General features: G+C 43.5%; 8 protein-coding genes across 11 annotated transcripts; 4 read left to right on the top strand and 4 right to left on the bottom strand.

Annotated features, from left to right (window-relative positions):
- Positions 1-79,476: 79,476 nt before the first annotated feature.
- On the bottom strand, positions 79,477-83,577 carry LOC138773969 (cystatin-like). Its single transcript, XM_069954487.1, has 3 exons — positions 83,218-83,577; positions 81,122-81,229; positions 79,477-79,688 (listed from the first exon to the last, which is right to left on the bottom strand). Exons 1-3 carry the CDS (start codon positions 83,437-83,439, stop codon positions 79,611-79,613), a joined length of 408 nt encoding a protein of 135 aa, XP_069810588.1. The 5' UTR covers positions 83,440-83,577; the 3' UTR covers positions 79,477-79,610.
- Positions 83,578-90,544: 6,967 nt separating this feature from the next.
- Positions 90,545-94,274, bottom strand: LOC138774338 (cystatin-like). Its single transcript, XM_069955099.1, has 3 exons — positions 93,917-94,274; positions 91,689-91,796; positions 90,545-90,756 (listed from the first exon to the last, which is right to left on the bottom strand). The coding sequence occupies exons 1-3, from the start codon at positions 94,136-94,138 to the stop codon at positions 90,679-90,681; spliced, it is 408 nt and encodes a 135-aa protein (XP_069811200.1). The 5' UTR covers positions 94,139-94,274; the 3' UTR covers positions 90,545-90,678.
- Positions 94,275-102,370: 8,096 nt separating this feature from the next.
- On the top strand, positions 102,371-104,738 carry LOC138774269 (cystatin-like). Its single transcript, XM_069954989.1, has 3 exons — positions 102,371-102,620; positions 103,676-103,792; positions 104,546-104,738. The coding sequence occupies exons 1-3, from the start codon at positions 102,408-102,410 to the stop codon at positions 104,630-104,632; spliced, it is 417 nt and encodes a 138-aa protein (XP_069811090.1). The 5' UTR covers positions 102,371-102,407; the 3' UTR covers positions 104,633-104,738.
- Positions 104,739-106,812: 2,074 nt separating this feature from the next.
- LOC138774362 (cystatin-like) lies at positions 106,813-116,451 on the top strand. 2 transcript variants are annotated; one of them, XM_069955142.1, is made up of 4 exons: positions 106,813-106,933; positions 113,049-113,269; positions 115,323-115,439; positions 116,280-116,451. In XM_069955142.1, exons 2-4 carry the CDS (start codon positions 113,054-113,056, stop codon positions 116,364-116,366), a joined length of 420 nt encoding a protein of 139 aa, XP_069811243.1. In that variant the 5' UTR covers positions 106,813-106,933; positions 113,049-113,053; the 3' UTR covers positions 116,367-116,451. The 2 variants fall into 2 exon arrangements, with proteins under 2 accessions (XP_069811243.1, XP_069811244.1); XM_069955143.1 differs by lacking the exon at positions 106,813-106,933 and adding an exon at positions 107,530-107,694.
- A 9,517-nt stretch (positions 116,452-125,968) lies between these two features.
- Positions 125,969-145,887, top strand: LOC138773902 (cystatin-C-like). Its single transcript, XM_069954378.1, has 4 exons — positions 125,969-126,067; positions 135,230-135,447; positions 140,451-140,552; positions 144,831-145,887. The coding sequence occupies exons 2-4, from the start codon at positions 135,238-135,240 to the stop codon at positions 144,912-144,914; spliced, it is 396 nt and encodes a 131-aa protein (XP_069810479.1). The 5' UTR covers positions 125,969-126,067; positions 135,230-135,237; the 3' UTR covers positions 144,915-145,887.
- Positions 145,888-173,491: 27,604 nt separating this feature from the next.
- Positions 173,492-185,457, top strand: LOC138774472 (cystatin-like). 2 transcript variants are annotated; one of them, XR_011360323.1, is made up of 5 exons: positions 173,492-173,584; positions 175,445-175,670; positions 176,483-176,601; positions 178,191-178,289; positions 185,261-185,457. XR_011360323.1 is itself a non-coding variant. In XM_069955378.1 (4 exons), the coding sequence occupies exons 2-4, from the start codon at positions 175,452-175,454 to the stop codon at positions 185,336-185,338; spliced, it is 396 nt and encodes a 131-aa protein (XP_069811479.1). In that variant the 5' UTR covers positions 173,492-173,584; positions 175,445-175,451; the 3' UTR covers positions 185,339-185,457. The 2 variants fall into 2 exon arrangements, 1 of the variants encoding a protein (XP_069811479.1); XM_069955378.1 differs by lacking the exon at positions 176,483-176,601.
- A 394-nt stretch (positions 185,458-185,851) lies between these two features.
- On the bottom strand, positions 185,852-209,719 carry DSTN (destrin, actin depolymerizing factor). Its single transcript, XM_069954930.1, has 4 exons — positions 209,621-209,719; positions 197,194-197,474; positions 190,401-190,477; positions 185,852-187,924 (listed from the first exon to the last, which is right to left on the bottom strand). Exons 1-4 carry the CDS (start codon positions 209,621-209,623, stop codon positions 187,815-187,817), a joined length of 471 nt encoding a protein of 156 aa, XP_069811031.1. The 5' UTR covers positions 209,624-209,719; the 3' UTR covers positions 185,852-187,814.
- A 14,309-nt stretch (positions 209,720-224,028) lies between these two features.
- RRBP1 (ribosome binding protein 1) lies at positions 224,029-277,924 on the bottom strand. Of its 2 annotated transcripts, XM_069954201.1 has the most exons (24): positions 277,815-277,924; positions 253,336-254,563; positions 250,163-250,311; positions 246,190-246,312; positions 245,679-245,831; positions 243,520-243,638; positions 242,819-242,972; positions 241,826-241,964; positions 240,608-240,795; positions 239,825-239,862; positions 239,078-239,168; positions 237,328-237,420; positions 236,297-236,389; positions 235,647-235,736; positions 233,731-233,820; positions 233,078-233,170; positions 231,982-232,053; positions 231,262-231,357; positions 230,118-230,201; positions 229,861-229,926; positions 229,488-229,553; positions 228,404-228,493; positions 227,075-227,218; positions 224,029-224,492 (listed from the first exon to the last, which is right to left on the bottom strand). In XM_069954201.1, the coding sequence occupies exons 2-24, from the start codon at positions 254,540-254,542 to the stop codon at positions 224,454-224,456; spliced, it is 3,477 nt and encodes a 1,158-aa protein (XP_069810302.1). In that variant the 5' UTR covers positions 254,543-254,563; positions 277,815-277,924; the 3' UTR covers positions 224,029-224,453. The 2 variants fall into 2 exon arrangements, with proteins under 2 accessions (XP_069810302.1, XP_069810303.1); XM_069954202.1 differs by lacking the exon at positions 227,075-227,218.
- Positions 277,925-288,358: the final 10,434 nt, after the last annotated feature.

Genomic DNA, 288,358 nt, shown 5'->3' with positions numbered 1-288,358 from the left:
TCGCATGCCCGTCATCACCCGCAGATTCCACAGACCGGCCCTACAGCTGTGCTGCTCTCAGGCCTATACCGTGACAAGTATAACCCCTGCAGCTGCCCCGGTCATTGCCCGCTCAAAACACCAGCACTGCGGAAGTGGCCCCCAGGGGCCAGGGCATCGCAATAAGACCTCATAAGAAATTATATTTCTTAGGAACTTATGGCTGAATCTGTGCCAAGACTTCAAATTGGCTTTGGTGCTACTGTACACTGATTTGTTTTATGAATTGAGTGTAAAGTGGTACAGAGCTGATCTCTCTACATATGGTTTTTTAAAGGTCAGTGCCCTGAATACTGAGGTGTTTTCATTCATCTTGTGATGAGTGTTTATAGGTTAAAAGTTTCCCAATTAGTGATGTTGCTGGGGAACGCAGAATGCAGGAAGCCATCTTGTTGAGGTCTCAGACATACCTCCACTTAAATTAATTTCATAGATTGGAATTGTGTAAATCTTGGGTTGTGATCCAAGTTACAGACCAGTACAGTAATAAAAACAAACGAGCTCACTATATACAGGTTTGCCCGTTTCTATCTATTAAGCCAACATATCCTAGATAAATGGTCTGAAATTACTAGCTTTTCACAACAACATGATTTGGTGACACACTGCATCTATGTGTCTTACTCAGTGGTTGTTATGTAATTTAAACTTTTTAACTGTTCTAATAGTATAGTGCGGTGTTAAGTTTCATAAGGAATTGAAGTCCTTTACCGAATTGAGCTAAGTGTGCAGCAGTAAAGGGACAGCAATGTGAAAGTTAGCTCTCAATGGTTAGGGAATACCCTTATACACACATTTTTGTGTTTTATTATAAGGGTTTACACTATGATGAAAAAAGGCATAATTTCTAGCAGATTCTGCGTCAAATTGAATGTGGAATCCACTTGAAATTTCGCCCATAAAATATGAACATTGGTCTTTTCCATAAGTTTATATGGGCTTTCCACTCATTCATGTAAATGGCGGAATTTTCTTACAGAAAATTTCATTGTAGATCTGCGTTCCACCAGAACAATTGACATGTCAATTCTTTGGGTGGATTCTGCTAGAGGAATGCTATAGAAGTCAACGGGGTGTGAATTCTGCTTAAAGTGACACTGTCAACCCCTTTTTGCATTATGACTTCTCTACACAGGTGTAAAGGATACATTTTGCAGTTTTCATACCTTATTTTATATCATACATCATGGTGCTTGTTCCAGTGATCTTTTATCACCTGCGAATTATGCCACCTGCACCACTTAGCCTCGAATGGGGCAGCAGACCCCACCCCTCTCTGATGTCATTGACACCCCCTTGACGGCTATTGAAATAGGCCAGCCTAAAGGTCTAGGCCCCATCTTCTCCATCTCCTCTCCTCCATACCAATGGCCACCGAGGGGGCAAGACTCACGGAGGGCGGGACCTATGGTGGTGATGTGGGCGGGAATAAGTGGCATTGTTGCAGGGAAGCCCGCCCAGGTAGCACAATCTGCAGATTATAAAAGATCACTTTTTACTGGAACAAGCACCATGGTGTATGTTATAAAATAAGGTATGAAAACAGCTAAATTTACCCTTTACACCTGTGTAGAGAAGTCAAAATGCAAAAAGGGGGAGACAGTGTCACTTTAAATTCTGCTTAAATTCCTTTTTAATTCCGCTTGCATTCTGCTCAAATTCCACTCCTATTCTGCCAGAGCTGAATAGGTGAGGAATTTCAAGCAAAAAACTTTCTGCTTCGATGCCTCGCCGAATCTGAGCCTATTCCTCAGTGTGCACATACCCTAACTTTTAGGATGTGAGATAATAATATATCTCTCTGTCAGCATTTGTCGTCATGATATCTCTTTATTCCAATCTACTCTCTAATTTGTGTAACGCCTGGAGTAGTGGATCCACTGGACCGTCACTAGCGATAGCACTAACCTCACCAGGGAGCGGAGTCTAAGGGGCCGCTGGTTCACCAGAGCCCGCCGCAAGGCGGGATGGACTTGCTGCGGCAGGCGACCCCCAGGTCGCTACCCCTGGCTTGGTTGCTAGTGACGGCAGGCGAGGCGTGGCAGGAGCAGTAGGCAGGAGATAGTGCAGGCAGAGGACTGTAGACGTGATCGCAGGTGGCGGACAGGACTCAGGAACAATGGGAAGGCAGCGGGCAAGGACTAGGGACAAGGACTGAAGACAGGAACAAGGGACAAGGACTAAGGTCAGGAACTACAGGGAGCTGGGCCAAACGCTATGGGAAGCATGTAGAGGCTCCAACACCTGGAAGGGGGCAGGGCTGGAACTTATAAAGGAGTGATAAACATACAGGCCAATTAGGAGCGCACTGCCCCTTTAAATCTGAGACAGCCGGCGCGCGCGCGCCCTAGGAGGCGCACAGTGAGAGACAGGAGCGGAGGAAGGGGAGGCACCCCCAGGGGCCGAACTAGCAGCAGCGCCAGGTCCCTGCACAAGGACCCCGGCGGCTGCATGGGGCAGGAGGAGGTTGCGGCGGCGGCCCGGAACACGGGATGCCGCCGCGGCCGTGACAATTTGCCATATCACTCCATACATAGTTTCAGGGGTTTGTCTAGATAATTTGCCTAAAAAAATCCACCTTCAACTAATGTTGTCACTCTGTCCTTCCTGATTATGATTTTCCACAGCAAGTAAGAATTCATTGCTTGTCTCAACAACATCTTCCATCCTGTAACATCTTATAATTTGTCTTGAAATATACACCCTCAGGATAATACATTATATCAGTGTCTTTTGCTAACAAGCCAGCAAATTGGTCTCTCACTTCTATTTTATAAAACAAGGACGAGATGGTTAAAGAGCCAAGAAAGTAATGGTGCCAACACTAGACAACCATATTAGCAGGGATATTCAGCTATGTGTCAGTTGTGATAACACTTTCTTAAATTACTTTCATAGACAGAATATATTTGCAACAATGAAAGATTTTGCATGGCACGAATGTATGTGCAGATCTGATTATACGGTGTGTGTATAAATAGTCTTTACTATTTAGGTTACGGAAAATTGTAATTTTATCCAGGATGTGCTCCTTTGGCTGGCTGCGGGAATGACAGTCTTCTTAGCATTGGATTAAACCCAGGAGGAGCTCTCTGATGCCAGGAAGATGTGTAGTAGTGCCAAAGTATTATGCTAACATACTGTGACAAGTAGGTGGTAGGAAAAGCACTGAGCAGGAAGAAATAGGGTGAGGGTTCATACTGCGGTCTGGGAAATAGTGAGGTCTGGATTAGCTGCTTTGCAAAGAAGGCCCCAGATGTCATGAGAGTAGACAGAGAGCTATCTAGTTTTTACAGCAAAATATACCGACTTCAATATAAAAAAAAAAAACTGACATTGATTCCTTGTTTATAATATTTTAAAGTGACTCTGTACCCATAATCTGACCCCCTAAAACCACTTGTACCTTCGGATAGCTGCTTTTAATCCAAGATGTGTCCTGGGATCTGTTTGGCAGGTGATGCAGTTATTGTCCTAAAAAAATACTTTTAAACTTGAAGCCCATGCCAAATGGGAGTATCTGTGCCCTAACCTTGCCCAACCTATCTGTCCCTCCTCCTCGCCCCCCTCATCATTAGGAATGTTCCAGGCAGATTGCCTGCTATTCACCACCTGTGTCAGCCCGGCACATGGGCTGGATCGTTAAGGACCTATACAATGTTCAGCATGGAGAAAATGTTTCAGTGGCATTCCTAATGATGAAGAGGGTGGGGAGGAGGGACGGAGGGGTGGTGCAAAGTTAGGGCACAGATACTCCCGTTTGGCACGGGCTGCAAGTTTAAAAGTATTTTTTTCGGACAATAACTGCATCACCACAGGACAGATCTTGGATTAAAAGCAGCTATCTAAAGGTACAAGTGGTTTGGGGGGGGGGGGGGGAAGGGCAACCACTTAATGATGGAGCAAATTTTGATTTTTGCAATTTAGTTTTTTCCTCCTCGTGCTTAAAAGGCCATAGCACTTGTATTTTTTCCCCTACAGACGCACTTGAGCCCCTATTATTGTGCTCCACTAATTTTACTTTGCAACGGCAGACTTATTTTTTGCATAAAATACGCTGCGAAACCAGAAAAAAAATATATGCATGGTAAAATAAAAAAAATAAAAAAATTCCATTTGGGTGGGGTCGTTTTTACGCCATTCGTCCTATTGTAAAACTGACATGTTATCTATGTTCCTCAAATTGGTACAATTAAAACAATATGAAACTTGCATAACTTTTATATTATTTATGGCTTTTAAAAATATAAAATCTTTTATAGAAAATAAATGTTCCTTAACCCCTTTGCGTCAGCAATCTGTATATATACGTTCCTATTGCACATGCCCTGTGCAGTAGGAATGTATATATACGTTCCTGCTTTGACGTGGCTTTGTGATGAGAGCGGGATCGCTGCAGGGATAGCGATCCCTCTCTCATCTGTGTACAGCACCGGAAATAATGAGAATCAGCTGCGATTCCACAGCTGACCCCCATTAACCCCTTAGTGACCGGGCCGGTGCCGCCACTGTATTTTGCCAGTGCCGCCGCTTTTAATAAGTAAAATCAGATCCTAGATCAGCCCCCCTAGTGCCCCGATCACTAACCCCCCTCCCCGCGGCGCCATCACTGTGAACAGACTAATGTCTGTTCAGTGATCAGATAGTAAAAATGAATGAAAGACCCATGCTCTCCACCACCGGAGGTAGCGGAGAGCATGGGGCAGTGATCGGGGACCCCCCTGTGGGGTCCCGCTACAAGCGATCAGCGGTATATACTATATACCGCTGATCGCTTGTGCGGCACTTTTTATCCCCTGTCACCATGAATGATTGGTGACAGGGGATAAAAAAAGAATGTGCCCCCACCCCCCAAGTCGCCCCCCACCCCCCCTGTCACCCCCGTCCCTCAGTTACCCTCCCCTACCCCATATACTCACCAGATCCTGAAGCTCCTTCCTCCTCGACGTCCTGGCTGGTTATGAAGTGTGCATGCGCTCCACAACCAGCCAGCTCTGAAAATTTGGTCTCTGTCACTAAACTGTGAATAATAGAAAATATCACAGTAATCATTGTAATATAGTGAAAATGAATGTATAAATTACAAAAACATACAAAAAAATAAAACACACACTTTTAAAGTACTAAAGTAATAATTGCAGTTTACTCCCAAATTACCCCTAACCCCCCCAGATTACCCGTAACCACCGCAGGTTGCCCGTAACCACCGCACGTTGCCCATAACCACCCCAGGTTGTCCGTAATCACATCAGATTGCACGTAACCCCCCAGATTACCCGTAACCACTGCACGTTGCCCATAACCACCAGTCACCCCCTCCAGATTGTCCATAATCACCCCAGATTGCCTGTAACCACCCCAAATTACATGTACCCACCCCAGATTACCTATAAGCACTTCAGTCTATCCGTAACAATTCTAGATTGTCTGTAACCCCTCCAGGTTGCCCGTAACCACCGCAGGTTGCGCATAACCACCCCAGATTGCCCGTAACCATGCCAGATTACATGTAACCCGCCAGATTGCATGCAACCACCGCAGGTTGCATCTGACCACCGCACCTTGCCTCTGACCACCGCACCTTGCCTCTGACCACCGCACGTCGCCTCTGACCACCGCACCTTGCCTCTGACCACCTCACGTTGCCTCTGACAACCACACGTTGCCTCTGACCACCGCACGTTGCCTATGACCACCGTACGTCGCCTATGACCATCGCACCTTGCCTCTGACCACCGCACCTTGCCTCTGACCGCTGCACCTTGCCTCTAACCACCCCAAATTGACAGTGACCCCCTCCAGATTGCCCGCAACCATGCCAGATTACAGGTCCCCCCCTCAGATTACCTATTAGCACTACAGTTTATCCGTAACCACAGCAGGTTGCCTGTAACCACCCCAGATTGTCTGTAACCACCCCAGATTGTCTGAAACCACCCCAGATTGTCCGTAACCACCCCACGTTGCCCGTAATCACAGCAGGTTGCCTGTAACCACCCTAGATTGTCTCGTGAATTGTTCCTTGTGAAATTGAGAAATTTCAAACTAAAGGAACATATTATTGGAAAAATTAGAGTTTTTCATTTTTACTGTCTAATTTTGAATACTTTCCTCTAACACCTGTGGGGTCAAAATGCTCATCCTACCCCAAGATGAATTCTTTGAGGGGTGTACTTTCCAAAATTGGGTGACTTATGTTTTTTTTTTTCGCTCTGCTGACACTACAGGGGCTTTGCAAATGCACCTGGCGCTCGGAAACTTCTTCAGCAAAATCTGCAATGGAAAAACTAATTGGCGCTCCCTTCCTTTTGAGCCCTGCTGTGTGCCCATAAAGAGGTTTATGCCCACATATGGGGTACCGTGGTACTCAAGAGAACCTGCGTTACAAATTTTGGTGTGCTTTTTCTCTCATGTTCCTTTTGAAAATGAGAAACTTTAATCTAAACGTATATATTATTGGAAAATTTTGTTTTTCATTTTTTTACGGCCTAATGGTGAATACTTTCCTCCAGCCCCTGTAGGGTTAAAATGCTCAATATACCCCTAGATTAATTCTTTAAGGTGTGTAGTTTCCAAAATGGGGTCACTTATGGGGGTTTCCAGTATACAAACCTCCTAAATAAACTTAAAAAAAGAACTGGTCCCTAAAAAAATCAGTTTTGGAAACTTTCACGAAAATGTGGTAATTTGCTGATAAAATTTTAAGCCCCGTAACACCCTAAAAAAGTAAAATATGTTTATGAAATGAAGCCAGAATTAAGAGGATATATCGGTAATGTGACTTAGTAACTAATTTATGTGATACGACTTTCTTTTTTTAGAAGCAGAGAATTTCAAAGTTCATAAAATAAAATCATAAAATTTTTCATGATATTTTGATGTTTTTCACAAAAAACACACAAAGTAGTGACCAAATTTTGCCACTAATATAAAGTGCCATATGTGACGAAAAAACTGTCTCAGAATCGCTAGCATTTGTTAAAGCATCACTGAGCTATAAGAGCATAAAGTGAGACAGGTCAGATTTAGAAAAATGAGCCTGGTCTTTTAGGTGCAAATAGGCTTGGTCTTGAAGGGGTTAAAATTGTTCTATTTCCATGCTTATAACGCTTGTTATTGGCTGTGTTCGGTGTCATATTTTTGTGCCATGATCTGTACTTTCTATCGATACCTTGAATGTGACTTTTTGACTGCTTTTTATTAAAATTTTTCTGGATTTGATGCGACCAAAAATGCGCAATTACGTTGTTTACCTTGCGAGATCAGGAATGTGATAACTTAATAGTTCGGGCAATTATGCAAGCGGCGATACTAAACATGTTTATTTATTTTTATTTATGAAAGGGGAAAAGGGGGGTGATTCAGACTTTTATTAGGGGAGTTTTTTTTTATTATTAATAAAAACACCCCTGGGGGACTTCTAATATAACTACACTGATCTCTCATAGATATCAGTGTAGTATACTTAATATAGCACTAATCCATTAGATTGGTGCTCTATCGGTCTGGTCTGCTGCAGACCAGATCAATAGAATATCAAGCCAAAGCTGAGGCCCAGGGCGGTAAGCAGAAGGTTTGCAATATACATTCATTATTTATTTTATTTTTGTTGTTGTTGTTATCATGGAAAACACGTCACTTCCTGTTTTCTGACTTTTTTTCTCAAAAAACAGGAAACAGTCAGAAAACAGGAAGTCATGTGTTTCCCAGGCCATCTGAGCGCTCACAGAGAGAGGGCAGTCACATGATTAAAAGACATATTGAGCCGTGACTCTCTGTACTGGCCAGAATTCCTGTGTTTTTTTTTTGTTAACCAGCAGAAGTCAAAAAATCTGCCTTCTGGAGACTGGACCTGGATTTCTGGTACATACAGCTTTGTTTTACAGCAGGATTACCAAAAAAAAATATAATGAATGTATATTGCAAACTTGCTTTTTATTTCACATGTACTGTTGATTTAGATTTTGAAAGTTATAACAACAGTGACACTTGAAGGCAAAATAAATCTAGTTACAGATTCCCTTTAAATATCACTGAAAGGTGTCACATTCCTAACATATGAATCATATATTGTCTAGTGCAAAACTACCCACACCTAACACAATCATGGGAGATAAATAGTAAAGTACCTAGAGGTACAGGATAGTACCACAGATTAGCCCACACAACTTGATGGGAATTTCACTTTGCTTCATCCTGGTGTTAGGATTCATAACATGGTATGCTCAAGTCTGATTGTACGGCATTTGATTACTGGTGGCTGAAGAAGTTGGATGCAGCCCTGATAAACATGAATACAGCCTATGTAATTAAAATGCAGAATGATTGGACTGACGTTATCAGGACTGTTACTGTACCTATGATATGTATATACTGTGTATAATATGTGTGCAGTGCCTCATACTGTCATGTGCATGTTGTGTCTGTGGCACAACGGGCAGACAAGCTGCAGTACATGGCAGCAGTGTTTTTTCTTTAAGAGCCCGTTCACTGTAAAACAGGCGGAATTCCACGGCGGAGCCCCCTGCCGCGGAATCCTGCCTGCCTCAGTGTCACACAGTGTCTCTATGGGATGGCTCACGCCCCTCCACTTCCATCGCTCTCCGCTCAAAGAATTGACATAATTGACCATAGAGACACTGAGGCAGGCGGGATTCTGTGGAAGGGGGTTCTGCCGCAGAATTCCGCCTGTTTTGCTCAGTGTGAACATATCCATAACATATAACATAAGGGGTAGTCCGATGGAAAGAAATTTTATTCAAATTAACTGGGGTCATACAGATTTGTGATTTACTTTTATTTAAAAATCTCAAGCCTTTCAGTACTTGTCACCTGCTGTATGTTCTGCAGGAAGTGGTGTTTTCTTTCAAGTCTGAGAATGTGCTCTCTGCTGCCACCTCTGTCCATGAATGGAACTGTGCAGAGCAGCAGGGTTTTTCAAGGGATTTCCTACTACTCTGAACAGTTCCTTACATGGCAGCAAGGAACACATGGATAGAATACTAAACTTCCTGTAGGACATACAGCAGCTGGTAAGTACTGAAAGACTTGGTAAAGAAGTAAATTATACATCTGCATTCTGACATCAATTTTCTGACATAAGTTGATTTAAAACTTTTTTTCCTTCCTGAGTACCATTTCAATAAATTTTTTTATACTACCATTAAAATTTAATTTAGAAAGTCATTTTCAAAAATAAGGCAAAAAAATACAAAGCAAAGCAAAAATGGAAGACAGTAACAATACATCCTTACTGGAAAATATCTCCAGGCCAGTCAAATCACCATGGCAGAATTAATCACATACATTACATTACATTTGTTTACCATTTTTCAAAATATGTTTTGTTACTTTTAAAACTTTATGCCATCAAATGTACTATTTAAAACTACTTTAACACTTTGAGAAGGGATTTATTTAGCAGTTTTGCTTCGCTGAAAAAAAAATTATCCCAGCATTTCTAATTTTAGTGATTAGATCCAGTTGAGTTTAACAGACCATAAAAAGCGTTTGTTTTCTGTTATTTTTATGCAAACATCCGTGGGAAATGATCTACATAATTACCCACAGCAAGAGCAAAATAGACACTGAAGGAAGATTTATGTTTTACAGTATAAGATGTATGGGATCGTTATATTCTATATATCTCACCCATATACATCCTAACTTCTATTTAAATGGAGTGACCTAATATTGCATTTACTGGTTGCAATACATGATTTTAACATGTTCTTAAAGTGTACTGTACCTCTCATTATACAAAACATTTTTGACATGTCACAGAGACGTAATAAAACAGTTGGGATCCAACAGCACCCAGGAATCAGATCCGTCTAGTGGAGAGTAGAGATGTGGATGCACGCTGTATGTTGATATTCCCAATTTACCAATAAGCTGACATCAAAATAGGGAAAATTCAACAGCATCCTCATTATTTTCAAATGAGTTTTATTGCATATTCAGGCAAAACAGCAACGTTTCGACCAACAGTTGGTCTTTATACTTGATAAAGGGGGGTGATTTATACTTTGCGTTAGGATGAGTTTTTTTATATATTAAAAACAAAAATTTCTACAGTAACTTGAACTTCTATGATCACTGCACTCATCTCTCATAGACATCAATGTCATACATATGTACAGCATTGATCTCTAAGATCAGTGCTTGGTTACTATGGGCTGCTGGAGTCTGGAAGGTTTTACAGATAGCCCCTTGCAATCACATTGCGCATGGGGGAAGAGTAGTAGTTTCGGCCACTACACTGGCCATGCTGGCTATTGGCCATGGTCCCCAGCTTCTGAAAGCAGCCGAGGCGATGCTGTAAAAAGAGAGCTTGCGTTGTGAGCGCTCTCCGTACATCCCTTAACCCATGTATACGTCCCTGGACGTTAAAATGGTTAAGAGGATACCACCAAAATCTAACAGATAAACAGTAGCTACAATGCGATTAAGTGCAGGTAGATGCTGAGTACTAAATATTCAAAGGTTAAAACGCGTTGGTTTAGCTAAGCGTAGTGTCCTAGCACAGTTGTGCCACTAAGTCTTTATGCACCTGGGCAAAGTAACTCGCTCAGGTTCTCACCGAAGGGGATGAAGAAGATTGTATTGTATTTTTCCCCACTCGATGTTGCTGTATTTACTGTATGAACTGTACTATGCACAGCTGAAGGTTTTACAGGTCACTGTTTTGTGTCACCTGCTATATTCTATATACTATATCTTGTTTTCCCCTCTCTCTCTCTCTCTCTCTTTCCAACATCTGCCCCCTGGGTTGCAGCCCCCCTGGCCAACCCACAGTACAGGGTTATTATGGAGCCAAGTTGGCTTTAATAGCAGCAGCATATGAGGCATAATAAAACTGTAGTGTGCACTGTAGGCTGTGTATAAAGCCCTGGGGTGAGATCTCTAACTTACTGAGTTGTTTCTTAGCTGTCTCTCTGCAGGTGTCCCCAGGAACTTCTCCTGCCATCTCCCTCCTCCCCCTTAAATAGACTTGTGTTGCTTTATTCCTAAGCTAGCTACAGAACTGTACAAGGCAGACTTTGAGTAGATGACAGTTTAGTTGGGAAGGAACATATAATATAACAGGAAAAGGAAGCATTTTTGTCCGATAAGATATATTAAATTTTCTTATTTATTTGGCAACAAAATCAATTTTTAGACTTGATTTTGAGACTAAATAAACTAGCATTGAAATCATTTACAGAAACTCATAAAATGTGAAGGTCTGGCTGTGGTACATTTTGAGATATACTACCTGTCCACACTGTTGAGGTCTTTGGTAACATTAGAAAATAACAGAGTCTTCAAATAACCTATAAAAAAAAAGATTTATCCTATAATGTCAAAATCAAGTATATATAAAATCTTTAGAAACAAGCTGTTTAGGAAAACAGAGTGGTAATAAACTTTCTACATTGAAAATGTTACATGGGTATGGTGAAGAATAAAGCGCAGTAAGAACAAAATGTTAGATATTACTTCAGTCTGGGGGTATGAAATATTTAAGAATGTGTTCTTTTTAAGCTATTATCTCTTATTTGGAGTATAAAGGAATATATAAATTTAGTCATCTATATAATGTGGGTACTAAATCAACGTAATTTCTTCATTCTCATCAGCTGAGACTGGCCGTAAAGATGAAAACCTGGTAAAAAGAAGTTATTATAGAGGGGGAAAAACCCTTAGGAGCAATAATGAATAAAGATTTAAGGAACAAAAGTGTAATTTCAACACTATTTAAGTCAATACTTAAAGAATCCTTTAGGGACCTTTATGATGTAGCAGTTAAGAAACGGCATGATATGATAGGTCCTAGGAACAACGGAGTAGCATTTGTAGTAATATACTGAAAATGTCAAATAATTCAACCTATAGCATATAGGATAGCTTGAAATTTTTATAGTACACTAGCTTTACAATACACCAGAGAAGAAAGCTAAAGTTTCCAAAAGGTAGATGTTCCATATCTCAAATGTAAATTTGAAAAAGGTAACTTTTCTCTATGCTTTAACCTGTGAGGTAATTTTTTTTTACCTTAGTTTTCTTTAGTAGTTGCTTTTTCAATAGCTTTACTGAAATACAGTCTCTAGCTGCTTTGGAATACTTAAAGGGGTGGTATCACAAAGCAAATAAGGTAACATCAGAAGTGTACCACATGACTTGTTATTGTTGGGTCCCTCCAATATACTGTACCTAGTCAATAAATACACAAGACTCAAAAAAATAGGGACCCCCTGGGCCAATTTATATATACCCCCTCCTCTTCCATGCTGACTTATTCTAATTAGCCCTCACTTTTCTCTCCATTGCTGTACCACCTCCCTCCCACCAGTGTTCCCTTTAAGCTGCGCGGCCACGCAGCATAAAGGGAAGGCCCACTCACTGCTACCAGCCGCCCGCTCAGGAGAGGAGAGACCGCCCTAGATACCCGACTGAGAGCTTCTTCTTAATGTGTGTGCATCTCTTTAAGACGCACGCACCATCGGATACACGTTGGAGCAGAACAGAAAGCTAGCTGCTTCCTGTTCTGCAATCTGAGAGCCGCGGGCTTTCGGCGTGGGATGCATCGCTTCTTCATACACTGTAGGCATGTTGGAGGAGAAAGGGCACAGAGGGGACCTAGCTACTCTATAGGGGGCACAAGGAGGAGAACCAGGGGGGCATGGGGCACAAGGGGGGAAATAGCTTACTGCTATATGGCTAAACAAAGGGGGCCTAGCTGCTATATTAGGGCCCAGAGTGTGCCTAACTTCTATTATATGGGCAAAGAGAGAGGGCTTAGCTACTATAGAAGCACAGATGGAAACTGGTTTACAATATGTGACCACAGAGGGGCCTGTCTATTTTAGAAAAACACAGAGAGACCTAAATACTATTTGATGACCCAACTGCTACATGGGAGCACAAAGTGGGCACTGTTACAGTGTGCAGAAGTAGAGATGGGCTCTCTGTATAGAGGGGGGGATGGTGTTGGAGACTAAAATATCTATCTGGCAGACCCTGCAAAGATGAGCTGTGACCGGGAGAAGTCTTCATGATAGCCGGGCCAAATGGAGGAAAAAGGAGAAGTGAGCGACTCAGAGAAGACGTCACCTGTGAGTCACTGGATAATGCTGTGTAACCAAAAGAACTAAATTTCTAAATATTGCATCAAATCTGCAAAAGATGTCCATGGGAATGTGTTCCACAACATTTCATTTGCCACGTTAGCTTTTAGACTTAAAGGGAAACTCCGGATAAGAAAAACTTGTTTTCTATTAAAAGTACATTAAAAGTTAAATATATGTGTCTATACAAGGTATTACTGTATCTGTACGGTTCTGCCTCACTGGTAGCTGATAGAAATCCAGGAAGTGAAAAAAATGCCTCTGTGCCAATTCACATTGTCTCCTGCTCCTTCTGCTATCCCCCCTTAGGAGACAAATCTTCCATGACTCTGTCTCACATTGTGTGTGTCTGCTGAGATGATGCAGACAGGGGGCAGGGTGTGATCTCACAGGAGGCTTGGCTGGATCCCCCAATCCTCTGAGTGATTCACCCTCTTTGACCGGCCAGAAGCAGGTTTTGCATTGATTTCTCTAATTGTGCAGAAGTGTGCAGTGAAATTAGGGCTGTGTTCACACATGTTGGAGTGTCATTGCAGTACTGCAGCGTATTCAGAAAGATGATGCAGTAACACATGTAAATGATGCTAAATGGCAGAGAGGATCAACTCAACTTCAAACATAACAGATGCTTGATCATAATATGTGCATGGAAATAAAAAGAAATATATTTATTCCAATATCAGCGTTACAGGTAGAGAATACAGCGTGCTGTGTGGTGTTACAGGTAGAGAATACTGCGTGCTGTGTGGTGTTACAGGTAGAGAATACAGCGTGCTGTGTGGTGTTACAGGTAGAGAATACAGCGTGCTGTGTGGTGTTACAGGTAGAGAATACAGTGTGCTGTGTGATGTTACAGGTAGAGAATACAGCGTGCTGTGTGGTGTTACAGGTAGAGAATACAGCGTGCTGTGTGGTGTTACAGGTAGAGAATACAGCATGCTGTGTGGTGTCACAGGTATAGAATACAGCGTGCTGTGTGGCGTTACAGGTAGAGAATACAGCGTGCTGTGTGGCGTTACAGGTAGAGAATACTGCGTGCTGTGTGGTGTTACAGGTAGAGAATACAGCGTGCTGTGTGGTGTTACAGGTAGAGAATACAGCGTGCTGTGTGGTGTTACAGGTAGAGAATACAGGGTGCTGTGTGGTGTTACAGGTAGAGAATACTGCGTGCTGTGTGGTGTTACAGGTAGAGAATACAGCGTGCTGTGTGGTGTTACAGGTAGAGAATACAGGGTGCTGTGTGGTGTTACAGGTAGAGAATACAGGGTGCTGTGTGGTGTTACAGGTAGAGAATACAGCGTGCTGTGTGGTGTTACAGGTAGAGAATACAGCATGCTGTGTGGTGTCACAGGTATAGAATACAGTGTGGTGTTACAGGTAGAGAATACAGCGTGCTGTGTGGTGTTACAGGTAGAGAATACAGCGTGCTGTGTTGTGTTACAGGTAGAGAATACAGGGTGCTGTGTGGTTACAGGTAGAGAATACAGGATGCTGTGTGGTGTTACAGTTAGAGAATACAGTGCTGTGTGGTGTTACAGGTAGAGAATACAGCGTGCTGTGTGGTATTACAGGTAGAGAATACAGCGTGCTGTGTGGTGTTACAGGTAGAAAATACAGTGTGCTGTGTGGTGTTACAGGTAGAGAATACAGCGTGCTGTGTAGTGTTACAGGTAGAGAATACAGCGTGCTGTGTGGGTGGGACCACAGTGAAATCATAAATTACTGCAAATAATTCAGTAACACAATGAAACTGCAATGTGTGAACACAGCCTAGATGTTCTGCGACAGATTTGGGAATGGGCAGGCTGGAGGACTGTGATGAACAGCTGAGGGAAAGCATTGCATTGTGGAACCTGTAGAACTGTGTACAACTGATAAACCAGGAAGTGCAGAAAAACAAAACAGAACAAAACCCCCCAGAACAAATGGATTTTTGGTAGTTTCAAAAATGGAATAGATAAGTAAGTCATGCTTTATGCTTCTACCAAAGTTTTATTTTTTTTAACCTCTACCTGGAGTTCCCCTTTAAGTACCGGTGTTCCTATGTTAAGGATTTGTTTGCCTAAGGCTGGGTTTACACAAAGTTTTTGCAATCCGCTTTTTTTTTTTTTTTTTTTGCAAAAACAGATGAAAAACGGATAGCAAAAACGGACGCACGTGTGTGCATCCGTTTTGATCCGTTTTTCCATTGACTACCATTATAAAAAAAAAAAAAACGGATCAAAATGGATCTGTTTTTCTTTTTAGTGGACACAAAAATGGGGTCGACCTCGTTTTTGTGTCCACTAAAAAAAACGGATTTGTTTTGATCCGTTTTTTTTTCTGTAATGGAAGTCAATGGAAAAACGGATCATAACGGATGCACAAACATGCATCCGTTTTTTTCTATCCATTTTTCATCCATTTTTTGCAAAAAACGGATTGTAAAAACATAGTGTTAACCAAGCCTAACTTTGTTTTAACATTGCCCAGCTCACTTGCCATTCCGCTCAACAGTGTCTGAAGCTTAGAGGGAATATTGCCACCCACCCTCCTGTCACCAAACCTCCTCACAATCTGCCTTTCTAGAACTTTCCTATCAGTCCCTCTGAATCTCAGTCATGCAGGTCTCTCCCAAGTCTCTGCCTTAGTCCAGCCTTTACTTACATACATGTAAAGAGAACAAAAGTGCTGTTTTTAATAAAGTATCCCTGTACCCTTTTTCTGCCCTATGGTTCTATTTACTCCCTCGTTTTCTCTCTGAACTGTGACACTGCTGTTTCCATGCGGCAACGCAGACACTTTCCCACAATCCCCCTCGCTTGCAAGTACAAACTAACTGCCAGTAATAGGACAGATCAGTAGATTGCAATTTAATTGAGCATGTGCGACCCAATCCAACCCAACTGAGGTCAACAGGTTATCATAACAAAGCAGGCACATAGGGGACTACTTAATTTATATCTCTATTAATACATATTAATATCAATACATCTATAGCAATACATTCTTAGAAGTGCTTGTATATTGGAAATGCATCAGTATAAAACTAGTTGTCTTCTTGACACAATGCATTTAAAATGAATGTGCAAGCAGGTACATTGCTTTAATATTTCAACATCAATAGGATGTGTGGTTTCAATGAACAACAGTCTTTGGCTCCCCAGGACAGAGGCTTAAAAAACTCCAACAGTGGGAGGGTGAAGTTAGAAAGTGGTATGTAGGCTGGAGACACTGAATGTATAGTTGGAAAGAGGAGATCTAGGAGAGAGTAAAAAAAAGTGTATGAGAAAGAAGGATGAGAGAGTTTACAGGAGGAGGGAAAGGTCAACTACAGTATTTCAAAAGCAAAAGATTGGTCAAGCATAAGGAGCACAGAGTACTGGAAAATACTCAAGTTAGGCGATTATTAGGTTTTTTGTTCCTAAAACCTAAAGTCATTTACTCTGAGAAGAATCAAATGACTGAAGTAACAGGTTTCATATTGCCCATTAAAGACTATAGAAAGGCATAGAGGGAACTTCAGGAGGTGAGACAAAAGGAGAGACACACAGGGAAATACAAATGAAAGCTCTTGTAAGTGCTATTCTTTCACCCCCACTGCTCATTTCACAGATTACACAGCCTTCCATGCTGCTTTTAAGGGTATGTTATAAAGCAGGGATAGGGAACCTTCGGGCCTCCAGCTGTTGCAAAACTATAATTCCCATCAATCGAAGCTTTTGCTGTCCAGGCATGATGGGAATTGTACTTTTGCAAAAACTGGAGGGCCCAAGGTTCCCCATCCCTTTTATAAAGACACAGAAAAGAGGGTGGTACACCTTACCCATATTCATAGTACACTCTTACTCTCTCTCTCTCTCTCTCTATCTATCTATATATATATATATATATATATATATATATATATATATATATATTATCTGTGGACACAGCAGACAGCTTGATTAATGATTCAAAAAGAGAAGACAATGAACAAAAACCTAGACAGATGATTACTGTTTTCTCCTTCAGTTTAGCAGCCACTGTCTTAATTGAAGCATCACTGCAATGTTATTTATCTCCAGGTGTCAAGCAAATTGTACAAGTTGAAAGTACTTTATTGATATTCCGACTCACCTGTTTTTAATGCTGAAGGGTACTTAAATCTTTTCTTTTTTTTTTTTTTTTGCAAGGAGATTTTGTTTTATCACTACCTTTCAGCATATTGCAGAATTTACTGCGTAAGTTGGAGGAGAGATACAAGGGAAACAAAACAACAACACTTCATCTAAAAAATTATAGCACAATGGATAGTAAAACTATCATTTTCTAAGCATACTTGTTGACAAGCAGTCCATAAAATAATATAAAGTATGGTTAAATGAGTTGTATAACGTAATACAGATAAAGCTTGAGAAGGGATAGGGAAGGGACAAGTGTTTCATCTCAACAATAACGCTTCTATTAAGGGCTCTTGTACAAAGCTATTAGATATATTAGGTGATGAATAAACATTACAGACTGAGTGATATCTTAATATGACATTAGATCATTCCAAGGATGGGGAACCTGCAGCCCTCCAGCTGTTGCAGAGCAAGGTATACTGTCCATGATGGAAATTGCTGTTTTGCAACAGCTGAAGGCCATGTCGGACTGGGGTATCTTGGGCCCACCAGAGGAAATGATCTTGAGGGTCCACCAATAAAGAACCAGTAAGAAATGACATGTCAGTCAGTGCAGGTTCTAAAGTTGGGGTCCCACCACAGGATCCTCCATTACTTAGGTGGACCAGTCCAATACTGGCTAGATGGCTGAAGGTCCCCCATGCCTGAGTTATACCCTAAAGACAATGCTACATTAGTTATTCAGGATTCAATGGACACTATATTCAGGATTCATGTGACAAGAACCCCCAGAACTTCTGTGCACATGGGCACTTACTGACAAGAAGCAGTTGCAATACGTAGTATAAGTAGCAATAATTAAAATATTGAAAATAATAGCACTATTTATCAGAGAATCCATATTGTAGTACTACATACCAGAAAGGTAACAACTTGTTACTCCCAGTGTACTTACACTTGAGTGCACCAACTTACCTCTGCCACAGCTATAGTTACACCCATAGAAGTCTTTAAAGGGGTACTCCGGTAAATACTTTTTCCAAAACACAGGCCATTACTCAGCCTCAAAACGACAGCTATCAAAAAATACGTCAGCTATCAAATGACGATAAAAAGACCTGAAAATCCTGGTGCCTTACTGATCCACCAGCGAGTGACCGTTCCTGCACAGGGGCAGAATAGAGGTAACCAATGAGATCACTGCAGGCCACAGGAACTCCCCGGATACCAAATCTTTACCCATGCATGCTATTGGGCACCATTTAACCAATTAAAATGCACCTTTATAAACATAAGGGGGGGGGGCATACAGAAATCCAGATATACCAAGTATAAATAATACCAAGTGTAAATAACTATAACTTATATGTAACTAGCTTTAATAAGGATAAGGGGATGGGAGGACACCATGAGGGGGCACTCAATGGCTCTCAATGGCCTCAATTCATACTTTTTCACTCATTTTTTTTTTTACTTCAAAAAGTACTCAGTACTGAGATGTCACTCAGTATAGGTACAGTATAGGTGCACCTTCTGTTGTCTTCTAGACTGCATGCTGGAAGCTGTGCACACAAGTATTATACTGTATGCTTACATTAGATTGCAATAAAAGAGTAAGGGGCCTGTACATTGCTATTGCACAGGGGCCTTCTGTTGGCTGTCACCTCTTTAAGTCACACAGCTTGCCACTAGGTTATTGCCATGTGAAGAAATGTCAAAAAAATAATGTATCACCATGGTCATAATTAATATTGAGGCTATGTAGAACTGCCTTATAGGCAGATTACAGTAATAAGGTTAGCGAGGTCAGAACTGTCATAATGCCAGCGACATATCCTGTAAGAAAGTTACAGTCAATGAAAATAATAATTATGGCCACAGAATCATATCTCCTTCTGTATGGCCATGGTACCTTTTCTTGGCTGCCGGAGGGGACTGTCAGTGTTAGACAAGTATTGAGCATTAGATTTCCAGCTCTTATAATAAAATAAGCATCTGTAGACGAATTTTTATTTTCTGTATTGTGCAAATTTTTAAGTTTAATTTATTTTTATTTTTTAGTTCAAGTTGCATTAAAGAGATTATTTATCCTGGTTTTAAAAAAAAATACATAGATGCTTTCTTTCAGAAATAGCACAATTCTTGTCCCCAGTTTGTATGTGGTATTACAGCTCAGTTTCTCTGAAGTCAATGGAGCAGAGTTGTAATATCACTAATCCTGGATAACGCTTTTAAACTAACAAAATTAACAATCCAAACAGCCTATTTTTCCCCCTCTACTTTTCTACCATCTTTTGTCAAATCAATGACCTAATTTTCAGTAGGGGGCAGCAGCAAATGGGGACATCTATTATAGGGGGCGGCAGTAAAGGGGTCTCATGATAGTCTCCTAGGTATTAGGAGTCTACCCCACCCACTGGGTAAGCATACATCTCCTGTCCCACAAACAGGCTAATAATAACAATGGATAATACCTTACTCCCGCCAAACGACAGTTATGTAAGCTAACATGTGCGGCCCCTATGTTTTGTGAATTTGCAACGCAAATTTGGCAAATTCTTGAATCAATACAAAGCAATTTTAATGCCGAATTCTCTGCAAATCAGAATTAGTCACATTTGCTTCGCTCATCTCTTGTTGATGCCATTATTTGAAAAAAAGAAGACTTTCGTTCCAGCGGAGTGAAAGAGGTGAGGTCTAAGTCTGCAATGCGTCTCTATGCCCCTTGGCTGGATTATGTCCCCTTTTTCCATACTATTCTACACATTGCTAGTGACATGGTGCAGGCGCACTAATGCAAGCAAGGTCTATGCACTGGGGGTTTGGGGTGGATAGCTGAGGCCCAGTGTATATTTAATCTGACCCTGCTCATGGACACAGGGAGTCTGACAGAATTGACTTCAAACTAATAGGATAGGAGCCAAGTAAGAGATCACGGGGGGGGGGGGGGGGGGGGGGGGGGGGGGGTTCTGACCTCTATGTCACCCAAGCTCCTTGGTTCTACACCCTAAAAATAATGATTTTTTATTTTGAATAACATGTAAAACAAATGAAACTAAGATTTAGAAACAGCTGAATATGTGATATTATACGTTACTGTACAGTAATGGAGAGAATGGGAAACACAAGGGCTGACAGAGACTGCAGGGAGCAGGAAGGAATGAGCAGGACTATGTGGGCACATAAATGCAGCACTCTCTGTCTGGGGAGAGAGGGGTTACAGCTATGGAGAGATTACCTCCACAGTCCTGTCCCCTGATGCAAACCCCAGCCTGAAGTAGATCTGCTATGATTTGGAAGGTGAGGGAGACTTCCTGGATCAGAGTACAGTGCTGTAGACCCCGCTATGCAGACCATGCCCTTTCCTGCTCCGCCTCCGACCCAGTACAGGGAGCTCGTAAACCAAAGCAATGCTCCTAAACCAAGTCACAATTTTGAAAAACTGTGAACTCTTAACCAAAACGCTTTTAAAGGACAACTCCCACAAAAAATTTTTTTTGCTCATTTAACACACATTACAAAGTTATATAACTTTGTAATGTGGTTAAATACCCGGCCTGGCCCCCTTCCCCCACTTTCGGACCCCCGACCCCCCACCCCGGAAGTTAAGGAATGTATACATTACCTATTACGATCGTCACGGTCCTCTTCTCCTGGGCGGCATCTGGTGACGACGACGTCAGAGCCGAGGGGCGGTCCGGGTCTTCTTCCTCCTCGGCGTCTTCATGCAAAGTGAATGGGGATGAAAAGGCTGCTGGTGCACATGCGCACCAGCAGCCTTTTCATTGGCTGGAGCGCATCACATGGCTTCCAGCTTGCTCAGCCCTGATTGGCTGAGCTTGCTGGAAGCCATGTGATGCGCTCCAGCCAATGAAAAGGCTGCCGGTGCGCAAGCGCACTGGCAGCCTTTTCCATCCCCTGGACCCGGAAGTTGGAGACATCGCTGGATGGCGGACGGCGGCGACGGAGAGGCGGACGGCGGGCGAATTGAGTGGCGATCGTCACCGGAGAGATGGTGAGTATGGTGTCTGTGTGTGTCTGTGTTTTTTTTTTTTTTTGGGGTCCCGCGGGAGTTGTCCTTTAATCCAAGTTACTCTTAAACCAAGGTACCACTGTATATATATAACATGTATTACTATGCAACACCTGCACTACCCACACCTGTCCTACAAAACCAAGAAGCTGTGTGTCAGTGTACCCAGGTTTGTGCCACCTACCACTATTGGCCACCAGGGCAAGTGCTTTGTTTGGTACTACAACACCTAGCCCAGCCACATGACATCTGGCCCCTTTGGGTCGCTGCACTCAGCTCTTTCTGGCGTCTCTATAGACAATGAATGGAGCCATGGGTCACGTGCCGTACCTGCAGCTGTTTTCAAAACAAAGGAGGCAGGGGCCAATCTCTGGATAGGGGACAAGTTAGCTTTAAGTTGGAAAACCTCAGTATCTATGTACACTAAATGGCAGATTCAAAAGTAATAAAGCGCAACATATTAAATGAACATATAACTTATAGACTATATATTAACAAGAACACAATTGTCACATATAAATATTACAAAAACACTTTAAAATTTCATACATCATTTATCCCTCAAGTCTCTAGTGTTCCAAACTTTTTTATCCAATATACAATGAAATAAACATTGTCTATTTAACTCCTTATTCACACCCACCAGACTGGATGCATGTTGTGTTAATTTCACTGTTTGGTCAATGTACCCCTCGCTGCAAGGGTAACTACTGTAAATTACATTTTTTGAGGCACGGGTGCAATATCCTTGAACTTGTATCTTATACCCTTTAGACAAATGACATATTACTTCCACATTTGATGTTATTGCAATGCTGGCATTTTAAGCATGAAAATGTGTTGAGTAGATAAAAATAGTTGCTTGTCCATTTTATTCTTTTTTATGTCACTGCAAATAATTCAATTGCCTATTGATTTATCCTATGTCCATACATACAGACATACAGTAGGTGTATCACTGAAAAGTGACCTAAGTTTAGATCATATTGATGGCCCCACTGGAAACTAGACTTCATGCAATGTTCCTCTTATTTCTGGATTTAATCCTGAATAAAATAGATTGATATTCAAAAATTCAGGTCTGACAACCATTCCATGGATAATATATGGGAAAAATATTCTCCTGGATTATTGGAACCTCAACACTGTGACGCCCACTGATCAAATAAAAGAGAGTCTAACAGCACCTTATTGTCCAAACAGCAGTGAGTAAAGTGGTGTACGCCGGAGTGCCAACAATCCCATGATAGAAGGCCAGCTAACATAAATCCATAAATTCCAACAGCTTCCAAGATAGTTTAAATAAGCTTTAAAAATTATTTAATAAACTTTTTGAAGATTATTTGAGCTATCTTGGATGCTGCTGGAATTTATTTTTATTTATGTCTCTGTGACAAGTCAAAAAACTTTTTTAAGAGACAGTAAAACCCCCTTCACATATAGTAAAAGTGACTCTGTACCCACAATTTGCCCACCGCAAACTGCTTGTACCTTCGGATAGCTGCTTTTAATCCAAGATCTGGCCTGGGGTCCGTTCCGAGGTGATGCAGTTATCGTCCTAAAAAAGAACTTTTAAACTTGCAGCCCCATGCCAAACAGCTGTGGCCTAGATTGTGTGTGCATTAACTGGCACAACCACTCTGTCCCTCCTCCCCGCCCTCTTCCTCATTAGGAATGCTCCAGGCAGATTGCCTCCTATTCATCAGCTGTGTGAACACTGCACATGGGCTGGATTGTTAAGACACCTGTGTAGTGTTCACTGCAGAGGAAAAATTCTGCCAGTGGCATTCCTAATGATGAAGAGGGTGGGGAGGAGGGACGGTGGTGCAAAGTTAGGGCACAGATACTCTAAGCCACGGCCGTTTGACACAGGGCAAGTGGTTTGGGGGAGACAGATTGTGGGTACAGAGTCGCTTGAAGTTTCCCTCCAGCACAGTAGCAAAGCACTCAATGGAAACTGATGTTTGAACTGATCCCATTTATTTGAATGGGACATTTGCTTGATTCTGGACGCCAGATAACCGGATAATCAAGAAAAAGCCATCTACATCACCGAGAAGTGAACTTAGGTTTGCACTGCCAATGCAATGGAGGGGGGAGGCCAAGGGAGATGAGTGAGTAGGAAGAGCACACAAACAGCCCCTGTGCATACTTTGAGGCCACAGAAAATGCTGGATTCACATGTTAGACTGTTCAGTGCTGGTCTGGGAACTTCTCAAGGTTTGTTACAGTGAAGTATAATTGCAGGATGTTGTATTTAGTGTTTATATAGTGTAAAGGAGCCAGCACAGAGACTAGTTTGCATTGAAAACATTAATTACTTTAAAAACATGCAAAAAAAAAAAAAAAAGTAAGGAAAATCTAAGATTTTTATGAACCGCTTTCATCCAGGTTGTTCTGAGTTAGCTTGTATGTAATTCATGGAAATAGGCAAATAAAAGGATAAGCCTTATTTGAAGAACTGCTCACATGAATTATGGTAAAATAAAACAGGTTATACATCTTCTGACAAACAAGCCCGCATTTCATGGCCATTAACCTTTCGCTATGTTGACCTTCCACTTCTCAAACCAAACGAATATCATCTTCATGTCACAGGGCATTGTTTTCATGTGCAGCCAAAGCCCAAAGACTATAAAAGCCATGACAAGTATTGAAAATCATGATGATGTATATTTATTATACGTCTTAAGAATATCTAAGCTTCTGACATAAACATAGTTGGCACAGGGGAACCTGTCATTTCTGCCACTGCGGAAGAAATCTGTACAAAGTGTAGGTAAAATTCATGTATTTGGAAGATTTTAAACTTAAAGGGGTACTCCGGTAATGATTTTTAAAATTGTTTTTAATTTAGTGCTTTAAGAAAGTTATAATATACGTATATTATATATCTATACGGGGAGGCCTGTATACTCTGTGTTACTGCATATCGATTGTTGATTACTTTTTAGTAGTAGTAGTAGTAGTAGTCAGACTCCCACAGACTCCCTCTTGTTATCTCCTATGCTATAGATATTCTGTAAAATTCTATAGATAAGAATACCCATTAAATCAAAAAGGTATGAAACTTTGTGTTGTAGAGAAAGTCTGCATTAGAAATTGGACCATGGACCACATTAGAATTATATTCACATGTGGCAGATCTGTCCAGTACACCTGAATAGCATTCTTTCTGCAGCATATGAAGTATCCAAGATCCCATGTGCTACTGCTAGGTCTTAATTATACGATTGACTCTGTATGTTATGCAGGGTTCTGCTATGATCTTCTATGTATGGTGTAGTAGTAATTTTATTCCACAAGATGGCTCTGTTTTATCTCCACATCCAGCACACTGAAGGGCTAAGCAGGGGTTAATTGTACTGTATCATTTGTAAGTGCCTCAGAGAATTAATGCCAGTTGACTCCTTCCTCTTCTTCCTATCACAGGCCTTTCTAAAAGGTTTCCCTCCAGATTTGTTTTGTCAAGTACCCTAGGTTGCTTTCCACCAATGAGAGATAGGTCCCGGTCCTCGCTTATAAATAGGTGTGGGGACAGCCATGTACTCAGTCTAGAGTAGCTCAGTAGTAGAGTGGAGAAAGATTGTATGTTTGGATAATCTTGGGTAATCTTAAGGAATTAGCTCCACCAGGTTGTGCAACCCCTGGGCCTGTCCTTCTGGATCTGGCATTTCATGATCTCTCCAGCATTAGACAGAACTTCATAGTTGTGAGTACAGGTAAGGCTGGGTTCACACTAGGTTTTTGCAATCCGCTTTTTCAATCCATTTTTTGGAAAAAATGGATGAAAAACAGATGGAAAAAACAGATGCAACTGTGTGCATCCGTTTTTACATTGACTTCCATTATAAAAAAAAAAACTGATCCATTTTTTTTTGACGGACACAAAAACATGGTCGACCATGGCTGCTTCGACAAGTGAGAAGTGTGTCAGTTAGCTCACCCTCTGAGTGCTTGTTCTCCACACACCATTGGAATCCCAGGATGGAGTATGTGTAAGACACTGCTATTACCTGGTGCAGCATATCAGATAAACGAATGTGGAATCCACAGCTCCAGTAAAACATAGAAATTTATTAGAACATATAGTAAATAACAAAAGTTAAAAGCACACCGACACGTTTCAGGATGGAACTCTTAGTCATGGCCAAGACCTTGACTAAGGGTTCCATCCCGAAACGCGTCAGCATGCTATTAAATTTTGTTACTTTATTTGTTCTAATAAATTTCTACGATTTACTGGAGCTGTGGATTCCACATTCGTTTATCTGATGGCACTATGACGGCACTATGATGACACTACTGGCAAGTTCTTCCCTAACATGCAAAGCAGGTGCTCGGGCTCTGTTGGGTGCAACAATATTGTAATCCACTATAATTTTATATTCAGCTCTCATTTAATGAAAATTAATCTTGTATTCTAAGGGCAAAAACATCCTATCTTTTGTGATTTCGTGTAAGAAATACCCGGCTGCATAACAAATTAAACTTAGAACAGCTATTCTCATACTTATCAACTATTTTATAAGTAGAAGAAGCGATAAATTGGAGAAAAAAAAAGCTTGACTGTTGACTGTTCACTGCCTCTGCCATCGACAAAAGCAAGTTCCATAAAATAAAATATCTTGACACAAGTCATTTCCCACAACAAAATTAAATTATATTTGTTCTGAGTGATATGCATCTTCCCAGGAGAAATGTGTTTGACTCTTTTCTTCAAAGTTGGTTCACTTTTTCCATCGAAACAATAATTTCTTGTCAGTGGAATCCTATTAGGAAACAAAATTAATCATGAGATGCCTTTGAATCTAAACAACTTCTAGGCTTTGTGTTATGGTCTATGATATTTATATCCCTAACCTTGGATGATCTTGGCATAATTTTACTTTTTTTTATTTATTCTTCAGTTATGAACAAATATTACAATGGTTCCTTTAAGATCTTAAGTTTGTACCATCCTAGGAAAGAAGACAAGAAAGGATATTCCAAATAAAATGTTAATCACTCATTAACCCCTTAATGATCATCAATGCACAGATGTCCAGGTAGCACCAAAGAAGCAACCCCCCCCCCCCACCTTCTAAAGGCCCTATTACACCAAGCAATTATCGGCCTTATTCGGGCAATTATCGGCTGTCGCTTGGTGTAATAGCTACTTTTAAAAGGAAAATGATCAGCTGACATGCGCGATGTCGGTTGATCCTCGTCATTCAACATGTTGAAAAATTTGTGAACAATAACGACGATCAGCTGGCCATCGCTCCGTGCAATGAAAGCAGACCGCCGCTATCTCCTATGGGCTCCCCCTCCCGCAGCTCCCAGCAGCCCCCCCCCCCCCCCCGCTCCTACCCACTTGTTGTTGGTGCGAGCAGGGAACAAGGGGCAAGCAATTGCTGATCTGACAGGTGCTCACTTGCTCCTCACCATTGGCCCATGCAATAGAGCCTTAAGAGCCATAACACTTTTATTTCTTCACCTATGGGGCTTTTTGGGGCTCATGTTTTGCACCATGATATATACGGTAGTTTTAATTACCACCACAATTTTTCTGATATATAAAATTTAAAAAAAAACAGCCATCATTGTGTTTTCCTTTTCCTTTTTCATTTATGCTTTTCACACTGTGGGAACAATATTGTTATATTTTGTTAAATCTGACATTTCGGCATTGCTACAATACCAAATATTTTTTTTTCACATATTTTAGTTGTAAAATGGGAAAGGGTATGTTTCATAGGTTTTGTAATATATTTGGAAACTTTTTTTTTTTTTTAACATACTTTGTTAGTACCCCAAGAGGGCCACTGCTTATGCAGACTCTAGATGCAGATAGCCAATGTGACAGGATGGAAGTAAGTATTATTCCTCTGTTTTTCAGGGAAACTTATTGGGACCACCAAAGTCACTGACCCCATTGAACGCAGCAATCAATATAGATCTCAGCATTTAGGCAGTTAATGACTTCAGAGACAAGCTCAAGACAAGCCTCCTGTGATATCAGAAGATGATGTGTTGTCTCAGGAAATAGGGAGGAGCCAGGAAGCTGGAGACAATACACATTTTGTAGTTCTTCTATTTTCCATTTCCTGTGAGTGGTAAAACAAGGAAAGCACATTGAAGCCAGTACTATTAGTTATAACACTATAGTAGTAGGTTATACATATTGAAGTGATAGTTTTAATTAAATACAATAAGCCCTTTAAGCATTACCTTTGTACAACCCCTGTTAATGTCTCTGTGCTTCCTTCTGTTTAGATATCAATATCCATCAACTATTATTGACAGATTTCCCTAATTTTAGCACTTTTTTCATGCTTGAATGCTCTATAAACACGTAGAAATGTGGGAATTCTTCATAATATCATTATTTCTTCTAATATTTACCTCCAGTCTCAATCCAGTAACAAAATATGGATAAAGAAGTGTAAAAAATAATTTCATGACAATTATAAATTGTAAACAGAGATGAGAACTGCTGCTTTATGACTAGGTTCTACTCAGGAGCAGCTCAGTATGAGATTAAAGAGGTTGCCATAGGAACCACAATGAAAAACTTACCTATGGGTATATTTTAAGAAATGCTAAAATAAAATATGATAATTACATATAAATAAAATTGGATTTTTCTCATCTCTTATGGTGCTCAACATGATAATTTGCCAAGAGCAATTTGATGAAAACAACAATTTATTGGAGCTAAAACATAAGGTATGCTGTTGTTTGTTTTGATTTTTCAGCATTTAATTTTGAATACGAAAAAACAAATGCCATGGATGAATAAGACAACCTGTGCTTGGAAATTTAAGAACATTTAGATAAAAATAATCATAATAAGATTACACATAAAAAAGTCCCGATTTTGCAAATTCCGGTAGTAAAAATAGTGTCCCATAATCGATGTCAATGTCAAGACGTAATAAAAAACAGATCAATGGGGTCCAGCAGCTAAAGTTGCCTATAATGTCCTTTTATAGCGAAGGACTGATGGAAGAGGGATTAAAGGGAATCTGTCACTAGGTTTATTCCACCTTAAATGAGGGCAGCACAAACTAGTGACAGAAATGCTAAATAGATTGGTGTATTAGTTACATCATTCTGTTCAACCATTCTCCTAATATGCAGAGAGTAAGATTCTTGCCACACCCCTACCCCCGCCCTCCAGCTGCTGATTGACAATTGACTGCCTATACACAGCATGGATAGATAACTGCCAACCAGCATTTGAATATTGAGGACTACTGAGCTCACACACATAATGGAGAGGTCTACTTATTGTCCATGTTATTCAGGAGAATATCTCTGGATTAGCTGCACAGAACAATGTAAGTGATACATCACAATGTTCAGCTTCTCTGTCACTAGTTCATGCTACCATTAGAAAGGACACCATAAACCTACTGACAGAGTCTCTTTAACCTCCCAACCATCCAGTGGAACAGCCCCAGAATTTCCCGGTAAGCCCCGTCCACGTACTGGCCCGTGATGGGGGCGGGGCTTACTGTCATGGAGGCGGAGCCTGCCAAGGAAGCAGGAACAGGTAACCCCCAGCCCCTATCATCAACCCCCCCATTGGAAATCGCACTGCATCTGCCCCAGGAAGGAAGGGGGCACTTAACCCCCTTCCTTGCTGGTGCAGGTGCAGTGCCAGAACATTCTGGTCCCCAGGGGGTTAAGTCCCTGGGAACCAGACTGTAACTCCCATGCCCATGCTGAAGGTCACCCAGCTTTCCCAGGATCCTGTAAGGGTTAACCTTACAGGATGCTGGGAAAGCTGGGTGATCTCCAGCATGGGCATGGGAGTTACAGTCTGGCTCCCAGAGGGTTAACACCTTACTTGCTGTTTGTTTTTGCTTGTGTTTTTTCTTTTTATTCTCCAGATACCGGCATGCAGAGGATTACCGCGTATTCGTTTGGACTACGCCGATGACCGGTGGAGTTTAATGTTCAATAAAATGGCCAAAGAGGGGTGTGGGGGTGTTTTTATTTGAATAAAAAAAAAAATCTAGGTGTGTTGTATTTTCTTTCATTAGTTTACAGACTTAGTAGTGGAAGCTGTCTGATAGACGGAATCCATTACTAAGTCAGAGCTCAGTGTTAGCCGGTATAAAATGGCTAACACTAACCCCCCCCCCCATTATTACCCCAGTACCCAATTCCACCAGGGGTACTGGGAAGAGCCGGGGGCCAGTGGTTCCGGAGCATCAAAATTGGCGCTCCTTGACTGGGCGGCAGCAGGCTGGTAATATTAAGGCTGGGGAGGGCCTAAACCAATGGCTCTTCCCACCCTGGTGTTACCAGGCTGCTGTTGCTTTGTTTATAACGCAGCTGGTTATAAACATAGGGGGAACCCTATGCGGTTTTTTAAATTATTATTTATTTATTTAAAGAAAAAAAAAAAACGCATAGGACCCCTCCCCCCTTTTCCATAACCAACCAAGCAACAGCAGCCTGGTAACACCAGAGTGGGAAGAGCCATTGGTTTAGGCCCTCCCCAGCCTAAATATTACCAGCCTTCTGCCACCCAGTCCAGGAGCGCCATTTTTGACGTGCCGGGACCACTGGCACCCGGCTCTTCCCAGTACCCCTGGTGGCATTGGGTACTGGGGTAATAATGGGGGGTTAGTGTTAGCCATTTTATACCGGCTAACACTAGGCCCCGACTTAGTAATGGATTCCGTCTATCAGACAGCTTCCACTACTAAGTCTGTAAAGTAATGAGAGAAAACACAACACACCTAGAATTTTTTTTTTATTCAAATAAAAACACCCCCACACCCCTCGTTGACCATTTTATTGAACAGTAAAGTCCGCTGGTCATCGACGTAGTCCAAACGAATCCGACGTAATCCTCTGCATGCCGGTATCTGAAAAAAAAAGGGAGAAGAAAATGCTCATTACCCACGAACCAGGGCCAATGAGACTATTTAGAGACAATTCTGAGACTATTTAGAGACAATTCTGAGTCAAACAAATCATCACCACAGAAAATAGACCAGGCGTATCCCTGACAGTAAATTGCACTTTAAATAGACCATTTTTTTCTTGGCAAAGCAGAAATGGACCACATCTAGAAAAATCCCCTGTTGATAAATCTCCCCCTTAATTTTTCCATAAAATATGCTGTGAAACCGGAAAAAAAAATGATTTGCGCAGTGAATTTGATGCAGCCAAATATCAGCAAATGAGCTTACGCCATTTACTGTGCATGATCAAGAATGTGATCATTTAATAGATTGAGCGAAGATCCTTCCCCCCCACCACTAGACACCAGGGATGGACGATAAGAGGCATTTACATGCAGCTGTCAGTTATGACAACTGCATTTAATTGTCTAAATTAGCTGGCATGGCGATCGTCCCACGTCTGCTAAAAGCCTCAGTCCCCGGCTGAAAATAGAAATCGGGATCAGTGGGATTCAGAGCAGGGTCGCGGCGCAACCCCTCTCTGAATCCTCATAGCGGAAACATGACATAAAGGTACGTTATGTATCCTTAAGGGGTTAATTAAGACATATTTTTGAGTATAATAAAGCACTCTGTTTTATGAAGAATAATGGTCAGTGCTGCTCAATGTTCCATAACCATTCGCCCCTAGTCAACCAAGCTTAGCGTTGGCCAAGAGTAACCCTAAAAGGTTTGGTGAAATGGGCTACACAGAAGAATCAAAAGAGACCACGGAGGAACATTGATTGAAGTGTGAACTGGACTTCATAATGACTTGGATTAAGCCTGACGTTGTTTGAGGTGGACAATCATAGATGTGCATGATTTATTGTTTGTCTGAACACTTTCTCTTCAATAAGTGTTCCTTATTGATACCGGGGACACTGGTGCTGCAAAGAAAACTATTTTTGTATTCTAATTAGTTAGTTTGGGCATACCACCAAGATACATAATGCTGGTGTGTACGTGAGAGGTGTGCCTGACCAGAAAAAAAAAGTATTTACAGAATGAGTTCCATTCTATAGTTTTGAGCTTTGGTGGTTCTTTGGCAAATAAAAGGGATACTAGGTCTGCCCTGAAGCCTATAGAGGTCCAAGTGGAGCAATAGGCCACTGGTAGACCTTCTCAACATCTCTTTAACTTGCCTGCATAGCTACTCTCATTCACTGTTCAAGATAGACAATTATTCCCAGAGTTGGACTAGGATACCCTTTGAGCAAGGACTGAAAACAGTTCTTGGGTAAAAACTCCTGAAGAACCACACAGCGCCATCAACACTGCGGCCATAGCTGTCACGGGTTAGACTTTTGAAGAGCAAAGATTAAACTAACTTTTTCATGGCAGACTTTGATAACAAAATATGTATAAAGAACTAGGTCTACACTTTCTTCTCCTCACTTGGCCTACCAGAAGACAGATAGGTTAATCCACTCTCCTCTAGCCTGAGCTAGGCTACAAACTAAACTGAGGTGTGTGTGTGTGTGGGGAGATGGTTACACATGGGAGACTCCTGCCTTAGAACAATCTTGTAGCTTTTAATAGAAGCTGGTCGGATGGAAGGTCATGTGATCAAACTCCAATCATTATATTATACTACTTCATTGAACGCAGCTGCAGCTGTGGCAAACTAACATACAATATGATGGATTATACGAGTTTAACCCATGACAACCAGACTAGACTGGGTTATTTGAGTTATATGGGACAATTTTAGACAAAAGCAGCAGAGACACTGCACATCTATGCATGCACATGCATGTGAATGTGTTTATGTGTATTTATGACTTGTGTATATGTTAACCCATTTTTAATGCTAATAATACATGACAGTGGGTAGTTGTATCCTGAAGCATTGCCGTGATGGGTTGCTATGGCTGGTGGCAGAAGTGAGGGCTTTTGGGCTGATTTCTGTGGGGGATGGGGCAGAATTAATAACAATAAAAATTATGTATGTGATGGAATTATGTAAAGGACAACAATGGATAGATAGATAGATAGATAGATAGATAGATAGATAGATAGATAGAAGAGAGATACTGGATAGATAGATAGATAGATAGATAGATAGATAGATAGATAGATAGATAGAAAGGAGATAGATAGATAGATAGATAGATAGATAGATAGATAGATAGATAGAAGAGAGATACTGGATAGATAGATAGATAGATAGATAGATAGATAGGAGATAGATAGATAGATAGATAGATAGATAGATAGATAGATAGATAGATAATCCTTATCCTCACACTCAGCAGACACAATCCATGTTTTACATTATGCTCTAAAGAATATAAAATAGAATTAAGAAAGAGTTAAGAATTACATCTTATACTTGTTGAGTTTGGGAACTAATTTCTCTTCTTAGCACTGTGGTTCTCTCCTGCAGGCTGCAAAACAGCTAAGTTAATTGAGACAAATTGAATGAATTTTAAATACGTGTTACGATTCATTTAATTGGACTAGAATTGGGTAGAGTAAAACATTTTATCATTATGTTCCCTGCTAATTTTTTTTTCTTTTTCTTTGCAAAATGTCAAATATAATGAAAGACCATTTATAATTTAAAGCTTCATTTTAATAGGGTTCAAACTAGTTTGAAATTTTTTTTTATAATAATAATTTTAATACTATTAACTTAAGTAAACATTTATGGCCCCAAACTACTATGATTGCAGAGGAAGCCTTTGAACATCTGTAGTGAATCAAAGAAAGCAAGTGTTCTTATCTTTGTTGGATTGCATCCATGAGTCCCAGAGAGGCAGTCTTGCTGTATTTTTGTTGCTTTGAAGCTTTAAAGAATTGGAGTTACTCCTTAAAGGGGTACTCCAGGGAAAATCTTATTTCAGATCAACTGGTTTCAGAATTTCAGAAAGGTTAATAGAATTGTTAAATTTACTTCTACTTAAAATTCTCAAGCCTTCCAGAACTAATCAGCTGCTGTATGTCCTGCAGGAAGTGGTGTTTTTAATTTCAGTCCGACACAGTGTTCTCTGCTGCCACCTCTGTTCAAGAGAGGAACTGTCTCAAGCAGTAGCAAATCCCCATAGAAAACCTCTACTGCTCTGGATAGTTCCTGACGTGGACAGAGATGGCAGCAGAGAGCACTGTGTCAGACTGGAAATAATACACCACTTCCTGCAGGACACACAGCAGCTGATAACTACTAAAAGACTAGAGGTTGTTTTTTTTGTTTTTTTTAAATAGAAGGAAATTACAAATCTATGTAACTTTCTGAACAGAGTTGATTTGGCGGACTGTGCTGGAGCCAGGGAGGCTGCTCACCGGGCGCCTCTGGTCACTGCACCCCCCTGATTGCGGCGCCACAGGTCAGAGCATCCCGCCGATGCTCTCTGCTCCTCCCGGGAGGTGGATAATGGAGCCGGGCGATAACGGAAAGGGGTGATCGCTGCTGGGCTGTCCAGGACGGTGCACTGCGGGGTGTAGATAATGGAGCCGGGCAGAGGGGTGGTAGCTGCTGGGCTCTCTGGGGACAGTACACTGCGGTGTCAACTCCTGGGACCCCCTGATGGTACTGTATAATGTATAGAGAACATGTGGGTGTATATGGGGTAATTCCGCGCTATCTACAGCAATATCACTACTATTAGAACTGCAAGTCCCAGCGCACCCGACGGCCATACATGTCAGTTCAGTGTATGGACATCGGGTGCGCTGGGACCTGCAGTTCTAATAGTAGTGGAATTACTTTTATAGATGCTAACCAATAGCAGAGCGCAAAGGAGGCATGCCAAGGCAGGGAGGGAGTGCCCGGGAGCCTCAGGAACGCCCCGGATCGTGACGTATGGGCCCTACGTATCGACCTCATATAGCGGCCCTGGGCTGTAAGATGATCCTGCCTCAACCCAGAAGTCAGCCACTTCCGGTACCAGCGGGACCAGGGAAAGTGGGGTAAGGGACTTGATTTCGCTATCAATGTATATTATGGATCTATATAACTTTTCATGTGAGGAGGGAATGGGGGAAAACTTTTTTTGCCACACTACCCTTTAAGTCTCTAATTCCAACTGGAATCTATGGAGTCAATGAATACCTATGAGGTCAATGTACTCCTTCTTCCTATAGTCTCTCTTTCTTTGTCTCAGTAACTCCACACTCTATTCCTGTCTTGCTTCTCAGGAACCTGACTAGAGAAACTTTACTAGAATGTAATTCTGACCCCCCGATTTATAGCGTGATTGGGTTGTGCTCTGTCTTACTCACTCGAAGCTAGACTCCTTGACACTAAATTGAAAATCCTTTTTCTGGGAGAGAAACAGAGCTAGACCAGGCCCTCTCCAACAGAGTAAAATGTTCCCAAATCTTTAGGCCTATATGAAGTACATGGGCTGCCTCTCACAGCTTATAGTGGTATAAACATCAGAATCATATAAGAGTAATGCAAAACATTATGGAAAGGTAAAATAATCCATATAGGCGTAAGTACAAAGCACTTATGTCCAATAACCAACCCAAAGACCACCCAGGGTACACAGTGAGACACTGCAGTGTAACTCCCAGACCTTTCTCACACTATGTACAGTTCAAACATTTTACAATTTCATTGCAAAGGGTCCTCATTTGTATATAGCACTGGTTACTTACGTCTGATTTAGATTTAGTAGGGCACAAGCAGACACAATCATGGAGTGGAATACTTTGTCATAAATTTAGCTTTTCCTCTGTGACAGGTACTCTCCAAGTGCTAAAAATAATTCCGCACTATAACAGCTTAATAAACTGAAAACTGCTGGGTACACTTCCGAGTGCTTACCGAAAACTGTTAGGAATTACGTTTTTACGATTCTCTAGAGAGCAGATAAGGTAAAAGACATTGTGATAACCAACGTTACTATATTTTATCTGGGTTATCTTAAATACTACTTATGGAGCTTACCTGGAGGGAGTATAGACCAAACAGTTAGATTTCTTTGTCAGACATCTTACAAAGCTGAATGTGATAGTAATAAGTGTCTGGTTAAGGTCATCATAGTATGTCTTAATACCTGGGACATATATTTAGAACCAAGAATGGAGGTGATCCCATCATGTGAGATCAGGGGAGGCTGCTCTAGAAAAAGCTTTCCTCATCTCACAACCGGGATCTGATCCCATTAGTTATAAAAATACAACATAACCTGGTGTATTCATTGGTCCTTAACTATTTGCCCTGAACTCAATTAAAGTATGTTCAAATATTTGAAGTGCTATGATCATTCACTATGCTGCCTATGAAAGTACTCCCTAAAACCAAAGTATATACCCCCTAGGGTACATGTGCCTCAAAATGGGAACCTATACACTAAGGGCCCTATTCCACGGGACGATTATCTTTCGCATAATCGTTAACAATAAACAATCCAAACGACCGCTTTTGTGAAAGACCTAAAATCGTTCACCCATCTACATGGAACGATAATCGTTACTTATGATCGTTCTTGCCATTGTCTTGTTGTCACTATTGCGTTCGTCACTACTGCGAACGACATCTTATTCAATGCGAACGATTTGCGAACGAGCAACGATAAAAATAGGTCCAGGTCTTCTAAAACGATCAACGATTTCTCGTTCGGTCATTAATCGTTAACTGCTATTTAAACTAACTATTATCGTTTAGATTTGAACGATTTTACGATAATCTGAACAATAATCGTCCCGTGTAATAGGGCCCTAAACATTTCATGTATATCTAATGTCACAATTGCTCTAATGTCACAATTGTATTACCCTTGAGTGCTGTACAGTCTTGCAATATTTTTATACAATAATTTCAAATGGACAAATCAATTGATTCTAGAAGAAGTTGAATCCAACAGCATCCAAAGTTGAGAAAAATCTTCAAATCTTTATTGGCTCACAAGTAAAAATACGACGTTTTGACTCTAAATGAGTCTTTGTCAAGTAACTACATACTTGAAAAAGACTTATTGAGAGTCAAAACATCATATTTTTACTTGTGAGCCAATAAAGACTTGAAGATTTTTCTTAACTTTGGATGCTGTTGGATTCAACTTCTTCTAGTTTATGTACCCAAAACCAGGGTAGTGGGTTCCAGCGTGTATCTCCATTCATGTGTATCAAGGGATTGACCAGTGCTGCAGGATTTTTCATATATATATATATATATATATATATATATATATATATATATATATACTGAAAATCAATTGATACCATCATTGCAATGCATGAAGTACTTAGTCCATAACCTCAGGTTTATCTGGGCCCTTGGGCAACAGAGCCCTATGGTTCCCTTTTTAGTGTAAGTTGCACAGCAGCAGAAAAGGCCGAAACTACAACACACATCACCGCAGTTGGAAAAAATATTTAGGGTGGTTATAAGCATATTTATTATAACCCCTTAATGACCGAGATCATTGATGCCGGATGTCTGGGTCAAATTCATGCAATGTTCCTCCCCGCCTACGAGCCATAACGCTTTTATTTTTCCACCTACAGTACAGGGCTGGTTGGGGTGTCATTTTTTGCGCCATGATCTCTAGTTTTTATTAGTATCATATTGGTGTAAAAGAAAATTTTTGATCGCTTTTTATAATTTTTTCCTAATATATAATTTTAAAAAATCAGCAATGCTGTTTCCCCCCCCCCCCCTTTTCCGTTTACACCGTTCATCGCGTGGGAACAATAATGTTACATTCTTCTAGAGCGGACAATTCTGCACGCTATAATATATAATATGTTTATTTATTCATTTTTATAATGGGCAAGGGGGTATTTTAAACTTTTATGGGGGGTTTATAAAGGTTTTTTTAAATACTTTAAAAAAAAAATGAATTTTTTTAATTACACTTTTTTTTACACTTATATTTTACAGTTTAACATGCAATCATTAGATTGCATATACTGATCTATGCTATGCCATAGCATAGATCAGTGTTATCGGCGATCTGTGCATAGAGCCTGCCTGAGAGCAGACTCTATGCATGGATGGCCGATCCGACAGGACGGAGGTAAGTGGCTTACCCCCGCCCGTCGGTACAAGCGATCGGGAGCCACACAGATCGCTATAGATTGGGGCATTTAAGGGGTTCTCCAGCTACAGCCACACTGATGTGTACGGGACACTGCAGCAGTCCCACACACATCAAAAGCCCCTCACTGTCAGGAACGTATATATATTCGTATTGTGGACATGAAGGGGTTAAAAGTTTTACGTTTTTTAAAAAGAGAAATAAACAAAAACTTTATAAATTGGGTATCATTGTAATCCTCCTCTAAACTGTAGGGTCTTTTTTAGGCAAATGTCCTTTTTTAACGTCCTATATCAGTGATTGCTGCTCCAAAACATGGCAGGTATGAAATACAAATATTTCTAAAGAAACCAGTTTATAGAGCCCGCAGCTTCTTAGCAGGAAACTCATACTTGGCATCTAGTTTTTTATTTCATTTTATTGGAATAAAGACCAGGACTTTGACTATACCGGGAAAACATGAATATATGAACAAATATTGTTATCTGATTTGACTACAATGTTCCAATAGTCTTGTATCCTCTATGTTTTCATTGCTGGTTCCTATTGTTGAAACTTATTTAAAAATTGGATGAAAATCTACAGCTTGGATTCTGGTGACATTTCTATTTCATTATCTTTGCCAACTCAAGAGTTCAATTTGCTGTGAAGATAATTTTTTACATGTATTAATCATCTCAGAGGAATCATTTTCCCTGGGGAGAAGAAGATTAAAATCCATTATTGTGGCTAAGGGTTGGATATACAGAATTGCTTTATTTTATTCTCCTTGGATAAAAGTAATATACGGGCATTCGGTTCATTCTAAAGCAGTGAGGCTGTTCTATGTAGCTAAGCATCACAAAAAAAAACTGGAATAGTTCATTAACACATAAAGCTGTTAATCAATAAAATGAAGCCATGAAATGGCTTCTCATTTAACTGACTTATTTTGGCATATTTAAGTGTTTCTGAGGCGTAACATATTCTCGCATATTGGAGAAAAGCTTCATATAGAGAAGATTTATTAAAATGAAATTAGCAGTATCTTCATGCAGAACCTCATAAATAATCCAGCATTTATTAGACAGGATAATAATGAATTTATCCAGGATTACTGTCTGGATGTTGACATTTTTTTTTATCTTACTAGTTAAATATGGTTAGTTTGTCTTATACTATAACATAAGTGATGTACAGTGTTAACTCTATGGGTTTCAATACACCAATTTCCCTTCTTTGGGAATTAGCACAATGCATTTAGAACATCTTTGGACCCTGTTTATTTTTTATTTTTTTTATTGTGTTATGGTGCTGCGATATAATAAATATTTAACAAATTTCTAAAAGAAAAACTACAATTTTACAGATGTATTAAGACCCTTTGCTATGACACTATGAAATTTAATTCGGGGGCCTCCCATTCCTCTTGATCATCTTAGATTGGTAAATTTAGTTGACTGGAGATGATTTTTGTCAAAGGGGTAGTGACCCTCCTTAAGGAGAGCCCATCATAAAGTCGTGTGGAGACTTACAGACCATTGCTGCTCCACTGGAAAGTAAAGATATGCAAAATAGCTCTCACACTTCTTAAGCAAAGAGATGTCCCTTTAAGTCAAGTTTCACTCAGTCAAGGAGATGATTTGGAAAGACACCGCCCTGTCTATATAGGCTGTTACAACTGACAATATATATCAGAGCAGAAAAACAAGCCATGAGGAGGAAAGAACTGCCTGTAGAGGTAAGATTATGTGGAGGTACAGATGTAGAGAAGAACACAACAAAATTCTGCTGCTCTAAATTCCTAATTCTAGGTACATCGCTTTGTGATCTTTACATGAAAAGACCAGCACCAGCGCAGGGATGCCAGTGCTGTGGTCCTTTTTTTGAACCACTGGCCAGTTCCCGCACACAGGGCTGGTCTATTCCCAGGCACCAGCTGGGCATGAAGCTCCATTGAGGGATGGGCAGATCATTGCACCGGGGGCCAGTGGGCCAGCCCCCAGTGCTTCATGCCGGGATGGTGCTTGGGAATAGACCAGTGTGCGCAGAAACGGGGCGACAGTTCAAAAAAAGGACTGCAGTAAGAGCATCCCGATGTCGCTGCCGATACATTCATGTGAAAAACACAAAGCAATGTACCTAGTGGTACTTTTGCTTTAAACAGAAGAAGATTAAAACAACCAGGACTCCTCCTCGACCTGGCTGCCCATTACATTTGGTCATTTCAGTATTTTGTGGAGAGGAACCTTGGTAAAAGAGGTGACCAAGAACCCAATGGTCACTCTGGCTATTCCAAAGATTCTGTTTTCAGCTGGGACAAACTTTCAGATAGTCACCCATCACTGCAGCACCCACCAATCTGGGCTGTATGGTAGAGTGACTAGTAAAGAACACATAAAAGTTTTGCAAAAAAGTACATGAGGAACACTCAGACTGTGAGAAACCAGATTTTTTTGTTTAATGAAGCCAAGATTGAACATTTGGCTTCAATTATAAGCATCATGTCTGAAGGATATCAGGCAGTGCTCATCATCTGCCCAAAACCATCCCTACCGTGTGGCATGGTGATGGTGGCAGTATCATGCTTTGCCAGTCGTCTGTATTTAATGCAGAATAAACAGAGAAAACTTCTATTTGATTTTTGTTTTGTTCACACAGACATGTCAAAAGTTTTGATTGGTCAGGGTCTCAGTGCTGAGACCCCTGGTAATCTCTAGATATATCTGGCAGTGCTATTAACTCAATGCTTAGTCTAGCTCATTGCAGGAAATGGGCTTCAAGTCTGTAGAGCTTATCTCCCGCAATAAAAGGTTTTGTGGGACATCTCACTGTAATTCCTCTATCTGCAATGATCCCTGTATTTAAAAAAAAAATAAAGACAGAAGGCATTAAGTGATGAAACATTGCAGCACATCACTTTCTCGCAGAACACAGGATTATTATCTTCAGATAACATCCAAGTAAAAAGCTATATAAAACTTTAAAACCTGAAATATAGACTACACGCAATGTGACTGGAGAAAACAGAACAAAACATGGCGGATACACATTTCACATTACCCACCATATCTTTTTTCTCTTCCGTCTGGTTGCTATCCACATACTTAATGTTTGAGGTTGCAATGTGCTAGACAAACTTACAGTTTAGGGTTGGGTTCACACTACGTATATTTCAGTCAGTATTGTGGTCCTCATATTGCAACCAAAACCAGGAGTGGATTAAAAACATAGAAAGGCTCTGTTCACACAATGTTGAAATTGAGTGGATGGCCGCCATTTAATGGCAAATATTTGCTGTTATTTTAAAACAACGGCTGTTGTATTGAAATAATGACAGTTATTTACTGTTATATGGCGGCCATCCACTCAATTTCAACATTGTGTGAACAGATCCTTTCTGTGCTTTTAATCCACTCCTGGTTTTGTTTGCAATATGAGGACCACAATACTGACTGAAATATACGTAGTGTGAACCCAGCGCTAGGCAATGTTCACACTATGTATGAGACCAGCCGTTCCGTGACCCTGGCCGGATCACGGAAAGGGCGGTCTCTGGCCGGATGATCTTTCCGCCCCCGGAGCTCTGATGCGGGCGCATCGGAGCTTCCCATAGCACACAGTGAAGCGAGCGGCCGGAGTCACTCGCTTCACTGTGTGAACTAACAGGTCTTTCTGCGGCCGGAATTTACTGAATTCCAGCCGCAGAAAACTGACTTGTCAGTCTTATTCCAGCGCCGCATGGGCTCCCGGCCGGAGTGTGTACAATGTGCGTACGCTCCGGCAGGGATCCCATTCAACATAAGGCTATGTCACACAATGTAAAACTGCGGCGAGAACTACGGCCATAGTTTTACGTTGTGTGAACATAGCCTTATATGGGTTACGGAACAGCCGGTGTCAGAAAAAGATCATCCCGGCTGGAGCCGCACACTCAGTTGTGTGAACTGATTAGGTTTTCTGCAGCCGCTATTCATTAACCCCTTAACGACATCGGGCGTAAATTTACGCCCTGATGCCGGTAAGGACGTTCAGAGCGGGGCCGCGTGGCGACCCCGCTCTGAACCGCGGCGGTCCCGGGTGCCGCTTGTAGCCCGGGACCGTAGGTATTAGCGGGCACGGTCCGATCGCCGTGCCCGCTAATACAGTAATCAGATGCAGCTGTCAAACATGACAGCTGCATCCGATTACCGGATTCAGCCGTTCCCTGGTGTCTAGTGGCGGAGATCGCTCCCCCGGGATGTTATCCCGGAGGAGCGATCTCCGTTTCTGAAGCCGGCCGGGGACCGCTCCGAGATGGCGCCGTCCCCGGCTTGGCACTCGTTTACTTACTTGCAGCAGCCGAAAGCAAACGAGTGCCTATCTCATGGATCTCTGCAGCATATCTATGCTGCAGAGATCTCTATGAGACATCAAAGCACTTATACTAGAAGTCCCCCAGGAGGGCTTCTAGTATAAGTGTTAAAGTAAAAAAAAAAGTGTTGTTAATAGTAAAAAGCCCCCTCCCCTAATAAAAGTCTGAATCACCCCCCTTTTCCCAGGTTATAAATAAAAGTAAATAAATAAATAAATAAACAAACATGTTTGCTATCGCTGCGTGCGTAATCGCCCGAACTATTAATTAATCACATTCCTGATCTCGCACAGTAAACGGCGTCAGCGCAAACAAATCCCAAAGTGCAAAATTTGTGCATTTTTGGTCGCATCAAATCCAGAAAAATTGTAATAAAAAGCGATCAAAAAGTCGTATATGCGCAATCAAGGTACCGATAGAAAGAACACATCATGGCGCAAAAAATGACACCTCACAGCCCCATAGACCAAAGGATAAAAGCGCTATAAGCCTGGGAATGGAGCGATTTTAAGTGACGTATATTTGTTGACAATGGTTTAAATTTTTTACAGGCCATCAGATACAATATAAGTTATACATGTTACATATCGTTTTAATCGTAACGACTTGAGGAACATATATAACAAGTCAGTTTTACCCCAGGGCGAATGGCGTAAAGTTTTACGTTGTGTGAACATAGCCTTATATGGGTTACGGAACAGCCGGTGTCAGAAAAAGATCATCCCGGCTGGAGCCGCACACTCAGTTGTGTGAACTGATTAGGTTTTCTGCAGCCGCTATTCATTAACCCCTTAACGACATCGGGCGTAAATTTACGCCCTGATGCCGGTAAGGACTTTCAGAGCGGGGCCGCGCGGCGACCCCGCTCTGAACCGCGGCGGTCCCGGGTGCCGCTTGTAGCCCGGGACCGTAGGTATTAGCGGGCACGGTCCGATCACCGTGCCCGCTAATACAGTAATCAGATGCAGCTGTCAAACATGACAGCTGCATCCGATTACCGGATTCAGCCGTTCCCTGGTGTCTAGTGGCGGAGATCGTTATCCCCGAGGAGCGATCTCCGTTTCTGAAGCCGGCCGGGGACCGCTCCAAGATGGCGCCGTCCCCGGCTTGGCACTCGTTTACTTCCGGCTGCAGCAGCCGAAAGCAAACGAGTGCCGATCTCATGGATCTCTGCAGCATATCTATGCTGCAGAGATCTCTATGAGACATCAAAGCACTTATACTAGAAGTCCCCCAGGAGGGCTTCTAGTATAAGTGTTAAAGTAAAAAAAAAAGTGTTGTTAATAGTAAAAAGCCCCCTCCCCTAATAAAAGTCTGAATCACCCCCCTTTTCCCAGGTTATAAATAAAAGTAAATAAATAAATAAATAAACAAACATGTTTGCTATCGCTGCGTGCGTAATCGCCCAAACTATTAATTAATCACATTCCTGATCTCGCACAGTAAACGGCGTCAGCGCAAAAAAATCTTGCAGGGCTTGCAGGGGCGTGATAAGGTGGGGAAGAGGCTGACCTCCTCCTGCGCCTAATTAATCATGATTTACGCCTGTTGACCCCCCCCCCTATGTGTATACATTCCGTCCGAGATTCCCTTGGCCTGCAGCACAATGTGGCTCAGTTGCCCCTAGCAGATTCCACATTTCATTCCTCACAGACTCTTTGGAAAATAAAAGGTGGAATCTGATTGGTTGCTAGGGGCAACTGAGCCAGTTTCACTTTATACCATGTTTGATAAATCTCCCTACAGTTTTTGCTTTACTGTTTAATTTTGACTTTTTACTTGGATATTTTGTGAATATAAAAAACCTGTGCAATATTTTACCCCCAAGTTCTTCTGCCTTCACTTTCCTCTAATATAGGGATCTTTGAGGATGGAGATTGTTTGAATTGGTGACTTTGAGCACACCATGTCCTCTGTGTTTCTGTGTATTTAAAGCTATGGAAAAATCTGATGTCCTTTTTTGCAAGTACATGATTTTTAATGGTGTCCTTAGGCTGCACTTATTGCTTTGATTATATGCACAAAAATAGTACAGACACATACTGGAGAATTCGAAGACGCTACCAGGTAGACGTTCCCTAAACATCATTATTCTTAGCTGGAGCCTACTAGGATGCTACAATAAACACATTTCCAATTATAAACAGCTCTGGCTTTTTGCAATATCAATCAAGATAAAAAATACATAAGATCACCTGATGTTTTTTTAATTAGATTAAGAGCGTTTTTTTTCCGAGTACTCAGAGGACACAAACAACAGCTGGTACAACTCCAATTTGAAATGCTAAGTTGATCACAGAAATCACTCTCAGTGTATAAGTATCATGGTTTTTATTCTTCCTTAGGAAGTTATTAAATGCAACAATTTATAAAAAAAAACAAAAAAAAAACATTTATTCTCAGATTTCATACTGTGCTTAAAAAAGGTCATGTAATGTAATTTGAAATATTTCCTTCCATTATTTATGTGCTATAACATTAAGTATACAGTGGTACGTCAGTTTTCGAACTTAATTGGTTCCGGAAGGCAGTCTGAGAACCGAGCAGTGTTTTCCCATAGGAAATAATGTAAATGTCTTTAATTGGTTCCAGTACCAACCAATAATTACCTACAATACTCATTTATTACACTGATAAGTGCCCAGTTTAATCACAACAGTACAGAACAGAGCAGCACTATATACTGTACAGTACATTACAGAACAGCACTACACTGTACAGTACATTATACACAAGAAACAATCAACAAAACCAGCAATTATAGTACAGTAGTCACTAACTGTGTAGAGTCCCCCCTATCCCAGCAATGTAAAGGATGGGAGATGGTGGTGCACTGACTCTACTACTACTGTATTGTAGATTCACTCCAGCAGTCTTATACAGCACAGGATGGGAAATTGTGGTGCACCGACTGTACTACTACTGTACTGTATTTGCACTCCAGCGGTCTTATACAGTACAGGATGGGAGATGGTGCATTGACTGTACTACTACTGTATTGTATATGAACTCCAGCAGTCTTATACAGTACAGGATGGGAAATTGTGGTGCACCGACTGTACTACTACTGTACTGTATTTGCACTCCAGCGGTCTTATACAGTACAGGATGGGAGATGGTGCATTGACTGTACTACTACTGTATTGTATATGAACTCCAGCAGTCTTATACAGTGCTATACAGGATGGGAGATGATGGTGCACCGCCTGTACTACTACTGTACTGTATATGCACTTTAGCAGTCTTATACAGGACTGTACAGGATGGTAGATGGTGGTTCACTGACTGTACAACTACTGTACTGTAAAGGCATTCCAGCAGTCTTGTACAGTACAGGATGGGAGATGGTGGTGCATTGACTGTACTACTACTGTATTGTATATGCACTCCAGTTTCTCTAATCAGTTCAAGGGAGGCTAAATGCAACAAGACTACTAAACCGCAGGCAGAGTTCGGGCCAGGAGAAGCTCATGGAGGACACAGACTGCGAGTCCTAGAATGGTCCCAACCAGCTGACCCTGCCTACTTGCCTCAAACAGTCCTAAGTGACTGCGGACAACCACATTGACGATCCTTTACCTAAGGCTAAGAGACAAGACATATACAGCAAAGATAGTCATACAGGCCGGGGTTAAACCAAATGGGCAATGCAGCACAAAATCAGGATCCAAAAGAGTAGTCAGGGAAACAAGAGCCAAGGTCAGAAGAGCCAGATATAACAATACAGAATATAGAGGAACAGTGGTACGCTGAGCATGCATACAAGTAAGACTAATGGCTAGAAAAGGGTAACAGACCAAGGAAGTATATATAGGAGGTAAGGGGTCCAGTCCAGCATGTGATTGGACCAGAGACTAAGAAGCCAGGCTGACAAAGTGAAGGTTACGTGGAAAAAGCAACATGTCAATCCAAAGCAAAACAAAGGTTAAGGGCCTGTTCACGCTACGGAATCGGCACAGAAATTCTGCTTGCTATCTCTTTCAATGGGAGACCTCGCGCACCTCCGCTCCTCTCCATTTAAAGAATTGACATGTGAATGGGCCCTAACTGTTTATTGACCAGAGAAATCTATGCAAGGAAGAGATGGCTGTGGTAGATAATATATTACTGAGGTAGAAGGAATTGTGAGTAGTCAGACTGGTACAGATGAAATATAGATTACAAGCACTAATTCATGGCCAAAAGTGCTGTCTTGGCCATACCTTACAAGCAGAAGACCGTGTCTGACTAAACATTAAAAAAAAAAAAAAAATCTGACACGAATAGAGTGGACTCTGAGCTGCTAAATAACAACAGCAGAGTGGTGGTCGGCAGCCTTGACAACAAGCTGTCAACAATGGGAGGGAAATAGGGGCTTAGCAAGAGATGGAGGCAAATTTGTTAAATTAATGTATTTGCAAAAATATTTAATCTAATGAGCCCTATAAATCTAAGTATATCAGCTGGGATAGGAATATACTTTTAACCTATCATTGAGCTCTGCCAAGTTGAAGAAACATTTCTGGTGTTACTTTACTACTTCATGTCTTGATACCGTGCTGGGTATTGGTTACCGTACCTATGGAAGCCAGGGCAAAAGAGGCTGGTGGGGCACAACAAAATGCTCCTTGTAAAGGTAAGTGCAGGTCTGCTATGTTGCTAAGCAGCAGGCCTTTCAGTGTTTCTTATAGCTGTATGAAAATATAAAAAATTGCAGTAATGCAATATAAAATACTTCAAATATTCAAGTGTTCGTGTATACCATATCAGTGATGAACTAAATGTACCAGTTGTGCAAAATGTCAATTGATTTCCATTTATTATCCACTTTAAAGGTAAGAGCTGGAGCTTAAAAATAGGAAACATCCAGTTGTCTCCCATCAGCAGGACCAATGGCTACATGCCAGGGTGTGGCGCCGGAATGGGGTGAGGTGAGTAACACAATCATTATATCATTATTATATAAAGGCTAGAAAAAAAATTCCAGAAACTACACTGAGCATTATGATCATTTAACATAACTTAAATGTTTATTTCAAGTTTTTGCCAAAAATGTGTTATACTTTTGAATAATGCTTTGGTATTTGTTATTAATTTTCTATTTTACGGCTCTGTCTCGTGTGATTTATTGGACTCATGCGCTTCGGCGAACATGAGAAGTTTACAGTAAATATCTCCTTGCATCAGCAGCTGCAATATGAAAATGATTGGATAAATATAATTATCCCTCAAGCTTGCGGTTATTTGCCAATGTTTCTGTAATTACTGTTAAAGATTCCTTGTTGCTATTATTGTGCACATAGAAGGCTTTTTGTTAACATAGTAACCCTGATAACACTGCAGTGATAAATAGTTATTATGTTTAATAGTAGGCACGTGTCCATCAAAACTGAGGGAGCATGGATGACATGGAATTTATCCGCGAGAATTCCGTAGTCTGAACCCACCCTAATGGAGTAGGATTTCCTATAGTCTATATCCTTTAGCATGTATAGTATTTTTAGGCCGGGTTCGCACGCTGTAAGGCCATGTTCACACATTATATAACACCGGCCTTTCTGTGACAGGGGTCACAGAACAGCTGGTGTTACTGAAGATCATCCCAGCTGGTACTGCAGTATCAGCCAGATGATCTTAATTTCTTCTGAATTAAGATGCGGGCGCACCTATGTGCACCCGCATCCTAATTCACTGATGCACACAATGGAGCGTGTGGCCAGAGCCGCACCCTCCATTGTGTGAACTGACATGTTCTGTGCGGCTGCTAATCAATGAATAGCGGATGCAGAAAACTGACATGTATACTATGTGTATACTCTCCTCCTTGGATTGCATTAATTCCAATACAACGTATGTTTAGCATAATGCTATGCATATGCTATGCAACCTATGCTAAACATGGGTTGTGTGAACATGGCCTAAGACAGCGGCCATTCTATCACTCGGCCGTGTCACAGAACGGCTGCTGTCTGTGAAGTTCATCCCGGCTGGTACTTCAGTACCAGCCAGATGAACTTCATTTCTTTTTAATTGGGATGCGGGAGCATTTCGGTGAGCCTGTATTCCAATTACCAATAGCAGACAATGTAAAGTGTGGCTGGAGCCACACTTTACATTGTCTGCACTTTCAGTAAAAAGCATTGTGAATAGAGTATATACACTCGGGCCAGGATTCCATAAACTGCAATGCGATTGGCAAGCTCATTAACCCCTTAAAGACAGCCAATTTCGATTTTTCCATTTTCCTCCTTGTGCTTAAAAGGCCATAGCACTTCCATTTTTCCACCTAGAAACTCACATGAGCCCTTATTTTTTGCGTCACTAATTGTACTTTGCAATAACAGGCTGAATTTTTTCATAAAGTACACTGGAAAACCAGAAAAAAAATAAATGTGTGATGAAATTGAAAAAAAAAACAAATCGCATTTTGTTTATTTGGGGGGTATTTGTTTTTACGCCATTCGCCCTGGGGTAAAACTGACTTGTTATATATGTTCCTCGTTACGATTAAAACGATATGTAACATGTATAACTTTTATATTACGAGATAGCCTGTAAAATATTTAAACCATTTATCTAACTTTTATCTGATGGCTTGTAAAACTTTCAAACCATTGTTAACAAATATATGTTCCTTAAAATCGCTCCATTCCCATACTTATAGCGCTTTTATCCTTTGGTCTATGGGGCTGTGTGAGGTGTCATTTTTTGCGCCATGATGTGTTCTTTCTATCGGTACCTTGATTGCGCATATGCGACTTCTAGTATATACACTCCGATCTTTCATTGAGATCTTTGCTGTATACTTATACAGCAAAGATCAATGAGATCGGCACTCGTTTGTTTTCGGCTGCTGCAGCCTAAAACAAACGAGTGCCGGGTCGGGATCAGCGCCATTTTGGCTGAGACCCCGGCCGGCTGAAGATACAGAGTTCGCTCTTCCGGAACAACGTCCCGGGGGGGCGATCTCCGCCACTAGACACCAGGGAAGTGCTGCATCTTGTAATCGGATGCAGCTGTCAACTTTGACAGCTGCATCTGATTACCTGATTACATGCGGCATCCGAGATCGCGGCGGTTCAGAGCGGGGTCGCCGCACGGCCCCGTTCTGAACGCCCCTTACCGGCAATAGGGCGTAAAAACACGCCCTTTGTCATTAAGGTGTTAAATAGCGGCCGTGGTTGCAAACCTGCAACTACAGACATTGTTTGATGAATTTTTACGTTGTGTGAACATAGCCTTAAGGTGCATATATTGATCCAATGAACTATGACATAAAAGATGTTCCTAAATATATGTTCCAAGAAAAGAAACTTTTAAAATTCTCTATGTGCCACCGATATCATACCAGGAAAATGAAGGCGTACTATTACATGTACTCATATTCATTGCCGACAGCAAGACACCTGCTAAATAATTAACAACTAGATCTCAATGTTCAATGATTCTGCTTTAATGATATTAATATTCTTTAATATTACAAACATGGGAAGAAGTTCCGTTCTCAATCTTTTCATTTGCCAGAGGATACAATTAAGTTTCAGAAAGGGTTGCTTTTTTTTTGTTCAATTAAATCATTTCTTTGGCGAGGCGGAGTTGTGGGCATTATGGGAGCTGAATGCTAATTAGTTGATTAAAGTGTTAAAAGGTTATTTAGGAGTCTATTATACAAGGCCATGCGTTTATTATCTGATACCACCCCAAGCTCACTAGTTATCACACATTTGTCCTTTTCCCATTGTAGGCCAGTATATTATTATTATGCAAATGTCGCTTGCAGTGTCCAAGTTCATCTCTGATTTTTATTAGCTTTTTTATCACACCATAATAACACAGTATCAGTAGATATTAATTCAAAACAATACAAGTGAATTTTATGTCAGCGTAATAGAAATATCTGATTTGCTGGGAGAAAAGATATGTTGACCTTGAAAAGGACACTCTAATTACAGAGCACAGTCTGACATTCCCGCTCCTAACAATAGCTATAATTCACCATACATTTCTATTGGATACACAGAGAAGGTAACATTTTTTGCATACTACATACTGAATTTTTTTTTTCTTGCCTAGTTACTAGTCCTCAAAGAAAGATGAATGTACGGGGTAAATTTCTGTTATTTTAGCTGGATGTGGTTGTTTCTAATTCTGTCCGTATGTAGCGCTCCTGGGGTGCAGATCAAATGTGCAAAATGCTATGATTAGACGGATGAGGTCAGCTCTGAGGTACATGGCAAAACAAATACTGTTTCCAGTAAAAGGTTTTAAATCTGGCAGTAGTAATAATAAAAATAATAATAATAATCTTTACTTATATATAACCAACACATTCTGTTGTCACATTCATGAAGAAAGGCGCAGTGGGTGTTATGCTGGGCTAGCTGGTGTCCTGGTGCACACAGCAATCTTTGTCAATAGGCATCTGCACTTTTGGGATAGTCTATGACCGCAAGACATTCTGTGAGTATAGTGTCAGGGCCCATTCACACTATGGCTCCTGCGCTGAGATTCCGCTGGAAACCTCCAGAATCTGTGCTGAATCCCTCCTGCTTTGTCTTTGAATCGGAGGGCTCGCGCGCCTCCACTCTCCCCTCAAAGAATTGACATGTCAATTCTTTTAACAGAGAGACGCGGAGAGCGGAGGCGCTAGAGCCCTCGGACGGAGGTTCTCAGCGGAATCTCTGCGTCGAATCCATAGTGTGAACGGGCCCTCAGGGTGTAAGGTCTGACTGCCCACGGTGGTAGTGCAAATAACAGCAACCAGATACATGTGAACTTGAACAATAAGGGGTCGTTAATACTGGGTAAAACAGGTGGACTCCGCTTGGAATCCCGCCTGCCTCAGTGTGTCGACAGGTCGATTCTTTAAGCGGAGATTGTCGGAAAGCAGAGGTGTGCGAGACATCCCGTCGACACACTGAGGCAGACGGGATTCCGAGTGGAGTCCACCTGTTTTACATTGGCTTTGCTAAGGTAGTTTCTCTATACAAGCAAATACAGCATATAGTCTCTTGTAAAGCACATAGAATGCAATTCACAAGACAGATTTCTCTTTGTTGCATGAGAGGAGGTAATATTCCTCTTTGTAGGGAAAAAGCTAATTTTAAGAGTCTCTAGGATGACTAAGGCTGTATTCATACGCTGTAAGAGACCAGCTGTTCGGTGACCCGGCCGAGTCACGGAACAGCCGATCTCTGAAAAGATCATCCCAGCCAGTACTGCAGTACTGGTCGGATGATCTTTAGCGCTGCTGAGTTCTGATGCGGGCGCATCAGTGTGCACCCGCATCAGAACTCCCCACTGCACACAATGGAGTGAGCAGCCACTTCTCATTTAGTTGGCCGAAAGGCGTTGCACACAATAAAACTGTATCTTGCATTTTAAATCCATGGAGCTAGTTACTATTTGCATGTCCCACAGTGGATACCCTGCACAGGAATCATTCCTTCAGCCTACCTGCGCCCGCTGCATCCCTGGGTTACGAGGTCCTTGGATCTTTGTGATCTGTTACTGCATCATCTACACATCTCACTTGGTACTTGGTGTTAATCGGGAGGAACTGTGGTGTAGCTACATTAGATGTGTGCAATAGAGTTATGCCTATACGTTTGCACAACTCGACCAGGTGAATGGTTTCACTATTACTCTCACCCTATTTGAGCACCCATCTGTATATACTACACCAGGAGGAGCCCCGCTCTCTTCTTTTGTACCTATAGGTCCTATTAGACGGCCCAATGATGGCTGTAATGTAAACAAGTGTTGATCTGCTAGATGGGCACTCCTTTACTGAGCCTACTACACAGCTCGAAAGTCATTTAGCAGGGCTGCACAGACATCATTAGAGATGTCCGTGCAGCCCTTGTCCTAAACTGTATACACTCCCGGTGTTCTTCTGCCCTCTACCTGCCCTCAGCTCGGCTTTAGCTTCAGAGTGGTCTCTAAACTGACAGGCCGCTTAGCCAACAGTTATTAGTTAAGTGACCTGTCAGTTCAGAGACTGCTGTGAAGCTACAACGGCGGCTCCGGGAAGGAGGCAGAGGGCAATGGTCGGTGCCTGGCGATTTTAGGTAAAGACCAAAAGACACGATCAGCTAATGGTCATGTATCTATTACATGGAGCGATAATCAGCCGAATCGGTCTGATTCGGTCAATTATCGCTCCGTGTAATAGGGCCCTAACACTTCAATGCAAGCAGAATCTGCACTGGGATACTGTAAATGTGTACCTAAAATGTTCTCACCTAAATGCTTCTAACTAATAATAGATTAAAGAAGAACTCTTCAAATAACAGGTACACTTTAAGGAGCTACAGTACATTTTCAGTTAAAAAGTTCTCGAAGTCTAATCTGAACAAACCTCTGAACTCAAGTATCTGAAAGTCCTCAAGATTCTTGTAACTAATTCATTTGCTTTCTTTTAGGAGCACAGAGAGATTTTAAGATTCAAAGTTCATTTCAGGAGAATAAATTTAAAAGAATATCATGCTGCTCTCCGTGTGCGTTAATGGAAGCAAAAACAAACTTGCTGGAGTTGTGACCAAATTAAAGCGAATGTATTCAGGACACAGAACGCGCCCTACCAAGTCTGTAGTATATGCCATAAAAACTGTCAAAATGGTGCGAAAGGAATTGTTTAGATAAAGAACACTGAAGATTTTCGTACTCTGCGTCTAAATGTCTAACATAAAGTTAGCGCTGTGTAAGCGTGAATCTATGTACAGAATTACAAACTTCTAAATTTACTGTAAGACTTCTGTGTGAGGATTGTGAAAAAAATATCTCTTGGTACTAATTGCCTAGAATAAAAACGTCTGCCACTTTGCTGCTATGCTACTTTGTTGTAAATATCTTTGTTGAAAAGAAAAAAAAAAAAAAAACTTTCAATATAAAAAAATATAGAATGCTGTTATCAGGGTTTTCTTACATGTTAGAAACGCTAATGATACATTATATGTGTTTAACCCTTAGAGGACCGGGCCAATTAAAATTTTTGCTTTTCGTTTTTTTCCTCCTTGTGCTTAAAAGGCCATAGCACTTGCATTTTTTCACCTAGAGACCCACATGAGCCCTTATTTTTTGCGCCACTAATTGTACTTTGCAATGACAGGCTGAACTTTTGCATAAAGGACACTGCGAAACCAGAAAAAAATTCAATATGTGGTGAAATTTAAAACAAATGCATTTCTCTTATTTGGAGGGTATTTTTTTTTTTACGCCGTTCGCCCTGGGGTAAAACTGACTTGTTATATATGTTCCCCAAGTTGTTATGATTACAACGATATGTAACATGTATAACTTTTATCTGATGGCTTGTAAAACATTCAAACCATTATTAACAAATATATGTTCCTTAAAATCGCTCTATTCTCAGGCTTATAGCGCTTTTATCCTTTGGTCTATGGGGCTGTGTGAGGTGTCATTTTTTGCGCCATGATGTGTTCTTTCTATTGGTACCTTGGTTGCGCATATGCAACTTTTTGATTGCTTTTTATTACAAATTTTCTGGATTTGATGCGACCAAAAATACGCAACTTTGCACTTTGGGATTTTTTTTGCGCTTGCGCCGTTTACCGTGCAGGATAAGGAATATGATAATTTATTAGTTTGGGTGATTACGCACGCGGCGATACCAAACATGTTTATTTATTTTATTTTTTTATAACATGGGAAAAGGGGGGTGATTCACACTTTTATTAGGGGAGGGGGCTTTTTATTATTAATGACCCTTTTTTTTTTTTTACATTTATACTAGAAGCCCCCACGGGGGACTTCTAGTATAAGCACTCTGATTTCTCATTGAGATCTATGCTATATAGGAGGTTCAGAGCGCGGCCACCTCGCGGCCCCGCTCTGAACACCCATAGGCGGCCCTGGACGTACAGATACCTCCAGGGTCGCCTAGGGGTTACAACAGATTCCCATTGTTTTCTTTTGTACTTACCTAAAATTATTTTCCAAAACTCTTTCTCCCCGGCTAGCGCCACTTCTGTCCGGAGTCATTCACTTTGACCAGACAGGTTCTCTGCCAGGCCGAGAGGCTCGGGATAATACCATGAAGGCCATTAACCTGATCCATAAGGCAACCATTGACAAATGTCCTCTTCTGCTACTATCAACTAATGCAGAGAAAGCCTTTGATCGGGTTAATTGGACCTTTATGGAAGGGCAGGGCTGCCCCCTCTCCCCTGATTTCTATCATAACTTTGGAACCCTTTCTGTGTTACATGAGGTCGAGGCCGAATGTCTCTGAGATGCGGATTTGAAATCATCAATACAAGGTGGCAGCATACTGTATACTAATGACCTGTTTTGTTTTTTTTTAATCGCAAATCCTCATATATCCCTACCCAATCTCATGTCAGGATTTTAAAAGCTATGCAAGATTACCTAACTTTAAGATTCATTTTTCCAAGCCAGAGGCCCTTAATGTTACCTTAGACAGAACAGTAGTAGTGCAACTCCGACCGGCATTCAGCTTTAAGTGGGCGGTTGACGCCATTAAATACCTAGGGGGTATTTCTTACTCCTAATGTCTGTGATCTGTATCAACATAATTACCCCCCACCTCTTTCTAAGATTGTACGTAGGTTAGGCATTGCGCAATATACAAAATGAATATGCTGCCAGACTTAAGAGAACACTTTTATTTAGACCTAAAGACCAAGGAGGGTTTGGGTTGCTGGATCTTAGACGGTATTATTTAGCCTCCCATCTTGCTCATGTAGTAGACTGGTGTTGCAATACCGAATGGAAACACTGGATTTCTGTCGAACAGGCTTCCTCTGCAGTCCCTCTCCAGGGACTTCCTCAGGGAAGGTGATGCGTCAATACTTCTTTGCTGTGAATTCCCCGCTTGCACCTATTCTTGGTCACCCAGACTTTTCTCAAGGTCTTTCTCACCCTGTTTTAAAAAAAAATGGACACAAGCTGGAATAAATAGACTTAGAGATTTCCTGTCCGGAAATCCCTGGATGTGTGCCCCTGCCCTATTGACCTGAGAAGACCCCTGTCCCCTCAGACCCTTGTAGGTTGCACAATTACACCATTATCTTCAATCTCCCCCTCCACCCACACAGATCTCAAACGTTTTGAAACCTTGTGTTTTGATAAGGAGCCTCTCAGACATACACTTTTTATCACACACCAACTCCTCTTGGCATCACCAGAGGAACCTCCTCCAAATTTTATGGCCAAATGGGGAGCGGATCTAAAGATCTTATTTAATGCGTACTCGCATTTTCTGTCTCGCCCATAAGTCCAAGAGTCTGGATATAACCAGTTTTCTAGGTGGTATAGAGTCTCAGCAAAACTCCAAGCCCTTATACCAGCAGTAGACCATCATGTTGGAGATGTGGAGCATCTGAGGGAACATTAATGCACATACCTTGATCTTACCTCCAGTATTCTTTATTATGAAGAGCGTTTCAAACATACCTTATTTGTGTGGATGTGTAACGCCCGGAGTAGTGGATCCACTGGACCGGCACCAGCGATGGCACAAACCTCACCAGGGAGCGGAGTCTAAGGGGCCGCTGGTTTTCACCAGAGCCCGCCGCAAGGCGGGATGGACTTGCTGCGGCAGGCGACCCCCAGGTCGCTACCCCTGGCTTGGTTGCTGGTGTCGGCAGGCGAGGCGTGGCAGGAGATGGCACAGGCAATAGTCTGCAGATGAGAGAGCACGTGACAGGCTGGACACGGGAACAGGTGGAGTGACAGGGGAACAGGAACCAGGAACAGGGACTTGGGACCAGGTAACGGACAGGACTCAGGAACAGGGACTTGGGACCAGGTAACGGACAGGACACAGGAACAACAGGGAGCTGGGCCAAACGCTATGGGAAGCATGTAGAGGCTCCAACCCAGGGAACAGGGCAAGCTGGGATTTATAGGGGAGTGATTAGGTGCAACTACCAATTAGGAGCGCACTGCCCCTTTAAATCTGAGACAGCCGGCGCGCGCGCGCCCTAGGAGGCGGGGACGCGCGTGCCGGCCGGCACAGCGGGAGACAGGAGCGTGGAGAGGTGAGGCGCCCCCCGGGGCCGAGGTGATAGCAGCGCCGGGTCCCCGACTATGGACACCGGCTGCTGCATGGGGCAGGAAGCGGTCGCGGCGGCGGCCCGGAACGCGGGACGCCGCCGCGGCTGTGACAGTACCCCCCCCCTTTGGCCTCCCCCTCTTTCTTGCCTGCAGATGGCACAGGAAGCCACAAAGTCTTTGACATCTTGAAACAAACTGGACCACCAGTAGTGGCGAGAGATCCGTTGGCCGGTCTTACGGACTCCAGGGTGCCCGGCCTCCAACGAGGAATGACCCCACTTCAAAATACCTCTTCGAAGCGCAGGGTGAACATGAGTCTTTCCGGGGGGTACTCTCCGAAGCGAGGAGGTGACGACTGGTGCTAGGCGATCAGGCGGTAAAACATGGCAAGGGACTGTGGGTCTGTGGACGAGGACCTTCTGTAAGTTCTCCCGGTGGTGAGAGGACCCGACCTTAGTCGGAGAGAGGGTACACCTCGGCAGAGAAGGCATCCGCCGAGTCTTGGTCTTCTGCCGGTAGGTCGGATAGAGGCTTGGCTGGGACAGGAAACGACATAGTACACTTGGTCTGAGGTGACCTGAGACACTGGTTGGAACAGTCCTGACCCCAACTGAGAATCTTCCCGGTTCTCCAGTCCAGTTGAGGGGCATGTTCTTGCAGCCACGGGAGTCCCAGGAGGACCGCGGGGGAAGAATGGGGCAGGACGTAGAAGGATATCTCTTCTTGATGTAAAGGACCCACCTGGAGGACTAAAGGTGCGGTCTGGTAGTACACACGGTCGGTAAGAATTTCGCCTGTGACCGAGGAGATAGTCAGGGGCCTGGCTAGTCGGGTCACGGGTAGCCGCCATCTTTGGACCAATGTTGCCGCAATAAAACTGCCTGCTGACCCAGAATCGAGGAAGGCAGTAGTCTGATGATTTCGTCCTGAGAGAGTCCGGATGGAAACTGGCATAGACAGACTTGGAATGGTGGCATTCACACCTAGGGACACCTGTCCCACCGGACCTAGGTGCGAGCATTTTCCGGATGTTTGGGGACGTAGGGGACATCCCAGCCGGAAGTGATCGGAACCACCGCAATAGAGACAGAGATTCTGCTCCAGGCGCCGGATTCTTTCATCAGGCGTCAGGTGAGCCCGTTCCACCTGCATAGGAATCTCAGGAGAGGGTTGGGACATCGAAGGGTCAGGATTCTGGAAAACCGGCGCCAGCTGGGGATGGCGACGGGAACGGGTTAGTAAATGTTCATGCCGAACCTCCTCCTCCCTCTCCGAAAAACGAGTATCAACTCGGGTGGCCAGTAGAATGAGTTCGTTCAGGGAGGTAGGCAGGTCTCGGGCAGCGAGCACGTCTCTCACACGACTAGACAGGTCCTTCTTGAAGGTGGCCAATAGGGCGGCCTCGTTCCAGTCCAATTCGGCTGCCAGGGTGCGGAACTGGATGGCGTAGTCACCTACAGAGGAGCTGCCCTGAGAGAGGTTGAGGAGAGCAGTCTCGGCTGAAGAAGCATGGGCAGGTTCCTCAAAGACGGAGCGAAACTCGAATAGGAAGGCCCGGAGATTGGCAGCAACAGGATCATCACGGTCCCACAGTGGCGTGGCCCAGGCCAGGGCTCTACCTTCTAATAGGCTGATGATGAAAGCCACTTTAGAGCGCTCGGTGGAAAACTGACTACTCAAAAGTTCAATGTGCATGGTGCACTGAGTCAAGAATCCTCTGCACAACTTAGAGTCCCCAGAGTACTTGCTTGGGAGGGCCAGTCGGAGTGAAGAAGAAGCGTCAGGGGGTGGTGTGCGGTGGGCAGTAGTCTGCTGCTGTAAGGCGGCAGTGAGTTGCTGGATCTGCTGTGACTGTTTCTGGATTTGTTGCGCCTGCTGAGTGACCACTCTGGCGACGTCACGGAGATCAGGCACCTCGCCGGGATCCATGGTTGGAGCCTACTGTAACGCCCGGAGTAGTGGATCCACTGGACCGGCACCAGCGATGGCACAAACCTCACCAGGGAGCGGAGTCTAAGGGGCCGCTGGTTTTCACCAGAGCCCGCCGCAAGGCGGGATGGACTTGCTGCGGCAGGCGACCCCCAGGTCGCTACCCCTGGCTTGGTTGCTGGTGTCGGCAGGCGAGGCATGGCAGGAGATGGCACAGGCAATAGTCTGCAGATGAGAGAGCACGTGGGCTGGACACGGGAACAGGTGGAGTGACAGGGGAACAGGAACCAGGAACAGGGACTTGGGACCAGGTAACGGACAGGACTCAGGAACAGGGACTTGGGACCAGGTAACGGACAGGACACAGGAACAACAGGGAGCTGGGCCAAACGCTATGGGAAGCATGTAGAGGCTCCAACCCAGGGAACAGGGCAAGCTGGGATTTATAGGGGAGTGATTAGGTGCAACTACCAATTAGGAGCGCACTGCCCCTTTAAATCTGAGACAGCCGGCGCGCGCGCGCCCTAGGAGGCGGGGACGCGCGCGCCGGCCGGCACAGCGGGAGACAGGAGCATGGAGAGGTGAGGCGCCCCCCGGGGCCGAGGTGATAGCAGCGCCGGGTCCCCGACTATGGACACCGGCTGCTGCATGGGGCAGGAAGCGGTCGCGGCGGCGGCCCGGAACGCGGGACGCCGCCGCGGCTGTGACAGGATGCAATATCAGGATTCCGACTTCTATAAAAATCTTATGACAGCCACCCCTCCACCTTGAGGTTATGATCACTGCTTGTACTGCCTGCGTGCACCCTGCACTTCTGAGACCGCAGCTCACCCCGCTCTGATCTTATTTTCCCCTTTTTATTTGTTCCCCCTGCCCTCCCTTTTTTCAGTTGTTATCTATTAGGGTATGTTCACACTGAGCAAATGGGGCGGAATTTCTGCACAATGAGCGGCGTAAACTAAAGAAAAAACCTGGATTGCTGATTTTTTAAAATTATATATCACAAAAGAAATATTAAAAAGCGATCAAAATTTTTCTTTTACACCAATAGGATATTAATAAAAACTACAGATCATGGCGCAAAAAATGACACCCCAACCGGCCCTGTAAGTGAAAAGGTAAAAGCTCTATGGCTCTTAAAAGGCGAGGAGGAACATTGCATTAATTTGACCAGAACATCCGTGCATCAATGGGCTTGGTCATGAAGGCGTTAATAAATCTGCTAAATTAATTGGCATATGATATACCAGTCTTAACTAACTACCCCCCATGCCTCTTTATATAGACGTAGTTCACCCTCCATAGCTGCATCTATCATTCAAATCAGATAGGTGACTCTTACTTCTGGAGAAGGCGCTAGTTTGGCTAATAAAAATGGATTGGTCCCTTTGGTGGAGAGCTAATTTGCATATACCGCTAATAAGAATCAATAAACCCCCCCACCCCTGAGGATTGCACTCTGCAATAATGCGCTGTCCTTGGAATTCACATGAGTAATTTGTGTTTAAATAAATAGATTAACTAAAGTGATAAGCTAAATATATAATACATTTAATGACTCCCAAAAGGCACAAGTAATACACCAAAAAAATCTAATCTAATAATAAAAGACAGGTATATCCGGCATGCCATTAAAATCTATTATTTCTTTATTTCATTCACAATGTTAAAACACACAGTGTTGGTTAGATGTCCGTAGCTATCAGATTTCCAAGCATCTAAAAACGCATTTGATTCTTAGCTAGATCAGCGCTCGTTTACTGGGCCTATTACACGGCCTGATTACCATTTAACAAGGGCTGCATGGACATCTTACTCAGCTGACAGGCCGCTCAGCCAATCACTAACCGTGGCGATCCCGGCCAGTGATTGGCTGAGTGGCCTGTCAGCTGAGACAGGCTGCTCTGAAGCTGGAGCAAGCGGGACCCGGGGAGAAGAAGACCGCAAGAAGAGCCCTGCAGTATGGATAGGTATTGTAAATTGTCAGCCACTATTACACGTAGCGATGCGCGGTCGGAGCCCGACAAATATAGGTTCAAACCTATATCAACGATCAGCTGATGATCGTTGTCATCGGCTGATCGTTGTATTTATTACACGGAGCGATAATTGTCCGAATCGCGCCAATTCAGCCGATTATCGCTCCGTGGAATAGGCCCCTTTGACTAGGTAATTCCAATAACATTACAGTGTTGGTTTAGCAGTATGCTTTCGGTCATTGTCCTGTTGGCAGGTGAACCTCCGGCCCAGTCTTAAATCACTCACAGACCCAAGCAGGTTTTGCTCACTAATATCCCTGTATTTAACACCATCCATCTTCCCTTCAACTTGGACCAGTTTCCCAGTTCCTGCTGCTTAAAAACATCGCCCAGCACGATGCTGCCACCACCACATTTCTTGGCATGATAGAGTTACCAAAAACAACAGAATGACTACTCTGATCCCCTTGTTCCAGGACTAACAGTAGACCAGCTTGAAACTTCAAGATGCTTGTCTTAAGATTTTTTCACCCACATGCAATGAGCGACACATTTTTGCGCCGTACTACCACCTTCCTCAGGCTCCAGTGCATAAGTGAAGTTTAAAGGCAGCCAGCTGACTAGTCAAGAGCCAAGCATAACAAAGAGCTTTGCTAATACTGTAGATTCACTCATCTCTACTCAGTACTTCAGTCGAGTATTTTCCAATGCTCATGTGCTTGACTCGATTTACAAGCCCCATTGAAATGTATAAAAGCCCCCCTTAAGTATTTAACCAGGTTCCTCCCTGTTCAGCAGAGTGGAGGGTACCTGTTAACCTGAAAGTGACAGTCCAGCAGTAACTTAACATCCTGGGGGCCAGACTATGCTCTCTTGGTGGGACGGGGAGTAGGGACATTATACTTACCACTCTGGTCTACTATCTGTCTTCACTATCACCGCTCAGCTAATCAGCGGCTGAGGCACGTCTCCATGCATACAGAGACACCGTCAGATGATTGCGTCTCTGAATCCGACCTTTTGGATTAGCAGAGGATCTCGCCACTGATCCGAAAGGGCCGTTTGTCACAGGTACACTTTAAGGCTGGGTTCACACACAGTATTTTTGCTCAGTATTTTGGTTCTCATATTGCAACCAAAACCAGTAGTGGATTAAAAACCCAGACAGGCTATGTTCAGACACTGTTGAAATTCAGTGGATGGCCATTATTTTATGACAAATAATGGACGTTATTCCATAACAACAGTCGATGTTTTTAAATAATGCCAATTATTTGCCATTAAATGTTGCCAATCCACTAAATTTCAACGGTGTGTGAACATAGCCTTCCTGGGTTTTCAATCCACTGGTTTTGGTTGCAATATGATGACCAAAATACTGTGTGTGAACCCAACCTAAGGCTTTGGAAATGCGTTATGCTCGGCAGCCTTTCAACAAGCTTGCTGTTAATGTGCACCCAAGCAGCACGCAGTACCCGATCGATTACTGAGTACTTTTGAGTACCTCAATACTCGAGCGAATACTATACCAGACAGAGCATGCCCGCTCATCTCTAATTATAGCACAATAGACTAAAGAGAGGCAGCCTCAGTGTTATCTCTGCAGCTTTTCTCTTCTGATTTTTATTTCCAAGAATATGAATTTGTAGCCTTATCTGATGAATCAATAAAGCTGTTTCCATTTTTATTACATCTGGTGGGAAAGTCCTTGCATACATATTTCAATAGTTTATCTAATCTTTTTTTCAGTAGGAAAATCTTTTTATGAGTTAATACTTATTCTAGGCAACATGATGACTTGAAGAGCAATTTTCAGTAACATCAATGTCATGCATCAATGTACAGTGGCACGTTTCCTTCTACTCAGGCTGGAAGTCTTCATAAGTCCAGTTGATTAGACAATCATACGATTCCAGAAGCCTTTCCTGAGATTAAACCTCATCGTTTGTTATCAACAGAGGAAGCTACTACTGGTCATACATTTTCCTGCAAAATTACATGCCAGCCATTCAAATGCACATCTGGCCATATATTACACTCCACTCTCCGCTTTATTGGTGTCAGTGAGGCATATGGACTGGATGTGATAATCCCTTTAAAGCGACTCTGTACCCACAATCTGACCCCCCCCCCCCCAAACCACTTGTACCTTCAGATAGCTGCTTTTAATCCGAGATCTGTCCTGGGGTCCGTTCGGCAGGTGATGCAGTTATTGTCCAAAAAACTACTTTTAAACTTACAACCCCGTGCTCTACGGGGGTATCTGTGCATTAACTTTGCACCACCCCTCCGTCCCTCCGCCCCACCCTCTTCATCATTAGGAATGCCACTGGAACAGTCTCTCCATGCTGAACATTGCACAGGTCCTTAACAATCCAGCCCATGTGCCGGGCTAAACACATGGGGAAGTAGGCAATCTGCCTGGAGCATTCCTAATGATGAGGAGGGCGGGGAGGAGGGACAGAGAGGTTGTGCCAGCCTAATGCATACACAATCCAGGCCACTCCCATAGGACACGGGGCTGCCAGTTTAAAAGTAAATTTTTAGCACAATAACTGCAATACCTGCCAAACGGACCGCAGGACAGATCTTGGATTAAAAGCAGCTATCTGAAGGTACAAGCGGTTTTGGCGGGTCAGATTGTGGGTACAGAGTCACTTTAAAAGCTTCAGTTATGCACCAGGTACCAGTTAATTACCTTTAATGCCATGCAACAAAAGACGTATGTAGGCCTGGCAAACACGATAAAGATTAACCTGACTTTTGTTTGCTTGTTGAAGCCCTATAGCGAAAGAGAGAGAGAATGGCCATTTTATTATAGACACCTAACTAGTAGACCTACTTTAGCCTTCCAAATCATAACAGGACATGGGGGCATGAAAGTGTCCACTAGGTATTGAATTAATTCTGCTTGAACATTTTCCCATGTAGACTGGACAGCTTCTAGAGGTTGCTGCACATTCGATGGAGGTACAGATATACAGTGTACAGCCCATGTTCTGTAGGGTTAAGATCTGGAGGCCGAACTGCTAAACTATAACTTTGAATAACCTTCAACGTGATCACTATCTGAATATCGATCCTTTTTGGTCACCTCTTGTCCTTTTAAAGCGACTCTGTACCCACCATCTGGCCACCCCAAACCGCTTGTACCTTTGGATAGCTGCCTTTAATCCAAGATCTGTCCTTGTGTCCGTTAGGCAGGTGATGCAGTTATTGTCCTGCCAAAAACGTACTTACTTGCAGCCCTGTGTCAAACTGGCGTGGCCTAGATCGTCTGTGTATTAGGTTGACACAACCTCTCTGTTCCTCTTCCCCACCCTCTTCATCATTAGGAATGCTCCAGGCAGGTTTGATACTATTCATCACCTGTGTGAGCACAGCACATGGGCTGGATCATTAAGGCACCTGTGCAGTTTTCAGACAAGTGAGGAATAGGAGAATACCTGCCAGTGGCATTCCTAATGATGAAGAGGGTAGGGAGGAGGGACAGAGGGGTGGTGCAAAGTTAGGGCACAGACACTCTAGGCCACGGCTGTTTGACACAGGGCTGCAAGTTAAAAAAAATTCAGGACAATAACTGCATCACCTGCCGAACGGACCCCAGGACAGATCATGGCTTAAAAGCAGCTATCCGAAGGTACAAGCGGTTTGGAGGGGTACAGATTGTGGGTACAGAGTCGCTTTAAAAAGTGGAATAAAAATCAAAAAGTCATACGTAACCCTAAATGGTATCAGATTGCCTCCCAAAAAAACAAGCCACTAGGACAGATCCTAGAAAGATAAAAAAGTTATGGAATATGGCGATGCAAACCTGTCTTTAAAGGCTTTAATGTTTTAAAAATAGTAAAACATAACAAAAGCTAAATGCATCACTATAACTGCATTGGACCATGGAAGAAGGTTGACATGTTGTATTTCCATTTCAATGAACTAAGCAAAATGTAAGTTTTAGGCCGGGTTCACACAGCGTAAGACACTGGCCATTCTGTGACCCGGCCTTATCATAGAACGGCCGGTGTCAGTGAAGATCATCCCGGCTGGTACTGCAGTACTGGCCAGATGAACTTCATTTATGTTGAATTGGAATGCAGGTGCACCCGTGTGCCCGCATCCCGATTCACCATAGCACACTATGGAAAGTGCGTCCGGAGCCGCACTCTCCATTGAATGCACTGTCATTTTTCATTGAGGCCGCTTGCAATCCCGGCTGGAGCATATACTATGTGTATACACTTCAGCCAGGATTCCATTGTCTGCAGCACAATGTAAATTATCAATTAATCATTGCCGTTGTTGCAAACTGCTACAACGGCTGTGATTAATTGATTATTTACGTTGTCTGAGGTTAGCCTTATAATGCATTTTATGGTGAATTAAAGCAATAATTTTTTTTCCTGGAAAACACCTTTTTGCTTGGAAAGACTCAAGCCAACAAACAGCCAGATACAACTAAAAGGTGGCATGGATCTATTCCCCCAGCAAAAACCCCAAGGTTGCTACAAATGTACCCAGTCCTATGAAAAATCTGAAACATTGAACAGTGCCAAACACATTCAGTGTGGCAGAATATTCCTCAGACAACCATTTCTTTTAGAATTTGCATATTAACATGTCTATCAAGCTTGTGATTTTCAACTTTTTCTTTTTTGTGTTGTAATTTCAAAGTGGTGCCTTGGATTACGAGCATAATTCGTTCCGGGACTGTGCTTGTAATCCAAAACCACTCTTTAACCAAAGCAAATTTTCTCATAAGAAATCATGGAAATGCAGACAATTGGTTCCACACCTCAAAAATAATGATTTTATATTTCGAATAACATGTAGAACAGATGAAACAAACATTTATAAACAGCTGAATATGTGATATTATAAGTTACTGTACAATATAACAAAGAGCATGTGGTGTATAATGTATAGTAAGTGCATAAACCTGAAAATACAGCAGCAGTTTGTAGATACAGGATGGAGAAGCGTAGTACAACAGGCTAGAATAGACACGCAGGTCTGTGTGGTCACATATGTGGACAGCAATGGGAAAGGGTGTGTGTTCAGGATGGACCAATCAGGACTGACAGAGACTGCAGGGAGCATGAAGGAATGAGCAGGGCAGGTGTGGCCACAGTATAGTAGCACTCTCTGTCTGAGGAGAGAGGTCTTACAGCTATGGAGAGACCTCCACAGTCCTGTCCCCTGATGCAAGCCCCAGCCTGTAGTGGATCTGTTATGATTTGGAAGGTGAGGGAGACTTCCTGGGTCAGAGTACAGTGCTGTAGACCCCTGTATGCAGACCATGCCCCTTCCCAACTTGTCCTCCGACCCAGTACAGGGAGCTCTTAAACCAAAGCAATGCTCTTAAAGCAAGTCACAGAGAATTATATGGTACATCACAATGTACAAAAAGTACAAAAGAGATTTTTCTGTTCCCTTTAAAATCTGCAATAAGAAAGGATAGGCTCATACGTGAACGTAACAGACACAGAAAAATTTGATGTTTGCAAGAGGAATGCTGACATTTTATCCTCCATTATGTTGTGGATGTTAATTAGCAGAATTTTGAAGATGTGTCTCGTCCATTTTTCTATTTTCTAGAAATATGCCACGTCTAAAAATATGAACGGGTCTTTTTCTTTAGTACCATAGATATAAAATAACATTTAAAAGAATGTTGATAGCTATCTAACAATAAGCTAACAAAAGAAATTTTTATCTATTAAATAGAGCAATGATGGCTAACCTTGACACTCCAGCTGTTGCAAAACTACAATTCCTATCATGCCTGAACAACCAAAGATATGGCTTTGGCTGCCCAGGTATGATGGGAATTTTAGTTTTGCAACAGCTGGAGTGTCAAGGTTAGCCATCACTGAAATAAAGCAATGTTCCTCACCCCAAGTCTAAGTATTCAGACCTCTTACTCAGTACTTACTTGAAGCTCCTTTGGCAGTGATTTCAACCTCTAGCTTTCTTCTGGAGTTTTGATCACAGCGATTTGTTAACAAAATTCGCTGAACGTGGCAGCAACACGTCTTAACCTACAGTACAGTCACTTGGCGGGAGCAAGGGATAATCCCATGCACCCGTCTAATCGCCTGCTAGTTCCTCTGTCATGTCAGCAACCCCCCCTCCCCCTATATAAGGTGATTGGCTTCCTGGAGGCGGCCAGTCGGCTGTGTATAGTAGAGAGCAGGTTGCAGCAGCCAGTTAGAGCAGGGAGAGAAATACAGAGAGATATGGACAGAGAGGAGAGGATAGGAGGGTGGATTGTGGTCAGATTTTCTGTGGGAGCTGTTGAGCCAGTATCCAGTTTACCAAGTAACTGGGTGCCGGTTGTGCATTATACGAAGTCACTGGGACCAGTGAAGACAAAGTTCATATTACTGAGCAAATACGGTAGGAGATTCTTTATCTTGGGATAGGTATTGGTCCTAGAGGTAGAAATTTATGGCATATGCTATGGATCAGTACATACAATGCCTTGATTGTGAAAATAGATCCATGTCACCTTTTAGTTGTATCTGGCTGTTTGTTGGCTTGAGTCTTTCCAACCTTGAAGGGGTTTTTCAGGAAAAGAACATCATTGCTAGCCTATCCACAGGATAGGGTATCAATAGCTGATTGGCAGGGTGCCGACACCCAACTTCCCTGCTAATCGGCCGTTCAGAGCCAGCACTACAGTGAGAATGCAGTTGGCGCCGCCCCCTGTGTGGAGCCACCACTGCTAGTGCCCTGCAGTTCATGTATTAGCTTTTCTGATGCTGCGTTTACACGTAACGATTATCGTGCAAATCGATAATCGTACGTGTAAAAGCAGCGAACGATCAAACGATGAATGAGAAATCATTCATTTTGAACTTACAACATGTTCTCAAATCGTTGTTCGCAAAAAATTTGCAGATCGTTCCGTGTAAACAGTTGTTCGCCGATTTAACCAATGTGTGAGATAGGCTTAAGCGATCGCAAAACGATTGCAAAACGAATTTTCCGTACGATATATCGTTCCGTTTCAACGCTGATCGTTATGAAAAAATCGTTACTCCGACATCGTTAATCGTATGATCGGGCCAATTATCGTTTCGTGTTAACGGAGCATTAAGTTTGTCCTCTATCCCAGTTACTCAACTCCAGTCCTCAAATATTCCAAGCAGGCCATGTTTTGAGGATATCCTATATAAAGAACACCTGTGATGATACCTGACGATAATTATATCACCTGTATACTAAGGAAATTCACAAAACATGGCCTGTTGGTGGTCCTTCAGTGTCAATGTAATATTTTATTATTTCCTTTTCAATAAATTAGCAAAGATTTCTAACATTCTGTTCTCACTTTGTCATTATTATGGATTGAATGCAAAATGGAGGGGGGAGTTACTTTTAAAATTATTATTGTTTACAATTTTGCATTATACAAAATAAATCAATAAAATGTAACAAAATAAGTAATTTTATACATGTGCATATAAAGTAAATGTATCCATAAGACAACAAGGCACAGCTGAATAGCTAACATTATCCACGTATCCATTATGTGTTTATTCCTACATTTTACCCATGATAGAAAGATGTACCAATAGAAGGAACAGTATAGTGGATTCTAGCAATATTTATTTTCACATAAGAATGATGTACACAGGTACAGTAAGCGCTTAAGACCATAATTCTGTGCCATAAATATACTGTTACAGACAATTAAACTTGTCAAGTATTGTTATTTGCAGTACATAGTGTAATGCTGCCATCTACAGCTGAACGTTACCTTTGGTCGTCCATTCTGTTCTGTTGTGAACATATAGCCCTTGCCAGGTGTCATAGAGTGAACACGGGGGGGGGGGGGGGGGGGCTCTACTGTGTGACTAGAACAGGGATGGGATTTTGACCTTCAAAGTGACCTTCAGGCCTTTGACCAGGGTCTCATGTGCCTTGCCCATCTTGGTCTGGGTCAGCACTATTGTCTTGAGGTTGACCACCAGGCTGTTGCCCAGAATTTGGTGTAATGGTGCGATTAGGAAGCCTCAGAGGCACCCATGCATGCTGCCCCTGCTGTTTCCTGTCCATTTCCGTGGTGTTCCGTGGTGTCAGGCTAAATTTTGGGGTGGTTCATATGCTACCTCTGTTTTAATGGTTCCCTGTGTTCTCACTGCCATGCTTTGACAAGCTACATTTTGGGGTGGTTAATATGCTACCTCTGTTTTAATGGTTCCCTGTGTTCTCACTGCCATGCTGTGACAAGCTACATTTTGGGGTGGTTAATATGCTACCTCTGTTTTAATGGTTCCCTGTGTCCTCACTGCCATGCTGTGTCAGGCTAAATTTTGGGGTGGTTCGTATGGTACCTCTGTTTTAATGGTTCCCTTTGATCTCTCTGCCATGCTGTCTCAGGCTAAATTTTGGGGTGGTTCATATGCTACCTCTGTTTTAAAGGTTCCCTGTGTTTTCACTGCCATGCTGTGACGAGCTACATTTGGAGGTGGTTCATATGCTACCTCTGTTTTAATGGTTCCCTGTGTCCTCACTGCTATGCTGTGTCAGGCTTAATTTTGGGGTGGTTCATATGCTACCTCTGTTTTAATGATTCACTGTGTGATCACTGCCATGCTGTTGCTCAGAATTTGGCATAATGGTGTAATTAGGCAGCCTCAGAGGCATCCTGCCCCTTCTGTTTCCTGTCCATTTATGTGGTGTTTCCATCATTTTCTGAGGTTGACAGGTTTTCACACAACCTTCCCTGTGCCGAGCTTGGGTCCCCTGCAAAAATGCTTGAGTTTCCCATTGGCTTCAATGGGGTTCGTTACTCAAAACGAGCACCCGAGTATTGGATAATATTCATCTCGAGTAACGAGCACCCGAGCGTTTTAGTACTCGCTCATCACTAATAATTACATGTATTTCTCTGTAATGTCTGATTTGGTTTGTGTATGTATTTGCCCCCTGAATTGTAAAGCTGTGGAATATGATTGTGCTATATAAATAAAAAATATTATTCATTATTATTATCATCATTGTGCAGACCCAGCTAAAAAAAAGGTGACATCTCTAAAATAGCAGGTTATCTTTTATTGAACACTAGATGGCACTGTATCATTATAAATGTCATTTTGTACTTGACTTAAAAGGATTTTCTATTACATTTATTTAATGCATAAATGTTACATTTTACAAGTAAATAGTAAGTGCATACTCATTACTTATATGTTTGCAGTGTAATATATTAGCTTGTCAGTTGTTGGCTGTCTACCAGCTGAGTATTTTTTTCTGAATGTCCGATAGTATAAACCTTGAGTGAAGCTTCTGAGCTGAAGAATTATGTGTGTTTATTACATCTAGTTTAGCCATATGTCTTCTGCAGTACAACCATTCACTCCATTAATTTTTCCTGAAAGTAATAGCACCCTGTCTTTAATCTCCCCTAGAGGTTGGACAATTTTAATCTTGATGGTGTTGTATCTCTTATTGACAATACACTTGTCCCACATCAATGTCTATTGTGCTCGGTGTTAGCAATTATCACAGCAGGTACACTTTAACATAGAGGCCTTGTTTGGCTCTAAATCACCATCCAGTTCAATATCATGCATAAATAGTAACCATAAAGTGTCTGCCGCTGATGCAATTAAAGAAATGGACATTGATGCAGATTAAAGGGGTTGGCCACTTTATGGTAAAATTGTTTTGTTTGTAGCATAAGTAAGTGTATTCACATTACTTACTGACAGCAGCTCACTGTGTACCTCATAGAACTAAAATCAGATTCCCCTCCTCCAGGCTGTGCTGCCCTGCTCTGTGATGAGTCTGTCCATAAGATGGCCGACATGGAGGAGCATGTGATCATGCCCCACCCCACAGTGTTCAGTGGTTGACACTGGGGGGCGGGGCATGGTCACATGTTCCTCCATGTCAGCCATCTTATGGACAAACTCAACACAGGGCAGGACAGCACAGCCTGGAGGAGGGGAATCTGATTTAAGTTCTATGAGGTACACAGTGAGCTGCTGTCAGTAAGCGATGTGAGTACACTTACTAATACGGTACGCTGAACTATTTTACTATAATTTATACTGGTCATGCCTTGTAAAACAGTCTGGTTTAAGGAGAAGTCCCAAGAAAGTACAAAAACTGCAGGCAGGCTGATGTCAAGAAAATCTTAAACAACTGAACTCACCTGTCCTCATACCTCCTGGGTCCCATTCACATCAGCCGACTGTCATCTTCAGCTGGAAACCAAGTACGTCACCCAGCTTCTCCAGCTGAAACATCAGGGCCCGGCTGAGCGATCGCCCGCTCGGCCAGTCAGTGACTGGGGCAGTGTCCCACCCCAGTCACTGATTTGCTGGGTGGGCAATCACTCAGCCGGGGATGTGACGTTGCAACTAACAGAGCTACAAGTCACTGGCTGATGGGAATGGGAATTTTCCTCCCCCAGCAGTTCTGCAGTTTTCTGCAGTTTTTGTACTTCTGTGGGATTCTCCTTTATCAAGTAATGGAAACATGCGGGAGCACTGGAAGGATACTCAAATATCTGATAGATGTTGGTCCACTTCTAAGATCTAAATCTATTTTATGAAGGGGAGTTCTCCTACTCCAATCTTACATCCATTTAAAAGTCAGGACATTTACAGTCAGTACTGGCCCATGCAACGCCAATGAAATAGAAAAATAAAAAAGAATTGACCGAGAGATGATCACATATCTGGGAAACCTTTTTCTCCAATTCTATGGAAATTCCCAAAACAGCTGAGCAAACTTAAATGCAGCAGTCGGTAGTCTCCTCACCCTGTTCTTATCATATATGCAGGTCTTAGAGGTGGGACCTGCAATGATGCCAAATCCTGGAAAATACGATAAAGTACTTGTGTGGAAGTAATTCTTAAATTAGTAAACATGAGTGACCCTCTGGAGATTGAATTTAGGGGATTTGCCATGTGGTAAAAGACAAAGCAAATCACAAAAAAATTAATATTTAAACGAATCTGCATTTTTATGGGTAAAATTATAAGCAAATGTCCCCAGAGATATCATCATCTATTTAGAAATTATATCTAAACATGGCATGCACTATATAAAATGTCCACAGAAAAGTTATGGGGGTGATACTACTCTTCTGAAGAGTCAGGAGCCGACATAAGCAGCTTCTGTGGCATCCAGTACATGCACAGTGAGAATATGGTTACACAGTCAGTAAATCTCATTTCATAGCACATGAACCATATGCCACTGGATTTGTCTTATGATAAGGCATCTGTCTATCCGAGTTACTGTATATAGGGACTAGAGATCCCTATTCTAGAGTTTACAAAAAAAAAAAGTCACTGAGCAATGAGGCATACGTTTTGCTTGAAGGTGTGTGCTGATGCTGTAAGCTTTTCTACTTACACTTTGACATTTAGAAGACACAAAAGCTGAATGCAGTAAAGGCAGTCAAGTCAGGAAGCTATATTGCAGGTAATTGCAGGTAGCCATTGAACACTATTCATATAGTATGGGCTTGTCGCTTTACCATTCATACAGTTTAGGATACTGTAGTTCTCTATTGACTGGACCCCCCCGGCCTCACTGTAACACCACCACTACACACACCTGCCCACACTCTAACACCACCACCAAGCACCACCTAACCAACCAACACCTACTTGTAGAGAACAGTAAGTTACGCAAAAAGTACTGAAACCTTAAAAAGTTGGACACATGCATTGTGCAGATGAAAAAACGGTTCAATGTTTCAGTACTTTTTGCACAACTTGCTGTTTTCTAACAAGGGGCTTGTTAGGTGGTGCCTGGTGTTAGTGTTTTAGTGTGGGCAGGTGTGTCCAGTCAATGCAGAACTGCCCTATACTTTGTGAATGGTCAGGGCCGGCGTTAGGGGGGGCAAACAGGGCTATTGCCTAGGGCCCCTATCATCAAAGGGGCCCCCGATAGGTTATGTTTCGTCCTTTGATGGGACAACAGCAGCCTGGAACACATAAAAATAAACCTGGTTGAAGCTAAGTGCTGCTGAGGTTTACTACACACAGCACTGAGCAGCAACAGTGTGTGCTGCTAGTGCCACCTTAAATAGCCACATTAAGAAAATGCAGCCCCACCTCCTTTCCCGAGTGCGTGTGACACTGCAGCAGGAAGTTATCAGAGCAGTAGTCGGGACTACAGGGAGGGGGAAGGGACAATACTATGCAAATGCTCTGCACACAGTGAGACAGCCAGCCCTGTGCTACCCACGTTAGCCTGCTGAGTTGACCCTTTGAAGACCGCACCTAGCTGGATATCACAAGTAGTAAGTACTGTATGTGTATTATGTGCAGTGGTATGTGTAATGTATGTGTGATGTTATCTGTATTGTTCTATGTATATGTGATGTGTAATGTATGTGTGGTGTTATCTATCTGTATTGTTCTATGTATGTGTTAGGACGGGTACTGGGAAGACAAATAGACGGTGCAGTCCCTGTCGCTGACACCCACCCCACCTGTCCCTATCTGCTTGCCACACTCTGCCCTAGGCGGCAGCAGACAACTTGGCGGCGTTCCCTCGCCTGCGGTAAAGTGAAACAAACAAAACAAGACAAGACGAATACACACAATAAAGGGTAGCAATCGAAGTCAGCAATGTTCGGTATACTCAGGTACAAAATTAGAGTCCAAAAAGAATAGTCTAGGTCCAAAAGCCAAAGGTCAGGAAAACAGAATAAACAGGTCAGAGGAATGCTAGCTCAAAATACACTAGGGTTACTAGGCTCTTTCACAGACACTGGACCTGATAAAAGTGCAGATACTTGAGGAATTAGGAGTCCCAGCCCGGCCCAGTTACCCACAACTGACTGGTAGTGTCAGCTGTGAATCAAAATCCCTGAGATCACCAACACCTAATGCTAATGGGCTGGGCAAGTAAGGGTCCATTTACACAGAAAGATTATCTGACAGATTATCTGCCAAAGATTTGAAGCCAAAGCCAGGAACAGACTATAAACAGGAATCAGGTCATAAAGGAAGGCCTAAGATTCCGCCTCTTTCCAAATCCATTCCTGGCTTTGGCTTCAAATCTTTGGCAGATAATCTGTCAGATAATCTTTCTGTGTAAATGGACCCTTACACCCTGGTCACTGCTACATCAAGCAGAGCAGAAAACAAGAAGCAGTCTGGCTGCTATGGACACCGGCGGCACGCCCCTAGCAATTGGCCCAAGTGGTTGTTACGTACAGAAGTCCTAACAGTAGGTGTGATGTGCTTACTGTGTACTGCATATTATATTGTGTTTATATATATGTAAGAGCAGATTTATCTATCTGACTGAAAATTTATTTCTCTCTCTCTCTCTCTCTCTCTCAATATATCTATTATTTCAATATATCTAATATTTCTATTTTCTATCTGATTATCTATTTATCTATCTCTATTGCAAATAGTCCGCAGCATTCCAAATTTATTGAAGTAAATCCGTGATTTTTTTCCATCAAAATGTTGCATTGTATGTTGCATTTAACTATTGTTTGTTGTTTGCAAGTGCGATGGAATAAATTTACACTTTTACTTCCCTAAATTTGGAAAGCTGTAGACTATTTGCAATATAAATATCCCAAAACCGAGGCTGGGTGAACTGCTGGCACCAACCTACGAACTGGAAGTCATGCTGCTTTACTATCTATTGTAATTAACCTCATGTGGCTATGTTCACACTGCGTATGAATCCGTTTGCAGTTCTTACGCCGCCGTACATCTGCGGCTGAAACTACGGGCGTGGGAAAAATCGCCATGCGCCGGATGCGTACGCACCGCGAACATACGCCCGTAGTACAGTTATGCTTCCCTAGCTTGTTTCGTAGCGATCTGAGGCAGGTCATTTACTTGGAAATCTTCGCCCAGCCCCGTAAACCACACAGAACCTTTTGGATTGAAAAATCAAGTTCAATTTGGCTGAAATAAGTACTTGGTACGGGACCGCATGGAAATCCACGGCCGTAAGTTTCAACATTTCCGTCCTCAAACAATGCATCAACCTCAAAACTACGTGCGTATATTCGTGGTTCGCTCTACGGACGGATTCATACGCAGTGTGAACATAGCCTTAAGCTGCACTTACACACCCAGACTCTATACAACTACCTCTACCTCCAAAAGTAGTCTGAGTAATATATTTTCTTGGCTTGCTGTGATCTTTAGTGCAGCTATCTCAGTCTTGACTGTGCAGTGACCATAAAATGGTGAACCACAGAGGTAAGGGTTGAGGACGAGAGTGTGGAGTTCCAAGCGATGCAGTGGGCAGAGGCCGTGGTTCAGGGCAGGGTGACACAGCAGCACCCGTTGAGGAGGGAGCAGTGGCACACCGCAGACATTCACTCCCTAGCTTCTTCTCGCAACTTACGGGGCCTCAGAGTACACCACTTTTAAAACCGCAGCAGTGTGAACAGGTGATCACGTGGATAGCGGATAATGTGTCCAGTAACTTATCCACCACCCAGTCTTCCATGCAGTCCACCCACACTGCCCAAAGGAGTGGAACCCTTGCTCAAGCAGCTCAGCCTCCTTCCCCACAGCCTGGGCCCTCCAGGGAAAGAAGAGATTCAGATCCACCACCATGATCCCAGGAACTATTTTCCGGAGCAGTCGATCTGTCCCGATGCCCAAACTGTGCAGCTCACGCAGTCAGTGGGTGATGAGAGTGGGGACTTGCACGCGGGGTTTGAAGAGGTGTCTGATGATGAAGATGATACCCGGTTGTCAGACAGTGAGGTTGTTGTCATGGATGTAACTGAAAGTGGGAAGCAGAGTGAGGAATTGGAGGAAAAGCTGGTGGATGAGGTGACTGACCCGAGCTGGGTGGATAAGCCTAGTGAAGACTTCTGAGGGGGAGGCAAGTTCAGTCACAGGACAGGTTGGAAGAGGGGTGGGCAGAGGTGCTGTGCTGCCCTGCCGCTAGCTTGTTGTCAGAACGGGTCTTCAGTGCAGCTGGTGGCATTATCACTGATAAGCGTACCCGCGTCTCAACTGACAGCGCTGACAGGCTGACATTTATAAAAATGAACAAAGCCTGGATTTCACCTGAATTCAGATGTCCACCAGGGGAAAGCAGCTCAACATAAGGATTCTTGGTATATCCTCTCCTCCTCCTCCTCTTCCTCCTCCTCCTTCAATTCTCAGCCAACAGACAATTCTTGTTCCGCCATGCTGTGTCTGGCATAATTTTTGGGAGGCTCACCTGCTATCGCTTCTACCTTGGTCACTTTGTCATCACCGCCATGCTGTGTCTGGCATAATTTTTGGGAGGCTCACCTACTACTGCTTCTACCTTGGTCACTTTGTCATCACCGCCATGCTGTGTCTGGCATAATTTTTGGCAGGCTCACCTGCTACCGCTTTTACCTTGGTCACTCTGTCATCACCGCTATGCTGTGTCTGGCATAATTTTTGGGAGGCTCACTTGCTACCGCTTCTACCTTGGTCACTATGTCATCACTACCATGCTGTGTCTGGCATAATTTTTGGGAGGCTCACTTGCTACCTCACTCACTTTTAATGATTCTCTGTGTCCTCACTGCCATGCTGTGTCTAGCATAATTTTTTTGAGGTTAAACACCTGCCATATCTGCCTTGTTCACTGAGTTCTCACCGCCATGCTGTCAGGCGGTGCTACCTCTAAGCATGTGAGATTACATGCTTTGGCAGCGTGCACACACTGTATTTTTACAATAACCCCACCCCCTCACCCCCCTGTACCGACGATCGCTGCTATATTCAGCTTTCCGGGTCATCGGTGACCCAGTGACCCGGAAAGCAGTGGCGATTGGTGCTGTCCGAGACCTGGGGAAAGATAGCGCCGGTGCCACCCCCATGGTCGCCATGATGGGCCGGCCCGTACTGGCGATCAAAGTGTAAAAAAAAGTGTTGCCGGGTCTGCACCCATCAGCTAGGTAGCTGAGGGGTGCAGAACAGGTGTGTGTGTAGTGTAGTGCACTATACTCACCCGGTCCCGATGTCCGGAGCGACGATCGGCGGTCCGCTGCGTCCTCGTGTCTTCCATCCGCTGACTTCCAGGTTCCGTCGGGTCTTCGGAAATGTTCGCTCTTTGGGCTTCGGCGGGCTTCGGCAATCTTCATCAGCTTTGCTCTATTGCCCCCTAGCGGCTGATCAGTGAATATTATTCACTGATCAGTTGCTATGGGTTAAAAAGATTTTTTTTTTTTACTTTTTTTTTCTTTTTCTTTTATGCTCCCTAACGCCGCTGAGTGCTGATCAGCATCGCACGTAGGGGGATCCTTCTTTCCTCCTTTTATCCTCATCATCCAATGATGTGTCTGGGGGTGGCTTAGCGTATACTGCCCCCCCCCAGACACGTCTTTTCCGCCAGTACCCGCCCAATAAGAGATCACGGTATGGCGTGAAATTCTACAAACTCTGTGAGAGTACCTCAGGGTACACTTACAGATTTAGGGTACGTGCACACTGCGGAATGGAGAAGGATAATCCTTTGTGCATTCCGCAGCTGGCACCCACAGGTGGACTGATGCAGGCATGCGCATCTCTGCCTGTTTCATAGACTTCATTCTATGCAGGGGTGGATTCCGTCATCTGTCCAAAGAATGAACACGTTCATTCTTTGGACAGAGGGAGGAATCCGCCCGTGCATAGAATGGCGTGTGACACGAGCGGAGACGTGCGTGCCTGCATCAGTCCGCCGGTGGGTGCCAGCTGCGGAATGCAAAAAGGGTTATCCTTCGCCATTCCGCAGTGTGCACATACCCTTACAGTGTATGAAGGAAGGGACACCCGAATCCAGCCCCCAGATGCCCCCCCCCCCCCCCCCCGCATCCTTTCAGTTAGTGGGTAGATCGTTTGGTAACTGATCTTCTCACTGCTGGATAAAGGTTACCACCTGTACAGGGATAACTTTTATACCAGCACCCCCTCTTCCGGTCCCTCGCTGCTTGAGCTACTTTAGCTTGCGGCACGATGCGAAAATATCAGAATCAGTAATAAAGCCCTAATATTTAGCAGCCATGGAGCGGACTCAGCATTTCTGGATATGAAGGACCCCGTATCGCACCAGGACAACATTTTCCAGGTGAAGTCCCTCACACTGGAAAACAGGAGACCCCAAAAGAAGTGCAGAGTATGGGGTAACAGGGGGATCAGGAAGGACACCATTTTCCAGTGTGACACCTGTCCTGATCACCCCGGCCTCTGCATACTGGATCGCTTCAAGGCGTACCACACGTCATTAGAATTCTACATTTTCTAAATTCTGTCCCTTATTCCTATTTCAGGGGTCACGTTGATCCAGGGATTATTCTGATTGCCATTATGGAATCAGGAAGGAATTTTTTCCCAGTGATGAGGCTACTGTCGTCTGGCTTTTTGCCTTCCGCTGGATCAACACAGGTTGAATTTGATGGACATCTGTCCTTTTCAACCTTATAAACTAATAATTGGCATAATACCCCCAAAATAAATTAAAATTGTCCCTTTTCCCCAGCTAAGTAGGTATGGCCGCCATTTCCATTAGAGTATGCCATGATGCAATTACAAAGCCTCTGTGTGGTCAGAACAGTAGAAACCCCCACAAGTGACCCCATTCTGGAAACTACACCCCATAAGGAATCTAACAAGGGGTGCAGCGGGGATATGGCCCCCTGGTGACGCGCACATTTGTGCCGTGAAAATGAAAAAAAATATATATTTTTTCTTTTCATGGCACATGTTCTATATATGTGCCCGTCGCCAGTGGGGTCCATATGCTCACTGCACCCCTTGTTAGATTCCTTGAGCTGTGTAGTTTCCAGAATGGGGCGACATGGCCTCCTTCCTCCATTCCAGCCTCTAAATGGCGCTCTGTCCCTTTGGTGGCTTGCCCTTTATGTCCACATGTGGGGTATTATGTCCACATGTGGGGTATTTTCGTACTCAGGGGAAATTACCCTACACGTTTTGTGTTCATTTTCCTTTTTAACCCCTTGTGGAAAAAAATCAAGGCTAGACCAACATTTAGTGTAAAAATATTTTAATTTTTACACTAAATCATTGATCTTGTCTTGATTTTTGTAGAGCAATTTCCCCTAAGTACGAAAATACCTTACATGTGGACATAAAGCACCATGCGGGTGCAGGGTAAGCCTGGATTTGGCTGGAATGGATTTCGAGGGCCTTGTTGCATTTAAAAGGCCTCTATGCTGCCAAGACAGTTGAACCCCCCCCCCACACACACACACAAGTGACCCCATTATGGAAACTACACCCCTCAGGGAATGTAACAAGGGGTGTAGTGAGCATATGGACCCCACTGGTGACGGGCACAAATGTGGAACAATGTGGCGTGAAAATGAAATATTAAATTTTTTAAACTATAATGTTGGTTTAGCCTTAAATGTTTCATTTTCACAAGGGGCCTAAAGAGAAAAAAAAAAAATGTGTAGAGCAATTTCCCTCGAGTCCGTAAATACCCCACATGTGGACATAAAGAGCCATGTGGGCACAGGGTAAGCCTCCAAAGGGAAGGAGCGCCATTTGGATTTTGGAGGCCGGATTTGGCCAGAATGGATGATGAATGCCATGTCGCATTTACAGACCCGTCGTGCTGCCAAGAAAGGGAAAAAAAACCACAAGTGACCCCATTCTGGAAACTACACCCCTCAAAGAATCTAACAAGGGGTGCAATAAGGATATGGAACCCTTGATGACAGGCACATTTGTACTGTGAAAGTGAAAAAATGAAAATTTTCTCTTTCATGTCACATTGTTCCACATTTGTGCCCATCACCAGTGGGGTCCATATGCTCACTGCACCCCTTGTTAGATTCCTTGAGGGGAGCAGTTTCCAGAATGGGGTCACTTGTGGGGGGTTTCCAGTGTTTTGGCAATATGAGGGCTCTGTAAATGCGACATGGCCCTTGAAATCCATTCCAGTGAAATCCAGCTTCCAAAAGTCAATTGGCGCTCCTTCCCTTTGGAGGCTCGTCCTGCGCCCGCTTGGCACTTAATGTCCACATGTGGGGTGTTTCCGTACTCAGGAGAAACTGCACTATACGTTTGGTGTTTTTTTTTTTCTTTTATCCCCTTGTAAAATTTAAAAATGAAGGCTAGAACAACGTTTTAGTGTTAAAAATTGAATTTTTCCTTTTTTACACCACATTGTTCTGAAAATCTGTGAAGCACCCCCCAGATGCTCACCGCACCCCTTGTTACATTCCTTGAGGGGTGTTGTTTTCTAAATGGTGTCCCTTTAGGGGTGTTTTTTAGGTTTTGGCACCCCAGAGCCTCTGCCAACCTGAAGTGGTACAGTCAAAAATGACCAAATATAACAGGCGTTGAAATTCACTAGGCGCTCCTTTATATCTGAGGCTTGTGGTTGTGTCAAATAGCGCAATAGGGCCCCATATGGGGTATTTCTATAAACTGCAGAAATGGGGCAATCAATATTGGGGTGCATTTCTCTGGTAATAGGTTTATAATTATGAAAAATATTGGATTAGAATAAAATCTCTGCACAGAAAATTTAAATTTTCAAATTTCTTACACACTTAGCTTTTATTTCTGTGACTCCCCTAAAGGGTTAAAAAAAACTTTCTGGATGTGCTTTTTCAGAGTTTGGTGGGTGCAGTTTCTGAAATGATAGTTTAATAAATGCCGCCAACATTAAGAAGACATATTGCTAATGCTATTTGATATATAATTTATGTGGCATAACCATTTTCTGTATAAGCAGAAAAGTTCCAAACTTGGAAAAATGCATTTTTTCACATTTTTTCACGTTATTTTGATTTTTTTCATAAAGATTCGTTATAAGTATCGACTCCAATTTACCAGAAATGTAAAGTACCATATGTCACGAGAAAACAGTTTCAGAATCAGCTAGGTAGGTGACATTTAAATGACGCTTACACTTTAAAGCGAATGTACCACTAGGTACATCACTTTATGTTCTTTACTTGAACAGACTGATGGAAATATCCCTTTAAGAAGAGCATGGCTCACACAAAAACACACTGACATTCAGGCAGCAATAATGAAATTGCCCAACACACAAAAAAAGTGAGATTACATGTTTAATAAGAAGAATACATGCTGCTCCAAGGGCAGCTTCTACATGCGGTATTATAGAAATCATATTTTATTTTTCTGAGAAGATGATAGCAATGTTCAGAAGAAGTGATCTCAGTATTAGTTCTATATTGGTCTGCAAAAACTACTTATCAGCTCCTTGTGGTTTCGCCATGGTACATCGATAACTACAAATGAGCACCTCTGAGAGAAAAGAGAGGGAGAAAAGTCAAAAAAATTACACAGCTAATTTTTTATATCTTCAGCAGCTTAACGCCTTAAAGTGAATGATGTACAATCTAAGAATTCCATTTTTTTCTTTTATTACCATGTTGGTAATCCCAGTGGTGTGGTCAATTTTTCGAAACACTGCCCGGTTTCTGTGCTCGATGTGCTGTTTTCTTTGAGTGCAGCCCACTCTATACACTGGAGGCAGTCCAGCTCCCACAGCCTAAAGATATCCCCTCCCCTCGGTAACGTGGCCAAGATGGATTCTAATGGAGGCGCATCACTGAAGAGGCCGCCTCCAGTGCATAGAGCAGCACCAAATGCGGAAACCCAGTGGCTTCTTGAAAAATGGACCTTGCCACCAGGATCGCCATGTGGGAGCCAACAGGGTATTGAAAAAAAAATTTAATATTTTGAGATGGTACATTCGCTTTAATGACCCACACCATAATCATCCCCACTGTCAATCTACAGCTGGGATCCGTCCATAACTGCCATTATAGGAAGTAACTCCAATCCCAGCAGTTTAACCCCCATCAACTTCAGATTTTCTATAAATCTGTGCTCCTCTCACCACTCTCTGAGTAGAACCAAATGGTGCAGACACAGTGCTCAGCGAAACACTTCTAGCCATTCGTTTTAGACCTCAAAGGGGTAGTGCTGCGTTTAACATTTATTCACTAAATAACACACAGTACAAAGTTATACAACGGCCCCCTTCCCCGTGTTCCCCCCACCCTGGAATCGCGGCTGAGCAGCTAATGACGTGGCAGAGGGGGGGCCGCTATGAAGGAGGGCTGGAGAGGTGCGGCCGGCCTCCCGAAGATGACGTCGACCCATGATGACGGCCAGGTCGACATTGATTGAGTAAGTATAATGCACCACACTTCTAGGGTGGGGGGAACACGGGGAAGGGGCCATTCACTTAAATAACACACATTACAAAATTGTATAATGTTTTGTTTAGTGAATAAATGTTAAATGCCGCACTACCCCTTTAAGAACTACTTCTCCAAGTAAAGCCATAGTAGTGTTGTTGATTTGCACAATGTTTTGTTACACACCACACGTGACTGGTCGCCACTCAGTTCATTCTCTGTTTGGCCACAGAACATTGCTCAGTTGCTACATAGAGAATAAATGGTGTGGCTGCCATGCATGCAATGTCCACACTATTTATTATGGGGACTATTTTGTTCCAGTTCTCTGGATTGGTGGTGGTGGTGCCAGCAATTGGATCCTCTCCAATCAGCTTGTTATCCGCTATCCTGTGGATAGGGGATAGCATCATAGGGTGGGAATACCCATTTAAGATAATGCAAACTTTTAACTATAGTCCTTTGTAAAACCATAGTGATATCACAACACAGGGTTAAAAAATAACATTATGTCTTTGACATATACTTTACCTGTTTTTTGGTTTTCTGATTTTGGCATTCTTCTGTATTGAAGTCATTTTCAGAGCAGGGACTGATAACTGTTTCAACTTCCATTGAATATTTCATACCAGCAACCACCTAGTGCAAAGTATGTGAGAGGGAAATGGTTATGGGTTGTGTGGCTATGTTCCCACACAGTATTTTTGCTCAGTATTTTGGTCAGTATTTTGCCAACAAAGTCAGGATTGGATTAAAAACACAGAATGTCTATGTTTAGACACTGTTAATATTGAGTGGATGGCTGCCATTTAATGGCATAATTGCCTAAATTTTAAAGCATTGTTTTGAAATAATGGCCATTATTTGACATTAACTGCATATGTGTGAACATAGCCTTTCTGTGTTTTCAAACCACTCATGATTTTGATTGCAAAATACAAAGCAAAAATACTGTGGAGGAACATAGCCTTAGGGCCCTATTCCACTGGACGATTATCGTTCAGATTATCGTTAAATCGTTCGAATCTAAACGATAATCGTTCGGTTGAAATGCAGTTAACGATTAACGACCGAACGAGAAATCGTTGATCGCTTTAAAAGACCTGGACCTATTTTTATCGTTGCTCGTTCGCAAATCGTTCGCGTTGAATAAGACATCGTTCGGTCGTTCGCAATAGATACGAATGCAATAGCGAATAAATAGCGAAGAAAAAACGATCGCAATTACGATCATAAGTAACGATTATCGTTCAATGGAAATGAGTGAACGTTTTCAGGTCTTTCGCAATAGTGGTCGTTTGAGATCGTTAATCGTTAAGGATATGCAAACGATAATCGTTTGGTGGAATAGGGCCCTTAGGCTGGATTCACATAAAGGGGAGACTTTGACTCCATGTTAGTGCAATAATTAGCAATTTTCCTCTTCTCTTGCCACTTTTGATAAGTGATGTGGAAAGTGTGGGGGGTACTGGGAGGAGGCATGGTCAGGATTGTCATAAGAACGTTTCCATTTCTAAAGCTCATGCTCATAGGAATATATGTCATGTATTGCTTTCAGGAGAGACGGACCAAATGGGCCAAATTTACTTCAGCTTACTTTGTATCCCACAGTGTTTTGCTATATTTTAGATGACATATGTTTCTCTACAGGGTGGCATGTGTAGGTAGTTTTAATAAAATAGCCCTAAAAATATGTTTGTTTGTTTGTTTGTTTTTGGGGGGGAGATAGATTTGTGATTCACTTCTATTAAAAAGTTCAAGTCTTCTAGTACTTATTAGCTGCTACATGTCTTGCAGGGAGTGGTGTATTCTTTTCAGTCTGACACAGTACTCTCTGCTGCCACCTTTGTCTGTGACAGGAACTGCCAAAGTGGCAAATTCCCATAGAAAACCTTTCCTGCTCTAGACAATTCCCATCACAGACAGAGATGGCAGCAGAGATCACCATGTCAGACTGGAAAGAATACACCACTTCCTTCAGGACATACAGCAGCTGACAAGTGAATTACAAGTCTATATAACTTTTTGACTTCAGTTGGTGCGAAAGAAAAACATCTTTACCCGAGTATCCCTTTAAATGCTTTCCCTAAAAACGTGGTTTAAGTAATATGTCACCGAGCTTGTATAGTGATTGGAGAAGGACTAAAAAAAGCTCTTGAGTAATATAAAGTATTTTCACCAGGGTTCACTTAATTTATAAAGAAACGTTAATATTAAAGGAAAAGTCGGCTGGGCAACAAACATTCACTTCGAGCGGGGGGAATGTAATAAAGAAATTATATTTAATGTTCCCCGTGCCCGCGATGCCCGCTCCAGGGGCACCCGCCACACTCTCCACTCTTCCACCTTACAACCTGGTTGATGGATGCCCCACTCAGCCAATCAGTAACTGGGGAAGAACACCACTACAGTCACTGATTGGCATCCATCAGTCATGTCAGGCATTATCAGAACTCAGGGGAAAATCCCTTTTGGCGAGGGTCCAGGACCTTCTGGCACGTCGATTCGCAGGGACTGGGAGAGGTAAGTAGTTAATCCTTTTGATGTTCACCCCTGCCCCTGCAAGATTTTAAAATAAAAAACAAAAACAATATTGTGTAATCACTATACACACTATCTGTACTGACCTGCTTCCTTAGACGGATAATCTTGGTGATATCGGTGATATAGCCATTTGTGCTGATTTTGTTGTATTCTTCTTTAGCATACTGCAGAGCTTTCTGTGTATATTCATCGTTTTCATCGACATCTCTCCATCCTCCAGCCAGGGGCCTCTCTCTTTTTTGTGCAAAGACTTGTAAGCATAGAGCCAATGTGACCACTGCACTTATCTTCCAGAAAAGAGCCATCTCTGTTGCTTCTCTCTCAGAGTTCTGTGTTCTTGCTGCTTAGAGTTTCTGTTTCTTGTGGAAAGCGGACAAGAGCAGGACCTTCAGTATTTAAGCTGATGAGCCCCAGCGTCTGCCAAGTCTCTGAATCATATGACTGGTTTCCAGCAGCTGATTACAAAGAAATTTCAAGGAAAACATTTACGACATACATGGGGGCTTGGCTTATACTTTCAACTCTCTTGTCCTGTTGAGAGGTTAGATCTTTGGCACAGCAGGACTTATATCTGTGAAACATACAAATAAGGAAAGTTTAAGACTAACAGGAAGTTGTAGAAAGTACGTAAGAGCTCAATTTTAATTTACATTGAAATTCACAAGAAAAAGTCGCCAAACGTGTAACTGATTATCTAAACCCTCTAGTCAACTAGTACAATCCCATGTAGGTAAGTATACTGGACATTTTGGTTAGTAAATGTGTGAATGTAATCATCAATCGGACCAACAGAATATGAACCTGTCCACTTGTTCATGATATTTTTCAATGAATTTGCGCAGCATATCGCGAATAAGGTTGCGTTCACATTAATAAAACCTTGAATCTTAAACTCTCCCTACTGCATCTCTGTGGCATAAAACAAGCCATGTCTACCCCTAAACTGCTCCCGCTCTGCAATCATATGGTGCAGCTGCTGTGTTCTGTCTGCGTCTGCTTGCTGTTAAGGGAATCGCAGAGTCCAGCGGGAAGCAGGATGTCATCAGAAGTCTGCAGAAAACAAACACAAATGGCAAACATAGAGAGCGATTGGGACTACAGGTCCCAGGATAGCCACACCAATGACTGGGATGGTGCAATAGCAAACAATCACTGGATAATGTCAAGTCTGGTGGTGCTCACTAAATACTAGTAACCATGACGGCAAATGCAATTCAACCAAAGAAATAGCTTGGACATGAACATCGGGCGGACGCCAGACAGGTGCAGGTTTCAAGCTCGTTTTGAGCTGTCGCGCTTCAAGAGACCCCTTCCAGAATATTGCAGAGCAGGAGAACTGGACCGCTCTAGAGAGCATTCTGGCTTGTGACCTTCCTCTACCCAGTCTAGCGACAAAAGACCCTACACTTCCTCTACCCATGTGACTTCCTTCCCATGTGACATGAGTGGAGACGTGCGTGCCTGCATCAGTCCGCCGGTGGGTGCCAGCTGCGGAATGCACAAAGGGTTATCCTTCGCCATTCCGCAGTGTGCAGATACCCTTACAGTGTATGAAGGAAGGGACACCCGAATAAAGCCCCCAGATGCCCCCCCCCCCACATCCTTTGGGTTAGTGGGTAGATCGTTTGGTAACTGATCTTCTCACTGCTGGATTAAGGTTTTTATACCAGCACCCCCTCTTCCGGTCCCTCGCTGCTTAAGCTACTGTAGCTTGCGGCACGATGTGAAAATATCAGAATCAGTAATAAAGCCCTAATATTTAGCAGCCATGGAGCGGACTTTTGGATATGAAGGACCCCGTATCGCACCAGGACAACATTTTCCAGGTGACGTCCCCCACACTGGAAAACAGGAGACCCCAGAAGAAGTGCAGAGTGTGGCGTAACAGGGGGATCAGGAAGGACACCATTTTCCAGTGTGACACCTGTACTGATCACCCCGACCTCTGCATACTGGATCGCTTCAAGGCGCACCACACGTCACTGGGGTTCTACATTATCTAAATTCTGTCCCTTATTCCTATTTCAGGGGTCATGTTGATCCAGGGATTATTCTGATCGCCATTATGGAGTCGGGAAGGAATTTTTTCCCAGTGATGAGGCTACTGTCGTCTGCCTCACGAGGGTTTTTTGTCTTCCTCTGGATAAACACAGGTTGAATTTGATGGACTCCTGTCCTTTTCAACCTTATAAACTAATAATTGGCATAATACCCCCAAATAAATTAAAATTGTCCCTTTTCCCCAGCTAAATAGGTATGGCCGCCATTTCCATTAGAGGATGCCATGATGCAATTACACAGCCTCTGTGCAGCCAGGACAGTAGAAACCCCCAACACGTGACCCCATTCTGGAAACTACACCCGATAAGGAATCTAACAAGGGGTGCAGCGGGGATATGGCCCCCTGGTAACGCGCACATTTGTGCCGTGGAAATGAAAAAAAAATATATTTTTTCTTTTTATGGCACATGTTCTACATATGTGCCCGTCGCCAGTGGTGTCCATTTTTTCACATTATTTTGTTTTTTTCATAAAGATTCGTTATAAGTGGTTGGAAATAAGTGGAGTTTAAAAAAGGAGTTGTTGGTGATTCTGTGGGTTTGGAGTGACTGATATATTGTTGTTTTTGTGCAATTGTGTGGTGTGCATTGCTGCAGTGCATAGATAGCTAGTGCCATAGTTGCTTAGTTAAACAGGTCCAAACAGTTTTTTTTTCTCTGGTCTGCTCTGCACCTGGGGGTAGGGTTAATTGATCTCAGGTGCTTAAATCAAGGCTCAGCACTAACTGTGTGTGCTTGCTCACTGTGCTTGCTGACAAGTGGTTGGAAATAAGTGGAGTTTAAAGAAGGAGTTACAAGTTCTGGTAAGTGCTAAATCTCTTTTTTTTTCACTGTTTTTGTTGCACTGAGGATGATGGCTAGCGAGATGGAAGGATTCATTCAGTGCGCAGTCTGCCGCATGTACACACAACTGGAGCAGGTGTTCCAGGGTGAGTACCGCTGTGACAGATGTGAGCATGTTGCCCACCTAGAAGCTCGAGTTAGAGATCTGGAGAAGCATATTGCAACACTGAGGGAACTTGGCCACCTTGAGAGGGAACTTCGGCTCACTGAGCAGGAAGTTAGTGGGTTAGAGATGGAGGGTGGTGATATAGATCAGGAGGCCCAAGTAAGTAGCTGGGTTAATGTAGTTAGAGGGACCAGTAAGGGATCCAAGAAAAGGAAGGCCACTTCTACTATATGCCCAAGCAAAATTGCCAAGTTAGGTGATGATGCAAGGGCATCCGTGTCAGAAATGGCAGCTCTAGTGGAACCTGTTCTCCCTAACAGCCGGGGGAACAGTCCAACTAGTAGTGGGCGGGATGGTATTGTAGGTAGGCCTAGACAGCTAGTGGTTGTAGGGGATTCTATAATCAGGAAGACGGATAGAATAATTTGTCGCCAAGACCACCTCAACCGAATGGTTTGCTGTCTCCCTGGTGCCAGGGTTCGGCATGTGGTGGAAAGGGTGGATAAATTACTTGGGGGGGCTGGGGATGACCCAGCTGTCGTGGTCCATGTGGGAACCAATGACAGGATACAAGGTAGGTGGAGGTCTATTAAAAATAATTTTAGAGAACTAGGTGCTAAGTTGAAGGGGAGGACCTCCAAGGTGGTATTCTCTGGAATACTGCCTGTGCCATGCGCATCGCAGAAAAGACAGCGGGAGCTTAGGGAGTTAAATGCATGGCTCAAGTCGTGGTGTAGAGGAGAAGGGTTTGGGTTTTTAGAGCACTGGGCTGACTTTTCATTGGGGTACAATCTGTTTTCCGCAGATAATTTGCACCTTAATGGAAGGGGGTCCGCTGTGCTGGGGGAGAGAATCCTAGAAGGGGTGGAGGGGTTTTTAAACTAGGGATGTGGAGGGAGGACAATGTAGTATGTAATGTAGTGGCAGATAGGTTAGAGAGGGGACAGAACATTGAGGAGGGAGGAGAAGGGTCCTGTGGGGGGAGGATAAGAGCAGTGCATAGGGAGATCCATATGTTGCGGATGAACAGTGAGGATGATTGTAGCCACAGCACAGTAATAAATCCCATTTCTTATAATGAAGCGGTTAAACTCGATAGTAATATAAAGTGTATGGTTACTAATGCCAGAAGTCTAGCCAGCAAGATGGGGGAGCTAGAGGCCTTGGTTCTGGAGGAGTCCATTGATGTGGTTGGTGTGACTGAGACATGGCTGGACTCCTCACATGACTGGGCTGTCAATATTCAGGGATTTACGTTGTTCAGAAGGGACCGGATGGGCAGAAGGGGAGGAGGAGTATGTCTGTATGTCAGAAATGATATTAAAGTGAGTGTAAAAGATGCAATAGTGGGAGATGACTGTGATGATGTGGAAGCATTATGGGTAGAACTACAGAAGGAGGTAAAGAGTGAAAAAATTATTCTTGGTGTAATCTATAGACCCCCCAACATTACTGAGGAGGTAGATGGCCAGTTGAATAGACAAATAGAGCGGGCTGCCCGGGAGGGAACAGTAGTGATAATGGGGGACCTCAACTACCCAGATATAGATTGGGGTCACGGTTCAGCTAAAACCACAAAGGGGAGGGAATTTCTTACCCTCCTGCAGGATAATTTTCTGGGCCAGTTTGTGGAGGAGCCAACTAGAAGTGATGCCTTGTTGGATCTGGTTATTTCTAACAACGCTGAGCTGGTTGGGGATGTCACTGTCCATGAACACCTGGGTAATAGTGACCACAATATAGTGACTTTTAGCTTAAAGTGTAGAAAAGAAAAACATGTTGGGAGGGCAAAAAATCTTAATTTTAAAAGGGCCAATTTTCCTGGGTTAAGGGCAGAACTTCAGGGCATAGACTGGGAGCGGCTGCTGTCACATACGGATACAGCTAATAAATGGGAAATCTTCAAATCCACATTAAATAACTGTACTGCCAAATATATTCCTATGGGTAACAAATATAAACAGTTAAAATCCAATCCCACATGGCTTACAACCGAGGTTAGAAGGGCTATAAATGAGAAAAAAGGGGCATTCAAAAAATATAAATCAGAGGGGTCAGCTGCAGCATTTAAACATTATAAAGAAGTCAACAAAACCTGTAAAAATGTAATAAAAGCAGCAAAAATTCACAATGAAAGGCAGGTAGCTATAGAAAGCAAAAGAAACCCCAAAAAATTCTTCAAATATATTAATGCAAAAAAACCAAGGTCAGAGCATGTAGGACCCCTAAATAATGGCGACGGGGAATTAATAACTGGGGATCAGGAGAAAGCTGAGTTACTTAATGGGTTCTTCAGTTCTGTATATACAAAAGAGGATGGAGCTGTGGTGGGTGGGGCCAGTACTGAGGTGGGTGGGGCCAGTGCTGCTAACACATGTAATGTACTGAACTGGTTTACTATAGATATGGTCCAAGATAAATTAAACAAACTCAATGTAACCAAAGCTCCAGGGCCTGATGGATTACACCCCAGAGTTCTTAGGGAACTCAGTTCTGTAATTTCACTACCCTTGTATGAAATATTCCGTGATTCTTTGCTTACTGGTATTGTGCCGAGGGACTGGCGTAAGGCAAATGTAATGCCGATCTTCAAAAAGGGCTCTCGAACTTCCCCAGGTAACTATAGACCTGTAAGCTTAACGTCCATTGTGGGGAAACTATTTGAGGGGCTTATAAGGGACTACATCCAGGAATATGTAGTGGCTAATAGTATTATAAGTGATAACCAGCATGGTTTTACTAAGGACAGAAGCTGTCAAACCAACCTAATATGTTTCTATGAAGAGGTAAGTAGAAGCCTGGATGGCGGCGCGGCTGTGGATATCGTGTACCTGGATTTTGCAAAAGCGTTTGACACAGTTCCTCATGGACGTCTGATGGGTAAGTTAAAGTCTATCGGTTTGGAAAATTTAATGTGTAACTGGATTGAAAACTGGCTTAATAATTGTACCTAGAGAGTGGTGGTCAATGATTCCTACTCCGAATGGTCCTCGGTAATAAGTGGTGTTCCCCAAGGGTCAGTACTGGACCCTCTTCTGTTTAACTTGTTTATTAATGATATTGAGAATGGAATTAACAGCAATGTTTCTATCTTTGCAGATGACACCAAGCTTTGTAGTACAGTACAGTCTATGGAGGATGTGCAGATGTTACAGGATGACTTAGACACACTGAGTGTTTGGGCGTCCACTTGGCAAATGAGGTTCAATGTGGATAAATGTAAAGTTATGCACCTGGGTACTAATAACCCGCATGCATCATATGTCCTGGGGAGAGTTACTCTGGGAGAGTCACTGATAGAGAAGGATCTGGGTGTACTTGTAGATAATAGACTACAGAACAGCACACAATGTCAGTCAGCTGCTTCTAAGGCCAGCAGGATATTGTCATGCATTAAAACAGGCATGGACTCTCGGGACAGGGATATAATATTACCGCTTTATAAAGCTTTGGTGCGGCCTCATCTGAAGTATGCTGTCCAGTTATGGAACCCGATTCATAAAAAGGACGTTCTAGAGCTGGAGAGGGTACAAAGACGGGCAACTAAACTAATAAGGGGAATGGAGCATCTTAGTTATGAGGAGAGATTAAAAGAATTACATTTGTTTAGTCTGGAGAAGAGACGTTTAAAGGGAGATATGATTAACTTATTTAAATATATAAATGGCCCCTACAAGAGATATGGGGAAAAGATGTTCCAGGTAAAACCCCCTCAAAGGACAAGAGGGCATTGCCTCCGCCTGGAGAAAAAAAGGTTCAATCTCCGGAGCCGACAAGCCTTCTTTACCATGAGAACTGTGAATCTGTGGAACAGTCTACCACAGGATCTGGTCACAGCAAAAACAGTAGAGGGCTTCAAAACAGGGCTAGACAAGTTCTTAGAGCAAAATAATATAAATGCATATGTATAGAACATATCACCCCTCCCCCTTCCCTGTATCCATCCCCTCCTTGGTTGAACTTGATGGACATGTGTCTTTTTTCAACCGTATTAACTATGTAACTATGTAAGTATTGACTCCAATTTACCAGAAATGTAAAGTACCTTATGTCACGAGAAAACAGTCTCAGATTCAGCTGGATAGGTAAAAGCATCCTGAAGGTATTAATGAATAAAGTGACACAGGTCATATTCATAAAATTTGTCTCTGTCCTTAAGGCCATTTCAGGCTCTGTCCTTAAGGGGCTAAAATCGCTTGTACTATTGATATTTATTGATTTCTGAAAAGTGACATTTAAATGACGGTTACACTTTAAAGCGAATGTACCACTAGGTACATCACTTTGTGTTCTTTACTTGAACAGACTGATGGAAATATCCCTTTAAGAAGAGCATGGCTCACACAAAAACACACTGACATTCAGGCAGCAATAATAAAATTGCCCAACACACAAAAAAAGTGAGATTACATGTTTAATAAGAAGAATACATGCTGCTCCAAGGGCAGCTTCTACATGCGGTATTATAGAAATCATATTTTATTTTTCTGAGAAGATGATAGCAATGTTTAGAAGAAGTGATCTCAGTATTAGTTCTATATTGGTCTGCAAAAACTACTTATCAGCTCCTTGTGGTTTCGCCATGGTACATCGATAACTACAAATGAGCACCTCTGAGAGAAAAGAGAGGGAGAAAAGTCAAAAAAATTACACAGCTAATTTTTTATATCTTCAGCAGCTTAACGCCTTAAAGTGAATGATGTACAATCTAAGAATTCCATTTTCTTTTTTTTTATTACCATGTTGGTAATCCCAGTGGTGTGGTCAATTTTTCGAAACACTGCCTGGTTTCTGTGCTCGATGTGCTGTTTTCTTTGAGTGCAGCCCACTCTATACACTGGAGGCAGTCCAGCTCCCACAGCCTAAAGATATCCCCTCCCCTCGGTAACGTGGCCAAGCTGGATTCTAATGGAGGCGCATCACTGAAGAGGCCGCCTCCAGTGCATAGAGCAGCACCAAATGCGGAAACCCAGTGGCTTTTTGAAAAATGGACCTTGCCACCAGGATCGCCATGTGGGAGCCAACAGGGTATTGAAAAAAAAATTAAATATTTTGAGATGGTACATTCGCTTTAATGACCCACACCATAATCATCCCCACTGTCAATATACAGCTGGGATCCGTCCATAACTGACACTATAGGAAGTAACTCCAATCCCAACAGTATAACCCCCATCAACTTCAGATTTTCTATAAATCTGTGCTCCTCTCACCACTCTCTGAGTAGAACCAAATGGTGTGGCCACAGAACATTGCTCAGTTGCTACATAGAGAATAAATGGAGTGTTTGCCATGCATGCAATGTCCACACTATTTATTATGGGGACTATTTTGTTCCAGTTCTCTGGATTGGTGGTGGTGGTGCCAGCAATTGGATCCTCTCCAATCAGCTTGTTATCCGCTATCCTGTGGATAGGGGATAGCATCATAGGGTGGGAATACCCATTTAAAATAATACAAACTTTTAACTACAGTCCTTTGTAAAACCATAGTGATCACAACACAGGGTTAAAAAATAACATTATGTCTTTGACATATACTTTACCTGTTTTTTGGTTTTCTGATTTTGGCATTCTTCTGTATTGAAGTCATTTTCAGAGCAGGGACTGATAACTGTTTCAACTTCCATTGAATATTTCATACCAGCAACCACCTAGTGCAAAGTATGTGAGAGGGAAATGGTTATGGGTTGTAAAGCTGTAAGGAGAGGCAGGATGCTGGCTGTCAGCATATGCACTGCACATCTAGCAAAATTGATTTAAGGCTGAGGTCTCACATGCAGATTTTGATGCTGTTTTAGGCTATGTTTCCACACAGTATTTTTGCTCAGTATTTTGGTTAGTATTTTGCCAACAAAGCCAGGATTGGATTAAAAACACAGAGGGCCACATGTATCATCCGGCGAACGGATGATTTTTTGCGGAAAGTGCCGATTTGCGTATTTTTTTCTTCGCAAATGGCCGATTTGGGAAAAAAATATTCGCAAATCGGCACTTTCCACCGAGTACGCCAGGGGGGCGGAAAGGGGGCGTTTAGTGGGCGGAACGGAGGGCGCGGACTCAGAGTCCGCGCGATTTACCATCCGTTCCGCCCAAATGTACGCCGAAAACCTACTCCAGTCCTCAGCTGGCGTAGGTTTTCAGCGGTGCGCACCGGCGTGCACGGGATTTATGTAGAGGCAGTCCGCCTCTACATAAATCTCCGTAGTGCCGGAGCTGCGGGGGCATTTATAAGTGCGGCGTAAAAAACGCCGGACTTAATAAATGCCCCCCAGAATGTCAGTGTTTACACACTGTTGATATTGAGTGGATGGCTGCCATTTAATGGCATAATTGCCTAAATTTTAAAGCATTGTTTTGAAATAATGACCATTATTTGACATTAACTGCATATGTGTGAACATAGCCTTTCTGTGTTTTCAAACCACTCATGATTTTGATTGCAAAATACTAAGCAAAAATACTGTGGAGGAACATAGGCTTAGGCTGGATTCACATAAAGGGGAGACTTTGACTCCATGTTAGTGCAATAATTAGCAATTTTCCTCTTCTCTTGCCACTTTTGATAAGTGATGTGGAAAGTGTGGGGGGTACTGGGAGGAGGCATGGTCAGATTTGTCATAAGAACGTTTCCATTTCTAAAGCTCATGCTCATAGGAATATACAGTATGTCATGTATTGCTTTCAGGACAGACAGACCAAATGGGCCAAATTTACTTCAACTTACTTTGTATCCCACAGTGTTTTGCTATATTTTAGATGACATATGTTTCTCTACAGGGTGGCATGTGTAGGTAGTTTTAATAAAATAGCCCTAAAAATATGTTTGTTTGTTTGTTTGTTTGTTTGTTTTTGGGGGGGGGGGGGAGATAGATTTGTGATTCACTTCTATTAAAAAGTTCAAGTCTTCCAGTACTTATTAGCTGCTACATGTCTTGCAGGGAGTGGTGTATTCTTTTCAGTCTGACACAGTACTCTCTGCTGCCACCTTTGTCTGTGACAGGAACTGCCAAAGCAGTGGCAAATTCCCATAGAAAACTTTTCCTGCTCTAGACAATTCCCATCACAGACAGAGATGGCAGCAGAGAGCACCATGTCAGACTGGAAAGAATACACCACTTCCTTCAGGACATACAGCAGCTGACAAGTGAATTACAAGTCTATATAACCTTTTGACTTCAGTTGGTGCGAAAGAAAAACATCTTCACCCGAGTATCCCTTTAAATGCTTTCCCTAAAAACATGGTTTAAGTAATATGTCACAGAGCTTGTATAGTGATTGGAGAAGGACTAAAAAAAGCTCTTGAGCAATATAAAATATTTTCACCAGGGTTCACTTAATTTATAAAGAAACTTTAATATTAAAGGAAAAGTCGGCTGGACAACAAATATTCACTTCGAGCAGGTGGGAATGTAATAAAGAAATTATATTTAATGTTCCCCGTGCCCGCGATGCCCGCTCCAGGGGCACCCGCCACACTCTCCACTCTTCCACCTTACAACCTGGTTGATGGGTGCCCCACTCAGCCAATCAGTAACTGGGGAAGAACACCACTACAGTCACTGATTGGCATCCATCAGTCATGTCAGGCATTATCAGAACTCAGGGGAAAATCCCTTTTGGCGAGGGTCCAGGACATTCTGGCACATCGATTCGCAGGCACTGGGAGAGGTAAGTAGTTAATCCTTTTGATGTTCCCCCTGCCCCTGCAAGATTTTAAAATGAAAAACAAAATCAATATTGTGTAATCACTGTACACACTATCTGTACTGACCTGCTTCCTTAGACGGATAATCTTGGTGATATCGGTGATATAGCCATTTGTGCTGATTTTGTTGTATTCTTCTTTAGCATACTGCAGAGCTTTCTGTGTATATTCATCGTTTTCATCGACATCTCTCCATCCTCCAGCCAGGGGCCTCTCTCTTTTTTGTGCAAAGACTTGTAAGCATAGAGCCAATGTGACCACTGCACTCATCTTCCAGAAAAGAGCCATCTCTGTTGCTTCTCTCTCAGAGTTCTGTGTTCTTGCTGCTTAGAGTTTCTGGTTCTTGTGGAAAGCGGACAAGAGCAGGACCTTCAGTGTTTAAGCTGATGAGCCCCAGCGTCTGCCAAGTCTCTGAATCATATGACTGGTTTCCAGCAGCTGATTACAAAGAGATTTCAAGGAAAACATTTACGCCATACATGGGGGCTTGGCTTATACTTTCAACTCTCTTGTCCTGTTGAGAGGTTAGATTTTTGGCACAGCAGGACTTATATCTGTGAAACATACAAATAAGGAAAGTTTAAGCCTAACAGGAAGTTAGGATGAAAAGTGCGTAAGAGTTCAATTTTAATTTACATTGAAATTCACCAGAATAAGTCGCCAAATGTGTAACTGATTATCTAAACCCTCTAGTCATTTGGACATTTTGGTTAGTAAATCTGTGAATGTGATTATCAATCGGACTAACAAAATATGAGCCTGTCCACTTGTTCATGATATTTTTCACTGAATTTGCACAACATATCACGAATAAGGTTGTGTTCATATTAATAAAACGTTGAATCCTAAACTCTCCCTACTGCATCTCTGTGGCATAAAACAAGCCATATCTACCCCTAAACTGCTCCCGCTCTGCAATCACATGGTGCAGCTGCTGTGTTCTGTTGGCGTCTGCTCTCTGTTAAGCGAATCGCAGAGTCCAGTGGGAAGCAGGATGTCATCAGAAATCTGCAGAAAACAAACACAGCAGACCAGAATATTGCAGAGCAGGAAAACTGGACCGCTGTAGAGAGTGTTCTGGCTTGTGTCCTTCCTCTACCCAGTCTAGCGACAAAAGACCCTACACTTCCTCTACCCATGTGACTTCCTTCCTACAGCCCCTGTAAGGTGTGCTGTGAGTGGGTGAGGAGTGCGTGTGTGAGAAGTAAAGAGAGAGATGATAGGTGAGAAGAAGAAAGAACTCTCATTGGCGTACAGATCTATGTGACACACAAACAAACAATAACCCCTTAAGTACTACAGTTGTGCAATAACTGAGCATACATACTTGCAATAACGACATCTTGTGGCGAAACTCTGGTACTACTACATCACCACTTACACTTACACTTTTACGAAGGGTGTAACCAATAGCAACACCGTCACGGCCGCCCGTGCCGCTCGTGCCGCCCGACCTGCTCCCTTACTTGTAGCAGGAGGTCTCCTGCATCACTCCAGGCTGCTGCTCCTCCTTCCTCCCCGGCTCCCGGCATCTGCTCTGCACGCCACGGGGTCTCTGTGTCTCTGAGCCGGCTCTGCTATCTCTTAAAGTGACAGTGTCCCCACAATTGGTTAGGCCATTTCCCTGCCCCTAATAAAGTCTGCCCCTTCCTGTTCCCTATTGCCGGATCTATAGTGCTCATTGCCTATCAGAGAAAGCATTTCCTCAGCTACTGTGTTTCCTAAAGTGTACCAGTCCTTTGCTCACGTCCTTTGACTCTGTTCCTGTTTGCCGCCAGCCCTGACCTATCTGCCTGTCCTTGACCACGTCCCTGCCTACGTCCCTGTACTTCGCCTCTCCTCGCCACCAACACAAGCAAGTCGCGCCAGGGGTAGCAACCTGGGGGTCGCCTGCCTCAGCAAGCCCATCCTGCCTTGTGGCGGGCTCTGGTGAAGACCAGTGGCCCCTTAGACTCCACTCCCTGGTGTGGCTTTGTACCATCGTTTGTGTGGGTTACGCAGGTCCACTGTCTCCAGCCGTTACACACCCGTGGTGGGATACCACATTGCCATGGCCATGCAACTGTATGCATGTTTTACATCAACAAGCACAATATCAAGCGTCATATGGATTGGTGTAAAGAACATGGCTTCTGAACTCAGTGGAAACAGTGGAAACGTGTTCTATGTATTATCCACACCTCTCTATTTGATGTGCAAGTCGTCTCAGTTTGATGAATGCCAAAAATTCATTATTTGCCTGACTGCATTGTACTAGCTGCAAAGTTTCATGAAGAAGGCATAATGCTATTAGGTGGTTTATCAGGGACATAGGCCCATTATTTCCAGTAAGGGAATTTTTTTTTAGCATGAATGTACCTCAGTGCTTTAAGCAAGGTCCATAAAGACATGGTTGGGGAAATTAGGTGTTGAAAAATTACCTGAAGCCCTGATTTCAGCCTCAGTGTATTACCTCCAAAATGCTCTTCTGGATGAATGGAGAAAATGTGCACAGACACCTTCACAACTTTGTAGAACAACTTCCCACAGGAGTGGAAGGTGTTATAACTCAAGAAGGGGTCCACCTATGGATTTAGAATGGGGTGTCCTAAAAGGTTCTGTAGATGTAATGTGTAAGTGTCTCAATACATTTGTCCACACAGTATATATGTAAGATCTTTCATGCACTTAGTTGCTTGTAGAAATCTTCCAAATTCAGTAGAATAAAGTCTTTGGCTTTTATAACAAGATATTTAAGATTTTTGTGAATGTTTGCAGGTGGAGAATTGTTGCTGAAATTTGTAAAAATGAAAATCTATATCATAAAACTGAATGTTATTTCAGCAGTGTGCTCAAGCAAACCCAGTGGTATGAAATGATAGGGATGGGGAACCTTCAGCCAGGTGCAGCGTACAGGGACAGATGTACCACTAATCGGCACTTTTTGCCTCGTACGCCAGGGGGGCGGGGAGGAGGTGCGGAGGGGGCGGAACGGGGGGCGCGGACTCAGAGTCAGCGCGATTTATCATTGCTTTGTGTTAAAGATACGCAGGAAACCTACTCCAGCTCTCAGGTGGCGTAGGTTTCCTGCCGTGCGCACCGGCGCGCATGGGATTTATGTAGAGGCAGTCCGCCTCTACATAAATCTCCGTAGCACCAGAGATGCGGGGACATTTTTAAGTCCGGCGTAAAAAACTTCGGATTTAATAAATGTCCCCCGTAGTGTTTACTTTTTGCCAGAGTATTTCAATGCTGAAAACCAGTACACTGAAGGTCCATTGGGGGATATTGCATTGTATGCTTATGCTGCTCTATGGTGCCTTAGTCTGATTGCCAGCCACATCCCACTGCTTTGGCCTACCAAAGGACTATTCTAGAAAGTTACAACCAATGGGATGTTGAGTTGCCTCACAGTTTCTCCACCAATGAGAGACAAGTCCCAGTTTCTCTTATAAAAAGCCCAGTTAGTTCCTGGTGGATTAGTTGAGTGTGTGAAGTGGTAAGGAGTGTATGCCATAAGTCTTTTTCTTCATAAGATCTTGCCTGCACGTTTATGCCCTGCTAAAACTCTTAAAAGGGGCAACTACCCCTAAGGGGATCTCCAACTGTCTATGTCTGGGGTGACTGAATGTTCTACAAGTGTTTTCTCTCAGGAAGTCTTTTAACTGCCAGACTGTCCACAGCATGTTGGTTAAGTTGCACTTAAAGCCAACATACCCCTCTGATGCTGCTCGATCGCCTTGGGTAATCTCAAGGGATTCTACACCCAGTTGTACAAGCCCAGGGCCCATGTTCCTGGATCTGGAACTCTGTGATCCCTACTGGCAATAGGTGGTATGCTCCAAACTGTGAGTACAGTTATTCTTCTATGAAGTCTTAAGGTCACCCAGGCAGAGTTGTGAACTGCCTAGACAGGTCCCCCCCGGTAGCTCTTTAGCTACTCTGTAAGTCTTCTGTCTAAAACCTACTATAGAGACTCTTCCAAATAAAGCCTAACCCATCGAAAACTATTCTCAAGTATTCCAAGTGGCAATTATATTCAAGCACAGGCTGCTGTATTCAAACTTGCTCTTAAAAATTATTTTGTACGGTCACTTTAAAAACTGTTCAGTAAAGTATTCAAGTTATCCTGGACTCTCTGGTTCATCCGAACTACACTTAAAACCCTTTTATAAAGAGCTTGTGTTTGGAACCCAGGGAGGGCATACTCAGGACCATTCAGAACCATGACAAGTGCTTAGCAGCATACCAACACCTACCCTTGCAAGATCCAGTTAGCAACCCCCTGGTCACTGTAATTTTGCTGCAGCTGGAGAGCTGATGGTTCCCAATCCCTGCCTCAAGGACCATGATCAGAGCCCCAAAAATGTTGGAGTATGGATATTAAACATGGAAACACTGACTATAGACTTACATTGCAACACTTTTTCTGAAGAATGCACATATGGACATCTGCTAGTGTTTCTTCATAGATTGTAACATTTAGACATAGTTTATATTTAGGCATAGTTAGGTGGATTATGTAACTTTGTGTGTCAGGCTCTGGCAGAACTCTTATCATCCGGTCTTGATGGCTTCAAAAAGTAAACTTTTCCTTCAAGGTCAATACAATATATGAACAAAATGTGCAACGCAAACATAATATAAAAGATTATGTAACTTTGGTTCTCGTTTTTTGGTTGCGAAATGCTGAAATCTTGAGTCCATTAGTCACATAAACAAACGCAAGCTCTGACGGGAAGGAGCATGGTAATTGTTTTTCCTACAGTATGTTTTTCTCAATCTGCTTAGTTAACATTTCCTTCCACTGGCCCCAAGCATGGAAGATAAACACAGAAAAGCACATTTTCTCTGTTCACATTGCTTTAGTAGATTTAGTTTTGTTTTAGTTTTTTTCTATAACCTTAAGTACAATATAGAGAATTTTGTTTTGTTTTTTTTTGCACATTTTCTTTGTATTGCACATTATTTTTTTTATTATTGATATGTTGTAGGTTTTTTTTCTATATAGTATGCTTTACTATGATTTGACACTATAGGCTATTAAAAGGGGCTGTCCCATGAATCAAAGCTAGTGAAATCAGATTTGCATAACATACATATATTTAAGAATACAATACAGGTTTCTAAGCAAAGTAACTTATATCACTGTACTTGCTTTCTTCCTAATGGATCTAATCACTTCTGTGTCTCATGTAGTCGAGACATCAAGGAGAGAGCTATGCATCAGCCACTGTTGCATTTGGTGGATGGTACAGTGACAAGCCCATACTACTTGAATAACATCATTAACCTCTTAAGAACATATGTAGTACCCATACGTCCCATGTCTGCTTCCGGGTTTCAGAGAGGGGTCACGCTGTGGCTATTAGCGGGCGCGGGTAATCGCTCAGGCCCGCTAATTAAGACAAATAAACGCAGCTGTAACAACTGACGGCTACATTTAACTGCCTTGTAGCGTCCCTCCTTGGTAGCGATCACAGAGGGAAGATCCCTTGGACAAATGCTGATCCCGGCTCAGCAATCGATAGATCTGGTCTGCAGCTGACCACAGCAATACAGTACTGATCTAATGAATGAGTGCTCTATTATGTATACTACACTGATCTATATTATAAATCAGTGTAGATGTAGATGTCCCCCAGGCTGCACGGCCTATGCCTGTATTGCTTGTGCGGCCATTTAAGTAAAACTTACAGTATGTATACGCATATATATGTGCTGCCAGTTTCCAGATGCCATCACATCAGCAGTGTATACTTACCATCAGCGCTGCTGGGATTTGGCATCTTCACCTTCTTCCTAACAGTGTAACATCCTACCCCTGAACCACTCTTCAGGCACTGAATCTCCCACCCTCACTTCTCAAGTTGTCAATCTCTCTGAAGGAGCAGGGATGGGAGATATAGCGGCAGAGAGCAGGTCGGGGGCAGGATGCATGTGGCACTGTCAGGAAGAAGGCGTATATGCCGGATCACAGAGCAGCACTGATGGTAAGTATACAAATATTCATATTCTTGCTGCCAGTTTCCCTATTGTTATAGGCCACACATCTTCTGTTTACACAGTAAATCTTGAAGTGAGCTCTAAAGATGCGATCAATGAGCAGGCGTTTTCCTGCTCCTCAACTGATCACTGCCACTTTTACATGGGCCTAATATCGGCCCAAATCAGTGTTTCTAGAAACTCTTGTGGCCGATAATTGCACTTATGTAAAAGACTCTTAAGATGTTTGTTTGACAGATTCTGCAGAGATAAGCGATGGCCAGAAGAGGTCTTCATGTCACTCTGGGCCACATGGAGAAGGAAAGAGAATGACTCAGTGAAGACATGATCTATGAGTCACGGAATGTAGTTGTATATAAGGGATGGGGAACGTTTAGCCTTCCAGCTATTGCAAAACTACAATTCCCATCATACTTGGACAGTCTGTGGGTGTCTAGGCATAATGAGAATTGTAGTTGCATTGAAGTCAATTAAATTGTGGCAAAATCTCTTTTAAAATAGAAATCGAGGAAGTCTTTTCTGTGTTTTGTACTTAGTGTGAACATAGCCTTACACATGCTCTTAGACCTGGGAGATTTATTGAATTAATTTGATTAATGTGCCATTTCTCTGACACACAATTAAGATTTTGATCAGAATCGTGAAATCCATATTAGCCCAACCCTATGTTTCTGGCTTCTCAATATGGCAGACCATAGGAGAGGGCACTGCGGGAAGAAGATTCTAAAGGAGACTGTATCATATGCAGAGAAGGGATCAAGATTCAGTGGAGAAGGAGTGTCTCATACACAGTAGTTCTTTTTTTTTCTATTTTTAAATTACTCAAACAGAGAAACAGTCTGTCTTATATAGAGAGACACCGTTTCTTGTCTGGTTAGTAAAGGAAAATGGGCCGCAGCCAATGTTCCCTCTAAGCTTCAGCCACAGCTGAGTGGAATGGCAAGAGAGCTGAGCAATGGTCAGACAAAGTTTGGCAAATCAAAAACTTGACACAGGAGCAAATTAACACCTCATGTCAAACAACAAAAATACAATGTATGTATTATAACTTGTTTATTACTTGTTTACCTACTCCGCGTGCAGCAGCTCAGCCGGCATTGTAGCGTTCTGTCACTCACTCACTTACTCACCCCCCTGCTGTTAAGGCAATCTGCATCACAAAATGGCCGCTGCTGTAATGGCCCCTCTGTTTACCTACTCCACGTGCAGCAGCTCATTCGACATTGTACCGTTATGTCACTCACTCACCCCCCGCTGTTAAGGCAATTTGCATCACAAAATGGCCACCACTGTAATGGCCCCTCTGTTTACCTACTCCACGTGCAGCAGCTCAGCCGGCATTGTAGCCTTCTGTCTCATGGTCCATAAGAAAGAACGCTACAATACCGGCTGAACTGCTGCACGTGGAGTAGGTAAACAGAGGGGCCATTACAGCAGCGGCCATTTTGTGATGCAAACTGCTGCCTTTACAGTAGGGTGAGTGAGTCAGTGACAGAAGCAGTGTGGAGCTGAGCACTGCAGTAGGTAAACAGAGGGGCTAGAGGGTGAAGGCAGCAAAGATGCTGCCACAGCAATGGCTCTGTGTTTATCTGCTACACGTGGAGCTGTGCCTATGGAGCATTATGTAACTGACTCTCCCCCTCTGGTGGAAAATGGAAAGTACTCCAGGTGGGTGACGTGGGTCCGAGTCACGCTCCTCCTGGTCTGACTAACAGATGCAGTGTGGGGCCCGCGGCCGGCTTCCCTCCCTTCTCTCCTTGCAGTCTGCTCCTCTCTCTCTCTAGTGCGCAGCACAGCCAACAGTTGTGCCGCGCTCTGCTCTTCCATCGGTCACGCGCCCCTCACATTCAGTCTTCTGATAAACTGCAGGACAAAGGTTCCTGCAGTCTATGAGAAGGAATGGCGGGGCCAGTACAAGCAGTGCCAGCACCGCCATTCTATCTGTGTCCAGAAGAGGACGCAGATACAGTGTTCTTTGCGTGCCGCCGCCCAGAGATCTCGGGCTGAGCGGGCGGCTGGAGGCAATGAGCAGGGCCTCCCTATCAGCTGAGCGGCGCAGCGCAGCTTAAAGAGAATGTTGGCTGTAAATGTCCAAATTGTCCTTTTTAGGTCGTCCTTATGCACAGCTATCACTTGCATTTTATATTTAGTCTAATAAAATGAGCAGCCCTACCTCAGAACACTTGCACATTCATTTGTTACAAAGGTGAATGGAAGTATTTTATCAGGTGGTAAGGTTTACTGTATTGTGAAATAACCCAATGTCTTGGGAACAATGTCATATTTGCCATTTAAATTATATTTATACTTGATTTCAGATTAGATAACAATGATTTAGTTTCTTTGATAAATCATGGTCCTCATAATCTGCTGCCAACTGTACAGATTTATAAGATGAATAAACGTCCTGCATTATATGAGTTATCACTAGATAACACATAATGAAAATGCATTAGTCTTATCAACATCTAAACTTTACCTATGCCCATGCCCACCTGCTTGAGACTATAAATGTGGCCTTCAGCTGGTCCTTGGTCTACTTCTCTTTCCTTCATTCCCTTCTTCAGGAACCATGATGTCAGCTGGGTTGTGCTCCACAGCTTTAGTGGCTCTGTCACTCTTGTCTGTATACGTGCATGGTGCCATGCTTGGAGGCCTTCAGAAAGATGATCCCAGTGACCCAGAGGTTGTAAAGGCCGCCACCTTCGCAGTCAGTGGGTTCAATCAACGATCCAATGAGGAATACGATTACAAACTAATGAAGATCGTATCTGCGGAATCTCAGGTAAACAACACATGTGGTTTCTTTGCTTTTCTTCTTTTTTCTTCCTTTTCCTGTCTGTAAATTTTGATCGCAGAATTTGGATAGTGAGCTGACATCTCTTATTGTGTTATTTTATCATATCAGAACACATAGCCCTATGTAGGAATGATCAACATTAACAGTAAAAATAAAAGGTCAGTTATCACAACCATGCCTATATTTACTATATTCAGCAAAGCAATACATATAAAATATAAGCAGCAGGTAATAAGAACAAGAACATGTTTATATGTAACCCGGGTAAGAGTCACACAGCATTACTGATGTGCATGGACCCTTTGGTGTACTTTATGGTATACTTCGGCATCCCTTTTCCCTGAGTCTTTGTTCTAAATGTAGAATTGTCTATCAAGTTGCCGGAGATAGCCGAGAACTGTCCTCACCTGTCTCTAGCAGCTCCATAGACAATTAATTGACAATTAATTTATGAGATCTGGAAGACATCCCAGCAGCATAGATAGCAGGGCTTTTCAATAGTGAAATCCCCTTAGTTCTTTTACATCCTTTTCTCATTACTATGATTAAAATGTTGCTATCATTTATATACACTTTTGACATGTTGCCTAAACATCCGTGATGAATAGGTGAATTTTTTCCATAGCAGGGTACAAGGCAACAACGTTTCAACCTGTAGGTCTTTGTCAAGCATGTTTTACAAAGACTTATGGGTCGAAACATTGCCAGTCCATCAGCCGAGTCATGACATGGATACCCCAGAGATCTTGGAGCCAGGTAGGGGTACCGCAGCCACTCCCGCAGCTCACCGCGGGCTCGAGGAGAGGTAAGTGCCTACTTGTTATCAATTTCCCCTTCCCCTGCCGCCTGCCGGAGTTAAGCAATTCCCAGACTTCTCTTTTAAAGTGCTTCAGTGATACTCTGTTCCTTAAAGTGGTTCTTCAAAACATTTCAATGTTTTCTCACCACTTATACATACATACTTATTTAATTCTTGTCCCTATTTCACTGCAGAGATAACTTGCCCGTACAAACTTTTTTTTTTTTACTTAATTTTGCAGGTAGTTGCTGGTATGCGCTATGTTCTAAATGTAGAAATTGGAAGGACAGAGTGCAAGAGAGCATCAACAAATGAGAAGGCTTCCTGTGACATCATTCAAGACTCAGAACTAGCCAAGGTCATTATTGTTGTACGGTTATTCTTACCACTATGAGCCCTTTTCCCACAACATCTTTTTTAGGTGAAAAAACTGCCTTTTTTTATAATAACGGCCATTAGAAATGATCATTATTTATGGCTTTTATTAAAAAATAATGCTCATTATTATAGCGGTTATTATAGCCTCAGCCATTATTCCACCTAAAAAGACATTGTTGGAACATAACCTTGTGTATTCATTGTTTTACGATTGTTTTCATTATTGGGGGGGGAGCAGTAATTATTCTAGAGAATTTTAACAACAATGGTAAAAATTTTATTATTGTTAAAATCTGAAAACATTTGGTGCTATTTTATATGTAGTGGTGTATTAACTTATATACTTATATGTTAATGTGGATCGGCTGATGGACCCTACCCACCTCCATGCCAAAAACATCACTTAGATCAGTGTCTCCAGCAATGACGTTGCTAGCACTTAGCCCCAGAGACACATAACCTGGGTCTTTTGTTTCTCGTCCTTGATCCCTAGCACCAGCAATATCCTTACTATCTGCAATATTGTACAGTCTACTATGAGGGGTATTAGCCCACTCAATACAAGTTATTGTAATGCCCTTACATTCCCATCACTATTTGAATAGTATTTAAAAATTAATAATGTTTTAGGTTAAACATTGTGAAGGATGCTTAGTACTACAGAAAGTGCAACTTATACAGTGTTTAGATATAATGTTAGTCATATAGCTAATGTATTTCTGCTTCTTTGCAGACCTTATTGTGCACATTTACAGTACTGGAAGTGCCATGGGAGAATAAGGAAACCCTTCTGTCATCATCCTGTAACACACAGCAGTGAACACTATTGCAACTCTATACACGATTTATTCATCTAATGTATAGAAAGCAACAACCAAAATATACAGTATGAAATAAACTTTGACCAACCTGTGTGTTTAACCTGATGCCTCTGTGATGTGTTTCTAATATTCGCCAGAGTGTAACAGTTCAACAAATAGCATAACTTCAAATACTTTCACTTCTCCTAGATTTCATAGTGACACAACATGCATAATGGTTACAGTTCACTGTATGCTCTATATACATGGAACCTACAATTCACTATAAATAACACCGTTGCTTGTAAGTTACTGGTCAGTCTTAGGCTTGAACTTTCTGGAACCCAAAACACATTCAATATCCAAACCCTATGTATACCATTCACACAGACTCACATCAAACTCTTTAGCCCCATCATGTTACAGATGTCAATCGCCTTCAATCTGACCCTGTGTTCCAAATGTTGTTTGTTCCTACATCCAGGGGCTGGTTGGCAAATTTTAGCCTGGGGGGGCGAGCACACAGCACTGTGTGGTATGCCTACCATACAAATCATGCAAATCATACATCTTTGCCCTGAAATGATGCTTTACACTCAATAAGGCACTTAATAAATTAGGATCCAGATCTGTAGGGGTAGTAAAGTCGTGTGGACTGAGTTGCATGCTAAGAGTATAGAGTCAGAGGAGTAGAGAGGAGGATGTTGTGAGAGTCCCAACCCAATTAATACTGTGCTCTGCCAGGATGTTGGAGGATGAGGTAAAAGAATACTTGACAAGAAAGAGAGAATACTTGTGCCTGTGTTTTGACCTTTGGATCTTCGCACCACCTATTGCCCTACCTGTGTCAGGGGACCCATCCTAGTGGGCGACACAAGCCCCAGACCTCGTTACCTGGGATGAGCGGAATGCTGAAGGTTCTCTGCTGACACCTGCGATGCGAGATAGAATTCAAAGGCTTCTAGCAACTTTGCTCTATTCGGATCAGTTCCTAGCTTTCTACTTTTTGGATACTGTTCTGCACTGTGACTCTCCTTGTCCACGGCGTGGGTTGAGATGATCTCTGATTTGTCCTCTCTAAGGAAGGGTTTAACACTGCATAGTGTCGAGTGGAGTTACTGAAGAAGAAAAAGTTAACTCTATCTGTCTGTGTCTGCTTCTGGACCATACAGTGAGACTGGGGAACTGTCGGAGGGCCAGAGCCCAACAAGGCTGTCCCTGAGACTGACCTGTGTTGCTTCCTTACTGTAAAGGAACCTGACTAGAAGTGTTGCTCGAACTGTTCAAGAAAAGTTAGGTTCGAGTGAAACATCTCGATTTTCGCAAACTCAAACCAAACCGAACATTTTACTGTTCGTTTGAGTTAGCGTTTAAAAGTTAGCGTTCGACCGCCCTTTTGCCAGCAAATCATAGCAAAGCACATAGGAGTGTCAGAAACGTCATTGCTGAGGTGTAGGGGTCTGATTGGCTGCTAAAATCACATAACCATCTCATATAAATGTCACTGTGCTGCGTTCTGGACGCCATTTTCTCCTCACTCACTATGCTATACAGACTGCTATCACAGTGTATCATTGTCTCCCTGAATGCTGGCATTTTGATTAGACACTGTGCTGCGTTCTGGACGCCATTTTCTCTTCGCTCACTGGGCTGTACAGACTGCTATCTCAGTGTATCATTGTCTCCCTGCATGCTAGCATTTCGATAAGACATGCGAATACTCGTTAATGATAATCACATCCCTTTTAGGCTGGGTCCTCACTACAGTTTTGCAAAAAAACTGATACATTTGTGTGCATCCGTTTTGATCTGTTTTTTTCCATTGACTTTCATTTTAACATACACAAATATTTGGTCTACCACGTTTTTCTGTACATTAAAAAAAAAGCAGATGCGTATTTGTAGCATACCAGAGCATAATTCCTGCGGCTGGGCTGAGGATGGCACCTGTCAACAAGTATTTTATTATATATTCTAGGAGTAAATATGTCTTATATTGAACTGTTATGTGTATTTCTCTGTACCTGTGTAACTGGCAGGCAGAGAAGGGGTTACATGCTTTACACTGCACACCACACCAAACAGCGACACCTACTGTCCTTAGAGGGAACTGCTCTAGGTAGTGCTGTAAGCCTGGAAAGTGCTAGCAAGTGGGTGGGGTATGCAAATAGGCCCCCCATAAAAGGTTGGCAGTTGCAGTGTTTAGCTGAGACAAGTGACTAGCTGCTAAGGGAACAACATCACCTCATGAGAGACCATCACCACAGAGTAAAAGCTGCTAAGGGGAACAAGAACAGAGCAGCCAAAGAAAACAGCCGGAGGTGAGAGAAAGAGAGAGACTCTGAGAGACAGTTTGTCAGGTGCCCCCTCAGGAAAGGGCTAGAACACACACAGTCAGTGGGAATCCTAAAGCCAGACATCCAAGTGGAAAGATTTGACTGTAAAAGGGAGCAGAGTTAACGTAGGCCTCTGAACCCATCTTCCTGAATTTGGGGGTCAAGATTTACTAGGACCCCTGGATACCTCTGGGACCCGAAAGTTGTGGCCTAAAGCCCGGCCCAGTAACCTAAGCAGGAAGCTCCCTAGCAGACTGGGAGGGGAAGATAGACGCAAGCACCATTGGGGAAGAGGTCCACAGGATCACAGTGCCCACCAGCGTCCCACACGTACTGACAGACCAGGATCTGAGGCAGATCATCTCTCCACACACCACCAGACTCTCCATAAGCACAGTAACCCAGTCAAGGCCGCCAGTATTCACAGCTGTATGCCACATGACTGTGAAACACCTGCAAGTCTATCAGTAAAGGAGTTATTGTTATACTGCCTCCCTCCTTGTCTCCCTGTTGTCCTGGTCTACCTGCACCACACCACCATCAAGGGCCTCACTACCGGACAGCAGCATTTGGGGTTGGCCCCGGGGGAACTACAGGTCCACACCATTGACCACCTTACACACAGGTGTAGCCCCCTATAGGAACCTCTGCAGTAGCCCACAGAAGAGAGGCGCCAGAGAGTCCCTTGCACCTGCGGAAGCCCTCAAGCCCACCTGTGACTGTGACAAGACCCAGCCATCCTGCAGGTAAAGCACACCCTCACTCTACATACCTCAGTGTATCCCCTCACTTAGGAGCTCAGCGCGACACTCAGGAGAGGCATAGCCATCTAACAGTGAAAGACTACTACCACCATCATCCTCTCCTCATTCCCCTCACTCTCTTCCATACGCCCAGCTTGCTGCATTTTGATCTTTTTTTTTTATAATGGAAGTCAATGGAAAATGGATAAAAATGGATGTACACAAATGCATCTGTTTTTCCATGCATTTTTCATTTGTTTTTTAGAAAAACAGTTTGTAAAAACGTAGTGTGAACCCTGCTTTAGTAAATTCAGTGGGACCATGATTTACACCTGTTTGCACGCGTAAATAAAGATAAACCAATGCACCTAGGCCCCGCCAACTACAACAGCTGGAAACACTACAACTCCCAGCATGTACTGACAGTCCGCAGACCTCAGAATATGCTGAAAGTTGAAGTACAAATGAAAAGACACCTTAAGGTCTTGTGCTTTTACAAACTATAACTCCCAGCATATCCTGAGAGCTTCATACTGTAAGGGTAAAATCACACGAACGGACTCGCAGCGACATTCTCGCTGCGAGTCCGGCAGGTCCTGGCAGTTCCCACACACTATATACTCACTGCGGTCTGAACGACCGCAGCGAGTATGTAATTCTACCGCCCTTAACCCCTTCTGCTCCCGCCCGGCTCCCCCACTGTAAGCATACATTACCTCTCCTTGCTGCACAGGTCCGGCATCCTGCTCTTCCATCCGGCCAATCAGTGTGTTCAGGGCCGGCCTTAAGGTAATTGGCGCCCTGTGCGAAACTTTTTTCGGCGCCCCCCCCCCCCCCCCCCGGGGTCTGCTGAGACCCCCTTAAGGTGTTATAAAGCTCCTACTCCTCCAGACAATATCCAGCACCCATCACCCGACCCTTCCAAATATTACCGCCACACCACAACCACTACCATCACTATCATATTGTTACTGACCAAATCAGTATACTAAATCCAATAAAACACAGTACCAGATTACAAGTAACAAATATTACTACCGCATACTGACTAATACCACTGCATATTGACTAATACCACTGCAAACTGAATAACACCACCACATACTGACTAATACCACTGCTGCTACTGAACAACACCACCACATACTGACTAACACCACCACTGATACTGAACAACACCACCACATACTGACTAAAACTACCGCCACTACTGAATAAAATCCTCTGTACACAGATCACTATAGAGGTAGAGCCAGCCCTACACAGGTTCTATACATCATTTACATTACAGTGCAGTTATATCCAGTGACTCACAGAAGACGTCTTCTCTGATCGGAGTTCTTCCCTTTTCATCTTCTTCTCCATCTGCCCTGGGCCGTTAAGAGAACTTCTCCGAGCCACGAATCCACAGAATCTGCCAGACAGACATATTAGTCTCCTCACTCTGGCACCATCCTCATCTCTATACACACTGCACATCTGTATTGGCCCCTTTACACCCTTATTTAGTGGGTAGGCTGACTCTATGTGACCCCCTTATAGTATATGCCCCCCTGTGTAGCCTCCTTATAGATGGCCCCTTGTTTAGACTTTCCTATATATGGCCCTATGTGGATCTCCTTAAGAACCACCCTCTGTGTAGTCCCCCTATGGTATATGGCCCCCCTCTCTGTAGCCCTCCCTTATAAATGGCCCCCTCTTTGTAGTCTCCCTTACAGATGCCCCCCCATGTTGTCCCCTCTGCCCCTCTTACAGATAGCCCCCCTGTGTTGTCCTCTCTGCCCCTCTTACAGATGGCCCCCTGTGTTGTCCTCTCTGCCCCTCTTGCAGATTCCCCCATATTGTCCCCTCGGCCCCTCTTACAGATGGCCCCTCTGTGTTGTACCCCTTATAAATGGCCCCCGTGTTGTCCATCCCCTTATAGATGGCCCCCGTATTGTCACCCTTATAGATGGCCCCCCTGTGTTGTCCATCCCCCTTACAGATGGCCCCCTTATGTTGTATCTTCTTATAGATTGCCCCCTTATAGATCGCCCCCCTTGTTGTCCCCCTTATAGATAGCCCCCTTATGTTGTCCCCCCTTAAAGCTTGCCCCCTTATGTTGTCCCCTCTTATAGATTGCCCCCTTATGTTGTCTCCCCTTATAGATTGCCCCCTTACAGATTGCCCCCTAATGTTGTCTCCCCCCTTATAGATACCTCCCCTATTGATTGCACCCTTGTTGTCTCCCCCTTTAGATTGCCCCGTTGTTGTCTCCCCCTTATAGATGCCCCCCTATAGATTGCCCCCTTGTTGTCTCCCCCTTTAGATTGCCCCGTTGTTGTCTCCCCCCTTATAGATGCCCCCCTATAGATTGCCCCCTTGTTGTCTCACACCTTATAGATGCCTCCCCTATTGATTGCCCCCTTATTTTGTCTACCCCCTTACAGATGCCTCTCCAATAGATTTCCCCCTTGTTGTCTCCCCTTATAGATCCCCCCCCTATAGATTGCCCCCTTGTTGTCTACCCCCTATAGATTGCCCCCTATATATTGCCCCCTTGTTGTCTCCCCCCCTTATAGATGCCTCCCCTATAGATTGCCCCCTTGTTGTCTCTTCCCTTATAGATGCCTCCCTATAGAAATTTTCCCCCTTGTTGTCTCCCCCTATAGATTGCACACACACACACACACACACACAACTCACCTATTCCTCGCTCTCATCTCATCCCGGCCGATGCGCGCTCTCTGGGCAAGTCACCGGCACCGCACACACCAGTGACTTCAGCGCATGCTGGGGCCGGTACTTCCTCCCTGTGCCGGAAGTACAAGGCGGACGGCTGATGCAGAGGTCACTGATGCGTGCTCTGCTGGGGAATTCCCAGGGAGCGCGCATCAGCCTGGGGCGTACTGTCCTATCAATCTTGTGACCGCAAGCAGTCACAAGATTGATAGGACACAGTACGCGGCGCCCGTGGGGAGGGGAGGCTGGGGGAAGCCACCACAGGAGGGGGGCGCCGGGCAGCCAGCTAGGGGAGCGCTCGGGCAGAAAGACAGCTGCACAGCTGTCTCTCTGCCTCAGCGCCCCCCCCCCCCCCCAGCTAGACGAGAGTGATGCGCCCTGTGCAAGCGCACAGGTCGCACACCCCAAAGGCCGGCCCTGAGTGTATTGCCCAGCCGCAGCCACTGATTGGCCAGCCGGGAGAGCAGGACGCCGGTCCCGTGCAGCGAGGAGAGGTAATGTATTCTTACAGCGGGGGAGCCGGGCGGGAGCAGAAGGGGTTAAGGGTGGTAGAATTACCCCTCCCCTGCCTTGTCAGGTGACTCAGCTTGCTCAGCTCCCATTGGCTGAACAACTGTAAGCCATCACTTGGACTGGGGAGGGGGGGCTGCTGTAACAGGACCTAGAGCAGCCCTCCTGCTCATGACTCATCCTCACAAGAAGGAGCTGCCTGGTGACGGTGACGATAGTAATCAGGTCTGTGTGAGTTAGGACACTTCCTGGTGGGGGGTGGAGGGGGGAAAAGACAGGGAAGGGAGGCAGATAGGTGATTGAAGCACATTACAGAGTTATATAACTTTGTAATGTGCTTCAATTACTGGGGAAAAGTTTTTCATTGCACTTGTCCTTTAAGCCCTGTTCACACAATGTTTTCTTTCAGTAAATAACGGATGTTGTTGCAGTTTGCAAGTTTCAAATTACATTGTGTTCTATAGAATCCCGTCCGGAGTGCATATACTCTGTATACACTCTTATTCCGGCTGGGATTCCATGCAGCAGCACTAAAAACTGCGGTATCAATTTTGTGCGGTCGCTATTCATTAAATAATGGCCGCACAAAATTGACTGTGCAGACAATGTAAAGTGCAGCTCTGGCCATACTTTACATTGCCTCATATAGTAAATTGGAGTGTGGGCACACCAGAATGTGCCCTCATTCCATTTGGGAAAAGAGTTTATGCAAAATAGCTCTCACACCTCTTGAGCAAAGAGATGTCCCTTTAAGTCAAGTCTGGCTTAATCAAGGAGCCTTAGAACATTGACTGGGGATTTTACGCTAAGCCAAACAATCTCTCCAAAAGGAAAGATTTCCCATCTGCAGACACCTGTTTCAAAGTTTTTGCCCCTCAACAGTGCAGAGCAGGGTGTTCGTGGCACATTCAATTTGGAAAGAAGAGATGTTCATCCGGCCGGTACTGCAGTACTGTCCAGGGTTAACTTCACAGACAGTTGCCGTTCTGTGACATGGCCATGTCACAGAACGACCGCTGTCTTACAATGTGTGGACGAGGCCCTAAGGTGTGTTCACACAGTCTGGTTTTGAATTGCAATTATTGAAGCTAAAGCCAGGAATGGGTTATAATTATGGGCATGGGTTATAAACAACTATTCCTGGCTTTGCATTACCTATTGCAATTAAAAACTTGAATGTGTGAACACACCATTATAAAAAGCACAATCCGCCATCTGACGAAAAAAATGACATGTCGGCAGATGGCAGACTGTGCTTGAAAAATCCCATTTAAACAATGGGACAGGCAGAATTTCAAGTCCACAACGCAAGCTCCACTTTAAATTCCTCGCCAATTCCGTAGTATGAACATAAAGTAGAAGAGAGTAAAGTAGGCTAGTCAGCAAGTCAGAACCTAACTGCACCTCAGAGACAAAATCATAACCAAAAGTGAATTCAGTAGCCAAAGCCAAGGTCAAAGCAGAGGTAAAATAAGACACAAAAACTCTACCAGTGTTAGATGCCAGAATCAGGAGAAATCAGAACCATAAGTAGAGAATAAAAGCAGGGGGTCAGAATACTAGGGTCTAAGCCAAGTTGACTTTCTATGCATATATAATTTTTTCTTATTATTGAAAAGCGTAGCCTACCACACCTTCCTGGGAAAAAAAGTACAGTATACTACACTTTCCTAAAATAGGTTAAATGTACTCAATAGCAACCTACATTCAGTCCATTAAAGTCACACAGTCTCTATGCACATTATTTGTTACAGAGGTGAACAGAACAATTTTATCAGGTAGTAAGGTTTACTGTAATGGTAAAACGGCCCAATGTCTTGTGAAATGTTTTCTTATTTGCCATTTAAATTATATTTATACTTGATTTCAGATTAGATAGTAATGACTTTGTTTCTTTCACACAATATGGTATGGCATAAGACTTTCCTCTTTATCTTCTGCCGACTGTACAGATTTATAAGGTGAATAAACGTCTTGCATTATATAAGTTATCACTAGATAACACATAATGAAAATGCATTACTCTTATCAACATTCAAACTTTACCTATGCCCATACCCACCTGCTTGAGACTATAAATGTGGCCCTCGGCTGGTCCTTGGTCTACTTCTCTTTACCTTCTAAAGGAACCATGATGTCCGCTGGGTTGTGCTCCACAGCTTTAGTGGCTCTGTCACTTTTGTCTGTATACGTGCATGGTGCCATACTTGCTGGAGGCCTTCAGAAACAAGATCCAAATGACCCAGAGGTTGTAAAGGCCGCCACCTTTGCAGTCACTGGGTTCAATCAACGATCCAATGAGGAATACGATTACAAACTAATGAAGATCGTTTCTGCGGAATCTCAGGTAAACAACACATGTGGTTCCTTTTTTTTTCTTCCTGTTAACTGGTTTGGCATCACAGCTATACATCAGCATCCTAATGGGCAACATGTACTGTAGTGCACCGTGTTGGGTCTATCCACTTTGATGGTCCAACACAGTCAGCTAGGGGGATATGTTTGAGCTTTTTCACATTTCTTCATATTTATTTTGCTCACCTGATATACTAAAAAAGTTAAACAAAATAAATTTGTACCCCTAAACATGGCCTTAATGTTGCAACTAGCTAACTATGGTCATGCCGACACAAAGTAAACAGACACACTGGTGTGCACTGTGGTATACATTGTCATCCCATTTAAATAGGATGCTGACGCATAACTGGAAAGATTGACTCCCTGGTGCCAAAAAAAGAACTAAAAAAATTCCTATTAAAGGCTATTCCAAGTTGGAACACATTCCCAATCCACAGGGTAGAGAATAAGTGTGATATCACAGGCTTCTAATTGCTGGAGTCCTCTGTGAGTCTTAGTTTTGCATAGAGCAATGTCTATGGAACTGCCAGAGAAAGCCGAGATACCTCCAGACAATTAATTGAGCGTTGGCAGGGCCCCATTCTTGAGATCCAGGGGGCATCCCAGCAGTGGAGATAGCAGAGGTTCTAAGACATCAGACCACCTGGGTTTTAACACATCCTCTACCCTGTTACCAGGGGCGGATTAAGTTTACCATAGTACGCGGGGTGTTCACCAAGCCTGGGCCGCCCAACCCCAGTGTAACTATAGCAACACTAGCGTGTTGCTAAGAGTATAGGATAGATAATGTCATGATGCCCTGATTTGTGCAAAACTGTGGTAAAAAAGCTGCGATTCTTTGTAAATCATGGCAGAACTGTAGTCAGGAGACAATACACCACTGAAAGTATAAGTCTGTTTGGATGGCCATTGGCCCCCCAAGAGTTTAGGGCCCCGGGCTACTGCCCAAAACGGACCTATTATAATCCGCTACTGCCTGTTACTATCATTAAAACATTGTTATTATATATAAATACTTTTGACAGGTTGCAGAGACATGTAAAAAGTTTGGATCGCATCGGGTCACAGTCCTGAGAACCACTAATAGACAATAAAGCAAATTAGCAGCACTCTATCTAGAATGAACGTCACAAGTCTCTACAAAGATGCAACTTTGTCCTGGTCGTGGATTCCACAGGACCAAAAATACAGGCAAAAAAGAACAGAGGATGACAGCATCAGTCAGGGGTAAAACTTTACTTTGTTCAGTTTTGACCCGGACTGATGCTGTCATATTCCATTGCTTTTAAGTCCTGAGACCCACTGTTATCATGAGCTATTTCAAGGGGAAGAATGCTGCCCAGGTGCAAGTCTGTAATGGCAGGAGTCGTGGATCTGATGAGCCGCCGTTAATGATGGCAAATGCCGCACCAGGCACCACCACAAATGCCACTTCCATGATCACAGTGGGTCTAAGCGTGATCAAAACTCTTGACACATCTCCGCAACATAAAAAAAAAGGAAAAATTGGCAGCACCTTTATGCCTCTGTTCACACTGCAGGTAAGGTTGCACGCTGCATGTGGCTTTAGTACAGACCAAAAAAAAAAAGAAAGTGCAACAGCAACCTACAGGTGCAAGTCCTTTCCATATATACTCCCCCTAGTGTACAGGCGATAAAAGCCAGCTCTATACATATTAAAATAGAGCAGGTTTTTATTGTGTGTATGCCGGGGTAGTATACACGGTAAGAACTTGCTCCTGTAGGTTTCTGTTGCAATTTCTGTTTTTTACATCTCCGCAACATGTCAAAAGCTTATACAAATGACAGTAATGATTTAAGCTCCTGCCACTCGCTGTGATTGGACTTCAAGGTCTCAAAGAGGGTTCTGCTACGAAGTATACCTGTTCCTTAAAGTGATTCTTCAAAACATTTTTTAAATTTCCCACCACTTGTTTTTACTGATTTAATTCCTGTCCTTATTTCTCTGCAGAGATAACTTGCCCAATACATCCTTTTATTTTTATTTAAACTGATTGGATCTGTATCTCTTTATTTTGCAGGTGGTCGCTGGTGTCCGCTATGTTCTGAACGTAGAAATTGGAAGAACAGATTGCAAAAGAACATCAACAAGTGAGAAGGCTTCCTGTGGCATCATTCAAGACTCAGAACTAGCCAAGGTCATTATTGTCATTGTTATTGTTATCTTACCATTCTAATGTGTATTCATTATTTTACTTTTGTTTTTATTTCATTTAATTTTTTTTATTTTTTTTTTTTAGGGGGTTCAGTAATAATTTTAGAGAATTTTTGAAACAATGATAACAATAGTATTTGTGTAAAAATCTGAACACCTTATAGTGTAGACACTGTCGGATCCTCAGTGAATTTTATTTAGCACCCGGAAGTTCACATCTCCATTGCTGCAAACATGTCGAGACCATAATGTGCTCAACCCCCATGCTGATCGAATGGTCAGGTGCATCACGATCTCAGAGTTTTCATTCCTATAAACTTCCGGGCACTGAATAAAATTCACCACTGATCCGGCAGCAGCCATCATAACAGGTACGTTTTATGTGTGCCTGTTATATGAAGTAGTGTAATAACTTATGTATAAATCTCAAGGATGATAGAGTGATGGATGCCACCCCCCCCCCCTCCACCAAAACACATTACTTAGATCAGTGTCTCTAGCAGCAACGTTGCTAGCCCCAGAAACACATAACCTGGGTCTTTTGTTTCTTTTCCTTGATCCTTAGCACCAGCAATACCCTTACTATCTGCAGTATTATACAGTATACGTATGCTATGAGAGGTATTAGCGCACTCAATACAACTTATTATGCATGCTAAGTAATACCCTTATAATCCCATCACCATTTGCACTGTAATTCAAAAATCAATGATATTTTGGGTTAAAAATTGTGAAGGACGTTAAGTACTACATAAAGTGCAACTTATACAGTATTTAGATATAGGGTTAGTCATATAGCTAATGTATTTCTGTTACTTTGCAGACCTTATTGTGCACGTTTTCAGTACTTGAAGTGCCATGGGAGAATGAGGAAACCCTTCAGTCATCATCCTGTAACACACAGCAGTAGACACTTTAATAACTCTATGCACGGTTTATTCATCTAATGTCTATAAAATAACAACCAAAAAATATGAAATAAACTGTGGTCGAAATGTGTGTCTAATATTTGCCAGGAAACTAATGTGAACCATAGTGTTTGAGAGTTTTGAGATTCACAGACGTAAAGGTTCAACAAATAGGTAAACTTCTAATATTTTAATTTCTTTTTTTTATGGTGGCACAACATGCATAAGGGTTACAGTTCACTTTAAAGACCCTATATGCATGAAACTTAACAGTTCACTACAAATAACACAGTTGTTTGTAAGCTACTGGTCAGTCATATGCTTAAACTTTCTTGAACCCAATACACATTCAACTTCGATAACTGACTTATACCATTCACAAAGGCTCACATAAACACTGTGGGGACACTGTGGGCATTTTTTTCAGGGGTCACTATTATGTGGCATGTCAGAAACTCTCTTGGCCCCATGCCTCCATTGTCCATTTCACCTGTCTCAGTATTGCTCATGGTGAACCCACCATGAGCCCAGGGATGCCTTGCTAGGTTTTAAGGAGAACAAGCATGTGGCTAGGCTCAGACTGGCCCACAGAGGAATTCCTAATTGGGCCCGGCAGCAGCATGTAGTGTGCAAAATCAGTGCAACCCCTCTCCTCTCCCCTGGGACCCTCCCCCACCTCCTTCTCTCAGGCTGCCTCCATCTGCTTTGTGTGCTACTGCTGGCAGTCGGCACACAAGAGGAGGGGAGAGAAAGCCTATTCTGGAGCTTGGAGAAGCCTCTTTTACTTTTTGAACCAGAGAATAAAAGCATTGTCTATGCTATGGAAGCACAGACAAATGTATTTAAGGTGCCATTTTTGACCTGTGTGTATTTTTGACCTTACAGCATGTAACATTGTCAGCAGGAGGGTGCAGGAAGATAATAAAGTATACTTACCAGTCCCCGTGGCACTGCCCTCGGATCTCTCCCACAGCCACTGGAAGTCATTGTCAGCCAGGTCCTGTGTACATCATGGCCCGACTCCTCCAGCTGCAATTTCATGTACTTGGCTGATGGATTGCCTGCTTAGCCAGTCAGTGACTTCACTGGTGTCTCGCACAGTTATTGATTGGCTGAGCGGGTGAATCATCAGCCTAGTACAAGTCGTTGCAGCTGGAGGAGCTGCAGGAGGCAGGCTGCTGTCGGATATAGTTAAAGGGAACCAATCAGCCCATTTGCCGGGGCCGCTCCAGGTGCTTTATACAATGCTCAAGGGAACCATATCAGCTCAAACGGGCTGATTGGTTCCCTTTAAGGAAGAGCTACGAGGACACAGATGGGTAAGTATACTTTCTTCATTGTGTTCTTGAAACCCTGCCTTACTGTGATTTGTTAGTTTCATGGAACTTCTCCTTTCAAGAAACTTAAGTAGCATGCTATGCTGTTTGCATAAAGTGACTGACAAGTTACTAGCATTGAGCTATCATCTCTGGTCACATACACAACGCTGTGCGAAGTCGCTTCTGCCTGTGGCAACGTCAGGCTGTATGTCAGAACATTGTGTAGAGCATGTGGCCAATCAGGAGGCAGAAGCGTCGGGCCACTTCAGTCTAGCATTGTCATCCCAGGCCTCCTTAGGGCCGTATTACAAGGCCCCGACACCAATGTAAATGAACGCTGATCTGCTAGATCGTTGCTTGTTTACTGAGCCTATTACACAGCTTGATTATCGTGCACCAAAGACTGCACAAACATCATTTGCAATGTCAATGCAGCTTTTGCCTTTAGTGTATATACTGGTTGGCACTGTAGCCTTCCAGCTCTGGGCTCCTGGGTTCAAATCCCACCAAGGGCAACATCTGCAAAGAGTTTGTATGTTCTCTCTGTGTTTGTGTGGGTTTCCTCCGGGTACTCCAATTTCCTCCCACACCCAAAAAACATACAGATAGGTGGATTTAGATTGTGAGCCCTAATGGGGACAGGGAGCAATAATTGTCAAAACTATGTAAAGTGCTGCGGAATCTGTGTGCGCTATACAAATAAAAGCATTATTATTATTACAAACATCTCTATGCTCCCTGGAGCTCCTGCCCTCTCCCCGGTATCTTCTTGACTTCAGCCTGCTGCCCACAGTCTCTGCGAGAACTGCAGAGCTGGTCTCTAAAGTGACAGGCTCCTCAGCCAATCACACTGGCACTTGGCATTGGCACTGTCCTGTCTCAGCCGGTGATTTCAGACCAGCTCTGAAGTTCCATCGGCAGCTGTGGGCAGCAGGCTGAAGCCAGGAAGATACCAGGGAGCCTGCAGAGGCACCAGGAACGTGGAGAAGTATGGATAACTTTATTATTTTCTTTACACATTCATCAACCATTGGCCATGCATTGTTATTACATGGAGCAACACAGTCAGTTTTCATTCATTTTTAGTCAAGACCAAAAAACACAGTCAGCTGATGATCATTGTCGTCGGCTGTTCATTGCCTTTATTACACAGAGCGATAATCTGCCAAATCGGCCTGATTTAGCAGACTATCGCTCCATGTAATAGGACCCCTAGTGTATTTAAACCCCCAGATGGAGCACGCCAATGCCCATGATTGGTCTCTCTGAACCTCATTATCAATACCATTGCTCTGTATTCAGGTCTCCCAGTATCCTAATACAGGGGCGTAGCTAATGACTCCTGGGCCCTGGTGCGAGAGGTCAACTTGGGCCCCCCCCCCCCCTTCCTCGACCAAGTGATGCTATTGGTATATGTGTATATATATATATATATATATATATATATATATATATATATATATGCACCAAGACAGATATTACGAATAACGATCTTAAGATAGGAAGAGAAAATATTATCACCACACATATTACCGCCATATTGTTACTGACCAAATCCTGTATACTAAGACCAATAAAACATAGTACCAGATAGCAAGTAACAAATAATTCCACCACATACTGACTAACACCACCACTGCTACTGACTAACACCACCACATACCGACTAACACCTCCGCTGCTACTGACTAACACCACCACATAGTGACTAACACCACCACATACTGACTAACACCAACGCTGCTACTAACACCACCACCTACTAACACCACCGCTGCTACTGAATAACATCCACTGTACACGTATCACCGCATCCAGTCATATAGAGGTGGACGCAGCTCCACACAGGCTCTAGACACCATATACATTACAGTGCAGTTACATCAGGTGACTCACAGGGGACGTCTTCTCTGATCGGAGTTCTTCCCTCTTCATCTTCTTCTCCATCTGCTCTCGGCCATTATGAGAACTTCTCCGAGCCACAAATCCACAGAATCTGCCAGACAGACATATTAGACTCCTCACTCTGACACCATCGTAATCTCTCTACAAACTGCACATTTGTATTGGCCTCATTTAGTGGGTAACCCTGACACTATGTGACCTCCTTATAGTGTATGCCCTATATGTAGCCTCCTTATAGATGGTCCCCACTCTGTGTATCCCCTCTTATAGTATATGCCTCCTACTATGTAGCCTCCTTATAGATGCCCCCTCTGTATATCCCCTCTTATAGAAAGCCCCCTCTCCCCCTATGTTGCCCCCCTTATAGATGCCCCCCCCTTATAGATGGCCCCTTCCCCCCTTATATATTGCCCCCTTATAGATAGCCCCCTCTCCCACCCTCCTATAGATGGCCCCCTCTCCTATAGATGGCCCTTCCCCCCTTATAGATGGCCCCCTCTGCTATAGATGGCCCCTCCCCCCCCTTATAGATGGCCCACTCTCCCCTCTCCTTATATAGATGGTCCTCTCTCCCCCCCCTCTCCCCCCCCTTATAGATGGTCCCCCTCCCTTATAGATGGTCCCCCTCTCCCCCCCCTTATAGATGGCCCCCCTCTTCCCCCCCTTATAGATGATCCCCCTCTTCCCCCCCTTATAGATGGTTCCCTCTCCCCCCCTTATAGATAGTCCCCCTCTTCCCCCCCTTATAGATGTTCCCCTCCCCCCCTATAGATGGTCCCCCTCTTCCCCCCCTTATAGATGGTCCCCCTCTTCCCCCCCCCCTTATAGATGGTCCCCCTCCCCCCCTTATAGATACCCCCCTCTAGAAGGTCCCCTTCTCTTGGCCCCCTTTATAGATGGCCACCTCTCCCCCCTCCTTTATAAATGGCCCCTTCCCTCCTATAGATAGCCCCCTCTTTCCTTTATTAAAACAAATAAAAATAAATAAAAAAAACACACACAACTCACCTAACAACGCGCTCCCCCGGCGATCCTCTTCTTCTTCAGCCTCCGTCTGCCCCGGATCATGCGCTGCTGCCGGGGGTGTCGCGTCCTATCCCCGGCAGCGCGCGCATCATAGAGTTCCCTGTGCTGGGACCTCCAGCACAGGGAGCGTCTCTAATGTGCGCTCCCTGTGCCGGAGCAGTGAACTCTATGATGGGGATAGGACGCAACACCCCCGGCAGCAGCGCATGATCCGGGGCAGACGGAGGCGGCCTCTTGTGACCGCAAGCAACACAATGCTTGCGGTCACAAGAGTGATTGATGAGGGGGGGGCTTCAGGGGCCCAGCGGGCCCCTCGGGCCCCCCCTTGTGGCGGGCCGGGTCGCAGCGGCGACTGCTGCGACCCTGGTAGTTACGCCACTGTCCTAATATCCTGGTCTCCCAGTATCCTAATGTCTATAGTCTGAAGGCAATCTCTAACTCGGAGGGAAGAATGGTTTAATTTATAATGTCTATAGTCTGGAGGCAATCTCTAACTAGGAGAGAAGAATGGTTTAATTTATAATGTCTATAGTCTGAAGGCCAACACTAATTTGGGTTCTATTTTGGAAAGCCATGGTGACCTCTCGGACATGTGAAAACCTGGCTTTGTTTTTACTAAATAGCTCTACAACTTTCCTTTGGATTTGTGCATGCGCAGTGTTCCTGATGCCCTTGGGAAAGATTGTGTTTTTGTTTGTATTGTGTTTGTATGCTTTGTTTTATTAAAACTAAAAGTACAAGATGACAAAGGGGCGCAAGATGACATGTGGCAGCATGAGTACTAACCTGGTACAGTTGTAGAGGGATAGGCACAATTCTGTTGAATTTCACCAATAGTATAATGTCATTGTCTCTACTTTGGAGTTAAAACTTGACAGTAAAGAGCGGTAGATTCTAAAATCAGAGAGAGTAAGAGAGTTTTGGACGAATACGGCTTGTTTTTTTTTTGTTTTTGTTTTTTAATTTTGGTTTAGGTCTGGCCCTTTCTACACTGTACTATTAGGTTTTATTAAAAACAAAAAAAAAAATATATATATATATATATATATATATATACCGTATTTTTCGGACTATAAGGCGCACTTAAAATACTATGATTTTCTAAGAAATTGTAAGTGCGCCTTATAGTCCGGTGCGCCTTATATATGGACCGGGACAGCTCCGGCCTCCATGGCGCAGATAGACACAGCACAGCGCAGCGCTCCCTCACCTGGACTCCCGTGCTGTCTCGCTCTCTCCAGACGGGGCTGAGCGCTGCTGTGCTGAGGTGTCTGCATTCCGAAGGGGAGGGGAAGCCCGAGTGGAGGCAGAGGGAAACTAATGCTGCGGCTCTGCGGTTAAGCTCGGTAAGGGTCAGGGGGAGACGTTATTTGCAGGCAGGCTGTTCTGATTGTTACCTCTGTCAGATGAGGGAAGAGTACGGGCTGCCATGGGCTCCCTGCGTGTCCCCGCTGATGCTGTGTGTGACGGAGCAGTCTGCCACACCGCTCCGCCGCCGGCATATGAGCAGGAGGGAGGGGGAGCCGCAGGGACTCCGGCGCCATGTTGCTTTGACCGGGCAGAGGGGAGAGAGGCTTCCAGCTTCCTCTGTGCAGCTTCCTCCGCCGCCGCTGCTCGCCTGGATGTACGTCTCATCTAATGCAATTGCTGATTCCAAGGAAGGGTTTAGAGTAAAATAAAGCCTTTCTGTGCAGTACAGCCGCCGTTCGAAGCGGGAGCTCGGCCAGGACACAGCCGCTCTCCTCAGTGGCTAAACCACGCCCCCTCTCTCCCGCTGTCCCGCTCTCCCTGCTCTGAGGCTCCTAACTATGGTGGCCACAATGCTCCATGCAGAATTCTGACAACGGGATTCGCTGGCAGAATTCTGCCTATCCTGCATGGTGTATTAGGGCCACCATAGTTCGGTTCCTCAGTACTGTGACATAAGGAGCTTCAGTAAGTACTGTGACAGGTGACAGGTGACCGGTGACTTACAGCAGACCCCAAAAATGCCTCCTGTTAAAAGACATGCTTATAATGCTGATTTTAAGCTTAAAGCAATAAGCTATGCAGCAGAGCATGGAAATAGAGCAGCTGCAAGGGAATTTAACATTAATGAATCTATGGTGCGTAACTGGAGGAAACAAAAAGATGCCCTACGCCAGGTAAAGAAGAGAACACTGAGTTTCAGAGGACACAAAGCAAGATGGCCACATTTGGAGGATAAAGAAGAACAGTGGGTTATCGAACAGAGAACCGCAGGGAGAAGTGTCTCCACTGTCTCTATCCGACTCAAAGCCACAGCGTTAGCACGCGACATGGAGATCAAGGACTTTCAAGGAGGTCCTTCATGGTGCTTTCGTTTTATGAAAAGGCGTAATCTCTCCATCCGCGCCAGAACAGCTGTCTGCCAGCAACTGCCAAAGGATTATGAAGAGAAGCTGGCCATGTTCCGCACCTACTGCAAAACCAAAATAAATGAAAAGAATATCCAACCAGAACACATCACTAACATGGATGAGGTACCCCTCACTTTCGACATCCCTGTACAACGTACTGTTGAGAGAACAGGGACCAGTACAGTATCTATACGTACCACAGGACACGAGAAGTCTTCTTTCACTGTAGTCCTCGCCTGTCAGGCTAATGGACAGAAGTTACCACCCATGGTCATTTTCAAGAGGAAGACTTTGCCAAAAGAAAAGCTTCCTGCTGGTGTCATCGTCAAGGCTAACCCAAAGGGCTGGATGGACGAGGAGAAGATGAGTAAGTGGCTGAAGGAGGTCTACGTCAAGAGACCGGATGGCTTTTTTCACAAATCCCCATCCCTATTGGTCTGTGACTCCATGCGCGCCCATGTGACCGATGCTGTCAAAGCCCAAGTGAAGAAAACTAACTCGGAGCTTGCCGTCATTCCAGGTGGATTAACCAAAGAGCTCCAGCCGCTAGATATCGGCATTAATAGGTCATTTAAAGTTAAATTGCGAGCTGCATGGGAGCATTGGATGACAGAAGGTGACCACACATTCACCAAAACAGGGAGGCAACGCCGGGCAAGTTATGCTACTATGTGCAAATGGATCGTGGATGCCTGGGAGAAGGTATCAGTCTCCAGTGTCACCTGAGCTTTCAGGAAGGCTAGAATCATCACTGAAGAGCTATGCAGCAACGAGACCGACTCAGATGATGATGATGATGATGATGATGATGAGGGGGACCAGAGAATGCTTGATGCCGAAATCGCCCAACTGTTAAACTCCGACACTGAAGATGAAGAATTTGATGGATTTGTAGTGGAGGAATGAATTGAGAATATACCGCAAGTGTACTGATTTACAGTTACAACAAGTTGTCAGTTAGTGTTAAAAAGTTAAATAAAGTACGGTATGATTTACAGTCTGAGTTTTGTTTCATTTAGGATGCGTTCACACCTACAGGATCCGCATCAGATCTGCAGCAGATTTGATGGTGCAGATTTGATGCTGTGTTCAGTTATTTAAATGAAATCTGCTGCGGATCTGCTGTGGATCCGCAGCAGAAAATATGCTGCGGATCCGGTAAGTGTGAACGTACCCTTAAAGAGAATCAGCATCAGATGCACATTATTGCCATAATTTTTTTTTGTTCGTATGATTGTTTTTCGTTTGTTCAAACTAGATGCGGTGCGCCTTATAGTCCGGTGGGCCTTATAGTCCGGTGCGCCTTATATATGAACCTAGATGGCTTAGCAGGCTAAAATCGAAGGTGCGCCTTATAGTCCGAAAAATACAGTATATATATATATATTACAATCTCCTCGGTTTGCTCTTTTGGGGGACTCTGAGAAGATAAAAATGGGGGAAAAAACACTAAAGAAAGTATTAAGATGTTTTTTCTATGCTAGATTGATACTAATAAGGAACTGGATGGGGTCCGTGGCCCCTAGTGCCTCGCACTGGGAGAGGTGTAAAACCAGATATGAAGAATATTATAATTAAGTCTGGAATGGGAGACTATTAATGTGGTGATGTTTTTCTTCTTTTTTTTTTTTTTGTTTATTTTTCATTTATGTATTTATTTATTGTCTTCTCTCTATCTCTCTCTTCTTTTCCTTCAGCAAGGTGGATGGTGGGGGGTGGAAGGGGAAATAGGGGGGGGCTCTGGGTATATTTTAAAATATCCTGGTGATTGTTACTGTCCTATAGCTCAAAGGAATGGTTAAGTAAGGGAACATTAGTACAATATAATGTAATTAAGTAAGCATGAAGGTTGTGACCGGTGGGGTACGCACGGGGCACCGGAAGGTTTTGTGTTAAAATATGGGAAAAATATTAAGGTGGCCGCGTGGAGGGGCCGCTTGTGTCCGCTTGGGTGGGGTTCACGTCCTAGGCTTGGGCTGAGCCGGATAGACAGTTTTTTTTTTTTTTGTTTTGTCTTATCTTTCTTCTGTGATAAAAGTAAAGGCAGGATGCAGCCTCTGTGTTGAGTGAGTAAAGAATCTGTTCTCCCTGGGTGCCTATGTTTCACATAATAAATGTTTGGTGGGTTATCAGGGGAGAGCGTGCGGAAGATGTGCGATACCTCTGCAGTGAAGCTGGAGAGGCTAAGCACAGTCTGCCGGGTGTCGGGCGCCCGTCTGAGAAGGAGGGTGGCTGGCGTCGACAGATTCTATGTGTGTGAGTAGGATTGATGATTGTAGAGAGCTGTTAAGGCTTGGTCTGCTAAAGAGAGTCACTGGTATAGCTGGTTGTTTAATATTGGTTTGTTATTTTGTTTCTTCATTTTGTTTTATTTATGTAGTTTTGTTTTTTACTTTAGTTGATTTGCTTCTGTGTCTGGTCCGGTTTGGTCTGGCCGGGGGCGGGGGCCCTGCTTGGGTGGGTGGGGTGGCCACCTTATGCGGGTAGAGTAATTTAAGGGAGGTGGTAGTTGGATGTAGAGTTAGGGTGTTTGTATATCTTGTGATGCTTTTATTCGGTGCTTTGCGGGGTGACCTCACGGGAATATTAAAGCTTTGTAAGGGTACAGGGGCTTATTTGGACAGTTGTTTTTGTGATGGGGGGGTATGTGTATTTATGTTAATTATGTTATAATAATGTGGAGGTGATTTTATATGGATTGTTTGTTTTGATAAAACTAATAAAAGAAATATATATATATATATATATATATATATATATATATATATATATATATTATATATATATATATATATATATTAAAAGATGACTTAAAAATGTACCCAGAACTTTTTGTCTTGCATGACTTTTGAATGATCTGTTTTTATTTACACCCAGTGTGCCCAAACAGAGCTCCTAGTCACTTCCCTGCTATGTCTTTCCTGTCCCTGTCTCTGAGGCGTGGCAAGAAGCAGCTGATACCTGACAATCCAGTTTCATTTCCGCATTTAGCAGCTGATTCACCTGGAGCTATCTGTTGAGTTGAAGCAAACACAGGTTGCATTAGAAGGAGCTGATCGGAGTCTTGTTTGATCTGTAAGTATCTGTAAGAAATCTTAAAAAATAATAACATTTTTAAGAACAAACTACAGAGGGACAATAGTACTCATGGGGATTATGGTCATGTAACAGCTTGTAGATGTGATATCATGTGCCCCATGTAGACTAATACTATTACAATATTAGCAGAGCACTATACGCACCAGGCATAATACTGATTTGGAGCCTGGGCCTGAAGGAGAAAATGATTCCCGAGTTTTGTTGTTATTGTCTGTTACGAGTTATGCATTGTTTTGTAAGACATCATGACAGCATTGACAGCTCCTATTGTTTTACCTGGTAAGTTCCTCACATTACATTTGAGTGCATCCCTTCTGTCATGATCTGGTTGTGTCTTTGGCTATCAGCATTTATACCACTCAGTTATGCAGTTTATGTTTTTTTGTTTACAAGTTTTTATTCCACTCAGTTACGCAGTTTTTTGTTTTGTTTTTTTTACAAGTTTTTTTAGTCACAAGTTTTCCTGGTATTTGGAAATAGTTTATTATTTGTAAACATAATTCATTAGTTGGAAACAGTATTCAGTTTGTTATTAGAACGGCTGTTGTTTATACCGCGTGTGAACATAGCCTTAAAGTGTACCTGTCGTTACAGTAGATGTGGTATAAAGTTTGCAATATACATTTTTTGTTGTTATCATGCTGTAAAAAAAAAAGAAATCCAGGTACAGTTTCCTGAAGGCAGATTTTTAGTCTTGTGCTGGTTTAGTCTGGACAGCCATACGCTAGGAGCACCGGAGAGTCATTGTGTCCGGTATATCAGCAGTTGGCCATACACTGACATGCCTTCCTGATTTATTGCGGTATACCATACACTATTATTTCTATCACTTTAGTATATCTTTTATCCCCTGATGATTCTGAGAGAATGAAATGTGTAGGGAGTCAATGTAAGGGTGAGTGTAGGGTCCTGGTATTGGGGTAGCACAGGGCAGGGTCTGTCTTTATCAGGGCATTCAACCTGACAGTTCCCTGAGCGAGCAGGGATAGATTGGTGCACCAGTCTCAGGGACTAGTAGGGTCATGGCTCCCTGACCATTCATATGTTTAGTCACCTGTTCCTGCAGGACTCACAATACTACATGGGACATCTCCTACACCGAAAGACATCTGAGGTGGTAAGACGGTGGTCAAATCAGTCATCTATACTGAGATTTGTGTAAATATTACATTGATGAGTGTCCGTGTAGTGCTATTTGTATGAATATATATATATATATATATATATACATATATATATATATATATATATATACTGTATATATATATATATATATATATATATATATATATATAGTTGGAGCTTTTCCAATTTTCTATTGATGTGCTGGGGGCGAGCACTATTTTTTGGGTGATTTGCGCTATTTAACTTTTAATGTATACTTCAATGAGGACACGTGCTGATTAAAAAAAAGAGACTAAACGCATGAAGTCTGACCTGTACAGAGAGTCAATGTGTCCATCAATCACATGACTGCCTTCTCAGAATCAGAAGACCGTACAGAGGACTGCACGGAGGTAAGAAGACGACCTCCGGCAGTCAGGAAATGCGATAGGGACCCCTGCAGCCAATGAAACTTCTTCCTCTCCAATCTGTATCTATTGTCTGTAATGTGCCTATATGGTCATACTGATCTTTCTGCTGTGGACTTCTTTGTAATGTGCTGATAAAGTATGTTTCAGTATGTTTTATATTATAGAAATGTTTGGAGATTCTTTTTCTTCAACTTCGTGAAGTCATTCCTATGTACTGCTTATTACATGGGCATTGAATAATGTACATTTTCAGAGTTACATGATAATGTTACATGATAAACCACGGGGCCTTGCAATTGCCATGAAGATCGCTTCTAAAAATACCTGTGATATCCAGGTAAACTCATCTTTATGTATGATTGCTTTTCTTGCCTACCGTAGGTGCCTCATGCCATTATAGTACAAGTACTATAGAATACCTAGATTTGCAGATTTCAACATCCACCTCTAATTTAGTATGTAGCACCTATCGTAAACCAACAGCGAAAAGTAGTACAGTATATTGTTTGACAGCTGCCAACTTACACAGTGGCTTTTGAACGTTCCATTCGGCCAATTTAGAAGACGCAAATGCACAATGGAAACCAAAAGAGAAAGCAATGGCCCTAAAAACACAGGCAGTCCTTTTTCGATTTACAAGACGACACAACACAAGATACCCAACAAGAGGCAAAAATAATCCTTCCTTTCAATTCCAACTACAAATGTTAATAACCTAATAAAGCAACTGGCATTATCTTTTAAGTGACAAATTGATTGGCCCAACAATTCCCCATAAACCTCCCATCATCTATTCTAGGACTCCAAATCTTGGCCTACAGATAGCACCTATGGTACGTAAGAAAAGAAATCATACACAAAGATGAGTTTGCCTGGCTATCACAGGTTTTTTCTGATGCGGTCTTTGTAGCAATTGCAAGGCCATGTGCTTTTAAAGATGAAATAAAAAAAGTAAAATCTACATCTAATGGCCATGAATACAAAATAAAGGGAATCATATAATGTAATTCTGAAAATGTACTGTAATCTACATTATTAAACACATTCTATTTTTATTAAAGTTTTTGAGTTATTCAGAAAGATTTTGTCAGACAGTTATTCCAGGCCATAATGTTCACACTAGTTCAAAATAGGAATCAGAACATGAAGTATAGAGGAACCAAATAATAAGGAAACAGGGAGGGGGAGGGCACCGACGGGGGATTCACAGTGTCACTAATATGGCATCCAACATTTTAAAACCAAGACACAATTATGAATTTTTAGGCTGTTTGCTTAGTAAAGCATAAAGGATCATGCAATCAATTTAACTGATATATACACGCTAAGGCCACGTTCACACAACGTATGTTTTGTATAAATCATGGCCGTTGTTGCAATTTGCAACAACAGCCGTGGTTTATACAACACATACGTTGTCTGTGAATGAGTGGAATCCCGGCTGGAGCATATGCACATAGTATATGCTCCAGCCGGGATTCCATCTGGCCGCACAAGAAACTGACATGTCAGTTTTCTACGGCGGCTATTCATTGAATAGTGGCCGCAGGGAACCTGTACGTTGACACAATGTAATCTACATTATTTAATGCCCATGGTAACTAGCACTTTATGAAGTTAAAGAAAAAGATTATTTTCTTTTATACAATAAATTCTTTCTACAACAAATATTATATTTAGTGATGAGCGAGTACTAAAATGCTCGGGTGCTCGTTACTCGAAACGAATATCTCCCGATACTCGAGTGCTCGTTTCGAGTAACAAACCCCATTGAAGTCAATGGGAGACTCGAGCTTTTTTGCAGGGGACCCAAGTTCGGTAGAGGGAAGGTCGTGTGAAAACCTGTCAACCTCAGAAATTGATGGAAACACAACGGAAATGGACAGGAAACAGCAGGGGCAGCATGTATGCAAGCCTCTGAGGCTGCCTAATGGCACCATTATGCCTAATTCTGTGCAACAGCCTGGTTAAAACAGAGGGACAGCAATGCATTCTGGAACCTGTAGTACTGAGTACATTTGCTCAACCAGGAAATATAGAAACACAAAACAGAACAAAAAAACACAAAACATATGGATTTTTGGTAGTTTCAATACTGGGATAGATAGGTAATAAATAATGCTATATGCTTCTGCAGAAGTTTCATTTTTTCTTGCCTTGATCCGGAGTTCCCCTTTAAGAAAAATAAGAAAATATTAAATTAAGAAAAAAGTACAATATATCTATACATGGTGTCTTAGTAAGGGGTGGTGTGGTACATCATAGTGCAAATGTTTGGGGGGGAAAGCACACATCCTTCTAAACTATCAAAGTGGTAAAAGTGAACACAAACTGTGCAATCAAACAACAACCAATGAAAAGTGAGATAAGTGCAGAACTTTAAACTTTTACAATGTGAACTATGACCTCAAAACTATGAACCCATCAATAGTGACATCCTATTCCCTAGTTGACTAATGTGACAAGTGCTAACTGGTGTAAGTGCTAACAAACAAGCATGAGCACAGCTAGATAGATTTCTCTCTCATACTGTGCAAACTTACAATATGTATATATCCCAACAAATTAAACTGAAGGGTAACCATCATTTCCAAATTTCTTAGGGTCCAAGTGCTGACCCTAACCCTACTTGCTTAAAGGGAGGGGCAGAGGGCCCTCAGTAGAGTGCGGCATCTGTTCCTTCCTGATCATCATTTCTTGGAGAGACAAACAAAAACAAAAGGGTGACAACCTGACCACCTCTGCCCTATTTTGGCAACTGTTGGGGGTAAGGAGACTGACATGTCAATATGAAAGTTATAGTCACGTCAATCGTTCTGTGAAGTGATAGTCACCCTCCTCTTTAAGGCACTAACAGCATTAACAAACTATTAACTGTGGCGTTGTGTATCCTAAACGTCATTTTTGTCAACTCCATTTCCTTACTCTCCTCCTCACTTTGAGTTACATCCATGACAACAACCTCACTGTCTGACAACCGGGTCTCATCGTCATCATCAGACACCTCTTTCAACCCCGCTTGCAAGTCCCCACTCTCATCACCCACTGACTGCGTGAGCTGCATAGTTTGGGCATCAGGACAGATCGACTGCTCCGGTTGCTCTGACTCAGGGAAGGGTCCAGAAAAGAGTTCCTGGGAGCATGGTGGTGGTGGTGGTGGATCTGAATCCCCTCTTTCCCTGGAGGGGCCAGGCTGTGGGGAAGGAGGCTGAGCTAATGGAGCAAGGGTTCTACTCCCTTGGGTAGCGTGGGTGGACTGCGTGGAAGACTGGGTTGTGGATAAGTTACAGGACACATTATCTGATATCCACGTGATCACCTGTTCACACTGCTGCGGTTTCAATATCGGTCTACCTTGAGACCCTGTAAGTTGGGCAAAGAAGCTAGGGAGTGGACGTCTGCGGTGTGCCACTGCAACCTCCTCAACAGGTGCTGCTGTGTTACCCTGCCCTGAACCACGGCCTCCTAGGGTTTACCATTTTATGGACACTGTATGAAATACAGAAATCAGGAAAAATACTTGTGCTCCCACAAGTTTTGGGGGGGCTGTACGATACAATCTGGTAGTGGCTGGACCTAGATAAACGCTGTGATACCCCCTTACAATGAGCAGTGAAGTTTTATAAAGCTGTACTACAAATCCCAGCAATACAGTGTAGTACCCACTAGTTTAGGGGGGGCTGTACGGTACAATCTGGTAGTGGCTGGACCTAGATACACGCTGTGATACCCCCCTTACAATGAGCAGTGAAGTTTTATAAAGGTGTACTATAAATCCCAGCAATACAGTGTCTACTAGGCATTGCTCCCACCTAGCCAGAATCCTGCTCCACACTGATGAGGGGCAACACTCCGAAACAGCTGTATGTGGATGGTTACCTAGCCTTGGTTTATCCCTTGTCATTACACTGACTTATAGGGCCACTTAATATGGTGGATTTGGTTGTTTCCTAACAGGAGCTGCCCCTTGGCTGGGTCCTTCCCGGAGGGATATCTGGCTAGTCCTGTGTTTTTAGACTCTTCAATGGGCTCCTCTTTTGCATATTCATGTTTCCCAGGGGAGAATGCACCTAGGACTTCACTGCATTGAGCGCTTTCACTAGCAGCCGGCAGTGTTGTCGTTTGGCTGGTCTCCCTGAGTTCAGCAATCTGTTTCTATCAATCATACTGGGCTGGGTGCAATCAAGTGCTACTGCCTCCTCCTCCACCTCCGTCCATTGTCTGTTCTCCACCACACTGGGTCTAATACAGTACTTTGTGTCCTATGTCCCGTGTAATCACTTCGACCTTGGCTAATTTCTTTTTCACTATTTTTGCACTTTGATTTTTTCCACTTTTTTCATTGTAATAGCAACTGCAACTAAACGAAACTACACCCTATCAGACTCCCACTATTGTAGCTGCAATTATTAAGCTGTTATTGCAAGGTTCGTTTGTACGAATCCGAACTTCACGAAAGTTCGCCGAATCGAACCGAACCAAACTTTTCAAAAGTTCAGTCATACCTACCTACAACTAATGAACTATTTACAAATCTGCAAATCTACTTTTCCTATACTACTTGTACTCTAAAAGGATATAAAAGATAAAACATATAAGTTTTGGTTGATCCACAAAAGGTAGGAGTTAAGACAGCGGCCCTTGTCTCCAGAATATTAAGATGATATTGATACAATGTTTCCACAGCACCAGGTCTTTCCCCAGCCGTGGCACAATGTGGAAATTCTCCCAATGTACCATGAAAAGACTGGCATAGCTGGGCGCAAACCTGGTGCCCATGGCCATCCCATAATTGTCGCTATCTCCTATAGGCTCCTACACAAAGGATTTAGAAAGCGATTATGTGATGTTTTAAGACAAGACCCTTCTGCGGGCAGCAATTAGCTGAGTGGGCAAGTTTTGCTCTGAGTGCTTATAAGTGCTTATGAGCTCTAAGTGCAGGAAGAATACAGGAACCATTTGTATAATTTCTTTCCTCTATTTTATATGATTTTTTTTTTTGTTAACACACCAGATAACCCCTTTAAAGTAATCAAATGCTTCAGAATTAATTTTGCAGTCAGTAACATCTGGAGGAGATTTAGATCCTCCCAAAGCCAATCCAGTACCATGAAAACACGGAGAACTTACAGTAAATTTCATTACTATGTGAAGCTGTCAGTGTTTTCCAACAGATTGTTTGTTTAAGAACGATTACATAAGAATACAGACTGGGGAGATGTAATGTCAAACACAGAAAGAAGGTTTAGGCAACTAAATATAACTGATGTGGTGAACTAATAAACATTAACCTATCATATAGACCAGGGCGTCTCAAACTTTTTTTTACTACACCCTCACCCAACAAACAAAATGATTGCTGGGCCTCACCAGGTCTACTAATGCTCACTCTACTCTTCATTTGTCTCCTAATCTTTGTATAACATCAAAGTGGGAACAAAATGAGTCAATGGGGACATGTATGAAATCCGGTGTTTTTTTACACCGGGCTTACAGCTCCGGAGCTCAGGGGATTTATGAAGAGCCGCACTGCCTCTACATAAATCCCGATCGCACAGAGCTTATGCAAAGATTTTGAAACCTACGCCAGCTCTGAGCTGGCGTAGGTTTCAGTAACCTTTTTTTCACCGGAAAAATTATAAATGCGGCGCACGCAGAGGCCGCGCCCCCTCTGCGTGCTGCCGCATCCCCCGTAACGCCCCCTCTCCACCCCACTGGCGAAGGTGGTGCAGATGGGAAAAAACATTCACAAAAATACCATTTGCAAATATTTTTACACCGATCTGCCCCATCTGCGCCTAAAAAAGGCATTTGCACCTTTTCATACATGTCCCTCAATAAGTTTCCTAAACCAGAGATTGCAGCTTATATCACTTTTGTGAAAACTGTCTCCCCAGTTGCACCCCACCAACAACTAGGGGGCGCCTCACAGTTTGAGAAGCACTGATATAGACCATGCTTTCCAATATGCAGGTAGCATGTTATAGGGCAGGAATAACTGAGCAGATAAATACTAACTGGACTCTTTATTAGAGACACCCATCCGGTGGACCATTGGACCTCTTCTGTTCAAATCCTTCTGCTGAAATATTGTCTGATGGAGATAGGATCACTGCCTTCAGCTGGCATGCTCCAAAAAGCCCTTTCTACTTCATACCAGAGTTGTCTATAGGATAAATATCTAAACATTATGAAGACCAGGGAAGTAAGGAAAACCTATGGCTGTAATACACAAACTTATTTGCCAAATAAGCGAGCGCCAATCTGAAAAACCTACTGTGCCTATTACACAGCTCGACGACTGTGTAGCAAGGGCTGCTTGGACATTGTTAGTGATCTCCGTGCAGCCCTTGCTTTTACATAGAAAAGAATAAACTTTATACCTGCCCATGCTCCCTTGGTGCTCTGGTGCCTTTTCCCTGTGAAAAGTGTGCAGGACACCAGGAGAGCCTGGACAGGTAAGTACAAACTTCATTATTTTACTTACAGTGTCATCAGCCGCTGCTGGACGATAATTTTGAACATGTTGAACATGTTGAGCCAATGATTGTTTGTTCTGCTGATCGTTGTCTTTATTACAGGGAAAGATAATCTGCCAAATCGACCTGATTGGGCAGATTATCGCTCCATGTAATGGAGCCTATAGATTTATGTTCTTGGACTATGCAATGACTGTACGACCCACATGGCACAGTGCATTGTCCTACTGAAAGTGTCCTTCTGTTGTAAGGGAAACAACTGCCATGAAGTGAAGAGCTTGGTTGATCAAGCATAAAAGGGTTTTCCAGGAAAGAAAACTATTGATAGCCTATCCACAAGATAGGCTAACAATACTTGTTCCGCCTCCAATTACCTGTTGGATGCGCACCATACATTGAGAATGGAGCCAATAGCCGTTGTCTATGTTCCTTGTGTAATGGTGGCACTGGGGTTCTGCAGCCTCCTATTCACCTCAATAGAAGCTGTGGCTGCAGTGCCCTTGCGGAAAGGATGTCTTTTTTTTTTCTTGAAAAATTCTTTATGCTACCTATTACATTACCGACTAGATAAGTTTAATATGATGAAGTGGTCAATTTCAGCCAACACCATCATTCATCGGGTTAAATTCAGCAATAAACAATTGTAGTAGAACTGGTTTTGTAATATATAATAAGTGGTTATATAAAAAAAAAATATATACTCCTTCTCAGGGAGGAGCATAAGTAAACTTAAAGAACATTATGACCTAGAAATTTACTGCTAAGTGTTGTTTTGTGAGTGTGAACTGGAGAATCAATACTAGTAAGTACAGGCTTGTTATATAATATCATATGGTTTTCAGTAATACAGCATAAATAGTCTGTGTGTAATCTATTACATCTATTAATTAATCTACTATCTACCTGTCTATCTATCTGCATATCTATCTATCTATCTCTCACTATCTATCTATCTATCTATCTATCTATCTATCTATCTATCTATCTATCTATCTATCTGCATATCTATCTATCTATCTATCTATCTATCTATCTGCATATCTATTTATTTATTTATTTATTTATTTATTTATCTATCTATCATCTATCTAATCCTGACAATATTTTTACTCTACTTCTTTCAGATAAAACCATGGCTTTAAATTTGTACGTGTGCCTTATCGTTGCATGCAGTCTTACCCTTGCTATTAATGGTAAAGGTTTGATTGGAGGTTATAGAGAAAGTGATGCAAATGGAAATGAAGTACAAGAGGCTGCTAAATTTGCTGTTAAAATGTACAATAAAGCATCCAATGATGTCCACCTGTACAAGTTCATCAAGGTTGAGTCAGCTGAAAGACAGGTAACTTTAAGCTCACAGTGTTACAGTGATAATAGATTACCTTCATTGGCCATGTCTAGTGAAATTCACAATATAATTTCATTTTCTTAAGTACATACATACAGGGAAGGACTAGGACTAAAAATGTGTCATCAGGCATGTCATTATGTTATTGATCGCAGCGGGTCTCACTGCTGAGACCCACAACACTCAGAAGATATGGGAGAGAGCACAGCGGTCGTGCCATCCACTCTCCAGCCCCTCGCTAATTCTGATAATGTATCCTCATAGACTTGCATTGTCATAATTAGCTGATCAGGAGATACAGCCAGGGAGTGGATCACACAGCCACTGGGCTCTCTCCTTGGTTATATCTCCTGATCGCAGCAGGTCTCAGTAGTTATAACTCATGTTATTTCAAGAGTAAAAAAAGGATTTACCATGACAATAAGTTAGGAATGTCTACACATCTTCTATAAATCCAGTCACTCTACAGTGATGTATTCTTTTCTCCATTCCGCTCAGACCTCAATCACTTCTACTTCTGGCCACAGCTTGTCTATAATGAAACATCTTTATACCAATTAAAAATCCCAATAGAATGCCACACACTTTGCCCCCTGATTATGCTAGTGCAACACACTGTGTCCCCTGACTATATATTACATAATATCCCTGAATACTACACATTGTACCTCCTGAATATATTAGCGACTCTCACTGGGTCCCTGAAAAGTGCCACACACTGTGTCCCCTGACTATGTAAGTATCACATAATATTACTGAATACTACACATTATACCCCCTGAATATTTTAGCAATAAAGATGAGCGAGTAGTGAATTCGAATCGAATCGAATCAAATAGGCATCGAGATTCGACTATTTGAACGAATATTCAATCCCATTATAGCCTATGAGAAAAAAATTCTCGGCACTTGGAAATCCAAATTTGATCACTTGGAGGTCACCAAGTCCCCCATGAAACCTCCCTAAGCGATGCCAACACATCCGGAATGACACTGACATCAGGGCGAGCATGCCTGGGTGCACCCAACACCCCAAAAACGCAGTATAATGCCACTTTCCTTAGTTGCAAATGTGCGAATGAAAAAAATTTGTGAACGCTTTACAAATGTTCAATGTTCACACATTTCCTTCGTATTTCTTGCGCAGCGTTAAATACATGATTCCAATGTGCGTCCGTAGAGCATCACGTTATTCACGCATATCATGCATTACGCCTTTTACTGGGCAACTGGCACAATAGGTATCACTTGCCTTTTACTGGGCAACTGGCACAATAGGTATCACTTGCCTTTTACTGGGCAACTGGCAAAATAGATATCACGTGCCTTTTACTGGGCGACTGGCACAATAGGTATCATGTGCCTTTTACTGGGCAACTGGCACAATAGGTATCACATGCCTTTTACTGGGCAACTGGCACAATAGGTATCACATGCCTTTTACTGGGCAACTGGCACAATAGGTATCACGTGCCTTTTACTGGGCAACTGGCACAATAGGTATCACATGCCTTTTACTGGGCAACTTAGTGGGATAAACCAGGGACTTGCTATGGATTCAAAGATGACTTTTTGCCGGGTTATTAGCCCTGAAAAGGACTTTTGGGTTCTGTAGTAAGCCTGCCTAACCAAAACGCTACTAAAACCTCTCCCTGCTCCAAGATCTCTCCCTAGCTAGGTTGAAAGTGCATCTGCGGTCGAGAGGCGGAAGTCAATTATTATATTCGAGGTCATGCGGTTCAGCCATCCAATGAGGGTAGACGCCGTTTTCGCGCTGCGTGCATACTCCCAGGGTCTCTCACGGCCTCCCTGCATGGTGATTGGATTAAAAAAAGCGCCAAGTACGATGGGAGGGCTTTCGATGTTTCCCACGTATTCGTCACACTACTCGATTGAATTAGAATCTTTCAAATACCGCAATATTCGATCGAATACCATCTCGATTGATTCATATTTGCTCATCTCTAGCAACTCACATTGGGTCCCTGAAAAGTGCCACACACTTTGTCCCCTATGTAAGTATCACATAATATGACTGAATACTAAACATTGTATCCCCTGAATATATTAGCAACTCACTCTGGGTCCCTAAAAAGTGCCACACACTGTGCCACTTGAATGCAACACTGCCACGTACTGTTCCCCCTAAACAGCCCTTGACTGTTCAAATAGATTTTCTGATGATGAAACATTCCCTTTTAAGAGTCACTGTCGTATTTTTTTTTTTTTTTTTTTGCAGAAATCAATAGTCCAAGCGATTTTAAGAAACTTTGTAATTGGGTTTATTAGCCAAATATGCCATTATCTGCATGTAAAAAGCCTTTTCCCAGGTCCCCCCCCCCTCCCTCCTCTTTTCCATCCACTGCAAAAAATCTGAAAATTGTGACTTGTTGCATGAGTCGTACCCTGTCTGCTCTAGGGAGAGGGGAGGGGGGAGGAGGAAGGAGGGAGTTAGCGGCAGCAGAAAGCAGATAACAGAGGATTACAGGCACAGAGCTGGGTGACAGCGGTAATCTGAGCTCAGAGAGGTCAGTGGTGACTGTCCCAGGAGATAACGGTGATGTATTTGTAGACTAACTCTTTGTTGTCCTGTTTTGGACTTTTCTTTAGCTCTCTCCATAGGAGAACAATGAAGACAGGGGAGAGAGCTTCAAACTGCTTTTTCATGATAGAAATTCATTTTTTGGCTAATAAACCTAATTAGAAAGTTTCTTAAAATCGCCTAGACTATTGATTTCTGCAACAAAAAAAAATTCACGACAGTGACACTTTAAGTGTCTAGACAAAAACAATGGCAAGCTTCTCATAGAAGAATATTAGATTACATAGTACTCTGGCTCCATCTGCTGGCTACACACAACAATGCATATAGAGTAATTAAAGGACAACTCCGGCCAAAAGTATTTTTTAATATGTTATTACTTATGGAAAGTTAGCCAAATTTCAAATGTACATTAATTATGGGAAATGCACATATAGGGCTATTTCCCTTAATTTAGTAGATTAGGGAGACTTCAGATTCTCTAAAAAAAAAGTGACGTCACGAACCGGGGGTCTAATTCCAATGGAGTGTCCAGCAGGGGCGCACTATATATAGAAGTCAATGAGTACCATTGACTTCTATATATAGTGCGCCCCTGCTGGACAATCCTTTGGGATTACAATGGATGTGTATGTAAATGTAATATACAGTGTTTTTTATTAAATACATTTATGAAATACTTTGGGGAGCATAAATGTAATCAATCAGTACGTTTGGCTATCCATCACAATAAGCCCGCCGAACCGCTGCCGCCCGCCGTCTCTGGACTACACTGAACTTCTACTCCCATCACCTGCTCATAGCATGAGCAGGTGATGGGAGGTGTAGTAGCTGGGTTATCACTATGCGATCGCCGCCGCAGCTGATGCTGACGGGCGCAGCTCATCACTGCAGCCATCATCCCCCTCCGCTCCCACCTCCTGCTTCTTCCAGGATCCGGCAACTTTACACTATCTGATGGCTGACTCCCCGCCGGCACGTGTGATCGGAGAGCGGCGGCCAGGCAGGGAGTCAGCCATCAGATAGTGAAAAGGCGCCGGATCCTGGAAGAAGCAGGAGGGGGGAGTGGAGGGGGATGATGGCTGCAGTGATGAGCGGTGCCCGGCAGCATCAGCGGCGGCGATCACATAGTGATAACCCAGCTACCACACCTCCCATCACCTGCTCATGCTATGAGCAGGTTATGGGAGTAGTAGTAGTTCAGTGTAGTCCAGAGCAGCGGTGGGCGGCAGCGGCTGTCCAGCGGGCGGCTGCGGTTCGGTGGGCTTACTGTGATGGATAGCCAAATGTACTGATTGATTACATTTATGGAATACTTTTTGTAGAGCAAGGACACTTGCTCCCCAAAGTATTTCATAAATGTATTTAATCAAAAACACTGTATATTACATTTACATACACATTCATTGTAATTCCAATGGAGTGTCCAGCAGGGGCGCACTATATATACTCATTGACTTCTATATAGTGCGCCCCTTCTGGACACTCCATAGGAATTACACCCCCGGTTCGTGACGTCACTTTTTTTTAGAGAATCTGAAGTCTCCCTGATCTACTAAATTAAGGGAAATAGCCCTATATGTGCATTTCCCATAATTAATGTACATTAGAAATTTGTCTAACTTTCTGTAAGTAATAACATATAAAAAAAAATTTTGGCCGGATTTCTCCTTTCAGGTGCTTCATGCATATCTGTAACTATCTATAGCCTTTACACCAACATCACAAAAAGGAGAAAAAAGCAAAAGTAGCACTAAAAAAGCCATGGAAAAAAACATAAGGTAAAGAGAGACCAGAAAAAGAAATTTTTGAAAACATTTTCTATGTTATCACACTGCATACTGGTGTGTAACTATTAGGGCCTGGCTTTTTTTTTAACCAGTACCCTGTGCAACACCGTGGTTGTTGTTTCTTTTGGCTATGTTCACACTATGTTCACACTATTCATTGAATAGCGGGTGCAGAAAACCCTGTCAGTGCACACTTTGGAGCGAGCGGCTCCGGCTGCACCCTCCATAGTGTGAAGTGGGGAGTTCTGATGCGGATGCGCACGGATGCGCCCGCATCAGAACTCTGCGGCGCTAAAGATCATCCGGCCGGTACTGCAGTACCAGCCGGGATGATCTTTTCTGACTGAACATGGCCTTTGTCTGTATAGTAACCAGTGATGTATGTGATTTTTATATAAATAATTTTATTACATTTGTGCAATATAGATGAATTGTTTCTCTACTTGATTGTGGTGTTGATCAATTTGTAGGATATATATATATATTGATTAACACTCTAAATGGTGATAGATTTTGAGGGTACAGCTATTTTCTGGTGTATACAGCTGTATAGTTTGACTTTACTACTGCACAGTACATTTATTACTTTTTGCTGCTTAGTATATTTGGTATCATATTAACCATTCATATAATTACTTATTATTACTTAATTTTTTTTCATGTAGGTTGTTAATGGAATAAATAACAAATTGGTTGTTAAAATTGGGAGGACATCATGCCAAAAAAACCATGCCAATTCCTGTGATGGGGACAGTACAGTATTACAGGTAAAATCTTTATCCAAACCAGGGGCTTATAATTCACATGAGCATAGCTGCAATGTCATCATAGTATATTATCATTAGAAATACAGCATACTAAAAGGGGTTCTCCCAAGGTTAAAAGTTATCACCTCTTCAAAGGATAGAGGTAACTAGCTGATTGTGGAGGTCCAACTTAGACCCCATCAATCATGAGAATGAAGATCATTTATCGCCCAAGTAAACGGAATAACAATGTGCATGCTTGGAGAATTCTCTCTTCATTTTTATGGGATTTCAGAACATAGTTCTGAGTTTAGGTCTAATGTTAGGTGTAATGTTAGGACGTCCTATAATTGATTCATTTAGGGTATATTCACACGAACGGGCTCGCAGCGAGATTCTCGCTGCGAGCCCGGCAGTCCTGGCAGTTCCCATACACTACATACTTGCTGAGGTCTAAACGACCGCAGCGAGTATGTAATTCTGCCGCCCTTAACCCCTTCTGCTCCCGTCGGCTCCCCCGCTGTAAGCATACTTTACCTGTCCTTGCTGCACGGGTCCGGCGTCCTGCTCTCCCGTCCGGCCAATTAGTGTGTTGCCCAGCCGCAGCCATTGATTGGCCGGACGGGAGAGCAGGACGCCGGACCCGTGCAGCAAGGACAGGTAATGTATGCTTACAGCGGGGGAGCCGGGCGGGAGCAGAAGGGGTTAAGGGCGGCAGAATTACATACTCGCTGCGGTCGTTTAGACCGCAGCAAGTATGTAGTGTATGGGAACTGTCAGGACCTGCCGGGCTCGCAGCGAGAATCTCGCTGCGAGCCCGTTCGTGTGAATATACCCTTAAAGTGTCACTGTCGTTAAAACTTTCAAAATCTAAATCAACAGAAGATGTGAAAAAAGTAAGTTTGTAATATACATTCATTATTTTTGTTGTTGCTATCATGTAAAACAAAGCTGAACTTACCAGAAATCCAGGTCCAGTCTCCTGAAAGCAGATTTTTAGACTTGTGCTAGATGAAAAAAAACTGACTAAACACATCAATTCCGGCCAGTACAGAGAGTCACAGCTCAATGTGTCCTTCAGTCACATGACTGCCTTCTCTCTGTGAGCGCTCAGATGACCTGGGATACACAGGACTTCCTGTTTTCTGACTCATTGAGGAAAAAAAAGGCAAAAAACAGGAAGTGCCATTTTTTTCATGATAAAAAAAAAGAAATAATGAATGTAAATTGCAAACTTGCTTTATATCTCATCTACTGTTGACTTAGAAACAAAGGGACACTTTAAGTATGCACACTGCCACTCTATTCACTTGGGGGATATTTGATCACCATTTTGTGATTGATGGGGGGCCCAGTGGTTGGTCCTCCACAATGGGCTACTTATCCTCTATCCTGTGAACTTTTAATAGCCATTAATGGTTGTATATTCTCTTTTTAGCACTACACTACAATTGTGACAAACATCATATTACTAAGTACAACTAACATACATACATACTAAAACATGTTACAAAGACAAAGACCTATGGCCTATGTGTTTTGTCACTTTATAATTATCTTTGGAGAACTGAGTTAAAGGACAACTCCGCGAAAAAAATTTTTGGCTTATTTAACACACATTACAAAGTTATATAACTTTGTAATGTGGTTAAATACCCGGTCTGGCCCCCTTCCCCCACTTTCCGACCCCCGACCCCCCACCCCGGAAGTTAAAGAATATATACATTACCTATTACGGTCGTCACAGTCCTCCTCTCTGGTGTCGAGTGACGTCAGAGTTGGGGGGCTGTCCGGGTCTTCTTCCTCTTCGGCGTCTTCATTGAGAGTGAATGGGAGAGAAAAGGCTGCTGGTGCACATGCGCACCAGCAGCCTTTTCATTGGCTGGAGCGCATCACATGGCTTCCAGCTTGCTCAGCCCTGATTGGCTGAGCTTGCTGGAAGCCATGTGATACGCTCCAGCCAATGAAAAGGCTGCCGGTGCGCAAGCGCGCTGGCAGCCTTTTCTCTCTCATGGACCCGGAAGCAGGAGACATCGCTGGACAGCGGACGCAGGTGACGGTGAGGCGGACGGCGGGCGAATGGAGTGGCGATCGTCACCGGAGGGATGGTGAGTATGGTGTCTGTGTGTGTCTGTGTTTTTTTTTTTGGGGGGGGGGGGGTCCCGCCGGAGTTGTCCTTTAATGATTCCATTAAAATAATTGTTTTAGCTTCAAATAACATTCATTATACAATTAAAAGCTTCAAAATCTTTCAGTATGCTTACTATATGAATTCCTCAAAGCTTTCAGTATCATATAGTAGGAACCTTCAATGTTTATTTAAAGGAGAGTAAAAAAAAAAAAAACAACTATCCTTGCCATGTGATGATCACACAAGATTGCTGCTTATGAATGTATTAGTCAATGTGTGCTCTAATAATCCATGAGCGGTGAGCGTCCCCTAGTGACAGTTATAGGAACATATATTATAGGATGATTGTGTGAAGAGAACTAGTGCAATTGGCGCCTTAAAAAAGAACATACCTCTAACCCGAAAATACAGGCAAATTTTTAACTCAAAATTCCATCCGTATTTTAGTTTCATTTTACAGTGTGCGAACATGTCAGAATTACTGGCGACATTGCATTCCAAACACATGTACAAAAGACCTCAAGGGATAGGCAGATTGATGCAGGCAGTCTAAGAACCCCACCACATACATGAGTCCTTATGGGGTGGTCTGAAGAGAATGAAGGGCCCTAGCATCCACCAGTGCTTTGGGGATGGCCTGAGAAGGATGAGGAGCCCAGCTGTCCACAAGTCCTTATGGGGTGATCTGTGAAGTAGGAGAATATGCCACCATGGCCTTTCCCACCATGCCCAGCTACGGGGAGTCATTGGCCAGTTATTATTTGTGTTATGTATGGCAAAATTGTGCCATGTTGGTGACAATACTTCATAGATAATACACAAGGGTGACTGATGTAGGTTATACTCTCTGTAATATCTTCTTTACTTAAAAGGGGTTGTCCCACTTAAAAAAAAAAAAAAAAAAAAAAAAAGAAAAGAAAAATCTTTAAAGGACAACTCCCACAAAAAAATTTTTTAGCTTATTTAACACACATTACAAAGTTATATAACTTTGTAATGTGGTTAAATACCCGGTCTGGCCCCCTTCCCCCACTTTCGGACCCCCGACCCCCCCGCCCGGAAGTTAAAGAATATATACATTACCTATTACGATCGTCACGGTCTTCTTCTCCCGGGCGGCATCTGGTGACGACGACGTCAGAGCCGGGGGGCGGGGTCTTCTTCCTCCTCGGCGTCTTCATAGAGAGTGAATGGGACGGAAAAGGCTGCTGGTGCACATGCGCACCAGCAGCCTTTTCATTGGCTGGAGCGCATCACATGGCTTCCAGCTTGCTCAGCCCTGATTGGCTGAGGTTGCTGGAAGCCATGTGATGCGCTCCAGCCAATGAAAAGGCTGCCGGTGCGCAAGCGCACTGGCAGCCTTTTCCATCCCCAGGACCCGGAAGACAGAGACATCGCTGGACGGCGGACGGCGGTGACGGTGAGGCGGACGGCGGGCGAATGGAGTGGCGATCGTCACCGGAGGGATGGTGAGTATGGTGTCTGTGTGTGTCTGTGTTTTTTTTTTGGGGGGGGGGTCCCGCGGGAGTTGTCCTTTAAAGGGTCAATTGAGTCTAAGTTCACCTGATCAATCCCTTCTTCACCACTGATCTTCCTTGCAGATTTTTATTTATTTTTTAATATGGGCACAGTAATCACACTCCCATATCAACACATCACTGCAGCGATTAAGATTATAGGTTATTTTTCTATTTTACCATGATCTCAAAGCAATAGACAACTTATACAATAAATTAGACTAACATTCACATTTCTACATTGATTTATTAGAGTGTCAGTTTAGAAAAAAAACAAAGGTCAATCCACATAGACTAGTCATAAGTGGACAGAGCCTTTCTGTCATTGGGTCTCCATGTTTGGCTTTGATGAACTACAAGATCTCACAGAAATGGCACAAATCAGAGCTAAAACTCCCACTAAAACAAAGATAGATAACTAGTGCTCAGTTGACATCAATGGGTTAACTTAGCTGGCTATGAGCTTTAGAAATCAACAAAGATTGGGGGAAATCAGAATATGGACCCCCAACCAAGACTAAGCAAATACAGGTTGACATCTTTGTTGAGTCTTCTAAACATATTAAAATGAAGACGTAAACTAAAAAAAATAGTATGTTGCCTTTTCTCTTGTGGTTTTGCGTATCTAATGCTATTCTCTTATTTCTGCAGGAGTTACTGTGTACATTTGTGGTCTACCAAACTCTACCACCACCGGAATACTCTCTTACAAAACATGAGTGTAATCCTGTATAATGTGATTCAATGACCCAGGCTCGGCTGACGATGATACTCTATACTCTATACTCTGCAGAAATACTAAACCCTACATTATATTTAGGGGCCATGCTAGTGAGATTATTGTCAATTAATAAGGATATCCATCTTTCTAAAAAAAAAAGTTTAGAAAGGGCCCCAAACACTTAAAAGTAACAAACAAGCAGTGTCGCCTCTCCTATCCAATGCAGTTCCTTCAATCAGGCTCCAGTTAATACCCCGGTATTCCTTCTGGAGCTAACATCATGAGGCCACAATCAGTATTGTCAGAGGTCATGGGTCATAGTCGTGTTTCCATGGTTCCCATAGCTGAGCCATGATGCAAGAAGTACGGTCTGTGAACGCTAATGTCTGGTTGAACCGTGATGTTTTCTCCAGAAGAAGGACCAGGGTGCCGAGCAGAGCCTGAATTCAGGATCATTGCGCACTGGGGAGGTGAGTAACTGCTTTTTTGTTATTTTCGATTGTTTGGGGCCTTTTTTTAAAGCTGGATATCCCCCTTTTACTCTATACTCACTAAGCATTTTTTCTTATGTTTGCATATTTGTGTGATTTGCTACAACTATAAACATACGTAATAATACAAAAGGAATATTTCCTAATAAATAGCAACCAATCAGAGCTCAGATTTAATTTCTCATAATGGTTGCAACTAGAGATGAGCAAAACTCTGATCATTCGATATTTGAATACTGGCGGCTGAAGAAGTTGGATGCAGACCTAAGGAGTCCTGGAAAACATGGGGTGCATCCAACTTTTTCAGCCACTTGTATTCAAATGCTGAACGATCAGATTCGTGCGTACTTGTGTTACGCTCATCTCTAGTTGCTATCTTTTTGAGGCAAAAATATGTCCGATTTTTGACATTGATAAATCTGGGCCCATGTCTATACTAAGAAAAAATAATGTATGTATACTACTGAACTATATAAAAATAAAAGCATAAATAAGATTTAACGTGGATGTGACTTTTTAACACTCACACTCAATATGACAAAAATATAAAAATCTATATTTTATCCTAGGGTCTGTATTTTATTTTACTTGCAATTTTCTCATCTTTTGACCATTGCCAGTAATATTTATTTATTTAATATTGATATATATGGCTTTGAACCAGACCAGGGAGCAGAGTGTAAGTGCCCTCTAGATCTTCACAACTATCCTGCTCCAGGATGCGGAAGCTGGACTAGCTGTAACTAGAGCACACCAGGTCCTGGTGTGGGTAGCTGTCACCCTTCACCAGGTATCTACGGCCTTTCTCCACTGCTCAATGCACACTGAGTTCCGTGTTTGAGTACCCTAACACTCCCCTTTCCATAGAGAACACAGGATTGCTTGCTCATGACAAACATTCCTGTGTGTGGGGAGGAAGGGTGGCAGACTGGAGAGATATTAGTTATTGAAGGTGTATGGTCACTTTAAGGCTCCCTTTAAGGCTCCCTACTTTTAAAGCGTAACTATAAAATATTTTGACCTTTTAGTTTTAGTTAGCTTAGGGCATGATAAGAATTTTTGCAATATACATCAATAACCTAAAATGAACAATTTTTTTAAAACATAAGGCTGATTGTCCCCTTAAAGCTCTCTCTGCCTCTGAGTTATTACTGCATTCCTGCTAGACACGCCCCCTCACTGCAGATCCGTACCTAGTGTACAGACTCTCACAGGAGCATCAGATAACAGCCCTGACACAGACAGAAACAAAACTTCCTCCCCCCCTCCTAGCAGCACGTTCTCCCCCCTCCCCTCACAGAGGTCACTAAGCAGTGATGAGGGTGTTGTGTGTGGGGAGCAGCGCAGGGGAAGAGCTGGATGGAGGGACAAGTGCCCAGTGCTTCACCGAGCAGGGACATGCCAGCCATGGCTCCAATGTACTGCATGAGGGAGAGAGGGTGAGTCACTGAGGGGAGGACTACAAGTCCCAGCACAACACAGCTGTAGTCCTTCCATAGTACATATAACATTCACTATCAGATGTCCAGCAGGTGCCCCCACCTCCATGGCTGACATGGCTCCAGATGACTGTATCAAATTCCACTGTGTGTGATACCATCTGCTGGGGCTCGGTATCTAATCTTACATTGTGATACTGTAGTCTGGGGCTGTATCTAATTCCACTGTGTGTGATACATCTCCTAAGCTGCTGGTCAGTGAATGGAGGGACGCAGACAGGAAGATGAGGGATAGGCCACTCCCACTTTCTCTCAGCCAGAAGAAAAATTAATTTCTTCTTCTGAGCCAAACAACAGGGGATATCTCAGCGAGCGTACACGCTATCAACGCAGTTTAGGGCTCTTTTTAAAGGGTAACACTTGGGCTTTTTATTTGAGGAATTTCATTTTTTGGCTACTGAAATTATAGTTACGCTTTAAGCACATACAGTTTTACAGCCTCCTCATAAACCAGCTGACGCATATTACAGACACCACTCTCATAGCTCCCAACTGTCCCGGATTCCGCGGGACAGTCCCGTTTTCGGGGTGCTGTCCCGCGGTCCCGGAACGGCACTCAGTGTCCCGCATTATACTGTTTGTGGCCCAACCAGAAAAACAACAAACCAGTAACTCACCTGTCCGCCGGTCCCAGCAGCTCCTCTCCCGGCAGAGCGCGTACTCCTGTCATCCTCTGGCACAGGCAGCGGGGTATAGAGTCGCTGACTGTACAGGAAGTGTCCTGCAGCCTCTATAGTTCATGACAGAGGCTGCAGGACACTTTTGGCACAGTCAGTGGGGGAGATTTATCAAACATGGTGTAAAGTGAAACTGGCTCAGTTGCCCCTAGCAACCAATCAGATTCCACCTTTCATTCCTCACAGACTCTTTGGAAAATGAAAGGTGGAAGCTGATTGGTTGCTAGGGGCACTGAGCCAGTTTCACTTTACACCATGTTTGATAAATGTTCCCCAGTGTCTCTATACCCCGCTGCCCGTGCCGGAGGATGACGGGAGTACACGCTCTGATGGGAGATGAGCTGCTGGGACCGGCGGACAGGTGAGTTACTGGTTTGTTGTTTTTTGGTCGGGCCACACGATATGGAGGGATTGGATACTATGTGGGGCAATATATGGAGGGATTGGGTACTATGTGGGGCACTATATGGAGGGATTGGATACTATGTGGGGCACTATATGGAGGGATTTGATACTATGTGGGGCATAGGCTACTATGAGGGGCACTATATGGGGGGGATTGGCTACTATGTGGGGGCATTGGCTGCTATGTGGGGCACTATGTGGGGGCATTGGCTACTATGTGGGGCACTATATGGGGGCATTGGCTACTATGTGGGGCACTATATGGGGGGATTGGATACTATGTGGGGCACTATATGAAGGGATTGGCTACTATGTGGGGCACTATGTGGGGGAATTGGCTACTATGTGGCGCACTATATGGGGGCATTGGCTACTATGTGGGGCACTATATGGGGGCATTGGCTACTATGTGGGGCAATATATGGGGGGATTGGATACTATGTGGGGCATATATGGGTGCATTGGCTACTATGAGGGGCACAATATAGGGGTATTGGCCACTATGTGGGGCACTATATGGAGTGATTGGCTACTATGTGGGGCACTATATGGGGGCATTGGCTACTATGTGGGGCACTATATGAGGGCATTGGATACCATGTGGGGCACTATATGGGGGGATTGGATACTATGTGGGGCACAGTATATGGAGGGATTGGATACTATGTGTGGCACTATATGGGGGGATTGGATACTATGTGTGGCACTATATGGGGGGATTGGATACTATGTGGGGCACTATAATGGGGGATTGGATACTATGTGGGGCACTATATGGGGGTATTGGATACTATGTGGGGCACTAAATGGGGGTATTGGATACTATGTGGGGCACTATAATGGGGTATTGGATACTATGTGGGGCACTATAATGGGGGATTGGATACTATATGGGGCACTTTTGGGGGGATTGGATACTGTATAGGGCACTATAATTGGCATTGGATACTATGTGGGGTACTATTCAGTCAGCAGCATGTGGTGACTGTAGGGGAGTGGCTATGGATGGTTGCTATGGGGGTGTGGCTATGATGGGTCACTATGGGGGCGTGACTATGGGGACCGCGGCGCACATGTCCCTCTTTGCTCTTTGCAAAAGTTGGGAGGTATGACCACTCTGCTGAGAAAACTATTGATCCCTCTTGACATGGAGTTCGGAGTAATACGGAGAGCAGCGCTCATCCAATATAAACATGTACAAACACAGAGTGACACTCACCCGGTGATTGTGGGTATTACTCGGAACACCCACAACACCTAGAGCCAGGAAAATTCAATGGTTATACATCCACAAGGGGAGAGCGCAGGTCCGATGCCCGAGTGTAGATTTCCACACCGGTGACAAGAACAAGAAAAAAAGGACAAAATGAGGAGGACCGCGCTCAAGATAAACCAAAGTGTCAAGGGAATTTGCGGAACACACTTACTTCGCTTTGGGGACAGATAACCAGTATCTCATCCCCCTCCAAGAAAGCCAATAACAAGGAATAATCCCAGTCCATGCGATCCCACGCCACATAAGCGGTCACCGAATTTGTAGGATAAGGTTTATTAGACAACGCGTTTCAGTGGCATAGCGGCCACCTTTCTCAAGCCAACCATACACAATGATAGACAGACAATTTATACATGAATAGTAACTTACAGATGTCTCCGGGCACGGGACCGACGCCTCCTCCCCGCGACTTCCGGGAGTGCCCGCCGCGTGCGTGTCACGCTGGACCGCATTACGTCATATCCGCCGCGCCGCTCGTCACAATGCATCACTGGGCAGCGGACGCGGCCGACGCAACGCCAGGCCCGCACGCACGCCACGTGCGTTCCACTCCGGAACGCAAGGAAGGAAGACCACGTCAAACACAGCGCCCGCAGCATTCAGATGACGTCATTCTCACGGGTGTCTAATAAATCTGTTCTAGGGATTCGTTCAAGCCATTGGGCTGTAAACTGTCTAAACGAAATATCCAGAACATCTCTTTATTGCACAAACTCCCATATGTTTCTTTGTTGACTTTTTCTAAAGGGGTAACTTTAAATAGCGTGCAGTCTCTATTATGAACCTGTGCAAAGTGTCTAGAGACACTATGCTTCATATGGCCATGTTTAATGTTGAAGCGATGATTATTTAGCCTCTGTCTAAGTGGGTTGATCGTCCGACCCACATATCGTAGGCCACACGGACATTCCAACATATATATTAAATATTTTGTTTCACATGTTAAGTATTGTTGTAGATGGAACGGTTTTTCTTCATCTTTAATATTTATATATTTAGTTTTATGTGTAATGTGGCTACAACATTTGCATCGTGGTTTACTACATTTGTATACCCCCACTACTGCTGGTTGGATCATGTTTTGCTTTAAATTCTCAAATCTGGGTACTGACGGAGCTAAAAGGTTCTTCAAAGTTTTATTTCTTCTAAAAATACACGTGGTTTCTCAGTAATATGGTCTAATAGATACGGGTCATTATCCAGAATTTTCCAATTATTTTGTATTATCTTCTTAATTTGATTATGATTGGTATTATAGCGGGTAATGAAAGCCGTTTGGAATCTCCTATCTGGGTCGTTATCATTCTTCTCATTGGGTACCAAACTAGTGGTTTGAGTAAGTGTGGAGACCCTCTGTCTCGCTCCCTTAATCAATGACTCTGGATAATTCTTCTCTCTAAATCTTTCACTTAGTACTGTGAGTTGTTGTTCACATGTCCGGTTTGTGCTACAGTTTCTTCTTATCCGTTTCATTTGGCCGAAAGGTATGTTTTTCTTCCAGCTCTTTAGATGGCAGCTATTGAAGTCTAGGTAGCTATTAGCATCGACTTCCTTGAAGTTTGTAGCTGTTTCAATAGTGTCCTTTTCAATATAGATTTTTAAGTCTAGAAAGACAATTTCAGTGTTGCTAATATGACTCTAGACCCCATTCATTGTTATTAATGGACTCAACAAAAACTTTTAAAGACTCTAAACCCCCTCTCCAGATTAAAATAATGTCATCTATAAAACGTTTATAAAATACAATATTGGGATTAAACACGGATCTCTCAAAAGCCCCCATAAACAAGTTGGCATAGCACAGTGCAAATTTAGTGCCCATGGCCGTACCACAGGTTTGCAAATAAAACTGATCCATATATGTAAAATAATTATGTTCTAGTACAAATAAAATGGCGTCTAAAATAAACTTCTTTTGTTTCTGTGGCATAAGTGGATCTTCATCTAGGAATGTATTAATGGCTCCAATTCCTAGGTCATGTGGGATGTTACTGTATAACGAGGTGACATCTAATGTGGCCCATAGATAGTCATTCTCCCATTTAATGTCTTTTAAAAGTGAAAGGAGATGGGTGGTGTCTCTGAGGTAGGCAGGTAAGTTGTTAACAAATCTCTGCAGTTGATGGTCAATATATTCTGATAGGCTTCCAGTGACTGAATCCATGCTGGCAATGATAGGTCGTCCTGGTGGGGCTGTCAAGTTTTTATGGATCTTTGGCAAAAAGTAAAAATAAGGTTTATTGGGGATTAATGTATAGATAAAATTACGTTCCCTTTTTAAGATGCATTGATTTGACAAAGCCTCATCTAAGAGTAATCGAAGTTGATAGTTATATTCTTGAGTTGGATCTGAATCTAGCTTGCAATAATATTTCTGATCCGATAAAATCCTCAATGCTTCATTGTGGTAGTATTCCTGATCCATAATAACAATCCCTCCCCCCTTGTCTGCACTTTTGATTACTATTTCTCTATTTTTCATCAAGTTCTTAAGTGCTGTGTTTTGTGCCGAAGTTAAATTTTTTGTAAATCTAGTCTTTTCTTTTGTCATATTTTTTAAGTCTGACATGACTTTTTTATAAAATGTTTCAATTATAGGGCCTTTGCTGTCAAGGGGGTAGAATGAGGATTTTGGTTTTAATGTGGTGGGTATTGGTTCTTCCATAATTATATCTGCCAATTCATTGAGATCCACTATCGGAATTATATCGCTCTCGGAGTTGATTACAATCGGTATTTGTTCAGGATTTTGTGCCACTTTTTTCATAGCAAAATGTCTTTTGATGGTTAATTTTCGAATAAAATGGTTGAGATCAACAAAGAGTTCAAATAGATTAGCCCCACTGGTTGGACTAAAGGAAAGTCCTTTATTGAGGACACTAAACTCGTGGGTGGTTAATTGTTGTCGTGAAAGGTTAAAGATACCTCCTTGATGGGGTCTATCCCCCTGTAATGGATGACTGTGTGGTTAGTTTGAGTTTTTTTAGACTTCCTTCCTCCTCTACATTTTCTTCTGTAAACCACGATGCAAATGTTGTAGCCACATTACACATAAAACTAAATATATAAATATTAAAGATGAAGAAAAACCGTTCCATCTACAACAATACTTAACATGTGAAACAAAATATTTAATATATATGTTGGAATGTCCGTGTGGCCTACGATATCTGGGTCGGACGATCAACCCACTTAGACAGAGGCTAAATAATCATCGCTTCAACATTAAACATGGCCATATGAAGCATAGTGTCTCTAGACACTTTGCACAGGTTCATAATAGAGACTGCACTCTATTAAAAGTCAACAAAGAAACATATGGGAGTTTGTGCAATAAAGAGATGTTCTGGATATTTCGTTTAGACAGTTTACAGCCCAATGGCTTGAACGAATCCCTAGAACAGATTTATTAGACACCCGTGAGAATACTAAATGAGTTTATTTTGCATTAGAAATGATATAATATCATGTCCCCTTCTTCCCCTACATATATTTATTATTAATTTTATTTTATACTATTATACATTTATTTAATTATATAGATATAGTTTTTAGAAATTTATAGCAATATAGCATATTTAAGAGTTTTTAAAGTTTTGATAATATAATGTCCATTTCTTAACTTAAATATGAATTTAATGTTATGTACATTTTTTGGGGGTGAATATGCTCCTAACTATACTTTATCTATATGCGTTTCAGGTTGAAGCGCATATATTAGAATGACGTCATCTGAATGCTGCGGGCGCTGTGTTTGACGTGGTCTTCCTTCCTTGCGTTCCGGAGTGGACAACGCGGCGTGCGTGCGGGCCTGGCGTTGCGTCGGCCGCGTCCGCTGCCCAGTGATGCATTGTGACGAGCGGCACGGCGGATATGACGTAATGCGGTCCAGCGTGACACGCACGCGGCGGGCACTCCCGGAAGTCGCGGGGAGGAGGCGTCGGTCCCGTGCCCGGAGACATCTGTAAGTTACTATTCATGTATAAATTGTCTGTCTATCATTATGTATGGTTGGCTTGAGAAAGGTGGCCGCTATGCCACTGAAACGCGTTGTCTAATAAACCTTATCCTACAAATTCGGTGACCGCTTATGTGGCGTGGGATCGCACGGACTGGGATTATTCCTTGTTATTGGCTTTCTTGGAGGGGGATGAGATACTGGTTATCTGTCCCCCAAGCGAAGTAAGTGTGTTCCGCAAATTCCCTTGACACTTTGGTTTATCTTGACATGGAGTTGGTATTTCTGCTCATATATGCGCAGAGATGCACATTTTGCATCTGAGCTTACATGCACAACTATTACAAACGTTGGTACATAAATATACTGAGACAGGGCTGCCATCAGGAATTCCAGGGTCCCATACAGTAGAAGTCTGTGTTCAACCCACGCCTTGCTGGGAGGTGTAATTTGGTTGAGATCAAATACAGAGAACTGGCTCATACTGTATACCCCATTTTCCCCAGTGTTAATGAGCATACAAAGGAGGGGGGCAGTGGCATAGCTACCACGGTCACAGCGGTCGCCACCGCGACCGGGCCGCTACCAAGGGGGGGTACTGTACTGTACTGCTCCCCTCCCACTCCCTCTTGTGACCGCAAGCAATGTTTTGCTTGCGATCACAAGAGGGAGCCTGGGACGGGCCCCCGGCTGACTTGCAGCTCCCAGCTCCCTGGCTCTGTCCCCCATCGCTAGCAGGCTGCAGCACATACACCAGTGAGCTCTGTGTGCGTCATGTCACAGCCCCTGCGCACACAGAGCTCACTGGTGTGTGTGTGCTGCATAGTTGTCAACAGTTTTGCAGGGACTGTCCCGATTCTGAGGAGACAGCCCCGTCAAATCCATGTCCCAGGAAGAGGATGATGAAGGGTGTAGTGGTATGATAATGAAAGGGCAGGAGGATGATGAAGGGGTATTAGTATGATGATGGACAAGAATGAAGGGGGCAGTAATATAAAGATGGAGGAGAAGGAGGATGAAAGGAGGTTGTAGTATGATGATGAAGGGGCAGGAGGATGAAAGGGGTAGTAGTATGGTGATGGAGGGGCAGGAGGAGGGGACAATAGGGGGGGCATCTGTAAGGGGGATAAAATGGGAGGCCATCTATATGAGGGATAACATGGGGGGTGTCTATAAGGGGGACAACACGGGGGCCAGCTATAAGGGGGAAATAGTGAGGAGCCATCTATAAGGGGGAAACATTGAGGAGCCATCTATAAGGTGGACTACACGAGGGGTGCATGCACAGAGGGGGGCATATACTATAAGGGGGATGACATAGTGTTAGGGCTACCTACTAAATGAAGGTGTAAAGGAGCCAATACACGTGTGCAGTGTGTATAGAGATGAGGATGGTGTCTGGCAGATTCTGTGGATTCGTGGGTCGGAGAAGTTCTCATAATGGCCCAGGACAGATGGAGAAGATGAAAAGGGAAGAACTCTGATCAGAGAAGACGTCCCCTGTGAGTCACCTGATATAACTGCACTGTAATGTATATGGTGTACTGAGCCTGTGTAGAGCTGGGTACCTCTGTATGACTGGATGCGGTGATAGTGATCTGTGTACAGAGGATTTTATTCAGTAGCAGCGGTGGTGTTAGTCAGTGTGTGGTGGTATTAGTCAATAGCAGTGGTGGTGTTAGTCAGTATGTGGTGGTAGTATGCGGTAGCATTAGACAGTATGTGGTGGTATTAGTCAGTAGCAGCAGTGGTGTTAGTCAGTATGCGGTGGTGTTATTTGTTACTTGAAATCTGGCACTGTGTTTTATTGGATTTAGTATACTGGATTTGGTCAGTAACAATATGGTGGTGATGGTGATATATATACACACCAATAGTATCGAGGAAGGGGGAGCCCGAGTTGACCTCTTGCACCAGGGCCCAAGAGACATTAGCTACGCCCCTGGAGGGGAGGTATACAAATCACTCAACCACCCAGGCACGCTAGTTTACCCAAGCCCGGAATAGTGAACACATTGTGGTGAGAACGCTTTCTAGGAGATCCTGTGAGTTTGTGCAGCAAAGGTGTCTTGAGCTTTATCCTGCGCTGCATAGACCCTCAAAAGTCAATAACCCAGACGAGGCATTGCCTAGCACTCAACAGGATTCTTAATACAGGGGAACCCCTACTCCCTATAGGAATTCTTGTATTCTTCAGATATCAGCACACATGTATACACACAGACATCAGCACACATGTTTACACACAGATCAGCGCATATACACACAGACATCAGCACTAGAGATGAGCGAACCCGCCGGATTTCTGGTTCGTACGAACCAGAAATCCCGGCATCTGACTCCCACTGTCTGCTGGCTCTGTGCAGCGGGTGGATACAGCCTAAGGAACACCTGGAAAACTGGGATACAGCCTATGGCATTGGCTGTATCCCAGTTATCTAGGCCTTCCTTACGCTGTATCCACCCGCCGCACGGAGTCGGCAGACAGTGGAGTCAGATGCCGAGATTTCTGGTTCGTACGAACCAGAAATCCAGCGGGTTCACTCATCTCCAATCAGCACACATGTATACACACAGACATCAGCACACATGTATACACACACAGACATCAGCACACATGTATATACACACACACACATCAGTACACATGTATACACAGACATCAGCACACATGTATACACACAGAAATCAGCATACATGTATACACACACAGACATCAGCACACATGTATATACACACACACACATCAGCACACATGTATACACAGACATCAGCACACATGTATACACACAGAAATCAGCATACATGTATACACACAGAAATCAGCACACATGTTTACACACACACACATCAGCACACATGTATACACACAAATAAGCAAATATATACACAGACATCAACATACATGTATACACAAAAATCTGCACATTTACACACAGACCAGCACACACACAGACATCAGCACACATGTATACATACAGGCATCAGCACACATGTATACACACAGAAAAGCACATATACACACAGACATCAGCACACATGTATACACACAGACATCAGCACACATGTAAAGACACAGGGCCTCCCTGTATCCTAATTTGACATGGGACCCCTGAAAGCTGTACCACTAATACTGCCCTGATGGCGGCCCCGTACTGAGCTATATAAGCTCTATACAGGATCGTAACCATTCCTTATAATACAGTATACACTTTTAATATCTGTTATATATAAGTGCAAAAGTCTAACTCTTGCTATATGTAGAAACTTTATTGTGCTCTGACACTATATTGGAGTGACTGCTACTTTACATTTACTTCTAATTCCCCTAGGTGGCGCTAAATCCTAACAGTTTAGTCTTTCTGCACCTATTTGATCTGATTTGGGCATGTTACTTTGCATTATGAAAATGAACAAAGCCAAAAAATCCTGCATAGGAACCTGCTGATAGTTCCCGACAGCCGCTTACCTCCTTATTAAAGGACAACTCCGGCGGGAACCCCCCCTCCCAAAAAAAAACACAGACACACATAGACACCTTACTCACCATCCCTCCGGTGACGATCGCCACTCCATTCGCCCGCCGTCCGCCTCACCGTCACCTGCGTCCGCCGTCCAGCGATGTCTCTTGCTTCCGGGTCCATGAGAGAGAAAAGGCTGCCAGTGCGCTTGCGCACCGACAGCCTTTTCATTGGCTGGAGCGCATCACATGGCTTCCAGCAAGCTCAGCCAATCAGGGCATGTGAGCATGTGCACCAGCAGCCTTTTCTCTCCCATTCACTCTCAATGAAGACGCCGAAGAGGAAGAAGACCCGGACCGCCCCCCAGCTCTGACGTCACCCGACACCAGAGAAGAGGACCGTGATGACCGTAATAGGTAATGTATACATTCTTTAACTTCCGGGGTGGGGGGTTGGGGGTCGGAAAGTGGGGGAAGGGGGCCAGACCGGGTATTTAACCACATTACAAAGTTATATAACTTTGCAATGTGTGTTAAATAAGGCAAAAAAAATTTTGGCCGGAGTTGTCCTTTAATGGCGCCGGTCCTCTGACGCTGTAAGTCCTTTAACCCCTTAACGACACAGGGCGTACATTTATGCCCTCACTGCCTGGGACTTAACACAGGAGGACGTAAATGTACGCCCTGGCGCGGTCCCGCCCTGGACCGACCGCCATTAACTCCTTAAACGCCGTGATAGCGTCGCGACCCCAGCGTTTAAGTACAGGTGACCGGAGCATCTCTGGTCACTTAGCGATCGGGACCCCCGCAGCGTGTCTGCGGGGGTCCTGATCGCATTTACTGACTGCCAGAGGTCTCTTACCTTCCTCCGTGCAGTCTGAATCAGAAGATCACAGATAACACTGATCCCTGCAATGCTATGGAATAGAAGGGATCAGTGCCCCAAAGCCCCTCCCCCAATAAAAGAATGAAAATCACCCTCCCTTCCCATTTCATACATAAAACACATAAAAATAATAAAGTTAATTAACATATTATACACCGTAGCGTGCGTAATCGTCCGATCTATTTAAATAAAACAATACTTTTCCCGCACGGTGAACGGCGTGAACAAAAAGTGTTGTGAAATTGAAAAAAAAAAAACGCATTTCTTTTATTTGGGGGGAATGTGTTTTTACGCCATTCGCCCTGGGGTAAAACTGACTTGTTATGCATGTTCCTCAAGTCGTTATTAATAAAACGATATATAACATGTATAACTTATATTGTATCTGATGGCCTGTAAAAAATTCAAACCATTGTTAACAAATATACGTTCCTTAAAATCGCTCTATTCCCAGGCTTATAGCGTTTTTATCCTTTGGTCTATGGGGCTGTATGAGGTGTCATTTTTTGCGCCATGATGTTTACCTTCTATCGATACCTTGATTGCGCATATACAACTTTTTGATCGCTTTTTATTAAATTTTTTCTGGATTTGATGCGACCAAAAATGCGCAATTTTGCACTTTGGGATTTTTTTGCGCTGACGCCGTTTACCGTACGAGATCAGGAATGTGATTAATTAATAGTTCGGGCGTTTACGCACGCGGCGATATCAAACATGTTTATTTATTTATTTGTTTACTTTTATTTTTAACCTGGGAAAAGGGGGGTGATTCAGATTTTTATTAGGGGAGGGGGCTTTTTACTTATAACAACACTTTTTTTTTTTTTTTACACATATACTAGAAGCCGCGCCCCCCTGCTCTGAACGCCCGTACCTGCGCGAGGACGTACAGTTATGTCCTCGTGCGGGAAAGGGTTAAATATGCCTATTTGCAAAAAAAAAATAAAAATGTTTTACTGCTAATAAAAAACGTAGTAAAACGTTAGAAAACCTAGTAAACCTGCATATTGCCGTGTTCAGACCGACCTTTAGAATAAAGGAAAAATTCCAGTTTTACTGTTAAGCGCATTACGTAAACATGGAACCCCAAAAAAATTGGCGGAATCGCATTCTTTGACCCAAATTCACCCCATGAATGATATTTTGGGGGTTCCGTCATTCATTTTATGGCAGATTGAAAGATGCCATTACAAAGTACAGCTGCTCCTGAAAAAAACAAGCTCTCACATGGCCCTGTAGGTGGAAAAATAAGAGTTATGGGTCTTAGAAGGTGAGGAGGAAAAAACAAAAACAATTGGCCCGGTCCTTAAGCCATTTCAGGCTCTGTCCTTAAGGGGTTAAGCTGACCTCATATAACCACCACCTTTCTGTCTGCTTGCTCTTCTGCAATGGTAGAACTACTTTTTTGCCAACTGACTGTTCTAAAAATCAAATTGCAAAGATCTCTTACTTCACCTACGCGAGCCTTATCACTGTCTCCTCAATATCTGTCACCTAGGTCTGAATCCATACCAATGATTGATATTGCTGTTCCACCAAAAATGTTTCCACCAAAAATGTTTTTTTCCCCAGCTGTATTTTTGGACGGTCGTCATTTTGATGGGAAAATATGGCCCAAAAATTACAGCTGAAAAAAATTGTTGTGTAAAGTCCCTTAAAACTGATTGTGTCCACCACGTTCTCATTAATGATGAAACTAAGAGATTCAATCCAACAGGATAATCATTCAGCATTATCTTCTCTGACCAAAGAAATTAGGCACTTTTTAGGTTGAATCATGAAGTTGCTTCAAATAAACTGAAATTGGCTGAAAAAGAAAGGTGTCACCAAACAATATTATTTTCTGTAGTATTTCCGAGACAACCTCACCAACAGGTCTCTAATCCATGACTCATCATATTATAAGAAAGGTATTCTCTGTCTAGAAGGGAAAAATATCATAAAAAAATGAATACCATGTAAAACAAACATTTAGAAAGCTGGATATGTCATATTATGGAGTATAATGTATAGTTAGTGCACATGGGGTGTCCCACCACGGGTGTTTCTACTTTGACACCTGTCGCAAAAGCAGTGCTTCTTAAACTTTTTCTACTGTTTTGTTTTTTGATTCTGTAAACCAATGGGAGATTCTCTTTCCCATCTCCCTATCTCTATTCTCTATTCACCACTCACAGGGACTCTTACACACCCTGTAGGAAGCAGTCATTTGGGGAGAGGAAATGTAACGTCACTTAGTTAGTTTCCCTCTGATTCTCTGAGGAGTAGGACACACACAGATTAGGCAGCCCTGCTGAACTTAGCCAGGGCCTGGCTCTGCCAGGTTCCCTGTTCGGGACAGACCAATTGTGTTAGTGGATAGACACACATGTATGGAGAACGCAGAGACTTTTCACTTCCAAGCTATAACTACAGACACTATGCAGTGTTAGGCTAGGTTCACACGATGTAACTGTGCGGCTGTATTTTTTATGCGGCTGTAAATGTGCGGGTGAAACTCCGGCCGTGGGAAAAAATAGACATGCGGCTCAAAACATACGGTCATTTACTTGGAAATCTGGTTCAACTAAAAATAACAAATAAAATGTTAAGAAAGTGATGCAAACACCTCTGGATGCATCTGGGAAAGCAGGGAACACAGTTTACATGAATTGCTTTTACCGGGGTTTGCGATCCTCTGCACTATAGCCGATGTCTCTCATGGTTAATATATTGAATTAATAAAACACATTTTCTTTCTAATAAAGTCCATCATTTTGCAATTAAATATACTGTTAAAATAAATATATATATAAATAAATGTATATTTATATATATATTAATTTTTTGACAGTATATTTAATTGCACAATGATGGATTCGTTAGAATTAAATTATTGAACAAAGAAACTGAATTTATTTCATCGAAAATGTGTTTTATTAATTAAATATTAATTAGTACAGGAAGCTCCATAAGCCGTTAATTCATATTGCCGGCAATAGAGCATACTGTACTAATCATCACTTTACTTTAATGAAAACATCAAATGTTTCTTCTAATTATGTTATGACAATAGCATTATTAGAAGAAACATTTAGAATTATATGTGCGCTCAGCTGATTGGCTGTTCGGCTGAGCGCACGTATAATGAGCCGGTCCGCAGTACAGTGATTTCCTTGTGCTGCGGACCAGCGAAGAGACAACATCGGGACATCGGATGGTGAGTATAGAGCTCTCCCCACCCCCTCCCCAGCACTGCACCCCTCCCAGCAAGGAAGGGGGGTCACTTAACCCCTTCCTTGCTGGGATGGGTGAAGTCTGACATCAGTCTGGCCCCCAGGGGGTTAAGGGGGATGCAATACATCCTCCCTTAACCCCTTGGAGGTCAGACTGTAAGCAGCGATCTGTAAAGATGCTGCATACTGTTTTTTTTTAATTATTTATTTATTTAAAAAAAACGCATAGGGTCCCCCCTATTTTTATAACCAGCCGGGTTAAAAACCAAACGACAGCAGGCTGGTAACACCAGGGTGGGAAGAGCCATTGGTTTAGGCCCTCCCCAGCCTAAATCTTACCAGCCTGCTGCCGCCCGGTCCAGGAGCGCCAATTTTGACGCTCCGGGACCACTGGCACCCAGCTCTTCCCAGTACCCCTGGTGGCATTGGGTACTGGGGTAATAATAGGGGGTTAGTGTTAGCCATTTTATACCGGCTAACACTAGGCCCCGACTTAGTAATGGATTCCGTCTATTAGACGGCTTCCACTACTAAGTCTATAAAGTAAAGAAATAAAGACAACACACAAGTTAAAAAAAAATTTTATTCAAATAAAAACACCCCCACACCCCTCATTGACCATTTTATTAAAAAAATTAAAACAACAACCGCTGGTCATCGACGTAGTCCATGGAATCCGACGTAATCCCCAGGATACCGATATCTGAAAAACAAAAAGGGAGAAACACACAAAAAACACACAAACAGGAGCACAACGCCCATCATTGTGAGCGGTGTTGTGCTCCTTACAGTATGCAGCATCTTTACAGATCGCTGCTTACAGTCTGACCCCCAAGGGGTTAAGGGAAGATGTATTGCATCCTCCTTAACCCCCTGGGGGCCAGACTGATGTCAGACTGCACCCATCCCAGCAAGGAAGGGGTTAAGTGACCCCCCTTCCTTGCTGGGAGGGGTGCAGTGCAGGGGAGGGGGTGGGGAGAGCTCTATACTCACCCCGATGTGTCCTCTTCGCTGGTCCGCAGCACAATGAAGTCACTGTACTGCGAACCGGCTCATTATATGTGCGCTCAGCCGAACATCCAATCAGCTGAGCGCACATATAATTCTAAATGTTTCTTCTAATAATGCTATTGTGATAACATAATTAGAAGAAACATTTGATGTTTTCATTAAAGTAAAGTGATGATTAGTACAGAATGCTCTATTGCCGGGAATATGAATTAATGGCTTATGGAGCTTCCTGTACTAATTAATATTTAATTAATAAAACACATTTTCGTGGAAATAAATTCAGTTTCGGTGTTCAATAATTTAATTCTAAGGAATCCATCATTGTGCAATTAAATATACCGTCAAAAAATAAATATATAGATAAATATACATTTATTTATATATATATATATATCTATTTATTTTAACAGTATATTTAATTGCAAAATGATGGATTCGTTAGAAATAAATTATTGAACAACGAAAGTGTCTTGATTACAAAGAAAATGTGTTTTAGTAATTTAATATATTAACTATTAGAGGCATCGGCATTCGGCATCATTGCCGGCTATTTTTGAAGTACTCCGTACGGACCGCCTGTCAATCCACGGCCGCATGTCCAGCCGCAAACAATGGTCTTGTTCATTTTTTACGGGTCCGTTTACGATAGGGCCGTAGATTCAGACATAGTGTGCACTGTGCGGCCGCATATCCTATACTTCCAAGCATACACACGAACCACCAAAAATACCGCCGCACAATTACAGCCGCAAATACAGCCGTACAGTTACAACGTCTGAACCGAGCCTTAAAGCGTAACTGTCATATTTTTTTTTTATTGCAGAAATCAGTAGTATAAGCGATTTTAAGAAACTCTGTAATAGGTTTTATCAGCCAAAAAAGCCTCCTTCTGTACTCAAGAAGCAATCTCTCAGCCTCCCCCCCCCCCCTGACTTCTTATCTGTGCATTATCAGGCAAACACGTCTTCATTACAGAGAAGCCAGTGAAGACGGGTTCTGCTCTCCCATTCTATCCTTATGGAGGGGGGAGGGGCTGAGGGAGATGAAGGAGCAGGAAGAGGTGACATGAAGGTCAGCTGTTTGTAGAATCTCTGGGTACCTAAACCGCAGGATTCTGGGGTCAGAAAGGTCAGTGCTTATCTATGAACTTATTGAGGGAAGATTGCAGGGTGTTGTGCTTTGCAAGACTGCTCCGTGCTCAGCCCCTCCCCTCTCCATAGCCACATAATGGAGACAGAAATCCTGCTTCATCTGATGTGATGGGGGAGGCTGGGAGATTGCTTTTTCAGTACAGAAGGAAACTCTTTTGGTTTATAAAACCTATTACAAAGTTTCTTAAAATCGCTTGAACTGTTGATATTTAATGTTTTCAAAAAAATGACCCTGAAATGACAGTTACGCTTTAAGCAACTAAAGGAAGACAAGTCAGAGATCACCCCAGCCCATGCAGAGAACCTCTCTTAATAGTGCAGGGCAGTATCCTGGGACAGAGGAACTGACCGGATAGAGCAAACCAACCATAATCAAGGTCTACGTACTCTATCTTGCAGCACAGGTGAAACCGGGACATGCTCTGACACTTATCTTCGCCCAGGTAACATAGTCTGGGGCTTGTGTCACCTTCGTACGATGCGTACCCCGACACTGCAGGGCAGAAGGTGGTATAGCAACAGTAAGGTCGAAACACGATCACAAGTATTCACTTCTCAAGTCTTCTTCTCTTCAGTACTCTTCTTTCAAGATCCGGTAGAGCATATTACTACATTGGGTTGGGGCTCTCCCGACAAACTCCTCTACTCTCCCGACAAACTCCTTTCAACTTCTCTAAACTCTTCTACTCTTTTCAACACTCAACTGAACCTCCACTGCTATGCTACCTCAGCACTTGAATATCTCCCAGCACAGATTCAGTGAGCTAGTGCTAGTGCAAAGCTATTCTGTATTGCCAGAGACTTTCAGTAAAACTCCTTTATTTATCCTACTGGGAGTGATTATTGCAGCAGCAACTACTTACACCGGTTACACTATCCTTGGGTGGGTCATCTTCCCACTCCGGACCACCATGATAAGAACCCAAGAGACTGATTAAAACCCGTCAGGTTACCGACCACTGGGGATCCTTATAGCCAGCCACTAGACAAAGCAGGTATACCACCATACCTGTGTGCTGAGTGAGCACTGGCGTCACAACTGTACCATCACTGGCTGAGCGATACGCCAACCACCAGCATAACATTATCCCGGCCGTTGAGCACCACACATAAGTATTAAAAAACTGCATGCAGTTTGTAGATACAGGATGGTGCTGCAGATCCACATAATGCAGGAGCGTAGTACAACAGGCTAGAATAGAGAAGCAGGGCTGCTGTCAGAGGTCTGTGTGGTCACATGACAGCAATGGGGAAGGGGTGTGTTCAGCATGGACCAATCAGGAAGTGAGAATCACAGAGCTGTGCAGGAGGACAGTGACAGAAACTTTTCTATACAGCAGTGCAGTCTGTATAGCCACATTGCAAAGGGCAAATGACCATTATACACTTATTACGGGAAATGCACATAAAGTGCTTTGTTCCCTGCACTTACTACTGCAACAAAGCTTCACTTCCTGGATAAAATGGTGATGTCACGACCTGACTCCCAGAGCTGTGTGGGCTGTGGCTGCTGGAGAGGATGATGGCAGAGGGATGCTCAGTGTCCCTCCAGTGCCCTGTGTCCCTCAGTGTCCCTCTGCCATCATCCTCTCCAGCAGCCACAGCCACACAGCTGTGGGAGTCGAGTCGTGACATCACCATGTTATCCATAAAGTGAAGCCTTGATGCAGTAGTAAGTGCAGGGAAAAAAAGCACTTAATAAGCATTTCCCATAATATGTGTATATTGGTAATCTGTATAACATTTGGGGGCAATACAATAATTAAATAATATTTTTCGCTGAACTTCTCCTTTAACCTCTTTTTCATTTTAATACCTGGCTTTGTCCTGACTAAATGGCTTCACAAGTGCCCTGTACGTTATGTTTTTTATGTTTTACTAAAAAATAAATAAAAAAAAAAGATCCAGTTAAAAAAATTGCATCTAATGGTGTCTTTACACAGAGAGATTTATCAGATAAATCTTTCTGTGTAAACGCACCATTAGTGAGGGAAATGTCTACTAATTTTACACATTAGTGTAATGTAGAGATGACTTCATGTGCTCCATGTAAACTAATATTATCCCAATGTGCTATAATTTTATAGCCACTATTCATGATATAGCTGTAGAGCCTGGGTCTGAAGGATAGTAAACAAGACACACACCCCTATCATGGGTGGGTCTGGGACTACAAACCCAATGTATTAGACACTCAACCCACAGGCACTTAGCCCGGGGTGCAGAACTCCCCCCCTCTATATAAAATATAACTTTTAACCCCTTAAAGACCAAAACAATTTCCATTTTGGCGCTTTCGCTTTTTCCTCCTTGTGCTTAAAAGGCCATAGCAGTTGCATTTTTTCACCTAGAGCCCTTATTTTTTGTGCCACTAATTGTATTTTGCAATGACAGGCTTTTTGCATTAAGTACACAGCGAAACCTGAAAAAAATTAATTGTGTGGTGAAATTGAAAAAAAAAAAGCATTTTTTTTTATCTGGGTAGGTTTTGTGTTTGCGCCATTCGCCCTGTTATACATGTTTCGCAAGTTGTTACGATAACAACGATATGTACAGTAAATTGTATGACTTTTATTTTATTTTATTTGATGGCTTTTAAAAAAATGTAAACCTTTTTTAAAAAATATATGTTCCTTTAAATCGCTCTATTGCCATTCTTATAACGCTTTTATCCTTTCGTGTATGGGGCTGTGTGAGGAGTAATTTTTTGCGTCATGATGTGTTCTTTCTATCGGTACCATGTTTGCACATATGTGACTTTTTGATCCCTTTTTATAAAAAATTTTCTAGATTTAATGCGACCAAAAATGCGCAATTGTGCACTTTGGAATTTTTTTGCGTTTACGCCATTTACCGTGAGGAATCAGGAATAAAATAAATTAATATTTTGGGCAATTACGCACGCGGCGATACTAAACATGTTTATTTATTTATTTTATAAAATGGGAAAAAGGGGGTGATTCAAACTTTTATTAGGGGAGGGGATTTTTTATTAATAAACAAACATATGCAGTTATACTGCATAGATCAATGAGATCTGTGCTCTATTGTTTTCAGCTGCTGCAGCCGAAAGCAATAGAATGCTGAGCCAGAATCAGCGCCATTAGGGCGCAGACCCCGACCCAGCAGAGATGCGGGGATCCCTCCTCCGTGATCATGTTGCGGGGGGCGATCCCCCCCACTAGACCACCAGGTATGGAAAAAGCAGCTTTCTAAATGCAGCTGTCAACTTTGACAGCTGCATTTAAAAAGCTAATTAACGGGCACGGCGATCGGACCATGCCCGCTAATTGCCGCAGTCCCGGGCTGCAGATAGCGCCCGGGATTGTGGCGGTTCAGAGGGGGGTCGTTGTGCAGCCCCCCTCTGAACACCCTTAACGATGCACGGGCATATATTTACGCCCTTGGTCATTAAGGGGTAAATAAGTTCAAATAAAAAATTGTGAAATTGGAAAAAGATTTAAAATCACATTTTCCCTATGCTGACTCTCAAATTACTGTATGGAATCCATCCAATCCATCCAATCGAAAATCAGCAATTTTATTTTTTATTTTATAATAAAATGGTCAACAAGGCGCATGGGGGTGTTTTATCGCAATAAAATGATTTCTCTGGTGAATCTATTTACTCATTTTACAAGTTGACTAAGCATGTGAAGTGAGTAAAAAATTACACAAGAGAAAAAGAATTATTGAAATACAAACACTCCTATACTTCTCATAGACCACCGGTCAATGATCTAGTCCACCATATCCAACATAGTTGATTGAGCAGATTGATATATATCTTTGTGTTAAAAGATTTAGTATAACTTGTAACTTGTTGATTCTTATTCTGTGTTAAGGAGTCCAGTGGGCGGTGTCACTCAATGGACTGGACTCTTTAGCATGGAAACAGCAGAGATATCAATCAATAAATTACAAGTTATACTGAATCTGCTCAGCTCCATCAGCTCTATAACATGATGCTACATGGGGCAATCCGTTTCACTTACCCGGCCGGGCCTCAGCATCAGAATGACACTGATACCGACTCGGTATTCTGCTGATCTGGTCTGCAGCAGACCAGACCAACAGAGCACCGATCTAATGGATTGGTGCTATCTTATATACACAGCATTTATCTCAATGGGAGATCAATGCTGTGTATATAGAAGTCCCCCCGTGTACAGTGGGGGGACTTTTTACAGTGTAAAAAAAAAAAAAATTTCATTAATTAAAAAAATCCCCTCCCCCTAATAAAAATTTTTATTAACACCCCCTTTTCCCATTTTATAAATAAAAATAAATAAATAAATGTATTTGGCATTGCCAGGTGCGTAATTGCCCGAACTATTAAATTATCACATTCCTGATCTTGCACGGCATGAGTGCAAAGATCTGCCAAAGTACAAAACTGCGCATTTTTGGTCGCATCAAATCCAGAAAAATTGTAATAAAAAGCGATCAAAAAGTTGCATATACGAAGTCAAAATGACACCTCAACCAGCCCCATAGACCAAAGGATAAAAGTGTTATAAGCATGGTCATAGAACAATTTTAAGGAGTATTTAGATTTTTAAAAAGGTTTAAATTTTTTAAAAGCCATCAAATAAAATAAAAGTTACACAAGTTACATCTCGTTGTAATCGTACTGACTTGAAGAACATATATAACATGACAGTTGTATCATAGGACAAAAGGTGTAAACACAAAAAAAAAAACAAATAAAAGAAAAGCGTTTTATTTTCAATTTCACTGTGCAAATATTTTTTCTTTGGTTTCGCAGCATATTTTATGGAAAAATTAGTGGTGCAAAAAAAAAGGGTTTGTGTGGGTCTGTAGGTGAAAAAAGGAAGTGCTACGGCCTTTTAAACACGAGGAGGAAAAACCGACAGCGCAAAAACGGAAATTCGCTCGGTCCTGAAGGGGTTAATATACCATCTTGAGGTGATTGGTTCCCTTTAAGGATAAAATATGGCCTTTGTTATTGGTGCTAGAATGAGGTCATACATTATCCAATTTATACATGTTTGGTAAGAGGACTTATTTTTGTGGTGAATATTAATCAATGGAGAAAATAAAAAAGCATTAAAGTGTCACTGTCGTGAAATTTTTTTTTGCAGAAATCAATAGTCCAGGCGATTTTAAGAAACTTTGTAATTGGGTTTATTATCTGAAAAATGCATTTTTATCATTAAAAATCAGTTTGAAGCTCTCCCCCCTGTCTTCATTGTTCTCCTATGGAGAGAGCTAAAGAAAAGACCAAAACAGGACAACAAAGAGTTAATCTACAAATCCCTCACAGGATATCTCTACTGACCATCACCAGTGACCTGTCTGAGCTCGGATTACAGCTGTCACCCAGCTCCGTGCCTGTAATCCTCTGTTATCTGCTTTCTGCTGCCGGCTAACTCCCTCCTTCCTCCTCCCCCCTCCCCTCTCCCTAGAACAGACAGGGTACGTCTCCTGCAACAAGTCACAATTTTCAGATTTTTCAGAGTGGATGAAAAAGAGGAAGGAGGGGGGGACCTGGGAAAAGGCTTTTTACATGCAGATAATGGCAGATTTGGCTAATAAACCCAATTACAAAGTTTCTTAAAATCGCCTGGACTATTGATTTCTGCAAAAAAAAAAAATACGACAGTGACTCTTTAAACTATGAAATGTGTGGTGACTATATGAATGTATTCTAAGGGTCCCGTGAATTTTATAGGTGCCTTACTATGGGTGATCTGGCCCTGGGGTTTGGTGCTAATAGTGTTCTGCTTTCATATTGCTAAGAAACTAGTAATAAGCCTATGAAAGGTTGTTCTTGCAGTTTAATTATTCTTGTGCAGCCCTGCTGTCTCCATATACAGTCTTTCTACATACATTGTAAACTCTCTGACCGGTTAAGTAAATAACATTTATTATCTGCGACAATGGCATTTGTCGAGGGAGGAGATATATTAGGCAGCAAGTGAAAAGTCAGTACTAGAACTTGATGTGTTGGAAGTAGGAAAAATGGCCATGAATACGGATCTGAGTGACTTTGACAATGGCCAGACAACTGGGTCACTGTGACATGAGGGCATCATAAGAAAATTACCTATTGTTTAAATCATCGCTATGTTATATGTATATATTTATTTAGCATTTTCTTTAAACATTTTATGATCTATATTTTAAAATAATCCTGAAAGCTTGCAGTTTTCATACTGACCACTAAGCTTAACCCGTTCCTCACCTCCAGAAATATAGATTTATGGTGTACGTTTTTCACCATCACACCTTCTAAGACCCATAACGTTTTAATTTTCCATTGGCAGGGTTTCTACTGGCATAAAATATATTACTGTTATAAAACTGTAATATGCTAAATGAATTCTATATGTCACTACAAATCCAAAGATACCAAACTTTAATTTAAAAGAAAAATCTGTGCACCACCACATTTTGCACCATGACTTTGGATTGTTTTCTGCAATATTGCTAATTTTGTACTTTAGTATCTTTGTGCATTCACACCATTAACCATGTGGGATCAGGAATGTTCGAATTCAATAAGGAAGGTACAAACTGTTTAGATTCCACAATCACAATTGATTGCAGCATCTAAACTGTTAAACAATCTACTTCTGTACACTGGGGCAGCTACATACTGTGGGGAACTGATCTACCCAATGGTGAGCACTTATCTACCCTGGAGGTACAATTACTTACTGGGGCATTCATCTACCTATTAATAGGCACCTAACTACTGAGTGATACCTATTCACCTACTGGGGGGACACCTTCGTACCAAATGGATACATACCTAAGAACTCTGGAGCACATATGTACCTATTAGGGAAAGGGCCGGCCTTAGGGGTGTGCGACCAGTGCCACTGCACAGGGCACATCACTCCAGTAAACAAAGTGGGGCACTGGGGACGGCTGCTGTGCCGACCCTGTTTACTATAAGCATGCCTGGAAGGAGGAAAAGCTAGATGCATGGAGGCAAAGTGTAGTCTGCCTCCTTGGATCTAGCTTTGACAGCAGGGCAGTATAAGCTAGATCCATGGAGGCAAAGTGTAGTCTGCCTCCTTGGATCTAGCTTTGACAGCAGGGCAGTATAAGCTAGATCCATGGAGGCAAAGTGTAGTCTGCCTCCTTGGATCTAGCTTTGACAGCAGGGCAGTATAAGCAGTAGTGCTGTCAGTTGCCGGTACTGCCTTTCCCACTTCATTACTGTTCAATAAAAAATGGGCCCTTTGCACGGCTGCAGGGCAGCTCAAAATCACGGGACCTATCCCTCCCCTGCAGTCTCTGTGCACAGGTCTCCTTTAGCTCCCAGGCCACGAACAGGATTAGCTATCTTCCTGCCTGTTAGCTGGTGCCTCCTCCACACAGAAATGACAGGAAAATTCAGAAAACATCAGCAGGGCCCCCTCCTTTCTCATGACACCCCCTTCCCCTGCAGAGACCCCTTCTGGAATACAGCTCTGCAGTCGATAAGGAGGGAGAGGGGCTCAACTCTTCTGTCCTGAAGAAGAGGAGACATGAAGATCCCCTGGAGTTCCCTGTCCTGGATAAAAATTAGTGTATGAATGTGCATTTCTGTGTAATGTCTGTGTGTTTGTGCATGTGTCATCATGTGTGAATGTTAGTACTATAAATGTGTGTATATTTATATGTAATCTGCATATGTTTATATCTGTGTAATTTTTCTGTGTTGGCATACTTGTGCATCTATGTAATGTGTGTGTGTGTGTGTGTGTGCGTGCGCGGGCGCGCACATCTATTGTGTATTTATATAATGTGTGTTAGTATGATTGGTTGTATCTACTGTATGTAAAGTGTATTGTGTGTGCATATTTGTGTGTCTCTTTAATATGCCTACGTGTGTGTGTACATGTATACAATGGTGGATTATTTGTGCAGTTTCAGTGTCCACCCAGGGTTTGTTGGGGGAGTTCGTCAGACACCTTGTTGCAGCGCACTTTGGCACTCCTGTGCTGGGGAGCTGGGAGAACAAAGGAACGCTGGGGGACTGTGGTGAGCCAAGTGAGTATCTATATTGGGAGGGGGGAGCCTGCAGGATTCATGGGGCTTCATACAGTTTTTTTGTGAATGGGCCCCATGAATCCTAGCTATGTCCCTGGCTCTCTGGGGACCGGAGCTCAGGGAGAAGAGAGGATCTACTGGGGAGTGCTGTGATAGGTGAGTATGTTTTTATATATTTTTTATGGGGGACACTGCATGGGGGGGGGGGGGGTCATTCACTATATGGGGATGCCTTACATGGTGGGGGGCTAATTATGGAGATGCTGCACATGGGGGGGGGGCTATATATGGGGATGTTGCACATGGGGGGGGGCTATATATGGGGATGCTGCACATGGCAGGAGCTATATATAGGGATGCTGCATTTGAGTGGGATATATATGAGGGTCGCCGAAAACAAATTCTGCACAGGGCGCCATCTACCCTAAGGCCGGCCCTGATTGGGGTCACATTTCTACCTACTGGGGGTACCTGTCTACCATACGTCCTCCCTGATCACTCTGCAACATTCAACTATGGGGTGTCAAAGCTGAACACATGGCATTGTACGCCTTGGAGGTGCTGGCCTGCCCTGCCACTAGAGTCTTGTAAAAGAGTTTATTTAGCACTGCTGGGGGTATCATGACCAATAAGCATAACTGTCTGTCAATTGAGAATGCTGACAGGCTGACGCTTATCAAGAAGAATAGGGCTTTCACCAGACTTTTCTTCTCCACCAGTGCAAAGCAGCATACCATTTAGCCAACTGACAGGTGTGTTAGCTTCTTCCTCCTTCTCCATAAGAGTCTCTGTGCGCTGAAGAGAGAGTTTTTTTTTACAGGTGTTACCACCAGGCTCTCATCCACGATTTTTATGGGCTTCACCACCAAGCTCTTGGCCACAATTTTTAAGAGGGTCACAACAGGCTCTCGACCAGATTTTTTTAACAGAGTCACAACAGGCTCTTAACCAAAATTATAAAGAGGGTCACAATAGGCAAGATCAACCAGTCGGTAGAGGCGACTCTAATGGGTAGTTTTTCCATCAAAAATTAATTAAAATTTTGATGTCAATTGTTTGTTTTATTAAAAATATCTCAAACATGGGTATATGTTGGAGTGCTGTCTCCCTGTTCTGCAGCACTTACCCCTCCTCCACTTCAAGCTCCCTCACATGCCTTGCCTCAGGCATGTTTTCAACTTGGTGGTTCAGCAATTTCATAAATATGCCCTGGTTTGTGAAAGCAACCCCACTTGCCCTCTCATACATAGATACTTAACAACTGAAAGTATGTACGTTCAAATTCCAGGGCCTCTTAGGAAGACTGTATTGTTCATAAATCAGGGAACTGGGTGTGCTGTTTCCATCAGTTTCTGAAAAAAATGCTGGAGTCTCCCATTGACTTAAATGGGGTTCGTTACTTGAATTGAGCACTCAAGCATTTGACAATACTCAACTCGAGTAACGAACATTAAAAAGCACTTTAGTACTTGCTCACGTCTATTTTGCCTTGGCTGCCAGGAATGAACAACCCTGCTATTTCTTCACTGCATCTGTAAAAAAACAACAACAAAAAACAGCTCCATTATCAGGAGCCGGCCATCACACTCGGCTTTTAGCATTCCCGGAGCGTGCGATCGCCCTCCTGGCAACTCCTACAATGTACCCGGCGACCGGCTGGGTGTGGGGAGTGCGCAAACTGCGTCCCTAATGACTGTCCGGTTGCTAGGGACATGGCGGCTTCCTTCCCTGTTCCTGCCACGGCCGCGGCCACACCAACCCTGCCCAATCTGCCCAGGTGAAATGTGTTTGTATAAACTGAGTGGCAGCCGGCACCAGTCAGTGCAGTTTTGCATTAAGGTCTGGGCCTGGAGTCTGGAGGACTCCGGCCTCCATATGTATCCTCCTTTATGTGTTATTCCCTACTGCGATAGAGCCTCATTACCTGAGTGTCCCTTGACCTAGAATTTATCCTGATTGAATTCCTGGTTTTTAGCTTCCTGATTTTTGGCTTTTTGATTTATGACTTTGTACCGCACCAACCATGTGTTACCGACCTTGATTTCTGATCCCGATTTATTTTGTTTGTTCGTCTTGTCCGCGTTCTGTGTTTACACCTCTTCAGGCCAGGGACTGTCGCCTAGTTATCCGCTGCCACTTAGGGCAGTTGCAGTAAGCAAGCAGGAACACCAGGGTGGGTGTCAGTTCTAGGGCCTCACCTGTCTTGTGTCCTCCATACCATAAGAAAGGTATTTTCTGACTAGAAGGGTGAAATGTGCTGTACACTAAACTATTTTACTATAAAGTGGCCAACCCCTTTAAGTTTTGTTAAAAGTATAAATAAATCGGATTCAATAAAAAAATATGCATTTAACAGAGACATCTACTCAGTATAGAAGTACGTTTTTGCCTTGCATAACTTTTGACAGGTTTTTATATCAGTATTTATTTGAAGTAAGTCCAGCCAGAGCTGTCAGTCAGTGCTCAGCTGCATCTTTTCTCCTCCTCTCTCTGAGGGTCAGAGGAGTGGCCTGCAGCTGCTGATTCCTATTTATTCTGTTCAATATCCACAGTTTAAAGAGGATTCGCCTGTATGTACCTACAGTGCTGAAGCAAACACAGGAACACAGGTCGCATTTGGTGCTGATTGTTGTCTTGTTTGATCTGTAAGTAAGAATTTATTTATGATTAATGGGGGGGGGGTCACTATTGGCATCACTATTATTCCAAAACTACAGGGTAATATTACTCATGGTGATTATTGTAACAGCAGGTAAAGATGACATCATGTGCATCATGTAGACTTATATTGCCACAAGGTGCAATAAAGAGGAAGCACTCTGTTTTCATACTTGCAGTCAATGGAAGAACAGATCAAAACAGATGCACTCAAATGCATCCGTTTTTTTGCAACAAAAAAAATGGATTACAAAAACGTAGTGTGAAACCAGCCTAACCCAGCTTGTGTATAGTAAATATCTTTTATAAATCTGGATAAAGTAGTTCAGATACTTTAAAGGGGTTATCTGGTGAGGATAACATTCTTATATATTGTTACAAGTATATAAAATATAATAAAGAAGCTGTGCTTACCATTCCGTGCTCTCCCAGTGCCCTCCTTTTGGTTTCAGGTGTCCTGCGCTGAACGATTACACTTCCACTTCCTAGATGGGCTTGTCTAACAGTAATAACTCAGTCAATGACACGGACAGTGATTGGTTGAGCGGGCTGTCACCTCTGAGACAAGTCCGTCTCGAAAGTGAAGGTAGGATCTTTCCGCGGAGGACCCAGAGACCCATAGAAGGACACCGGGGGAGGGCAGAGAAGTAGGCATAGTTTATTGTTTTCTATATAAACCTCTCCTGCTCTTTCAGCAGAAAGCACTGAAAATAACTTAACATTTCCTGCAGAACATACAGCAGCCAAAAGTATGGGAAGACTTGACATTTTTTTAATAGAAGTAAATTATAAATCTAATATATATAATTTTCTGACACCAGTTGATCTGAAAGAAAAACATTTTTGCTGGACAACCCCTTTAAGGGCTCTGACCACATTCAGCAAGTGAAGAAGGGCACCTTAGGTGTAAAAGAAGTTAAAGTTCACAAAAGAAGTCTAAATCCTAGACTTAACTGATGCACTTAGCAAAGGTTTATAGACACAAGGAAGTAAACCTTAAACCTTGAAGGATACATTTTTCAACTCTTAAGAAGCTCAATGAGGCTTTACAGAGTTGCCTTAGACAAGAGTCCCATTTAGGAACCAGATTTATAATCCCCCAAAAGGGAAAGGCTAACTAGTAAATATTAAAGCGACTCTGTGCCCACAATCGGCCCACCCCAAACAACTTGTACCTTCGGATAGCTGCTTTTAATCCAAGATCTGTCCTGGGGTCCGTTCGGCAGGTGATGCAGTTATTGTCCTAAAAAACAACTTTTTTTTTTTTTGCTTTAAATACCTGACCCCCACCACCACCACCACCACCACCACCACTACCACCTAATTTGGTCCAAAGATATATCTTCTCTGCACATAAAAAAATGTAGGGATAAGGGGGGGTGGGGCGCAACAAGGCAGGGAGGAGGCATTGCCATACTGCGCCTAATCTATCAGGGTTTACACATGGAAACAGGTGTAAACCATACAGAAATCTACATCTGCTCCGGAGCAGGTGTATATATCTGTGCCAGCCTGCAGCAGGCTCAGGTTCCCCAGACTTTACTAAGGAGGCGTGCTGCACCTCTTGGTAAATCTGGCCAGGTAATTGGTAACAGGACTTGTACGCCGGTCTTAAAGGGGAACTATCAGCAGGTTAGATGAATCAGACCTGCTGACAGCCCCCTATAGCGCCAGGGACAATGGTGAGGAGGAAGGTGTTATCAGGGTGTTATCATGTCTGTTCTGTCAAATTTGAGGCCTGTATATATCATATAATTCTGTATCTATCTATCTTATTTGATCCTAACAATCCTTTGGTAAAACGCTTCTAATAGTTAAAACTAAAATGTTTACTCTCTCTTTTTTAGGTAAACCATGGCTGTAATAGTGTACACGTGCCTTATTGTTGCCATAAGTCTTTTTCCTGCTATTAGTAGTACCCAAGCTGGTAATGATGCTATTATAGGCGGTTATAATGGTGCAGATGTAAACGATATGGAGGTTATAAAGGCTGCTAAGTTTGCTGTTAAGGAGTACAATAAAAAACATAACAACAAATACAAGCTCATTCAGATTACGTCAGCTGAGAAGCAGGTAACTTGAAGGCATCATTGTTATTATGTAGGTGCATATAACACTACAGTTAAAGGGATAGTCCCATCTCATCTCCCCATACTTATACTTGCAGGGTAAGTCACAGTAAATAATTTTGCAAAAACATTTATTTAGCTAATTTGCCTGCACTGTATCTCAATACATCTACATTATAGCTAGAGAGAGAGTGAGATAGAAATCCAGCAAAATATGCTCACCTGTCCATGCTCTGCAGACAAACAGCACCCTCTGCCAATGACTAGCTGTCGCTGTCCCGTCTATTTCAGTAATTGGTTGAGTGGGCTGGGGGTGGCACAGAAGAGGACACTGGGGTAGGATAGGTAAGTATTACACTAAAACCGCACCAAAACAATTGTTTAGCGGTTTTAGTGCAGTTCATTAAGGTTAAGTTCCCAAATTTTACGCCAAAAAATTCACATACCTGGCAAACTGAATTTGTGAATAAATCACTCATCTCTATATATCAGCCAGACCACTGCTTTTAGAGCAGAGTTGTGTTCAGTAATTTAGACAACAAGCTGTCAACAATGGGAGGGAAAGAGCAGCATATCAGGAGAAGGAGGCACGTTTTCTAAATGAATGTATTTGCCAAAATATTTACTTTGACTAGCCCTATGGGAGTAACTATATTAGTTGAGGTGGGTTTACCCCTTTAAAGGGATAATATCTATTTATGTATTACTGATTTAGGACCAATAGATTGTACAGCTTTATAGAGACAATATACAGTACTGTATATTCTCTTTATCGGCCATGCCTAGTGATATTGATGATACTTTTTTGTTTCTTAGGTACATGCAAACAGGGCAGGACTGGAACTAAAAAACAGTCCCAGTCCTAAAAGCACGACAGCCCACACACCCCTTCCCCCACACTGCAGCAAACTCAGTGCTACTCCTTAAAAGCAAAAGTAAGTCGATTAGAAAAAATCCACAGCCAGCAAGGGCAGGAAGGAACATAATAAACAATCATTGCTTACCTCTCCCTGTGCCTGCGAAGCGCTGGGTTACAGGCTCCGGGACCCACGCCGGAAGGCATTTTCCTCTCAGTTCTACAGCGGTGTCCCACCCAGTCACTGACTGGCTAAAAAAAAAAGCGTATGAAAAAAACTGATAGCTGGCTAGTTAGTTATTTTTGGGGGCATTTTGACTTTAGGTGTGAAATAGGTCTGTCCTGGCTAATGGACTGGCCGCTAAGCCATTCAGTGACTGAAGCGGCATCCCATCCCACTCACTGACTGGCTGAGTGGTGAGTCCATCAGCTGGGTCGTGACATGTTAGCTTCAGAGATCCCGGAGCCCGGCGGGGGTCCTGTAGCCGGTCCCGCCACACACCGTGGGCACGTAGAGGGGTAACTTAGTACTTGTAATCAATTTGCCCCCTGCCGGCTGCAGGATTTTATAATCCTCCGAACTTCTCCTTTAAAGCCCCTATTACATTATTAGGAGCAAACAAACAGCAACCAACTGTCAGGTTGGTGCTCGCTTGCTCCTGGCTATTACATGCACCGGCAGTGAGCGGATAAGTGAAGGGGGGGGCGCAGGGAGCTGCAGGGGGTTGCCCGGGTTATTCCTAGATGGTCTGGGCAGCCCATAGAAGATAACGGCAGTCTGCTGCTGCCACTCCTATTTCACGGAGCGACGGTGGCAGATTGCTGCTATCTGGATCGTTGTTTTAACATGTTGAAAGACAAAAATCAGCCGTCATCGCGCATGAGGCTGATCGTTGTCTTCTATTAAACTAAGCGAATATCATCCGTAACAGTCGGTATCAGACGAATACGGCCAATAATCGCTTTGTGTAATAGGTCCTTAGGTCAGTGGGAGCTTCTGGGCACACCTGGACGCCCCCCCCCCCCCCCCCCCCCCCCCCCCACACACACACACACACACACTCTTCATACTGCTCACAGATCAGAAAGATAGAGAGTGGAGAGGTGCTTCACATGTGTATTGTTAAGTAATTGTAAGTGCCTCTAACTGGGTTCACACTATGTATATTTGAGGCTGTATTTGGTCCTCATGTCAGGTCCTCATAGCAACCAAAACCAGGAGTGGATTGAAAACACAGAAAGGCTCTGTCCACACAATGTTGAAATTGAGTGGATGGCCGCCATATAACAGTAAATAACGGCCATTATTTCAATATAACAGCCGTTGTTCTAAAATAACAGCAAATATTTTCCATTAAATGACGGCCATCCACTCAATTACAACATTGTGTGAACAGAGCCTTTCTGTGTTTTCAATCCACTCCTGGTTTTGGTTGCTATACAGCCTCAAACATACAGCCTCAAATATACGTAATAAGAACATAGCCTTAAAGTAACCAATGCTAAGCGTTTCATAGGTTTTTGTATACTGTGACTTACTACTGTATTCCAAGAAGTTCATTTCTTACTACCATGCAGATTAATGGCCTTGGTATTATATACATCCTTAGATAATTATATCTCACGTAAACCTTTTTATAATTTATTAATATACATTTATTCTTGTAGGTTGTTAATGGATATAATTACAAAATGTATATAAAAATTGGGAAGAGAAGATGCAAGAAAGATTACGACAGTTTATCCTGTGATAGCGAGTATTCAAAGGTAAAATCACTATTAAAACCAGGGGCTTATCATTCAGAAGATTCTTGTTATAAATTATTATTACATATTGGAGCATAGCTGGCAGCTATTAAAGTGTCATTAGATGTACAAGTTATTGTGTTGTTCACTGTTTGGTAAAACTGATCAGGTTTCTATTGTCATTACGACCAACTCTATGTAACACTGAGCTGTTATAAAGACTAGAGCAGGGATGGGCAACCTTCGGCCCTCCAGCTGTTGCACAACTACATTTCCCATCATACATGGACAGCCAAATCTTCACTTTGGCTGTCCATGCATGATGGGAGATGTAGTTTTGCAACAGCTGGAGGGTCAAAGGCAGGGGCGTAACTAGAAATGGCTGGGCCCCATAGCAAACTTTTGATTGGGGCCCCCCCGCCCCACCCCCTCTCGATCGACCACTATGCCATCAACACACTCAGCTCTACACAGGTTCTGTACACCATATAAATTACAGTACAGTTACATCAGGTGACTTACAGGAGACGTCTTCTCTGATCGGAGTTCTTCCCTTTTCATTTTCTTTTCCATCTGCCCTGGGCCGTTATGAGAACTTCTCCGGACCACGAATCCACAGAATCTGCCAGACAGACATATTAGGCTTCACACTCTGTCACCATCCTCATCTCTACCAACTGCACATCTGTATTGGCCCCTTTACACCCACATTTAGTGGGTAGGCTGACTCTATGTGATCCCATTTTAGTATATGGCCCTCCTCTCTGTCGCCCCTCCTTATAGATAGCTTCCTTATGTTGCCCCCCCCCCCCGCTGTCCCCCTTATAGATGCCCCCCCCATGTTGTCCCCTTATAGATGGTCCCCTATGTTGCCCCCCTCTTCCCCTATATTGTCCCCTTATAGATGGCCCCCTTTCCCCCTTTATTGTCCCCTTATAGATGTTCCCCTCTCCCCCAATGTTGTACGTTTATATCCCCCTCTCCCCCTATGTTGTCCCCCTCTCCCCCTATGTTCTCCCCTTATAGATGGCCTGCTCTCCCCCTATGGTGTCCCCCCCTTATAGATGGCCTTCTCCCCCCCCCTTATAGATGCCCCCCTCCCCCCCCTTCCTTATAGATGGTCCCTCTCTCCCCCTCCCTTATAGATGCCCCCCCTCTCCCCCCCTTCCTTATAGATGTCCCCCCCTTCCTTATAGATGCCCCCTTCTCTTCTAGATGCCCCCTTCTCTTCTCCCCCCATTCCTTATAGATGCCCCCTTCTTTTCTCCCCCCCTTCCTTATAGATGCCCCCTTCTCTTCCCCCCCTTCCTTATAGATGCCCCCTTCTCTCCCCCCCCTTCCTTATAGATGCCCCCTTCTCTCCCCCCCCCCTTCCTTATAGATGCCCCCCTCTCTTCCCCCCCTTCCTTATAGATGCCCCCTTCTCTTCTCCCCCCCCTTCTTTATAGATTCCCCCTTCTCTCCCCCCCCTTCCGTATAGATGCCCACTTCTCTTCTCCCCCCTTCCTTATAGATGCCCCCTCCTCTTCTCCCCCCCTTCCTTATAGATGCCCCCTTCCTTATAGATGCCCCCTTCTCTTCTCCCCCCTTCCTTATAGATGCCCCCTCCTCTTCTCCCCCCCTTCCTTATAGATGCCCCCTTCTCTCCTCCCCCCCTTCCTTATAGATGCCCCCTTCTCTCCCCCCCCCCCTTCCTTATAGATGCCCCCTTCTCTTCTCCCCCCTTCCTTATAGATGCCCCCTTCTCTCCCCCCCCTTCCTTATAGATGCCCCCTTCTCTTCCCCCCCTTCTTTATAGATGCCCCCTTCTCTTCTCCCCCCCTTCCTTATAGATCCCCCCTTCCCCCCCCCTTCCTTATAGATGCCCCCTTCTCCCCCCCCTTCCTTATAGATGCCCCCTTCTCTTCTCCCCCCTTCCTTATAGATGCCCCCTCCTCTTCTCCCCCCCTTCCTTATAGATGCCCCTTCTCTCCTCCCCCCCTTCCTTATAGATGCCCCCTTCTCTCCCCCCCCCTTCCTTATAGATGCCCCCTTCTCCCCCCCCCTTCCTTATAGATGCCCCCTTCTCTTCTCCCCCCTTCCTTATAGATGCCCCCTTCTCTTCTTCCCCCCCCCTTCCTTATAGATGCCCCCTTCCCCCCCCCCTTCCTTATAGATGCCCCCTTCTCTCCCCCCTCCCCTTTCTTATAGATGCCCCCTTCTCCCCCCCCCCCCCCGTCCGAGGAAAGCAAGTTTAAAAAAAAGAAAAAAACTCACCTAACAACACGCTCCCCCGTCGAGCCTTTTTCCTGTCACCCCCTCATGATGCGCGGCTGCCGTCTGATGCCGCGTCCTAGCCCCGGCAGCGCGCGTATCATAGAGTTCTGTGTGGGCCTGTGGCCGCGACTTCCAGCACACGTCTCTGTGCCGGAAGTCGCGGCCGCAGCACAAGCCCACACAGAACTCTATGATACGCGCGCTTTCGGGGCTAGGACGTGGCATCAGACGGCAGCCGCGCATCAGACAGGGGGTGACAGGAGCGCTGTGGACCGGTCCCGTGCTCCTCCTGGCCCAGTGACTCCTTTTCCCTATGGTTGGGGAAAGGAGTCTCCGGGTCGGGAGGAGCACGGGACCGGCCCCCGGCTACAGCACCCGGGAGGCATGCTCAGCCGCCGGGTGCTGCAGGATATGTAAGCTCCAGGGGCCCGCGTCACGGGCCCCCTGATGCGGCGGGGCCCGTAGCAGCCGCTACGGCTGCTACGGCGGTAGTTCCGCCAGTGGTCAAAGGTTGCCCATCCCTGGACTTGAGGGATCCAGCTAATGGACATTAAGCTACTCCACACCAAAATCCTGAGAGTAGTAATATTGTAACATTCCCTTTTCAAAACTGCACATGCTCCCTTGGGTTGTCACCGTGTTCTTACGAGGCACAGGACGATGCGCTCCTGTAGCAGGCAGGTCGGTGCGGCCACCAGCAGGAGAGGGTCCACGCTAAGTGGAGAAGGCACTGTGGGCATCTGCAGAGAGGAGGGCACCCCACAGGGGTGTAGCTAGGATTCATGGGGCCCCATAGCAAAAAAATTGTACAGGCCCCCCTCCCCTACTACATATATATATATATATATATATATATATATATATATATATATATATATATATATATAGGCTCAGTGATGTGGCCAAAGAATAAAATCTCTTGTGGCCAGAGGCAGAATCCTGCCTGGAGCTACAAAAGTGACTTGCAGAGCAGAGAACCAATGGCTGCTTGCTCTGTCAGTCCACTGTATTTAACCCTTATTGAGTCCTTATGGTTAAATACATAGGCGTGGGAGGGAACTACCTTCTGCTTAACTCTGTATGTACTGTAGTGTGTAAGTGACCCAATGTTCACTTACATGGTGCAACAAAAAAAAGCACAAGCCAAGGAGATCTCTGCTTTACTGCTCATGCACTGATAACCTCGTAATAGAGCTAATTTCACTACTAGAGGTCAGGGGTTATCAGAGCAGTAAAGCAGAGATCTCCTTGTCTTGTGCTTTTTAACCCTTTTATGTGTTGCAGTATGTAAATGAATATTGGGTCACTTACACACTGCAGTAGTTAAGAGGTTAAGCAGAAGAACACAGGACGGCTCTTATCTTCTCTGTGCATCAAGGCCCCTCCCCTGGATCCCATAGCAGCTGCCTGGCCTGCCTCTATGCACATATAGTGCTATTTCCCTTAATTTAGTAGATCAGGCAGGTGTCAGATTCTCTCAAAAACCGTCACGTCACGAATCAGGTGTAATTCATATGAAGTGTCCAGCGCACTATATGTAGAAGCAGTGGAGTAGCTATAGGGGTCACAGTGGTCGCGATGGCGACCGGGCCCTAAGCTAGGGGGGCCCGCCAACTCCCCCCCCCCCCCCCCCCCTCTCACCACTTTCTGTCACTGGCAGTTCTCCCCAATCGGCTGTGATAATGACAGCCGGTTTGGGAGAACTGCACTAAGCAGGCTGTATATTAAAAAAGACACCGGCAGTGCAGCGGAAACCCTCCCTCCCAGCCCCCCCCCCCTTTCTAAAGCAGATGCTGAGGGCCCTGCCCGACACTTCCACCGACTGTGTGCAGCAGCATCAGGCAGCCTCACTGAGTGCTGACGGCCCAACCATATTAAACGCTCCAGGAAGGGGAAGAGGAGGAACAAGATCTGCTGGTCTCATGCTGATCAGTGGGGAAGAGTACAGGAAACAGCATACAAGGGGTTACAGGGCAGTCCCGTCCCCCTGCAGACTGCCGGAAAATACAGGAGAGGAGGACTATGTAAGTGCCTCAGTGTACAGAACTGTGTGTGTCTGTGTCCCTGTATGCATATGTGTCTGGCTGTGTGTGTGTCCCTGTATGTATATGTGGCTGGCTGTGTGTCTGTCTGTCTGTCCCTGTATGAGTATATATGAAGCTGACTGTATGTATCTGCCTCTATGTACAGCATGTGTATGTGTGTGTCCCTGTATGAGTATATATGTGGCTGGCTGTATGTGTGTGCGCCTCTATGTACAGCATGTGTATGTGTATGTGTGTGTGTATGTGTCCCTGTATGAGTATATATGAAGCTGACTGTATGTATCTGCCTCTATGTACAGCGTGTGTGTGTGTGTGTGTGTGTGTGTCCCTGTATGAGTATATATGAAGCTGACTGTATGTATCTGCCTCTATGTACAGCATGTGTATGTGTGTGTCCCTGTATGAGTATATATGTGGCTGGCTGTATGTGTGTGCCTCTATGTACAGCATGTGTATGTGTGTATGTATGTGTCCCTGTATGAGTATATATGAAGCTGACTGTATGTATCTGCCTCTATGTACAGCGTGTGTGTGTGTGTCCCTGTATGAGCATATATGTGTCTGGCTGTATGTGCCTCTATGTGCAGCATTTATGTATGTGTGTCCCCCCCCCTGTATGGGTTTGCCTGACATGTGTGTGTATGGGTATATATGTGTGCATGTGACTGTATGTATGATGTATGTATGTGCTTGTGTGTGTTTTCCTGTATGGGTATATATGCATAGCTTCCAACTGTCCCGGATCCCACGGGACAGTCTCGATTTCGGGGTGCTATCCCGCCATCCCGGAACGGTACCCAGTGTCCCAGTAAAAGAAAAACAACAAACCAGTAACTCACCTGTCAGCCGATCCCAGCAGCTCCTCTCCCGGCAGAGCGCACACTCCCATCATCCTCTGGGTCAGGCAGAGGGTGTCCCTGCAGCCACTATAATTCATGACAGAGGCTGCAGGACACATCCGGCAGAGTCAGTGTCTCTATACCCTTCTGTCCAAGCCGGAGGATGATGGGAGTGCGCGCTCTGCCGGGAGAGGACCAGCTGGGATCGGCTGACAGGTGAGTTACTTGCATGTTGTTTTTCTGGTGGGGCCACACTATATGGGGGATTGGATACTATGTGGGGCTCTATATTAGGGGGATTGTATACTATGTGGGCACTATATGGGGGATTGGATACTATGTGGGGCACTATATTAGGGGGATTGGATACTATGTGGGGGAACTATATTAGGAGGATTGGATACTATGTGGGACACTATATTAGGGGGATTGGATACTATGGGGGGCACTATATTAGGGGGATAGGATACTATGTGGGGCACTATATTAGGGGGATTGGATACTATGTGGGGCACTATATTATGGGGACTGGATGCTATGTGGGGCACTATATTAGGGGGATTGGATACTATGTGGGGCACTATATTAGGGGGATTGGATACTATGTGGGGCACTATATTATAGGGATTGGATACTATGTGGGGCATTATATTATGATCTTTTATGGGGGCTGGAAGGGTGATTTGTATGCCAGGGCTGCTTTTTAGTGCCAATCCGGCCCTGTCTCCCTCCCTGTATCTGTAATTGCTGATACAACTGAATAGACTGCTGGCAGGGGCCCACTGCTCCTTCTCCTGCCTCCGGGACTCCTGCTCTGTGTAATACAGGCCGAGCCATCATACACAAAAGCCAGATCTGACCAGAGGAGGACAGAACCCCAGGGAAGAGCAGGGACCTGGACAGGTGAGATTATTATCCCTAGAGCTACAAGCCCCATCATGCCCTTCTAACAGTCATGATAGGGGTTGTAGGTTTGCAGCATGTGGCTTTCCAAGTTGCAGAACTACACCACCCATCATGTCCTGCTGACAGGTTATGATGGGAGTTGTAGTTTTTTGGCTGTCAGAGATTGGGAAACAATGATTAGAGAATGAAACAGTACAGTACAGTCCATTCATTATAGGTGACAGTGGTACAGTACATGAGGGGGAGGCAGTGGGGCAGTACATAAGGAGATGGCATGGGGGGCCCCAAGCTAAAATTTGGCAGCAGGGCCCATCAGCCTTTAGCTACGCCCCTGTGTAGAAGTCTATGTAGTGTATTGTTTATGGAACTGTATGTATTGTAGTGTTAGTGAGTTGTTACAGTACACCAGCACACTTAGATGCCCTGGCACCGAGCAGGGGGGGAGAGGTGTCTGTGCATCTAAATACCTCCCCCCTCCCTCCCTCCCTGCATGGTGTGTGGGACACATACTTTCTGTACTACTCCATCATCATCTGCTTATACTATGAGCGCTCCTGACCCGTGCTCAGGAACGCTCATAATATGAACATATGATAGGGTAGTAGTACCAGGGCCAATCCACATAAACAACCCACCCCCCTGTTGCCACCGCACAGTTGCCGGCTGTGTGGCGGGGGGGTGTTGCTGGGGATCGGCCCTGGTACTACTCCCCCATCATCTGTTCATACTATGTTTTTTAGAGAATCTGAAGCCTGCCTGATCTACTAAATTAAGGGAAATAGCACTATAAGTGCATTTCCCATAATTAATTTGTCTAACTTTCCTTATGTAATAACATATTAAAAAATAAGTTTTGGCCAGAGTTGTCCTTTAACCTTTTAGACATAAACAAGTAAGTTTTGTTTTGTTTTATAGTTGTACCTAATACTATTATTTATTTCCACAGATTTTAAACTGTAGATTTGTGGTCTACAAATCTCTGCAAGGATCATACACACTCACATCTCAACAGTGTACGGAGTGAGGCAGGCCCAAGTGGCATCGTCTTATACTCGATATAAATAAATAAATAAATTCTACACATTATTTGGGATCATGCTACTGCAGTTATTCTGAATTGATTGTATTTCTAGTTAATTCTTAAGGACTTTAGTTTGCATATTTTGTGTGATTTGCTTAGTGTATAATGACATATAATAAAAAAATGTAATGAATAACTCCCCAGTAAATGAATAGACACTATGGAGGAGATTTATCAAACATGGTGTAAAGTGAAACGGGCTCAGTTGCCCCTAGCAACCAATCAGATTCCAACTCTCATTCCTCACAGACTCTTTGGAAAATGAAAGATGGAATCTGATTGGTTGCTAGGGGCAACTGAGCCAGTCTCACTTTACACCATGTTTGATAAATTATGTCTATACAAATATACAACTAATGAACTTTCTGAAAATAAAAAAACATGACTTATCGTGAATGTGACTTCGATGTAATAAAGATACAAGATTCAATATTTCTTTCTATCTTCTGTATTTTATTTTACTTACAAGCTTCTCTCTTTTGTCCATTGCCAGTAATGTACATGTTTATGTGACTTTTGAACATTGACATATTTTTCATTATGAATGAACGTACAGAAATATCAAGAATACAGCACAGACTAGCTATAGAATCTTCCTATTGGTGGACATAGTGTAAGGCTGCAAACTCATATCAAAGCTCGATCTCCAACCACATATAATAACTACACCATTTCTATTACTTACTGCAAACACTACTCAGTTTGGCGTACAATAATTAACAGTATAAAGCTGTCCAGGTTGTCTACATTATGTGAGGCATTTTCTATGGATTGAGGGACCATAAAGCTTCCCGCCTTGGTCACTTATTCCTTGTTGAATGATAGGTCAGATAATATGTGTTTTCAGGTTTTCTCCTTCAGTAAAAGGTGATGGTGAGAAAATTCTTCATTGTGATGTCCAATATTCCACAAAAAAATAGAGTGGCTATAGGAATACATTGCTTTAGGTCCATGGTGGATTCCATAACCATTGAGTAGAGTATAAAGGTAATACACTGCTTGTTGTTTTCTTCCCAAAAACTGGGGCAATCTATTAAAGTTTGTCTGGTTGTTTAGGAGTCACTCTGTGTAGACCCTCAGTGACAGCCAATCCGATGGATAACAGAAGAAACAGGAAGCTGATAGGTTCTTATTAGCGACACTTATTTTCTAGCTGTCTATAACACATGGCGGTTATTCTTTCTTCATATAGCATGACCATACACATTTGCATTCTTATCTGTAGCTGCAAACTATCATAAGAACTGTATTTGCATCCATTGTATTACTAAGAATTGTAAAATATAAAAATCTGTAGGTTTTATAGGAAAATATATGAACCACCTTATAAAACACAAGGCCTAATGCGAACCTAAACCCAAAAATATAATTTATATAGAGTATATATTAGGACTGCATCTTGATACAGATATCCTAGGTATACGGTGGGGGCACATCCAGAGCACATGCATACACTCAGTAAATGGTTGTACAACGCGATCTTTTGAGACCAAATGTGAATAAGATTTATATTACAACCTTGCGGCACTTCTTCGTCTTCAAATAAAGGTCATGTTATATGCCCGTGCAATTTTTTGAATTTTGTAAAAATCCAGGCCTTTGTGGTCTATCATCTAGGATCTCAGATGGTACATGTTCTCCAGGGGGATACATTCCATGTCTGTAGACAGTAACTGTACTAACCTCATGTGCCTAATCATAGTTGTGGGATACTATCCTAAAATTAGGGGGAGTGTATTATGAAAACATTGAGAAACACTTGTCTGTTAAAACTTGGCAGTATGTTCAGTATGTTTAAAAATTGCCTGAGTACTTTACAGTACAAATCTTCTAGATCTATTATATTACGTAACATTCCAATGGGCTATTTAAGTTGTTAAAGAGGTATTCTGATCTGGGCTTGGTATTCCCTATCCATAGGATAGGAGATAACAAGCTGATCGCTGGGGTCTAGGCCATAACCCATCCTGATCATGGGAACGCAACTGCTCCATTTATTTTCTGCCGAATGCTTTTGAGTCCAGTGCTATGGATAAGGAAAAGACCTCTGTTATATGGAATGTTTTACACCCAACAACAAAAACAGAGCACTAACCATGTGGCCATTATGAAGGATTTGGCTCTCTGCCCTCTGCGGCCATATGTAAACAACACCACTCTGTGACATTTTATTTATGGTGACAATAAACACCAAAGATAATCCATCGCCAAGGTAGTATTGTTTACAAAGTTTTCCGAATTCCCAAGTTACCAATACCCTAGAAAAACCCTTTAAACACAGAAACAGTATGGCCTTTAAATGAGTAGAAAGAAATGGTCTGACGTGTGAGCTGGAAAAAAGTTAAAATTATTCTTTATTCTTTTCCAAAAGGGGTTTAGATCCACTGTCAGCAGCTAGTGTGTTACTGGCACTATATTTCTATACACGGTATCCTTCCACAGATTTACACTTGCGACCTGCAAGTTTGTCCGCCAGCGCTTCAACGGTGAAGTCATCTAGACTGTGAATCTCCCAACTTTTGTAGACTCCTAAACAAGAAGGAAGATTTTTTGTCATTTCTGTGCAAAAATTCATTGTGCATAATCTAACTACCCAGAATTTGTCATGTAAAAATACTGGGGGGGCAGATTTACTGATGGTGTGCATCATATTTATTAAAAGTCTGGCCAGGATTTTTTTTTTAAACTGCAGGGGCAGGGGGGAAGATAACAAACTGTACAAACTCACTTCTCCCCTCGCCTCTCCAGGGTCGGTTAGCCTATCTGGGACCACCGCCAGGCTCCCGGATCTCCACCAGAGCAGACGTCACCAATCGGCTAATGGACTGGCCGCTCAGCCAGTCAGTGACTGGGGCGGGACACCACTCCAGTCACTGGCTGAGAAAGCTGTCAATCAGCCAGAATGAGCAATTTCAAGTTGTGACATTATCACAAATCGAGGGAAAATGCCTTTTGGGGGGGGGGGGGGGGGGTCCCAGGGCCAGTCATGCGGCGCATCGTGGGCACCAGGAGAGGTAAACAATGCTTGCTTGTTTGCTGCCTGTCAAAAGTTTGTTAGGGACTGACTTCTTATAAGTTAGGAGCGTGAGCAATTTTAATAAACTTGGCATATCAAGGCTAGGTCTAAACTTTCTAAATCTCAATTAGAATTAATAAATTGGGTAAACTTGCACTCTGTGTTATGTCTAATGCAGTGCCAGATAGGGTAGTGCCTGACCAGGAATTCTCCCTTTTGTCCTTTTTACTGTATAGAAAAGTCAAGTACAGTTTTCAAAGCTGAGGTGTGCAACAAACAATTCATACCGTTAGGTCCGTAGGGGAACAGTGAGCCCTACCTGAACCCAACCCACTGTCACTACCTACTTGGATATACTGCCCTAGGCAACAGCCCCCAACTGGGCAATAGTCCCTACGCTGCTAAGCGCAGGGCCAGTCAAGGAGAATAGTCGTCAGTCCGCGTCAGCAACAACCAGATGCGTAAAGCGCCACAAATCAAACACCATAATCAATAACAAACCAGTGATCAAAGCCAAAGAAGACAATGCAATACAAAATCAGAATGACAAGGGAATACAGTGACTCTAGCCAAGGTCAGACACAGTCAAGAGTAAAGTACAAAGTGAGAATACAAGCCACGGTCAGGAAACACTAGCTGGTACACAGGATGAAGGAACACAGGGTAACGCTGGTAAAGTCAGGAAAACAAAAACTATTACTGGCAGCTAGGGAGCATCAGCTGCTTGTTTAAAGTGAATGTACCATCAGGCCTGGGCTGACGCACTGAAGGCGGGCCGACCCACCCCCAGTGGGAGGAAACCCCCGCTCCTCTATGACACGGCTCTATTAGAATCAATGGAGCCGTATCAAAGAGGGGTGGGGATTTTCTCCCACTGGGGTAGGTCGGCCAGCCTTCAGTGCTTCAGCCTGGGCCTGATGATACATTCACTTTAAGGCTACAAACCCACTTGGCGGGTCTGCAGCGAGTCCCCTCGCTGCGTATTTGCAGCGAGACTCGCTGCAGATCCTGGCCCTATACTTTTAATGGCAGACAAACACGCAGCAGGGATGTACATCCCTACTGCGAGTTTGTCTGCAGCCCACCCCATTAACCCCCCGGCCGCCGGAGCTGATACTTCACCTGATCCCGGCTCCGGCGGTTCCCGATGTCTTCAGCAAGCCGGAGCGGGGACCAGGTGAAGTATATGCTCCAGCCAGCCGCCCGCAGCGCCTTTAACACCTCCCGCAGCCCAGGCCGCCCGATCGCCCCCCGCAGCACCGATCGCATGCCCCCCCCCCTCCCTGCAGCACCGATCGCACGCCCCCCCCCCCAATCGCCTCCCCCCGCAGCACCGATCGCTCGCACGCCCCCCCCAATCGCCCCCTGCAGCCCCGGCTGCCCGATCGCCCCCCCCCCCGATGGGGGCTGCAGGGGGGCGATCGAGCGGCCGGGGCTGCAGGGGGGCGATTGGGGGGCGTGCGAGCGATCGGTGCTGCAGGAGGCGATCAGGCGGCCTGGGCTACGGGAGGTGTTAAAGGGGCTGCGGGCGGCTGGCTGGAGCATATACTTCACCTGGTCCCCGCTCCGGCTTGCTGAAGACATTGGGAACCGCCGGAGCCGGGATCAGGTGAAGTATCAGCTCCGGCGGGGTTAATGGGGTGGGCTGCAGACAAACTTGCAGCAGGGATGTACCTGCTGCGTGTTTGTCTGCCATTAAAAGTATAGGGCCGGGATCTGCAGCGAGTCTCGCTGCAAATACGCAGCAAGAGGACTCGCTGCAGACCCGCCAAGTGGGTTTGTAGCCTAAATCTCCCACCCTTGATTTGCATGTAACACCTGGAAGCTACTGATTGCTAATCTGCAGCATCAGCTGCCTGGGCAGGTACAGGACTGTCCGCCTACCTCTATCGCTGCAGCGCCACACACTTTCTATCAGACATATATGTTGGACAGCTGTAACACGATGAGAACAGGGCCTATTAATTAACCCATTAAATCTATACATACCTTGAAGTATTTTACTTAAATAGGTTTTTGAGCTTGCAAACAGGAGCTTTTGTTTGACAGGTGCATCTTCTGGAGCCCTATATAAGACAAAGACAAAAACGTATTGATATTTAAAGCAACATTTTAGAAAACAAAAGTAAGTTATTGTGAAAAGCGGCATAACCTTGATCAATGTTCCCCACATTTGTATTCATGTGGAAGTCGCACAAAATTATAAAACGGCAGGCTGGGGGGTGCAAGAGAATAATAATCAAGTAAACTCACCCATCTCCTTGCCTCTGTTGCGCTGCTCCCGGGTCCCATTGATGGTTGTTGGCTGTCATCTTTGACTGAAATCCATGTACATCATGTACCCAGCTCTTCCTGCTGCAACATTGTAGCCCAGCTGAGTGATTGCTGGCTCAGCCAGTCAGTGAGTAGGGCGGTGTCAGTAATTGGCTGAGCAAGCAATCACTCTGCTGGGCATGTGGCGTTGCAACTGGAAGAGCTGCAGAACACTTGGGGCTGTCAACTAGACCCAGGAGCAATGCTATGGGACATTAGGTGCCCGCCCCCCCCCCCTCCCCCGTCTGTCTGCCTCCTGTCTGCCTTTGGATTACCCAAGCCTTATAAATTAATTGCCTATCTTTAAGAAAGATATTGAATCATTACCAGATAGGCAAATCAATACCTCACCCCCACCCCCATCTGTATGTCTGTCTGCTAGTCTGCCTTTGGTTATCCAAGCCTTATAAAATGATTGCCTATCTTTAAGAAAGATATTGAATCATTACCAGATCTGCCATCAGTATCGAATTGTCTATTGCAGGGTGTCCTAGGGGAAAGTGTCTATTGCTTTTGGCCATAAGATGGCACTATTTCTGTGCAGCATACAAGTTGAAGTAAACCTAAGGGTTAATTGTTCAAGTGAGAGCAAATTGCCAGCCTCCTCCCCAAACTCTGGGCCTATCACAGGCTCTTCTAGAAGGTTCCTTCTAGTTCTGCTCCCTGCTTGAACTAGGAAACTAGTCCCAGCCTCATCTTTGGTAAGTTTGGTAAGCAGAGCCCTGGGCTCAGTTTAGTGCAGTGTGGAGAGGAGGGCCATTAGCCAGTACATACTAAAACTTTATTTTCCTTTACAAGTTCCTGCTGTGGTGTCCCACCATGGGTGTTGCTAGTAGATACACCCTTCGCAAAAGCCTGTACTCCAAGTGTGAGTGGTGATGTAGTCGTATTTAAGTTTTGCCACTAGATGTCGCTAGTATGTATATCTTGTACCTAGGTGTTGCACAGCTGTAGTACTCAAGGGGTTATTGTTGTTTGTGACTTGTGCACCAGTGAGAGCTTTTTCTTCTTCTCTACCTATCTCTTTTCTCCTTTCTTCTCTGACACTCTCTTTTCACCCACTCACGACAGGTATTACATACCCTGTAGGAGGTAGTCACATGAAAGAGGAAGTGTTAGTGAGTCGTAGTCACGTTGTTGAGCAGAGAGGACAAGTTCAGTGTAGTCTAGTCTAGAGACACACATGGGAAGCACGGACACTTGTTTCTTGAAAGCAACTCTTCTACACACTATGCAATGTTAGATTCTTTTGGAGAGGACAAGTCAGGGATCGTCCCAAATCTAAAAGGTGCAGGACGCTATCCTATAACAGAGGAACTGATCCGGATAGAGCAAAGTTGCTAGAAGCCTACGTACTCTATCTCGCAGCATGGGTGTAATCAATAAATTCGGACCGATCTGCTCAACCCAGATAACAAGGTCTGGGGCTTGTGTCACCTTCTAGGATGGGTCGCCCTGACACTGGTGGGCAATAGGTGGTGCAAAAACCAAAAAGTCAAAACACAGGCACAAATATTCTATCTACTCTCAAGTATTCTACTTCTAAAGTTCTGGCAGAGCACAGTACTACATTAGGTTGGGACTCTCTCGACCTCCTCCTCTCTACTTCTCTTAACTTTCTCTACTTCTCCACACGCAACTAAGTCAGCACAGCTATTATATCTCTCAAGCTCTTAATACAAGTCTTATCAGTCAAGTCCAGAGTTTATTGTCAAGTCAGAAGTCTATTGTATACTACTGTATCAAGTATTCCTGCAGTAAAGAAGTTTTTTTTTATTGTAACAGGACTCTTGTGATTCTTATCCAAGCACCTACACAGTAATAACACCTCCCTTGGGTTATCTCCCCTATCTGCGGGTGGTGGTACCATTAGTCCTGGTGGGTCACCACTCCACTCAGGACCACTGTAATAAGTGCTCAAGGGACTCCTTTGCAGCCTGGCAGGTCACTAACCACAGGGGAAAGGGTATAGCCAGCCTCTCTAAAATAAAAGCAGCTGTGCCACCATACCTGTGTGCACAACCGGCATTGGCGTCACAACAACCTAACATCTGGTTGAGCTATTTCCCGACCAACCACTATTGCAGTGGAGTCACACTTCCCCATCTAGCAAGTGACCGGTCGAGCCTCACCGCAGTGCACCACACTGCCAGCTAAGCTACGGCCTGCTAGAGTAAAGAATGGGTAAACTTGGGTAAACTACCACAGCGTTGAGAACACCTGTTCATTCTGTTGGGAAGTATTTCTTTCTCAAGTATCTCAAGTCTCTCCAGTCCTTTCAGTCTACACAAGGACCATCGTGAAAGCAGATAAGTGTGATTAGCCAACGTACCCCACTGCCTGTCACTGGTTTCTTTCTGACTTAAACCAAGGGGAGGACTCTGCCCAGTCATTCAAACTTGTGGCCTGTATTACTAGATCTGAAATCACAGACATCACTCTGTGATCTTCACCAGCATTAGATGGAACTTCACAGCCATGAGTACGGGTATTTTTCTTTATTCAAGTCATGCACCACAAGACAAGGTTATAAGAATCTCAACAGTAGAGTACATTGTGCTTCTGGACAGGCCCCCCCTCTTGGTAGTCCCCATACCTCAACTACAAGATTTAATTTCTCAAGTAACTGTCAGAGACTTTCCGTAACTCTACAGTGCCTCCTATATCACTTAAAGGGAACTTGCTGGCAACCACCACTCTCAAGCGCAAAACGCACAGTGTATACTTGGTCATTGAGAAACTACTGTGCTGCTCCGTTAAGAAACTGCCAAGTAAATGTGGTTTCTGCTTAAGTTATCTTGGACTCTGTGCCCTTCTCAATTGCACCATCGCACTTCAGGGGACACTAGGTAAACCCTTTAACGGGCATGTGTTGGGACCTACGGAGGGCTACTACCACTCTGAGCCCCGTGACTGCAGTGGTCCTATACCATCGTCCCTTGCAATTAACACCTAGCACCCCTGGATTACCACATATTACTCTGAAAGAAACTGCAGAGAAGGCTCCCAATAAGAGTAAGATAGCAGTTATACTCACTACTATACGTTTGTATACACACACCTCTGGACTATGTATATTGTACATTTCTGCTTTGCATACATTACACACATCTCTCTGTACTGGTTATAATATACACACACACAATACTATGTATGTCCAACCACACTGTGATTATGAAGGCCTCCTTCTGAAAACACTGAGCAGAAGTAGCAATTCAAATGGTCAGCGACCACCTTATCTCCGCTAATGAATGTATTGTCCTCATTACTTACCTTTGTAATGCTGAAGTTTTTCCCCTCCTTAAAGGACAAGTGCCATGAAAAACTTTTTCCCAGTAATTGAAGCATATTACAAAGTTATATAACTCTGTAATATGCTTCAATCACCTATCTGCCTCCCTTCCCTGTCTTTTCCCCCCTCCACCCCCCACCAGGAAGTGTCCTAACTCAAACAGACCTAATGACTGTCGTCACCGTCACCAAGCTCTTCTCTCAGCTCCTTCTCCTGTTACACTAGCCTCCCCCCTCCCCTCCCTTGTCAGGTGACTCAGCTTGCTCAGCTCCCATTGGCTGAACAACTGCAAGCCATCACTTAGACTGGGGAGGCTGCTGTAACAGGACCTAGAGCAGCCCTCCTGATGATGACTCATCCTCACAAGAAGGAGCTGCCTGGTGACGGTGACGGCAGTAATTAGGTCTGTGTGAGTTAGGACACTTCCTGGTGGGGGGTGGAGGGGGGAAAAGATAGGGAAGGGAGGCAGATAGGTGATTGAAGCATATTACAGAGTTATATAACTTTGTAATGTGCTTCAATTACTGGGAAAAAGTTTTTCATGGCACTTGTCCTTTAAAGGGAATGTGTCATCTAAATTTTCTTTTACTGATTAGAATCAAATACTAAAATGTGTTCTTTTATTCTAATCTGTTTCTATTTTCTGACTAATTTGTATTTATTTTACTTTGTGTACATTGTTATAGGGGCTGCCATATTGCCTAAAGCATTTAGGGACATGCTTTACAGCAAGACTCATGGACACAGACGACAATAGACCGATGTATTCCCTTGAGATAAATGTAAAACATTGTTGAGCGTGCTCTGTGATCTTTGAAAAGGTCATTCCACAGGGAGCTGCTATTGTATTGATCCTATCTACCTACTGGTGTCACATGACGCTGCAATGCTGTACAGATCACTTTACAGCAGATTCCTCTTATCACTACAGACACAACAGGAAGTCTCATCTTAATCTTAGCACCAGTGGTGAGAATGAAAATGCAAAATTGGAAAAAATGTCAGCAAACATTCTTTAAAAAATGTTTAACATAAAAACATTATTTAAGCAATCAGTTATTTTCTGATGACACATTCCATTTAATGGATTTTATTGACCTTAGAGCCAGTTCACATGGAGTAAAATCCCACCATCCTCTGTGTCATACGGGCAGTCTATGGGAGGCTTGTACGCCCCCTCTCTCCGCGCAGAAGAATGGACATGTCAATTCTTCTGAGCGGAGAGGTGTGGAGAGATGAGGCATGCGACCCTCCCATAGACTGCCAGTATGACACGGAGGCTGGAGGGATTCTGCGTCAGAGAAGTCCGCCACAGAATTCCACCAGTTTTACTCTGTGTGAACTGGCCTTTAACCTTAACAGATTTTGCCATTTCACCCTTTTTTTGAGGTTTAGACAGCATTTATAGTCTGCTTTGCCTCCTTTTGTATAATTTTTCCTATACTATAGCCTTAACATCTCTAGTAAACCATAATGGTTTCTTCTTCCTTATACTTTTGCTAGACACAGAGGGAAAAAAAGAGATAACTACGGCTGCATTATGCAAATTACATCTGTATTTTCACTTTAGGCTATGCTCACACGCTGTACAAACGACGTTCGTTCCACATGAACGGAAATGCGACTGTCAATAAATGACAGCCATCCAAAAAAAGGAGGTCGAAATATGGACAAAAAAAAGGTTGTGTGAACATGACAAGTCTATAAGTCTATAACTGTATGTAACCATTTTCAATATATGTTCATCAGTCCTGCACATCAGCTTGGAGAAATAGAAGCCCATTCCTAACTACAAAACAACAACAACTCTGCTATGTTGGTGGGTTTCCTTCCATGAAATGCTTGCTTCAGGTACTTCTCCAACAATAATGTTGGATTAAGGTCAGGACTATTATGACTTGGCCATTTCAAAACTTTAACCTATTCTTAAAGGCGAGCACAATATGGCTGAAGTCTTTTAACCATCTTCTGCTCCTCGGACAACCCTTTAACCTATTCTGGTAGAACAACTTGTATGCTTAGGAATATGGTTTTGCTGCATCATCCACAGACAGATGTCCTGCATCATCCACAGACAGATCATTTGCTGCATCATCACAGATGTCCTGCCATTTCGCTTTAGATTTTGCCGGTATAATTTAGAATTCATCGTCTTATCAGTGATGGCAAACTGGCCCACATGCAGCAAAACAGACCCAAACCATGACACTTCCACTACCACATCTTACAGATGATAGGAATAGCTTTTGGCTTGTATAGGTGATCTTTAGCACACTATAAATAAGTAAGTCTATTGAATTTTGTGAATTTAAATCATTGAAGTGTGAACACGGCCTAAGTAAAACAGGTCGCCCATTCACAAGGGGGCGGGGGCGTAACGGGGGGGGCACGGATTTAGGGTCCACTTAATTCATTATTTTCGCAAAAAAAAAATGATCAGGAAACCTACTCCAGCTCTGAGCTGGCGTAGGTTTCCTGGCGCACACACTAATGCGCACAGGATTTATGTAGAGGCAGTGCGCCTCTACATAAATCTCCGTACTGTCGGAGCTGTGGGGAAATTTTTCAACACATGTCCTCCATAGTATACACTCCAGCTGAGATTCCATCTGGCCACACAAAAAAATTACATTGAATACGGCCGCATGGCTCCACAGTTCCCACAATGGAGCATGTGGCTCCAGCCACACGCTCCATTGTGTGCAGCGGTGAATTGGGATGTGGGCGCACACGTGTGTGCTTGCATCTGAATTCACCAGAAACAAAGATCATCCGGCTGATACTGCAGTACTGGCCAGGATGATATTCAGTAACACCTGCCATTCTGTGACCCGACCGGGTCACAGAAAGGCCGGTGTTATACATAGTGTGAACCCCAGCCATATATTGAATGTGCAGCATCTAAGCTTGTGGATAGTACAGAGAACTGCATATAGAGTATTGGTTTAATGATATGACCAGTGAGACCAATTTCGAGGTCTAGCAACACCCCTGTTTGTTAGGTATTACTGGTGTTATTTGTAGCCGCTACCCTACAGCTTGCCGCTACCTTATAGCTTAGCCTCTGGTTATAAGTAGCTTATTTCTAGAACATTAGCATAAAAGTAATTCATTTTACAGGCAATCATGAGGCATCTTTCAAAAAACAACAACTTATTGTTCAAATCGTGAACTTACCACATAATGAAAATCAATTCGTCTTTATCTGTTTCTCCATTGAAATAGTTAATATCCATTAAGACGTAGCAACATTTGTTAAGAGGAAGCAGTGCTTTCAAACGTGGGAAAAAATTAGACGCATCGTCTATTAAAATTTCTCTCCCTGGGTCCACAACGATGGAATCCTCATTCTTGCTGAAGCCAAAGAAAACTACTTTCTTATTGGTCTTCCTAGGGTTTGTGCACTTCATGTCTTGGAACAAATTGACGACGGAATCATCAACTCGGACACCTGATGCCTGGGTAAAGAGCAAGATGCACAATTACTAATAGTCTACAAAAGTTTACAAAAAAATTCATTCATCCTTATTGGTTCATGGATGATATTGTAAATTCCCTCTTAGGGTATGTGCACACTACGGAAATCACGCGGATAACTTGCTCTGGATTCTTACGCTCACAAAGGAACAGATATAGCATAATGTAAAGTAAAAAATATGCAGACATTACTCCTATTTATTTTAATACTTAAAATATTTTAAAATCCTAAAATTAGTTTTGCAGACCAAATCTTTAAAGACTGGTAATCATAAGCGAAATTTGGGGGGTGCAGGAGGGGCAGTGGCTCCTGGGCCCACACCAGGGGCGGATTAACTTTACCATAGGCCCCGGGCTGTTCACCAAGCCTGGGCCCCCCCCCACCCCACTGTAACTATGGCGACACTAGCCTGGCGTTCATAGTACAGGACAGATAATGTCATGATGTCCTGATTTGTGCAAAATTGCCATAAAAAAACAGTGATTTTTTGCAAATCATGGCGGAAGTGTAGCCAGGAGACAGTACACCACTGAAAGTATAAGTCTTTTTGGGTGGTCATGGGCCCCCCAGGAGCTCAGGGCCCCGGGCTGCCGCCCGAAACGCCCCTATTATAATCCACTACTGGCCCACACTGGCAGGGGCACACTGAGGTCTCAGAGGCTTAAAGTGTCACTGTCGTGAATTTTTTTTTGCAGAAATCAATAGTCTAGGCGATTTTAAGAAACTTTGTAATTGGGTTTATTATTCGAAAAATGCATTTTTATCATGAAAAAGCAGTTTGAAACTCTCCCCCCTGTCTTCATTGTTCTCCTATGGAGAGAGCTAAAGAAAAGACCAAAACAGGACAACAAAGAGTTAATCTACAAATCCCTCACCCGTTATCTCTTCTGACCATCACCAGTGACCTGTCTGAGCTCGGATTACAGCTGTCACCCAGCTCTGTGCCTGTAATCCTCTGTTATCTGCTTTCTGCTGCCGGCTAACTCCCTTCTTCCTCCTCCCCCCTCCCCTCTCCCTAGAACAGACAGGGGACGTCTCCTGCAACAAGTCACAATTTTCAGATTTTTCAGAGTGGATGAAAAAGAGGAAGGAGGGGGGGGACCTGGGAAAAGGCTTTTTACATGCAGATAATGGCAGATTTGGCTAATAAACCCAATTACAAAGTTTCTTAAAATCGCCTGGACTATTGATTTCTGCAAAAAAAAAAAAAAAAAAAATACGACAGTGACTCTTTAACCCTTTAAGGACATGGCCCATTTTCGTTTTTTACGTTTTCGGTTTTTCCTCCTTGTGTTTAAAAGGTCATAGCACTTGCATTTTTCCACCTAGAAACCCACATGACCCCTTATTTCTTGCGTCACTAATTGTACTTTGCAATTACAGGCTGAATTTTTGCATAAAGTACACTGCGAAACCAGAAAAAAATTCAAAGTGTGGTGAAATTGAAAAAAAAAAACGCATTTCTTTTATTTGGGGGAAATGTGTTTTTACGCCATTCGCCCTGGGGTAAAACTGACTTGTTATGCATGTTCCTCAAGTCGTTACGATTAAAACGATATGTAACATGTATAACTTATATTGTATCTGATGGCCTGTAAAAAATTCAAACCGTTGTTAACCAATATACATTCCTTAAAATCGCTCCATTCCCAGGCTTATAGCGCTTTTATCCTTTGGTCTATGGGGCTGTGCGAGGTGTCATTTTTTGCGCCATGATGTGATCTTTCTATCGGTACCTTGATTGCGCATATACGACTTTTTGATCGCTTTTTATTACATTTTTTCTGGATTTGATGCGACCAAAAATGCGCAATTTTGCACTTTGGGATTTTTTTTGCGCTGACGCCGTTTACCGTACGAGATCAGGAATGTGATTAATTAATAGTTCGGGCGATTACGCACGCGGCGATACCAAACATGTTTATTTATTTATTTATTTGTTTACTTTTATTTAAAACCTGGGGAAAGGGGGGTGATTCAGACTTTTATTAGGGGAGGGGGATTTTTACTATTAACAACAAGTTTTTTTTTTTTTTTTACACATATACTAGAAGCCCCCCTGGGGGACTTCTAGTATATACACTTGGATCTCTCATAGAGATCTCTGCAGCATAGATATGCTGCAGAGATCCATGAGATCGGCACTCGTTTGCTTTCGGCTGCTGCAGCCGGAAACAAACGAGTGCCGAGCCGAGGACGGCGCCATCTTGGACGCGTCCCCGGCCGGCATCAGTAACGGAGATCGCTCCTCCGGGACAAGGTCCCGGAGGAGCGATCTCCCCCACTAGACACCAGGGAAACGTTGCCTCCGGTAATCGGAGGCAGCTGTCAACTTTGACAGCTGCCTCCGATTAGCTAATTAGCGGGCACGGCGATCGGACCGTGCCCGCTAATAGCGGCGGTCCCGGGCTACACGCGGCACCCGGGATCGCGGCACTTCAAAGCGGGGCCGCCGCGCGGCCCCGCTTTGAAGTGCTAATGAGGACATAGGACGTACCGGTACGTCCTATGTCCTTAAGAGGTTAATGCTGTCTGCAAAAGCTATTTCTTTTACAGACAGCCTGCAGAGCGATGAGGAAAGACCTGTGGTGATGTGGTATATCTCCTCCTGTAATGTGATAGATAGATAGATAGATAGATAGATAGATAGATAGATAGATAGATAGGAGATAGATAGATAGATAGATAGATAGGAGATAGATAGATAGATAGATAGATAGATAGATAGATAGATAGATAGATAGATAGATACATAGGAGATAGATAGATAGATAGATAGATAGATAGATAGATAGGAGATAGATAGATAGATTGGAGATAGATAGATAGATAGATAGATAGATAGATAGATAGATAGGAGATAGATAGATAGATAGGAGATAGATAGATAGATAGATAGATAGGAGATAGATAGATAGATAGATAGATAGATAGATAGATAGATAGATAGATAGATAGAGATAGGAAATGGATATCTAGCAGCTCATCACATATCTTGGATTGCACATGTATGATCACAACCAGCTCACCCCTTTGAGGCTATGTTCACACTGCGTATGTTTCTGCACGTAGTTTTGAGGTTGATGCTTACGGCCGGATCGTATACGGGGCCGTGAAAAATGAACAAGACCATTGTTTGAGGACGGAAATGTTGAAACTCACGGCCGTGGATTTCCATGCGGTCCCGTACAGAGTACTTATTTCAGCCAAATTGAACTAGATTTTTCGATCCAAAAGGTTCTGTGAGTTTTATTGGGCCGGGCGAAGATTTCCAAGTAAATGACCTGCCTCAGATCGCTTCGAAACATGCTAGGGAAGCATAACTGTACTACGGGCGTATGTTCGCGGTTCGTACGCATCCGGCGCATGCCGATTTTTCCCATGCCCGCAGTTTCAGCCGCACATGTACGCCGGCGTACGAAATGCGGCCGGACTCATACGCAGTGTGAACATAGCCTTAATGTCTAAAAACATATTACCTATTACCACTATTATTTTTAGGCAAAGATAATCTGGTTAAAAGGGTTCTCCAGAATTAAGAAAAAAAAACATAGTTGCTTTCTTCCAAAACAGCGCCACCCCTGCTCTTAGGTTGTGTGTGGTATCACAGCTTGGCACTATTCACTTCCGTCGAATACCACACACAAACTGAGGACAAGAGTGGTGCTGTCTGTGGAAGAAGGCAGCTATATTTTTCTAATCTTAAGCACTTTACATTTTTTTGTGGTTCTATATGTGAAATGTACAGAAGCCTCTTACACTGCTCTTTATCCTTATCCACTATGAGTAATGTAGAAGAATATTCCCTTTATTATTCAGAAAGCCTTGTCACCTGCTTAGGTTCCCTATGGGCAAGGTTGGTTGGGGGCCCACTCAGACTCACTCGCCCCCCCTAGGCTGAACCCCTAGCTACGCCCCTGCTGGTAATATATTCAATTTAGTAAAATACAGAATTACAATAGAAAGTGATCTGAAAATCACTTTTTTGTTATTTAGTACTCTGAAAAGAGCTTAAGACAGTGAAACCCATTGATGAACACCGGAGAGTAATTTAAAACCAATTGACTGGGTCACCCTCCTTGAAAAGACTGAATGGTTTCCTAGGCTGTGCGCCAATGTTTTATATTCCTTTAGTATCACAGTGAATACCTTTGAAGGTTGGATTGCACATGCTGTACTTATACTCTAAGCAGTGTAGACTTAGAAAATGTTCTCTTTGACTCTGCCATTATACTACGATAATGCAAAAACCTGGAGAACATTACTGGGGAATAGATACGCCTTAAAAACTGCCTAGTGGAATCAAGAAGGAAAATGTCAATTACAGTTGGTTCAAGGAGAGACACTCAGGTTAGCTTCATCCCATTTATAAGAAGATCAGTACATTTTTAAGGATACTATAAAATAATTTCATCCATTGTTATACTGGCTCCCACATCAGCTATCCATTGTCACACGTCTCCCTACATTATCTTTATTAAAATAAGATAATCATCTGAAAGCATCTGTGATTTCACTATGTCTTAGCTGTCTCCACTATGTTTACTGAAAGGCTAAAATTAGTGAAGGATCTTCCAAGACTAAGGGGCCTATTCCACAGAGCGATCAACGATCAGCTGATGATTGTTGTCATCGGCTGATCGTTGTATTTATTACACGGAGCTTTAATCGGACGAATCGGTCTGATCGTTGATATAGGTTTGAACCTATAATTGTCGGGCGCCGACCGTGCATCGCCATGTGTAATAGTGGTGCGCGGCCATCATCTGACGATTTACATTACCTATCCAGGCTGCAGGGCTCCTCTTGCAGTCTTCTTCTCCCTGGGTCCCGCACTCTCCAGCTTCAGAGCGGCCTGTCTCAGCTGACAGGCCTCTCAGCCAATAACTAGCCGGGACCGCCGCGGCCAGTGATTGGCTGAGCGGCCTGCCAGCTGAGACAGGCCGCTCTGGAGCTGGAGCACGTGGGACCCGGGGAGAAGAAGACTGCAAGAGGAGCCCTGCAGCCTGGATAGGTAATGTATAAAGTTTAAACAAGGGCTGCAAGGACATCGGTAACAATGTCCATGCAGCCCTTGTTAAACGAAAATCAGGCCATGTAATAGGCCCAGTGAACGAGAGCCGTTCTAGCAGATTGGCGCTCGTTTACAGTTATTATCGGGCCCCTGTAATAACACCCTAAAGCCCCTATTACACGGGGCGACTGGAGGAGCAAACGAGCGTTGTCAGTGCTCATTTGCTACTCATTCCCCGCAGGTGAGTGCAGGGGGCTCCGCGGGGAGCTGTGGGGAGGCTGCCTGGGTGATTGCTAGATCATCCTGGCAGCCCATAGCAGGTAGCAGCGGTCTGCTGCCGCCGCTCCTGATCCACGCAACGACGGCAGCAGATCAATGCTTTGTTAGTCATTTGTCCTTCAACATCTTCAGCCAAATTGTCTTTTAACATGTTGAAAGACAAAAGACTATGATAGCAGCGATATGTTGCCGTCACTCCGTGGAACCTGGGAGTGACCTGGGGGAGGCTGTGGATGTTGTGTATCTGGACTTTTCAAAGGCATTTGATACTGTGCCGCATGAAAGGTTGGTCTACAAAATGAGGATACTGGGACTCGGGGAAAACGTATGCAAATGGGTAAGTAACTGGTTGTGTGATAGAAAACAGAGGGTGGTCATTGATGGAACATATTCAGATTGGGTTTTAGTTACTAGTGGGGTACCACAGGGGTCAGTGTTGGGTCCACTTCTTTTTAATATTTTTATTAATGATCTTGTAGAGGGGCTACAGAGTAGAATCTCCATTTTTGCAGATGATACTAAACTGGGTAAAGTAATCAGTACAGAGGAGGATAATATCATATTACAGAGGGATTTGGAGAAGCTAGAGGCTTGGGCGGAGAAATGGCAAATGAAGTTTAATGTGGATAAATGTAAGGTTATGCATTTGGGCCATAGAAATAATAAGTACAGTTATGTGCTAAATAATAAAACACTGGGTAAAACTACTTCCGAAAAGGACCTGGGGGTATTGGTGGACAGTAAACTCAACTTTAGTGATCAGTGCCAGGCAGCAGCTGCCAAGGCTAATAAAATAATGGGGTGCATCAAAAGAGGTATAGATGCTAAAGATGAGAACATAGTTTTGCCTCTTTATAAATCACTGGTCAGACCACACATGGAATACTGTGTACAGTTTTGGGCACCGGTATATAAGAAGGACACAGCTGAACTGGAGCGGGTGCAGAGGAGGGCAACAAAGGTCATTAAGGGAATGGGTGGGTTACAGTACCAGGACAGGTTATCACGCTTGGGGTTATTTACGCTAGAAAAAAGACGTCTTAGGGGCGATCTGATCACAATGTACAAATATATAAATGGACAGTACAGAGATTTTTGTAGTGGTCTTTTTACTCCTAGGTCTGTAACAATGACAAGGGGGCATCCTCTACGTCTAGAGGAAAGAAGATTTCATCATCAGCATCGACGCGGGTTCTTTACTGTACGAGCGGTAAGACTGTGGAACTCTCTGCCACATGATGTTGTCATGGCTGATTCATTAAATAAGTTCAAGGGAGGCCTGGATGATTTTCTTGAAAAATATAATATTACAAGTTATGGGCATTAGATTTCTGGTGATACGTTGATCCGGGGATTGTTCTGGTTGCCATTGCAGTCGGGGGAGGGGGGGGGGAGTTTCTCCCTGTGGTGGGGCGTTTGTCTTCTGCCCCGTAGGGGTTTTTCGCCTTCCTGGATCAACACAGTAGGATTTTCCTAGGTTGAACCTGATGGACTCTTGTCTTCTTTCAACCTTGTTTACTATGTTACTATGTTACTATGAATAGGAGCGGTGGCAGCAGACCGCTGCCATCTGCTATGGGCTGCCCGGACGATTTAGTGACCACCTCGGTGCACTCCCCCCCCCCAGCTCCCTCTGCACTCACCCGCTTGCTGTAAGTGCTCATTTGTTCCTCTCAGTCGCCCCATGTAAAAGAGACTTAAGTTTATCAAACATCAAGTGACCAAGAAAACAAATGGAGCTTTTTCTATCCTGTATTGTGAGGTCCTCATATGCACGTGACACACAGTACAACAATGACTACTCATAAGTGACGTATGAATAAATCAATGATCTCACACACTCAAGGCTATGAACATGTTGTTATATGAATATCTCATTGTAAGATCTACTTGTAAAATATTTTCGAACAGCAATGAGACCTGCATCACTGTAGTATGCAAACCCAGTGTAAATAATGATGGTTCTGTAGCCAAGGTACCCTGTCATTTCTAGGATGTTCCTTGTGCACCGTGCACCTATGATTGCTGACAATATTTATGATGCACTTTGTACAAAGAAAACGTTTACGTGGTTTATGCATATTTTCCCTCTTGAATTATGCAGATGCTTTCTTTGTTCCACGTCGATGGTGCACCTGGTGCTCTGATAAATTATTCACCTTGCAGTATGTTCACCTCCTTAACACTCATGTGACATACGCTGCACAGCTGTAAGTATTTAAAATGTATTACAATTAAAAAAATAAAAAAAAACTTTCAGTCCAAATTATATTCTAACAGTATTTAGCTTTTGTGGTAACTGCGTACAAGAGGTGAGATCTCCTATGAGTAGTGTTTCCATTCAATGTAAAATGCTATCCTGACCTGTCTGTTTTAGTAAATCCTTTTATCCCCATGAGAAAAAACATTCTGGAGCATCTTTTCTTATAGCTTTGTGATGTGTCGTTCTTCTGTTGTTGGAGCCAGAAATGTATGACTAAATTGCCAGATGGGTGTTACTTGCTGATAACACCCAGTTGGCTAGATGAAAAGATGTTCTGGAGTTGATATTTTATAGATATAGGTATTTACTAAAACAGACATAGTAACCCCTTAACAACCAGGGGCATACATGAACACCCTCGCAGGCTGGGCCTTAGCGCCGGGGTACCAAGCTATGAACGAGCTCAGGAGCTGAGCACTCTTCATAGCAGTTGAGGGCCAGCTGCTATCAGCAGCCAGGTCCACATCGTCAATGACTGGCCGCTGCGATCACGTGGCCCATCATTAACCCCTTAAACGCTGCCTGTCCTGTCACTTACCGATTGGGACCTCCCCCCCAGACATGCTGGCACGACGAGGGGAAAAATGCCGGCCAGCCCACTGACTGGCTAAGCTGCCAGTCTATTATGAGTCGGGTCATGACGTCAGCTCAGAAGAGATCCCGTAGCCCCGCAAGGGTCCTGGAGCAGTCATGCAATCCTGGAGATGCACAGGGAGAGATGAGTTGTTTATTTTCCCCACTGCCCCTGCCTTTTCCAAAAAATGGTATTGCGCCAGACTTCTCCTTTAAAAACATAATGCATTCCACTCCTTAAAGGGAACCTGTCATCCTGGGAGAGCAGGCTGAACCCACCCCATTCATAGATAGAGCCCCCCATACTTACCCCCTCCACTCCCAATGCCGGTCCCACCACTGGGAAATTACCACGGCTCCTCTGCGTGCTCGTTATGCAAATGAGCAGGGATAAGTCCGATGCCCATAGAAAATTACTGGAGCAGTGATTTACTATGGGCATCAAACTTATCTCTGCTCATTTGCATAACGAGCACGCAGAGGAGCCGTGGTAATTTCACAGCATCAGGCTTGGGAGTGGGACCAGCAGGAGGGGGTAAGTATGGGGGGGGCTCTATCCATGGTTGGGGTGGGTTTGGCCCGCCCTCCCAGGGTGACAGGTTCCCTTCAATACACTCCATCTGCTGGGAACCCTTCAATATTAAAACGCAGTTTACGCATTGCATTGCGCTGTGCACCATTGTAACCTGCGTTCTGATATTGCTATCTATATAATGGTTTTATATATGTAATTTTATGTTTGTGTTCATTTAGTGGATATATGTTTATGGTATAAGTGGGTTGCCACTTGACACATAATACAAGTGGGGTCCCAGCAGATGGAGTGTATTAAAGGAGTGGGGTTCATTATGTTGCTATACCTGAGGAAGGCTCCACATGATTTCAAGAGTCGAAATGAGCTGCAAGTGTTTTAAATAAATCTTTACTACTTGGAATTTACCCCTCTGGATACCCAGTCTACACCTGTCAGTATTCGAGTGGTTTCCTGGTGATCCATTGCACTGCCATACACATGATGTTTTTGTTGCTTTGAGCCTGGTCGGGGTGCCATATCGGATTCCAGTCCATATACCCTGGTCAGCTGGCGGTCCTTTGTGAGCTGCATGCACCTTGTACAAGTGCTCAGTGGTGTTGTGCCTATGCTTGCCCAAAATAAACCAGAAAGCGCCCTGATTTTTCACTCTAAAATTAAATCTGAGTGCCAAATATAGCTACATTGCTCTACATTTTATGCACCCAGGGGCATAACTACCACTGTAGCAGCCATAGCAGCTGCTATGGGGCCCGCCGCATAAGGGGGCCCCTGTGGCCTGTTCCTGCAATACAGTGGGCACCCTGAGTCATCATCATTTGCAGCACCCAGTGTCCGAGCAGGCCTGCCGGGTTCTGCAAAACATCCCTTTAACTGCAAGTGTTCCTGACCAGCTCTTGCAGTTATGCAGTTATGACTACACTTGATGGCTTAGTGGTCAGTCAGGAAGGGGCCCAGCCATTTCTAGTTACGCCCCTGCATACACCTCCACTTAGTACTTTACCTGTATGTCAAAGCTCACGACAGATTTACTATACTATTCATAAACCAGCAAGACCTGATGAACAGTCGCTATTGGTCTCATTACGTGTGGAACTGTTGAGGCCCTGAGAAAGCGCTTGAGGACACGAAACTGCTGTAGGCAAGACTTCTATTGTGTGTTACTCCTGTCAATGTAAATTACCCAGAATGCCATGAATAAAGGTCACTTTTAAACTAGAAATGGTGAATGCCATGTATGATCTTCTCATACGTTGGATTCTGCGGGACCTGGACTAGAGAACCTCCATAGGAAGGAATTATGGCGCATGGTTCTCTATACTATTTTTGATATTATGCTGTAGTGCCGACTTGCATCTTCTACAAGTGTTGTGATATGTCATTATAATGCTCACTGGGGCTGTCAGCCAGCTTTCCATGAGCAGTGGATGACAAATATAGCAGTATTGTTATGCTACATTTCATCCACCTCCACCTGATACTTTACCTGTGTGTCAGTGTTCACAGTAAATTTACTGTAAACTAGTAAGACCTAAAAGACAGTGCTACTGAGCTTATTAGCGCATAAGTGAAAATTCTAATCGATCCATATAATATAGATATTTTTAAACAAATCATGCATGAATCCATTCAGAAAAGATGCAAGTACACCTTTTAAGTGAACCTGTCACTAGTCAAGCCGCCTGAACCACAAATCATCATGGCCGTCCCAGGTGGCTTCTTCCCACCTCACCAGCATTAATCAATAGACCTCTACCTTTTTGGGTATCGGATGAGATCTATGAAACAAGGCCAGAAAGACCTGAAGAAGACACGAGGACTACCCCAATGACTCGTACTTCAGGTAAACTTTGAGAATGTGATAACAGGCTCCCTTTGCTGTTGGCGGACACTAATATAACCACTGTACGGACAAATTTTCACGTGTTCTTGATCGAGACAGAATTTTAAGCTGCTGCCAGACACCTCTAATAGTGGCTTTTTTTTCTTTAAGAATAAAATAGGATCAGGCATAAAAAATCAGGTGAGAGTAGGTCAACCCCATACACAATAAATAGTCCTGGAAAAAAAGTGACTGCTTCAGTCAACTGTGCCAACAATCTGTGGCATCGATCTATAGGCTTCCTGGAAAATGTGTTTAAAGGCTGTATCGACCTTTGAAACGTAATATCTGTTTCCTCTTTTTTTTTTTGCCTTGGTTCCTACTGGGTCACTCCCCCTATGGGGGCTGGTGTTGCAATGCTGGTGATCACCGCCCAGTGCTACACACCTAGTAGCTTAAGGACCCAGTCGAAAGAGGTGGCCATGAAGTTTACATGTGGTCTTATACAATTCAATACAAAATGTAGAGTTTTACAGAGTAGTTAGAAACACTTTGTGATAACTGGCCATGCGGCATAATACTATAAGATTATATTTCCAAATATATGTTCGGAAGGCGAACACAATGGAAACCACACCCCCATTCTCCCTCCATAGCTGCGTGACGTTGCCGGGATTATCGTTAACATTGCGCGGCTATTGGTGGAGAAATGGCTGTGCATTTGAAGTGCATATGTGGGAACCTAGCATATAAAACAGTCTTAATGCGGACAGTATGGCAGCTCAGTAGTAACAACAGTGGCCTTGAAGCACTGGGATCCTAGATTTACATCCCACCAAGGTCATGATTTACAGGGAGATTGTCCTCCACCATTCCTCCCACACCCAAAAACTTCAGAACTTCAGATTGTGAGCCTTACTAGGGGCAGAGACTGATATAAGTGTAACTGATTACAATCTCTGTATAGCACTGAAGAATATGTTGGTCATAGATATAATAATGAGCAGTAAAAACATCCTTATTAATCTAGCAACACAAAAAAGTTGGGGCTGTCCGGACCCGAACGTGCAGCAATTGATGAGTGGTGGCTGCTGAAGTTGGATGCAGCCCCAGAGAGCCATAGGCTGTATTCATGTTTTCTAGGACGTCCTAGGTCTGCATCCAACTGTAGCCACAGCATGAAAAAGCATGCTCAAAATTTGTTCAACTCTACTAAGAACTTGTAAGGAGTATTAGTTGACTAATACAAGTAAGGGTGCCCCAATATGGAACCCCTTCTTACCATGGTTATGCATGACCCGCAATATCCTCAGAATTACTCCAAAATTCTGCACGACTTATATTAAAAACTTTATTTTATTTCATAATTCATTTATTTTTGTAGTAAATATTTAGGGCCATATATTTTATAATAAACGTCAATTATAAATACAATGAATAAAATAACACTGTAATTGTTTTTAGCAACAAGAAAATAAATACATGTATTTTGCACTCAGAATTTTTTTTGCACTGGAAAAATACATGAATATAAATAGGTTCACGCATTGATGTCCAAAAATATGCTAAAAAAAATATGAAATTAAGTTTAAAAATAGACATAAAAATATATTATCTTTTTTTGTTTATTTCTCATTACTCACCATGTTGGATGTGGTTTAGTGCAGGCACACACAGTCTGGGATGAACTTGTCAGGGACTGGAGATGTAGGGCTGTCCTTTGTGTCTGCGCCTGCTGATGCAGGTGAAGTGTTCAGGAGGGTCATACAATATCACTGATAACAGCCTATCACTAGGCATGGCTCTTAGTCACGCAGCGGTGTCGCTAGCTTACAGGCTATTGACAACAAAAGAGGAGGAGACGCTGCTGTAAAAGGGCTGAATTACCTGTTTTACCTGTTACTAATTTTCATGTGAAATTTTTGAGAGGTTTGGAATATTATCTAAGAGTAAAAAGCTGCTTCCGTAACGTACGACTTAAAACTTAAGTCGAATGGCGGAAAAAGATTTTTGTGAATTTTTAACTGTATATCAAGATATAACATGATACTATACTAGTTTTTTTTATTTATTATAGTCCTATAGTAATATACAGCTTTGTATATAAGACATACAGTATACATTGATTAAAAGGATGCATATATTTTTACAGCCCTCTGATATGTCATGGTGACATGTCAGATGCTTTGATGTGTGTCTGGATGCTAGAACCCCCAAAGGAGCTGAGACATTCAGCTGAGAATTATACCCCTTTCTTCCTTTCTCCTCTGCTCTTGTCAAAAGTTGTCTCCTTGATTCCCTAATGCATCCGTACAGCACTCAATTCTTGGAGGAAAGCCAAGCACAGGTGATCAGAAATAAAGGGGGATAATGCCCAAGCAGGAGAGAGACATGTAAGTCCTTCTTTGTATCCTCTATTCTCTATTCTATTTGTATTCTCGATTCCTATCCCTCTAAGTACTTCACAAACTGTGTGTGTTTTTAGGTTTGTTTCACTTGCCACCGTAGTTTTTAGCTAAGGCTAGAAGTGGATCCAGTAGGAAGCAGAAGTATACGTCCTTACTTTACATTTTCCATTCCTTTTTAATCCACTTATGGCTTTGGCACAAAAACTGCAGTGGCAGTTTTAAAAAAAAACTGTGAAACTAGCCTTAAACTATACAAATCCCTCTTTAGGCCTGGTTCACACACTGTAAAACACCATCCGTTCTGTGACCCGCCCGGGTCACAGAACGTCCGGTGTTGATGAAGATCATCCCGCCCGGGACAGCAGTAGCGGCAGGATGAACTTCACTTCTGTTGATTTGAGATGCAGGCGCATCCATGTGCGCCCACATCCCAATTCACCATAGCACATAATGGAAAGTGCAGCCGGAGCCGCACTTTCCATTGTGTGGACTGTCAGTGTTGTTTGACCGCTATTCAGTGAATAGCGGCCGCACAAAACTGACATGTCAGATTTTTGTGTGGCCGCCAGGAATCCCGGCCAGAGTTTATGCTATGAGGGACATTTATGAAGTCCGGCGTTTTTTACGCTGGGCTTACAAATGCCCCTGCAGCTCCGGAGCTTAGGGGATTTATGTAGAGGCGCACTACCTCTACATAAATCCCGTGCGCACGGAGCCCGTCAGTGCGAAACCTTTGAAATCTACGCCAGCTCAGAGCTGGCGTAGGTTTCAGTATCATTTTTCCACCTAAAAAATTATAAATGTGGCGCACACAGAGGCCACGCCCCCTCTGCGTGCTGCCGCACCACCCGTAACGCCCCCTCTCCGCCCCACTGGAGAAGGTGGCACAGATGCGAAAAAAATATTTGCAAAAATACCATTCGCGAATATTTTTACGCCGATTTGCCCCATCTGCACCTAAAAAAGGCATTTACCCCTTTCCATACATGTCCCCCGATGTGTATACACTCCAGCCGGAATTCCCTCGGACTTCAATGCAATGTATCTATTCTATTAATTACGGCCGCTGTTGCAATTTGCAACAACGGCCGTGATTAACAGAAAAGATACATTGTGTGAACATGGCCTTACACTGTATTCAGGCTTTTGGCTTTAGCTCAAAAACTGTATGCATATTTTAAAAAAGTTATTACCTATCCACAGAATAGAGGATAACTAGCAAATTGGTGGGGTTCCTACCACTGGGATCCTGGCCAATCCTGAAGATGGAGGACAAACGATTTTCAAACAAATGGAGCAGCACTGTACATGAACAACCAGCACTCTATTCATTTTCTATGAATAGACATAGACATATAGATTAGTTTTATTTAACAGAAAACAACTTTCTTTTTCCCTAGCAGGTCTAGGAGGTAGTTAATTCCTCCATAACAGTTTATCCATAGAGGTGCATACATACATACATACATAGATTTCCCCTATCACATACCTGGATACACTGGGTATAGACAAATATAATGGAGGCACTGAGTACGCAGCTAGACAGCCCCTGGGTAGGAGAGGACCAAGGTGTAAGACCCAGCAACACCCCACAGAAGAATTCCCCTTCAGCAAGAATAACTAAAGTCACGTACCTTGGCTACTGAACTTTACTTAGACTGGTAACAGGACTCGGTTGTTTTTCTTCCCAGATGGGAGACACAAACTTAAAGGGTATCTATTACCTTTATAATCTTCTAATGTGAGAAGTTTGGATCGGTTGGGGTTCAGGCACAGAGACACAGATAGCTAAATGGTGCTCAGCCAAGTGCTTCGGCCCACCTATTTCAGTGAAAGGTGGGGGTCTTAGCAACCTGATCAAAACGTTTAACAGGAGTTGAAAGTAATAAGTTCTCTAATGGAGATTTATCAAGCATTCTTAGGCTGCATATACAGAGAGATTTATCTGACATAATATTGAAGCCAAAGCCAGGGACAGACTATAAACAGAGAACAGGTCATAAAGGAAAGACTGAGATTTCTCCTCTTTTCAAATCCATTCCTAGCTTTGGCTTTAAAAATCTGTCAGATAAATCTCTCTGTGTAAACACACCATTACAGTGTTGGTTGATGCCCATAACAACCAATCAGAGCTCAGCTTTCACTCCCACCAGGGCTCATGTTTATTTAAAAGCTGAGCTATAATTGGTTCCTATTGGCAACAATGAACACTCCTCCTATAAAATTGCTTCATAAATCTCATCCCTTGTTTGTAATTCACACGGAAGAAAGCTGTGGGCCACTGCTTTTAGTCAAACGCACACTCCAATGAATCACATAACTTTGTCCTGCAGATTACACAGGACTTCTGGAACAGAGGCATCCATAAGCTCTACTGCACATAACTCCTCCCGCTGTCCGTGTCTGGTTCACTTTTGCACCCTACTAACACATATGGTCGAACGTTCGGTATTGGTTTAGCTGGGGCTGCTGAACTTGGATAAAGCTCTAAGGTTGTCTGGAAAACATGGATACAGCCAATGACTATATCCATGTTTTCCACATAGCCTTAGGGCTTTATCCAACTTCAGCAGCCACCGCTAATCAAATGCCGAAAGTTCGGGTTCGGATCGACTCGAGCATGCTCCAGGTTCCCTCATCTCTAACAGCAACCAATTTCAGCTCAACTTTTATATCATAACAAGCTCTTGTAAAATGAAAGCTGAGCTCTCATTGGTTGCTATGGGCAAAGTGCAAATTAGACTAATTTGTTAATGGCAACCAATCATAGCCCAGCTTTTAAAAAGCTAATGAAAGGTAAGCTGTGAATGGCTGTACATGTCATCTCTAAGTTCTTATTATTTAGTGTTCTTAGTGCTCTAACCATAAGCTTTCTTGGTCACAAGTGTGTTTAATGACCCCAGCAGTAAAGTGCATTAAAGGGTTAATATTTTTGATCACTGTGGGCACCTGTAGTCACCATGGCAACTGTGAACTGTGAGAATAATCGCTTATGTCATAAAGAGGGTTCCATAAAAGAAAGGCGCACTGCCTAGATCAGTGCCATCTTGGATGCGCCTGAGGATCTTGAGCTTGGCAACGTTACTCTTTCCTAAACGTGATGTAATTTGGAGGCTCTAGCAGGGGAAAAGGGGTTGTCTGATTTAGTCTCCACCCTCCTGAGAAGTGGACCTGGATCTGTAAGGAAGAAAAGGTACATCCATCCAGCCATTAACCCTTAAAGGACCGGGCCAATTTCAATGTTTGCGCTTTCGTTATTCCCTCCTTGTGCTTAACCTAGAAACCCACATGAGCCCTTATTTTTTGCGCCACTGATTGTACTTTGCAATGACAGGCTGAATTTTTTTCATAAAGTACACTGCGAATCCAGAAAAAAATGTGTGGTGAAATTGAAAAAAACAACACTGCAGCCGGAAGCAATCGAGTGCCGCACCAGGATCAGCGCCGTTACGGCGCTGACCCCTGACGGGGTAAGATGTGTGGGTCGCTCCCCCGGGACCATTTAGAATTGAGTTTTTAAATGAATTTTATAAGTTTTGCTCATCAATATATTTTATGAGCAACATTCTAATAGGACACTGGCCCTATTACATAAGGGTGGTCAGGGAAAAGTTGTCGGTCACTATTTGACAGTTTGTTTCTGAGCTGGAAGAGTCCATTGTGTGGGGGGAGATCTGTGCTGTTCTCTTCCTGGATGCTGGATGATTGTATTTCAGCAGTAGTGTAATATGAAGATATCCTGTGTAATATAGAGGAGGAGGAGAAGACATAAGTAGTGTAGCAGTAACCTCTGTCCTCAGTGCGGTGTTTTCTCTCTGGGAGAAGATTGTGTGTTTTTCTTTAGTGTTCTATGGCAGCAGCTGTGTGTGCGCGTGTGTGTGTGTATGTATGTATGTATGTATGTGTGCTATGGCTGCAGCAGGCTGTGTGTATGCTATGGCTGCAGCAGGGTGTGTGTGTGTGTGTGTGTGTGTTTGTTATTGCTTGCCCCCACAGTAACCCTCTACATCACTATGTGTGACTATCAGTATGGCTGACCCCTCTGTATCACAGGTATCTGGCATTGTTACCAGTGTTTCTTTGTGTATGGTGAATATTAGTTAGAAACATTGAAGATTGTCAGCAGGAAAAAACACCTGCTCCATCTAGTCTAGTTCTGAGTTGTTCAGGACATGGAGGCTGGAGACTGGCTGAATCCTCTGAACACACAGGAGAAGCTGCTTTATATGTTTCATTATTCCCTCAGAAGTTGCACCAGGATCATGTAGGACATTAGGGAGAAGCTGCTGAGCCGGTGTGATAAATAACTCCCCTGGTATCTGACCGGCCATTTATGAAGGAGCAGGAGTCGGAGTCGGTCCTGATAAAATTCAGGAGTCGGAGTCAGAGTTGGAGTCGGAGCTGCGGCTTACTGACTCCACAGTCCTGCTTATTAAAATGTGTTGTGTCCTTATTTTGTATTCTAAGGATTCCATTAATTTTGCTTGGGGGTTGGCGGTCCACCACTACCTGCACAATGAGTGCATTTTTGCCCCCTTTCTGCCAAGCAGGATGGAGTAGTGCACAGTACTGCTCCTTCATATGCGCACTTATCCAACATAAACACTTAGGGGGACATTTATTAAGTCTGACGTTTTCTGTGTCACAGCGCAGACACTATGGAGATTTATGTAGAGGTGCATTGCCTCTACATAAACCCTGTGCGCACCAGTGTGTGCACCGAGGGAACCTACGCCAGCTCAGAGCTGGCTTAGGTTTCCTGATCATTTTTATGCGAAAAACGTGTTAAATGAAGCTTACCCAGAGTCTGCGCCCCCCCCCCCCCCCCCCCCGTTCTGCCCCCTCCACACCCCCGTCCCCTTTGTGGATCGGGCGGAAAATGGCCAGATGCAAATATATTTTCACAAAGCAGCCATTTGCGAATAAATTTATTCACATATGGCCTCTTTCCACAAAAAAAACACCATTTTGCCTTGATAAATGTCCCCCTTAATCTTGAGAACACAAGAAGAAAAAAAAAACAACATATATCACAAAGTTTATATGTATATCTGCAAGGTTTGTGAAAAAAATAAAAATAATTTTTAAATCACTGTCGTTTTAAAAAACTTAGACATGACAAAAGTTTTGATTGGTCCGGGTTCAGACCCATACTGATGGTGAGAATGAGAGGGGAGAGAACCTTGCTGCAGCACAGTCCTTTCCCCGCTCTGTCAGTGACAGAGTCGAGCTCCATAGGCTCCATTCTATGGTCAGTCGGATTCCACCATCCACCCAAAAAAATGATATGTCAATTCTTTTTTGGGTGGACGGCGGAATCTGCTTGAATAGAATGAAGTCTATGAGACAAGCAGATCTTCAAGCAGGAGCGTGGGGGTCGAGCACACGCATTCCATAGTGTGACCGGGCCCATAGGCTGTATCCATCTTTTCCGGCCAACATGATTCAAATATAGAGCATTCGGGTCGTGCGGTCAGGAACTTGTTGTTAATTCAATCATCTCTAGCTAGAATAAGTGACGTGTCACTTATTCTAGGTGCAGCACTTGAGAATGCCTATAAGAAATCAAGGTCGCAGACTCACCCGGCAGGACCAACTGCATGCTGATTGGAAAAACCTTCATAATGACAAGTACCCTGTAAAAGTCAAGGATCCTTCCCATTAACTTAGGTAGAGAGAGGTTGCAAAACCAGATACGGCTAATAGACGTGAGTGGTTCTGTTGCTTAGGGGCAAGAAAAAAAATCATTAATTTAAATGGCTGGTTAAATTCCAAACTAGCCTTGAACCTTCAAGGGCAAGTAAAGTACAAAGTGACCCCTAAAGGCAGTAATGTGAATGAGAGTTCCAGAAACAATAGACCCTCACTGTTTATAAGGAAGTTGTGAAAGGACTGAAATCCCCACTGTATCATTGTACGGGATATGTACATTTTTTCATAGCTACTTCAGCTTGAGTTACTCACCCATACTCCTCCTCTCTGTCGCTAGGGATGACGTATGTAAGTCTTGTACACGGAATTAATAGTTCATGAGTTACTGGAGAGTGTTTTCATTCTAGTCACTACAATGCATCGCAGGGAAGTCTGGACATTAAAGAACACAACTGACTACAATACACACAAAGAAGCCACTTTAAGAACTTCATTTGGGAAATACAGTATTACATTCATTGCAAGACGCCCATTAACTACTTACTATTAATTGTTTACACGCTTGCTTAGTGATGTGAGTGACCTTGCCTTCTATAATGGCCACTCATCTCTATCACCACCTTCCCCTCCAAACTAATAACACTGCAGAAGAGCACTATTCTCACTGATCTACACACACAGATGTATCTGACAGATTATTGAAGCCAAAGCCAGGGACAAACTATAAACAGCGAACAGGTCATAAAGGAAAGAGTGAGATTCCTCTATTCAGATCCATTCCTGGATTTGGCTTCAATAATCTGTCAGATAAATCTGTATGTGTAAGGGCCTTAAAGGAAACCTGTCGCTCGGAAAATACAGTCCAGTCTTTTAGCATCATGTTATAGAGTAGGAGAAGCTGAGCAGATTGATATATAATCTTGTGGGAAAAGTTCCAGTACATCTTGGCATATATTCATCTAAATCTCTGGTCATTGTGTGCTAATTAGTCATGTGGGTGGTCCTACTCAGAGAGTTACAACTATCTGTGTGTATGTAGATACAGCTGTTGGTTGAGTAGGATCATTTCTTACGTCATTCGGGGCTTAGGTAATCAAGTGGGTGGCCGTGGGTGGCCGCTCTCCACATACACATTTATATATGGTCAGTTTCTGAGTAGGCCCGCCTTCATGACTACTTAGCCCAGAAGGGGCAGAGATTCACATGAATAAATGACAAGTTATCCTTGAACTTTTCTCATAAAACTATATATCAATCTGCTCAGCTCCTCCTGCTTTATAACATGATGCCTGCAGATTAGACTGTATTTTTTATTTGACAGGTTCCCTTTAAGGGTGTATAACAGCCTTTCTAATATATAGATAATGTATGATCGAGAAGACTGACAGGCTGAGCGGTTCTTAGCCTGATTTATTATTGCTGGAGAATAACTGAATTTGAGCTAAAGGAGTTATCCAGCATTAGAAAAACATAGCAGATATTTTTTTTCTTTCAAAACAGCGCCACTCTTGCCTTAGTTTCTATGTGGTATTGCAGCTACATTCTATTAAAGTTTATTTATGTCTTTTCTAACCCTGGATGACCCCTTTAAGCCAGCTTCAGGTCCTATTTGTCAAAATCAATCAGTTTAAGACAAGGATAGTGGCACAGGATGAATGGAGGATGGTACTTTCTCAAGATACTATTATCTTTGAGAGTTGGCTTTGTGCATTGGAATTATCAGGAGAAATGTCACTGAATGGACAAGCTTATATAAGCTAACATTACCCTTCTGCAATGGCCAACTATAAGAGTCACCCATGGCATGGGGACCAAGACTTTTTCTATTAAAAAAAAACACACACACACACAGGAGACATCTGTATGTAAAAAGAACATGACCATGACGCAGGATGTTAGTTTACTGTACTAGAGCGCTGATGATAGTGAGCTACTCTAAATTATTGCTTGCTCCCTATACGTCAGATGTAGCAGCCCTGAGAGCTGGTTAATATATCCGCTGCCAGCTTCTAATATTACACCTGTTGCTGGCGTTCTGCTTCGACTTCCAACTGTCTCACAACTGAATTATTTATACACATTGAAGCCACTTGTTCTTTTTATTACACAGAACAGTAGAATACAAACTTAACCCCCAGACATCCAGACAGTAGTAGTTTGTCTTTTTATTCATTGTTAGTATTATTTATTTATTTTATTTTTTTTGCATTTTTCTAAAACAAGTGTCTTGCTACTTTTGAAAGTTGTTGTTTACTTTTTTAGTAATAAAACCACAGTCTCAGACTTGAAGAACAGGATTTAGGGTGGTATTACACAGGCTGATGGGGGCCTGATAATTACTGTAACCGAGTGCCGATCTGCTAGATCGGCGCTTGTTTACAGGGCCTATTACACGGCCCGATAGTCGTTTAACAAGGGCTGCATCGACATTGTTACATTGCTTAAACTCTATACATTACCTATTCATGCTGCAGGGCTCCTCTTGCAGTCTACTTTTCACCAAGTCCCGTGCACTGCAGCTCCAGAGCGGCCTGTCTGAGCTTAAAAGGCCGCTCAGCCAATCACTGGCCGTGGGGCAGTCCCGGACAGTGATTGGCTGAGCGGCCTGTCAGCTCAGACAGGCCGCTCTGGAGCTACAACGCTCGGGACCAGAGCCGCTTTAACCAGAGGGCCCATGGTGCACGTGCACCGGGCCCACTGATTAAAGGAGCCCACCCTGAGCAGGGCCGGCCTTTGCTCTGTGCGACCATTGCACAGGACTCCGGCCACCAGCCTGCCAGGGGGGCGCCATCGGGATGGGTAAGTTACCCATCCATGGCACCCCCTGCAGACCACCCCCCCCCCCCCCCCCAAGTGCTCCTCTTCTCTTCACCTCACCTCACTCTTATGGCCGCAGTGCTTTGCCTTTTATATAAACCCCCCGGTCACTGTGCGCTCCCCCAGTTTAAATATACCTCCTGTGTGCCGCAGGCAGTGCTTTGCCTGTGGTCACAAGAGGCAGTGCTTTGCCTGTGGTCACAAGAGGCCGCTCTCCCCTTTACCACTGCAGGAGAGCAGCCTCTTGTGACCACAGGCAAAGCACTGCCTGCGGCACACAGGAGGTATATTTAAACTGGGGGAGCGCACAGTGACAGGGGGGTTTATATAAAAGGTGGTGCACAGGGGGGTATATATAACTGGGGGCACACAGGGGGTATATATATATATATATATATATATATATCTCTGGGGGCACATAGGGGGTATATATATATAACTGGGGGCACACAGGGGGTGTATATATATATATATATATAACGGGGCACATAAATATAAAGGGGGTATATATAACTTGGGGAGCACACAGGGGGGTATAAATAACTTGGGGGGCACACAGGGGGTATATATATATATAACTGGGGCCACACAGGGGATATATATAACGGGGGTGCACAGGGGGATTATATAAAAGGGGGGTGCACAGGGGGGTATATATAAGTCAGGGAGCACACAGGGGGATATATAGGGGCGCACAGGGGATATTAATACTACTGGGGGGTGCACAGGGGGACTATATACTACTTGGGGAAGCACAGGGTATATATATATATATATATATATATATATATATATATATATATACACACACACACTACTGTGGGGTGCACAGGGGCACTATATACTACTTGGGGGAGCACAGGGGATATATATATATACTACTGTGGGGTGCACGGGGACTATATACTACTTGGGGGAGCACAGGGGATATATACTACTGGGGGGGTGCTCGGGGGGAAATATACTACCTACTGGGGGATGCACAGTGGCGGGTATATATAACTGGGGGAGCACAGAGGGGGCTATATACTTATGGGAGCAGCACCTAGTGGTCTATAGTACTAGGGGCAGCACACAAGGGGTCTATATACTACTGGGGGCAGCACCTAGTGGTCTATATACTACTGGGGGCAGTGCACAAGGGGTCTATATACTACTGGGGGATGCACAGAGGGGGCTATATACTAATGGGGGCAGCACCTAGTGGTCTATAGTACTAGGGGCAGCACTCAAGGGGTCTATATACTACTGGGGGAAGCACCTAGTGGTCAATATACTACTGGGGGCAGTGCACAAGGGATCTATATACTACTGGGGGCAGCACACAGGGGATCTATATACTACTGGGGGCAGCACACAGCTTTCTATACTACTGGGGGCAGCAGTATAGAATTTGGAAATAGTCAGCCACCAGCCGCGAACCGCTATTACACGTAACGATGCCTGGTCGGTGCCTGACAATTATAGGTCCTAACCTAGCATTTTTGTCTGATAGATCCAGTAGTACAATAGCATAAATAATAGATACAGTTGTGCTCAAAAGTTTACATACCCTGGCAGAATTTTTTTTCTTTTCCTTTTTAGAGAAAATATAAATAACACAAAAACATTTCTTCCACTTATGGCTAGTGCTTGGCTAAAACCATTGATTGTCAAACTACGGTGTTTTCTCTTTTTAAATCATAATGACAACCAAAAACATCGAAATGACCCTGATCAAAAGTTTACATACCCCAGTTATTAATACTATGTATTCCCCCCTTTAAAATCAATGACAGCTTGAAGTCTTTTGTGGAAGTTGTGGATGAGGGTCTTTATATTTTCAGATGGTAAAGCTGCCTGTTCTTCTTGGCAAAAAGCCTCCAGTTCCTGTAAGTTCCTGGGCTGTCTTGCATGAACTGTGCACTTGAGATCTACCCAGAGTGGCTTAATGATACTGAGATCAGGAGACCCAGATGGCCACTCTAGAACCTTCACTTTGTTCTGATATCCAAGGAATTGATAATGCCAGTCAGCAGTCTTCAAACTGTGATTAACAAATGGAAAATCAAGGGTTCTGTATAAACCAAACCACAGTCAGGTGGACCAACAAAGATTTTAAACATAAAATAAAAACAGATGGAGTGAGGAAACTCCAGAGCCATAATGCTTTAAAGGGGTGCTCCAGCATGGGGGCACTTGCTGGGGGGGTCACTCATCGCGGCGCTCTGGTACCCAGATCCCGGACGCTTCCGGTTGTCTGACGCCGCCCGAGACGCTACGTTATAAGGCCGCTCAGCCACTCAGTGAAGGAGGCGGGATCCGAGCGGACTTCAAACGGATCCTGCCTCCTTCACTGAGTGGCTGAGCGGCCCTAAAACGTAGCGTCTCGGGCGGCGTCAGACACCAGGAAGCGTCCGGGATCCGGGGACCGGAGCGCCGCGATGAGTGACCCGCCGCTGGAACCGGGGAGGTGAGTGGACGTCTTTTATTTCAGCCACCTCCTCCCCGGTCCCCCCCAGAAAGTGCCCCCACACTGGATAACCCCTTTAAGATAGAGATAGAAAAAAAGGTACCACTAAAGCAGAGGCAAGGTAGAGAGAAGAGTATGGGGGTATAAGATGGAAGGGAAGGGGGTAGGACAAAAAGGTAATGGAAAGGAGGGACACTTAACTAGAAAAAGGGAGGGGTAGGGATTTCTATTACACAAGGCGATCTCTGGGAGCAAGCGAGTGCCGACCTGTCAGGTCAGCGCTCACTGGTGGCGCTATTACACGCGCCGACAGGGAGCAGGTGAGTGCGGGGAGCTATGGGGGGCTCCCCGGACGTTCGTTCCGGGGGCCCCAGAATATAGCGGGCTCTGCTAACGCTGCGCCTATTGCTCGGAGCGATGGCAGCAGATTGTTGCTCTCTACGCAGTTTGTCTTTCAACATGTTGAAAGACAACGATCAGCCAACATCATTCATGTCGGCTGATCGTTGCCCTTTATTACACAAAGCGATTATCGACCGTAATGTTGGATAATCGTCCAAGTACGGCAGATAATTGCTTCATGTAATAGAGCCTTCAAAACGAGCCACCAGTGCAGCTAGGCAGTGGGGAAAGCTAATCGTATGCTGGGCAGTATAGCCTGTATTTTTTGGTGGATTAAACAATCCTCTCCATTGAAGATTTGTCTGGGCCATGCAAAGCCTGTTCACTGTGCAGGAACAGCAGTTTGAAGCTTTCCCACCTGTCTTTATTGTTCTCTATAGAGAGGGGAGGAGTGAAGGGAGAAGAAGCACCAAAACATGACAACAAAGAGTTAATTTACAGCTACATTACCGGCTATCTCCTCTGACAGTCAGCATTAATCTCTCTGACCTCTGAATACAAGCTTTCATTCAGCTCCCACTGTGTAATCATTTGTTCTCTGCTGGCGACTAAACTCCCTCCTCCCCCCTCCCCTCTTCATAGGTTACACAAGGCCCGACTGTGTAAAAGAGTCGAGATTTCCTGATAATGAGCAGTGGATGAGAGAGAGGAGGGAGCTGGGGGACCTGGGGAAAGTCTTTTTGAATGCAGATAATGGCATATTTGCCTAATAAACACAATTACAAAGTTTCTTAAAATCGTCTGGACTATTGATTTCTGCAAAAAAAAAAAAAAAATTTAAACGACAGTGACACTTTGAAAGGTCACAGTTCCCTCCTTGATAAAGTGTTTTTTTGCAGTATTAACCAAAAGGATTCTGTAACATATTGCCACAGTTGGTACTTGGTGGGTGTTCATATTATACCAGACAACTATAGGTGCATAAAGCAATAACCATAAGCAATATATAATGCACACACAATACTGTAGTATGTTAACAGTACAGGTGGCTGAGTCAGTGGGGTAGCATGGGTGGCCAGCACCAGAGTCAAGGCAGCAATTCTTTCCCCCACCACTCCACACACACACACACATACTGTACACACACTCACACTCATTAGGTAGATGCTTCCATGCCAAGCCTGTATTTGCAGTTCAACAATAGGAACACAACCTTTCCTCACTTTACAGCTGCATACTGCAGGCAGAACTCGAACTTGCAAGTCCAGGTCCTAATTAAAAAAATATATAATAATAATAATAATAATAATAATAATAATAATAAAATAATAATAATAATAATAATAATAATAATATTATAGAATTTTATGGGGCGCCAGCTCTGCCCCCTGCAGATCGTCGCCCAGGCCAACGGACCCTGAGTGCCAAGTGACAAATACAGCACTGCTTCCAGTAGGCATGTCATGAGGTATAGGTCCTCAATAAGTAGGTAATTTCTTCACCAAACTGTACATGCCTTCTGTAAGTAGATCATTAGGTAGTTACCCCAAGAAAGTAAATTGCCCCCATTACATAGATGACTTCTTTAATTTGACAATTTTCCCCTTACAGGTAGGTCATTTCCCTCTTTTATGCAGAGGTACACAGAAGGCAGATAAAAGACTAAACTTACCTACCTACTGGGGCATCTACCTAATAAGGAGAATTATTCCCCATAAGGTAGTTAATTCACCTCCACTCCCCTTCAATTAGGTAGATGCCCCGGTAGGTAGGTAGTCTCCCCCATTAAGTAGATGAAAAGCAGATGCGGTAGCTAAATCTACAATAACTGGGTTTAAACCTGCCTGGGATTCACATAAATCTACCCTAAGATAATAAAGTTAATACTAATAAGGAGGACTAGATGGACCAGGAAGTCTCTTTCTGCCAACAATCTTCTATGTAGACACTGAAGGAAATGCCTATTCAGTCACTGGGTGAAGCAGGTTGCCACTGTGGGCATTGACCGGTATCAGGCATTTTTGGACTTCATCAGAAGTGATGAGCAGCAGGGACTGAGTGCCGTTGTAAGAGCAGGGGATCAGGGCAGATGAGTATGACAGTGTTTCCATTTTTAAAGCACCGTGACTAAATATTTAAAAAAAAAAAAAAAAAAAAAAAAAAAAGCAACCATTACCTTCTTTGAAAACCCCTTTACGGAAACTCCTTTCTGTACGTCCATGCAGATCATCGCTAGTTCCAAAGCAGAACTTTTAACCAGAAAGGGAAGCTCATACAATAATTTATATGGTCAGTTATGGCAATATATATTTTTTAGATTTGTTAGTGTAAAATTTGCATTTTTTTCATCCAGTTGAAGAAAAAGAAGAGAGGAATGGTATTCATGGCTACATCAATATTTTAATGTCATTTCAGCAACCATCAAGTCACATGATTTTATACTGGAGACCAGTTACAATATGGCATTCTCACTTATTTACTGCCCTTTTCATCCATACATTGTTTACTCAGAAAAATAAACAATAAAGAAATTGCACTGAATCATACACAGAGTACACAGTCTGTCCCTTTTCATAGGCCAAACAAGCGATTGAGTCCATCGGTCTGGAAGGTAGATGTGAAGATATGGCGTACTGACACAGTCAGTGGTTTCATCATGGAATGTTTCCTCTTCAGATTAACAAAACATGGAAGGTAACTAAAACATTTGGAAGTATTTTGGCTCACTAAAATAATATAATTCGAATCTCAAAAAAAGGAATGTTTAAGGCATTGTGGTAAGGAAAGAAAAAAAAAACATGAGGATCAAACGGATGTTCCTCCAGTGATGCCGGAATCTTGCTCCTAAAAAAAAAAAAAAAACTGTGAGAAACTTAAAAGGTCAAAGTAAGTAATTCTACACCAGGCACACTATGCCGCTGAGAGGTTATCAGAGTCTATGGAAATGGATTCACTCTGCCAGTTAGGATCTAGTAAATAGAGGTCGGGGGGAAGGGGGGGGGGGGTGCTTGTTATTTTTTTCCCATACATTACAGATGATCACTAGACGTTCCAACAGAGACTTAAAGTGACACTGTCGCCGCCTTTTTGCATTCTGACTTCTCTACACAGGTGTAAAGGTTAAATGTAGCAGTTTTCATACCTTATTTTATATCATACATCATGGTGCTTGTTCCAGTAAAAAGTCATCTTTTATCAACTGCGGATTGTGCTAAGTGGGTGGGGCATCATTGCAACAGCACCACTTAGCCCCGCCCACAGCGTCACCATTGGTCCCGCCCCTCCGTGACATCATGGGCAGGCCCCGCCCCCTCGACGCCCATTGGTATGGGCAGACCTAGAGTGGGTGGGGCCTAGACCTTTAGGCCAGTATATTCCAACCATGACGCATGATATAAAAAAAAAAAAGTATGAAAGCTGCTAAATTTACCCATTACACCTTTGTAGAGAAGTCAGAATGCAAAAAGGGGGGTGACAGTGTCACTTTAAGGCCCTATTACACGAAGCAATTATCGGCTGTATGTGGCCGACTGCCACTCTCTCCTCCTGGCAGCCCCTTTGCAGCTCAAACAAAACCCCACCACCACCCCTCTTACTCGCTCGCTGTCGGCACGTGTAATATCACCAGCAATGAGCAAGGGAATGAGGAACAAGCGAGCACTGATCTGACAGGTCGGCGCTCGCTTGCTGTGAAGATCGGGCCATGTAAAGGGGGCTTTAAACGGATATCGACTTTCATGAAAACCACTTTACAGGAAGCACGCTAGGAGCAGCTGCCGTGTTGTATTTCATAGGGTCTGTCTTAAAGGGGTATCCAGAATTTGGGGGGGGGGGGGGGGGGGTTGGGGAGATATTTTCTTACACCAGTCCCCAGGTTGTGTGCGGTATCACAATAATTTCAATGAAACAGAGCTGCAAAACCACACCAAAACTGGAGACAAGAGTCGTGCTGTTTCTGAAAGAAAGCAGACACATATTTCTGGTGGTGTATATATTGCTATAAATATACACATATAGCGGCATGCATATTATATACTATATATATATATCAAAGATATACCCCTGGGGTACGCCACAGAAAGGCACAGATTTTTAATTTTGCTTCCAGAAACAGCACCACATCAGTCTTTAGTTTGTGTGGTATCAGTTCCATTAAAGTAAACAGAGCCATATTGTAATACTGGACACAACCTGTTTTTGGAGGTAAAACGACCATGTTTTTCTAAGATTGGATAATCCCTTTAAAGCATACTGTATGTTCTATTGACAGAGTCTCCCGAAAGAGCATTCCGCCACTGAAATAAATAGCCTATAGGAATTGCCCTCTTCTGTTGGGTAGTTGACTTGTCCAGTTTTTTTTTGTTTGTTTGTTTATTTTTTTTAATGGTTTTGTAGAGATCCCAGCCTGTGCATCTACAATAACTGTGGCTAATCCCTACCAGCCATTACACTGTATTTATCAACACCTATGGGAACACCAATGGTCTCCATGGGGTTCCTCTGAAAGTCACCTTCGCCCAAACCGTTAACCCATTGATGTTGTAAGTTGTTAAGGAATGACAATAGGCAGAAAAAGGAAAAAGGGTAGAAGTTAGTAATTTTAGTCAGCTTAAAGGGGATAAACCACAAACACTTATCACCTTTTTAAAAGCATAAAGCATTAAAAGTATGATCAATGAGGTGTAACCTAAGGGACCTCCCCAATCATAAGAACGGCATCCCTTGCCCCTTACTGAATTAGGTGGCATGTGAGCATACGTGCTACCCCTCTATTATGTTAAGGGACGGTTGGAAAACAGTGCAGAGCTTTTGGCCATCTCCGTGAGCCCCATAAAGCTGAACAGAGCAACAGCATGGATGCCCAACCTCTGTTTTATTCAAATTGAGACGTGGGTAATCCCTATTAAAGGGGTTGTCCAGTGAAATTCTTTTTTTTTTTTTTTAAATCAACTGGTGTCAGTAAGTTATATAGATTTGCAATTTACTTCTATTAAAAATTCTCAAGTCCTCCCATACTTATTAGCTGCTGCATGTCATGCAGGAAATGTTTTATTTTCTGTCTGACACAGTGCTCTCTGTTGGCATCTCTGGCTGAGACAGGAACTGTCCAGAGCAGGAGAAATTGTCTATATCTAGAGAGTTCCTGTCTCAGCCAGAGATCTCAGCAGAGAGCACTGTGTCAGACTGAAAATAAAACATCTCCTGCAGGACATACAGCAGCTGATAAGTATGGGGAAGACTTGAGATTTTTTAATAGAAGTAAATTACAAATCTATATAACTTTCTGACTGATTTGAAAGAAAAATGTTTTCGCTGGACAACCCCTTTAAGCATACAATTATTACCTATCCACAGGTGCTGTTTGTGATCCAACCACTTTAAGGATAAAATTGACAGGAGGATGTAAGATGAGAAAGAGTTAGTACCGGTAACTGGAGTCTGTTTTGCAGCAGTTTATTGTGTTCTTTTTCCTTAGTTAGTTGTTCCTGAGAAGACTTCAAGAGCTGTAACAGTTTGTTAGCTGCTTGACCTAAATCCCGTGTTAGTTTTTTTTCCTTCTCAAGCCTCTCCTATAATATTTCCAGTAGAAGGACAATGTTAGTTATATCCAGACAGGTTGTGAGGACAGACATATGCCCTGCACTGAGGTGTGATTTGCCTTCTTAAAGGTACAGCGTGCTTCTGAACAACCTAGTACATTCCAGAAACAGTTGAGTAACTCTCTCCCCTACTGCAGGTAAGCGAGACTATGGGTTTCTGTAAATGAATGCTTTGTTACTTGAGAGACAGCTTAGTTGTTCGCCTGTTATATTAAATGTCATACGTATGCTGTATTAGCCAGAAGAATAAGCCCTTTGTTTTGGGATCTTTGTGAGACTCATCATTTTTAGATCACATGACTAAATCCACGCCAATTGTGTATACGCTACACATGTTTAGAATGGAAACTTTTGCTACTCATGACAAATCTTTACATCATTATTGCTCAATGTATTAAAAAAAAAAAAAACACAGACTATGCTAGTAGGTTTCTGCTGTCCTATCTCAGGGCAGCATAAATAGTGACAGAGAAGCTGAACAGAATGATGTATCACTTACATACACAGACAATAAGTAGTCCTCTCCTTTATGTGCATGAGCCCAATAGTCCTGGATATTCATGAGAAGCAGAAAACTCCGCCCACCAGGTGCTGATTAGCAGTTATCTATCAGCAGGGGGAGGGCGGGGGAAGGGTTGCGGCAAGCCTCCTATTCTCCTGCATATTAGGAGAACCACTGAACAAATCATGTAAGTAATGCACAATCTGTTCAGCATTTCTGCCGCCCTCGTTTAAAAGGCAGCATAAACATAGTGATAGATTCTCTTTAAGGTCCTTTTACACAGGATTTTTAAGCGACAGTGCCTAATTAAAGCGAATATACCATGAGGTACAAATTCGCTTTAAGTGTTGCACATGAATAGAAAAGCACAGATGTATGGAGCTGTGCCTTTTTGAACCGCCGTCCATTTCCCGCGTGCGGCGCCAGTCTATTACCAGGCACCAGCATGGGAACCGGGCCACAGTTTGACAAAAGGACTGCAGCAACAGCGCCGTTCTATACATGTGCAACACTTAAAGCGAATGTACCTGATGGTACATTCGCATTAAACTCTTGGTCACTACTATACATCAAAAGGTAATATATAAGAAATTATTCATTAAGAAATTTCTACATGACACTAAATACATGGAAGAAAATGCCACCATCCTGACCTTCAGCTGCTGGGCTTCCTCTGAACCAGTTGAGGTCTCTTCCGCGGTTTTCAGTTTCTCCAACTCTTGTTGCAGGCTGTACATAGATTTCTGTTCAAGGAGAATAAACAAAGTTTTAAACAGGCGGTCCACCGTTCTGAGCACTAGTTTCCATACATCCCCTACCATGAAAACCACAACTTTGTATCCAATATCATGACACTCTAGAACAGGCATGTCAGACTCTATCCCGCGGTGTCAGGATTTTTGGCCCGTGGTCTGGGCGGCCGCCCGCCTGTATTATAATCTTATAGGCAGCAGGTAGTTTTAAGCCTGTAGCCTAGAAGTGAATGAATCGAGTCCTGGCACAGGCAGTGTGGTGACGTTGTCACATGTCCTGCAGCAGCGCATCGTGCAGCTTCAGGAGCCGCATTGTGGGAGCCGGGATAGGCAAGTCCAGCCCAGTCTCCCAGCCAGGAGAGGGGGAAGGTTTATGGGGGAACTACTGGAGGAATTAACTGTGTGGCGGCACTATATGGGGAATTTGTGGGAAAGTGTGGTGCCTAAGATCAACGTCACTGCTGTAGGTACCACCCATGATGCTGAAAGCTTCCTGCTATAGAGGAGGCAGTATACTAGGCCACATCCTAGCCATCCCCTTAGGATATCAGTAAATGCAGCAGAGACATGGACACCAGTGGCGGATTAACTGTACCCATGGACCCCGGGTATACATAGACTGCACATCCAAATCACAGATAAAAGAAAAAATATCTCTATTATTGACCAATGAAAAAGGCTCACAATGGGCAAAAATCACTTTAAAAAGACCAATAACATCACAAGACAGGTATAAGTAAAACTCTGAACCCTGCTAACCCCCATAAATATTGGCAATTCCTTTCTTTTGGTGTAGTGTGCATTTTCAAGTAGGTTGACTAGCACTCTGGAGACCCTCTCTGGTGCCCGCCCACCCTTTATTTAATCACAATTTTTTCATTTTGGCCCACTATGTATTTGAGTTGGACAGCCCTAGAATAATGTAGTACTATGCACATATGCATCACACAACATCTCATAAAAAGGACACTAAACATATAGTCACCTCTTCCAGCTCGGATATATTCTGCCCTTCATTCTGTTCATCCAAGCTTGACTGTGGAGCTTTAAGCTAGATAAGAAATATTAAAAAAAAACATTGTTTAGATCATATTTCCAAAATCCCTTACTCTCAGCAATCTGCATGTGACCAAGATGGACTGCCAATGTGAATCTCTGGGAAGTTTTGTGTCACTAGTACATACAGCACTGAGAGAAGCACTCTGCCGCATGCTTCTCCCTGCTCGTTCTAGTGGTGGGACTAAACACCCAAACCCCATCAAATAAAAACTTCAAAAATTCCTTAACGTGACAGGTACACTTTAAAAATGGGGGAGAGAAGGTACACAGAACATGTTAGTTCTTCACACTTTACTAACCTGGTGACCTTCTGAGCCATGAGAGTCATGTACATGATTCTGCATTTCACTTAACTGCTGCCGGAGCTGTAAGAGAAAGGAAATTCAGTCTAAGGACTTGTGTTGTAAAACATAGACATAACACTCAATAGTACACATAAGAAGCCATGACGAGGAGCCTCGCTATGAAGAATGCCCATACCAGCCACGAAAATACAGCTCACTATCGACTCTATCCTCTAGCTACAAACATCACTAAACATCAATGTGAACGTTACCAGAGAAAGCTCTTTGCTCTGTTTTCTGGCTTCTGCTTTTGTGGTTTCAAGCTGTTCTTGTGATTCTAACAAAAGCTGCTGCAACTATAGTAGTGAACACACAAAAAAAAAATGTTAGGAACCAATACACAGAGTGCACTTTACTGATACAGTCAGTATAATGGATATAGGATGTATTTTTTTGGATGAAGGTAAAGGCCCTATTACACGGAACGATTATCAGACGTATTTGGCCGTTACGGGAAAATTGTCCCATGTAATGGAAGGCAACGATTAGCCAACATGAACAATGTTGGCTGATTGTTGCAGTCTTTTGTCTTGTTGAAAGACAAGCAACTCATAGCAGTGATCTGCTGTCGTCGCTCTGTGGAACAGGAGCGGCGGCAGCAGACCGCCGCCATCCTCTATGGGCTGCCTGAACGATCTAGCGATCACCTTGGCAGCCCCCCGCAGCCTCCACTGCACTTACCTGCTCGCTGCCGGCGTGCGTTAGCGGCATCAGCAAGCAGGGAACGAAGAGCAAATGAGTGCTGACAGTGCTTGTTTGCTCCTCTTTGTCGTCCCTTGTAATAGGGGCTTAAAGTGACACTGTCCCCCCCCGCCCTTTGTGCATTCTGACTTCTCTACACAGGTGTAAAGGGTAAATTTAGCCGCTATCATACCTTATTTTCTATCATACATCATGGTGCTTGTTCAAGTAAAAAGTGGTCTTTTATCATCTGCAGATTGTGCTAAGTGGGCGACACTCAGTGACGTCACTGGCACATAGGTCCGCTCCCTCAAGGCCCATTGGAACAGGCTGGCCAAAAGTTATAGGCCCCCACCCCTCTAGGTCAGCCCATACCAATGGGCATCGAAGGGGTGGGGCCTATGTCGGTGACGCCATGGAGGGGTGGGGTCTGCATTGGCACTGTGGGCGGGGCTAAGTGGCACTGTTGCTGTGAAGCCCCACCCATTTAACACAATCTGCAGGTGATAAAAGATCACTTTTTACTGGAACAAGCACCATGATGTATGATATAAAATAAGGTAGGAAAACGGCTAAAATTTACCCTTTACACCTGTGTAGAGAAGTCAGAATGCAAAAAGGGGTGACAGTGTCACTTTAAGTTGCCTCGGATGTTTCCATCTTCAGGATACATACACTCTCCACCTCTTTAGAATACGTCTGACACTCTGTGCTGGATGTATTCATCTGGGTTTCCAGCTGGGCCTCCATAAGAGCGATGCATTCCTTTAACTGAAAGACACAAAACGTATGTTATCTTTATAAATTTATATAGAACTAACAGGACTTCTTTATGAGACACACAAACTGTATGTGTACAACCTACACATAGAAAATGTATGTAACCTGCCACAACAAATCTATACCAGTAAGAGACATCATATTTAAAGGGGTACTGAGGTAAAAAGTTTTCTTTGAAATTATATGGTTATATAGTAATATAGATTTGTAATTTCTATTTAAAAATCTCAGGTCATTCCATACTTATCAGCTGCAGGAAGTGGTGTATTTTTTCCAGTCTGACACAGTGCTCTCTGCTGCCACCTCTGTCAGGAACTGTCCAGAACAGTAGCAAATCACTATAGAAAACCTCTCCTGCTTGGACAGTTCCTGTGCAGAGAGCACTGTGTCAGAATGGAAAGAATACACCACCTTCTGCAGGACATGTCGCAGTTGATAAGTACAGGAAGACTGGAGATCTTTAAATAGAAATACAAAACATTCATTTACAAAATCAATATAACTTTTTTTTTTGCTGGATTATCCCTTTAAATACTACAGTCACAGAGAAAGAATATGCAAAGAGGTTGTATCCACAGCATAGTGCTTCATGTCTGGACCAATTATCAGTCTTACCTGGTCAGTACTCTGGACTTCTAGCTTCAGCCTTTCTAGACTCTCTTCTAAAGATTTCACTTGAATTTGTGACTGTAAAAAATAATAAAGTAAATGGTGAGGGTCTTTAATGCTGGGGATTTTTTGGTTTTGAACGGGGTTATACCCTATTCAAACACCAAGCTGATGCTTGAGGGCCAACCAGGGACCTCCAGGGGTCCAGAGAATGGACTGCAGTATGCGTGTTGCCAGATGCAATTGTGTGCATCCATTTTGATAATTTTTTTTCATTGACTTTCATTATTTAAAAAAAAAAACAAACAAAAAAAAACGGATTAAAATGCATTCGTTCACTTTAACGTACTTGACCTTATTTTTGTGTTTGTTAAAAAAAACTAATGAGTTTTGATCCTTTGAAGTCATTGGAAAGACTGATCAAAACGGATGTTCACAATTGCATCCATATTTCCATCCGTTTTTTGCAAAACGTAGTGTGAACCCAGCCTAAGTGCTGAGTTCAGCAATGGTCAGAAGCCCCATGGACAATGGAGCTGGCCGTGCACTCTGAGCAATGTTTGTAAGCCCCATTGAGGGGAAAACTTTACTCGGCCTGATTATCTTTTAACAAGGGCTGCATGGACATCATTACCGATGTCCTTGCAGCCCTTGTTTAAACTTTATACATTACCTATCCAGGCTGCAGGGCTCCTCTTGCGGTCTTCTACTCCCCGGGTCCCCCGCGCTCCAGCTTGAGAGCGGCCTGTCTGAGCTGACAGGCCACTCAGCCAATCACTGGCCGCGGCGGTCCCAGCCAGTGATTGGCTGATCGGCCTGTAAGCTCAGACAGGCTGCTCTCAAGCTGGAGCTCGCGGGACCCGGGGAGAAGAAGACCACAAGAGGAGCCCTGCAGCCTGGTTAGGTAATGTAAATCGTCAGTCGCCAGCTGCGCACCGCTATTATTAATTATAGGTTTAAACCTATATCAACAATCAGCCGATGATCGTTGTCATGGGCTGACCAGTGTATTTATTACACGGAGCGATAATCGGTTGAATCAAGGCGGTTCGGTCGATTATCGCTCCGTGGAATAGACCCCTAAGATTTAAATAGTACTAACCTTTTTAAGCTCTTCCTCAGATGCTTCCAATTTGGCCTTCCAAACCTGCTCTTCTTCTTCAACACTCTTCTGCAAGTCTTTCAGCATTCCTTCCTATCATAAAAACACAGCAACCATTACAGTATACAAAGTATCCTATTAGTTACACACAGTAACTCCTGTCCATCAGGTCCCATATTATTTAGAGAAAAATAACATGATTGTGTTACTAATGTGTAGGTGTAGTCACTTTGTCAGACAATCCCTCTTGACCAAAGCATCTACGGGGTTTAACATCCAGGATTGGAGTTATCACAAAGCGGGAAGTTGGTTGTACATTATAGCCCACACCATCATTGCACTAGTGGTCAGTGGAAATACCCCACTAACTGCCCAGAGGAGGAAGAGGTAAAAAGGAATAGCCTAAATCCATACACTATGGGGGAGATTTATCAAACATGGTGTAAAGTGAAACTGGCTCAGTTGCCCCTAGCAACCAATCAGATTCCACCTTTCATTTTCTAAATAGTCTGTGAGGAATGAAAAGTGGAATCTGATTGGTTGCTAGGGGCAACTCAGCTAGTTCTACTTTACACCATGTTTGATAAATCTCCCCCCATGTGTATAATGAGAAATACAGTTTGTAGGGATAAAACTGATAAAGTACAACTCACTGTTTCTGCGAGGATAGTTCTATATTGTTCACATTCTGCCTGCAATGAGGCCTGTGCTTCTTCTGCTTCTTTTAATTTAAGTGATAAATCCTGGAAATTTAAGGTAACAATATTAAAATGTGCGCACATGAGCTTAAAAGGGGGGTTATCTAAGGGGGGAAAAAATTAGGTTAGAATGCTAGTCACTTCTTCCTGTTGACAAGTTGACAGGCAGTAAGTGCCTGCTCAGCCAATCGCTGTACCAGTGACCTGCCAAGAAGACATTTCCAGCATGTTGAGATGTAACCAGAATAGGGCACCTTTGGAACAGCAGGGGATTTGTCAAGTTAGGATCTGTTTTTTTTAACATTAAAGGGGAACTCCAGGTAGAGGTTAAAAAAAATGAAACTTCTGCAGAAGCAGAACGCATTACTTACCTGTCTATCCCAGTTTTAAAACTACCAAAAAGCCATTTGTTTGGGGGGGGGGGTTTGCTCTGTTTTGTGTTTCTGTTCTTCCTGGTTTGGTATTTCCCAGAATGCAATGCTTTTCCTCATGTGATCATCACAGCCCCCACTCATTACAATCAGTAAAATTAGTGCAGCAGCTGCATCTGGCCTGTCAGAGATGGTGAATCAGTCAGGGGATTGGGTTATCCAGCCAAGCCTCCTGTGAGATCACACCCTGCCCCCTGTCTGCACCATCAGCAAACACACACAATGTGAGACAGAGGCATGGATTATTTGTCTCCTGGGGGGGGGGAATAGTAGCAGGAGGAGGAGGAGACAATGTGAATTGGCACAGAGGCCATTTTTTTCACTTCCTGGATTTCTATCAGCTACCAGTGTGGCAGAACTGTACAAATACAGTGATACATTGTATAGGCACATCTATATAACTTAATGTAATTAGAGTACCCCTTTAACATTTTTAACATTTTTCCCCCTAAACAGCCCCTTTAAGTCAATTATCCTGAATCCAGAGACAGCCTCTGGATCTGCCTCTAGATCAACACTGCAAGATAGCAGGCTAAATTGGATGTTGTGTGTGTTTTTTCAGCCTTACAAATTATCAAGCTGTCTTCTAGTAGGATCTGAGAATGATTTCCTGGAGACACAGTTTGGCCTATAGACTGTCCGACGTGCTGCGTAAACGAATGGCAATCTTTTAGATTGGCGCTTGTTGGTTTATTACAAGTCTCGTCTATGATGCCGGGAGTGTTTAAATCCTCACGGCTGTCCATCACTCCTGGCCAGTCCTCCCTGTACCCTCACAGCAGGATTCTGCCACCATCATGACTCAATGTAAGGATGGTATTGGTCAGGTGATGAGCAGTGTCTGCTTTGATGCTTTGTATTAAAACCAAGTTCAATCTTGGTTTCATCAGAACAGAAGATCTTGTTTCACTCTCTGTCCTTTCTGCAAACTTTAAGCAGTTCCCATGTGTCTTTTATTAAACTTCTTTGGCCTCTCTGCAATAAAGCCCAGATTAACGGAGGCTGCAGTGATGGCTGACCTTCTAGTTTCTCCCATCTGCTCACATGATCTTTGGAGCTCAGCGGGAGTGACCACTGGGTTTTCGGTCGCCTCTCTTACCAAGGCTCTTCTCCTCCTGACTACTCCGGTTTGTTGGGGCGGCCAGCTCTTGGAAGAGGCCTACAGTAGCTGTGCCTCCACACAATCCTGTCTCTGAGCTCTACAGGCAGTTTTTTCCTCCTCACGGCTTGGTTTTTACTCTGATATTGTCAGCTCTAATAGGCCATGCCTATTACATTTACTTCAATCAAAGAGTAGAAACATCTCAGGTCATCAGTTAAATTTCAAGTTTTATAGCAAAGAGTCTATTTATGTTCATCAGAATTCTTGTTTCTAGAATTAATGTCCAAAAAAAATTTCAAAATACATTGTATGGCCACAAGAGATGGGAAAATACTTACTGCTGAATCTGTCTGGTCTGAATGCTGGCTCAGCTGTTTAAGTATATTTGATGACTTTTCTCTAAATTCCTGAAGCCATTCACCGTATAACTGGAAAGGAGAGAATGACAAGCCGTCAATCACTGTCACAAACACTAAACAGGTTGCTGGGTGGTTTTCTCTGACCATTACATGTATTTCTAAGGTGAGTTATACTCATGATGAACATGCCCTGAGTATATCACGAGAAAAAAAATAATAATAATAAATATTTATTATTATTATTAATAATAATAATAATAATAATAATAATAATAATGCAGTATTTGGACAATTGTAGCTTTTTGTGTGTCTACGTGGCAATTCTTACAATTTCCCCAAAAACTTCAATAACAAATATGGCATGTCATGGTTATATTACATCATCCGCTGTTTGAAAACTTGTGGCTGTGGTTATTATCAAAACCTACGTCAAAGCCCGACTAAAGAAGCTACGCGTGAACTCGCCCTAAGAGGACCGATAGGGTAGGATCACAGAATTTCATGAAGGAATGAGGTCTGCAAGGTCCTGCGTGACTTCTATATTTATGACATGCTCTTAGCTGTTTTATGTCACATCTTCTTCAATAAAAATTTGATTAGAAAAAAAATAAATAAATCAAGACTTGTACCTGGTGAGACTCTACGGACACTTCTGGGAAAAGAGTCATCAGGGTGTCTTTGGCCTGAGTCTGAGTTTGACTGAGCTGTTGTTCCAGTTCATCCTGTAATAACAAGGGCTTGAGATTGTTACTATGGCATGCATGCTTCAGGGTTGTAAAAGAGAACCTGTCAAGTGGAAATCTGACCTGCTAGAAGCATGTTATAGAGCAAGAGGAGCTGAGGAGATGGATATACTGTTTGTGAGAGACCAGAATAGCATAAATTTTAATAATTTACCTATTCACTTGCTTATCTGCTCATTCTAGTCTTAGGAGTCCAGTGGGCGGTCCTAACTAGAAACTACCAACTGTCTCTGTATACACATTCATTCACTGAGACCACCCACTAGACTCCTAAGGAAAGGGCAATTAATAGGTTAAAGTTATACTCAATCTTCTAACTCAAAACTATATATCACACGGCTCAGTTCTTTTCCCTATAATGTGATGTCAGTAGTATTAACAGTATTTTTATTGGCGACAGGCTCTATTTAAAGCGAATGTACCATCGCTTCAAGATTTTTAAATCAATAGACCGGCGCCTGTGCCGCAGGGATGCCGGTGCCAGAGTCTTTATTATGGACCACGGTCCAGTTCCTGTGCTGGTCTATTCCCAGTCACCGGTCCGGCCTGAAGCACCCCACATGATGAAACCCCTTTCCTCTGTGACGCAGCTCCATTGATTCTAATGGAGCCGCATCAGGGGGAGGGCAGAACGTCACATTGGGTACGGGCAGGGCCGCGTCCTGTGCCTCAGGGCAAGCCCACCGGGAATAGACTGGCGCTGTGTACGAGAACTGGGCCACGGTCCAAAAAAAAAAAAAAGACTGCGGCATCGGCATCCCCGCACCAGCGCCGGCCTATTGATGTAAAAATCTTAAAGTGATGTACCTGCTGGTATTACAGTTTTATCCAATACAATTCCAATTCCTTGATGTGGGAAAACGGATAACTTATAATGGGACACCAAATAAAAGTTTATAAAAGGTAGCGGTCTGTACCTTTGCTTTCCTCTCGGAGCTCACTTTCTCTTCACATGATTTTTCTGCTTTACCCAAAGCATCCATAGCCTGCCAGTTCTTCTCTCGCAGTTCCTGCAGAAAACAATACCCAGTGACCAAACTGCACTTTACATTCTATTATACAGCACAAAAAGGTATCTAAACCATGAAGCAGCTTGACTACAGTGATTGAAATACTAAAACATTTTAGCTAGTCAAGGGGAAAGTTTGCAGACACTGTTTTCATTATCCTTTAATACATGTAGTAAAGAATATATCATTTCACCATGAATCATTAAAAAAAAAAAAAGATTGTAAACTAAGCTTTGTGGCTGTGTTTAGAAAGAATAATACACCTATAAAAGAGGAATTAACAAGCAGGGAATTAACATGTCGCTATGAATTGTGAAGGTCATTCCCTGGTTGCCACAAATTGACAATAAGGACTTTGTTCCTGTTTTAATATATGGTGGCCTGTGTTTTTTTTATCTTTTTATTAGGTGTATTAGGTCTAATGGAGTATTGCAACATAGGTTTCTGTAGTTCTGTACATTATCTGTCCTACTGATATGCTCATGGCCATGTATGAACAAACGATACAGCTCTGGGGCATTTTTCCAATCAGTACATACACATTCTGCCCCCACAATAGTAAATCAATCCATGCTTGTGACCATAAGCATGTAGCTGCTTAAATGGGTAAATAATTATATATATATATATATATATATATATTTTATTTTATTTTTTTACTTAATGCAGATCTGTACTTAAAAAACAGATCAGCTACTGTAAGCCATAGTGAAAGCCATGTAGTTCTTTCAAATCTGACACATTGCCCTCTACTGCCACCTCTGACTGTGTCAGGGACTGTCCGTCCAGTGCAGAAGCAAACAGTCATTCTCCTGCTCTGGACATTTCCTACACAGGCGCAGGTGGCAGCAAGTCAGGCTACAAAGAATACACCAATACTCCAAGGCACATGGCAACTTGGTTTCTATGTGAAACTGCTCCACTGTCCCCCTGCCCTAAATCTCCCCCACATGTAGTTTACTGTTTGTTTTAAAGCAAGTGTCTGTCATAATGGTGCATTAGGTATGTAGTGCTCCCTTGATAGGAGTAAACAGACAAAATTCTGGAAGACATTGCTCCTTACCTAGACTATTATAACTGGCATGTAGCTAACAGGTTCCCTTTATATAGCCCTTCGGTACCTCCTGAGGCAAGCTTGCATACTTTGCACAGGGCATACAAAACATGGACACATAGGGCTCGATGTAGCGCTGACCATGTCCATATGCTTAAATGGGCATGGTAATAAAAAAAAAAACGCAACGGTGTTCAGACTGCAACCAATCAAGAGAACGAGGCGAGAGAAGCCACGTTCAGCAATTTCCTCTCCTGGCTCTGTGTCTGTCTGACTTACATTATGCGGCTATCCAGTTGACATGACAAAGAGCCAGGAAAAAAACTGTGTACGTAGACTTCTCCTGGCTCATCCTCCTGATCACTGAGCACTGATCAAAACTTTTTGACAATTCAAAAGTTTTTTCCAATTACAGGTGTAGCAATGCAGCCTAGTTCTGATTCACATCACATTTATGGCCTCTGCCGCATAATGAGAACAGGGCTTTTTAAAAGTCTGGCTTTGCCCTGGCAACAACTATTGTACAAAGTAAATAAACTTTCAGAATGAAAAGTCACTAAAACAACAGTGGGAAAGAGACTGACTGGAAGTAAAAGTACTTACATTGTTTTTATTTTTATGCTGTTCAATTGTATCCTTTAATTCAGCAGCTTCTTTCTCCAATAAAGAAAGCTGAGCTTCTTTTTCTTGAAGTCTGATGGGGGAAAAAAAAAAAAAAAAAATCAAGAACCTCACAAATAAGTAGAACTTGTCCCATAAACTCAGGGAAAGATATGATTGATAGAATTTTTTTTATTAATGTTTATTAATAAACTAAATGGTCTGGATTAAACATATCTGGTGTGTGTGTATATATATATATATATATATATATATATATATATATATATATATATACTACATCTATCTGTCCCCTTGGTGACAGCCTACAAACAAATCCTGTGTAGTCTGATTCTGCAAACACATTGCTTACCCCATGTGTCCTCAATATTTTAAATGGGGTTACCAACAAAATAAAGGTCCACATCCAGGATCACTACTTCATATTACGTATTTTCACTTTTGTAAACATATAAATGTATGCCAGAACACACACACACAAATTATATTAATATATATATATATATTTATATTTATATATATATATATATATTATATATTATATATATATAAATCTGCCGTCACTTAGGCCCCGCCGCAGAAGCCCCAGCCTGTTTTTTTATTTCCAACAGGGTTTGTGCAAGAACTTGCAACTTTTTCATGCCAAACTTAAGGCGTAGTGGGTTGATAAATCCCACCGTATGTGTTTAGTGCTCCGGTCACCGACATGCCTTTGGTTTGTTCTATTACCTGGCATGTAACTGTGTTATTTCTGATTCTTTATTCTCCTAGGGAAAAAGAGAAGAGGAGATTAATTCAGCAGTATACTTGACAAAACAAAGAGACCCCTGTTTACCCAACAGATGGGAACTCAGAGGGGGAAAACTATCAGACATCTATGATACACCCTATGCATGGCCATTTCCAGATGGACTCTGAAAGTAATCTGCAGATGTTGGAAGACTGCCTCCTGCATTACAAGGACTATATACGTTTAGGTTATGTTCCTTTTACATGTTCATTTAAAATCACACATCTTACAACAAAATCAAATAAAAATAAACGATATAGAAAGACACATACATATAGATGCACATATCAGCATGACGACTGCTTTTAGAGCAAAGTGGTGGTCGGTCATCTAGACAATGAGCTGTCAAATGGGGGGGGGGGGGATATCAGGGTAAGAAGGAGACTCCAGGAAAACATATACAGATTTGCAAATAACTTTTATTTTAAAATCTCAAGTCTTCCAGTACTTATCAGCTACTATATGTCCAGCAGGAAATGGTGCATTCTTTCCAGCCTGAAAACCATGAAACTGTCAAGAGCAGTAGCAAATCCCCACAGAAATCCTCTCCTGCACTGGACAGTTCCGGTCTCAGACAGAGGTGGCAGCAGAGAGCACTGCAGAACCGCATTTCACCGCATGAACCGCAGAAATGTAACTTTATGAGCTCTACGAGTTTAAACTACATTAGTCAAGATGGGAATGCCCCTTTAAGGTCAGATCGCAGGGACCATAGTACCAACCTGCTGCTGCTTCTCCTTGTCTGTATCATTGCTCTGCCCAGCCTCCAGCAAAGCTTCAATGGATTTTATCCTTTCTAAGAGCTGTGTGTTTTCACTGGTGACCTCCTTCAGTTTTTGGTTTAGTTTGTCCACCTCTTCGGATTTCTGTTTACCTTCAGCTTCATAGGACATCAGTTTAGTCTGAAGATCTTTGAGGGGGAAAAAATAAGTATATAAAGACACAAATAGGCTGGCATCTAACTACTGGTCATAAGCAACAATCAGATCTGTTCTTGGCTTTTGTGTATTACATATTTTATGCCCTGACTTGCAGAATAAAAAAAGAGAGGGCCATCAGTTTTAACACCCATGCTATAGAATCCATTTGTTGCAGAAAAGAGAGAGGGGGAGAGAGAAGTGCCTAGACAAGTGCTTCTCTCCAACCCCCTAGCAGTAGGATAACACTCAGACAAGTTTTGATCAGTTGAGAACTCTCAGCCATGTCAACAGATTTTCCAAATGACAGGGACACTGACCAATGTTATTTTATGCCGTACATATTTATTACAGTGTGCCAAGGAGGTTAACATGAAGTCATACCTATGTTTAGACAAAATGAATACTAAGAAATATGGCTAATTAATACTACACCCATATTATATAACATTTTTGTATGTACACCGTTGACTAACCACGTGTAAACCAGTGTCGGCAATGTAATGCATAGGTGCGGTTTCGTCATGTAAATTCCTTCCACCTCTGCCGCTGTGTTAGTTAACTCTAGGTATTTAACACTATAGGATTCTTAGAAAAGCTTATTAAAGACACACTCCAGGCAAAAACAGACTGTGACAAATGTCTACAAGCTCGAGGAGAAGATTCACGACACAGGGAATCAGAAAGCAGAAAATGTAAGTTTTGCTTTAAAAAGGGATAGTCTGAGGGTAGCACGCAAGAGGAGGACCCGCCACCTCAACCAATGACTGGCTGACAGGACACAATGTGGCCAGTGATTGGCTGAGACGATAGGCTCTGCTCCCAAGTGCTCATCTCAGAAGTAGGAAGATGGGGGTCTGGACACAGCCAAACGGTAGCACCGTCATGGACCCTCCAGAGACCTCTCGGCATCAAAGGTCTCCAATATGATAGAAGCAGAAGCTCTATTCTATCGTACCAGTCTCATGCCCCAATATCCATTGACTCATGAACTCTCAAGAAGGTCAGAGAAGCTCTTCTTACCGGCCACGTTCTTCTGTTCTCCTTTGGCCTTTTCGGTGTCTGCAAGTAGTGTTTTGTAACTATTCTGAGCCTTTCGCAGTTCTTCGCCGACTTCATCCAGTCTCTTCTGTAGTGTGGCCTCACTCTCCTGTTGTAGAGTCTAAGGATTAAAAAAAATAAATAAAGATATTAAATGGCATAATACAAAAAAGTGTCCGTACCCGAGTCACAGCCCTGGAAATGTGTAGGATTATGTACTAAGAGCAAGACATCCTGAGTTCTTGCCAACCCCATTGCTGATGTTGCATGTACCATACCTGCTGCTTTAGCCTTCCCTCTCCTTATAAGCCAAGGGCATGGTGCCCTGCGAGTAAAATGAATCCTTAGTAAGCTGAGCCCTGTCAAAGGTCCATATGACCCCTCAAGGCTATGCATATTGCAGACAAGGACATGTGGGATGACATTAGCTACATAGCATCCAAGCAGAAACCATGGAGGCCTAAATTGGGTCTTCCCAATATTACTGGCTTAGGATGCAGCAACACTTTAAATGTGTCAAACTGAGGTGATACCAAGCAAAATTGTCTTTTAGGCATATTGGATTATAACAGTAAATCTATGTCCATTACCTTGGTCTGCTGCTGTAGCCTATTCAGCTATCATATATACTCCATCAAGCCTTACCATAGAATGCACTGAACTGTGCACAGCTTTATAACTCACAGGTCTAGCTAGTAATCAAGTAAGGAACGTAACACTGACTGATGGGGATAAATATCATTGCCTAAGTGGTAATTTTTTGTTTTTGGAAAAAAAGGCCACTGAAGTTTTGATGCGTTTGACCCAAAGCCAGAAGTGGATCAGTCAGGATCCTAGTGCCATTCCAGTTCCTTTCAAATCCACTCCTGACTTTAGCAAAAAACAAAACTATAAATGCAAAAAAAAAAAAATTGTTTTTGTGTAGCACAGGAAGCGATCATGTAGTCATAGGTGGCCATGCTTTTCCGCTGGTACCTGGAGCTGGGACACCTGTTTCTCATAGGCAGAGAGTTTCCCATCCACACTCTTCCTCCTCTGCTCCTCCTGCTGCAGCGCCTCAGACTTCTCGGACAGGTCTTTGGACAGTTTGCCGCATTCCTGACGGAGCTTAGCCAGTTCAGCATTCTGCCTAAAGGGAGGAATAGGATCAGTGCCACTGTGATATATTGCAGCGTAATTTTTTTGTCATAAATCATGATGTTAATTGAATATGGCAGCCAAGCTGTGGCTCTCTATCTGCTGTAAAACTACAACTTCCATCACTCACTTTAATATAAGCTAAGCTGCAGTAACTCAGCATGGCCACTACACAATGTATGGAGCTGTCTGCTTCACACTCTGTATATGAGGACGCCATGCCTCTAGCTAACAACTGGTTGATGGGGGTGCCAAGTGTCGGACCCTCACGGATCAGATATTGAATGCCTATCCTGAGGAAAGTTCAATAAAGAACTCCTGGAAAACCCCTTTAAGCCTATATGTTTCTGCATGTAAAGCAGAGACAGGCCAGTTGCTCTGTGGGAGGGAATCTCTTCGCAGAGTTTCTCCAAATTTGCAAATGCTGGAGCAGTAGAGGGAACCCCTATACTATATGTCTAGCACTGCTATAGTCGACCATTACCTTGGATACAAACATTACCATATATACTGTATGCACTGATAACAAAAATACTTACTTGCTCTCAGTTTTGCTTGTTGCTTGGTTTAGTGCATCTCTGAGAATAGAATTTTCCTGCTGTAGACGGGCAAGTTGTGCTTTGGGGCCATTTTCAAGTTCATCTTGCAGAGCCCGAATCTGTTTAGAAAAAAAAATTAAAACTTGAAAGACTGAAACTGGCGCCCCAACGGCGGGCTGACCCTGGCGCTCCAAGGATGCCCTTAACCTGGTGCCTTAATGACTACCAAACCTGGCGCCATAGTGATATGCTGAACCTGGTGCCCTAAGGCCCCCCCCGAACCTGGCCCCCTAGGGACAGGCTGAACCACTTGTCCTAATGACACGCTGAACCTCATGCCCTAACAAGATGCTGAAACTGACGAGATTATGAACCTGGTGCCCTGACGACACGCTGAACCTGGCACCCTAACGGCACGCTGCACCTGGCATCCTAACGGCACGCTGCACCTGGCATCCTAACGGCACGCTGCACCTGGCATCCTAACGGCACGCTGCACCTGGCATCCTAACGGCACGCTGCACCTGGCATCCTAACGGCACGCTGCACCTGGCATCCTAACGGCACGCTGCACCTGGCATCCTAACGGCACGCTGCACCTGGCATCCTAACGGCACGCTGCACCTGGCATCCTAACGGCACGCTGCACCTGGCATCCTAACGACACGCTGCACCTGGCATCCTAACGACACGCTGAACCTGGCATCCTAACGGCACGCTGCACCTGGCATCCTAACGGCACGCTGCACCTGGCATCCTAACGACACGCTGAACCTGGCATCCTAAGGACACGCTGAACCTGGCATCTAACGACACGCTGAACCTGGCACCGTAATGAGACGCTGAACCTGGCATCGTAATGAGACGCTGAACCTGGCATCCTAACGGCACGCTGCACCTGGCATCCTAACGACACGCTGAACCTGGCATCCTAAGGACACGCTGAACCTGGCATCCTAACGACACGCTGAACCTGGCACCGTAATGAGACGCTGAACCTGGCATCGTAATGAGACGCTGAACCTGGCATCCTAACGACACGCTGAACCTGGCATCCTAACGACTCGCTGAACCTGGCATCCTAACGACTCGCTGAACCTGGCATCCTAACGACTCGCTGAACCTGGCATCCTAACGACTCGCTGAACCTGGCGCCCTGACGTGAATCTGAACCTGGCATTCTACAGTGGTGTTCAGCCATGGTAGATAAGTGTGAACGTACCCTTAAAGAAGTTGCTAGACAAATGTGATTACTTCATTCTAACAATTTCCTCTAAATCCAACTAGATATATAGACAATATACATCAGACAGAGACCATATACAGCAGGGGACGCTTTGTTCCTCCCGGGCCTACTTCAAGTCAATCCATCTGTAGATTAGCGGCAGAACTGGTGGAGGGGGGATCTTTTGGATTTTATTATAATAAAGTCATTACATTTCTCTGGCAAGAGTGACATGGCATTTCTTCCTTTTCATGTTATGATAAGTTATATTGCACATGGGCAGCATGGACAACCAGATACATAAACAGAGTCCAACTTTATGAACATTTCTGTATACAGACTCTGCTGTATTCTATACTAGTCCTATATCCACTGACATATCAGACTAGGAGAGCAGTTGCTCAGCTGCCGTTGCTCTCTTTTATCACTCACTGGTCTATAGTAACTGGTTACACCTGTCTGTAGCTGAGTATTTCATAACTGGCCCCGGGTGCGGTGTAAAGCCCATCTGATGACTCACTACTTGAATATTTCACGTAACTAACTGTGCACCAGTTGCATTTCCTTGACATGCACCTGTCTTCATCTCATTTATCTACATTTACGTCAATGGTAGGACCTGTTCCAATACTTTTTACAGCCCCACCCAGACCAGGAACTGTGCACAGAAAACATGAAATGAAACTTATAGTAATGCACCTACTATCCTGCATGTAGTATACACCATAGTAGCCTGTAGAAGGGTGGGATTCACCATCAGATCAATCTGATAATACACAGCTTTTGATAGTCCAGCATAGAACATATAGCGGTGCTTTTTAACTAAGTTTTGGACTGTTTTCTTCTTCTTTTTTTTTTACAACAGTTGTGACAGTCCAGAATATCTAATAATACAGATGTGCTGAACAAGCAGTGAAGGAAGTATATACTGTACCTTTCCTTGTAAGTTCTGGATCTCCCCCATGTGATCTTTGTAGCTGGCCTGCATTCGGGCTTGCAGAGCAGTGATCTCCTGGTCCCGAGAGGAGATCTGCTCTTTGAGTTTGCCTTCAACACCATTAACTTTGGTTTTCTCTGCTGCCAACTCCTAATAAGAAAGATAGGCAAAAACAGCATGCTATAAATAATGGTGATCGTGCAATGTGACAATCACAGAAACTTGATGAACAATATTCAAACCATCCATGTATTTCTACAGGGGTAATGTAACCATACAACCACTAGATGTCACTGTTCCATTATTTTCAATTACAAGAATGCATCTGACATGTAAACTCTATCTATAGTGTGAACCAGTCATCATCTCATAAGTTATTGGGAAAGAAACTAAATCCTAAATATGTTTTTTCCTTACAAACAAGGGAGGCAGTGGCCTCTGTATGCCTACTACCCAATACCATAGCTTAGGTATAGTGACGTTATGGGCACTAATGCCAAGTCCTCACCTTAGTAATTTCGCGCAGCTTATTTTTAGCAGCAGCTGCGTTTTCTTGCTCGGCTGACAGCAATTTTTCTTTTTCGTCCAGCTGCTTTTTCAGGGCTGCGACTGGATCTCCCTTCTGAGTGGCCTAAAACAGGATGAGAAGAAATTAGCCATAGAGTTCCATCTCACATCTCAGGCGAAAACTCTAATAAAGGGAAACTCCACATCTGTGCAACATTTTCTGCCAGCTCTGTCCATGTCAGGAATTGTCCAGTAGCAAATTCTCATAGACAACCTCTCCTGCTCTGGACAGTTCCATTCACAGAGGTGGCAGCAGAGAGCACTGTGTCATACTGAAAAATATACCATTTTCTGCAGGACATACAGCAGCTGATAAGTACAGGAAGACTTGAGTGATTTGAAAAAAAGGGAAGTGAGTGAAGTGATTTGGGAAAAAAAATTTCAGCAGATATCCTGTTTAAGGAATTTCATAATGGGGTTAAATATATTATAAATTTGGTAAAGATTTCAAATCTGTGTTTTGAAGATATAACCACGAGCTGAACCTAAACACGATGGAATATAATGTAACAGTTTATACTTTTCTTTTCATCCACTAATAATTTTGACTTTAAAAAAAATGATGCGAAACGGTGACCAAAACTGCAATGTGTGATTAAGGCTTTCAATCCCATTTATGAGAATATGGTCAGTATTTAAAGGGGTATTCCTAAGGGTCCTATTACACCAGGCATGTCCAAACTTTTTTCGAAGAGTGCCAAATTTGATGAAGTGAACATGTGCGAGGGCCGACCATTTTACATGCTACATGCTATATGCTTTATAACACAGGCAGATAATAGCAAGCTGGATACCTGGGGGGCCGTAAAAGTTTAGAACGCGGGCCGCAAATGGCCCTCCGGCCGGACTTTGGACATGTCTGTATTACACAGAGCGATTTTTAACGACAAACGATCGCAAATGAGATTATGGTTAACCTGCAATGGTTCACCATATTACACAGAACAAATCGTTAGTTAGGATAGTTACTACAATCTGTTGCGATCGTTACTATGATCGTTTATTCCTTCTGATCTCAGCAACACAATGCAGTGGTGCAATTACACTGAACAATTAGTGAAAAAATGTGGAAATTGAGCAAACGAATGTGGAATTACAGCGAACGATTAGCGATAATTTTAGGCTCAGATCTAAATCAACGATCAACGACATACGAACGATTTTTCGATTGTTGCCTGCAATTACACAGAATGATTATCGTTTAAATTTGAACAATAAAACGATTTTTCGCACGATAATCGTCCCGTGTAATAGGGCCCTAGCTCACAAACGTATTCACTATGTGCAGAATAGGAGATAACAAGCTGATCAGTGGGGTCAGACCTCTGGGACGTCCACAAATCACTAGAATGGAGGAAACTTGTCCACTAAATGAATGGAATGCACCAAAGTCTGAGCGCTCATTTCTGGCCACACATGCACAGTGCACTCCATTACTTAATACAGGGTTTTCTTTCATTCTCGTGATCAATAGCAGGGGAGGCTTAACTTTACCATAGGCCCCGGGCTGTTCACGAAGCCTGGGTCCCCCCTGCTCCACTATAACTATGGCAGCACTAGCGTGGTGTTTATAGTACAAGATAGATAATGTCATGATGTCCTGATTTTAGCAAAATTGCGGTAAAAAAAAAGCAGCAATTTTTTTGCAAATCATGGCAAAAATGTAACCAGGAGACAGTATACCACTGAAAGTATAATTCTTTTTGGGTGGCCATGGGCCCCGGGCTACTGCCCAAAAAGGACCTATTGTAATCCACTGTCAATAGGGCTCCCCACAGTCAAGACCCCCATCAATCAGTGTGGTATCCCCCTAGGGTTAGGAGATAATTTTGAACATTGGGAATAGCCCTTTATTACAGTGTGATTACCAAGGAAGTCTGTCATGAAATTTATTTTTTCTTTTTTAGAAATGAACAGGGGGCGTGATCTCAAACAGTTTAGCAATATACACTCTCTATTATTTTTTTATGTTTTCTCTGATTAAATCCTCATTATACATACAGCCAAACTGTGCCCCATGCTCTCCCCGTGCTGATATTTGGTCTTTCTGCTGTTAAAAAAAAAAGAAGAAACCAAACACAGGAAGTCCCAGTCCTTTGCGTGCTCACACAAGGAGAGACCCCTGTCCATCATACAGGTTGTATATCAACTGAGGGCAATTAACTTTTATTTTATATTTTATAATTTTATTATTAACTTCTGCAGATTATATTATCAGGAGACAATGCTCTTTGTTATTCAGCAATTCAGTCAGTATAATATCACTGTGTGGTTACTGTAGTTTTGGTGTGACAGGAGAGCTGGCCATATAATGCGAGCACCCCCAGGATTCGCTGCTACAGAATGTGGACGTGCGTGCAGCAGCTGTACACATGCACAGTGAATACTTGTCTTGCTCTGTGCATGACAGGAATGGCTGTCAATCACTACCAAGCCATGTCTGTAAGCGCAAAGGACTGGGACTTCCTGTCACATGGATATTTATCAAACATGGTGTAAAGTAAAACTGGCTCAGTTGCCCCTAGCAACCAATCAGATTCCGCCTTTCATTTTCCAAAGAGTCTGAGGAATGGAAGGTGGAATCTGATTGGTTGCTAGGGGCAAGTCTCCCCCATAATGTGGATTTAAACATAGAAAACTAAAACAAATAAATCAAATTAAAAAAAAAAAAAGTATATTGCAAAACTGATGGGATCACAAACCCTGTTGATTTTTTAAATAAAGTTTTTGTGAGGGTGCCTCCTTAAAGGGGTACTCCAGGCAAAATGTATTTTTTAATATGTAATTTCATAAGGAAAGTTATACCAATCCCTAATATACACTTATTATGGGAAATGCACATATAGGGCAATTTCCCTCAACTTAGTACATCAGGCAGGCTGACTTCCTCAAAAAAAACGTGACGTCACATCTTAAGTGTGTGCACCAGCAGGGGGCGCATGTAGAAGTATAGAATTAGAAGAGATGCTCCTGCACCTCCTCCTGCCACCTGCCTGTGTCATAGCCTCCAAGCCCCCGAGCGCTCCTGCAGCTCCTCCCTAGCAGCTGCCCGTGCCCGTCCTATCTGAGTCTCGGAGGCAGATACACAGCACCTCTGTACCCCCAGAGAGGACGAGCAGCTGCTAGGGAGAAGCTGCAGGTGAGGACCAGGACGGGGTTAGCACTTCTGTATGGGACCGGGCGGTGGGGTGAGGGCTCGGGTGCTATGACACAGGTAGCTGGCGGGAGGAGGTGCAGGAGCACTCACCCCGTCTGCATCTGGACCGGGTGAGCACTGCTGCATAGGACCGGGCGTCGGGGTGAGGGCTTGGGGGCTAATAGAGCACAGGCAAGTGGCGGGAGGAGGTGCAGGAGCGCTCAGCCCGCTGGCACCGGGATGGGGTGAGCGCTCCTGTATGGGACCGGGCGGCGGGGTAAGCAGTCGGGCAGATGGTAGGTCTCTGCAGCCGAGTGAGCAGCAAATAAGGAGCGCTCACCCCGCTGCATGGGACCGAATGTATCAGGACCGGGCAGCTCTAGGGAGATAGGCAGAGAGGGAAAGGCACTGATTCATCTACGTCTCTTCTAATTCTATACTTCTACATGCGCCCCCTGCTGGTGCACACACTTGAGACGTGACGTCACTTTTTTTTTGAGGAAGTGAGCCTGCCTGATGTACTAAATTGAGGGAAATTGCCCTATATGTGCATTTCCCATAATAAGTGTATATTAGTGATTTGTATAACTTTCCTTAAGAAATTAAATTTTGCCCAGAGTACCCCTTTAAGATTTCTTTTTAGCAGAACACACTCATAGCTATTGGACTGACTTCTATAATACCACTCTATTAGGGAATGGCTATATATGTAGTTCTCATTCAGATGGGTTTCAGTTAACAACGAAATACAGAACATTATAGGGAATAAGTGCAGTACTGTATGCCAGGTATCCTGCTTGATGCCATTTTTCTCGGTCAGGATTTCGATGAGCCTCTGCGCTTCTCCTTCACTGAACACCATACTGCTGATGGTAGAAACAAGGGTCTTGTATGGAAGGTAAAGTGCACCATCCAGTTCATTAGAAACTGCAAGACAAGAAAAACACAAAAGTCAAATGACACCAATAACTTTCATTTTTTCTTGATAGCCTGTCCTCCAGATAGGTCATCAATATCTGAGAGATAGTAGTCTGAATCCCTACACACAGTGGCACAGTGATCAGAGCTAGAAGCAGACAGCGCCATACATTGTGTAGTGGCCATGCTGTGTTACTGCAGCACACTCTTTATCAACATTTTATCCATCTGATCGTGTTGGGTCTGGAGTTATACTGAATAACTGTAAATTTGCATTACATGAGTGTAAAGTGCATTGACCGGATCATGAAATCTAAAACTCACAGTAGCGTATTCAGCTTTCCGTATGGTTACACATTGCAATGTTTTGACTACATGGAGATACTTGTTTAGCTGACATAGTAAAGTCTGATAAAAATATATTATACATATTAGTGAAGCTCACACATGCGATGCTGTCGGGATAAGACAACGCACCACTGAAAATAGTCCTTCTTAGGTAATTACAGCCTTGGAAATATTACACTCCACATCTTGCTCGGCTTTTTCCATAATGAAAGACTTCTATGTTTTTGCAAACCATCTCAGACCATGAATTATTGTCTAGGTAACATGTGAAATCTTATATGCGGCCCCACACAAGGCATCCAGGAAACAGGGGGGGGGTCATTCTTTACAATGTAGGAACACACAATGTTAGTCATTTGCTGGAGAAAGCAGAAAAAATCCTAAAGCCTCATCCTTATTATAACTTTATTTTCCTGTATACTGTACAATGTAGTCTATCAATTTATAGTCTTCTAATTCCAATGTCAAAAAGGTTGCAGGTGGAACTTTTTTTTTTTTGCACAAAACCCTATGGGACCATTATAATAAAATCTAATTAACCCAAATATAGAGAAAATTAGTAGGTGGTTTCTATCCAAACCTAAATAGCTTTTTATTTATATTAAGAAAGTACACTGTGGGCCGAGGCGCTGGCACGGGGACGCTCGGCTGACCTGTCATTAGTGGCCCTGAAAGGAAGTTCCCATCTGTCCATGGTTATACTTAACCCACGTGGACAATGCAATGCAAAATATGAAACATTGAGCAAAATGGCCCATGACTTTAGTATTGAGCTCCTGCTGACATTAACACCTGGGAGTAATGGAGTGATCATTGGCTAATTATTCTGTAATCGTGTTGGCTGGGACCTGTATAGTTATGCCGGTCCGATTTACTGATGTCTTAAAGGGCCATGCATACATGCCCAAGTCTGACTGCGCATGTTCTGAATGGGAAGAGGATTTGCTACTATTCTGGATAGTTCCTGACATGGACAGAGGTGGCAGCAGAGAGCAGTGTGTCACACTGGAAAGAATACACCACTTCCTGCAGGATATATAGCAGGCTTTATTCTGAAAAGTATCTCTTATTCCTGCACCTGGCTGAATACAATTTTCATAGCGAATCTGTAGCCACAATCTGCCCCCCCCCCCCCCCCAAAAGCCCCTTGTACCATCAGATAGCTGCTTTTAATCCAAGATCTGTCCTGGGGGCCGTTCAGCAGGTGATACAGTTAAAGTCCTAAAAAAACAACTTTTAAACTTGCAGCCCTGTGTCAAACGGCCGTGGCCTAGATTGTGTATGCATTAGGCTGGCACACCCTGTCCCTCCTCCCCACCCTCATCATCATTAGGAATGCCCCAGGCAGGTATTCTCCTATTCCTCAGCTGTGAGAACACTGCACATGGCCTAGATCGTTAAGGCACCTGTGCAGTTTTCACTGCAGAGGAATAGAAAAAAAAAAACTGCCAGTGGCATTCCTAATGATGAGGAGGGTGGGGAGGAAAGACAGAGGGGTGGTGCAAAGTTAGGGCACAGATACTCTAGGCCACAGCAGTTTGACCCAGGGCTGCAAGTTCAAAAGTTGTTTTTTAGGACAATAACAGCATCACCTGCCGAACGGACCCCAGGACAGATCTTGGATTAAAAGCAGCTATTCGAAGGTACAAGCGGTTTGGGGGGGGGGCAGATTGTGGATACAGAGTCGCTTTGAATAATAAAGAATGTTTGTTTGTTTGTTTGTTCTTCCAAGAATTAAAAAAAAAAAAAAGAACAAATGCCAAAAGTTACCAAAGTAAAAACTATGCAGCTTACCCAAAAGATAATATAGCATATCAATATTAACCCCAGAAACACATAGGCAATAGCAGAGGGTATAACTATTTATGATAGTAGGCCTCATTAGTAAATCAGTCAGTCACAATGTGTAATACTATTGTTATGTCTGAATGCCGTCTGTCCTGGAAAGCAAAAGGTTACAATTACATAGATATCAATAATGTCCATGGCTCACAGACAATGTCTCTGTATGGTAATTAGAAGCCTCCGGCAATTTCTCTCTCCCAATGTGAACATACAAGGCGGCCTTCACATATCAGCAACACAAAGGATTTCTGATGCCTGTTGTTCTATAGACACAGGCAAGTGACTGGACCAAATCCACAGCCAATGTTACACATAGGTACCGTAAATTAGGCAAAAAGGAGGGGGGGGCTAGATACTATATCTGACTAAAATTGATTTCCCTCATGCACACACAATAGATGATCCTGAAAGTCATCCAAAACAATGTGTCCACCCATTACATGTTAGTTAGATGTAGCAAATACCTATACAAAACACAAATACACAAAATAATTAAAGAGAAGCTGTCACGCCCCTGGTTCCCCACACACCATCCCTGCGACTATAGATGAGGAGAAAAGCAACCCAACATTGTTCTCCTATCTTCTTTGCCATGCTGCAAAGGGCGGCACTCAGGCTGTCTGGGAGGAAGGAGGAGGATACAGTAGGACTGAAAGCTTCCACGTCCATTACCCAGAGACTGGACTGATGTTTGCAGCATCACATAGAGGATAGAAGAAGAGTGTCAGAACACTAATCCACCTAATCTATCTGAACACTGTCCACCTAATCTATTCGGTGTTGTGGTGCACCAAGGACCTGATGGGTTTTCTTCAAGAAAATCAAGATGCTGCCACTCACCTGGCTCAGATTTCTTCTTTGGCACATTCTTCTTCTTTGGAGTTGGTTCTTGTTTGTGCTCCTCATGGTTTACCACAGGTTCAGCTTTTTTAGGAGGCTGAGCCTGGGTATTGGTAACTGGATTACTTGACTTTGTGCTTGACTTTGTTCCAACTGGAGGAACAGTCTTTGTGCTTGGCTTTGCCCCAACTGGAGGTACAGCAACCACAGGCACTTCTTTGGCAGGAGCCTCCAGAACTGGGGCCGATTTTGAAACAGCTTTGGTCACAGGTGGCACTGGGGCTTTGGTCACAGGAGCCACTGAATTCTTGGTTACAGGGGCCACTGAAGCCTTGGATGTAGGCACCACTGGAGCCTTGGCCTCAGGTGCCACTAAAGCCTTGGTTGCAGGTGTCACTGGAGCCTTTGATGTAGGAGCCACTGAAGCTTTGGTCACAGGTGGTGAGGCAGGCTTGTTTGCAGATGCCGCAGCAGGCTTGTTTGCAGGTGCCGCAGCAGGCTTGTTTGCAGGTGCCGCAGCAGGCTTGTTTGCAGGTGCCGCAGCAGGCTTGTTTGCAGGTGCCGCAGCAGGCTTGTTTGCAGGTGCCGCAGCAGGCTTGTTTGCAGGTGCCGCAGCAGGCTTGGTCACGGGCACCGCAGCAGGCTTGGTTGTAGGTGCTGCGGCAGGCTTGGCTGTAGGCGATGCAGCAGGCTTGTTTGCAGGTGCCACAGCGGGCTTGGCCGCAGGAGCCGCAGCAGCCTTTGTCACAGGCACCACTGTAACCTGAGATGGTTCAACTTTCTGGACCTTCTTCTCCTGCTTTTTCTTTTTGTCTTTAGGAGAGGAAGAAACTGCAGCCTTTTCAGGGATGGGAGTCGCAGGGGTCACTTTTTCCTGAGCTTTAACCAATTCCACCACAACTCGAGGTTCCAACTCAACTCTTTTCTGTTCACCAATTTCCACAGTAGGCTCATGTACAGGTAATTTGCCGTTGGGTTTGTCATCCTTTTTCTTTGGCTTTGCTTTCTTTTCGGTGAGTTTATCCTTCTTCCTTTTATCCATTTTGGGTTGGCCCTTGTCATGCTCTTTACGTTGCTTGGCCAAAGCTTCTTCGTAAGATGTTTCTTTCATAGAAAAGGTGGACACCAGGGCGATACCGATGGCAGATATAACCATGAAGCCTCCAAACACCATCACCCCTAACGTCTGAGGATCATATATATCCATATTTATTTTCTTCTAGGATACCTTAAATAGAAAGAATGTAAATTCAGTAAAATGGTCATGAATGGGGGAAGTCAAGACATGCTAATATGGGATTGAATAAATATGTTTTTAGTCTGCATTCTAATTTTTGAACATTCCAAAGCCCGGAGCACTCTAGGTCAGGAAATTAAACTGAGCTACTAAAGGTCATTTGCAGGTTGGCATTTTATTAGAATTTACCTTACACAGCAGGAAGAGTTCTGCACAATTTGCCTCCAATAAAGAAGTGTCCGGTATGTATGGCAGAGGTGCTCTACTATAAATAGGCAGGACTCTACTGATGGCATTCATAGATTACATGGTTCATTGCTGCACTGTGTTAGGCTATCTCACATACCAATAGAAAAGGTGGTGGAACAAAGTGCAGAACCCAATGGTCACTTAGGACGGCAAACCTCTATGGCAGTAGCAGTGTACACACTCCTCTATAGCAGAGGGTCACACTACAATCCCACGTCATATACAAATATTAAATGCCATGCGTTTCGGTTCACTTTTATCAGGTGGTCCTTTAAACATGGGCCAAAAAGCATTGCTTCCGATTGCTGTCCTAGCGGGAGGTTCTACACTTTATTTAAAATTAGTCAGGAAGCCCCTAGGAACTTTTGCTGTATACTTCTAATGGATAAAAATCTGTCCTGGTAGTGTGGACACACTGGTGCACTTGTTCTCATAACTGCATTCCCACTTAATGAAAGCAAACAAAGATCCTTAAAAGTTAATGTAAAAAGTATTTTGGGGAAATTGTAAAAAAATAAAATAAATAAAAGATAAATAAATTTATACACACACGGAAAATAAATAATATAAAATATATATATATATATATATATATATATATATATATATATATATATATATATATATATATATACACACATATATATTTATTATATATTTTTTTTTTACTGTTAATGTCCTGCAGGAAGTGGTGTATTCTTTTCAGTCTGACACAGTGCTCTCTGCTGCCACCTCTGTCCATCAAAGGAACTGTCCAGAGCAGGAGAGGTTTTCAATGTGGATTTGCTGCTGCTCTGAGCAGTCCCTGACATGGACAGAGGTGGCAACAGTGGCGTAGCTACAGGGGTCGCAGCGGTCGCCATGGCGACCGGGCCCCTACGCTAGGGGGGCCCACACGGCCCCCCTTGCCACTTTAAGCATCCCGAGAAGCTGCAGCCGCGCAGGGATGCATAGATCGCTTTCATGTTCCGCCCGCACAGTGAGCACAGTGAACATTAAAGCGAGCAGAATGCAGGAGCAGGACCTGTCATCGTCCTCCTCCTGCATTCCCTCCCATAGGCTGCCGGCACTTTATACCAGCAGCCTATGGGACGTGACCTCTCCGGCAGGCGTGATGATGTGACGTCATCTAGCCTGCCGGAGGTCCCGTCCCTGTGGCTCGCAAGATGGAGCCCGAAGAGGAGGAGAGCTGCTGCCTGCACAGCGGGGGGCACCTCTGGGCGCATTAGTTCATGGGGAGCACATCTGGGGGCATTATTATTTCCGGGGGGCATTATTATTTCCTGGGGGGCACCTGTGGGGGCATTTTTATTTCATGGGGGCCACCTCTGGGGGCATTATTAGCTCATGGGGGCACAGCAGGGGATCCTACATACAGGGGGCATCCCACATTCCTACTCTCTTTACTGCACATAACACCAAACAGCGCAGTTACTATGGGAGCCTACAGGAGGAAGAAGGGAAAGGAAGTTGCTAGAAATGTGCGGAGCCTAAGTTGTTTGTCTCTCAGGTTCTGAAAAGATGAAACGTATCTGGAAGGAATCATTATGGAGGACTGGACTGGATGGAGAGGAAAAGGGAAAGTGACGCCTCAGATCAAAGAAGACGTCACCTGTGAGTGACTGTACGAGTTTTCTTATTTTGTAGAACATTTAGTAGGGGTGCCCCGAGGTGGAAAAGGTTGGGAAGCACTGCACTAATCTGTCCGGCTGCGCCCGCTGGCACATGCTGTCAGCACCTCTGGGGGAATTATTAGCTCATGGGGGCACCTCTGGGGGAATTATTAGTTCATGGGGGCACCTCTGGGGGCATTATTAGTTCATAGGGGCACCTCTGGGGGCATTATTAGTTCATGGGGGGCACCTCTGGAGGCATTATTAGTTCATGGGGGCAACTCTGGGGGCATTATTAGTTCATGGGGGCACCTACATGAGGTGGAGGCAGTCACAGTGCATTAGAACATGGTGGCACATTAGAGTAATTGGATATAACGTTAGATATGACTTTGCCTGATCGGGTGACATGGGGGGGCCCCCCAAGCTAAAATTTTGAACCAGGGCCCATCAGCCTTTAGCTACGCCCCTGGGTGGCAACACAGAGAAATGTGTCAGACTGGAAAGAATACACCCCATCCTGCAGGACATACAGCAGCTGAAAAGAACCTATGTTTTAAAAAAAAAAAAAATCCTTCAAATTTTTTATAACTTTTCCTATGGAGTAACCTTTAAGCAACTGTATTTAAAGGTGTTGTCTGTCCTCTGGGAAAACAAAATTGCATCTATACTGAAATTTAGGGAGATTTATCAAACCTGGTGTAAAGTGAAACTGGCTCAGTTGCCCCTAGCAACCAATCAGATTCCATCTTTCATTCCTCAGACTCTTTGGAAAATGAAAGGTGGAATCTGATTGGTTGCTAGGGGCCACTGAGCCAGTTTCACTTTACACCATGTTTGATAAATCTCCCCCATTGTTTCTATATATAGCACAGAACACATCATTGCATTCTTTTTTTCCTACTGACTTCCTGGTTCAATGCGTGTGCATTCTGACTGTAATCTCCGTCCCTACGCCTCATCTATGACACATGCACAACCGGAGGAATTACAGTGGGTCTGAGACCCAGCCCTGCCCTTTATGCGCCATGTAAGTGATGTAATGCACACTGGGGGAACAGCTTCACTCAAAACATAAAATAACACGTGAGTAATGGGAAATATGTATATGTATGCTACATACATATACCAGGGAAAGAAAATAAAATAAAAAAACAACAACAACAACAACAACAATGCACAATACCACTTTAGGGTATAAACCCACACGCCGTATATGCAGCAGATACGCAACAAATACGCAGCAGATTTGTTGGTACAGATTTGATGCGGTGTTCAGTTATTTAGATCTAATCTGCTGCGAGTTTGCTGCGTATCGCAGCAGTAAATACGCTGCATATACGGTGTGTGGGTTTATACCCTTACAGGTACATAAAATACAAAGGCCGGTCTGGTCATGCAAATTCGACGGTCCAAAATCGTAACTCGCATGCTTTGTTATTTTTTTTAATTATTTTTATTATTTTTTTTATTTTTTATAGACTTCTAACACAACCTCTTATCTGTCTGCCTCCACCGACATGCTCTACCATCTAAAGTGTTAATGTAGCGAGAGACGACCATTTGCATGAGAACACTAAGGGTGCGTATTGCTGTGCAAGCTGCGGCGGATAGAATAATGGCCGAACACCTGCCAATTTATTTTAATAGGTAAACATGCAAATACTGAACAATGTGCTAAAGTAAATGATGAAAATAACAACATTGTATTGGATCTCTCTGTTAGATCTTACATTTTTAATGTACCCTCAAAAAAAAAAAAAAAATGTAATTATTTTATTATACATTTATTGCTGGCTTTTACTTCCCAAAAAGACCCTAAGGTAAAACCTGCAACAAAATCTGTACTTATTCCAGGATATATGGAGTTATCTGCCACAATTTTGGCAAAATTTTACCACTTGCGGTAAGTGCAATGAAAAAAAAAAAACTCCATGTGTGAACACAGTAAAATGGACAAGACATCCGAGCTGTTCACACAGGTCAGATATGGGAAACCACCTCCAATCCAATTGAATAGGGTTTGGGCAATCCTGGTCACATGCATAAGAAACTCAGCTGAGATTTCCATTTGCGATGACGGGGAGTGAGCTGTCACTTATTAGCCATAGAAGCCAGGGATTAGCCCTATGACAAGGACAACTTTCACCTGGTCATAAATCAGCTTAGGAGCATGTTTGGGAGAGGACAGATAAGGACTGGAGACATACATGACAAGGCAGCGCTGGTGGACTTTGCTTCAGATGGCACGCAACAGGATAGACTCTAAAGGAGAGGCAAAGTGAAATTTTCACTGAAGACGTATGGAGAAAATGTGGGGTTTTTTGTATCAAAGTGCAAGGCAAGAATAAAAAAAGCATTGAAATAAAAGAAAAAAATTCTCATTTCGGGGGTTTTGTGTTTATGTCGTTCACCCTATGATAAAACTGACGTCATCCATGTTCCTCGAGTCAGTGGGATTGTAACGATAGGCAATTTACATAACATATTCTATAAAACTTTTTTTTTTTTTAAACTGTTCAAATGTTCTTAAAATCGCTCTATTCCCATCTTTATAATGCTTTTATCCTTTGGTCTATGGGGCTGTGTGAGGAGCAATTTTTAGCATCTTTTGTCCTTTCTATCGGTAGCTAGCTTTCATATATGCAACTTTTTGATCACAATTTTCTAGATTTTCCATTACTAAAAATAATCAAATTTTGCGCTTTGGCATTTTTTGCGTTTACACCGCTTATCGTGGGTGATCAGGAACGTGATAATTTAATAGTTTGGGTGTTTCCACAAGCGACGGTAACAAAATATGTTTGTTTATTTATTTATAAAAATGGAAAAATGGGGGAGATTTAAACCTAATAAAAAAAAAAAAAAAAAAGTTTTTCCATTAATAACACAGTAATTTGAAGCCGCTCCAGGGGACTTCTACGATAACTGTACTGCTCTCAAGGATCAAAGCAGTACATGTGTACAGCTGCATTTAAATGGCTAATTACCAGTTCATGGCGATCGGCCTGTGCCCGCTGATAGCAACCGGGAGCCAAGCGGCGCAGAGCGGGGTCTCTGAACTTCCCTAAGGACGCAATGACGTACAGGTACGTAATCTGTCCTCGGGCAAACAGAGCACTGTTGGGTTTGTCTGAACCAGAGTGTGCAGCATTTGGTTAGTAATGGCTACAGAAGTTGGATTCAGCCCTAGGGAGTCCTGGTAAACATGGATACAGCCTATGCCCTATGGCTATATCCATGTCTTTCAGACAGGCTTAGGGCTGCATCAAACTTCTGCAGCCACCAATAACCAAATGCCGCACACTCTGGTTCGGACAAACCCAACAGTGCGCAATGTTTGTCCATCTCTAATCAGTTGTAAAAGGAATAATAAAAATTATTAGGTCATTGAAGGCCTGTCTCTATGGTTTGTAAACCATTGGATGCAGTAACCATTAGGCCGGGTTCATACACAGTATGACAAGGGCCGTTCTGTGACAGCCGTGTCACAGAACCGCCGGTGTCAGTGAAGTTCATCTCAGTTAGAACTTGCAGGCACACTCTGGTGTGCCTGCATTCCAATTACCCATAGCCAACAAGGTAAAATGCGTCCGGAGCCGCACATTACATTATCTGCACTGTCATTTCTGTGGCCACAAGGAATACACTCCGGCTGGGATTCCATTACAATCAATGGAATCTGCAATTTCATTAAATAACGGCCGTGGTTGCAAAACTGCAACTACAGCCGTTGTTTAGTGAAATTATACGTTGTGTGAACATAGCCTTATAGTGCAGCAATTCATGATAATTTATATAATTATCCAAAACACACTGATAGGTTTACTTGGAATTTACATTTAGATCTCTGTACAGCGCTATGGAACATGTTACCACTATGCAGGGGCGGGCTGGGCCGGGGGGCAAGGGGGCATGTGCCCCCCGGGCTGGTCTTCCCCACCAATGAGTGGGCCGCGACCCGTGGCCGACCCTCTGCTATAATTGAGACTGAAAGAATAGCGCGGCCGGCCGCCGCGCTATTCCCTCAGTCTCTTTCAGGCCGCCTGATCCCCCCCAGTAGCCGCAGACGTGCCGCGCGCAGGCACGTCTGCAGGGACCTACATCAGGTCCCCAGCGGTGACGTCACTTCCCTGACGCGCCGCTGAGGACCTGAGAACGGAGAGAGGAGCCGCCTTGCTGCAGCAGCAGGGAGAAGCTGCTGCAGACTGAAGATCCGGCCCGAGGAGAGGTGAGTTGTTTATCTTATTTTTTTTTTTAAACCCCTTCAGGGAGGATGCTTAGGGGGGCTGTTTTATGAGGGAGGATGCACAGGGGGGCTATTCTATTAGGGGGGGGGGGGATGCACAGGGGGGCTATTCTATGAGGGGGGATGCACAGGGGGGCTATTCTATGAGGGGGGATGCACAGGGGGGCTATTCTATTAGGGAGGATGCACAGGGGGCTATTCTATGAGGGGGGATGCACAGGGGGGCTATTCTATGAGGGGGGATGCTTAGGGGGGCTGTTCTATGAGGGGGGATGCACAGGGGGGCTATTCTATAAGGGAGAATGCACAGGGGGGCTATTCTATAAGGGAGAATGCACAGGGGGGCTTTTCTATAAGGGAGAATGCACAGGGGGGCTATTCTATAAGGGAGAATGCACAGGGGGGCTATTCTATTAGGGGGGATGCACAGGGGGGCTATTCTATAAGGGGGGATGCACAGGGGGGCTATTCTATATGGGGGGATGCATAGGGGGGGCTATTCTATATGGGGGGATGCATAGGGGGGGCTATTCTATATGGGGGGATGCATAGGGGGGCTATTCTATTAGGGGGGATGCACAGGGGGGCTATTCTATTAGGGGGGATGCACAGGGGGGCTATTCTATTAGGGAGGATGCACAGGGGGCTATTCTATTAGGGGGGATGCACAGGGGGGCTATTCTATGAGGGGGGATGCACAGGGGGCTATTCTATGAGGGGGGATGCACAGGGGGGCTATTCTATGAGGGGGGATGCTTAGGGGGGCTGTTCTATGAGGGGGGATGCACAGGGGGGCTATTCTATAAGGGAGAATGCACAGGGGGGCTATTCTATAAGGGAGAATGCACAGGGGGGCTTTTCTATAAGGGAGAATGCACAGGGGGGCTATTCTATAAGGGAGAATGCACAGGGGGGCTATTCTATTAGGGGGGATGCACAGGGGGGCTATTCTATAAGGGGGGATGCACAGGGGGGCTATTCTATATGGGGGGATGCACAGGGGGCTATTCTATATGGGGGGATGCATAGGGGGGGCTATTCTATATGGGGGGATGCATAGGGGGGCTATTCTATTAGGGGGGATGCACAGGGGGGCTATTCTATATGGGGGGATGCACAGGGGGGCTATTCTATAAGGGAGAATGCACAGGGGGGCTATTCTATAAGGGGGGATGCACAGGGGGGCTATTCTATATGGGGGGATGCACAGGGGGCTATTCTATATGGGGGATGCATAGGGGGGGCTATTCTATATGGGGGGGGTGCATAGGGGGGCTATTCTATATGGGGGGATGCATAGGGGGGGCTATTCTATATGGGGGGGATGCCCAGGGGGGCTATTCTATAAGGGGGGATGCACAGGGGGGCTTTTCTATATGGGGGATGCACAGGGGGGCTATTCTATAAGGGAGAATGCACAGGGGGGCTATTCTATAAGGGTGATGCACAGGGGGGCTATTCTATAAGGGTGATGCACAGGGGGGCTATTCTATAAGGGGGATGCACCGGGGGGCTTTTCTATAAGGGAGAATGCACAGGGGGGGGGGGGGGCTATTCTATATGGGGGATGCACAGAGAGGCTTTTCTATATGGAGATATGTGCACGGGGGGGGGGGGCTATTCTATATGGAGGGATGTACAGCAGGGGGGCTATTCTATATGGGGGATGTACAGCAGGGGGGCTTTTCTATATGGAGAGATGTGCAGCGGGGGGGGGGGGGGGCATTCTATATGGAGGGATGTACAAATGAGGATGTTGCTGGAGCAAGAAGCCTAAAATGTCTGTCTGACAGATCCCGTGGAGAGGAGTCCTGGCCAGAGAAGCCTTCATGATGGCCGGAGCCAGATGGAGAAGAAAAAGAAAAGTGGACGTCTCTTCATGCAGAGAAGACGCCTACTGTGAGTCACTGAATGTAACTGCTTTATAATCACTTATAAGGTCTTATAACTTATCAGGGGTCTCAAACTCCGTCCCTCCAAGTGTTGCAAAACTACAATTCCCATCATGCTTTATCTGTCCAGTCATGATGGGATTTGTAGTTTTGTAACAACTGGAGGGACGGAGTTTGACAAGTGTGCTCTATTGTCTGTGTTCTTATACCTGAGATAGATAGATAGATAGATAGCAAGTAGAAAGTCCACGGCACTCACAGGGTTAACGGTGATAACAACGGTGATTTATTGCATACAGCACTCCAAAAAAAAGACACTATTGCTATTTAATTGAGGATCTACGGTCAAGATCCAGGACCGCGGGCACCCGGAAGTTTCTACCTTTTTGCAGTGCTGCTTATATTCTCTGTTGCATAGATAGATAGATAGATAGATAGATAGATAGATAGATAGATAGATAGGAGATAGATAGATAGGAGATAGATAGATAGGAGTTAGATAGGAGATAGATAGATAGATAGATAGATAGATAGATAGATAGATAGATAGATAGATAGATAGGAGATAGATAGATAGATAGATAGATAGATAGATAGATAGATAGATAGATAGATAGGAGATAGATAGATAGATAGGAGTTAGATAGGAGATAGATAGATAGAAGATAGGAGATAGATAGATAGATAGATAGATAGATAGATAGATAGGAGATAGATAGATAGATAGGAGTTAGATAGGAGATAGATAGATAGAAGATAGGAGATAGATAGATAGTAGGAAGTGGCTATCTAGCAGCTCATTATGTATCTTCGATTACACATGATATCTCGACCAGCAGACACATTTTAATAATGAGAACCTTCTATGGCAGGGGTCTCAAACTCGCGGCCCTCCAGCTGTTGCAAAACTACAATTCTCATCATGCCTGGGACAGCCAAAGCAAAGCTTTGGCTGTCCCAGGCATGATGGGAATTGTAGTTTTGCAACAGCTGGAGGGCCGTAAGTTTGAGACCCATGTTCTATGGGGATGATCCTGGTATTTGTACAGTGAATGTTAGTTAGTAATGGCGGCGGTGGTGAAGGGGTTGTGATATTTGTTTCTTTTATACTGGTATTATTGGTCTGGGTATACTGGATCTCAGTTATGGTTTGGTGGTATTAGTTAGTATAGGGTGGTAATGGTTGTTGTCACAGTGATAATATATGTTTCTTATATACTGGTGTATTTGATTTGGTCAGTAACGGTATATAACTGTATCAGTTCTGTTCTGGGGTCACATCCACATACTGAGCCCCCACAGAACTCTGTATTCTGATCTCCCACAAAGCCTCCAGTATACAATACACCAAGAATCCTCCAAGTACAACAGCTGCAAACACTACAACTTCCAGCATTTACTGACAGTCTGCAGCCCTCAGGATATGCTGGGAGTTGTAGTACCTCCTCTGATAACAGCTGGTGCTGTAGAGATTCAGGGCTGATGGTTGTAACATGATAAGAGAACCAGAAGGGCATTGTAAATGATTACAGCACTGATAACAGGGTCACCAGGTACACAGCATGGTACCTTAACCCTGGTGCATTCACACAGACAGATTTAGCTGACAGATTTTTGAAGCCAAAGCCAGGAATGGAGTTGAAAAGAGGAGAAATCTCAGTTTTTCCTTTATTACCTGTTCTCTGCTTATAGTCTGTTCCTGGCTTTGGCTTCAAACATCTGTCAGATAAATCTCTCTGTGTAAAGGCCCCCTAAGGTACTATGCTGTGCACCTGAGCTAGGTTCCCTTTAATCCAATAGATATATATCCTGGGATAGCTCTCATTACATACTATATAGCATGTGAGAGACCACTAGGTTTAAAGAAGTACTCAGGGGCTTGAGACATTTCATCCGGAGGTGAGACAATTACAAGGGCTTTTCGTGGCTGGGAACACTGGCCACAATACTATAATTCTGTGGCGCATGTGGTATCTTCCTTTCCCGCACTTATTTGGGGAGGGTAATACCAGGTAAGGGCCAGAGTGGTCCTTAAAGGATGGGCCGCTAGCCTGCCAGTCAAGGGCCAGTGCCGTGTGCTTGCCCCCCAGGCTAAAATCTGCCAGCCAGCCCCTGCCACTATGGCAAATAAGAATTACTATTCCAGTCCCCAACCTAAGCTACATAGACCCCTGTCAGTTCCTAGACATACTGGTAATAGACATGCAGTATTTTTAACCAGGTCAATACATCAGTCTTTTCACTTTCGAGACTTTCTTTTTCCTGGACAGTGCAGTGTTGACCTATACAGGAAAACCCAGGAAATTTTCCTGAAAATGGAAACACTAGCGTCTCTGTGCCTTGTCTGGAGGCAGACACTCGCAGCAGACATGTCTGCCAACACTCGGCCTCTTTCAGCGTGAAGCCAAAGCAGACACATGCTATTTCACATGGGCCTCTGTATTTACACTCTCGTGGCAAAAGAAGAAACTGGATTTTGTAGACGTGGAATGATAGAAAATAAAGCTCGGCCCGTGGATTAAAGGGTCCTGTTCTTTTAAGTCTTAATTCTCACATTACAGAGATTACAGATATTCCACATAGTTTGCTCCTTTAGTAGCCATACTGTGCACCCTGGGTGGTAAAATAAGCAGAAATATAGTTATAGAGGAACTTAATTTTTATGACTATTGATCTATAGACGCAGCTATGAATGCTCTGTGTGATTATTTTATATTCTACTATACAAGAATACATGGAAATCTGGGGGGGGGGGGGGGGGTCGGTCACAGGCATGAGGTTTTTTTCCCTTCCATCTTCTTGCTGCACTAGGGGCGTAGCTAGGATTCAGGGGGCCCCATAGCAAAAAATTTTAAGGGGCCCCCCACCCCTACGCACAACACAAAGCACTGCATATATAAATAGATTTATCTGCTTTACTGCTGGTGCACTGATAACCCCTGACCTCTGCATGGAGCTCTGCACATTTTCCTACTTGATTGCTCAGCTAGAGAACAGAGGTCAGAGGTTATCAGAGCAGTGAAGCAGAGATCTCTGTCTTCTGCTTGTTAACCTTTTTTTTGTGTTGCAGCATGTAAGTAAACATTGGGTCACTTACACACTGCAGTACATAAGGAGTTAAGCTGAAGGACACACACTCTTATCTTCGCCCCCGGGCCCCCCTCCTGCACGGGCACGATTCTGCTGTCAGACGTTCATGGCGTGCCGCCATGAACGGAACTTATCAGCGCAAATTTCATAGTGTGAACCCGGCCTCAGGGTGCAAGTGCATGCTCTTGCTGCAATTTAAAGGACCATTACATGCATCAAAAGGGGGTTATCCAGCAAAAATCTTATACTTTCAAATCAAACCTTTCAGTTCCTGTCTGGGACAGAGGTGGCAGCAGAGAGCACTGTGTCAGACTAAAAAGAAAACACTACTTACTGCGGGACATACAGCAGCTGATATGGGAGACTTGAGATTTTAAAATCAAAGAAAATTACAAATCTAGAGAACTTTCTGAAACCAGCTGATTTGAAAGAAAAAGATTTTTGCTGGATAACCCCTATAGGGCAGCTTCACACAGAATGGATTGCAGCAGAAATATTACTGCGAGTTTTGCAGTGACATCCATTACGATCCAAGGCCCTGTCCGTTCCTATGTGAATATATACTTGCAGCGGATCTTTTAGACCGCTGTGAATATGTAAGTCACCCGCCCCCTTTAACACACATGCCGGAGCATACATTACCCGTCCTTATACCGGCTTGCTGCATGGGGTCCCGCCTTCCTGCTCCCCCCGCCCAGCCAATCAGTGCGTTACCCAGCCGCAGCCACTGATTGGCTGGGCAGGAGAGCAGAAAGCCAGGACCCCACGCAGCAAGCCGGAGCGAGGACGGGTGATCTATGTGCACCAGCGTGTGGGTTAAAGGGAACCAATCTGCCCAACTGGGCTGATATGGTTCACTGAACCGCTGTATACAGCTCCTGCAGCAGCAGTGGCACATACAAGCAGGAGCTGTATACCCGAAAAAAAGGACTTTAATCCCCCCAGGCGCGAGACAGGCAGCAGTGGGGAAGTAGTCATCTGGGAGGCTCCCCGTCCATATCCACACTCTGTCTGTAATTCATCCTCTCCGAGCGTGCTGACAGGCAGAGAGGTCCTTTACTGGCCCCACCCAGATGACTACTTCCCCCCCCCCCCCGGGGATGCGCCCGGGGGATTAAAGTCCTTTTTTCGGGTATACAGGCCCTGCTGGTATGTGCCATGGCTGCTGCAGGAGCTGTATACAGCGGTTCAGGGAACTATATCAGCCTGAACCATATCAGCGGTTCAGGGAACCGCTACCCACAGCCGGACCACTCTTGAAAGGCAAACTGGTACCGTCTAGCAGCAGAAGTCCAGCCGACACATCCTGGAGAGGGATAATGGCTAAAGACCTAGAGGATACTTACATCACACTCCTGAGTTCGCCCCAAAGCTAAACCAATGGACAGTACTTTGGGTCCGCACCTATAGTGCACCCATGGGGCCAAACCAGAGTCTCCTCTACTGGAACAAGTCGCATCCCTGTAGAAAGGTATTTCGGGAGCTCTTGCCCCCCTTTTCCCCACCCCCAATCAATCCAGACCAAGGTGCTGGGTACCTAGAGGGATGCTGACACTTATTAAAGACATCAGTAGTATAAAGGCTTATTGTTCAGGCAGTTACATAGGAAAAGTATGCAAATTCCCTCGACTTCAGAACATAGGCTAATTTAATGGTACAATGGACCCAGTGCATGATCGGGTGATTATGGTGCACCCTATGAAGAAATGCAGAAGACTTCCACACAGGCCGGGAACAATAATGATGTGTGAGTTATATGGCTATAAAGTCCTGCTAACTTTCCCTTTTATGATGTGGAGCGCAGTCTCTAAACCCTGGAGCAGCAGCGCCCTGGTAATTAAAGAGTCCCCAGTGATTTACTCCGCTTTATATTCAATTAGTCACCTAGCATCGTAAGCAGTTCAGAGCTCCGAGGAGAGAGCGCCAGCCTCACAGAGCACAGCTGCCTCCCTGTCACTGACAAATGCTGCAACCTGGCCATACTGCATGCAGCAGATCAAGAGGAGACACTTAGGTATATTTTCAGAGCAACTCTATTATAAAAACCCCAGGTAATACGATACCATGGCCTGGTAACTGTATTGCTAAGACACAAAACGCAGCAGGGCTGGGTTTGTCATTTGGTTTGTGCCATCTTATAAAGAACACAGATTATTATAAGACTTTAACAAGTGACAAATTCCACTGTTCTATACCACAGGCCCCTACGGCCAATCAATGGGCGAGGCAAAACACCGCTGCAGCTGCCGATAGGCTGAGCAGGCCTGCAATGTCACCACCACCTTACAGGAGCAGCCACACAAGGAGGGAGGTGAGTACATGTTATTTTAGTTATATCACCCCCTCCCCTGGTTCTTACCTGAACTATCCTCACTGGACAACCACAAGAGGTTATGCAAGTGTTTTTGGAGCTCTAATATCTTTAGTCCCCATTCAGATGAAAGGAGTAATGACAGATCTCTGCCACAAAACCCCGTGCGATTTACTATCCTTATGTGCTGGAATCAAATAGAAGAGTCCTTTGGGCGGATCCCTTTTGGCCTTTCCACCTACCTCGGCATGAATGACAGGTCATCCACTATGCTTTTTTTTTTTTTTTCCCCCTTTTTTTTGCATTGAACAGAGCCAATCAGCTCGGCTTGTTCTGGTGTAAACGCAGTTTTCCCACCTTTAAAGCAGCCTGGATTTGAGGCTACAGTGTGGCGTTCTAGACTGTGCATAAGGCCAAATTTACAGTTAATTTTTATTTTTTTTGCCATTAAAAACGACATAATTATTCAAACTAAAATTAAAAAATAATAAAATTATTTAAAAAAAAAAAAAAGTTAAAGTGATTTTAAGAAACTTTGTAATTGGGTTTATTAGGCCAATATGCAATTATCTGCATTCAAAAAGACTTTCCCCAGGACCCCCCCTCACTCTTCTCTCTCATTCACTGCTCATTATCAGGAAATCTTGACTCTTTTACATCAGACGTGCCCTGTATAATCTATGGAGAGAGGAGGGAGATTAGTCGGCAGCAGAGAGCAGAGAACAAAGGATTACACAGTGGGACCTGTGTGAAAGCTGCTATTCAGAGGTCAGAGAGGTCAGTGCTGACTTCAGAGGAGATAGCCCGTTGATGTAGCTGTAAATTAACTCTTTGTTGTCCTGTTTTGGTGCCTCATCTCCCTCAACCCCTCCCCTCGCCATAGAGAACAATGAAGACAGAGGGGAGAGCTTCTAACTGCCTTTTCATTTTTCGGCTACAAAACCCAATTACTAAGTTTCTTAAAATCGCCTGTACTATTGATTTCTGCAAAAAAAAAAAGTAAACGACAGTGACACTTTGAACTACAAGTGTAAATCTAGTCTCTAGAATCTAGTATACTACTGTATACTGTACTTCCTTTTAATAAAGTCCGAAGTTCAAGTCAGGAGGTTCAAAGCAGCCTCCTATCTGACATCCTGAGCATCTCACGCCTACTGCTTCATGTTTACAGGAGATAATCTTTCTCAATGTTCCTCCAGGAACATTTGTTGTGTGACAAGGGATCATTCATTTCTAGGCAATATGATCATGTCTATGCAAACAAGTGTACAGGCATTCACACCAAGGCACTACACTGTCACTTCCTTTTAACACTTTAACTATATTCTCATCTGCAGAACTTTATACAATAAAAAAAAAAAAAAATTTGAAGGACCGCTATATGCAGGGGTCTATGGTTGTTTACATGCACCTCATGGGCACTTCCCCAGGCTCAGATGTTGGCCATAGAGTTTCTTTGTATTAGCCGCTTATCAGCATATTTCCTTGCAGCATCCACGGCTGGACAATTATAATGTATAACCCAACAACATTCAATCAGGGGTTAGCCAAGCCCAGGGAACCCTATAAGTCATTAGAATGAAGGTGTAATAGAATTGTGCAAAGTGTTATGCAGAGGCAACAGATCCTTTTTAAAGTTTTCTTTAGGTATTCCTGAAGAGCCCCTTTAAATTGTCACTGTCGTTCTAACTTTCAAAATCTAAATCAACAGTAGATGTAATAGAAAGCAAGTTTGTAATATACATTCATTATTTTTTGTTGTTATCATGCTGTAAAACAAAGTTCAACTTACCAGAAATAATAGGGCCCTAAGGCAGGGATGTGAAACTTGCAGCCCTCCAGCTGTTGCAAAACTACAATTCCCCATCATGCCTGGCAGCCAAAGCTTTAGCATGATGGGAATTATAGTTTTGCAACCGACTGAGGGTCATGAGTTTAACACCGGTGCTTTAAGGGGACCAAAAAGGAAGGATACTGGCTATGTACATAGAGGCGACGTTCTCCTAAGCGTGCTCCATAGACTGAAGGCCTTTGTTGCAGTGATAATCAGTATGCCCTTTCATTAATGTAACAATCGCCTGGAACATTACATTAGACCCGTGACTGGCTCCACCGCCGCTAGTGCCAGAATCCTATAGCGACATATTGCAGCTGATCTGCCTCCTGCATTTTCCATATTACCATGGATAAAAAGAAAAAAGTGGAGGCCATGTACTGTGACGCTATTTGTGATCTTTCATTGCGTAATGCAGACACAAGTAAGGCTGGGTGCACACTACGTTTTTGCAATCCGTTTTCTTTTTTCTTTATCTGTTTTGCAAAAAAAAAAACGGATGCAGTTGTGTAAATCCGTTTTGCGCTCTCTTCCATTAATAAAAAAAAAAAGAACAAAAAAAGGCATCTTTATTTTTTAACGTACACAAAAACGTACTTGAACTTATTTTTGTGTATTTTTGATCTTTTTTTATAATGGAAGCCAATGGAAAATGGATCATCACAGATGTAAACAAACGCGTCCGTTTTTTCCATCTTTTTTTTTTTTTTTGCAAGAAGGGATAAAAAAAAAAATGTATTGCAAAAACAGTGTTAACGAAGGCTGGGTTCACACTGTGTTTTTGAAATCCATTTAACGTATCCGTTTTTCATCGGTTACTTTTAACTGACAGAAAAACGTAGTCAACACTACTTTTGTGTCCGTTAAAAAAAAATGCATCAGTTTTAACCTCTTTTTTTTTTTTTATGGTAGTCAAAGGAGAAACGGATACAAACAGATGCAGTGTGAACCCAGCCTAAGAGTGGACCCTCCACATGAACCCAATGGTGGCGCCTTGTTCCATAACAGGGATGGGGAAACTTTGTTTAGCTGTTGCATAACTATAACTCCCATCATCAAGCTATGGTATGATGGAAATTGTAGTTCTGCCACAGCTGGAAGGTGCAGGTTGCCCATCCCTGCTCTATAACATGCAAAAACACCAGATAAGCTGTTCATCATGGAAAGCATTGGGTAGACCCTCAATCTAATAGACTGCAGAAGCCAAGTTATTTCCTTCTACCATTACGAGATGTATCTCTACAGAGGTCTATGGAGTCTCCGGTACACCTGGTAAATACCTTGGCCAGTGTAACCACATCAAGCTGCACAGTTCTACTTCCATGTAGTCAGACTTCTCAGCAACTTACATTTTCTATTCCTGTTTAACTACTCTGAGAAGGACTCATCCTTCCAAGGAAGAGACTGAAGACGTCATTGTGAAATACTGTGACTGTTTCCAATTCCTGTGACTATTACCTTATTGCAGTCTGTCCATTCATTTTACAATGAATGGGCTATTACTGGGAAGTGATGTACAAGGCAAGAGTTATTGTATTTGCCCTCTGAAAAGATTTTCTGATGTTGCCTACATTTCCCATGAAGCATCAAGAAGCGGAGTCGTCTCAACACTTAAAGGGGTACTCCAGCGAAAATCTTTTTCTTTCCAATCAACTGGTTTCAGAATGTTATATAGATTACAAGCTGCTGTATGTCCTGCAGGAAGTGGTGTATTCTTCTTAGTTTGACACAGTGCTCTCTGCAGAGACCTCTGTCCGAGACAGGAACTGTCCAGAGCAGCAGCAAATCCCCATAGAAAACCTCTCCTACTCTGGACAGTTCCTGTCTCAGACGGAGGTGGCAACAGAGAGCACTGCGTCAGACTGGAAATAATACACCACTTCCTGCAGGACATACAGAAGCTGATAGATATGGGAAGTCTTGAGATTTTGAAGTACAAGTAAATTACAAATCTGGCTGGATGGTGGAGTCCAGACATGTGAAACTTCTAAGCAGGTTGGTGTCAGTTCGCAGTTTTGATGCATTTTCTTGGGTAGATGCACAAGTACAGTATCCTACCAGATTTCATACCAAAAGATTCTCGCACTGAATTTGATTACCATTTAAGTCTATGGCACTCCATTCTTGCAGAGGAAAAAAAATGCTGTGAGAATGCCATAGACTTGAATGGTAATCAAATTTGCAGCGTGTTTCAGTGCTAGAAACCCACTGCAATATACAGTGGGCGATTGTGGGTGTGAATGTGCCCTCAAACTACATTTTTGTTTTTTAGAAATATTGCTATGAGAAGAAAGTGATTTCCTGAATAATTTACAATTGAGGTGTTTTTTGAAGATCTTTAACCTTTAGGCAGTGGTCACACTTTGTATTTCTTACATATTTTACAGTATTTTCAAAATGACAGTTTTACTCTGATTTGCACAACTGCAGTAAAATAGTAATTTTTTTGCACAGATTTTGTAAAAATCATGGCAAAACCTGAAAAAAAAATGCAAGAAAAGCAGGACATGTAAGTACGGGAGATTTGTATATATCCTGCTCCCATAATGATCCCATAAGCTGATGTCCTTGTGTCTGCCCCCTCTCCTCTGTCCTCTGACGCTGTTATAATCTTGTGACAGCGGCAGGGGAGAGAAGGGTGGGGGCAGAGCTCACAGCCGCACGCCCTGCCTTACCTCCCCCCAATGGCCTACGTAGCCAGGAAACCGTAAGCCTGAGGCTTCCCCTTTCCATGGCTACCATCAGGGCTCTGCGATCACTTTGCAGAGCCCCAATGGACACCGGCAGAGAATTCTCCTTCTGTAGAGGGAGAATTCATTGTCAGAAGCCCTATAGATGCTGCGGTTGTGCTGACCCCAGTATCTATAGGGTTAACTGTCAGCACTGGAGGGCGGCTCTGGTGCTGAGAGTTGTGGCGGATCCCCGGTTATCACTGATAGCCGGGACCCGCCGCAGATGACACAGGCGCCTGTGTCACCCTCGATTGTTAATCAACTGTGGAGCGGAAGGAGGAGGTTATAGTTCATAGGAAGTCCGTTGACACTACTAATTTGTATATTCTTTCCAGTCTGACACAGTCTCTCTGCTGCCACCTATGTCCATGCCAGGAACTGTACAAAGCAGTAGAGGTTTTCTATGAGGACTTGCTTCTGATCTGGGCAGATTCTGACACAGACAGGGGTGGCAGCAGAGAGCACTGTGTCAGACTGGAGAAAATACACCACTTCCAGCAGAACATACAGCAGCTGGCAAGTACTGGAAGGCTTGAGATTTTTTTAATACAAGTTTCTCACAACGAGAGCTATTTCTCTCCTTGTGAGAAATAAGGCTTGAGCAGACTCTATGGGAAAACCACATTAAGATTATCTGTGAACAATGCTATACAGGGGTAAGTGAAAGCTGGACTGAAAAGCATCATGTACGTGTGATGGCCGCTTTTATATCGCTTATACTGTGGACAGGAGGTAAGTGATACAGGCTGGAGTACCCCTTTAATGTACAGATTGGACATATGTATTCTTTAGCTTTGGCATCTATAACCAATTTTTAAGCAAAACATGAAGGAAGAGGAAGGAGGAAAAACATTAGGGAGAAATTTACTTCATACCTCACCTGGCATCTGGTCCTGGAAAAATAAGGAAGGGAATATGGACACAAAAGACATTTTTATAAATAAGTTTTACGTGACAGCATTTATTCCCTTAATCAAATAAATGGCTGTATCACTTTATGGTGACACAAATACCCCTTTAAAGGGCTTGAAAGTATCATTAAAGTAGTAGTTTACTCAAATCAACTGGTGCCCGAAATTTGTAATTTACTTCTTTTAAAAAATCTGAAGTCTTCCATTACTTATCAACTGCTGCATGCCCTACAGGAAGTGGTGTATTCGCTCCAGTCTGACACAGTGCTCTCTGCTGCCACCTCTGTCCATGTCAGGAACTGTCCACAGCAGTAGCAAATCCCTGTAGAAAACCTCTCCAGACTAGAAAGAATACATCACTTCGAAAAAAAAATATTTTCAAATCAATTGGCGAGAAAGTTATAGAGATAAATAAATTACCTTGATTTAAAAATAATACTTATCAGTTGCTGTATGTCCTAGAAAAAGTCATGTCCTTTCTAGTCTAACAGCGCTCCCTGCAAACCTCTCCTGGCTAAGAGATCAGCAAAGAGATCATCATTTGTTTTCCCTTCCTATCACCTACCTGCAACACACCTGACAGATTCCCTTTAAGAATCCAAACTCAATCAACTTTTACCTAAACAGCTTTAGATGGACGTTGATGGCTGGAGATTACTATTGCCAGGGGATGCCAGTCCAGATAATGCTGCCATGTTACATGCCACCTATTGAAAATGTGTATAGGCCAGATTAGCTTGAGGAAGGCAATTCCTGTAAGTGTCTCTCTCCTGAGCTGGTCATCCGCCTCTCCCCCAACATTTGGTCCCCTGAGAGTTTATGGTAAAATTGCGCCATTACATGCTTGACCTACAAGGTTTCCCTATAAAGAAAAAGTCACAGATGATGCACTGCTCACAACATTGCAGACTATGCCTTTGCCTTTTTTGTAATATTTTTTATTTTATTTTCCCAACAAGCAAAGTTACAGATAGGGATAAGTATCCAATTGTGGGAGGTCTGACTGATGGGGCCCTAAACCTCCTGTTACAGTGGATGGGCAGGTCATCCATGTGTATTACCGCTCCATTCATTCTCTATGGGAGTTGCTGGAGATAGCCAAGTAGAGTATGTCTCTGTGGTTCTCACAGTGAATGAATGGAGTGGTGACACCCATCACAGGGAACCCTCACAATCAGATAGTAGGGGATAGCTTTGTAAATTGGGAAACCCCTTTAAAAAAAGAAAACTCCCAAATGTATGCATTTGTATACAATACTAGTACAGATAAGGGAGGATGCGGAAATAACACTTTAGCCTCCATTCATTATTCACAGCAAAGAGTGACTTAAAGGGGGAGATTTCTCAAACATGGTGTAAAGTGAAACTGGCTCAGTTGCCCCTAGCAACCAATCAGATTCCACTTTTCATACCTCACAGACTCTTTGGAAAATGAAAGCTGGAATCTGATTGGTTGCTAGGGGCAACTGAGCCAGTTTCACTTAACACCATGCTTGATAAATCTCCCCCTAAGTGTCTCCATTCATAGAAAACTAAGCACATTCCTGCCTTATACAGTCTACTGGCACCATGTAAATGCCGCATTTCTCCTGTGGTGGCGCTGTAGAGAGATTAAACACTTACTATGAAGATAATTGCTCGGGGCCTGGCATCAGGACTCCCTGAGATCAGGGGGGAAAAATTAGGCCTAGTTGACATGTAGCTAGTGCCTTTTTAGTATAATGGGGCAGCAGGACCACACTGGCAGTGGATTGCTATAGTTTTGCAGTGTTGTTTTTATCTATCCTATTTTTACATGTAAAACACTTCAAATGCTATCCTCTCCTCTTAGAATAAGAGATAAGTAGCGGATTGTATGATCGGACCCCTAGGACCCTCTATGATCAAAGCAATAGAGGTGAAATAGAGTGCACTATGCAGGTGCAGCCAGAAGTCCATTCATTCCCTATGGGGCGTCTCAACATTGATGAGTTCATAGATAGGTGATAACTATTAATTATGGAATAACCCCTTTAAGGGTATATGCACACTGAGAAAATGTCACAAAAAAATCTGCCCATATTCCGTCGCTCCCCCCCCCCCCGGCTCTACGCCCATCTTATAGACTCCATTCAATAGCCAGGCGGATTCCGCCGCCTACCCAAAGAAAAGACATGACAACTATTCGCAATGGAGCTGGCGTGGTGAGCGACGGAATCTGCGGCAAGTTGTCTACGTGATTTCCGTACTGTGCATATACCCTAAGGCAGTAATGTTTTCCTACAGCTTTGGGATGTGGTTATTGGCCTCACAAGTAAAAAAACTCCTTTAAAATATATGAGCTCTTAGCATATGTTCACACAGGGCGGATACGCTGCAGATATTTGGCAGCGGATTTGCATACAAAAAAAATCAGCAGCCTATTACAGTAGCAGCAAAGTGCATAGGACCTATGAAAATCTTTTCCACATGCCATGTAAAAATAAAATCTGCATAAAGTAAGCGTATAAACTAGCCGGAACTAAAACACTATTTACACTGCAGAAATGATGTCACAAACTAGTGCAAAATGTCCCCACTGGCCTCAATGGGGGAAGTCAAAATCCGTAATAAAATCCCAGTCATTGTGGAGAACTGATGCAAATGCTGCAGATCCACAGTGTAGTATAGCTAGAAGAGGCGTCCGTATTACTATATAATAACTGACCAGGGCTTGTTCAGGGTAGACAACCCCTTTAAGGTTTCGAGTATATTAAGTTGAATATATATATATATCCCAACTTTATAATTATATAATGATTATATATATCATTATATAATTATAACGTTGAAATATATATATATATACACACCGTATAATTTTGCACAATTTTGAACATTTGTTGGATATCTAAAAAAATATATTCTATATTATAATATATATATATATATATATATAAATATATATATATATATATATATATATATATATATTTCCGATTTTTTTTTTTTTAGATATCCAACAAATGTGCAAAATGATCATCTCTCTGTGCACAACCTTATTCCATTATGGGGTTTAATTTATTAAAATGGAAAACTATAGCTAACCCTCACATAGTCATACAGTGTCGGACTGGGGTATCTGGGGCCCACCAGAGGAAATGATCCTAGGGGCCCACCAATGAAGAACATGTCAGTCAGCGTTTGTGCCGGTTCTAGAGCTGGGGGGCCCACTAGAGGATTCTCCGGTCCTCTGGTGGGCCAGTCCGACACTGTAGTCACATCAGTAGTGCCTGGTCAGACCATAAGGCTGACCCCATAGAGAACATATGGGACCTATAATATATACAGCCAGCCGCCCTATAACTGCTACATCCGGCTGGTTGGCTCATCATACAGGCACTAGCTGCATTATAATGGCATGTGACATAGAGAGCATAGTGCCAGGCTTCTGGAGGGAAAGCCAGTCTGATTTAGGGTGCGTTCACATCTACAGGATCCGCAGCAGATTTGATGCTGTGTTCAGTTATTTAAATGAAATCAGCTGCGGATCCGGTAAGTGTGAATGTACCCTGTAGTGTGCAGTAAGGGGAAGAACAGCCAGGCAGTCATCATCTGGGAAGCCACCGAGAATACCGGCGGCAGCGGCAGCAGTAATCCCAGCCTGTGAGTGAGAGCAGCTGGAATCAGTGCACAGCCCGAGCACACTGCCCGCCCCTATGCTAATCCTATGCTAATGTGGCCCGGCCCCCGGCTGTGACTGCCCAGGAGATCGCCAGGATCTTTCCAGACCGCTAGATGGGTTAAGCAGACGTGTCCCTCACAGGAGATGTGGACACGTAAGCCTCCTCCAGAGCTGAACTCCCCGGCTCTTCCTCACACTTTCCATAAGCAGCTGCACAGTCTGTCCCTGCAGCCCCCTGTACATTATATACATCTATCTACCACTTACTGACACTATGGCAAAAGTTTCTCAACTGGTTTCAAAAGTTTCCAAAAACTTTTCAGAAAGCCGCAGGGCATTTTTTGGGTTCTCCCCAGAGTGACACGTAGAGAGAGCAGCCCCCCCCCCCCCCCCTGCACCACATCATATCTAATCCTATGGAGGGGGGGGACAGCCAGAACTACTGCCCCCAATATCTCCTATCACCATACTGATCAAGAACTATGCTGGGGAACTACAACTCCCAGCACCACCACCCCCAGCATGCTGGTTCTTGTAGTTCTACAGAGTGATTCCAATTCTGCAATGACTGGATAGACAGTATGAGAGATGTATGGGACAGCAGCCCAGGGATCGATCCCATCCATCTAATAGCAGTGTGATCGCTGCTGGCAGATGGAGGCTTCTTCCCGATTAGCGCACTGTGTAGTGATGTCGCCGTGCACACTGAGCGTCTTACCTGCGCTGTGACTGAGGTGCTGGAGACTGTCGGTGCTGTGACAATGTGCCGCCGGGATCCCTCCTGCCCGCAGACTCTCCTCTCTCTGAGCCGGCTCAGCCTCTACACTCACTCTCTGGAGTCGTGGCACTTTTTCTTTTCACTCCCTTTTTTTTTTCAATGAACTTTATTGTACAAGTCGGCGGACAAGAGTTCACTGCTGAAGAATGAATAGGTGTTAGGAAGGGCTGTACTACTCCAGTGCTGAAGATGAATGAGGGATTATCCTGCACAAACCTGACAGAAATGATCAATTGCTTATAATAACTAGCGATATAGAATCGATAACGATGCTGACATTAGTGTGGTCATTGATTGCTGTTGTGAACGATCATTTTTGCGGCCGTTATATGGTCGCTAATTGTTTACATGGTTATTTTTTTATTTGAGCGACTGAAAGATTGGCGCAAAAGACCGGCAATGATTTTTCAGCATGCTGAAAGATCACAGTCGGCGACAATGTAATAAATTTGTGTTCGTTGTGCGCTCGCTTAACCCTATTAGATCTAACAATGACTGCTAGGTGTCATGGTTCTCTGTCCTGTCAGCGGGGTGATTGACAGGCAAGGAGCCCAGCAACCAGCCATGCCTGTCAATCACCCTGACTAGTCACCGCCCAGATGACAAGTTTACCACTCTCCACCTGCCTCACGTGCGGGATTAAAAAGCATTTTATCCAAACAGAACGGCCGGTCTCTGCCAAGATCATCCCGGCCGTTACTGCAGTACCGGCCAGATGATCTTTATGGCCGTAGTGTTCTGATGCGGGCTTCATGATCACTTCATTGTGTGAACTGACAGGGTTTCCTACGGCCGCAATTCACTAAATTGCGGCCACAAAAAACTGACATGTCAGTTCTTTGCGGCCCGGCATGGGATCCCGGCCGGACCGTATACTATGTGTATACGCTGTGGCCGGGATCCCATAGAGGAATAGGCAATGTTCCACACTGCATTAAGTACGGCCGTTGTTGCCGATGGCAACAACGGCCGTACTTTTACGTAGTGTGAACATAGCCTAAGGCTACATGGTGCATTTGAATGTTCACTCACTGTGAAATAAAGGTAAAGTGCATCTGTATTCAATACAATAATACACATCATTGAAGTCAATAGGAATTTGGATGGCAGTGCGTACACCGTACAGACGAACGTCCGTAATTAATTATGACCATCCAAATAATTAACATGCTCATTATTTACTACCTGCTTTTGCAAAATACAGCTTTTTCATCTGTTTACACATTGTTGTTTTTTTTTAAGGCTATGTTCCCACACTGTATTTTTGCTCAGTATTTTGGTCAGTATTTTGTGCTATGTTCCCACACTGTCGAAATTAAGTGGATGGCCGTCATGGCAAATTCCTCACCCCGCACCAACACAGTACACAAACATTCCTCGGGTCATCTCCCCTTTCCGTGGGTGGCAGTACCAATAGTCCGGGTGGGTCATCACTCCACTCTGGACCAACGTGACTACAACCCAAGGGACCCCACAACAGCCCGGCAGGTCACTGACCACAGGGGAACCAGGTATATCCAGCCCTTTAAAATAAAAGCAGGTGTGCCAGCATACCTGTGTGACCAACCGGCACTGGCGTCACAACATAACATCACTGGGCCTGGCTATATCTCGGCCAACCAACTGGTGTCACACCTCACCATCTGGCAAGTGATCGGCCGTACCCTTCACACCAGAGTGCATACCACAGATAGATAGGAGATAGATAGATAGATAGATAGTGCAAAGAAGCAGCAGCACTCCAATCAATGAAAAAAATGTGGAAGTTTATTCACAACTAGAGATGAGCGAACCTGGAGCATGCTCAAGTCCATCCAAACCCGAACTTTCGGCATTTGATTAGCGGTGGCTGCTGAAGTTGGATAAAGCCCTAAGGCTATGTGGAAAACATGGATATAGTCATTGGCTGTATCCATGTTTTCCAGACAACCTTAGAGCTTTATCCAAGTTCAGCTGCCCCAGCTAATCAAATGGCGATCATTCGGGTTCGGATGGACTCGAACCCGAACCCGGTTTGCTCATCTCTATTCACAACCCATGCAAAAACAGCAGCGACGTTTCTGATCACAGCAGTGATCATTTCTCAAGCCAAATGAACACATGTGCCCACTAGGGGTATATATACAAAAATTGATGCAATAATCAATACAATCAGGTGTGCAGTAAGTGACGTTACAAATCATGTGACATATGACGTTACAAATCATGTGATAAGAGGGATACAATCCCATATAAAATAATCCAATACATGCAGTGTAAATCAATATACATAATCAGTGTTTGCAGGTGATAAAGTGAGCATAAAATATATACATATTTCAAACTACAAGGAGCAAGTCACGATCGCTCACCCACTTATCGGGAACACTCGCTAATCCCTCATGGTGTGTTACTCAAGGTTATGGAACGCACGCCCGAGTGGAACGCAAGACTCTGCGTGTACATGCGCGATGGAACTTCCAATCGCATTACTCAAAAGCTCTGACTGGTCTCGGGAACACCCAAATATGTAAATGCATGCATAGAGATCTATACTAGTGTATAATCAAAGTAAATAAAATGAACAAAATAAACAAAAGTGGCTCATTGTCGTTACATCTTAGTTCAGGTAGCAACAGCGATTCAATAACGTTGGCCACCCATTAGCACGGACCCAGGACTAGAGTACCGCTGACTAGAGGTGGAGATCGCCATACACTCTTGAAAAAGAAAGACTTAGAATGGATATTTTGTTTAAATACACTGAAACCACATGGGTTGAATGTGGATTTTAAAATTCTTCCTAAATACTGTACTTGAGTTTAACTTGTTAGGGGAGAGGTGGCCAAGGGTTAACCCGTCCTCTTGAAATGACTGCGCTTCCTATCTGCCTGTGGACACAGAGAAACACACGTGTAACTTTGTAATAATTTTTCTAAATATTAACGTTATGGTTCTAATTAAGATATTAATCATCATCTTTCTATTTTTTGTAGATTCAAGCTTTTATTGGGAGCAGGAGATCAAACATCCATGAAAAAGGGAAAACACAGCGGGCTAGTGGGCACGTGTGTTCGTTTGGCTTGAGAAAAGATGACTGCTGTGATCAGAAACGTCGCTGCTGTTTTTGCATGGGTTGTGAATAAACTTCCACATTTTTTTCATCGATTGGAGTGCTGCTGCTTCTTTGCACTATATATGGTTAGTCTGGAGGCTCCCCGGCTTGCATGCAGGCAAGTGCCGCAACATTTTTTCTTTATATAGATAGAATAGAGAGAGATAATAATTCACTGCAGAGGACATTGCCATTTTTCCCTAGTTGGGGCGTGGCTAGCAGGGGGCCCACAATTTCTGAACTGCTCATGGTACCCTTGATCCGCCCCTGGCGGCAGGAGCACAGCTTCTGTCACTGACATTTAAATGCAGCAATTGTAGCATTGAAAGCATTAATGGCAGCCCGTCCTGACTCTCTATAAAGTGAGCTCTGCTCCTTAACTCACTTTATAGCGCCGCTGCAGACCATGATGTGTGTCATTTGAGCCATGTGTGTCATTTGAGCCATGAATTTCATGGCATACATTTACATCTGTTGTCGTTAAGGGGTTACCTTACCATTAACACTTATCCTCTCTCTACAGGGGTGTTATTAAAGAAGGACTTCTGGGACCCATTCCTAATGATTTCCAGAACAGGATCCCAAGTCTTCTATCACAATGGAACAGCAGGCACATGCTGTCACTCCACTCATTGTCTATGGGTGCTGCCGGAGGTATCCAAGTGCAGCTCTTGGTGATCTCTAGCAGCTCCTGTAGACAGTGAATGGAGTGGCAGCATGTGTGCATATCCCACTCCATTCGGACAGAAGAACCAGGACTCCAGTCTTAAGATCAGAGAATGGCCCAGGAGATGACCCCCCTCCATGATCATACACTTTAAGGGGAACTCCAGGTAGAGGTTAAAATAAATGAAACTTCTGCAGAAGCATATAGCATTACTTACCTGTCTATCCCAGTTTTGAAACTACCAAAAATCCATTTCTTTTGGAGGGTTTTGTTCTGTATTGTGTTTCTGTACTTCCTGGTTGAGCAGTTCCCAGAATGCAGTACTGGTTCCAGAATGCAATGCTTTTCCCTCAGCTGTTCATCACAGTCCACAGTCCTTGCAGCGGCTGCTTCTGGCCGGTCAGAGATGGTGAATCACTCAGGGGATTGGGGGATCCAGGCAAGCCTCCTGTGACATCACACCCTGCCCCATGTCTGCATCATCAGCCTGTGCTCAGCAAACACACACAATGTGACACAGAGGCATGGAAGATTTGTCTCCTAAGAGGGGATAGCAGTGGGAGCAGGAGACAATGTGAATTGGCACAGAGGCCATTTTTCTTCACTTCCTGGATTTCTATCAGCTACCAGTGTGGCAGAACCGCACAGATATGGTAATACATTGTATAGACACATCTATATAACTTTTAATGTACTTTTAATAGAAAACAAATTTTCCTTATGTGGAGTTCCCTTTTAGGGCCTTATTCCACGGGCCGACTGTGAGGAGCAAACAAGCGCTGTCAGCACTCATTTGCTTCTTGTTTCCCGTTTCCTGTTACCACTATTGCACGCGGCGCCAGTGAGCAGGTGAGTGCGGGAGGGGGGGGGGGGGCTGCCCAGGTGATCAATAGATCGTCCGGGCAGCCCATAAAGGATAGTGGCAGTCTGCTGCTGCCCCTCCTATTCCACAGAGCGACTGCAGCAGATCGCTGCTATCACAGTGTCGGTTGATCATTGCCTTCTATTCCACGGAACAATTATCGGCCGTAATGGCCGATATCAACCGATAATCGTTCCGTGGAATAGGGCCTTTACCTCTATGCTGTAGATAAAGGATAAGTGTTAATAGTGGGACAGTTTAAGGTACCCCTTAAACAACATTTATAGCACATGCAATGTTGACTAAAAGAACACTGCCTTTCTGTGTTCTGGAAACTGTTTTGCTCCTTTCTACTGAAATCTTTAGCAAAAGGGGATTTATATGTTCTGAGAAGAAACCCGAGCTAAGGGTACTATTACACGGAACGATAATCGGCCGAATCGGCCCGATTCGGCCGATTATCGCTCTGTGTAATAAATACAACGATCAGCCAATGACAACGATCATCGGCTGATCGTTGATATAGGTTCTGACCTATTTTCGTCGAGCGCCGACCGCGCACCACTACGTGTAATAGCGGTGCGCAGCCGGCGACTGACGATATACTTTACCTATCCACGTTCCAGGGCTGCTGCTAGCTTCAGAGTGGCCTGTCAGCTGGCCAGGCCGCGGCGGTCCCGGACTGTGATTGGCTGAGCGGCCTGTCAGCTGACAGGCCACTCTGAAGTTAGAGCGCGTGGAGAAGAAGACCGCAGCAGCAGCCCTGGAACGTGGATAGGTAATGTATATAGTTAAGCAAGGGCTGCAAGGACATCGGTAACGATGTCCCTGCAGCCCTTGTTTAACGATTATCGGGCCGTGTAATAGGTCCAGTAAACGAGCGACGATCTACCAGATCGCTGCTCGTTTACAGGTATTATCGGGCCCCCATTGGCCCGTGTAATACCACCCTAAGAATACAGGGGGCAGAACATGGCAGATACATTCACTGAAGTCTATGAAACCTGACTGAAACTATAGGCTGTTTCAGAACCTTTCTTTATGCCATACAGTTCTTACATGATACTGGAATACATGTCTAAATGACGTGGTCATAATACTGGTAAAATACTCTAAATAGATCCTGTAAATAGTGTAACCAGCAGCCAGATATACAATATTGTCCGCATAATGCTACAACACATCTATTGCGCCTAGACAGTTTCGTTTTCTGGAATTTATCCTCTTTTTGACTGAATGTGAATGAAAGATATGGGGGGAGATTTATCAAACATGGTGTAAAGTGAAACAGGCTCAGTTGCCCCTAGCAACCAATCAGATTCCACCTTTCATTCCTCACAGACTCTTTGGAAAATGAAAGGTGGAATCTGATTGGTTGCTAGGGGCAACTGAGCCAGTCTCACTTTACACCATGTTTGATAAATCTCCCCTGATCATTTTTCTGAAATGTCAAAAACCTCCACACTAGAGATGAGCCCAACCCGATGCTCAAGTGCGATTGTTTAGCATTTAAATACTGGTGGCTAAAGAAACTGGATGCAGCCTATGACTATGTTCACACAACGATTTTCAATGGCCATCATATACTATACTTTGACAACCATCACTGCAATGACGGCTGTTGGTACATTATTTTGGCTTAGGTTGAATAATGGCGACTTTCAACACCCTTTTGAGTGTGGCTGTTTTTTTTGAAGATCCATTGTTTAAAAAACGGTGAAAGGTCGGCAACAAAGTGGTAAAAAATGGCCACCATTAAATGTCCTAAACATTAAATTTGATGGCCGCTGTGAACAACGGCCGTTATTCTATGCATTGTATGAACTAATGGCAGGACTCCCCCAGCCCCATCACTCAGTAGTCACAGCAGGTCTGCCCCAGCCTCATCACTCAGTAGTCACAGCAGGGCTCCCCCAGCCCCATCACTCAGTAGTGACAGTAGGGCTCCCCCAGCCCATCACTCAGTAGTCACAGCAGGACTGCCCCAGCCTCATTACTCAGTAGTCACAGCAGGGCTCCCCCAGCCCCATCACTCAGTAGTCACAGCAGGACTGCCCTAGCCTCATCACTCAGTAGTCACAGTAGGGCTCCCCCAGCCCCATCACTCAGTAGTCACAGCAGGACTGCCCCAGCCTCATTACTCAGTAGTCACAGCAGGGCTCCCCCAGCCCCATCACTCAGTAGTCACAGCAGGACTGCCCTAGCCTCATCACTCAGTAGTCACAGCAGGGCTCCCCCAGCCCCATCACTCAGTAGTCACAGCAGGGCTCCCCAAGCCCCATCACTCAGTAGTCACAGCAGGGCTCCCAAAGCCCCATCACTCAGTAGTCACAGCAGGGCTCCCCAAGCCCCTTCAATCAGTACTCACAGCAGGACTCCCCAAGCCCCTTCACTCAGTAGTCACAGCAGGACTCCCCCAGGTTTGAAGCGATAGGTGGTTTTTTTCAGGTGGGGCATGGGGAGCAGTTGTCTTGGCAGCCTGGTGTTCCAGGATAGTCTGGAGTTTAATTTGTCGCAGCAGTTGTTGGTGCGTGATGCAGGGTGTCCTCAAAGTCGGAGTGGTACCCTGGCATTGGAAATGGAGGGGGGGGGGGAACCAATGGGTGGCTGGATAGTGGTGGGCTTCAGCCAGGGAGTAATCAGGTGATTTTGAGGGCACACAGGTGTTTGATTTATATACCTCCAAGCCATGTGCCATTCGGTTGGAGGTAGAACCTGTGTGTATGAGTCGGGAGGGTTTATGTTGGGGACTGCCTGGTTTGGGGCTTCGAGGACCTCCTTCATGTCTGTAAGGGTTGTTGCTGTGATTGGGGGGACCTCATAGGCTTGAGGTCAGGTTAAAATGTTTGTAACTTTATAATTTTGTTAATAAACCGGCTGCTGTGGCCGATGCAAATCAATGCAGGTTTTGTGTCTTATTTGGGAGACAAGTGGGACTCACCAAAAGCTAGTCATTATTTAAACTTTACAGACAGACAGACAGACATCATTTTCCCATTGTGGGAACATAGCCATAGTCTGTAAAAAATTGTTGAACAGCTAAATACTATGTTTTACCTTAGTCAGTTTCATTAACAAATAATTTTAGAAAATGTTCACAATTTAAAAAATGTCTCAGTAAATGCCTAAAAAACAGTTCATAGAGGACTCCTCAGCATACTCATAGTTTCCTCATGATCACATAGCTTCCATATAGTCAGGTTATCAGGAGCAGAACAAATGTATTACCAACACTGGTGAGGTGACCAATTCCATTTGATATTTGTAGCGGACGCTTTTCAATAATAAAACATTGAACAGTGCAACATCAAGAAGGAAAAGGTGCTGTACTATAGAAATCACAGGATCGATAGACGTGTTAATGATATGCAAATTATTTAATAAAATGGAAACAAAATATTGAAAATCCTGATTTATTTAGCATTAAGATACACACAGCCTGGCATGTAATCAATGCTCAGACAGTGTGACACAGTCGTTCTGGTCAAGAGACCTGGAATCACCATGTAGCCCTAGCCTTAGGCCACACAGGCTGCTCACAGTAGCACAAGCAACATGTAGCATGGCGTCATCAAGTTGTAAAGCAGCTCCTTCGACAATTTGGACAAATGGCCATACCAATGGTTCCAATGTAATGTTGAGTTGTTAGTGTACCTAGAATGAGGACTAGTATACATTATGCCACTCCACACCATAGTCATAGGAGTAGGAGCAGTGTGATGTTTCCCTTGTGAAGGACACTTCATGGCATTGCCATGTGGTCTCTAGACAAATCCCTGGCTACTGCTGTGTCCGAGACTAAAGCAACACTCATCACTAGAGGATAGACCTTTGTTGGAGCCCCCATTGTCCTTATAATAACCCCTAAAACTTGGTGTGTGCCATCCAGAGGTTTGCCTCTGTGCACCTCTTGCTGTCCCTGGTCTCCCAACCGCAGGAACACGCAAAGTAGAACAGTCTTGACATTTCACGCATAGCGACACTAGCAACATAGCGGCACTATCTCCCCACCTCTCCGCAGTCAAATTGATCAGGCTCACCTGGACACCTCTCATGGATATCGCGGTGCTCAGCGACCTCAAAATGTAGAGTCCATGATAAATCAGCAAGGAAATACGATGCGGCACTCGCTTCCAGTCCACTTTTCTTTTATTATGTCATACACATTACAATGGTACACAAAGAAAACTAGGCAACGATCGTTTCACGCTTGATCGCGCTTCATCACAGCCCAGTGTGACGAAGCGTGATTAAGCGTGAAACGATCGTTGCCTAGTTTTCTATGTGCACCATTGTAATGTGTATGGCATAATAAAAGAAAAGTGGACTGGAAGCGAGTGCCGCATCGTATTTCCTTGCTGATTTGTCTTACAGTTCAAGGATTCTGTTCCTCTCAGTTTTCAACTAGTGTTAATAACCGGCACATTGATGAATGCGCAACTATACTTTACTGATTTGATCTGATTTCAGGTTTCATGTGGTTGAAATATCTTCTTTCGTTCTGACTTCTATACCATTGACGTCCCTCCCACATACCACAGATGGGAGATCGGTGCTTGGAAATTTGATCATTTACAAATATTCTACTTCCTTGACTTGCAGGACCTTACGGCTTTTTTTCTCGGTGTAATATTGAGGAGTGTAATATAACATGATAAATAAATAAGAATAACTACAGTTGTAGCGAAATAACGATGAAAGACCCAAGGGGGATTTATTGAGGTGTATTTTCTGGCATACAAAATTGACCTTTTTGTTGCCATCACCACTTTGGGTGGGGTAGGGCTCTGAGGATGAGCATGGCTTCCTGTGACACATTTAATATAATTTTACTTAATATATTAAAAGATGTGTGTGATGTGGCAACTAATTCAGATGACGACAGCAGAGAAAGTTTCTTCTCTGGAACTTTTTTGTTTTATGGAGGAACCACAGGCTCTGCTCTAAAAACATACCCTCATTTTATAACCTTTTTTCCCCCCAGGGCAGCCTTTATGGGATCTCTAAAGATCATACAATAACAACATGTACTTTTTTTGCATTCTTTTAAAGCATTCAAATAATACCTGCTTGTTCCCTTAAAAAAAATACTTGAAGGGTTTGTCACATCACAGGCAATCACTTCTATTTTTGAGGCTTGGGAATGTATGTAATATAAAGGCATGGGCTCATTAATAAGGGTGTGACCTCTTCAAAAGGGGGTGTGGTCTATTTGGGCGACAATTTTGGTACACAATTCAGTTTCGAAATACCCCAGTAGTTGGTGTAATTTTAAAGTAGTACTTAAAGATGAAATTTTATTTCTTTTAGATCAGTTGGTGTCAGGAAGGTATATAGATTTGTAATTTACTTCTATTTAAAAAATCTCCAGTTTTCCAGTACTTATCAGCTGCTGTATGTACTGCAGGAAGTAGTGTATTGATTTCACTCTGACACAGTGCTTTGTCCAAGACTGTAGGTTTTTAAATAGAAGTAAACATGGCACTTACTGTGGGTAGACTCAATTGTTCAAAAGAGTGTAAACACAGGAAGTCCCAGTTTCCCAGGCCATCTGAGCGCTCACAGAGAAGGCAGTCATGTGACTAAGGGACACATTGAGGCGTGACTCTCTGTACTGGCTGGAATTTCTGTGTTTAGTCTGTTTTTTGCAATCAGCACAAGTCAGTAAATCTGCCTTAAGGAGACTGGACCTGGGTTTCTGGTAAGTACAGCTTTGTTTTACAGCATGATAACAACAAAAAAATAATGAATGGAAATTGCAAACTTGCTTTATATCACATCTACTGTTGATTTAGATTTTTAAAGTTATAACGACAGGAACACTTTAAGTGCATTCAGGTGGTCCTATAAAAGAGCAGTTG

This window comes from Dendropsophus ebraccatus, chromosome 15 (genome assembly GCF_027789765.1).
Source record: "Dendropsophus ebraccatus isolate aDenEbr1 chromosome 15, aDenEbr1.pat, whole genome shotgun sequence".
Classification (NCBI taxonomy): domain Eukaryota; kingdom Metazoa; phylum Chordata; class Amphibia; order Anura; family Hylidae; genus Dendropsophus; species Dendropsophus ebraccatus.
This window is presented reverse-complemented; position numbering and strand designations above follow the sequence as displayed.

What these genes read in the sequence shown, in the direction of transcription:
- LOC138773969 (XM_069954487.1), bottom strand. Translation starts at nt 83,439, where the DNA reads ATGGCTCTTTTCTGGAAGATAAGTGCAGTGGTCACATTGGCTCTATGC. An exon ending in TTATCCGTCTAAGGAAGCAG is followed by an intron (nt 81,230 to 83,217) that starts GTCAGTACAGAT and finishes ACTTTGCACTAG; the next exon opens with GTGGTTGCTGGTATGAAATA. An exon ending in ATCAGAAAACCAAAAAACAG is followed by an intron (nt 79,689 to 81,121) that starts GTAAAGTATATG and finishes CTTTTCTCTCAG; the next exon opens with AGGTGCTCATTTGTAGTTAT.
- LOC138774338 (XM_069955099.1), bottom strand. Translation starts at nt 94,138, where the DNA reads ATGGCTCTTTTCTGGAAGATGAGTGCAGTGGTCACATTGGCTCTATGC. An exon ending in TTATCCGTCTAAGGAAGCAG is followed by an intron (nt 91,797 to 93,916) that starts GTCAGTACAGAT and finishes ACTTTGCACTAG; the next exon opens with GTGGTTGCTGGTATGAAATA. An exon ending in ATCAGAAAACCAAAAAACAG is followed by an intron (nt 90,757 to 91,688) that starts GTAAAGTATATG and finishes CTTTTCTCTCAG; the next exon opens with AGGTGCTCATTTGTAGTTAT.
- LOC138774269 (XM_069954989.1), top strand. Translation starts at nt 102,408, where the DNA reads ATGATGTCAGCTGGGTTGTGCTCCACAGCTTTAGTGGCTCTGTCACTC. An exon ending in TCGTATCTGCGGAATCTCAG is followed by an intron (nt 102,621 to 103,675) that starts GTAAACAACACA and finishes TTAATTTTGCAG; the next exon opens with GTAGTTGCTGGTATGCGCTA. An exon ending in AAGACTCAGAACTAGCCAAG is followed by an intron (nt 103,793 to 104,545) that starts GTCATTATTGTT and finishes GCTTCTTTGCAG; the next exon opens with ACCTTATTGTGCACATTTAC.
- LOC138774362 (XM_069955142.1), top strand. Translation starts at nt 113,054, where the DNA reads ATGATGTCCGCTGGGTTGTGCTCCACAGCTTTAGTGGCTCTGTCACTT. An exon ending in TCGTTTCTGCGGAATCTCAG is followed by an intron (nt 113,270 to 115,322) that starts GTAAACAACACA and finishes TTTATTTTGCAG; the next exon opens with GTGGTCGCTGGTGTCCGCTA. An exon ending in AAGACTCAGAACTAGCCAAG is followed by an intron (nt 115,440 to 116,279) that starts GTCATTATTGTC and finishes GTTACTTTGCAG; the next exon opens with ACCTTATTGTGCACGTTTTC.
- LOC138773902 (XM_069954378.1), top strand. Translation starts at nt 135,238, where the DNA reads ATGGCTTTAAATTTGTACGTGTGCCTTATCGTTGCATGCAGTCTTACC. An exon ending in TTGAGTCAGCTGAAAGACAG is followed by an intron (nt 135,448 to 140,450) that starts GTAACTTTAAGC and finishes TTTTTCATGTAG; the next exon opens with GTTGTTAATGGAATAAATAA. An exon ending in GGGACAGTACAGTATTACAG is followed by an intron (nt 140,553 to 144,830) that starts GTAAAATCTTTA and finishes TTATTTCTGCAG; the next exon opens with GAGTTACTGTGTACATTTGT.
- LOC138774472 (XM_069955378.1), top strand. Translation starts at nt 175,452, where the DNA reads ATGGCTGTAATAGTGTACACGTGCCTTATTGTTGCCATAAGTCTTTTT. An exon ending in TTACGTCAGCTGAGAAGCAG is followed by an intron (nt 175,671 to 178,190) that starts GTAACTTGAAGG and finishes TTATTCTTGTAG; the next exon opens with GTTGTTAATGGATATAATTA. An exon ending in GTGATAGCGAGTATTCAAAG is followed by an intron (nt 178,290 to 185,260) that starts GTAAAATCACTA and finishes TTATTTCCACAG; the next exon opens with ATTTTAAACTGTAGATTTGT.
- DSTN (XM_069954930.1), bottom strand. An exon ending in GAATTGATTTTCATTATGTG is followed by an intron (nt 190,478 to 197,193) that starts GTAAGTTCACGA and finishes TGTCTTATATAG; the next exon opens with GGCTCCAGAAGATGCACCTG. An exon ending in TTTAAGTAAAATACTTCAAG is followed by an intron (nt 187,925 to 190,400) that starts GTATGTATAGAT and finishes CTTCTTGTTTAG; the next exon opens with GAGTCTACAAAAGTTGGGAG.
- RRBP1 (XM_069954201.1), bottom strand. Translation starts at nt 254,542, where the DNA reads ATGGATATATATGATCCTCAGACGTTAGGGGTGATGGTGTTTGGAGGC. An exon ending in ATATATCCGAGCTGGAAGAG is followed by an intron (nt 228,494 to 229,487) that starts GTGACTATATGT and finishes CTCCTTGAACAG; the next exon opens with AAATCTATGTACAGCCTGCA. An exon ending in AAAACAGACTCCAGTTACCG is followed by an intron (nt 224,493 to 227,074) that starts GTACTAACTCTT and finishes TTTTTTTTTTAG; the next exon opens with GAGCAAGATTCCGGCATCAC.